Consider the following 288,358-nt stretch of genomic DNA (forward strand, 5'->3'; position numbering starts at 1 on the left):
TTAATAAGCGATTTAAAGAATAAGAGGTTTCATTAATGATAACATTAGATTCCCTTATTTGATTTTGCTTCGTCCCCAACAGTACAAACAAAGTACCATCGGCGTAGCTAAATGGGTGAATATTACTCACAGGGCATATGCAACTCTGTGAATACACACCCAGCACATGGCTAGGTAAATGCAGCTTAGTGGGCAAACACTGTGCACAAGTTCCCATCAGAATTCCCCAGGCACATATTCACCACAAGGCTGTTCAGTTTAGACTAGCAAAATGAATGTCACTAATTCTACAGTAGCTGTGTTAGTTCTTCTTTCCCTCATGGTACTACAGTACAGGGCAGTTACCCCAAACTTATCAGAGAACTCAGGGGTGGAATCCACACATCAGGGTAAGGTATTTTCCATGGAAGAGTCAGCAACTGAAGGATACAGGGAGTCCTCAGGAGGCATGTTCACCTCTCCATAGTAGATGTAACGTAGCATGGACTCAAAGGCCTGTTTACTGGGTACCATCTCTCCAATAGAGATATTCACCTGGCCATCCTCTGGCATGAAAGATCGGAACATAGCTTCAAAATAACTGAAAAAAACCAAAGACACCACGATTAGACAATTTTAGAAACTGGGCCTGGTCACTGCTGGACTGCACTAAAGGTGGCAACATTTCAAAATGATTGAGGGCACCAATCGTACGATTGTTGCCTGCAGTGAGCCACAGGGCATCAGAGTCTGTTGGGGTTATTTATTTAATCCAACGTCCTTGTGGTCTGATTTATATTGGGCAGACATCTAGAAGCTTAAAAGTAAGACTTATCGAACATTGTTCTTGCTTACACTTAGGCAAAGTGGAAGCTCCCCTTGTGGCTCACTGCAGGCAACAGTGGCATGAGCTTATATTTTAAGATGCACTGTATTGGAACAACTCCAGCGATCAGCACGTAGAGGTGATTTTGGGAAATGTTTGTGACAACGTGACTAGAAATGGATTTTATTTTTTGATTCTGTTGAGCCGCGAGGGCTGAATATATGGATTGAATGGTCTGCGTTTTAGGTGGTGCGGTTTCTATGGGACTCTATGCTGATTGGCTATGAAGAGAGGAGTGGCTTATGTGTATCGTTTCAATAGAAGTTGGCATCCTGCAATCTTGTTCGCCATTTTGTGGCTGAGGAACAGGAGTTTTTTCCTTCTTAAGCAGCTAAAGCAAAACAGGGATTCCCTCTTGGGTCCTGGTGGACAAGCTATGTTTGAGAAAAGACCTTTGAGAATTGGTGATATATGAAGATAAGTACAAAGTTGGAGGTGAATAAGACATAGTTTTTGTTTTGCTTTTTCCTGCTTGCCGCTAATGCAGCTTTCACCCTTTTTGATGTTTGTATCAAAGTGGAGGTTTTTTTTTTAAGAACTATGATGGCTATGCATTTTTAGGTATAACTTGTCTGGGATGTTTTTACGTTTGGGGAGCGTGCCAGGTGCCCTTGACCTGGATTGGCCACTGTCGGTGACAGGATGCTGGGCTAGATGGACCTTTGGTCTTTCCCAGTATGGCACTACTTATGTACTTATAGAATTGCTTTAGTTCTTGCAATTGTGTGAGCTAAGGCTGAGACTTTGAGGTCTTTCCTCTCCACTTATTTTTTTTATAGTTATTTACAGTATTATTATTCTACATCAGTGACAGTGATACTGCATGGTATTTACACACAAATGTATTAATGAATCTCTAGATCCATCCCACATACCAAATCGTCCCTGCTTAGCCACCACAACAGTCTATATCTCATCTCACCACTACCCCTAGGATCATGTGGATTGAGAGAACAATATTTCCTGTGGCAGATGCATGCATGCCCTGGCTCATGGCACCACCTTGACTATGGCCACCATTGATCAGAAAACTTGCAGAAATTCCCTCTGTCGATTACAACTGTCTTTACTTGCGCCTGTAGCTTCTACACTCTCCCTTCCATAAGAAATACCCCATCGTAGTGTGTATCGAATCAGGCCTCCAAGTATTCCAAATTCTGCGATGGCACAAACTTGCTCTTGGAAATTCACCACCCAGCCTAACTCCTGCAACAATGCTACTATGTGGTCCACAAATTTGTCAAGGAGTGGATCCATACCACATTCAATGAATAGGTTTTGGACATCATTTTGCAGGGGTACAAACTGGAATTTTTCCGCCTGCTTGCAGATTCTTTTATATAGTCTTTTCATCATGCTAAAGCCAAAATAGTGGTAGTTCAATCAATTATACAGTCTCTTAGATCTAAGAGCCATAGTTCCTGATCCAAACACAGAACAGGGAACAGAAGATATTCCATTTACTCTGCTGGTCTCAAAAGAAAGAGGCAACTTTTCAGCCCATTCTTACACTGAGCAAGCTAACAAAACGCTCAAAGTACAAAGTACTTAATTTCAGAATGGAAACCTTGAGATCCTTAAGTACAGCGGGCTGAAAAGGAACATCATTAATGTCCTTGGACCTCAAAAAAGTCTATCTAATTGGCCTCATCATCAGCAATTCTGGGGCAGCACTTTCTTCAATTTGGCTACAGCTCCCAGGATGTTTTCCAAGGTAATGGTAGTTGTGGCTGCTTTTTGTCTTTGGAAAGGAATCAGAGTTCATCTCTACTTGGATGATTATGTAATTCATCCTAATTTGTAGCAGGAGGCCTTGTAAGTAACCAACAGAATAGTTTACTTGTTTCAGTAACTAGGGTGGGTAATCAATACTGACAACAGAAATCTCATTCTGGTACAGTCCATTGAATATTTGGGAGCAAAATTCAACACCATGGAGGGCAGGCTTCCTTCGCAAGGCAGAGAATGCTCAAGTTAGAGGCACGGGTATGTTGTATTTTTACCATGCAAGTGTCTTGGGCTTGGGACTATATGCAAGTACTGGGGTCAATGGCAGCAACCAAATTCTTTGGAATTGAGCAGATATGTATTCTCTTCGAAGGTCTCTGCTCAGTCACTGGTCTGCTCACTCACAAAGCTACTAGTGTTGATTCTCTTGGACGATGAAAGCCAGGAACAGCATTAATTGGTGGTTTCAATCACATAACCTGCTCAACTGGGTGTCCCTGGAACCTCCGGATTTAGCAGTGGTAACAATGGATACCAGTCTTTTCGGTTGGGGTGCCCACGAGGGCTGTGGAGTTGGTACACCAAACCTTCAACTCAGTCTCCTCTATTTTTCTATTGTCTGACTCAGCTCCCACTGATAGTAGGCTTTAAATTTTTTATTCTGGATCTAAAGTACTGGTAAATATTACTTTAGATTCGGAACAAAGTATAAAATGATAAATTTACCTTATATTATGATTTTTTTTTTTGAAGCTGAAGTCAGAATCAGTCCATTTTTTCTGACTCTTGGCTCTACCCAAAATTGCTTCCGACTTCAACTCCACATACCTGGTGCCCATTTTAGAGAGACTGTGGTTTCTAATCGTGTGGTTTCTTCTTTTCTACTGAAAGTATTCATTCCTTTTCACTTAAATCTGAGAAACTGATTTAAGTTTCTCAATCTTTCTTCCTTTAAGGAGGATGACTGTGGAGTTGACTAAGACTTTACTGCTGTTGGATATTCGCAGGGTGCCCATGAGTTGAAATCAGACACATTATTTGTCCTTTTTGCCAGTGTGAGAAAGGAACAGGCAGCTGCTAAATCTTCCATGGCCCACTGGCTAAAAGAAATTATTTCTTCTGCTTATGTTCAAGCAAGATATAGCTACCTTGTGGGCAGAATTGCATGCAGTGTCACCAGAAGATACTTATAAAGCGGCATCTTGATGGTTGAGTCATACCTAAAACATTATAGAATTGATGTGCCGCTAATGCTGATTTGGCTTTTGGAGCCAGTGCTGATGGCAGGGGTTGCCGAATCCCACAGGTTCTGGACTGGTCTGAGGAGGACGCTAAGGAAGGAGAAATTAGGTCTTACCTGCCAATTTTCTTTCCTTGAATCCTACCAGACCAATCTAGTATCCCTTCCCTTCCTTTGTTAATGCTGCAGGTTGTTTACAGTTTGTTTTCTTAATATGTATGTTTACAAAAAAAAAAAAAGACAAGCTAAAATGTGCTCAATAGATTTTAAGGTTATTAAAAAGGAACAATTTCTTTTACTATAAATAGGACATCTTTACCATTGCTTTATTATCAAAAATTCTGTAGAACTCAGGTTGCAGTGTACCCTTATAGGGAAGGGATCATGGCCTTTTGTCCTCTGTCTCCATCTGCTGGAGGGAAAGTCCATAGTCTGTTATTGAGATGGACATGGGGGAAGCCACTGCTTGCCCTGGGATTAGCAGCATGGAATGTTGTAATAATTGGGTTTCTGCCAGGTACTTCGAACTTGGATTGGCCACTGTTAGAAGCAGGATACTGGGCTAGATGGACCATTGGTCTGACCCAGTACGGTTATTCTTATGTTCTGGATTGGTCTGGTGGGACTCAAGGAAAGAAAATTAGCGGGTAAGACCTATTTTGTCCAGCTTGAACAAACTAGCTGGGATATTAAGGGAAAGGGAAAAATGAAGGAACTGAAGAAAGTATGGGAAAGGTATTGGAAATGGCTGCAAATGGTGCATGAGGGACTGAATGGCCTATGAACTGGGGAAATTGCTAGTGTGTTATGAAGTTAAGCTGTTTAAAATAGCAAATTTGGGAAGGGGGGGTTGTTAAAGGGTCAAAAACTTTACATACCACCTTTCTGTGGTACAACCAAAGCAGTTTACATTTTTATATTATGCAGGGTCCTTTCTCTGTCCTTAGTGGGCTTACAATGTAAGTACCTGGGGCAATGGAGGATTAAGTGACTTGCCTAGAGTCATAAGGAGCTGCAGTGGGAATCAAATCCCATTCCCCAGGTTTTCAACCAAGCGCCCTAACCACTAGGTTACTCCATTTGGGTCATCATGATGGAATTGATAATAGTTAAGGTAACAAACTAGAGGCATGGCTATGTTATGCGTCAGTCTGCATATGGGATATAATGTAACTCGTAAAACTAATAAAGATCTAAATTTTAAAAAAATCTAGAATAACTGGAGAGTGGAATATGACGAACAAATGTCTTTATTCAAGTCTGTAACTACATACATGTTAGAAAATTACGTACCTGGAGCGAGCAGCTAATATGGCCTTGTGAGCTGGCCAGGGACGGCCATCTAAAAGCAGAGTGATGTCACAGAACTCCTTCCCTACGCCTTCAAGGCATGCCTTCATGTCCTGCACAAGAGATGTACCTGAGGAACATACAAGAGAGGGAAAATGTCCCAATGCTACAAGCCAACACAACTGAGAAGATGAATAGTGTTCCTACATTATGAGCAGGTACAACGGAGTACAGGTTAAGTAAAAATGGAAGATCAAATTTAAACAGTGATGAAAATGAAGATGGTTAATGGCAGTGTGCTGATAAAGTGATACACAGCCCCCCCCCCCCCCCCCCCCCGGTTATCATCCAGCAAATTTACCCACAGAAGTCAGTGGTTTTAAAGCCACTGGCATCTGTGAGATGAATTAGTCTAGATATTCAATCCTGAGCCACGTCCAGGCACCAGCACTGAGTATCTGGGTTCTCAGTAGGCCAGAAGCTATGTGGGTGCTAGCCAATATTCAGGGCAATCCTAGCTGTCCAGCCTGCATGTCTTCCGGATCTGCTCTGACTGCCCATGGACCACCCAGGCACTAACCACAGAAGCTGGGCTCCTGCTCACTTAAATCCCTTTGAATATCTATAGGTTTTGCTCACTATTACTGATGTGACAACAGAATGCAATTTTTGTACGTGTGAATAGTGAGGGGAGATATCTTAGTTCAGTCCAGGATTGTTCTGGGAGTGGCAGAAACCTTCATGATTGATGAGTTTAATCACCAAAATGTGAGGGGTGGGAGTTTGAACTAGAGACCTGCACAGGAATGAGGTTTGCGGGAATCCCGCGGGGATGGAAGCAATTCCTGTGGGGTTCCCGTGGAAGTGTAAGCTGCATCTGCACCACCTCTCACCTACCAAGTACCAAGTTCTTTGAGTGCCATCTCCTCCTTGCTTTGAAAGCGCAAATGCAGAAAGTCTTTCATTAATTAGCCTCAGCTCTGACACCGACACAAGCATCAGAGGTCACCTGACCTACTGGCGCGTGCATGTGGTGACATCTCAGCACATAGTGCCAACAAATCAGAGACAAGTCTTACATGTGCACACCAAAACGTTCCAAGTTCCAGGTTCTATTCCTTCTTTGCGTGCAGTGCAGAACTCAGAGAGTCGATCAAAATTTTTTGTTTATTTTTTTAGGTACCATTAAATTCTTGCAGGGATGGGTAAGATTCCAGAGCGGATTGGGGGAGGGGAACGGGTTTGATTCCAGCGGGGATGGAGGTGGGAATGGGTTTGATTGCAGTGGGGATGGGGGCGGAACGGGTTTGGTTTTTTTTTTGTTACATTTGTACCCCGCGTTTTCCCACTCATGGCAGGCTCAATGCGGCTTACATGGGGCAATGGAGGGTTAAGTGACTTGCCCAGAGTCGCAAGGAGCTTCCTGTGCCTGAAGTGGGAATTGAACTCAGTTCCTCAGGACCAAAGTCCACCACCCTAACCACTGGGCCACTACTCCACTGTTGCTACTATTTGAGATTCTACATGGAATGTTGCTATTCCACTAGAATAGCCCTTGCAGAGAAGTCGGCCCTTGCAGATCACCAATGTGGCCGCGCAGGCTTCTGCTTCTGTGAGTCTGACGTCCTGCACGTACGTGCAGGACGTCAGACTCACAGAAACAGAAGCCTGCGCAGCCTTCTACATGGAATGTTGCTAGTGGAATAGCAACATTCCATGTAGAATCTCCAATAGTATCTATTTTATTTTTGTTACATTTGTACCCTGCGCTTTCCCACTCATGGCAGGCTCAATGCGGCTTACATGGGGCAATGGAGGGTTAAGTGACTTGCCCAGAGTCACAAGGAGCTGCCTGTGCCTGAAGTGGGAATTGAACTCAGTTCCTCAGGACCAAAGTCCACCACCCTAACCACTGGGCCACTCCTCCACTGTTGCTACTATTTGAGATTCTACATGGAATGTTGCTATTCCACTAGAATAGCCCTTGCAGAGAAGTCGGCCCTTGCAGATCACCAATGTGGCCGCGCAGGCTTCTGTTTCTGTGAGTCTGACGTCCTGCACGTACGTGCAGGACGTCAGACTCACAGAAACAGAAGCCTGCGCAGCCTTCTACATGGAATGTTGCTAGTGGAATAGCAACATTCCATGTAGAATCTCCAATAGTAGCAACATTCCATGTAGAATCTCCATAGTAGCAACATTCCATGTAGAATCTCCAATAGTAGCAACAGAATCTCCAATAGTAGCAACATTCCATGTAGAATCTCCAATAGTAGCAACATTCCGTGTAGAATCTCCAATAGTAGCAACATTCCGTGTAGAATCTCCAATAGTATCTATTTTATTTTTGTTACATTTGTACCCCGCGCTTTCCCACTCATGGCAGGCTCAATGCGGCTTACATGGGGCAATGGAGGGTTAAGTGACTTGCCCAGAGTCGCAAGGAGCTTCCTGTGCCTGAAGTGGGAATTGAACTCAGTTCCTCAGGACCAAAGTCCACCACCCTAACCACTAGGCCACTCCTCCACTGGGTTCAATTCCAGCGGGGATGGAGGGGGGAATGGGTTCGATTCCAGCAAGGACAGGTTAGATTTCTGTCCCCGTGCAACTCTCTAGTATGGTTAATTGGCGAAGCGAAGTGCAGAACTAGGCTACCTGATGATCACAAAGTCTATCATACCTATATCAACAGGTAGGTCAGAGGTCACTCGTGCCGGTGGCTGCTGCTTCCTGCGTACTATCTCCACAATCAGCGAAGATGACAGATGCTCAAACTCCTTCATCATGATTACCTGGTTGAAGTGAGACTCCTTCACTACGAAGTTCAGGCAGTGCTCCTGCAAAGGTCAACACAACCAGGTCAAACACAAACCGTAACAGAGCCAGGGGGAAGCAGCAGAACTGAGGTGCTCGGGCAAAGCTGTGTGTAGGGTTTCAGTACTTAAACAGCAGTGCAGGTCAGAACCAAGATTTGCGCTGTGTTTTTCTTAGTCTAAACAAAAAATTTAATTTCCACCCTGAATCTGTTCAAAATCCATAATTTCCTGCAAATTCTCACAAAGTAAGGAAGGCAAAGTTCACAGCATCCCATACTGCAGGCCTCCTCCTCCCCTCTGCTATACCCACTGATCTAAGTAATAACGTGACCTTGTCACATTTACCTTTAGCTCATCCAGCTGCAGTTTGCTGGCATTTTCACACACAATGAGAACGTTCTGTAAGTCAACCGAGGCTTCAATGTACTGCAAACACAGCTGCTCCAAGCGCGAGAGCTGGAAATGCAGCGCCAGCTTATACACGTCCATTATCAGAAGGACGTCCTGCACATGACCTGAGGGATGGGAGACACTAAGATGAGCAAGGTACAGAACCATTGCCACCACTACTGTTCCTTTCTACCAGCCACTGCCCTGCACATATTCCTTCCCTACCTTTCTGGGGGTACTTGATTTTGTCTGTGTACAGGAACTGCATGAGGACTTGGAAAGGCTGCAGCTCTGCATCACGGATTATCACCTCCAGCATGGGCTTTGGGCTTTCGCCGGCAGCGTCGGACTTCTGGGTAGCAGTCTGGCCGTCTTCCTCCATCTCCTGCTTCCATTTCTAAGCAAAGATAACAGAGTCAGAGAAAATGCCAGAACACACGTCTCTTGCTTGCTAAATGAGATGGGCCATAAGGTGAGTGGAGTTCACGCCAAGGACAGGGGTGTAGCTCTGGTACTCCCAGAGGGAATAGACAAAATGAGCAGGTGAGGAGTTGGTTAAGTGTTTAACAACCAAAAAGTGCAGAAGTCTAAGAGTGATGAGATCCGAATAAGCATTGCCTCAAACTGCTGGAAAGAGATGGTATCTGATATCAAGGCTACAAAATAATGAAACAAGACAGTGGCCAGAGCAAGAGGAACGGTAAGGTGAACAGGGACAGGCAGTGACAAGTTCTGACCCACAAGAAAGAACTGGACACAAGTTGCTCCCCCAGACCAGGCTCTTCTGAGGCAGACTCCCTCCCACTCTGGGGCCCTTTCAAAATTGTTGCTTGAGGGCCTCTAATTTAAACTTCTGCAGAGGGAAGAGGCACAACCAGTAACAAATAAAAGGCGATAATTGCCTCTGAGTAGTCCTTTAGTGAGACCTGATTTGAAAGAATGGAGATGGTCCAGAGAAAAACCTTCCAACGACAGCGAAAGGCCTGAAGTAATCTTGGCCCATTTCACCAGAGAGACAACTGTCCTCTGACATTTGTCTCGCAGGAATGGACTGATAGCCCATCACTGGGACAAGTGGGGGGCTGTAGCTCTCCGGGAGGTGAAGACCGTAGGACACCTGTTCCCCCGAAAGGATTGCTGCTTCTGCTGAAAGTGAGGCCTCTTATACAAGCCTGATTTACCCAGCCTGTAATGTTTTGCTTCTCAGAATTGGGACTGGGAGGAACGGAAGGAAGGTCTGTGGCTTGTCTTCTGGCAAATGTTGCCCTTTGGAATCTCTCAAGATCCTTCATGATTTTCTCTAAGTCCTCCCCAAAAAGGAAGCTTTGCAAGCCTTGATTTGGAGACTGCACCTGCAGCCCAAAGTCTAAGCCAAAACCACCACTAAGGAGATCTCTTTAGTGGATGCTCTGAGGAGATGATATAGCAAATCAGCCAAGTAGACCAAACCGGCCTCCAATGAGGGCAGTGACTGAATTAATTCCTCCACCGAGGAACCTTTCTGAACCCAACTTAAACCAGCGCAAGACAAATAGGAACCACAGACCGTGGCCTGCAAGAACAATGCTGAGACCTCAAAAGACATCTTAACTGAGGATTCCTGTCTTGCACATCCTTAAGGGCTATACCGGCCTCTACAGGCAGGGTAGCCTTCTTAGTAACTGCAGTGACTAGACAATCTACCACAGGGAGAGGATGTAGCCGAGCCATGAGCCATGGCAGGAGCAACCTGCAGCCCTGCCTCACAGGTGTCTCATTGAGCTAAAATAAGGACTTTCATTGCAGCATGGATACAGAAAGCCCTAGAAGGCCTCTTGGTCCCCAAAGTCATGGAGTGAGGGGTGTCCTCCGATGAAAGCGGCTCACGTAAAGAAATATTAAGGACTTCCAATGCCTCGGTAATCAGCAAAGGTAGTTCCTCCTTCCCGAACAGCCGGGCCGCAGTGGGATCCATCTCTCTCTTCAGGAGGAAGTTCCCGTCCTCCAACGGGTCAGAATGCGAGACACATGAGGCCCCTGACCTGTGATCTGACAATTGATACCTCACTGATCTCCTGCTGTACCTCCAAACACAACCGTTTAGACTGCTGGCCAGAAGGTACACCTGGGGGTGGGGGCAGAAGAAGAGCATCAAAAGCACAAATTTAGGAGAGAATGGAGTATCAGAGGAATCTGACCCCAAATCACCAAAAACAGCTCCCCTGAGATCCACTGCCAGGGAACCTGACGCCAGCTCAGTTAGCGAGGAATGCACTGGAACCTCAAAGAGGGTGAAGGGAAGCACCATGGAGCCCACCATAATGTCTCCGACCAGTCCTGTCAACCTCCCCAAGCTAGCCTGCGCCATTACCACTGAGAAGAGACGCGATTACATGCGCTGCAGCATTTCACCGTTTTTGGCAGGGGAAGCCAAAAGTAAAGAAATAAAGAACTCACAAGCTCCAGTGAAGTACGTGGGCAAAAACAGAGCAAGAAAAAAGAAAAGGTGCCTCAGAAATCCAGTCTCCATAGCCAATTAGAGCTGCCGCCTCCCATTTCAGCTTCCGTTTTGTATTTTTAAAGAGGCAGAAGATTTCTGGCAGAAAACGTGACAGAACCCCGGGAGCCAGCAGAAAGGAGACAGAAGGGGGGACCAGGTACCACCAGGTATACCCTGCAGCCCACGTGGAGTCTCTCAAACCCCAAAGTTCAACTGAATCTGAGGGACAGGGCAGAAGGCAGCATCAATCCAGAGCTGCACAAGTTATGGTAGAGAGAGAAGTAGGAATGAGGCTATATGGCATCTCTCTATCTCCACCTGCTGGTAGATGGGCCTGAACTGCAAGTCTCTCGATTCATCTGTGGGATGACATTCAAATGTAAGTTTGCAGCAGGTGTGAGAGCTGGCGCAGCCAGTCCTGGTGTGGAAATGCGAGATCATTTAGATTGCAGTGGGGGGGGGGGGGGCAACTTAAGAATAACATCAGGAAATACTTTTTCACAGAGTGGCTGGTAGATACCTGTAATGCCCTCCCCACAGGAGATGGTGGTGATGAAAACAGCAACAGAATTAAAAATTGCGTGGGATAAACACAAAGGAATCCTGTATAGAAGGTGTGGAACCAAACATAATTAGAGGCAACACCAGTAATTGAGAAGCAAAATCAGTCTGGGCAGACTTCTACAGTCTGTGCCCTAATCGTGGATGGGCTGGAGTGGGCTTTGATGACAGCTTCAGCACTTGGAGAATAAGGTTAATGCCAGGCAAAAGTCTGTGCCCTGAAAATGGCAAGGACAAATCAAGATCAAGTCTACGTATGTAGTGTCACATCATACCTGATACTATGAGTTTATCTTGTTGGGCAGACTGGATGGTTAGACAGGACAGCTAAGCAGAAGAGATGTAGAGGTTTATCACAAAACGCAATCCCTACTCCCCAGAACACCTGGCACAGCGCTGCCAGAATCCAAAGTAAATACCATCACTGTGTGCCTGAAAGCTATGAAAATCCAGATATTGTGTATCTGGATTTTCAGAAGGTGCTTGACAAAGTAACTCATGAAAGACTCCAGAGGAAATTGGAGAGTCAAGGGATAGGAGGTAGTGTTCTATTGTAGATTAAAAACTGGTTAAAAGATAGAAAACAGTGAGTAGGGTTAAACGTTCAGTATTCTCAATGGAGAAGGGTAGTTAGTGGGGTTCCCCAAGGGTCTGTGCTGGGACCGCTGCTTTTTAACATATTTATAAATGACCTAGAGATGGCAGTAACTAGTGAGGTAATTAAATTTGCTGACGACACAAAGTTATTCAAAGTCGTTAAATCACGGGAGGATTGTGAAAAATTACAAGAGGATGTTGCGAGACTAGGGGTCTAAATGGCAGGTGACATTTAATGTGATCAAGTGCAAAGTGATGTATGTGGGAAAGAGGAACCCGAACTATAGCTACATAATGCAAGGTTCCATGTTAGGAGTCATCGGCCAAAAAAGGGATCTTGGCATCATCGTTGATGATATGTTGAAACCCTTTGCTTAGTTTGCTGCGGCAGCTAAGAAAGCAAATAAAATGTTAGGAATTATTAGGAAAGGAATGGAAAACAAAACTGAGGATGTTATAATGCCTTTGTATCTCTCCATGGTGAGACCGCACTTCGAATATTGTGTTCAATTCTGGTCGCTGCATCTCAAAAAAGGTATAGTGGAATTAGAAAAGGTAGAGAATAGCGAAGAAAATGATAAAGGGGGGGGGGGACGACTTCCCTATGAGGAAAGGCTGAAGCATCTAGGGCTCTTCAGCTTGGAGAAAAGATGGCTGAGATAGAGGTCTATAAAATGATGAGTGGAGTGGAATGGGTAGATGTGAATCGTTTGTTTACTCTTTCCAAAAATACTAGGACCAGGGGGCATGCGATGAAGCTACAAAGTAGTAAATTTAACATGAATCAGAGAAAAGGTTTCTTCACTCAACGTATAATTAAACTCTGGAATTCATTGCCAGAGAATTGGTAAAGGAAATTAGCTTAGCGGGGTTTAAAAAAGGTCTGAACAGCTTCCTAAAACAAAAGTCCATAGACCATTTAGTAAATTGGACTTGGGGAAAATCCACTGGGATAAGCAGCATAAAATGTATTGAACTTTTTCAGGATCTTTTCAGGTATTTGTGACCTGGATTGGCCACTGTTGGTAACAGGATGCTGGGCTTGATGGACCTTTGGTCTGTCCCAGTGTGGCAGTACTTATGTACTTAGCACCAGCTTATGTAAGACTGGGTGACTCTCTCAGCACCTCCTTAGGACTAACAAAAATGCAGGGTCAAGTATTCGGGTTGCAAAAGGTCAAGGGAAAGGTACAGTTTAGAGGGTGAAGAACTTTTGAATATAAAAGAGGAATGAGACTTGAATGTGATTGTATATGATGATCTTTTTTGTTTTTTTGTTACATTTGTACCCCGCGCTTTCCCACTCATGGCAGGCTCAATGCGGCTTACATGGGGCAATGGAGGGTTAAGTGACTTGCCCAGAGTCACAAGGAGCTGCCTGTGCCTGAAGTGGGAATCAAAATCAGTTCCTCAGTTCCCCAGGACCAGAGTCCACCACCCTAACCACCAGGCCACTCCTTAGGGTGGCCAAACAGGTAGAAAAGGCGATAGAGAAAACCAGAAGGATGCTTGGGCACACAGGGAGAAGAATGGCCAGTAGGAAAAAGGAGGTGATGATGCCCCTGTATAAGACTCTGCTGAGATCTCATTTACAATATTGCGTACAATTCTGGAGACATACCTTCAAAACGATATAAACAAGACAGAGTCAGTCTAGAGGACTGGTCAGCTTTTATGCATACCTTCCCTGGGGAGTTCTTATCAACTGCAGGGATGAGCGATCCCCAGAGGATGTTCATTTTATGTTTTTTATATATACCTTAACTGACTTATTTATGCCATTTTACTTTATACGGGATCCCTTTTAAATAAAAGCTGTGTATTGCTCATTGTTAAAATGTTTGCTGCTTTTACTGTTGCGCTGTTTAAATTGATGTGACATTGACTTCTTTAGTTTCTTCATGAATATAAAGCCTTCATTTTTGAAATCTCTTTATGGAGTGTGTGATGTCTGAAAGCGTTTCATTATTTCCTTGTCTAAGAAAGAAGAAATATTTAATAACCATTATCCGTTATATGGAATAAATGCGAGAAATATTCCCTTGAACTGGCCATTTGGGGGAACATTTTGCGCTGATCATAGATTTGGTAGTATTCTTGAACAGAGAATTGGTGAAGATTTCAGACATAAATAAGGAAAATTATGCACTCCACTTTCTGATTCCTTTCTATTTAAAACAGGTTATCACAATAACCCCTGGAATGCCAACTATTGCTCTTTTTATCTCTCTGTCTTTCACTGCGAGTGAGTGTGAGACAAACTGGTGTAGATTATTTGTGTGCAACGGTCCTGGAATTCATGCTTTGTGTATTTAACTAACACCTTGCTTCAACTAACTCTTGCCACGTGGTGGTTTTGTCTTGAAGCGATATGCTTCTTCCTATTCTTTGATTGATTGAAAAGGGTTACTTAAACTCTATGTGAAGGTCAATCAAGGGTGGCTGCACTTTTGAAAGTTTTTTTCTTCAATTTATCTTTTTCAAGGAACCTTTTTCTTGCATTGCCATCTGAATATGCCTTGCTGCAATTCAGATGTATAATATTTTGTTTTATTTTTATTTTTTTTTTATCCTATTTTTATCTTACACCCTTCAGGGTGCTTTTCTAAAATTTCAAATCTTATTCCCATTACCACGGCTTCCTGTCTATCCGGATCTAAGTGAATCTTGGGCCATTTATGTTCCCACATATATATTATTAAAATCTACCCAAATTAGTTTGGGGAGTGAGTGTCACTTGTGTGTGGATTATTTGGTAGAGCAAATGATAGATAAACAGTAGAAATAAAGACAAAGATAGTTTTCAGAAATAGGATTTTGTTTATTCTTACCAAAATAAAGTCTTCTATTCAATACATTCATCAGACAGGTTCTGGGTTCAATTGCACAGAGCTTCTGCCCTCCGAGAAGAGTTGGGGACCGTTCCAATGATCTGCCAAAATCTCATCTCTTTTATAGGCGCAGATCTCAATACAAGTCAATGGCAAGACCCTGTTTTTTTTCTCAATATTGCCCAACCTCTGAATCATTTCCGGCAGGTGTCCATCTGTACCCTCACTTTTCCGTTCTAACTATTGCAAGTTATTGTGCAATTTCCCTTTTTGTCAACATCTCCCTAGATACGGACATCCAAACATCCAAACATGGCTATTGTGTAATTTCCTTTTTTGTAAACACTTTGTTCTTATGAAGATATCTAAATATAGATATATCAATTTCATAACATCTTGTGATCTGGGTGCCAACTTATTAAAGACAGACTCCGTGTTATGAACCAAACTTCTTATCATTTCTGTCTTTAATTTCTACATCATGTGTGTTACACTCAATTTGGAAGTTGCACCAGGTTTCATTAGAACTCACCAAGCAGTCCTTGCTCTTGCAGGCTCTCTGCTATAAGGCCATCATCTTGTTATCAGGCCTAGTCAGTGCTTTTCAGCTGTTTAAAGCTATGTAGCTTGGCCCACCACTATTCCAGTGGATAGGTCTTAAGCTAGAACACATATTAACTTGCAGGAAAAGCAAGTCCTTGCTCAGCCAGTCATAGATTTTTAAACCTAGCTGGTATTTTTACAGCCTGAGTCCTAAAATCTGGCCTTCCACCCTTCCGGTGGGCATCCAGTGAGGGCCTCTTGCTGTTCTATAATTATACAAGATCTCAGTAAGTATTCTTTGAAAGAAAGGCAAGAGGGAGGAAATACAATAAGACACATTTAAATACCTATGTGGCATAAATGCAGGTGAGTCTCTTTCAACTGAAAGGAAGCTGTGGAACAAGGAGGCATAGGATGAAGGTGAAAGGGGACAGACTCAGAAGTAACCTGAGGAAATACTTCTTCAAGGGAAGGGTGATGAATTCATGGAACAGCCTCCCAGTGGAAGTGGTGGAGATGAAAACAGTATCTGAATTTTAGAAAGCTTGAGACAAGTACACAGGATCTCTAAGGGAGTGAAAGGGAGAGTACATGGCATGGATGGTCAGACTGGATAGGTCATATGATCTTCAGTTCTCTCTGTCGCTATATTTCTCTGTCTATTACAAATAGCACAGCATGGGATCAGAACAGGCTTCCTTAGGGATACATCAATTCAAAGGTCAACTATTTTAGAAAGAAAAAGAGGAAGTATAGATGACAATGGCCTAGAGGTCTCTCTGGAGCCCCTTAAAGCTCAATTCATAAGCCTGATATGCAGAACTATCCTCTAACCTCATATACTGGGGTTTCTGCCAGGTACTTGTGACCTGGCTTGGCCACTGTTCAGAAAACTGGGCTAGATGGACCATTGGTCTGACCCACTATGGCTACTCTTATGCAGACAGGGCTACCAGCTTATGACTTGGCCCCAAGGATACATTTTGTTTATTTATTTATTGACTACTTACCTGCCGGAGTCTCTCTCTTGCCTGAATGATCTTCTTTCGGAGCCAGTCACAACGAGCTGTGACCAGAGCAATGTGGCCTTGAACTCGCTTTTCCTTCTATGCAGAAAGCAAGAAATCACAGTCACTGTACACGAGGGAGCAAGCAGCAAGAGTCAGTATCATTTCACTGCATAATAAAGACAGAGGGGACAACAATCACCAATATCAATGAACAGCAAGCTAATTGATGGGTGTGTGCATACATCCACCTGGTTTCTTTCACCTACCCCAGCAATGCAGCCGTGCTGTAACAGCCCCTGACATAGGTACGTCTTTCAAAGATGTGCATACAGAACTGAGCAAGGATTTGTGGCTGGGGATCACAGGTAAGTTTGTGCCACACTCTGGTCACATAGGGGTAGTCATAACAGGTAGCCTACAAAGATTCCCCAAAATGCATCTGTCACTGGCATAGCCTTCCACCCGCCTGCTGGGTCCCACTCGCAAGTTATTTCCCCGGTGATTTATAAGGACACTGGAGCCACAATCCCAGGGGTCCCACAGTTCCCAGAAAGCACTCACAGTCAAAAACACAAACCACCAGGATTCTTAGTAGGTCCAGGACAGAAGAGTCAATGAACTAATAAGGTTTATTGTCATGAAAGTGAACAGCGAAGAGTAAGATCAACAGTAAGATCAACCAATGTGAATATACACAACTCCTCCACATATATTCAGAACTGTCTTATAATATCTGCTTGTTATACTACTATCATGTTTTATCATTATCATGTTCCCAAGATCCTTCTGTATCACTAATTGTCCATCTTCTAATATATGTCCACCATTCATGATGTATTGTAAGCCACATTGAGCCTGCAAAGAGGTGGGAAAATGTGGGATACAAATGCAATAAAATAAATAAATAAATAAGAGGGAAAATGGTGAAAATATAGCAACAATAACAGGTAAATCAAACAGGTATCAATATTAAAACTAACTAAACATTTGTTTACTACCTGAGAAGTACCTGGGGAGTTTAGGAAATATAGCTGCTCACAGGTTATAAAATATAACTGCCCACAGGGCCTCAGTGATCTTTCTCTCTCCTCTCCCTATCTGAGACTAAAGATTACCTCAGAGCTTAGGCGGGGGGAAAAACTGTCACTTCTGTAATAGCTTTTCAAAAAAAGACAGTCACCATCGGCTGGCCAAACAAGGGAAATGCACTTCATGAAATAATTAATACAGTTCACAGGCTTGAAAACCCACTCTTTCGCCACAGCATCTATTTACAAAGGCAACAAACATGCATCAAACTACACCCAGCAGTGTAGAAATGCTGTCACACCAAGTTACACCTGCTCTAAGGAAGGCACACATATATGCATGTACTCTGAGCATATACACCGTGTATCAAAATAATGGGACCCTTTTTATGTTTTTTTGACATAACAAATAAACAGCTAGTTGTACAATAATAAAACCTGGCTCAGAAACAGGCCCATGACAGAGCTACAAAATGATCATGCAACAAATTAAGGTACTTTGAAACATTTCATGAACAAATGAAAATGATAAATATCAATGCTAAAAACGTTATTTCAAAATCAGTTTCCAAACAAAAATTTGCCAAATGTAAGTTACTTGCGCTGATAGTTTGAAGCACACGTTTGAAATGTCTTTGCATGGAGTGATTTAATACCAGATCTTCAATTTGGTAAATGACATTAGGGAAGCATGCTCTTTGGGGACGACAACTAACAGGGAAGTTTTTGAAATCACTGGTAATATCGATTCAGTGAATAAGTTTTCTCAGTCCATCAAATGACCATTATTTTTCAGGAAACATTTTAAGGAACTTTTTTACTCCATGTTTTGTCTCAGAAATTGTATTTCCCTTACTCACAGATCTAACCTCATATGCTGACTCAGGGATGGTTGAGGGAAGACCCTGATGTTGATCATTTGGAAAACTTGTGGTTAGCCTTGGGGAAATTAAGAAGACCATTATCTATTATTTATAGATATTTAAGGGGTAGAGAGCTTAAGAGCTTTAAGTTTGAGGGAACAGGGTTTGGGTGAGGAACTGACTATGGGAGCGTGGAAAACTACTTCTACGGAAATACACAAGGCTTCTATATCTGTTTTGATTAAAGAAAATGCTTATAAAGTTGTAACCTCAGATCAACTTAGCAATTGTACCCAGCAAGTGTGAATGACTTATGTTGGTGACGTGGTTTACAGAGTGACAATTCGACCATATTTGGTGGACCTATGAGAAAATACAGGAGTTTTGGGAGGTTGTGGTTTGACGCACGTTTACACCCATGTTTTAGTGCCCCAAATAGCAGCTACTGGGAATAGGGATTGCACGAGGACAAAAACATCACGGGTTGCGTAGAATGTGTCTCTCCTAGTTGCCCATTGAAAGAAAGCGATTGGACCAGCTTTACAAGACTGAATATCACAAATAAAGATTGTAACTGAAATGGAGACTTATTGATAAGCAAAAGGGTTGTTAGGACTCTCAAGTTGTTGAATGGGCATGACTGAATATTCTGATTCGGGGGGGGGGGGGAGGGCAGGATATAGGGGAGATTGTTTAGAGGGGGTCGAGCACATACTAGATGGAAGGATGGGGGTTGGGTGTTCTTTCTGAGAAGTTTAATTGTAAGGTGTTAATGGGCTTCTCACTGTTCACAATATTTATCATTGTTCCAAAAGTTTTGCATTCCATTTCCTCTACTTAATAAACATTTATTGACACAAAAAAAAGCAAAATGCTTCAGCTTAACTAAACTAAAATAGCAAATGACTCCAAGACACTGTAAAAGCCAGGATTCAATTTGAGTTTGACCCAGAGGGCTTCTTTAGGGAAAGCAACGCTTAAGAAGCAATGGCCATGGCATATAGATAGCTGGGTGGCTGGTGGACGTGAGGATCGCCTGGTGACTTGCCTGCCTGGTGCGAAGGTGGCGGACCTCACGCGTCACCTAGATAGGATTTTATATAGTGCTGGGGAGGAGACGGCTGTCTTGGTACATGTGGGTACTAATGACATAGGAAAATGTGGGAGAGAGGTTCTGGAAGCAAAATTTAGGCTCTTAGGTAGAAAGCTGAAATCCATATCCTCCAGGGTAGCATTTTCTGAAATGCTACCTGTGCCACGCGCAGGGCCCAAGAGACAGGCAGAGCTCCAGAGTCTCAATGCGTGGATGAGACGATGGTGCAGGGAGGAGGGCTTTAGATTTGTTAGGAACTGGGCAACATTCTGGGGAAGGGGGAGCCTATTCCGAAAGGATGGGCTCCATCTTAACCAGAGTGGGACCAGGCTGCTGGCATCGGCGTTTAAGAAGGAGATAGAGCAGCTTTTAAACTAGAAATGGGGGGAAGGCCGACAGTCGCTCAAAAGAGCATGGTTCGGGATAAGGTATCTTTCAAAGATATCACCATAACAGGGAAGATAGAGTATCCTGATAGTGAGGTTGCAAAAGAGATTGTAGTAGATCGGGTATCTTTAAATAACAATAAAAATCAGACAAAAGATTGCCAATTAATACTGTCAAGTACTAAGCATGATGTACTTAGGAACAACAAACATAGTTTGAAATGTCTATATGCGAATGCCAGGAGCCTAAGAAATAAGATGGGGGAGTTGGAATATATTGCACTAAATGAAAAATTAGATATAATAGGCATCTCTGAGACCTGGTGGAAGGAGGATAACCAGTGGGACACTGTCATACCGGGGTACAAATTATATCGTAGTGATAGGGTGAATCGGATTGGTGGAGGGGTAGCATTGTATATTAACGAGAGCCTTGAATCAAATAGATTAAAAATTCTGCAGGAAACAAAACACTCCTTGGAATCACTGTGGATTGAAATTCCATGTGCAAAGGGGAAAAGGATAGTGATAGGAGTGTACTACCGTCCGCCTGGCCAGGACGAACAGACGGATGCGGAAATGTTAAAGGAAATCAGGGACGCAAACAAACTGGGCAACACAATAATAATGGGGGATTTCAATTACCCGCATATAGACTGGGTTAATGTAACATCTGTACACGCAAGGGACATAAGATTTCTTGATGAAATCAAGGACAGCTTCATGGAACAGCTAGTTCAGGAGCCGACAAGAGAAGGAAAAATACTAGACTTAGTCCTTAGTGGTGCTCATGATCTAGTGCAGGGGGTAACGATACGAGGGCCGCTTGATAACAGTGATCATAATATGATCGGTTTTGATATTGGCATTGAAGGAAGTGAAACTAGGAAATCAAGTACGCTAGCGTTTAACTATAGAAAAGGTGATTACGACAAAATGAGAAAAATGGTGAAAAAAAGACTGAAAGGAGCAGCTCGCAGAGTAAAAAACTTGCATCAGGCGTGGATGCTGTTTAAAAACACCATCCTGGAGGTTCAGGACAAATATATTCCACGTATTAGAAAAAAGGGAAAAAAGACTAAACGTCAGCCGGCGTGGCTAAACAGTAAGATAAAGGAAATCATTAGAGCCAAAAAACAATCCTTCAGAAAGTGGAGAAGAGAACCAACTGAAAGTAACAGGATAGATCATAAGGAATGCCAAGCCAAATGCAAAGCGGAGATAAGGAGGGCAAAAAAGGACTTTGAGAAGAAATTAGCGTTGGAAGCAAAAATACATAGTAAAAATTTTTTTAGATACATTAAAAGCAGGAAACCGGCCAAAGAGTCGGTTGGGCCGCTGGACGAAAATGGTGTTAAAGGGGCGATCAAGGAGGACAAAGCCGTAGTGGAGAAATTAAATGAATTCTTTGCTTCGGTCTTCACCGAGGAGGATTTGGGGGGGACACCGGTGCCGGAAAGAATATTTGAAGCGGGGGAGTCGGAGAAACTAAACAAATTCTCTGTAACCTTGGAGGATGTAATGGGTCAGTTCAGCAAGCTGAAGAGTAGTAAATCACCGGGACCTGATGGTATTCATCCCAGAGTATTAATAGAACTAAAAAATGAACTTGCGGAGCTACTGTTAGAAATATGCAATCTGTCCCTAAAATCGAGTGTAGTACCGGAAGACTGGAGGGTAGCCAATGTTACTCCGATTTTTAAGAAGGGTTCCAGAGGAGATCCGGGAAATTATAGACCGGTGAGTCTGACGTCGGTGCCGGGCAAGATGGTGGAGGCTATTATTAAGAATAAAATTGCAGAGCATATACAAAAACATGGACTGATGAGACAAAGTCAGCACGGATTTAGTGAAGGGAAGTCTTGCCTCACCAATCTAATGCATTTTTTTGAGGGGGTAAGCAAACATGTGGACAATGGGGAGCCGGTTGATATTGTATATCTGGATTTTCAGAAGGCGTTTGACAAAGTGCCGCACGAAAGACTCCTGAAGAAATTGCAGAGTCATGGAATCGGAGGTAGGATATTATTATGGATTAAGAACTGGTTGAAAGATAGGAAGCAGAGAGTAGGATTGCGTGGCCAGTATTCTCAGTGGAGGAGGGTAGTTAGTGGGGTCCCGCAGGGGTCTGTGCTGGGTCCGTTGCTTTTTAATGTATTTATAAATGACCTAGAGATGGGAATAACTAGTGAGGTAATTAAATTCGCCGATGACACAAAATTATTCAGGGTCGTCAAGTCGCAGGAGGAATGTGAACGATTACAGGAGGACCTTGCGAGACTGGGAGAATGGGCGTGCAAGTGGCAGATGAAGTTCAATGTTGACAAGTGCAAAGTGATGCATGTGGGTAAGAGGAACCCGAATTATAGCTACGTCTTGCAAGGTTCCGCGTTAGGAGTTACGGATCAAGAAAGGGATCTGGGTGTCGTCGTCGATGATACGCTGAAACCTTCTGCTCAGTGTGCTGCTGCGGCTAGGAAAGCGAATAGAATGTTGGGTGTTATTAGGAAGGGTATGGAGTCCAGGTGTGCGGATGTTATAATGCCGTTGTATCGCTCCATGGTGCGACCGCACCTGGAGTATTGTGTTCAGTACTGGTCTCCGTATCTCAAAAAAGATATAGTAGAATTGGAAAAGGTACAGCGAAGGGCGACGAAAATGATAGTGGGGATGGGACGACTTTCCTATGAAGAGAGGCTGAGAAGGCTAGGGCTTTTCAGCTTGGAGAAGAGACGGCTGAGGGGAGATATGATAGAAGTGTATAAAATAATGAGTGGAATGGATCGGGTGGATGTGAAGCGACTGTTCACGCTATCCAAAAATACTAGGACTAGAGGGCATGAGTTGAAGCTACAGTGTGGTAAATTTAAAACGAATCGGAGAAAATTTTTCTTCACCCAACGTGTAATTAGACTCTGGAATTCGTTGCCGGAGAACGTGGTACGGGCGGTTAGCTTGACGGAGTTTAAAAAGGGGTTAGATAGATTCCTAAAGGACAAGTCCATAGACCGCTTTAAATGGACTTGGAAAAATTCCGCATTTTTAGGTATAACTTGTCTGGAATGTTTTTACGTTTGGGGAGCGTGCCAGGTGCCCTTGACCTGGATTGGCCACTGTCGGTGACAGGATGCTGGGCTAGATGGACCTTTGGTCTTTCCCAGTATGGCACTACTTATGTACTTATGCCATTGGGCTCATTTTCGAAAGAGAAAGACGCCCATCTTTCGACATAAATCGGAAGATCGACATCCTTCTCCCAGGATCATCCATCGCAGGGACAGCCAAAGTTCAAGGGTGCGTGTCAGAGGCATAGCAAAGGCGGGACTTGGGTGTGCCTAGCACTTGAACGTCCTTGACTCATAATCGAAAGAAACAAGGACGTCTCTGACGAACACTTGGACAACTTTATCTGGTTGTGTTTTTCTTATGGCCGATGACCACCAGAGAGAATCAGGGATGACCTCCCCTTACTCCCTCTCCAGTGGTCACTAACCCCCTCCCACCCTCAAAAAATATCTTTAAAATATTGATTGCCAGCCTCTATGCCAGCCTCGGATGTCATACCCAGCTCTATCACAGCAGCATGCAGGTCTCTGGAGCAGTTTTAGTGGGTGCAGTGCACTTCAGGCAGGTGGACACAGGCCCATCCCCCACTATCTGTTACGTTTGTGGAGGAAACAGCCAGCCCTCCAAAACCCACCAGAAACCAACTGTACCACATCTAGGTAACCCCGTTCACCCATAAGGGCTATGGTAGTGGTGTACAGTTGTGGGTAGTGGGTTTGGGGGGGGGGGGGTTGGGGTGCTCAGCACACAAGGTAAGGGAGCTATGTACCTGGAAGCAATTTATGAAATCCACTGCAGTGCCTCCTAGGGTGCCTAGTTGGTGTCCTGGCATGTCAGGGGGACCAGTGCACTACAAATGCTGGCTCCTCCCGTGACCAAATGGCTTGCATTTGGTCGTTTCTGAGATGGACGTCCTTGGTTTCGAAAATCGCTGAAAATCAGAAACGTCCAAGTCTAGGGATGACCATCTCTAAGGATGACCAAATTTCAGGATTTGGACGTCCCTGACTGTATTATCGAAACGAAAGATGAACGTCCATCTTGTTTCGAAAACACGGGCTTCCCTGCCCCTGGATCGGGATGTTTTGCGTGGACGTCCCTTTCGAAAATGCCCCTCCATGTGACCTAATTCAGCATTATGCAGCAAAAACTAAAATGAAAATAAATCCCTCACCTCCCCCAGAATAAACTCCAGGTCACAAAACTGTCGGTTCTCCCATAGTCGTCTGTAATCCTCATGCAAGGTGCACTTTGGGTAGGAAGAAAACTGAAAGAAAGAAATCACAGTTCAGGGACTGAGGATAACTCTTAATCCAATTCTCTTACTTCTCAATATTTCCAGTATGTGATGTGCAAACGTCAAGGACAGTGTACAGCTGCCTCAGCAGATCCCAGATAAAATCCCTCAAATGTCTCATGACCAGCTCCATGTCGATAGGAAGAGCAATGCGCAACGATGGGAGAATGAACAATGTACCCTACCCCTGCCCCACCTGCCCTTTCTACTCTTTCAAACAAACATGGAACCATGAGTTATTATGTAGGCTAATATTCCGCCATATCTACCAAATCCTCCGTCCTTTCTTTTTTTTCTAAATTCAGTACTTTTAGCCCTCTGAACTGGAGGTGTGACAAGCCACATATAAATGTGATGCAAACTATATTTTTGGTCAAAGATGGAACAGGCAATCTCTTTAAGTCCCAAGATCTCTTTTGCCCATCCTCTTCTACAGTCTAGACACGTTTTCCAATTTTAGCTCTAAGTGATTTACAACATTATTTTTGGCTACAATAAATTCCTTCCCTAAGGACTTGTCTGAGGTCACCAGGAATGTGAGTGGCTTCCAGCTCTGCATCTATTAAGCAGCTGAGAAAAATCAGTCCACAAAAGTTAGCATTTACTCAGTCTGTAGTTGAGTAAATAATGTATTGGGAGACGATGTCGGAGGAGTAAGGCAGCTAACTCGCCTCACTGGAGAAACATACTTCTGTGCTCCAGAGAGAACCGGGTGCTTATTGACAGGAGTACAGAGAGGAAATTTAACTGGACTCTCTGACCGCTCATTTCACTTCCTCATACCGGTGGGGGGAGGCGGGACTGGTGGTTGGGAGGCGGGGATAGTGCTGGCCAGACTTATACGGTCTGTGCCAGAGCTGGTGGTGGGAGGCGAGGATAGTGGTTGGGAGGCGGGGATAGTGCTGGGCAGACTTATACGGTCTGTGCCAGAGCTGGTGGTGGGAGGCGGAGCTGGTGGTTGGGAGGCGGGGATAGTGCTGGGCAGACTTATATGGTCTGTGCCAGAGCCGATGGTGAGAGGCGGAGCTGGTGGTTGGGAGGCGGGGATAGTGCTGGGCACACTTATATGGTCTGTGCCAGAGTCGGTGGTTGGGAGGTGGGGCTGGTGGTTGGGAGGCGGGGATAGTGCTGGGCAGACTTATACAGTCTGTGCCCTAAAGAGGACAGGTACAAATCAAGGTAGGGTATACATAGAAAGTACCACATATGAGTTTATCTTGTTGGGCAGACTGGATGGACCGTGCAGGTCTTTTTCTGCCGTCATCTACTATGTTACTATGTTATACCTAAGTTTCTGCAGTTCTTACCTGAAAGCGATACATTTCTCCACTGCGAACACTGTTGTCTACCGCACCACCAAAGATGTACATGGCATCGTGGATCACTGCAGCGGCGTGGAAGAGCCTCCCACTAGGCAGCTGTGTGAGAAGCAGAGGTGTGAGAACAGGGCAAAGAAATAACAGGGTTCCTGGGGCCTTTCCGACCACCTACTGCAGCAACCAAGAAACGTACTCCTTTCATGATGCCATCATGCATAGTCTCTTTCTATCCAGCTCTCCTCAGAGAGCCATCAGGCACAAGCTATCTCCTTTCTTGTATCCTGACATCAGATACCATTTTACAGATGAGAGGCTGAGCAGATAATCCTGCTTCCAGAGGGGTAGCTGTGTTAGGCTATAATAACAAATGACACAGGGGCTGGTAGCACCTTAAAGACTAACGTTTGAAATATAAGCAGGGTCCCTGTTTCCCCATGATTCTGTAGACATCAAAGCACAGGCAATATTTACATTCACCATACAATTGTTAAAAACCAAACCCAATCACTTGGGACTGTGCATCTGAATTTACTCATGCGTTTGGACTCCGTACATGTTCCATGGTCAATAAAAGTTATTTTTTTCATACTGGGTCAGACCAGTGGTTCATCCAGCCCACGACCACTTAGAGGGTCTATCCCCAGCACAACTCAGGTCCGCCTGCACCTGCTGCTTGTGGTCTACACTTGACCCTCCTCCCACCGACTGGGTCACAACTGCCTCTGGGTGAGTCTCCCACTCTCAATTTATCCCCAGTGATTTCTAGGTTACTGGGGCCACATTCCCAGTGGTCCCACAATTCCCAGAAAGTATTCACAGACCCAACACACAAACCACCAGGATTTTTTATCAGTTCAGACAGCAGAGTTAACAAACTGGAAATTGTTTATTATCTTAAAACTGAACAGTGAAACATAAAAATGCTGGTTACATCACTGAAGGCATTTACTTCATCTGTGTTAACCAGGGGTGTAGCTACGTGGGGTCAAGGGGGCATGGGCCCCCACAGATTACGCCCTGGCCCCCTCTACATTTGAACCCCCCCGCCGCATCAGGTATCTCTGCTGACTAAATTGATGGAAAGCATAGTTGCAAAGCAATTACTGGAATTTCTTGAGACTTATAGTACCCTTCTGTGATAGAACAGTGTGTTTTAAGCCTGTAAAACTGCCTTAATTAACCAGGGGCGTAGCCAGACCTCGGCGGGAGGAGGAGCCAGAGCCCGAGGTGGGGGGGCACTGTTTAGCTGCCGACCCCCCCTTGCCACTTTGGATGACACCGCAACCCCCCCCCCCCCCCCGCCCCACTGCCGCATCCCCAATCCTCGCCAACCGAAGAGTTTTCTTCAGCACCGGTTGACTCCGGCGCCTTCGTTGTGTGATAATCTGTTTCTGACGCCTTATGTCCTGCACCATATATGTAGCCCCGTGCACGACATAAGCCATCAGAAACAGATGATCCCACAACAAGGCGCCGGAGTCAACCGGCGCTGAAGAAGACTCTTCGGTTGGCGAGGATTGGGGATGCGGCAGTGGGGCGGGGGGGGGGGGGGGGGGTTGCGGTGTCGTCCAAAGTGGCAAGGGGGGGGGGTCGGCAGCTAAACAGTGCCCCCCCACCTCGGGCTCTGGCTCCTCCTCCCGCCGAGGTCTGGCTACGCCCCTGGTTAATTAAGGCAGTTTTACAGGCTTAAAACACACTGTTCTATCACAGAAGGGTACTATAAGTCTCAAGAAATTCCAGTAATTGCTTTGCAACTATGCTTTCCATCAATTTAGTCAGCAGAGGAATCAAAGCAATGAAATACAATTAGATGTATCAATAAGTGACAAACTAGAATTTGGGGGATGGAGGTAAGAACAATTTTTTCCACCTCCTTTGAAAAGAACCTGTGTCAAAAGTGTTCAAGACATGAATGAACATATTTTATAAACAGGAGAAGCATTTTTAGTAAGATGTTAGGGCAACACAATACGAAGAGGTCTGTTTTCTTAGGAGAAGAGTTAATACAATTAAACTTGGAATAGAGAAAGATGACCAGTCTCTATCAGAATTGCCCCACCCAAAGGGTTATGACTAAGAGAGTCCAGTGACGCCAAATTATATTGCTTTAGAGAAGATCTACATTTTACTTTTAAAGAATATAGTTAGGTTATCAGATGATACTGTAATATTGTTTTCCTTCAATAAGTCTAATGGTATTGTTATATTAAGAATCTGTTACAGATTTTTTGGTACCTAGTTTCTCATCTCCAAATAAAGACGTAAAAAGTTTAAGGTGTCATTTATATTTATTTACAGCTCTTCTCCAACTAACCTTATTTAACCTTTTTCTAGAAGCCAGTCGCTTTCGCTGGTGACCTCATCTTTCTTTCACGGGAGGGACTGCATCCAAACTCTTGACACTAATCTGATTCCATTCCAATAAGGAACAATCTTCCAATAACAATTGAGTGTTTAAATTATTTATTTAGATCGTTTATACCCCGCTTTTTACCACATAACGTGGCCTCTAAGCAGCTTACAATGAATTAAAAATTGTCCCAAAATTCCTTCTCATCTATTTTACCGCCTGACAGATAACTATATTTCTTATCTTGGGCTACAGTCCTACGTATTTCCTGCCAATGTTAGATGAATTGCAGAACAAAACGATCTGACAAAAGAATTGGATCCCAAACAGAATCTGAAACAATCTTTCAGAATCAATAAATTTGTAGGCAAAAAGGTCTAACTGATGACTTTTGCTTGTGTGGAAATTAGTGTTTGCCAATTAAAATCATAAGTACATAAGTATTGCCATACTGGGAAAGACCAAAGATCCATCAAGCCCAGCATCCTGTTTCCAACAGTGGCCAATCCAGGTCACAAATACCTGGCAAGATCCCAAAACAGTACAAAACATTCTGTACTGCTAATCCCAGAAATAGTGGATTCTCCCCAAGTTCATTTAATAACGGTCTATGGACTTTTTCTTTAGGAAGCCATCCAAACCTTTTTTAAATTCTGCTAAGCTAACCGCCTTTACCACATTCTCTGGCAATGAATTTCAGAGTTTAATTACACGTTGAGTGAAGAAATATTTTCTCCGATTCGTTTCAAATTTACTACATTGTAGCATCATCACATGCCCCCTAGTCCTAGTATTTTTTGAAAGCGTAAACAGATACTTCACATCTACCCGTTCCTCTCCACTCATTATCTTATAGACCTCTATCATATCTCCCCTCAGCTGCCTTTTCTCCAAGCTGAAGAGCCCTAGCTGCTTTAGCTTTTCCTCATAGGGAAGTCATCCCATCCCCTTTATCATTTTCGCTGCCCTTCTCTACACCTTTTCTAATTCCACTATATGTTTTTTGAGATGTGGCGACCAGAATTGAACACAATATTCGAGGTGCAGTTGCACCATGGTGTGATACAAAGGCATTATAACATCCTCATTTTTGTTTTCCATTCCTTTCCTAATAATTCCTAACATTCTATTTGCTTTCTTAGCCGCAGCAGCACACTGAGCAGAAGGTTTCAACGTATCATCGATGACGACACCTAGATCCCTTTCTTGGTCTGTCACTCCTAACGTGGAACCTTGCATGATGTAGCTATAATTCGGGTTCCTCTTTCCCACATGAATCACTTTGCACTTGCTCACATTAAACGTCATCTGCCATTTAGATGCCCAGTCTCCCAGTCTCGTAAGGTCCTCTTATAATTTTTCACAATCCTCTCGCGATTTAACGACTTTGAATAACTTTGTGTCATCAGTCAATTTAATTACCTCACTAGTTACTCCCATCTCTATGTCATTTATAAATATGTTAAAAAGCAGCAGTCCCAGCACAGACCCCTGGGGAACCCCACTAACTACCCTTCTCCATTGAGAATACTGACCATTTAACCCTACTCTCTGTTTTCTATCTTTTAACCAGTTTTTAATCCACAACAGAACACTACCTCCTATCCCATGACTCTCCAATTTCCTCTGGAGCCTTTCATGAGGTACTTTGTCAAACACCTTTTGAAAATCCAGATAATATCAACTGGCTCACCTTTATCCACATGTTTGTTCACCCCTTCAAAGAAATGTAGTAGATTGGTGAGGCTTCAAAATTCAATTATTTCCTGATGTTTCAAGGGAAACACAACGAAGACGTAAATAGTTTTTGATAGTTTGTTCACCCCTTCAAAGAAATGTACTAGATTGGTGAGGCAAGATTTCCCTTCACTAAATCCATGTTGAGTTTGTCTCATTAATCCATTCTTTTGAATATGCTCTGTAATTTTGTTCTTTATAATAGTCTCTACCATTTTGCCCAGAACTGACGCCAGATTCACTGGTCTATAATTTACCGGATCTCCTCTGGAACCTTTTTAAAAAAATCGGCGTTACATTGGCCACCCTCCAATCTTCTGGTACCACGCTCGTTTTTAAGGATAAAATACTTATTACTAACAATAACTCCGCAAGTTCATTTTTCAGTTCTATCAGTACTCTGGGATGAATACCATCCGGTCCAGGAGATTTGCTATTCTTCAGTTTGTAGAACTGCCCCATTACATCCTCCAGGTTTACAGAGAATTCATTAAGTTTCTCTGACTTGTCAGCTTTGAATACCATTTCTGGCACCGGTATCCCACTCAAATCTTCCTCGGTGAAGACCGAAACAAAGAATTCATTTAATCTCTCTGCTACGGCTTTGTCTTCCCTGATCACAAACTATAACAGCTGTCCTAACCTTTCCCTCCCGGGCAGCACTTGGAGACAAATCCTCGAAGCGAGAGGTTAGTACATCCCCTGGTGGGCAGGTCCTGGCTACAGGAGTACTTCCTACTTCACCAGGGTGATGCTCTCCTTCTAGGAGACCTCTCTCCTCCAAGGTAGCACAAAGGCTACCAGACTGGAGGTGGGACTTTTCTACAACATCCCTGTAGGTCTCCTCTATGTACCTCTCTGTCTCCCTCAGCTCCACCAAGTCTGCTACTCTAGCCTCAAGAGAATGGACACGTTCCCTGAAAGCTAGGAGCTCTTTGCATCAGGCACAGACATATGACATCTCACCAACTGGGAGATAATCATACATGTGACACTCAATGTAAAAGACTGGATAGCACCCCTCTCGCTGCTGGACTGCTGACTCCATCTTAGTATTTTTGAGTTTTTCAATAATTTAAAACTTGCTACAGTATTAAGGATATTAGCCTAATATAAAAATGTCTTTTAGTTTATATAGTATATTGTATGATTTATTTAGTGTTTTCTTCTTAGGATAACAAGTAAGGAGTGCTCTTACAGAGTTTTTAAATACATTTTAACATCTAATTATAATAACTGACTATAAATGAAGAGTTGTCCTAGGGGTGGGTGGGTGTTTGGGAGGTAGGCGGAAAGACTAAACTAGATCCTGCAGTGCTGTGCTACAAAGTTTTTAAAACTAAGGGGAAAAGACTATGGACATTAGTTGATAAAATGTGCTTTTTTTTTATTTTTATTTTGCCTAACACTAACCTACAATTCCTCCTTTAAACCCCAATCTTTAAGTTCCCAAAGCAAAAAGCAAAATAGTGTTCACTTAGCAGAGAAATGTCCTCTTCTCTCAGAACTTCTCAGAAAGAAAGTTCAGTGGGACCTTTCCTCTTTATATAGTTTTGAATCTAAGGGGCCTTTTTTAAACAAGCTCTTTGAAGCTGACTCAGCAACCTATGCAAGTATTCTACTTCCCCACACCTTAATTTTTTTTTTTTTTTGCTACATTTGTACCCCGCGCTTTCCCACTCATGGCAGGCTCAATGCGGCGGGCAATGGAGGGTTAAGTGACTTGCCCAGAGTCACAAGGAGCTGCCTGTGCCGGGAATCGAACTCAGTTCCTCAGTTCCCCAGGACCAAAGTCCACCACCCTAACCACTAAGCCACTCCTCCACTCAATTAACACTTAATTGAGGTCGCTGTATGAGCTACCTCTCCAGCAGCCAAGGAACAGAAAATAACTACCATTTAGAACAAGAGTTTTTGGCTGTTTAGTTTCTTACTCTAGAAAAGGTTTCAGCTTAAAACTATGGGGAAAATGCCTATTACTAGAGAAAATTTCAATTTAAAATTATGGGGAAAGGGTTTGTACTTGCTTTTCTCTCTCTCTTTTTATTCCCCCTTAATACTAAACTAGATCCTGCAGTGCCTGCTAGATTCTCTCTGTTAATGCTGTGGTACAAAGTTTTTAAAACTAAGTGGAAAGGACTATGGAGATTAATTGATAAAATTGCTTTTTATATTTTTATTTTGCCTAACACTAACCTACAATTCCTCCTTTAAACCCCAATCTTTAAGTTCCCAAAGCACAAAGCAAAATAGCGTTCACTTACCAGAGAAATGTTCTCTTATCTCGGAACTTCTCAGAAAGAATGTTCAGTGGGACCTTTCCTCTTTATATAGTTTTGAATCTAAGGGGCCTTTTTTTAAACAGGCTCTTTGAAGCTAACTCAGCAACCTATGCAAATATTCTACTTCCCCATACCTTAACACTTAATTGAGGTTGATAGATGAGCTACCTCTCCAGCAGCCAAGGAACAGAAAATAACTGCCTTTTAGAACAAGAGTTTTTGGCTGTTAAGTTTCTACCTCTAGAAAAGGTTTCAGTTTAAAACTATGGGGAAAATGCCTATTTCTAGAGAACATTTCAGTTTAAAACTATGGGAAAAGTGTTGTACACTATGGCAACTAGTTAATAATGCTTGCTGTTCTCTCTCTCTTTTTTTTTTATCCCCCCTTAATACTAAACTAGATCCTGCAGTGCCTGCTAGATTCTATCTGTTAATGCTGTGGTACAAAGTTTTTAAAACTAGGGGGATAAGACTATGGAGATTAGTTGATAAAATGTGTTTTTTTTAAATATTTTTATTTTGCCTGTCACTAACCTACAATTCTTCCTTTAAACCCCAATATTTAAGTTCCCAAAGCACAAAGCAAAATAGTGTTCACTTACCAGAGAAATGTCCTCTTCTCTCAGAACTTCTCAATCAACAACTGTTTAATTGTAATATCTGTTTGATTTCTCAAATGCAAATGAATGTCTCCCAGCAGAATTTTGTTATTACAATCTAAACAACTTAGTTAAGAATTCTGTAAAGTCTGTTTGTGCCCTGATTCCACCGATTTGGTGGACAATAAAATAATAATAATGCTCAATGTGTCCTCTAAAGTATCATTTTAGACTGGACATGCGAGAATTTCCAGGGAAGAAGATCTAAATTGAGAATGAGTGAACCTTAAAAAAAGACTTATCTAAGAATGCTATCCCACCGCCTTTCTTTTTATCTCTAGTGAGACGATTAAGCTTACAGCCGGTTGGACATAAATTTCTAATAGTTGGATTGTCTTGAAAACAAGCTTTGTTTTCACTATAATAACTAAACCTGGTTTGTCCCCGTTACATTCCAAACTCTGATTATATCTGACTTGTTAACTACCGACCTAGCATTCATGCAATAGATTGGGATGGGGACAGAGGAAATTGAGGTAGCTTGCACAGGCTTTGCAGTAACTAAATTATTGGTGAAGCGAGCATAATCAGTGCGAATAGCATTAGAAGTATGAGATTTCTTATGTCTGTCTAGATATAACTTCAAACTTATTAGGCATATGAAACGCACAATCTAAATTGTTCCCTGCAAGGCGAATGGTACCAAAAGATCCATAGTGCTGATTAGATACCAACACCGGGATCACATGCATAATACTCTCATAAATTAGCAAAACAGATGTGAAATAAGGAAACCTCTCTGTTTTAGACAATCTTTTGAAATCTTACACACAAATAATAATAATCCGGATTTAAGACCATCACAGCATTAAATCACCTACTATGTTAGGTTGCTTTACGCTTCCCAGCTGAATAAAGGATGAAGTCCAATAAAATGAATGTCTCAAGAAAAAAATATGAGTCCTAAGTAACTCTGGACAGCTTATCTTGCTCTAAAAGAATACTCATAAGTACATAAGTACATAAGTAGTGCCATACTGGGAAAAACCAAAGGTCCATCTAGCCCAGCATCCTGTCACCGACAGTGGCCAATCCAGGTCAAGGGCACCTGGCACGCTCCCCAAACGTAAAAACATTCCAGACAAGTTATACCTAAAAATGCGGAATTTTTCCAAGTCCATTTAATAGCGGTCTATGGACTTGTCCTTTAGGAATCTATCTAACCCCTTTTAAAACTCCGTCAAGCTAACCGCCCGTACCACGTTCTCCGGCAACGAATTCCAGAGTCTAATTACACGTTGGGTGAAGAAAAATTTTCTCCGATTCGTTTTAAATTTACCACACTGTAGCTTCAACTCATGCCCTCTAGTCCTAGTATTTTTGGATAGCGTGAACAGTCGCTTCACATCCACCCGATCCATTCCACTCATTATTTTATACATTTCTATCATATCTCCCCTCAGCCATCTCTTCTCCAAGCTGAAAAGCCCTAGCCTTCTCAGCCTCTCTTCATAGGAAGTCGTCCCATCCCCACTATCATTTTCGTCGCCCTTCGCTGTACCTTTTCCAATTCTACTATATCTTTTTTGAGATACGGAGACCAGTACTGAACACAATACTCCAGGTGCGGTCGCACCATGGAGCGATACAACGGCATTATAACATCCGCACACCTGGACTCCATACCCTTCCTAATACACCCAACATTCTATTCGCTTTCCTAGCCGCAGCAGCACACTGAGCAGAAGGTTTCAGCGTATCATCGACGACGACACCCAGATCCCTTTCTTGATCCGTAACTCCTAGCGCGGAACCTTGCAAGACGTAGCTATAATTCGGGTTCCTCTTACCCACATGCATCACTTTGCACTTGTCAACATTGAACTTCATCTGCCACTTGCATGCCCATTCTCCCAGTCTCGCAAGGTCCTCCTGTAATCGTTCACATTCCTCCTGCGACTTGACGACCCTGAATAATTTTGTGTCATCGGCGAATTTAATTACCTCACTAGTTATTCCCATCTCTAGGTCATTTATAAATACATTAAAAAGCAACGGACCCAGCACAGACCCCTGCGGGACCCCACTAACTACCCTCCTCCACTGAGAATACTGGCCACGCAATCCTACTCTCTGCTTCCTATCTTTCAACCAGTTCTTAATCCATAATAATACCCTACCTCCGATTCCATGACTCTGCAATTTCTTCAGGAGTCTTTCGTGCGGCACTTTGTCAAACGCCTTCTGAAAATCCAGATATACAATATCAACCGGCTCCCCATTGTCCACATGTTTGCTTACCCCCTCAAAAAAATGCATTAGATTGGTGAGGCAAGACTTCCCTTCACTAAATCCGTGCTGACTTTGTCTCATCAGTCCATGTTTTTGTATATGCTCTGCAATTTTATTCTTAATAATAGCCTCCACCATCTTGCCCGGCACCGACGTCAGACTCACCGGTCTATAATTTCCCGGATCTCCTCTGGAACCCTTCTTAAAAATCGGAGTAACATTGGCTACCCTCCAGTCTTCCGGTACTACACTCGATTTTAGGGACAGATTGCATATTTCTAACAGTAGCTCCGCAAGTTCATTTTTTAGTTCTATTAATACTCTGGGATGAATACCATCAGGTCCCGGTGATTTACTACTCTTCAGCTTGCTGAACTGACCCATTACATCCTCCAAGGTTACAGAGAATTTGTTTAGTTTCTCCGACTCCCCCGCTTCAAATATTCTTTCCGGCACCGGTGTCCCCCCCAAATCCTCCTCGGTGAAGACCGAAGCAAAGAATTCATTTAATTTCTCCGCTACGGCTTTGTCCTCCTTGATCGCCCCTTTAACACCATTTTCGTCCAGCGGCCCAACCGACTCTTTGGCCGGTTTCCTGCTTTTAATGTATCTAAAAAAATTTTTACTATGTATTTTTGCTTCCAACGCTAATTTCTTCTCAAAGTCCTTTTTTGCCCTCCTTATCTCCGCTTTGCATTTGGCTTGGCATTCCTTATGATCTATCCTGTTACTTTCAGTTGGTTCTCTTCTCCACTTTCTGAAGGATTGTTTTTTGGCTCTAATGATTTCCTTTATCATAACGCTGATCTCAAAAATTGCACAACAGAAACGAACGATATCCAAAAGAATAGTTTACTGACACAATGTACCACCCAAGTCTGCTCGAAGTCCGCACGGAAGGGCCAGCTATTCAGATTAAGTGCTTCTGGAGACTAACCTGTATATCTATAACGTGAAATTGCATATTTTTCCATATTTTAATTTATTAATGTCATTTTCATTGGTGTTTTCTGACCTTCTTAGGAAGGTGGGAGCAAAATCTTCAGTCCGTCATTGAAAGGGTCAGTGAAGGTGCAGTAGGGGGCCTACGAGGGTACGATATACACAGAGGCCACATTACCTCACTATCCGTGCTGGGCTGGATCACCTCCCAGCTCTGAGAGCCCACGTCATAGCTGTGCAGTTCGTTGGGTAGCGTATTGTCTGCCGCACCACCAAACACGTACAGATGACGGTCAAATGCCACCATAGTGTGTCCATAGCGGCGCTGGGGGGGAGGGGGGGAGCCCCGCAGCAGGTGTTCTGTAGGAATGCGTGTCCAGCTGCAAAAGGAGACAAAACAAGGAGCTGTTCTGTCATCTTTAGTAAACATCTACCAATGAAAGCCTCTCGCTCACCCACACTCGTGCAGGCCTCTCCTTCCAGCACTTACACTTTCTCCTTGAACTCAAACTGGAAAAGGTTGTTTGTGATCCTAGCTCCACTCTGGCCTGAGAAAACGAACATCTTGTCTCTGGAGACAGCCACTGGGAAGTTACAACAGGATGGAGGGATCTCACCGCTCTGCTCAATCTGCAGGGAGAGGAGACATGGCACAGAATGTAGTATACTCAGCCCAATAACCATATCCTGTACGCATGTGGTGCCCACACCGCATACTATGCAGCATAGGTAAACCATGATTACACCCACACACCACAAACATACTATATCAAAATATTCCACTCAAGAGACAGCTATCAGAGCAGTTTACAAGTCCAAACAATAATGACAAGGAAAGGAAAGTTACTGGTCAATCCATCTCCCCCATCAAGCAGCGACCTAAGGCCCGAATGCTTGGCGAAAGAGATGGGCTTTAAGTTTAACTTTAAAGTCATCTAGAGATTGTGCAAGTCGCAAATCCAAGGAGAGGAGGGAGTTCCGCAAAGTGGGTCATTGGACACTAAATAACTTCTTTCTAAGAGTGGAAAGTGGGGGTATCTGAAGCGAAGAGAAAAGCGTCCGCAATGGAGTATAAGGTAATAAAAAATCAAGTCAAATAAAGTGGGCTTCCATAGGCGAGGGCCTAAGAAACAAGATGGCAAGCGATCTGCAAAATCCAACGTGGAGACAAACAAAGCAGATCAATCAGTGATATGGTTCAAGACTTTATTTTCAGAGATTTACCCTTTTTTAAAAATATGGAACGCTTCACGAATTTGCGTGTCTCTGAAAATAAAGTTTTGAACCATATCACTGATTGATCTGCTTTGTTTGTTTCCATAGGCGAGGGCCTTAAAAATCAATAGTAGCAACATATATGTTGCTCAATAGGAAACAGGAAGCCACTGCTCATCTTGTAAGGAGGGGGTAACATTTGGTTCGGCCAATGCCTTTCAGTAGATGCACCGCTGCATTCTGCACTAGCTACAAGCGTTGCATCTGCTGCTGAATAACACCACATAAGAGGGTATTATCCAATGTAGAAAGAATCAAGGCACGTGCAAGGACTCTATAGCATTCACACTACAAGTTACACATTTGTAGGGTATAGTTTACCTTCTTCAGAAGGACAAAGTGCAGAGACACCCCTAAAAACCACTGACCCCCCCCCCCCCCCCAACTGCAATCTCTGTATCCTTAGACCATAACTCAGTTTCTCTTGCTGAATACGGAGCTGGTGCACAAAGACTAAGTTGATAATCAAAAGGCAACCTTAGACCAGCAGAACAGATAGTGGTCGAGAAAGCACCAAGACAGAAACCAGACAAATTTCTGTGTGTCAAACTGGATCAAAGTTTCTCAAGTTCAGTATCCTGTCTGTATCTGATTTCAGGAAAGCTAGAGACAAGCATGTAGGATCTGTAAAGGCAGAGGAAAGGAGAGTGGGTGGTGTGGACGGCCACACTGGAGAATCTTCATTTGCCCTCATTGTCTGTATTTCTCTGTTTCTGTCTGAGAGCAGCCAGTTTGCATCACCTGGAAGTACCCATCAGATCCTAACTACGAAAGTCCACTCCATGCTGCTTAGGCCTGGAAAAGTGAGGTGAAGGAATCTGTACTCTCAAATCTTATCTAAGCCTCTGCTAAACTCAGCTAAATTACTTGAGCACATTTTCTGCCAGCAAATTGAAAGGCTAAACCATACATTTTCATGAAGGATTCGCCATTTGCGCAAGCTGTTACTGCTCAAAAGATTGCCTTGAACCAATGGGTGATACTCTAGATTTACAGCTCTTGAAAAGGCGCAACATGGCCGTGTTGGGTTTTTATAAATATATTTTTGACTTTGGGCAATTTCATGGAGTTTGTTGCCTATAGCAAATTCCATTGTTCCATTATGCACTGACAAATACTTTCTAGAATTCATTTCACATTTGCTACCTGTTAGCTTGATGGGGTGGCCTTAGTCTCAGTATCATCTTTCCCTATTTAGCAGTTCCAACCCGCTCAAGATTTTAAACCCCTCCATCATATCCCCTTCTCGGCTGTCTTAAAAAAAGAACTAGGGAGGACCTTGAAAGCAGCGTATGCCTCTTTCAAATTGACAGGAAGCTCTGGAACCTAAGGACACAGACTCAGAATAATCAAAGCAAATATTTCTTCACATGGAACAGCCACTTGGCAGATGTTTATCTGACACAAGCACAGACAGAAGGGCTTGTACAGCTTATTAGTTGGTATGGAAAAACTGGATAAACCATATGCTGGTCAATAATCAAAATGATTTAACCTGCCAGAAACGGCCTCTGATCGGTTAAATCACTTGTTCGAAGCTATTCGGTCAATTTCAGCAGCACTTAGGGCTCCTTTTACTGCGGTACTGTGGGCGTGTGTTTTCAGTGCGTGCCGGGCCAGTTTTTACTGCGTCTTGGAAAAGGGGCTTTTTTTTTTCAATAGGCTGGGAAAAGGGCCTGCGGTAAAACTGAAACCAGCGCATGCCTATTTACGGCCTGAGCCCTTAACGCCACCCATTGATCTAGCAGTAAAGGCTGACGTGCTACATGTGCGACCGTTCGGCGTGTGCCAACTGCCAATTAATACTGGAAATGTCGCACGCGGTAGAAAATACAAAAATAATTTGTCCTGGCGGTATGGGTGTGCGTCACATCTGAAATTACCACCAGGAGGGTGCGCTAGCCAGGCGGTAGTCTCGTTTCGGCACGCGCTGCAGTTAGTACCTACGTGAAAACTGGCTACGCTGGGGGTGGAGTCAGCACGGCCGCTTAACTTCTGATATTCAGAACGTAACTGGCCAGGTTTAGCACATAAATGTGACCGCAGAAATCACAGTCCTATCTTCATGTGCTAGATTAAGTTCTGAATATTTGCTTACCTGGTTATGTCCTGGCTGCCTCAAAAAACAAAACAGATATTCAATGCTGAAGCCCAGACAGAGCCAAGCATTGACTATCTGGGAATAACAATCACCACTGCAGGCTGAATATTGAACCTATGATCTTTATCCCCCACAGATAGGAAAGTAGCAAAATAATTGTATTATGCAGAGACACATCAGGACTAACAACTGCTTCAAGGCCGATAGTTAATTCTCCCTTCCCCTAAGCAGACACGTTATGAAACTACTCGTCACTTGGAATTTTACTTTTTGGCTCCTAAATTATAGAATGATCGCCCCCCCCCCACCCCCGGTACTTCGCTCGGAATTCTGATTTTTGCATTTTAAGTCCGTTCTTTACTCTGGCTTTCAGCTTCTTGCCTCCGGTGAGCTAACGGCAGAGGTTGATTTTCTTATGCAGAGAGAAATGTTTCAGTTTTGTTGTTGTGAAGTGTTCCTGGATGATCGAGTCTGTCCTATTTACCTTGATGTTCCTTTTTCTATTTTAATTACTATTTACCGGTTTTGTGAACCGCTCAGACCTATTTAGAAGTGGCAGTACAACATTTCCTTACTTTAGACGCCGTCTGCTTTTATTCTCCCATTTTTTGGTGAGTTGTTCCACTGCTGAAGCCAGTGATAGTAAACCCCATTGAGGTTTCTATAATTAGCCATAGAGGGGCTTCTGTTCTTTAATGTTTCAATGTTTTATGGAGAGGAGTGTGGTAGCCGTGTTAGTCCACTCTTAAGGTTATCAATAGAAATCAAACAAAATAAAACATGGAAAAGAAAATAAGATGATACCTTTTTTATTGGACATAACTTAATACATTTCTTGATTAGCTTTCGAAGGTTGCCCTTCTTCCTCAGATCGGAAATAAGCAAATGTGCTAGCATACTTCCTACCCACCCCCCTCCTCCCTCCCTGTCAGACTGTCATAGTAATGCTTGAATGTTTTCACTTATATACACTGTCAGCTAATGTTTTATGGCGAAATAGCGGACAGTTTTGCGAGTAAAATTTATATGCTGAGTGACAATTTGCATCATTTTGTTGTCCAAAATTTGTTGTTCTTTAACAAGTATATTAAGCAAACACCAAGTGCAATGGATGCAGGACTCACCTCCTCCCAGCACGTCAACTCCCGGTCCTGCAGGCTGATGGTCCACATGTCACTGAGCCTGCACCACAGAGCACAGAACTAGTTGGACAGAACCAGAACAAGAAAACCCATGTTACTACCCCCCCCCCCCCCCCCAATCAAGCCTTCAGAATGGTCTCAACCACTTTACAAATGGTTTCTGGATTTCTTGTTTAGCTTCTCAGCCCTCTCCTGGAGGTACAACATAGCCAGTTGGGTTTTCAGGGTTACCAGAAAGAACATGCATGAGATGAATTTGCAAACTGCAGAGACACATTTCTATTTATTAATATTTATAATCTGCCCTGGAATAAAACATACAAAATTAAACACATAAATACTACAGCGGCAAAAACACGAGAACAGGCAGAATCCAGCAAAGTAGTCGAACTGAGACAAAATGTGATGCCGTGGGTGTAAAATGCAAAACTGTCTTATGCATATGCACTTTGGGGATCCTGAGAACCCGACTAGCGAGGACCTCCACTGCTTTTGCAATTTCACTGTTTCTTCCATCAATGAATTTTAGGGCTGGTGAGGACGTAGGACTCGGAGTCCTCTGTTTAAGTTGGCAGAAGAACTATTACTTGAGGAGCGGCAGCGTCATGAACTTCTTTTCAAGTAATTCAAGGTAAGCTAATTCTGTGCGTGAGGAGAGAAATTGTGTTTAATGGGAAAAGTGTTTGAAGAAAAGAAAATATCTTTTTGTAAAACCTAAGAGAAGGTCCAAGACAGATGTAATATCGGTTTGAAAAGAAGAGATAAAAAGAGGTACAGTTTGTTACTTTTTGGGATGCAACCTGGTACTTGTGACCTGGATTGGCCACTGTTGAAAAGAGGATACTGGGCTGGATGGACCCCTGGTCTGACTCAGTAGGGCTATTCTGTTCTTATGAGTTAGAAACAAAGAAAATACTATTTATCTACTGATTTTAAGTGACTGAAAAGAATGAGAAAGTGAATAAACAGTAACTGCACATTAAAACGTGCAGAAAAATGTACAATTCTGGAGATGCACCTTCAAAAAGATATAAACGGGATGGCATCGGTCCAGAAGGCGGCTGCTAAAATGGTCAGCGGTCTTGGTCATAAAGCGTCTGGGGACAGACTTAAAGATCTCAATATGTATTCTTTGGAAGAAAGGCAGGAGAGGGGAGATATGATAAGACACACACATATGTAACATATGAGTTTGTCTTGGGCAGACTGGATAGACCATGCAGGTCTTTTTCTGCCGTCATCTACTATGTTATTATGTAAATACCTATGTGGCATAAATGCACAGGAGGTGAATCTCTTCAATTGAAAGGAAGCTCTGGAACGAGGGGGCATAGGATGAAGGGGACAGATTCAGAAGTAACCTGAGGAAATACTTCTTCAAGGAAAGGGTGGTGAATTAACAGAATGAAAGTGGTGAAGACAAGTCCATAGGATCTCTAAGGGACTGGAAGAAAGGAAGGAACCATGCAGAGAGAGAGAGAGCCCCACTTCCACAGCCAATCTGTGACTATGAGAATTATTCGACTCCAGTAAGTACCATGGGCCTAGGAGGGAAGACATCAGTGGCGTACCAAGGGGGGGGGGGGGGGGGGGCAGTCCGCCCCGGGTGCACGCCGCTGGGGGGTGCTGCGGCGCGCGCCTGTCACCTGAGTTCGCTGACTTTGCTAACTTCGCTGCAGCTCCCTCTGCCCCGGAGGGGGGGTGTCATTTCGCCGGGGGGGGGGGGGGGGGGGGGGGCGCATCGGCGATCCGCCCCGGGAGTCATGCAGGGTAGGATCGCCACTGGGAGACATACAGTAAATGTCTCTCCGGTCAGGGTTACAGAAAGACATTGATCTCCTTCGATCCGGATTCTTTCCAACGGCTGAAGAACTTGGGCACTCTGGCATTGCGTTTCTTCACCATCAAGTACAGAAGTGGAGAACCCTATTTGTCTGCTCTCAGCTAAAAACCCTGGATGGATAGTTCCCATTCTCCTGGGTCCAAGGAGTGCCTGCTTAGAAAGTCTGCCTCCAAATTCAAGTACCCAGTGACGTGAGCTGCCAACAAGCAGAGAATTTTTTCTGCCCAACTCATGAGGGATGCTGCCTCCACCACATAAGCACATAAATATTGCCATACTGGGAAAGACCAAAGGTCCATCAAGCCCAGCAGCCTGTTTCCAACAGTGGCCAATCCAGGTCACAAATATCTGGCAAGATCCCAAAGAAGTACAAAACATTTTATACTGCTTATCCCAGAAATAGTGGATTTGCCCCAAGTCCGTTTAATAATGGTCTATGGACTTTTCCACCATCATCAGACAGCTACAGGTCCGGCCTTGCTTGTTGATATAAGCCACCGCAGTCGCATTGTCAGAAAAAAAATCAGACCGGGGACCCCGCCAGAAAGGGAGCAAAGTTGCGCAAGGCATTCCGCACTGCCCTGCGCTCCAAGTGATTTATCAACCACTGAAATTCCTGTTCCATCCATGTGCCCTGTGCCAGATGGAACTTGGAATGAGCTCCCCAACCTGCCTTGCTGGTTTCTGTTGTCACCATCAATCAGAAAGGGAGCTGTGATGGTCAGATTCCTGGATGACAACCACCATCCAAGGAAGATGAAGCTAGTATTTCTGAGACACCTGAGACCAGTGGCTGAGAAGAGACTCCTGTAAAGGCTGCATATGAGCCCTTTCCCATGGCACCACTTCCGCCGACACTGACTCCAAAACCTGGATGTAGTCCCGATCCCTCTCCTGCACCAAACAGAACTTGCAGCCCTCCAAGCGGTTCCGAGTCAAACTTTAGTCAGACTTACCACTGCTGGCTGCTCCCCCAAAGCTCATAGTCTTCACAAGTCTTATCTCAGATGAGAAAGAATCAGGACTGATCCCAGTGGTTCCGAAACCTGGTCCTGGAGGCACCCCAGCCAGTCAGGTTTTCAGGAAATCCACAGTGAATATTCATGAGAGATTTGCATGCACTACCTCCACTGCATGCAAATCTATCTCATGAATATTCATTGTGGATATCCTGAAAACCTGACTGGCAGGAATGCCTCTAGGACCAGGTCTGGGAACCTCTGCTCTATCCGATGCTCTCCAGTACACCTGTTTTCTTCCCTTTTTTTTTTTTTTTTAAAAAGGTCATTGGGCTGAAAAAGGAGAGCTCCACAGGCAACAGGGAAGAGATGGAGGGAGGGAAAAAATAAACTTGCAGGGCACCAGAGACAGGGATCTGAAGACCTCCAGATATGACTGTGCAGACTCAAGCCATGCGCAACTGGAGCAGGAGCAAAGCACAAAGAGTCAGAGGCTGAAGAGTGTATCCATCCACCTGCTAGAGATAGAGAACTGAAACACCTCTCTCTTGGCATCCAGTCAAGCTATTCAGCATTTTCTATCGCCACCTGCAGGTTGATAAAGACATAACTATCCCACAGGCTCTGGAATAGTGGGAAGCTACGTAATGCAAAAGAGGTGATGCCCCAATTGAAGTTCAAAAGGGCAAGGGCATCCGGTAACCCAAGAGGCCGATGCCTGAGAGTCCTCAGCAAGATGATGCTAAGAGGCCCTCCTTAGGGAGACACCACAGTTTAGTCCAGCAGACAATAAAAAAACAGAACCTCAAAAGCAACAGGGAGTTGATAACGCTGCCCAAAGGGCTGCAGGAAAACCCCCAAACAACAGGCCACTATTAGAAGTAAACAAATAAGGACCCTGGTGAAAGGAAGCCAACAGGCTGGTGACTTAAACAAGTCATAGAGCTGCTGCAGAACCCTAACAAAAATTGAAGGCTGCAAACCCCCAGAAATCATGAGCCTAGAAACTAATATACTGCCGAGAAGGAAAACAAGAGGCAGCCATGAGAAGGAAAACCTAGAATAATAGTGTTGTTAAAACAGCGCAGCCCTTCAATTCTACTGTCCCGCGCTATGAGGAAAGAGCCCAGAAAGACCACCCCAGGCATGTCTGATGGGACGCAGACAACCAAGAAGCTGCCCCCAACTAGCCGAAAATGGCACAGCTGTGGAATAGGATCTGAAGGCACTGAATCATGCTACCCACTTGATAACTGGCAATTAGGGAGCAATGGAGAGCAGAACCCACAAGCACACGGGTTCCAACGCAGTAGAAATCCATGCGAGCAGCCGTGTGCCGATGTGAACATCGAACACAAAGAAGTGCTAGAATAGGTCAGTGCGTTCATGGAAGGCCACAAGGGCAAACTGTGCAGCACGGGGGAGACCAGCCGAAACCAACACAGAACGTCGCAAAAGAAACTGCCCGCCAAAAATGGATATGGAATGAGGACACAAAACTCAATCACTGAAGAACGGAAGCAACTGAGGAACAGAAAGAAAACCATTTACGTTTTGTTTTTTTTTTTAAGCAAGGAAAATTAGTGTGCTCTCCTATGAAAATAGCTTATCTCTAAGGAAACATCCCAGAAGCGGAGGAAATCTTGCTCCATGCTACTTCTAACCATCGCCGTGCCTCAGAGGCTCACAGGCAAGGAAGAGGTGGGGAGGGACCCGGCACCACTGGGTATCACCCTACCTGGAGGATGAGGGACCCAGCTCCACTGATGAGTGTCATCTTCAATTATGCCAAAATCTGGCAACCAGCAAACCCCTTGCTCAGCTGTCACACAGAGGTGAACGGCAATGCACCAAGACGAGCTGCACGATTCATTCACCGTCCGCTAGGAGACAGAGAAAAATACTGAACATTCCAGACTGAACGGCACCCCTTAAGGGGTGAATCACTTGCAATTATTTTCTCTGTCTCCTTCTGCTGGTGGATGGACACAACCCATTAGTCTGGTCTGATATGGATGTCAAGGAATGGAAAGTAAAGAGGAAAATAAGTTAGAACTACTAAAGGCAAGAAAAACACACCACCTCCATAGTAAACAATTTTGACTGGCACCTAAGCATTAGTGGAGTGGGTCTGTTCAAGATTTTTACAATGGATATTACTGATGGGAAGGGGAGATAGTAGGAAAGGATTTTTTTTAACATAAATGATACCAAGATTTGTAATAGAATAAACAGCACTGTCGGAATAGACTGTATGACAACAGATAAAACCCCTTTAGTCTTCCAGTTTCATTGCTACAGACTAGTCAAGTCTCCAGTGAACTTCCGACTTTTAAAAACAGAGAAAATGACGGCAGATAAAGAAATATGGCTTGTCTAATCTGCCCATCTATATGGTCTATACAGTTTGTTCCTCTGTTGCCAAGAAGTGCAAGAATTGAGGAAAGCTGAAGGAGTAAAGGGAAAAGGTGGATCAATACAACACATTCTGTGTATGCACATTCTCTTAAAAAGAAAAGTTAGGGTGACCCAGTGTCTTTTCCAAAATTTAAATCTGCTCTCAAAACCCATTTTTTCAGCATAACTTTTAGGGAGGCTCAGGGCAGTCGATGGTTTAGTCTAACGCTTGCATCCCACACAGTTACATCTTTTGTTCGCCCTTCAGTCCATAGTTTTATCTCTCCTTTCCTTAATTTCATATTTTTATATATTATGTAAACCGCCTTAGCTGGTATGTTAAATCTGTACTAAACAAACATAAATGGTCAGACTTTGGGCCTAGGATTGTGGAAAGGGCCCTGTCTCCAGCCAAGAACTGTCAGAGCAATGACTACCCAAAAGTCTGCTGGAAAGAAGGAGGCAGCATTGGTTACCTGGCATTCCCATCGTATCCCGCAAAGATCCAGAGTTTGTCACTGTAGACTGTCGCGCCATGAGCAGATCGTGCCACAGGTAATCTGTTAGAGGTAAGCAAAGGTTACAGCACAGCTGCCTGCTACAACTAGACCCAGACCTACTGTCTATATGGAGAGAAGAAGAGACTCTCTTGATCTGGCCTGAAACCACTGGATATAAGAGGCTGGAGAAATCACTGTGTACATGTCCCACACCTGGAACTGCCATGGCAGGACTGAGATTAACAATTTGGAAACTTAGAGCTACCCCCTTACCACACACCAACTTCCTTATCGTCCATAGCAAAACAGTCCAGACAAGTGAGATAAGGTGACATCCAACCACAGGGCTGCAAGTTCTCCTTCACATAAGTACATAAGTACATAAGTAGTGCCATACTGGGAAAGACCAAAGGTCCATCTAGCCCAGCATCCTGTCACCGACAGTGGCCAATCCAGGTCAAGGGCACCTGGCACGCTCCCCAAACGTAAAAACATTCCAGACAAGTTATACCTAAAAATGCGGAATTTTTCCAAGTCCATTTAATAGCGGTCTATGGACTTGTCCTTTAGGAATCTATCTAACCCCTTTTTAAACTCCGTCAAGCTAACCGCCCGTACCACGTTCTCCGGCAACGAATTCCAGAGTCTAATTACACGTTGGGTGAAGAAAAATTTTCTCCGATTCGTTTTAAATTTACCACACTGTAGCTTCAACTCATGCCCTCTAGTCCTAGTATTTTTGGATAGCGTGAACAGTCGCTTCACATCCACCCGATCCATTCCACTCATTATTTTATACACTTCTATCATATCTCCCCTCAGCCGTCTCTTCTCCAAGCTGAAAAGCCCTAGCCTTCTCAGCCTCTCTTCGTAGGAAAGTCGTCCCATCCCCACTATCATTTTCGTCGCCCTTCGCTGTACCTTTTCCAATTCTACTATATCTTTTTTGAGATACGGAGACCAGTACTGAACACAATACTCCAGGTGCGGTCGCACCATGGAGCGATACAACGGCATTATAACATCCGCACACCTGGACTCCATACCCTTCCTAATAACACTCAACATTCTATTCGCTTTCCTAGCCGCAGCAGCACACTGAGCAGAAGGTTTCAGCGTATCATCGACGACGACACCCAGATCCCTTTCTTGATCCGTAACTCCTAACGCGGAACCTTGCAAGACGTAGCTATAATTCGGGTTCCTCTTACCCACATGCATCACTTTGCACTTGTCAACATTGAACTTCATCTGCCACTTGCTAAAGCCAAGAATTCCACTCCAGAATGATCAATGGGGGTCCTGGCTGCATAGCATGATGAATTGCTGCACCAGGGACGTTTGGCAGTCTGGGGAACCACCTTCACAGTCCCCTTACGCTTCGTATGTGGCATTAAAAGAGGAAAATATCAGACTGGTAAGAAACATGTCGCACAGCAGCCAGCTTCATGCAGCCATCTTGGCCCGCCCCCGCAGTCTCCATATCTTAACTGTAGCAATATCCTGCATATCGCAGTTGCACCGACAGCCAAAATATTGTAGTTGCAATAACGCACTGCCTCTCTTAGCCCAAACAGCAACTTCCATATCAGTTGCAACGAATGCTGCTTGCATATCTCACCTGCAACAGTGGCTGCCATCTCTCTGATTCAACAGCAGCCTGCATGTCATGGATATAGATTCAGTAGCATCCTGCACTTTGCATCTGCCTCAGCAGCAGGCATTTCCCAGCAACAACATCAGCCTGAGTTTTACAGGAGATTTGGCAATCTACTTTGATAGTAACGTAGTAACATAGTAAATGACGGCAGAAAAAGACCTGCATGGTCCATCCAGTCTGCCCAACAAGATAAACTCACATGTGCTACTTTTTGTGTATACCTTAGCTTGATTTGTACCTGTCCTTTTCAGGGCACAGACCGTGTAAGTCCGCCCAGCACTAGCCCCGCCTCCCAACCACTAGCCCCGCCTCTCACCACCGGCTCTGCCACCCAATCTCCGCTAAGCTTCTGAGGATCCCTTCCTTCTGAGGAGGATTCCTTTATGTTTATCCCATGCATGTTTGAATTCCGTTACCATTTTCATCTCCACCACCTCCCGCGGGAGGGCATTCCAAGCATCCACTACTCTCTCCATGAAAAAAATACTTCCTGACATTTTTCTTGAGTCTGCCCCCCTTCAATCTCATTTCATGTCCTCTCATTCTACCTCCTTCGCACCTCCGGAAAAGGTTCGTTTGCAGATTAATACTTTTCAAATATTTGAACGTCTGTATCATATCACCCTGTTTCTCCTTTCTTCCAGAGTATACATGTTCAGGTCATCAAGTCTCTCCTCATACGTCTTGTAACGCAAATCCCTTACCATTCTCGTAGCTTTTCATAGCTGTGCTAGCAGCTTGCATTTCATTCTTACATCAGCAGGATGCTTCTCTCAGCTCCAACAATAATCTGCTGATAATACTTTCCTCAACAGTATATTTGGTTCAGTTGCAATGGCAACTAACATCATAGCTCCTTCAGCAGCCAATTTGTCGTAGCTGCTTCGGCAGCAGGCCTGTCACAGTGGCAACTGAACACAGCTGCAACAGCATCGTGGCTGTAATAGAAGGCAGCATTTCCTGGATGAGATTGCAGTTAGCACTTTGCAGCTCAATCAATATCCTGTATTATGCAGCAGTGCCTCCTGAAGGCAATTTAAAGCTTCAACAGGTGGCATGTTTCAGCTGCAGAAGCAGTCGATAGGTTGCAGTTGCTGAGACAACCTGTTCTCTCGGCTGTAGCAGTCGATTTGCTTTTTAGTAAGGGCCTTATGTGTAGCAGTTCCCTGTTTCCACAGTTAATAGCAGTCTTAAGGGTTCATTTTTCTGCTTGAACATGGCTCTCTTTGACCACTGATGCCACACTAGCAATGCCTGACTTTATGGCACTGTGGGTGCCTGTTGGTCTCGAATATGACAGTCACCTCTCTGGCTCAGACACGACTCTCGCTTATATAACATGAAGGTACTAGTTTCTTGTATTGCACGAGTGCAACTTTTGCTTAAATGACAGATACAGCACTCCCCGTACGACACCAGCACATCACTCACCTGTATTACGCAGGTGTAAAACTTGCCTCGATTTCTTAGGTTCAAAGCTTGCTTGTGTAGCACAGTCTCAACATTTACCTGTAGGGCACACATGCAGTACTCACCTATGTGATACAGAGAAAGCGTTTGCCTGTATGGCACCTGTCACCAAACGCCTAGCCACTTGCCTGGGGTTACCCCATGGCAACTTAGAGGGTCTATCCCCAGCACAGCTCAGGTCCGCCTGCACCTGCCACTTTGTGCTCTACACTGGCACCCTCCTCCCACTGGCTGAGTCACAACCACCTCTGGGCGAGTCTCCCACTCTCAAATTATCCCCAGTGATTTCTAGGTTACTGGAGGCCATACTCCCAGTGGTCCCACAGTTCCCAGAAAGCACTCACAGACACAACACACAAACCACCAGGATTCTTTATCAGTCCAGAGAGGAAGAGTCAACAAACTGAAAATTGTTTGCCGTCTTAAAAATTGAACAGTGAAACAGAAAAAGTGCAATCAACAAACAACAGGTAACTGAAATATGGACCAATTATAAAACTATCTAAACATTTGTTTACTTTCTAAAATGTACCTGGGCAGATCAGGAAATACGCTGCTCACAGAATATCAAATATAACTGATCACAGGGCCTCAGCAAAGAGATCTGTCTCTCTCTTCTCCCTGGTTAAGACTGGGGAAAAAGCCTGTAAAATCCAAATGAAAATGAGCTCTTGGGCCAGAGTCCAGAACAACAATCTTTGAAAGTATACTGCAGACTGCCTTTCCAAAAGGCTTAAACAAAGAAAACAGCCTTGGTTCTGCAGCAGCTTCAAAACATAAACATGCACCACCTGCTGGCCAAACTAGAGAAATACACTTCAGAAAATACCCAATACATTTTTCAGGCTTAAAACACATGCTCTGTCACAGCACCGATGCAATGACCACTTGGCTACCATAGATACAGCAGCTGCCTAGTTCCTCTAGCCTTTCTTCAGGACGCTGCCTACTATGGCTGCCTATATAGCTCCAATAGACATGGAATCAGTTGGAACAACAGCTCCCTCACCTCCTCTACAGCACTGGTTTCTGAATTCTCCTATATGTCTTCAGCTTATACAGTTGCTTTTGTCTCTGGCTGTCGTCTCTTTCACATCAGGTCCTGTGTTCACCTCTGGGGCACTGCCTTTCCCAGCAGATGATTCTTCCCAATAATTGGCAGTTTGTTAAATGACACGCCTAAGACTGGAAAACTATTCCACAGTTTTGTGGATTTCCCTCAACTGCTCATCTAGTCAGGCAAAAGACTGGAGCACTGTAACGGAATACCTGCTTTCATCAGCTACTTCTGAGGCTCACTGGCATAGACCTCTGATGCTACTCCACAGCTATCCTGGTTCTGGAACTTGATTTCATTATAAATCTCTGACTCAACTAGTCTTATATCCTATATTATCAGAACTACAGTAGAATGGTGGCTTCTCACTTCTTCAGGAGGTGATAGGTTGCATCTGTCAGTCTTGTTGCCCACACCTCTTGCCGTACTTTACATACACTGCATTTCTAGCAGGTCACATCAGTTACTCTTGTTAATTTACCAAAGTTTTCTTACAAATTTTCTGGTTTTACCCGATTTGGTAATTCTGCTCTCTCCAAGCTTTCCCTCTGACATGTTTCCAATAGTGTCTGAGCAGAGATAGTCTCTTTCTTTTTCACAGATTATTGTAAATTTGTGTTCAAGCTTCTCTGACGAGCTCTATTTCACACATCTCCTGACTCGGTGAAAAACCTTTGTGTCTGTAGAGCACTGGCCTCTGTTGTTTTGGCTGATTAGAACATGATGTCTTAAGTTTTCATTGCTGACTGAACACACGATCATGAGCACCACTGCTTCGCTAGCTGAAATACTGAACATTCTAGAACTGCACAATACCCTTAAGGGGCAAATTACCTGGAACTACTTTGTTTCTCTGTCTCCATCTACTGGTCGACGGACACAATACCTACTTGTCTGGACTGGTCTGGTAGGACTAAAGGAAAGACATTATCAGGTAAGAATTTCTCCTTCAGCTCCTCTGCCCCTCTGAGACAATCCCTTCATCTGCATCCATCTTTTTCTACCTCAGACATCGATCCTTTCACCTTCCTCTTCACTCTGACACTGCCTTCTTTAACTGTTTACATCTAGTCCGACTTCCTCAGAAAACCCATCTCACCTAAACCCCACCATCCACTCCTCCAAATCATCCCTTTGTCATCTGCCCAACCTTCACATTTCTCTTTCAGACACCACCTCCCCACAACCTTCCCCCCCATCTCAGGCATCCAATCTCTCACCTGCCCTCCATCTTCCACTCTTCCCTCACCGCCCTTCATCTTTCTCTCCTCCTTCACTCCTTTTCTCTCTCCTTCCTTACCTGCCCTCCACCTTCCACTCTGTCCACTGGCCGGTTGCAAACTTGTACTCAAACAAGTCATTCTTATTCTTCAAGTTGGAGTTGGAATAAATGTCTCCAGTATAACCACCTGAGCACAAGAGAATTATGATATTCACATTTACCGTGGAATCATGTAGGCTCACATTTACACACATTCAGTACACAGAAAAGAAAAAAAAATACAACAGGATCAAAAATGAATGAAGAGAGGACAGGGGTGTTGCTGTCACACAGCAAAACCTGAGCTCTCACTTGCATGCAAGGAGTCAGTTCTCATCTTTCTGACTGCTGCTGAAGGACATTCACCAGGAGGTACTGCAAAGGGGCTCATGCAGGAGATCCCTAACTGAGAATCCCACTTAGGAGAGGAATCTCTTTCTAGGTTGTCAGCTGCATGAGCATTTAAGAGAGGGAGCACCCAGAATACAGCCCCAGTGTAGTAATAATGAATCAGTGGCAAGGGCTCATCTTCATTCAAAAAGCCCAAGGAGAACCAGACACATGTGAATATAACTGAAGCAGTTCAGCACTATTGTGGGTCCAAAACGACAATCAGCACAAACTTACCAAACACGAACATGCTACTACCATAGACCACCGCAGAATGGTGATACCTGGGGGCAGGAGGGGTGCCCGTGGTGATAGCCCTGTGAAACACACAGAAAGGAAGCCATCAGCAAGACAGTGCAAAGCAGCTACACACGAGAACACGTTTCTCTGAGCTCGGGAAGCAATCCTCACTCTACTACCGACGCTGTGTGTGTGATCCAGGGTGAATTATATATCTGCTCTACTCAGTGTATAGCAGCAGCTAAGAAAGCAAACAGCAATTATTAGGAAATGAATGGAGAACAAAACTGAAAACATTATAATGCCTTTGTATTGCTCCATGGTGTGACCTAACCTCAAATATTTATTTATTTTCATTTCTTTAGATTTTTGCTCACAGTTTTTTGAAATAGTAGCTCAAGGTGACTTACATTCAGGTACTCTGGGTATTTTTGTCTGTCCCTGGAGGGCTCACAATCTAAGTTTGTACCTGAGGCAATGGAGGGTTAAATGACCTGCCCAAGATCACAAGGAGCAGCAGTGGGATTTGACCCAGCCACCTCTGGATTGCAAGACCGGTGTGCTCTAACCACTAGGGCACTCCTCCACTAGCAACATTCTATGTAGAATCTCAAATAGTACCAACATTCCGTATATTTATTTATTTAGATTTTGCTCACCCCTTCTTCAGTAGTAGCTCAGGTGAGTTACATTCAGGTACTCTGGATATTTCTCTGTCTCAGGAGGGCTAACAATCTAAGTTTGTACCTGAGGCAATGCAGGGTTAAGTGACTTGCCCAAGATCACAAGGAGCAGCAGTGGGATTTGACCCAGCCACCTCTGGATTGCAAGACCAGTGCTCTAACCACTAGGCCACTCCTCTTCTTGGGGGTTCCACATGGAATGTTGATACTCTGAGATTCTGCATGGAATCTTGTTACTCTTTAGGATTCTAGAATCTTGCTATTTATTTGGATTTTGCTCACACCTTTTTCAGTAGTAGCTCAAGGTGAGTTACATTCAGGTACTCTGGATATTTCTCTGTTTGACAATCTAAGTTTGTACCTGAGGCAATGGAGGGTTAAGTGACCTGCCCAAGATCACAAGGAGCAGCAGTGGGATTTGAACCGGCCACCTCTAGATAACAGCTAGGCCACTCCTCCACTCCACTGCGTGCTGTTTTGGTCACCACATCTAACTAGAAAAGGTACAGAAAAGGACACAAAAATAATAAAGGGGACAGGATGACTTTTCTATGAAGAGAGGCTAAAGAGGTCAGGACTCTTCAGTTTAGAGATGAGACGGCTGAGGTGGGATACGACTGAGGTCTATAAAATACTGAGTGGAGAGAGATCATGTGATTTGCTGAACGGGTAAGGTTGCATTTTTTTAGGGGCTCCTGGAACCTCCCGTTATCCTACTCAATCGGGCGATTATCTGCGATATTGCCTGCTGAACTTTTACTTACATGCTGCATTTCTATGGACAAATTTTTGCGTAAGTCTCTGGTTTTGATGGCAGCTAAATCAGGGAAGGAAGAGAAAGAAAAAAATGAAGGCGTTCTGTCTGGAGGGGCCAAAGGTGGTGGCTGACACGTCCGATACAGAACAAAAAAAAAAAATCACAGATGCTGTGGTCTTGGTGCTCAGGAGTCAATTTGCTAGACTCACAGTGAATGCTGTTGCAGACTGTTGTAGATTTTGGTAATCAGATGACCACCAATGAGAACAGGCTCAATGCACTGGAGGATGTCTCGGACACCTTGTGCTAGGTGAAATAATTTACGTCTTATCGTCTTCCCAGAAGGCTGAGCTAGTGGGATTCCTGGAGGAATGGCTCGTGGTGGAATTGCTACCTAATAATCCTCTGGGCCCTTTGCATATCATAAGTACATAAGTAATGCCACACTGGGAAAAGACCAAGGGTCCATCAAGCCCAGCATCCTGTCCACGACAGCGGCCAATCCAGGCCAAGGGCACCTGGCGAGTTTCCCAAATGTACAAACATTCTATACATGTTATTCCTGGAATTATGGAATTTTCCCGTCCATTTAGTAGTGGTTTATGGACTTGTCCTTTAGGAAATCGTCTAACCCCTTTTTAAACTCTGCTAACTCAAACTCACACATCAGCTGGGCTGCATGCCTCAGCAAGATTTACAATCAAATGCTGTAACTCCAAGATTTCTTAATTTTGGTCATAAGTACTTGGTGTTACGCAATTATTGGTGCAAGAAACAACTGACCCATTGGGGGGGGGGGGATCTTAATTTTCTAGGATTATTCTGCTGCTATAGCGGCAAAACACCGTGTCCTTGGCCCTATGAATACAGCTCTACTTGACAAAAAAGTTCACGTCACACTCCAGTACCCTGTGTGCCTTTGGGTACTTCATAATGGTATGCCTTTTTTTTTTTTCCGACTGTTGAGGAGGCCAAGAGACAGTGACCTAATTTGCTCCCTTATCTTTCTTGGCCAGCTGTAGAGATCAGAGGATCTTAAAAATGTTATTCGTACTGATTTTTTTGCTATGCTTTCTGGCTCTTGTGATGTTGTCATGTTATTTACTATGCTGTAGTGCTGTAGCATGTTTTGAGGGTATGGGGAAGGCCTGGGGCATGAGCGATCCATGCTGTACATGTTGCTGTTGGGGCCGGAGAGGATGTTTATGTTTTGTGTTTATTTTGGGATATTGCAGGGGTTTGTCTTTTATGGGGGAGGGATAAGAATATAAGAACTGCCATACTGGGACAGACCGAAGGCCAATCCAGGTCACAAGTACCTGGAAAGATCCCAGAACAGCAAAATAGATTTTATGCTGCTTATCCTAGAATATGTAGTGAATTTTCCCCAAGTCCATCTTAATAATGGCTTAGGGACTTTTCTTTTAGGAAGCTATCCAAACCTTTTTTAAACCTAGCTATGCTAACTGCTTTTACTGCATTCTCTGGCAACGAATTCCAGAGTTTAATTACATGATGAGTGAAGAAATATTTTCTGCGATTTGTTTTAAATTTACTACTTTGTAGCTTCATTGCATGCCCCCTAGTCCTAGTGATTCAAGTCTACCCGTTGCACTCCACTCATTATGTTATAGACCTCTATCATATCTCCCCTCAGCCGTCTCTTCTCCAAGCTGAAAAGCCCTGGCCTCTTTAGCCTTTCCTAGGGAAGTCGCCCCATCCCCTTTATCATTTTCATTGCCCTTTTCTGTATCTTTTTTAATTCCAATATATCTTTTGTGAGAGGCAGTGACCAGAACTGCACACAATATTCAAAGTTTGGGTTCTAGAGGTTTGTTTTGATGGTTGGTTCATAGTTGGATCCTCTGAAGAAGCAGCAGGTGAAAGCTGGACATCTGGTGCTTTTTCTGGGCAAAATGGTAGAGACTATTATTAAGAACAAAATTACAGAGTATATTCAAAAGCATGGATTAATGAGACAAAGCCAACCTGGATTTAGTGAAGGGAAATCTTGACTCACCAATCTACTACATTTCTTTGAAGGGGTGAACAAACATGTGGATAAAGGTGAGCCGGTTGATACTGTTTATCTGGATTTTCAGAAGGCGTTTGACAAAGTACCTCATGAAAGACTCCAGAGGAAATTGGAGAGTCATGGGATAGGAGGTAGTGTTCTATTGTGGATTAAAAACTGGTTAAAAGATAGAAAACAGAGAGTAGGGTTAAATGGTCAGTATTCTCAATGGAGAAGGGTAGTTAGTGGGGTTCCCCAGGGCTCTGTGCTGGGACCGCTGCTTATTAACATATTTATAAATGACCTAGAGATGGGAGTAACTAGCGAGGTAATTAAATTTGCTGATGACACAAAGTTATTCAAAGTTGTTAAATCGCAGGAGGATTGTGAAAAATTACAAGAGGACCTTACAAGACTTGGAGACGGGGCGACTAAATGGCAGATGACGTTTAATGTGAGCAAGTGCAAAGTGATGCATGTGGGAAAGAGGAACCCGAACTATAGCTACGTCATGCAAGGTTCCACGTTAGGAGTCACAGACCAAGAAAGGGATCTAGGTGTCGTCGTCGATGATACGTCAAAACCCTCTGCTCAGTGTGTGGTGGTGGCTAAGAAAGCAAACAGAATGTTAGGTATTATTAGGAAAGGAATGGAAAACAAAAATGAGGATGTTATAATGCCTTTGTATCGCAAAAATATTTATTAATCAGCTGAGCCACTGTAGAAGCAGGCACTGTGGCCTTAGAAAACTGGGTAACTCCATTTCTTTTCCCCATCAAAAAGGGAAGCGAGGAAAAAGAATCGAGGGGAAAAATTGTTGTGGCTCACTTGAACAGGAATGCTGCTGCCATCTTACTCCACCCATGATTATGTCTGTATTATTATTATTGCTTATATCTATATTGTATTGAATTGTGTAGGTGGGGTATAAATCAAAATTGTACTCTTATTGCATTTCCTGTATCTCCTGCTTTCCTACTGTGTCTCTGGGTGTGAATATGATTAAGTCATGTACCTCAGTGCCTCCAAAGTTCTAATCTCAGTTCCGTCACCAACTCTATAAGATCTTACAACTATTTTATGGCTGTGGCAGAGCTTCCTCCTTACCTGCACCAGGAACAGTCCTTCACATCAAACCTCAACAGGTCATTCAGCATATTTTTCCTGCAATGAGATAAATCATTTAAGACCTTTTACCAGAACAAAATACCTGAGATGCCCTCACTGACGTGAAGCCCAACTGCATTCTGAAGAAAGAAGCCTATTCATAGTTATTTGTGCACTGTCCATAGAGCTCTTGCCACGCTCTGAGAAGCAGACCATGACAGAAAAAGTGGCTCGAGAGAAAGAACGGACGTACTCTAGCCTACATTGCAAACTCAACAGCAGAGGGTCTGTTTCTTAGGTATATCTGAACAGCACTTCATATGGCTACTAGTAATACAGAAAGTACGAGTAGTAGTCTGGCCACATTATGAAAGCATAACCTCATATAAGGTGTGGGGAGGGGAGGGGGAGGGAGATTTGGTAACATCTTCTTTATTTCCCCATACCATAATACAGTCACAGATTTCTGACCAGAGCTAGATAATGCAATATTCAAAACAAAAGTAGCACAAAAATTATACTCATTAAACAGTACAATATATCTGTGACTCAATTTGTCACTAATTATTCTCTCTTGGAGCCTATGATTTTCAGGTTCAAGCAGCAGGCCCAGCACTTAACTTACTACATAAATTCAGTGTTAGTATCCCTTTAAGTACTGCTGCACTATCAGTATAGATTCAGGCCTGCTATTCAGTAATCTTGAATTAATTTATTCATCTACAGGCTAAACTGGATAGTTTCTAGAACTGTCCCAGCCCCTTTTTATACAGATATTATTGATGTTGTAAACTTGCTCCAATGAAGGGTGGTATTTCCAAACGTATCCGTTTTCTTCCGCCATTTACGGAAGAAAGAGTTTATAAACAGCTGGAGAATCTGAAGGTGAACAAAGCCATGGGGTCGGATGGGATACATCCCAGGATACTGAAGGAGCTCAGAGAGGTCCTTGGAGGACCTCTTAAAGATTTATTTAATAGATCTTTAGAGACAGGAGAGGTTCCGTGAGATTGGAGACGAGCAGATGTGGTCCCTCTTCACAAAAGTGGAGACAGGGAAGAAGTGGGAAACTAAGTCTCATGCCGGTGGTAGGAAAAGAAATGGAGTCGCTGCTGAAAGGATAGTTAACTTTCTAGAAGCCGACGGGTTACAGGACCCGAGGCAACATAGCTTTACCAAAGAAAAATCCTGCCAAACGAATCTTATTGACTTTTTTTGACTGGGTGACCAAAGAACTGGATGAGGGACGTGTGCTAGATGTAATCTACTTGGACTTCAGCAAAGCCTTTGATATGGTCCCCCACAGAAGACTCGTGAATAAGCTGAAAGGGTTGAACTTAGAACCAAAAGAAACTGGTTGACCGACAGGTGGCAGAGGGTGATGGTAAATGGAATCCGCTCGGAGGAAAGGAAGGTGAGCAGTGGAGTTTCTCAAGGGTCGGGCCTGGGGTCTCTTCTGTTTAATATATTTGTGGGAGATATTGCTGAAGGGTTGGAAGGAAAGGTTTGCCTTTTTGCGACTGACACGAAGATAGCCAATAGAGTGGATACCCTGGAGGGAGTAGAAACGATGAGAAGGGATCTCCGAAAGTTAGAAAAATGGTCAAGGGTCTGGCAGTTAAAATTTAATACATTTCACTTCCTAGGGTGTCTGTCCTTTCTGGTTTCAACTTACTTTATGTAATAAATAAAAAGAAACCGTTTTGAATCACTTTTGAATCAAAAGATAGAAGTCTAGAACAGGAATGATGTTCCACAACAGAGGTAAATAGTTCTCCTGAAGACGCTAACACCGAGCGAAACACAGCTTGTGTTCGGAACTAAGTTAAGGGAACTGAGTCAAGTTAAAATGAAGAAGGAGAAGTGCACGAGCACAAGTCACGGACACAAAATTGAAGTCATTTGCAACTCCGTGGTGCTAGCATTTAGGCTTAGGCTTAGCTGCATCCCACTGTAATCTACTTTATTTTTGATTGAACTGCTTTAATGCAGATGTTTAAATCCTCAAGTTGTTACCTCGACTTCTGATGCATATTGTAAACCTACTTTAACTGTTGACTGAATTCCTTTACTCTATCCCAACTGCTGATTGAATTCCTCTAGACACTCTCACTCCCTACGCCTTAGCTGTTGCCTGCTGTCCCAGTCCTAGCCTTCCTCCTCTACTCCTATCACCTTAGCCACTTCACATTTATCCGCATCCACCTTAGCCCTATATATGGCCCCTATACACATCCTCTTCATCGCCCTGTCCCTTCCTAACATCTTCCCCCCTCCCCCTCCACTGTCTACCTCAGGAACTCATTGTCCACCCTTGTCCCCTCCCATCCACTCCCCAGCTCTCCTGCCCCCCTCATCATTCCTAGCTCTCAACCTTCTACACTTCCTCCCCACCATTAACCCATCCCCATTCCTCCTTAACACATCCCGTCTTCGTCATCTTCGTCGACCCTCCTCCCCCACCCTCCTCCGCACTCTCTTACTCCTTCTCCTACTTTCCGCAGGGGACATCAATCCCAATCCAGGTCCCCCTCACCTCTCCTCTCCATATCCACGTAACCGGTCCCAGAATGCCTCCAATCTCATCCCTATTCCCCTTCTCCCCCCCCCCCCCCCGCTTCCCTCCCCTTCTCGTGTGCCCTATGGAATGCCCACTCAGTATGGAACAAACTCCCCTTCACCCACGATTTATTCATCTCCCGTTCCCTTCAACTGCTTGCTTTAACTGAAACCTGGATAACCCCTAACAACACTGCCTCAATCGCAGCCCTATGCCATGGAGGATATCTCTTCTCCCACACTCCCGGCCCAGATGCACGCGGTGGAGGCGTTGGGTTTCTTCTCTCACCCTCCTGTAGTTTCCAACCCCTCCTCCTGCCACAGTCTCACTGCTTCTCATCCTTCGAAACTCATGCCATCCGGCTATTCTACCCGACTCCACTCAGAGTTGCAGTCATCTACCACCCCCCTGATAAGCCCCTCTCTTCATTCCTTACTGACTTCGACGCTTGGCTCACCGTCTTTCTTGATCCCTCATCTCCAACCCTCATTCTTGGTGATTTTAACATTCACGTTGACAACCCATCCAACTCCTACGCTTCTAAATTCCTCTCTCTGACATCCTCCTTTAACCTCCAACTATGCTCTACCACCCCTACTCACCGTAATGGCCATTGTCTTGACCTCGTTCTCTTCTCTTCCTGCTCACCCTCCAACTTCTGCACCTCAGTCCTTCCAATCTCAGATCATCACCTAATCACCCTCACACTTCAGCACCCTCCCCCTCAACCTCGCCCAACTATAACCACTGCCCTCAGGAATCTCCAAGCTGTCGACCCCCCTACCCTATCCTCTCACATCTCCAATCTCTTCCCTTCCATCTCATCTTCTGAATCTGTCGACACGGCTGTCTCTACCTACAATGAAATTCTCTCCACTGCCCTGGACACCCTAGCACCTTCTGTCTCTCGCCCCACTAAGCGCATTAATCCTCAGCCCTGGTTAACCCCTTGCATCCGTCACCTTCGCTCCTGCTCCCGATCTGCTGAACGACTCTGGAGGAAATCTCGCACCCTGCCAGACTTCACCCATTACAAATTCATGCTTTCCTCCTTCCAGTCCTCCCTATTCCTTGCCAAACAGGAATATTACTCTCAACTAACCAATTCTCTTGGCTCCAACCCTCGTCGCCTCTTCGCCACCCTCAACTCCCTACTTAAAGTGCCCTCCCGCTCCCACCCCCCATTCACTCTCTCCTCAAACACTAGCTGATTACTTCCGTGATAAAGTGCAGAAGATAAACCTTGTATTCACTTCCAAGCCTTCTCCTCCCTGTGACTTCTTAACCCACTCCCTCAACCAACCCAACCTGGCCTCCTTCTCCTCCTTCCCTGAGATCACCGAAGAGGACACTGCTCATCTTCTTTCTTCCTCTAAGTGCACCACCTGTTCCTCTGATCCCATTCCCACCAACCTGCTTAACAACATCTCTCCTACAGTTATCCCCTCAATCTGTCACATCATCAACCTCTCTCTCTCTCCACTGCTACTGTCCCTGACACCTTCAAGCATGCTGTAGTCACACCACTTCTCAAAAAACCTTCACTTGACCCCACCTGTCCCTCCAACTACCGCCCCATCTCTCTTCTACCCTTCCTCTCCAAATTACTTGAACGCGCTGTCCACAGCTGCTGCCTCGATTTCCTCTCCTCTCAGGCCGTCCTCGATCCGCTTCAATCCGGCTTTCGCCCACTACACTCGACAGAAACAGCACTCTCTAAAGTCTGCAATGACCTGTTCCTTGCCAAATCCAAAGGTCACTATTCCATCCTCATCCTCCTCGACCTATCGGCCGCCTTTGACACCGTTAATCATAATTTACTTCTTGACACACTGTCCTCATTCGGGTTCCAGGACTCCGTCCTCTCCTGGTTCTCTTCGTACCTTGCCCAACGCACCTTCAGAGTATTTTCTAATGGCTCTTCTTCCACCCCCATCCCGCTCTCTGTTGGGGTTCCTCAAGGATCTGTCCTTGGACCGCTTCTTTTCTCGATCTACACCTCTTCCCTGGGCTCGCTGATCTCATCACATGGTTTCCAGTACCATCTCTATGCTGATGACACCCAGCTTTATCTGTCCACTCCCGACATCACAGTCGAAACCCAGGCCAAAGTTTCGGCCTGCCTCTCTGACATCGCTGCCTGGATGTCCAACCGGCATCTGAAACTGAACATGGCTAAGACCGAGCTCCTTGTCTTTCCACCCAAACCCTCTTCTCCTCTTCCCCCACTTTCCGTCTCTGTTGACAACGCCCTCATCCTCCCCGTCTCTTCAGCCCGCAATCTCGGAGTCATCTTTGACTCCTCCCTCTCCTTCTCTGCCCATATCCAGCAGACAGCTAAAACCTGTCGCTTCTTCCTCTTTAATATTAGCAAAATTCGCCCATTCCTCTCTGAACAGACCACCCGAACCCTCGTCCACTCGCTCGTTACCTCTCGTCTTGACTATTGCAACCTTCTTCTCACTGGCCTCCCGCTTAGCCATCTATCCCCCCTTCAATCTGTTCAAAATTCCGCCGCACGTCTTATCTACCGCGTGAATCGATACTCTCATATCACCCCTCTCCTCAAGTTGCTTCACTGGCTCCCGATCCACTACCGTATACAGTTCAAGCTTCTCCTATTGACCTTCAAGTGCACTCAATCTGAAGCCCCCCTTTACCTCTCTACCCTCCTCTCCCCGTATGTTCCCACCCGTAACCTCCGCTCTCAGGACAAATCACTACTATCTGTACCCTTCTCTACCACCGCTAACTCCAGACTCCGCCCCTTCTACCTCGCATCACCTTATGCCTGGAACAGACTTCCCGAGCCCATAAGCCATGCGCCCTCCCTGCCCATCTTCAAGTCCTTACTCAAAGCCCATCTCTTCTCCCTTGCTTTTGGCGCCTAACCACCTTCCCCATTCATGTCACCTCCACTGAGTACATAGTTTATAACCTTTAGATTGTAAGCTACCTACATTGACTACATAAGTTGTAAGTTACCTACACTGACTACATAGTTTGTAACCTTTAGATTGTAAGCTCTCTTGAGCAGGGACTGTCCTTCCCCATGCTAAACTTGTACAGCGCTGTGTAACCCTAGCAGCGCTATAGAAATGCTAAGTAGTAGTAGTAGTAGTAGTAGAAACGCATCACAGCTCAAGTGATAGAAGACCCGCCCTGAGATAAGCAAACTGTTTAATATACGGAAATAAACATCATAATTCACAATTTGAGATATGTGAACGTATGAGAATTATAATTTTGCTATGGAGGTAGGTAGGGCATTGGTGCAGTGATGTGTAATGTAGCATATCTCTATGAGACAAGCCACATGGAGGAATATGCAAAACTGAGCACCAATATTACAATTAAGACACATTAGATACTTCACAGCAATAAGAAAAATGTATAAAAAAAGTGATTCAAAACGGTTTCTTTTTATTTATTACATAAAGTTAAAATTTAATGCCAAGAAGTGTAGAGTGATGCACTTGGGGTGCGGAAACCCAAAAGAGAGATACCAAATAGGAGGAGAGAGATTAGAAAGCTCAACTCAGGAGAGAGACCTTGGGGTGTTGGGTGTCGGAGGATCTGAAGGTGAAGAAACAATGTGACAAGGCGATGGCCATGGCCAGAAGGATGCTAGGCTGCGTGGAGAGGGGCATAACCAGCAGAAGAAAGGAGGTGTTGATGCCCCTCTACAAATCGTTGGTGAGGCCCCACTTGGAGTATTGCATTCAGTTTTGGAGGCTGTATCTTGCTAAATATGTAAAAAGACTGGAAGCGGTGCAAAGAAAAGCTACAAAAATGGTATGGGATTTGCGTTGCAAACCATACGAGGAGAGACTTGCTGACCTGAACATATATACCTTGGAGAAAAGGAGAAACAGGGGTGACATGATACAGACGTTCAAATATTTGAAAGATATTAATCCGCAAATGAACCTTTTCTGGAGACGGGAAGGCGGTAGAACTAGAGGACATGAATTAAGGTTGAAGGGGGGCAGACTCAGGCCTAATGTCAGGAAGTATTTTTTCACGGAGAGAGTGGTGGATGCTTGGAATGCCCTCCCGCGGGAGGTGGTAGAAATGAAAACGGTAATGGAATTCAAACATGCGTGGGATAAAGTAACACATCGTAACCTACTTATTATCTACACTGCTCTTGCTCATATCTACTTGCATGAATTTCGATCACGCTATTTTCTATGACATCTCCATCTTACCTATTATCAGAAATGTTTTCTACTTATTTGAATTTTGATACTACTTTCTATGTAACGCTATTATCTTTTAATCTACTATCTACTAATAACATCACATTGTAAGCCACATTGAGCCTGAAAAGAGGTGGGAAAATGTGGGATACAAATGCAATAAATAAATAAACAAACACAAAGGAATCCTGTTTAGAAGGAATGGTTCCGTGGAATCTTAGTGGAGATTGGGTGGCGACGCCGGTAATTGGAAACAAAATGGGAGCTGCGCAGACTTCAATGGTCTATACCCTAATCGTGACTGAATAGATAGGGATGGAGTGTACATTTTAAGGAGCTTCAACATTACCTTCAGAACTTTTAGTACAAGAACATTGCTGGGCAGACTTCTACGGTCTGTGCCCTGAGAATGGTAAGGACAAATCAAACTCAGGTATAAAGTATCACATACCATGTAAAATGAGTTTATCTTGTTGGACGGACTGGATGGACCGTTCAGGTCTTTATGTGCTGTCATGTACTATGTTACTATGTATCCAATATTAACCACATACAAAGCTTCATCTTATTAATGTTACTATTAATTTTTAAATTATCGCCTTTTTCCCCTTTATCTTTATATACCAATAAATGTATTACAACATATGTAAAATTGTCATGCCAATAAAGTTATCTAAATAGACAAGATGGAGTCACCAACCACCAAACTCAAAATTCACACCAAATATCGAGACCAGCATTTAAAAAGCAAAAATACAAAGCCCAAAGGCAGGAGGGCTATTCCTGTGCTTGAGAACTCACCCGTTGTCCCCTCCAAACACATAAATGGCATCTTTGTAAGCAACAACGGTGTGTTTGCTGCGCCTGGGGAAAGAAAGGAAATGGTTATGGGGTCCTGGATCCTCACTGCACCTAATGCCCTTCCCAAACCACAGTGTTCTGAAGACAGGCCAGGAAACCTATTTAGGTTAGGAGGGAAGGGAAATGGGACCTGATATACCGCCTTTCTGGGGGGGGGGGGGGGGGAGTTTGCAACTATATTCAAAGTGGTTTACATATATTAAGGTAACTATTTTGTACCAGGGGCAATGGAGGGTTAAGTGACTTGCCCAGAGTCACAAGGAGCTGCAGTGGGAATCAAACCCAGTTCTCCAGAATCAGAGTCCGTTACACTAACCACTAGGCTACGCCTCCACTCATTCCACCAATAAGAGCCAACCTCATCAGTGATGTCACAATGGCTTGATTGCCCGATACTTGGCTCACTTCTGATATTGTGATGTCATAAGGGAAAGGGAACTGGGACTTGATATACCGCCTTTCTGAGGTTTTTGCAACTACATTCAAAGCGGTTTACATATATTCAGGTACTTATTTTGTACCAGGGGCAATGGAGGGTTAAGTGACTTGCCCAGAGTCACAAGGAGCTGCAGTGGGAATTGAACTCAGTTCTCCAGGATCAAAGACCTCTGCACTAACCACTAGGCTACTCCTCCACTCCTTACTCTTTAGGATTCTCAAATCTTGCTATTCTTTGGGGTTCTACATGGAATGTTGCTACTCTTTGGGACTGTGCATGGAATCTTGTTAATGGGACATGATAGACCACCTTCCTGTGGATTTTGCAATTACATTCAAAGTGGTTTACATAGTATATATAGGTACTTATTTGTACTTGGGGTAATGGAGGGTTAAGTGATTTGCCCAAAGTCAGAAGGAGCTGCAGTGGGAATCGAACTCAGTTCCCCAGGATCAAAGTCCACTGCACTAACCACAAGGCTACTCCTAGTAGTAAGACAAAATGGGGGCAATTCTTTAACAGTGCAGCAAAGGTAGATGCCTGGATGCCGTGAGCATAGCGTGAATTCAATAATGGCATCTGGGTTCCAAGATTCTATTATAAAATAGCGCAAACTGGCATCTAAACACCTACAATTAGGCACATCCATGGCCACCATGTCACTAGTAAGTACACATGTAAGTGGGAGTCCGGCCCATGCTTCACCCCTTTATCTACTAAGTTGCCTGTGTCAGTTACAGAACAGTGCCGAGAGTGCACATAGCATTTACCCACGTTATTCTTCCATTTTAAGATACATTTAGACATCATATCAAAAATGCTCCTCTAAGTCCAATTTGAATGTTTTGCTCAAAACGTCCAAAATTCAAGTGGGGAACATAGCCATTTTCAAAACAGAAAAACGTCTATTTTGGGTTTTTTTTAATGGCTATTTGCTAGATCAGTGTTTCCCAAACATGAGAGAGATTTGCATGCAGTGGAGGCAGTGCAAATTCACTGTGGGTTTCCTGAAAACCTGACTGGCTGGGGTGCCTCCAGGATCAGGTTTGGGAAACACTGTGCTAGATGTAAGCCACATTGAGCCTGCCATGAGTGGGAAAGTGCGGGGTACAAATGTAACAAAAATTTAAAAAAAATTAAATTTATGCTCTGTGCATTTATCTTGTTGAACCATTTTCAGAAAAAAAAAAAAAAAGAAGCCCAAGTGAAAAATGCACAAAATCAAGCCACTGGGATGTAGCAGGAACCAGCATTCTTAGTAGACTGGCCACACAGACATCCCAGGAGAGCAACGGGGCATCCTAGGGGGCACTGCAGCGGACTTCAAATAAATGTTCCCAGGTACACTTCTCACCACTGGTCCCTTATTTTATTACTAGCCGTTCAGCCCGTAAAAACGGGCTGATATTGGGGTTTTCCTTCCCCCTCCCCGCGAGGTCGCCACCGCTACCGTACCCCCCCACCCCACCCCCGGAGTTCCCGCCATCCCTCCACCCGGCCCGGGCCCTCTCTTCGTTATTCAACTTACAGCAGCGGCAAAACAGCAGCAAGCAGCAGCTCCCGTTGGCCTTCCTTCACTGCCTGTGCCTCGCCCTCGTGTGACGTCACGTCGGCGAGGGCGGGGCACAGGCAGGGAAGGAAGGCCGACGGGAGCTGAAGCTGAGCTGCTTGCTGCTGTTTCGGCACTGCTGTAAGTTGAATAACGAAGAGAGGGCCCGGGCCGGGTGAAGGGGGGGTGGTGGCAACTCCGGGAGTGGGGGGGCAGTAGCGGCTACCTTGGGGGGGGGGAGCGGTAGCGACGTCAGCGGTTCCCTCCCTCCCCTTCAGCGCAGTTTCCCTCTCTGTCCCGCCCCCCTTCCCCCGTCATCACGTCTTGACGCGGGGGCGGGACAGAGAGGGAAGTCTCTACTGCGCATTTGCAGGTGAGTACGGTCACTTGCCGTTTATATGTTTGATACTTGTATCCCACAATTATGCAAAAGCAAGTGTCGGTTCAATGTGGCTTACATTTAACAGTTGTTAGATTCAATTACATTTACGATGCTGTGTTTTACAGTGGTTGGCAAGATAACTGTTAGTGTGTGTGGAATAGTCAGTGGGTTTCTTGAGAAGATATGTCTTAGTCTTTAGATTGTAAGTTCCTCTGAGCAGGGACTGTTCTTCTTTGTTAAACTGTACAGCGCTGCGTAACCCTAGTAGCGCTCTAGAAATGTTAAGTAGTAGTTAGTTCATTTCTTAAATGAAAAGATGTGTTACAGTTAGAGATTGTGTTATGTATTGTTCCAGAATGATTAGTGCACTTGTACTCATAGAATTTCCTGAAGAGGTTGGTCTTTAGGTCTTTTCTGAACTGGAGGTAGGTTCATGCTGCTTCTTATAACTATGGGAATTGAGTTCCATCATTTTGAGCCCCAAAACCCACTAACCTTGACTGTACACCACTACAATAGCCCTTATGGGTGAAGGGGGCACTTATATGTGGGTACAGTGGGTTTCTGGTGAGTTTTGGAGGGCTCTCAGTTTCCACTATAAGTATACAGGTAGGGGGAGGTACGGACCTGGGTCCACCTATCTGCAGTGCACTACAACCACCACTAGACCACTCTAGGGACCTGAGTCTGAAGCTGGCATAGAGGATAAGAAGTAATGTTTTTAATTACATTTTCGGGGCTGGGAGGGGGTCAGTGGCCACTGGAGGGGTAAGGGGAGGTCAACTAGTCATTTTGGGCACCTTTTTGTGCATTATTTGTTACAAAAACAGGTCTAGGTCAAAATGTCTTAGTTTTGGCACTGGACAGTTTTATTTTGTTCCATTATGGCATAAAAATGTCCAAGTGTTAAAAACGCCCAGATCCCACCCTTAATATGCCCCCCCCCCCCCCTTGAGATTTGGACACATTTGAAAACCATCAAAAACCTGTTTTTGGAAATACCAATTTGGCTGTTTTTGTGAGAAAGACATCCAAATGCAGATTTATGTCACTCTTGAAAATGACTCCTATGGCACTAAAAACGTCTGCAACAAATCAATACTTTCCTGAGATTTCTCCTATATGGGAACTAAATATTGGGATTCTCTGTCTAAATCTGTTCCATTCTAATTAGATGCAATTTCAAAAGAAGTTAAAACTCATCTCTTTACAAATCATTTCCTATTTCTTCAGCTTCGTCTGTTTGGATTAGTGACCACCTTATCTTCTGCTTGTATCAGGTCTTTATCAAACCCTTCTATCAATCTGTTATTCCTCCTTACTCAATCCAACCTATTACGAGCAATGTCATTTTCCATTCTCAAAGCCACATTGACTGAGACGTTTTGGGACATAAATGTCCAGGAGGGGGGAAGATATGGGGGGAATCACAAGGTCCAGTGTTTGGGTTGGGGGCGCATAGGAACCGACTCTGAGAGTGCTGTGGGTGCTTGAGCACCCCCAATATTAAGAAAATTCCTGGTATGTATCCAGGGAGGGGTTATTTCCATTGGGCTTAGCACCGCCAATAATTTTGAAAAGTTGGCTCCTATGTTGGGGGGGGGAGTGCAGGACCCATTTATGACTGGGGGGGGGAGGTATGGGGGGAATCACAAGGTCGAAGGTTGGGGGGGAGTGCAGGACGCACTGCATTTATGACTGGGGGGGGAGGTATGGGGGGAATCACAAGGTCCAGTGCTTGGAGGTGAGGACTGGGGGGGGGGAGGGGGGAGTGCAGGACCCATTGCATTTATGACTGGGGGGGAGGTATGGGGGGGAGGTATGGGGGGAATCACAAGGTCCAGGGTTTGGGGGGGGGGCGTGCAGGACCCATTGCATTTATGACTGGGGGGAGGTATGGGGGGAATCACAAGGTCCAGGGTTTGGGGGGAGGGGGGAATGCAGGACCCGTTGCATTTATGACTGGGGGGGGGGGGGGAGGTATAGGGGGAATCACAAGATCCAGTGCTTGGAGGTGAGGACTGGGGGGGGGGGGGGGGGAGTGCAGGGCCCGTTGCATTTATGACTGGGGGGGAGGTATGGGGGGAATCACAAGGTCCAGGGTTTGGGGGGGGGGGGAATGCAGGACCCGTTGCATTTATGACTGGGGGGAGGTATAGGGGGAATCACAAGATCCAGTGCTTGGAGGTGAGGACTGGGGGGGGGGAGGGGGGAGTGCAGGACCCGTTGCATTTATGACTGGGGGGGCGGTATGGGGGGAATCACAAGGTCCAGGGTTTGGGGGGGGGGGGAATGCAGGACCCGTTGCATTTATGACTGGGGGGAATCACAAGGTCCAGGGTTTGGGGGGGGCGTGCAGGACCCATTGCATTTATGACTGGGGGGAGGTATGGGGGGGAATCACAAGGTCCAGGGTTTGGGGGGGGAATGCAGGACCCGTTGCATTTATGACTGGGGGGAATCACAAGGTCCAGGGTTTGGGGGGGGCGTGCAGGACCCATTGCATTTATGACTGGGGGGAGGTATGGGGGGAATCACAAGGTCCAGGGTTTGGGGGGGAGGGGGGAATGCAGGACCCGTTGCATTTATGACTGGGGGGGGAGGTATAGGGGGAATCACAAGATCCAGTGCTTGGAGGTGAGGACTGGGGGGGGGAGGGGGGAGTGCAGGACCCGTTGCATTTATGACTGGGGGGAGGTATGGGGGGAATCACAAGGTCCAGGGTTTGGGGGGGGGGGGGAGTGCAGGACCCGTTGCATTTATGACAGGACCGAGGCGCCCCTTTACCTGGCTCCCACAAACTCATCACAGGGGGGCAGCCGCCGCCAACGATGCACAGCCTCAAAGGGCCCGAAGTTGAGAGTCAGGTACTCAACGCTGTCCGAGCAGCTATGGTCAAAATCCACACTCGGGGCCACTTTCGAGCGACACGCCATGGAGCTCAGAGCCGTCAACACTGTACCCGGAAGTGAGAGCGGAAGTGGAAGACCATAGAGTCAGAACAGGAGCCGGCTGAACTTCCTTGGCATGGGCTGAAGCCAGTAGGCGGAGCTTACCTGGCCGCCGCCATATTGAGTCACCCAAAGCAATAGGGACTGCTTTCATGGAGCTGAGAGCCGTCAACACTGCCTGCGCCCTGCCCGGAAGTGAGAGCGGAAGTGGAAGACCATAGAGTCTAGAGGCAGAACAGGAGCCGGCTGAAGCCAGTAGGCGGAGCTTACCCGGCCGCCATATTGAGTCACCCAGAGCAATAAGGACTGCTTATTCCTGCTCCGTCTAACGCTTTCAAAGGGGGAGGTTAAGGGATTTTATTTCTTTTAAAAAATATATTTCGTTTAAAGCTTCACATATACCATGATATAACATTGAATATCACTAAAACAGCTTAAAAATTATTGTAGCTAGTACAAACAGCAGTAACAAACTGTATTTTGTGCTCATTTTTCTACACTATTCTGTACAATACAGTAATACATGGCCAAATGTCAGTGAGCATATCCTGTTTCCAGAGCTGCCCTCCTTTTTCTGGAATCATATGGTAACCCAGACATGAGTTCATTTTAACTGTTGTAATCTGCCTTGGGAAGTATCAGGGCTTATTTTCAAAGCACTTAGCGGCCAAAGAACAGTCAGCAGCATGGTTAAAAAGTGAGGTGAAGGAAGCTTTTAGAGCAAGTCACTTAACCCTCCATTGCCCCATGTAAGCCGCATTCCCTGCCATGAGTGGGAAAAATGCGGGGTACAAATGTAACAAAAAAAAAAAAAAAAAGGAAATCCTTCAGAAAATGGAAGACAGAACCGACTGAAAATAATAAGAAACAGCATAAGGAATGTCAAGTCAATTGCAAAGCGCTGAAAAGGAAGGCAAAGAGGGACTTTGAAAAAAAGATTATGTTGGAGGCAAAAACACATACTAAAAACTTTTTTAGGTATATTAAAAGCAGGAAGCCGGCAAACGAATCGTTTGGACCGATATGACCGAGGAGTAAAAGGAGAACTCAGGGAAGACAAAGCCATGGCGGAGAGATTAAATGAATTCTTTGCATTGGTGTTCACCAAGAAAGATTTGGGAGAGATACTGGTGCTAGAAATGGTATTCGAAGCTGATGACTTGGAGAAAGTGAAACTGAATCAAATTTCTGTAAACCTGGAAGATGTAATGGCACAGTTTGACAAATTGAGGAGTAACAAATCTCCTGGACTGGATGGTATTCATCCCAGAGTACTGATAGAATTGAAAAATTAACTTGTGGAACTATTGTTAGTAATATGTCATTTATCTTTAAAATCAATCGTGGTTCCAGAAGATTGGAGGGTGGCCAATGTAACGCCAATTAAAAAAAGAAAGTTCCAGAGGTGATCTGGGAAATTATAGACCCATGAGCCTGATGTCGGTGCCGGGCAAAATAGTAAGAGGCTATTATAAAGAACAAAATTACAGAGCATATTCAAAAGCATGGATTAATGAGACAAAGCCAACATGGATTTAGTGAAGGGAAATCTTGCCTCACCAATCTATTACATTTCTTTGAAACGATGAACAAACGTGGATAAAGGTGAGCCGGTTGATATTGTGTATCTGGATTTTCAAAAGGCATACCTCAAGAAAGACTCCAGAGGAAATTGGAGAGTCATGGGATAGGAGGTAGTGTTCTATTGTGGATTAAAAACTGGTTAAAAGATAGAAAACAGAGAGTAGGGCTAAATAGTTAGTTTTCTCAATGGAGAAGGGTAGATAGTGGGGTTCCCCAGGGGTCTGTGCTGGGACCACTGCTTTCTAACATATTTATAAATGATCTAGAGATGGGAGTAACTAGTGAGGTAATTAAATTTGCTGACCACATAAAGTTGTTCAAAGTTGTTAAATTGCAAGAGAATGGTGAAAAATTACAAGAGGACCTTACGAGACTGGGCATCCAAATGGCAGATGACGTTTTACCTGGGCTGGGTTGGCTGGCTGGGCTGGCTGGCTGGGCTCACTTCAGGCTCTGCAATTTAGATTAAATAACTACATTTTCTGCTTATTTTCTGCTTATTTACAACCCAAACTTTTACTGACTTCTGCTTAGTCTGTGTTGAGGCACCAGTCCTCAATTTTACTTGGAACGTCTTCCATTTATTTTTGGCTGGAGAAAGGAAATTGTATCTCCCCTAAATAACTCTCCTCATGTACTGAGATTGGAGCTGGATCCTTATTTACATCTATCCTTCCTCTGGGGCAATAAAGAAAAAGCCTACAGCAACCTGCATCAATTGGACCATCCAAGGATATCAGAACCAGAAACTCTAAAGTTCATACCTGCAATCCGTGAGTTAAAAAATTTATTTTAACTGCATAATCTACTTCTATAACTCTGAATCTTTTAGATTCATTAAAACTAAAGGAAACCTGTGCACTGTCTCCAAGAATTTCACATAGAAGTGCTAAGTGCAGCCATTTGTTTCTCTATTTGATGGAAGACTTTGATCTCACAGGCCTGGTCTAAATTTACAACTTTAAAAGGTCTGTTCTTTCAGCTATTAAAGCCTTAACCCTGCATTGCCAACTAGGAAGACTGCAGATCTACAGGGTGTTCTCCAAAGAGTGGATTGCAGCGCTACCCAGTGAAAGTTTGCCTAACTAGCTTCTGACACAAAAATGTGTCATGCAAGCATCCCAGTGGTGTGTGGGAGAGGAAACCATAACCCCCACAAACCAAAGAGAAGGCAAAAGTGCAAGAGGTCAAATACCTACATAACAGTACTTAAAAGATCACCTCATTGTCACACCAAGGCTACCCACAACACCCCCAGACCACCCTTTGAACTATAGGACTGGTGAATGCCAGATCAGCTGCAAAGAAATCCTCGGTGATCCATGATGCCATAAATGAACAGCATCTTGGCATCCTAGGAATAAGTGAAACCGGGCTAGATGAAAGTGGGGGTTTATCCCTGGCTGAACTATGCCCATCAGGTTTCTATATCCAACATCAACCAAGACCAGGGAGACAGGGTGGAGGGGTAGCAGTCTTGATTCGGGACACAATCAAACTGCGCAGAATATCCATCCCCCAGCTACATGGATCAGAATCTCTTTTAATCCAACTTGAAGAAGAGAAGCCAATCTGGCTACTCATGGTATACAGAGCACCTCGTAACAACACATTATCTGTGCAAGAACTCCTAGACCTGATTACTCAAGTGCCCCTGAATTATCCTAGGTTGGTGATCATGGGAGACTTCAATCTACACATCAAAACCCCAGATACCCTGCACCTCCCAGAGTTTGGAAGGAGATCAGAGACAAAAAAAAGCTGACCGCTGATAATTTCCTAGAGGCCTTGGACTATCCACATGTAGATGAAAAGACAACAGTGTCAGAACAAGTTGACATCTGGAATACACACTTAGCCAAGACCTTAGAGAAAACAGCACCACTAAAAAAGGTCTTATGCCCCACTCACAAATGCTCACCTTGGTTTTCTCCAGAACTTCAGATCCTTAAACGTGAAGGACGAAAACTGGAAAGAAGATGGCACAAAGCTCACCTGGATGAAGACAGACTAAACTGTAGGAAGCACATGGCAAAGTACTGCCAAGCATTAACAGCAACTAAAAAACAGTATTTCTCACAATGCATTGCACAGGCTGCCAATTCAACCAAGCAGCTGTTCAGTATAGTAAACAGCCTACTACAGCCCCCACAACAGAACCAGCCTGCCCAGTCTAAACTGAATTGCAATGAATTTGCTGCATACTTTGCCAACAAAATTAAAAGTCTCCACCAGGATTTACAGGCAATCCCACCCAGTGCCCATCCAGTCAACCAGGGGTGCACAAACTCGCCCCCTCCTAACAGAGACAGATGGAACACTTTTAACCTGACAGAGGAGAGCCTTGACAAACTCCTAAGAGGCCTTCGACCAACTACCTGCTCCCTTGATCCCTGCCCATCAAAGATGGTGCAGCAGGCAAGTATGGGCCTTATAGAAGGCGCCACAAAAATTGTGAACACCTCTCTTTCTAATGGGCAACTACCAACAGCATTAAAAAGGGCAGTGGTTTACCCTCTGCTGAAGAAAAACAACCTTGACCAGGACAAACTTGAAAGTTACAGGCCAGTATCCAGCATCCTGTTTCTATGGAAACTCATAGAACAAACAGTCTGTGTTCAACTTAATGAATGGCTAGAAAAGAGTGTCTAGATCCATGTCAATCTGGATTCAGACCCGGTTATGGAACAGAAACGATCCTCGTATCCATGCTAGATGATCTTCACAGAAACCAAGACAAAGGATTTGCCTCGATGTTAGTACTGCTAGATTTCTCAGTAGCTTTTAAGTAGAGGAGTGTGGTAGCCGTGTTAGTCCACTCTTAAGGCTATCAATATAAATCAAACAAAATAAAACATGGAAAAGAAAATAAGATGATACCTTTTTTATTGGACATAACTTAATACATTTCTTGATTAGCTTTCGAAGGTTGCCCTTCTTCGTCAGATCGGAAATAAGCAAATGTGCTAGCTGACAGTGTATATAAGTGAAAACATTCAAGCATTACTATGACAGTCTGACAGGGTGGGAGGATGGGGGTGGGTAGGAGGTATGCAAGGGGACATCAGTAGCTTTTGACACTGTGGATCATGATATCTTGCTAGCACGACTGACAGAATCAGGTATCAGTGGAACAGTATTTGCCTGGTTCAGATCCTATCTATCAGACAGGCAACAATCCATAATGTTTGGCAGCAACTCATCACCACCATGGACACTGACCTGCGGGGTACCACAAGGATCAATACTGTCACCTATTCTGGTTATTGGATATTCTGGGCATTCTGATCAATGTTTTGTTATACTTTATTACAAAAATTCAATAAAAGTTTGATTGAATGACTTCATGACTGTTTAAAGATTGTAATCTGCAGCATATCTTTACACAGATGTTCACATATAATTGTATGCTAATCACTATCTAAGTATACAACAATGTTTTGTTATACTATATTATAAAAATTCAAATAGAAAATTTATTGTAACAAAAATTCAGTATTGTTGCGTTTGTCTGAGTCTTGCCGCATCTGAGTACGTCGACCCGTTTCGGCCATTGTGCTGCAACTTTCTTCAGGTTATGTCTTTATGTAGTGGGTTCTCAAACCTGATTGGCTGGGTTTTGAGGTGGGTGGTTTCCCAAACAAGGCAGGAGATTTGGACAGGAAATTCCATTTGTCACAAATCTGAATTTGGCGAGAAAGTTCATTGGTCACATTTTTAAAATTCTAGTGAGAAATGAGGCTGGAAATTCGTTGGAACAGTTCTGACTCTGGAGTTGGGGGGGGGGGGATCTCTGAAGTTCTATAGGTCATATTCTGAAACTTTGGCAGGAGGAAGAAGATGTTTTTTTCTCAGTGACAGTCTTTTTTGAGCTAAATTTCTTTTGAATGAGTGGTTGCCATGCTTTGTTTAAGGTGAGCCCTTTGTCTCTATTGAAGTTATTGGGTGTCTTTATATCTCTGTTGCCTCTGATTCTTCTCAGCCATCGATCTTTCTCCAAGATTTTTGTGCCTTCAGATCTAATCATATAACCAATTGCCTTAGCATGGAGGACTACAGCTGATTTTTCTGTGTCGCAGATCATGTGGTATTTCATATGTTCTTGTAGTCTTTCCTCTACAGTGCATCTGATTTTAGCCGCAACTGCATGGGATTTCATACGTCCCAGGGATTTGGAGCAGAGGTAGCCCATCTTTCACATGTGTGAGTGTGGATGCCAACTTCTGTGGTGCACTGTAGGCTGTTCTGATGTTATTTTTCTTTAGTAGTTTACCTGTGCAATCTGTCACTCCTCAGACACAGGGGAGTACTACAAGTTTTTATTCTGTTGTAGGGTCATCATCTAATGGTTGTTGGTTATTGTTAATTTTGCAGATTGGGTTGTCCAGAAGTTTTAGGGCTTGAGAAGTGGCCCTTCTGCTGTAGCTTTTAGCTAAGAATCATGTGTCCCAGAGGGTGTCCTTTTGTTTCTGAAGATTGTCCAGGTCACTAACTCTTAGTGTAGTACACGTCTTCTTGTGGCTGGATAGTGCTGGAACTCCGCATATTGATGGTTGGCATGGGTGAGTTTTCTTTATACAGGCTTCCATCTGTCCACTTTCTGATCAATATGTCCAGAGAGGGAAGGCATCCGTTGATCTCAGTCTCCACGGTGAATTTTATATTGGGGTGGCCACTATTCAGATGGTTTAGAAAATCACAGAGTTTTTTTTGTCCATGGGGGCCAGATGACAAATGTGTCATTTACGTAGTGGCATAGTGGATCCACAGTTTGGGTATGAGCTTGGCACTGTCCAGTGGGGTGGATTCGAGAGACTTCATGAATGTGTTGGCTACCACCAGGGAGAAGGGGGAGTCCATTAATGAGCCTTCTGTTTGGGCATAGTACCATTCCAGTCAGTCCATCAGTAGTCCACATGTCTCTAGCTTCTGGTTTATGACTTGGTCTGCTTCATTCACTGGAACTTTGGTGAAGAGGGAAACCACATCAAAACTGTCATAGGCCGTTAATGATCTCTATGAGATGAGACTATGAGGCATATTTTCAAAGCACTTTGGGAGGCTAAGTTCCATAGGTTTCTATGGAACTTTGGGAGGCTAAGTGCTTTGAAAATGAGCCTCTATGTCGTCCGTTAAAATTGTTAATTATTGGTCCAGATAGCATGTTAGGGGGTGGGTTGGGAAGTTGACTGCAGACAGATAATTGGCATTTAACGTTCTCACCTTTAGAAAAAAAACAAAGCTGAGGGGCTGATTTAAGATCCGGTCAAAAGTTGATAAAGCAGGAATAAAAAAAGCTTGCATGTATGACTTTTTTTTTGAATATGGTCTGTGCACAATTATGGGTAAAGTGGTTGCTTTGTTACTCTACTTGAATGCAAGGACAGGTGAGGTGGCACCTTTTCATTGGACTAAATACATTTCTTTCTTGACTATGAGGAGGAGGTAGGGTTGCCAACTAGATCCAGATTCATCCGACAGTTGATCCAGTCCTGGACTTACCCCAATGCATGCAGGGACTTGTAGCTTTGCTTTTCTTAGGGAATCCAGTGGGGAAATCAGAACCACATTGGGTGAATCTGGATCTAGTTGGTAACCGTAGGAAGAGGAAGTGAGTGCAAATTGGCAGCAGTCATGCATTCAAATTCAGTTGCGAAGGGTGAACCAACCATCCCAGAGTGAGAGCGCCTCAGTTTGCATCTAGAAAGATTTCAGTACAGTTTTGCTTGGCAAATGAAAAAAAAAGCAGCATAAAATAATGTATGAGTATGTGTAAGTGTCGGACTTTTATTCAAGAAAGAAGAAAAGTAAACACCTCTTTTTCTTTGTCGACTACGTGCATAGCTAACACCTTTAATAGGTGTTCTGTCCTCCGACAGCCTCACACTAGTTTATAACGTGATCCTAAAATGTGTGTGATGCTTTTACTGTTATTCTCAGTTCTAAGGACTATCATTGCTGCAGTTTCTCACTGCAGAGATACATGAGCAATGCACTGTGGGTAATGTAGTTCACAGGCAGTGCAAGAACTGTTACCACTGGTTGTGAGGCTGCCCAGACCTCCTCTCTCTCTCTACCAAGCTTGGCTCTTTTGTTTTCCTGCTGTCATTTTCTGGTCATTCTCACTATCTCTGTCCTGGGAGGTCAGCCAGGTATGACCTTTCCCTCCAATCGAGAGCCGTCCTCTAGGACCACCCCTTGCTACCCGATGGCAGGCTCTGTCCCCATTGATCTCTATCTGCTCCTCCCTGAACACACGTGAAGCCTCAACACCTCTTTCTCCCTTCAGCCATGAGGCTTTCCCACCACCTAGCCAGACATGGAGCATGTACCATCTTATTCCAGACAGCTGTGTCCTGCTGAAACTCCCTGTAACGAACCTGTTTTTTTTTTTACCTTGGAAATATCTCCTTTCTAATGAGATATTGCACATTCCAGTCACCCAGCTTTGGACCATTTCTACCTGTTCAACTATCCTTCCCCCCCCCCCCCCCCCGCCCCACAATATATCTACCTCTCTTCAGATCTCCACCCCCAACAGCTCTCAAATTAAGGAGTCTCTGTGTCCTGGAGCAGCACCTCAGAACATTTGTCTGTGAGTAAATTATCTGTGATTTATTCAATAAAAGAGACTTCATAAAAATAATAGAGACTTTGGGTGATTGGTGTGCCAAGGTTATACTCCAAGATATTGGGGCCTCAAGTTATCAAGCCCCAAGAGTCTGGAACAATAGGCTCCACCTGTTCTAACTTATGTTTATAAAGATGCAATGGAAAGACACAAAAAAAAAATCACATCCATTCTTAATATTTGCTTTTAGAATCCAGAAAAGGAACCTCACTGCTCATCTCCCATCTCACTGTCCTGTGTTTGCTTCACCACTTTCCATAATAAAACAGCACCTTTTCCTCTCAACTCCTGCACTGGCTTTCTTGTCCTCCTTTGGCCCTGGCAAGGGATCTGTGCTCTGTTGGAGTCCGTCCTGGGAAGGATCCCAAAGAGTGAGACTCCTCTTTCATCTCAGCTTTCACACCTCCACTTCTTTTTCTGTCTTCTTGGACTTAGGAGAGGGGCTTCTTCAGTTCAACACTTGTTGCCTCTTTCCAACTAGACAGAGCAAGGGATTCTCTCTCCCCCCCCCCCCCTTAAATAAATAATTTAAAAAATAATTAAAGAAGCTTCTTGCAAATGAAGGAGCAAGCTGACAATTCACTTGTCACTAGATGACGCTAGAGCTATGGAAGAAGGTTTTGTGATGCTGTTGGGGTGGACTTTAGACTCTAAAGTTTAGAGACTAGCAGTTAAAGGTCTGCAATGATCCTTTCTCCAGAGATAACCATCCTGGTGTAAAACACCACATCTTAGGATATTATATACCTTTTCCAGCTTTTGTTTGGCATGGTAAAGATTTGCAATGAGTGCTCAACGCACAGTGGATTTTCCTGAATTCTTTAAGGTCAAAGTGTTTATGACTCTGATCTTTGATATCTGAGCACCAAACTGGAAGTTCTATAGACGTACTAGAGCTGTATGATCAACTCAGGGTTTCTTTATCATAGTGCGGCCACTTTCAAAAAGTGCCTATGCAAAGATTAGAAAATCTGCAAGTAATGTTTTGATTTTGATCCACATAGGGGCAGCCACTATACAGCGAAGTCATTTTGTATAGTGGCTGCCCCTATGTGGATAAGTCCCCAGACGTCCCATCCATTCATTTTCAGTGGCTCTCTACAAATAGTCTCTAAAGTGAATCTGATCATTTCTACACGCCAATGGTGTAGCCAGAACTGATTTTATGGGAAGGCCCAAGTTAACATGGGGGGAGGGGCACTAAGCCTCATCCTGCAGCACCAGCCTTCTGCTCTATCCCTCTTACACCTCCCTCCACTCTGGAACTCATTGCCGGAGAATGTGGTGACAGCAGCTGGCCTTACGGAATTTAAAGGGGGTTTGGACAGATTCCTGAGGGAAAAGTCCATTGACCATTATTTAAAAAAAAATTTTTTTTTTTTTTTTGGGGGGGGGGGGGGTTTGCTGGGTTCTTGAAGCCTGGATTGGCTGCTGTCGGAGACAGGATGTTGGGCTTGATGGACCCTTGGTCTTTTCCCAGTATGGCGGTACTTATGTACTTACGCACTCCACTAGTCTCTCCCCTGTCTCAGATTGGAGGAGGAGCCTAACGGGGAACCAGATTCAATTTCCACTGCAGCTCCAGTCACTTAACCCTCCATTGTCCCAGAGATGTCAAGTGATCCAGGTGCAGGTTTTAAACTTACATCTCAAGGAGTGTGGGATTTGTAGTGCTTGATCCTGCCCATTGTACTCAGTGCTGCAAGTCCCATAATGCACCAAGATGGGGTGGTCAGAAATCCAGGACTGTCCCAAAATCTCCATCCTGGAACTGGGCAACTTGCATCTCTGTTGTCCCAGGTACAAAAACTTAGATCGTGAACCCACTAGGAACAAAGGACCTGCACCTAATATGTAAACTAGCACAGAAAGGTGGTACATTCATTCCAAACCTCATGGCTTCCTCCTTCCCAGCCTCAGCAAACCAATTCACAACCCACGCAGCTCTGTAAATGTGCCACACTGAAGCCTTGCAGGCATGGAGGCCCCATCCTCTGGTGCTGCAGTGAGTTGCAGCATCCACGGTCTCTTTAACCTTCTCACCACGTAGCACACGGGTGCATCTACCAACTTCGTAAGCAGGTCTCCTGGAAGAGCAGGTGCTTCTAGCCCTGCAAGGCATTTGACAGCAATGACTCATGCTCATATTTTAGTTGAGGTGTCAGGCTGAAGTTGTCTTGGATGACTACGGAAACTCCTTCACACACAGTGACTGTGTTTGAGTAGGCGGGTTGTGGCCCTTATTTGAGAAGTCCTATTCAGGCTCTAGACATATATAAACAGCTATTTACAGGTTTATATTGCATAAACATCTAAATCCTGATTTTACAAAGCTGGGATATATAAAGAATATGCATCTGCAAACTGCCAGAACTTATGCTGTCCAAATACATCTGCTGTTCTCCTTTTTATGGCTGAGTCTATTTGACCCAAATGTTCAGTTTTTAGTTTTACTCTCTTTTAGGTGTTTTTTTTTAATGGGCCAGCTCAGTCCCTGTTTTTATAATCCCAGTTTCTCTCCACAGGGGGTGTCTCTTCCTACAGCTGTTGCCAGGAGGTAGGATCAGGTCTGTTGTCTTCTGGAAACCACAAAGGCTTTCCAAGTCCAGTGGAGGCCATGGTGGTAAGTGCCAAGCTGTCTCTGTCAGGCAGAATCTCTGTGCTCTCTACAAGGAGAAACCCTTTGACAGAGGAGGAGATTCCCACCTGTTACACCCAGATTCCAATCTTCAGACCAAGGAACCCAAGAACTTGACCGGCAGGGCCGTGCCTAGGGTCTCCGGCGCCCCCCTGCAGTTGCCCCCCCCCCCGAAAACGATCGCTACACTACCCGCCCTCTTCTCCCCAGATCTTTTTCCTTTTTTTTTTGTTTAAATTTACCTCTGTCCAGCGGCAGCGTAGCATTAGTGAGAAGGAGGTGGCGCTCCCCCGCCCCAACATGTCAGTCTTTCCCTTCTCTCAGTGACCTGCCTTCTTCTGACGTCATTTCTGACGGAACTGAGTGTCTGCCCCGCCCTCACTCTCTCTGTAACACAGTGAAGGAAAACACAGCAAAGCACGAAATCAAATCGCTCTCTCTGTAACAGTGAAGGACTCAGAGGGGGGAGGGGAGAGAGGGCAGAAGCCCTCACTATCTCTGTAACACAAACACAGCACAGCAGGAAACTTAACACTGAAGGACTCGACCGAGGGGGGAGGGGACAGAGCAGAGGGGACAGACAGCACAGGGGAAGGGAGAGAGGGCAGAGGGCAGGGACACACACACTCCCACATGCACACAGAAGAAAACCTTGCTAGCCCCCGTTTCATTTGCATCAGAAACGGGGCTTTTTTTACTAGTATTTCTATAAAAACAATAGCAAATGTTTATGACTGCCTATGTATGGATTTTTTTTTTAATTTGACAGCTTTTGTACTTATTTAAAAGCTTTTCATATGTAGATATATATCATGAAATAAAATTGAATGTCACTAAAACAGCTTAAAAATGATTGTAGCTGGTAAAAACAACAGTAATAAACTCTCTGTATTTAGTGTTCATTTTTCTACGCTGTTCTATACAATACAGAAATACGTGGGCCAAATCCCAGTGAGAATATCCTGTTTCTTGATCGGTTTATCCTAACTGTTGTAATCTGCCTGGTGTTACTAAACTAATTGATGAAAGACAATTCCATTCTGTAGCCCAGGGTTAAATTATTTTTTTTAAATAGGGGTGGGGGGTTCTGGGGGATGAGCCGTGATCCCACCGTGGGTTGTGGGTGCTCTGGAATGGCAGACTTGTTTTTTGAGCCACAGAAGTCCTCACAATTCAGCCCCAAAGCTTAGACAGAGTGGAGGAGTAGCCTAGTGGTTAGTGCAGTGGCCTTGCACTTGAGGAACTGGGTTCAATTACCACTGCTCCTTGTGATTTTGGGTAAGTCACTTAACTTGTGGCAGGGATGTGGGAGGGGCGCTTGATGTGGTATGCTTGGATTTCAGCAAAGCCTTTGACACGGTTCCGCACAGGCAACTGATAAATAAATTGAGTGCCCTCGGTAAGGGACCTAGAGTAACGGATTGGGTTAAAAATTGGTTGACTGGTAGGAGACAGAGGGTAGTGATAAATGGAGCTTGTTCTGAAGAAAAGGATGTCGTCAGTGGAGTACCGCAGGGATCGGTCCTAGGGCTGCCTCTTTATAACATCTTTGTGAGCGATATTGTGGAGGGGCTGTCTGGAAAGGTTTGTTTCTTTGCAGATGATACTAAACTCTGCAACAGGGTGGACATCCTGGAGGGTGTGAATGATATGAGGAAGGACCTAGCAAAGCTAGAGGAATGGACCGATATTTGGCAACTAAGGTTTAATCCCAAAAATTGCAGGGTCATGCACTTGGGTTGCAAAAATCTGAGGGAACGGTACAGTATAGGGGATGTAGTGCTTCAGTGTGAGAAGGAAGAACCGGACTTGGGGGTGATTGTGTCTGACGACCTTAAACAGGAAGAAAAAGTGATGGCCAAAGCCAGAAGGATGCTTGGGTGCATAAAGAGAGGCATGACCAGCAGGAAAAAGGAGGTGATAGTGCCGTTGTATAAGTCTCTGGTGAGGCTCCATTTGGAGTACTGCATGCAGTTCTGGAGACCGCACCTACGGGAAGATATAAACAGGATGGAATCAGTCCAGAGGTAAGCTACGAAATTAGTAAGTGGTCTTGAATGCAAAAATTATAGGGACAGGCTTATGAACCCCAACATGTATACGCTGGAAGAGAGGAGGGAGAGAGGAGAGATGATAGAAACATTTAAATATCTCAAGGGCATTTATGTACAGGAAGAGAGCCTTTTTCAAATGAAGGAGAGCATATGACAAAGTTAAGAGGGAATAGGCTTAGGAGTAACCTAAGGAAGTATTATTTCACAGAAAGGGCGGTGGAGGCGTGGAATGGCCTCCCAGTGGAGGTGGTGGAGTCTAGGGTTGTTCTAGAATTTAAAAAGGCATGGGATAAGCATGTGGGATCACTTAGGAACAGGTAGAATTGCTGAGTTTGGGGTTACAGAGGATGGGCAGACTGGATGGGTCATTTGGCCTTTATCTGCCGTCATGTTTCTATGTTTGTAACTCTCCATTGCCCCAGGTACAAAATACATACCTGTATATAATATGTAAACTGCTTTGATTGTGACCACAGAAAGGCAATATATCAAGTGCTATCCAAGCTGCCTCCTACAAAAATCAAGCCTTATGCAACTCCAAAAACAAGTCTGCCATTCTGGAGCACCTGAATCCATGGTGGGACCACAGCCCATGCAGCCCCTACCCACAGCCCCCCCCCCCCCCCCATGAGGTAAAAAAAAAATTGAACCTTGGGTTACAGTTCTTCTGTGTACATTCATATGCTGATTGTTTGTTTAGGGTGCACCAATATGGCAGCTGTGCGGGGGAGGCGGCTTCAACTTTTTGAAGTCATGCTGTCTCCTGTCTAAACCTCCTTGAACTAGAAGCCTTGCTGAAGACCAGCTCGTTTCCTCAGTTAGCCTAGAAGTTGACATAATGTTGATATGCAGTGTGTGGTTTATAATAGAGGGTTGGTTGAGATGAAGGTTATTGTTTGGAATGTTTTAATATGATAATTTAAGTGTATGTATGTTTCTGCTTATCTTTTATGCTGGGTCTGGTGTTAGCACAGATTTTATTGCCTTAATTATGAAGAATCTTTGGTCTTTGCTCGCAGTCCTTGAAGTCCACCTACAAGTCAGGATTTCAGGATATCTGTGATGAATATTCATGATCAAGATTTGCATACAATGGAGATGATTAAGTATGCAAATCTTTCTCATGAATTTTCACTATGGATATCCTGAGAATCAAACCTGATGGTGGCCCTCAAGGTCTGAGAGGGGATATTTATTTTTGCACAGATGTGTTTTAATAGCATTGTTGCATGGTGGGAATGTTGTTCCCACCTTGTACATCCTATGGATGAAAGGACAGTTAGAAATCAATACATTACATTCAATTAAATTTAGCATCTGGGTGAGCCAGGAGACAAACCCGACCCTGCTTCACTATAGTGACACTGACTTTGGCACGTTTTGGTGGCCTCTTTCAGAAAACCAGCAAGGCAATCACTATTCATGCGGAGTGTGTGGGACAGTGAATTAAGGGAGACAGAGCACAGTGTGTGAAGATGTTTTTTCTGTTTCCTTGTTACTCCTGTGAAAACAAACAATGAATGTTTTAAGCAATGTCGACAGACTCAGAAATAACCAGAGCAAATACTTCTTTCCAGCAAGGGTGGTGAATTTGTGGAATGGCCTCCTGGTGGAGACAAAAACTGTATCTGAATTGAAGAAAGCTTGGGACAAGTACATAAGATCTCTAAGGAAGTGAAAGGAAGAGTAGATGGCATCAATGGGCAGAACGGATAGGGGGGACTGGCTGGGACGGGTGTGCCCTGAGGACTGGGTTCAAAACCTCTGCCATATGGGCTTTATCTGACTTCGGTTTTCTATGTTTCTATGACTTCAGATTCCTCTGTGATCTCTAGCTCAATAGAAGGACAAAATAGTCTTGAGGTTAGTGCACCAGGCTTGACATCCAGCAGAGCCCAGTTCAAATCCCACTGCTGCTCCTTGTGGCTTAATCCTTCCATTACCTCAGGTCAGCCGGAGTTCTCAACCAGTCCACAGGACACACCAAGCCAATCTGGTTTTCAAGAAATCCACAATGAAAATGCATGAGATAAATTTGCATGCCCGGCCTTCATTGTATGCAAATCTAGCTCATGCATATTCATTGTGGGTATCCTGAAAACTTCACTGGCAAGGTGTGTCCTGAGGACTGGGCTGAGAACCCCTAATTCAGGTTGTGAGCCCATCCAGGGACAGGGAAGTACTTAGTGTACCTGAATGTAAATCACCTTGAGCTACTACTGAAAAGGTATGAGACAGATCCAAACAAATAAATAGTCGAAAGTACAGGAAAAAAAAATGAGAGCCAGACATTCCATCCCTGAGGTGGCTGCACACGTTTCTGATATATTATAAGAGTAAAGCATACTGGGCTCATGTCCATGAAAAAGGTGCTTTGGACACTTAAGTTCTGATTTTTACAGCCACAGGGCTGTTCTTCCTTCTGTCAACTGATAACATGTCAGCATCTTTTAGAGAACAGAAGGAGCTCATCAGCTGTATTTACATAATCCTTACCCAATGCCATAAACTTCAGCAGTGTCAGGGCTCCCAGCCCAGCTCGCATCAATGTTTAACCTGGAACAGTCAGAGCACTTTGGACACTTGGGATGGGAGAAGAGATACAAACCTTCAGGACTCACTTTGTCCAGGGCTGTGCAAACCGATGGTACCACAGAAGTCACGAACATTGCAAATCCTTCTCAGGATGACTTTCTCCCATCTGTTTCTATATGAAGCAGATTTCCATTAGTCTGTATCCCATGTTCAATTATTCAGCTCACCTTAGAGATCATTTGGAGCAGCTTGGCTTAAATTTTATTTTTAAGCAGATATCAGGATGAGAAATGTGGAGAGTTATATGTAAGGGTCTTCGGTGGGTGACATGTTTCGCCCAAGCGATAACATCTATTGGGGAGGATCCACCTGTCTGTCTGTCTGCCTAGGCACAAAGATACACACACATGCCAGACAGAACCCCCTGTCACTCTTATAAGACACACGTCATGTCTCTTTACAGCCAATCCTCGAACGGACATGCATGAGTTTGCAAATGGAGGAAGGGGAAACACATCATTTTGTCTCACTGTAAATGTGCACTTTTCAACTTGTAATTTTTGAATCGTATTTTAGATGAATCCGAATTGAACTCTGTAAGGGGAGGGAATACACATCCCCATTTTTCATTCAATTACATTCAGGTTCAGTGCTGGGCAGATTCTGTAGTGAAGATGAAGGTCAAGAAAATGTGTTATATTCAGGCTTATTTTCAAAAGTGATCGCCGGCGATCTTCCGACATAAATCGGGAAATGACCGGCGATCTCTCAAAAGCAGCGAAACCCGTATAATCAAAAGCGGCTTTTTTGACACCATCGCCACTTTCCTGTTGCCGCGCCGGCGAAAGTTCAAGGGGGCGTGTCGGCGGCGTAGTGAAGGCGGGACATGGGCAGGCATGGGCGTGGCTATCAGATGGCCGGCTTTCGCGGATAATGGAAAAAAAAAAGCGGCGTTAAGCAGTATTTCGCCAGGTTTACTTGGTCCTTTTATTTTCACGACCAAGCCTCAAAAAGGTGCCTCAACTCACCAGATGACCACTGGAAGGAATGGGGGATGACCTCCCCGTAGTCCCCCAGTGGTCACCAACCCCCTCCCACACTAAAAAAAATAAAATTAAAAACCTTTTTTGCCAGCCTGTATGTCAGCCTCAAATGTCATACCCAGCTCCCTGACAGCAGTATGCAAGTCCCTGGAGTAGTTTTTAATGGATGCAGTACACTTCAGGCAGGCAGACCCAGGTCCATCGCTCCCCCCCTCCCTGTTACACTTGTGGTGGTAAATGTAAGCCCTCCAACCCCCCCCCCCCCAAAACCCACTCTACCCACATGTAGGTGCCCCCCTTCACCCATAAGGGCTAGGGTAATGGTGTAGAGTTGTGGGGAGTGGGTTTGGGGGGGATTTGGGGGGGCTCAGCACCCAAGGTAAGGGAACTATGCACCTGGGAGCTATTTGTGTATTTTTTTAACATTGTTAGAAGTGCCTCCTAGGGTGCCCGGTTGGTGTCCTGGCTTGTCAGGGGGACCATTACACTACAAATGCTGGCATGACCAAATGCCTTGGATTTCGCTGGGTTTGAAATGGCTGGCATTTTTTTCCATTATCGCTGAAAAACAAAACCGGCGATCTCAAACCCGGCAAACTCTGGCATTTGGCCAGGCTAAACCGTATTATCGAAAAAAAGATGGCCGGCCATCTTTTTCGATAATACGGTTCCGGCCAGCTGTTGCGCCGCCACCAAAATAGATCGCCGGCGATCTATTTCGCCGGCAACATTCAATTATGCCCCTCATTGCATCAGATGCTATGAGCTTTTCTTCTTGGGTAGGTGGTTATCTGCCATCATCTACCATGTTACTATGTTAAACGGTCTACAGTCTTTGCAAGTTAAGAGAATCATTTCTCCTGTTCTTAACTCAAAAGTCACCTTCACAATGACCCCTCCTGAGTGTCCTCCTCCACAGTATGGCAGTAAACACCCCACCCACCAGGATGAAAGAGATCTGCCTTGCAAGTGTTGAATGCAGTTCGTCCCCCCCTGCAGTTATCAAAGGATCATCAGAAGAACAGGCCTGCTGAGGAGGTAAGTCGTATTTGAGGGGGGTAACCAGTGACCAGAAGAGATGCGGAGTGTTCATGGGAGTAATAATTATTTCAGGATGGGCTGGAAGGAGGCAGGGTTTGGTCCTGTCTCTACCCCTTGTGAAAATGGAGTTGGAGATAAGGCTGCATTTTATATAATGATGTATTTTACAACTGTAAGGAGGTTCTCTATGGCTTCATTATAACGTAAGAATGTCCACTATTGAGGGTGGGAGTGGGGTTTGGTAATTAATTGGGCCCTTTCAATATATGACCTTCCAAGAGCCATTAAATGGAGTCAGCACTGAGGAATGGAGAAAAATAGCTAAGGGAACTTTCTGGAGAGGTTTGTGAAACTTCTCAGCTTGTTTCAGTGGGGCTGTACCTTTGCCTTTTCACACATAAAGACTGAGCATATTCTACAATTTTTCCCCCTCTTATGAAGGGAGGGAGGAAAGTTACTTAACCCTCCATTGCCTCAAGGTCAAAGTTACAAATTCTATTTTGTTCTGTAGTGAATCCCCTGGCAGACATTTTGGTCGAAAGAGGCTTCAGGGGCTAGAGGTTGGACAAGCCAGTAGGCAGGCCAGGTATCTGCCTTGGGTGGCCCAATTCTGTGGACAGCGGCAGTGTGGCAGTCATCAGCAGTCCTGAAACAGTGTGGGTCCTTTAACATACGCATGCTCAAGGCCTGCCACGTCCTGCTTCTTCTGAAACAGAAAGTCCAGGGCAGTCTTTGGGGGCACATGTGTGCTCAAGGCCCCTTGCTGGCCACTCTGACTCGTTTTTACTACTGGTGGAGGGAAACGATGGTGGTACAGCTGTGTCATAGTAACATAGTAACATAGTAGATGACGGCAGAAAAAGACTTGCACGGTCCATCTAGTCTGCCCACGATAAATTCATATGTGTATACCTTACCTTGATTTGTACCTGTCTTTTTCAGGGCACAGACCGTATAAGTCTGTCCAGCAGTATTTCCCGCCTCCCAAACCACCAGCATGGATAGGCCCAGTAGGTAAAACAGGAGGGGGGAGATGATGGTTATCTGGACCCTGGAGGGGGGGTGGGGGGAGGAAAGGGTGATGCTGGGCAGCTGGGGGTTTAGGGAAGGGAATGAAAGGGTGACACATAATAACATAGTGAAGGACAGAAAGATAAAGACCAACATGGCCCATCCAGTCTAGCCACAAAGGTGGCCAGGGCTGTACCCCTGAATCGTTAGGACTGTAACTGACACCCAGTACAGTTTACCCCCTCCCCCATGCTTCATTGTTCAGACTGATGCATCCAATCTGTGCCTTGATGTGATCCTATCCAGGAAGTTGATGGGGCAGAACACCTTATTGCCCTTGTCAGTTGGAAACTGTTTCATTGTGAGAAAAACTACACTGATGTTCCAATATTATCTGCTAGGGTGTCAGTTTACCCTGATAATGGAACATCAGCTCCTGGAGTGGCCGGCCTGCTATAAGGAATCCAACCATAGGAGCCGAGTCTGTGGGTGCTGTGGGTGCTTGAGCACCCCCAATATTGAGAACATTCCTTGTATATGTCCAAGGAGGGGTTATTTCCATTGGGCTTAGCACCCCAATAATTTTGAAAAGTTGGCTCCTATGAATCCAACAGTTGAGTTATGCAGTGGTTCCTGAGCCTCCAGCCCTTCCCTTGATGTGTGGCACTGGGCTGGTTGGGAGTATTAGAGTGCATTCTTCCTCTTGGGAGGTGGCCCCCACTGATGCAAACACTCAACAAGACAAGGTTGAGCTGAGGGGGAGGTTATGTGATGGAATGTCTAGGAGACAGCTGGACCCCCTTAAGCAGCCTCCCTGATAGGGTTACATTAAGAGGCCTAGCTCTAGAGTGTTCAGCCTGGGCTGACAAAAGTCCAGAGCAGGGAGAAGAAGATCTCCAGAGGACTTCTAGAAAACATATGTTTGAAGGACCAGGGGGTAGTTGTGAGGCAGGAGAAAGAACGTTTATCTTGCGAACTTTGTCCACTCTGTGATCTTTTGTGGTCTGGTAGGAACCAGATTCTTTTGTTCATTTGCTCTTGAATTCCAAGTTGATTTATGTACTCTGTGAGAGGATGTTTTCCCTTTGAACCAAGAGTTTTTGTTCACTTCTAAACCCTGAACTGGCTGTTTGTGAAGGCTCCTTGTCCCAACAGCAGGTCATTTTAAAACAAGGTGCCTAGGTTAATAGGATATGAACGTGCCTTTTTTTTCTTCTGTTGAAAATACTCATAGAAATTCTGCAGAAATAGTGTCTAGATCCATGATGGCGAACCTATGACACGCGTGTCAGTACTGACACGCTTAGCCATTTTCGGTGACACGCGGCCGCATGTGGCCGCATACAGAGAAGCAGCGGCGTTCCCCGGGGCGGATCGCCGATGCGTCCCCCCCCCCAGGTGCAGCGCGACCTCCCCCCCCCCGGCGAAATCACCCCCCCCCCCCGGTGCATGTTTACCCGATGGGGGGGTGCCGTGTGCGCTCCTATTGGCTCCCTCCGAGTCCTCCGCTTGTTCCCTCCCTGCTGCTCCCTCTGCCCCGGCTCCTGCACGGCCGTTAGGGGATCTTTGACCTCACTTCCGGCTGGCGGAGCAGAGAGCAGCGGAATGCCGTGGGGGACGCATCTCTGGGGGCCCTGTGATCGCCATTACCACATAACCACAGCAACCATCATCCAATCTACTGTTCTGGGGTGTCGTGGATTTGTAATTGACCATCATTACTGAGATAGGTGAGGGGGAGGCTGGGAGAGGCGAGGGCATGTGCTATGGGTGCCGTTTCCCGCCATTAGAAATAGCGGCAGCCATCTTAATTTACATAAGGTGGTCAGTTAGGCTAGTTAACCCCTAATTGCCTGCAGGGCTAACAGGCTATCTATAATTCTATCTTCTGTCACTGCCCCCCCTGATGGAGAACCCAAAAAATAAAAAACCAAGGTTAAGTAAAGGAAGTGGTAGTAGCAGTAGCCGACCCTTTCAAGAGACATGGACCGAGATGTATGGCATTATAGAAAAAAATGGCAGATCATTTTGCGTTCTATGTACTGAAACGGTAGTAAGCAGAACGTGGGATATAAATAGACATTTTGAAACTAATCATTCCCAGCTCTTGAAAAAAAGTGAGGATGAAAGGAAGGAATACATTTCCAGGCAGCTACACTTTTATAAGAGCCAATCTAAGTCCATCCTTAAATTTGTAAAAGGTTCTACAAATTTAACATCTGCAAGTTTGAGCATTGCTCACTCCATAGCTCAGCATGGAAAAGCACTCAGTGAGGGAGAATTTATTAAAGAAACTCTCCTAAGATGTGCACCAGTTCTATTTCACGATATGCAGAATAAAGATGCAATTATTAAGAGAATATCTGAGTTACCAGGAAATTTGGAGTGCCTGGATCCGATTACCAGACACTTTTAGCACCCTGAAAAATATAGCAATGGCTTTACTCACAATTTTTCCCTCTATGTAGTTTTGTGAAACCTTATTCTCAGCGTTAAATAATATCAAAACCAACAAAAGAAACAGATTGAAAGATGAAGTTAGTAGTGCTTGCTTGGGCTTGAAGTGTACAAAATACCAACCTTCAATTGAAGATTTAGCCAATGAAATTCAGCAACAAAAAAGTCACTAATAGGCAGATTAGTTAAAGAATTCCCCCTCCCCCTCACTTATCTTAGTTCACGGCACCCCACACAAGTTAAATAATATCAAGACCAACAAAAGAAACCGACTGACAGATGAACAAAGAAGTCACTAAGCAGGTAAGTTAAATAAATAGGTTTTGGTTTATTAAATACAGTTATATATTACAATTATACATTTTTGTTATTTAAACTATAAATATCGCGAAATTATGGTTTTTTTCTCGAAGTGTCACACCACCCAAGTTATGCTCGGTTTTTTGGCGAATTTTGACACACCAAGCTCAAAAGGTTGCCCATCACTGGTCTAGATGGTAACAGCTGCTGTTTACAGCTGGGAGCAGGACTTAAATGTTTATGTGTGTGTGGTATGAAATTCATGCAGAAATCATGACTGCTGCTGACTTGCACTGCCCCATATTTTTAGAAGCTGCTTTTAACTGCACAAAGCAGCATTTTACATGCAAACAAAATTTGTAAAATGACTCTCCACGGTGGCCAAATATCAGCGTTTGTACGCATAATCTGTTCATGTAATGGGCACCGACCATCCCCCGAGCGCCCACTCCATGCATTAGACCTCTGGCATTTTTCACATATATAAATGCTGTTTGAATATTGGGCCCACAGCATCCAGGACTCTGGTGATTTCTATTCCTGTCCTCTGGCCTTTCTTCACATTCTGTGAGCTAAATATCCCGGATCCTCTATTCTTCAAGTGCAGGGCCTGCAAACGAGCACATTCTCCAGCAAGGCTGTATATAAGTGTGAGAATTAGTTCATGTGTTTTAATAAGGCTCTTAATGCAGCCTTGTGTGGTGGTATACATAAGTACATAAGTATTGCCATACTAGGACAGACCGAAGGTCCATCAAGCCCAGCATCCTGTTTCCAACAGTGGCCAATCCAGGTCACAAGTACCTGGCAGAACCCCAAAGAGTAGCAAGATTCTAGAATTCTAAAGAATAACAAGATTCCATGCAGTATTTCAAAGTGTAGAAACATTCCATGTAGAACCCCAAAGAGTAGAAAGATTCCATTCAGAATCCCAAGTACATAAGTGTTGCCACACTGGGATAGACCAAAGGTCCATCAAGCCAAGCATCCTGTTTCCAACAGTGGCCAATCCAGGTCACAAATACCTGTCAAGATCCCCAAAAAGTACAAAACATTTTATACTGCTTATCCCAGAAATAGTGGATTTTCCCCAAGTCCATTTAATAATGGTCTATAGACTTTTCCTTTAGGAAGCCGTCCAAACCTTTTTTAAACTCCGCTAAGCTAACTGCCTTTACCACATAAGTACATAAGTATTGCCATACCGGGAAAGACCAAAGGTCCATCAGGCCCAGCATCCTATTTCCAACAGTGGCCAATCCAGGTCACAAATACCCGGCAAGATCCCAAAAATGTATAAAACATTTTATATTGCTTATCCCAGAAATAGTGGATTTTCCCCAAGTCCATTTAATAACGGTCTATGGACTTTTCCTTTAGGAAGCCGTCCAAACCTTTTTTAAACTCTGCTATGCTAACTGCCTTTACCTCATAAGTACATAAGTATTGCCATACTGGGAAAGACCAAAGGTCCATCGAGCCCAGCATCCTGTTTCCAACAGTGGCCAATCCAGGTCACAAATACCTGGCAAAATTCCAAAAATGTACAAAACTTTTTATACTGCTTATCCCAGAAATAGTGGATTTTCCCCAAGTCCATTTAATAACGGTCTATGGACTTTTCCTTTAGGAAGCCGTCCAAACCTTTTTTAAACTCTGCTATGCTAACTGCCTTTACCTCATAAGTACATAAGTATTGCCATACTGGGAAAGACCAAAGGTCCATCGAGCCCAGTATCCTGTTTCCAACAGTGGCCAATCCAGGTCACAAATACCTGGCAAAATTCCAAAAATGTACAAAACTTTTTATACTGTTTATCCCAGAAATAGTGGATTTTCCCCAAGTCCATTTAATAACGGTCTATGGACTTTTCCTTTAGGAAGCCGTCCAAACCTTTTTTAAACTCTGCTATGCTAACTGCCTTTACCTCATAAGTACATAAGTATTGCCATACTGGGAAAGACCAAAGGTCCATCGAGCCCAGCATCCTGTTTCCAACAGTGGCCAATCCAGGTCACAAATACCTGGCAAAATTCCAAAAATGTACAAAACTTTTTATACTGCTTATCCCAGAAATAGTGGATTTTCCCCAAGTCCATTTAATAACGGTCTATGGACTTTTCCTTTAGGAAGCCGTCCAAACCTTTTTTAAACTCTGCTATGCTAACTGCCTTTACCTCATAAGTACATAAGTATTGCCATACTGGGAAAGACCAAAGGTCCATCAGGCCCAGCATCCTGTTTCCAACAGTGGCCAATCCAGGTCACAAATACCTGGCAAAATTCCAAAAATGTACAAAACTTTTTATACTGCTTATCCCAGAAATAGTGGATTTTCCCCAAGTCCATTTAATAACGGTCTATGGACTTTTCCTTTAGGAAGCCGTCCAAACCTTTTTTAAACTCTGCTATGCTAACTGCCTTTACCTCATAAGTACATAAGTATTGCCATACTGGGAAAGACCAAAGGTCCATCGAGCCCAGTATCCTGTTTCCAACAGTGGCCAATCCAGGTCACAAATACCTGGCAAAATTCCAAAAATGTACAAAACTTTTTATACTGCTTATCCCAGAAATAGTGGATTTTCCCCAAGTCCATTTAATAACGGTCTATGGACTTTTCCTTTAGGAAGCCGTCCAAACCTTTTTTAAACTCTGCTATGCTAACTGCCTTTACCTCATAAGTACATAAGTATTGCCATACTGGGAAAGACCAAAGGTCCATCAGGCCCAGCATCCTGTTTCCAACAGTGGCCAATCCAGGTCACAAATACACAGCAAGATCCCAAAAACGTACAAAACATTTTATACTGCTTATCCCAGAAATAGTGGATTTTCCCCAAGTCCATTTAATAACGGTCTATGGACTTTTCCTTTAGGAAGCCGCCCAAACCTTTTTAAAACTCCGCTAAACTAACCGCCTTTACCATAGATTTTCCAAACCAGTCCTACATACTGATTGATTCAGTAAGTTGTACCCAATAATTGAGAATGTCTTAATTTCATCCACATCAGGTAGATGATGCTGTTATAACTTGATACCAATTCACCAATAATCATTTGCTTTGCAGATGAAAAGCTGTCAACATTAAACTGGAAAATTCAGAGCAAAACAAACAATAACTCAAAGGACCTGGTCCCAGCAATGTCAGGTTGAGAATTACTCAAGCATCCACAATTCAGTCTTGCTTCTGAATTTGAACAGCTGGCGGATCAGCCATTTCCCTGGATAACACCAAACTGACCAGGTGCTCACTGAGGCTGTGATATGAACCCTGATCCATTGGCTCCCAAGTCCATGACCAGTGTAGAGGGCAATGTGCTAGGTAGCTGTATTCGACATGCTGGCCAGCTTGTTGTTGCTTGCAATGGGGTGCTGTGGTCCAACCCCCTCCCCTCACTAGTATGTCAAGTCTTTTTTTGTTGGAGGGTTTGCCTGCAATAACCTTTTGGTAATATGGGGGTCCTTGGCAAACTGTGTTGAGGGTTACTGCATACCCTGGGCTTGCTGGAGGGGATGGAGTGCTATGTTCCTGTTACTCATGTTGGAGGCGCTCTCTCATGCGCCTGATGAGCCCTGGGTCCTTCCTCTGGATCCAGCGGAAACAGCACCTCCAAATCCCAGTGGACGCCAAATCGCCTGCAAAACAGGCCACTCCTGAGGAGCCAGGAGTGGCCTAGTGGTTAGGGTGGTGGACTTTGGTCCTGGGGAACTGAGTTCAATTCCCACTTCAGGCACAGGCAGCTGCTTGTGACTCTGGGCAAGTCACTTAACCCTCCATTGCCCCATGTAAGCCGCATTGAGCCTGCCATGAGTGGGAAAGCGCAGGGTACAAATGTAACAAAAATAAAATAGATACTATTGGAGATTCTACATGGAATGTTGCTACTATTGGAGATTCTACATGGAATGTTGCTATTCCACTAGCAACATTCCATGTAGAAGGCTGTGCAGGCTTCTGTTTCTGTGAGTCTGACGTCCTGCACGTACGTGCAGGTCGTCAGACTCACAGAAGCAGAAGCCTGCGGAGCCACATTGGTGATCTGCAAGGGCCGACTTCTACATGGAATAGCAACATTCCATGTAGAATCTCAAATAGTAGCAACAGTGGAGGAGTGGCCTAGTGGTTAGGGTGGTGGACTTTGGTCCTGGGGAACTGAGGAACTGAGTTCAATTCCTGGCACAGGCAGCTCCTTGTGACTCTGGGCAAGTCACTTAACCCTCCATTGTCCCATGTAAGCCACATTGAGCCTGCCATGAGTGGGAAAGCACGGGGTACAAATGTAACAAAAAAAAAAAATTAGTGGAGCCAGGGTTCATGTGGTGGCCCTTGGTAACTGGACATGTTTTGTAAGTCCCCTCAGACAGCCTGTGATGGTTGAGGGAAGCCCGAATGGGGGTTTGGTAGGGGGCATGCAGTCCTTTCACAGCCAGAGGTGCTGCCTGGGACTAATGGATGGTTTGAGAATACTTTTTGCAGACATCGGCATTGGGCAGAGATTACGGCCATCAACCCATTTTCAACCGTAGAATTAGATAAAGTGTTTGATAATGACGTCAGCACCCGGAAACATCAAAAGAACGGCCTTCCTCAAGGACTGGTGCTTTTTCCAGCACTAATAACCTCCTGGTTGCCCAATGCAGAAAATTAATTCATGCAGATGACATATTGCAAGCAAACAGTTTCTCAGACCTGGAGGATGGGTTAAAAGCCAATATGGCTGAAATTCAATAGTATTGTCAAACCTGGCAACTTAGTCCCAGCAAGACATTTTCTTTGGTGTTCAATCTATATCATGCACTGCAGCAAAACAACTTAACTTTTTCCTTTATAGTCAAAGACTGCATCACAAACCAAATTTAGTGTACCTCAGGGTCACTTTAGTCTGAACCTTCACGTTGAGAAAACACTTATTGAATTTGGCAGTTAGAATAACAACTCAGTCTGAAAGTTGGCTGGAAAAAATGGGGGGCCGTCTGCAAGGACCTTGGGAATGAGTGTTCTGGAAGCCTGTTAACTCCGTGGCAGAGTACGGTAATCTGCACATGTACATTTGTTGGACACACAGCTAAATACCACAACATGGATCATTAGTGGCTGTCTGTGACCTAGTAATACTCGGTGGCTTCCAGTACTGAGTAACATCACCACACCAGACCTTCAGTGTTGGACCACCACAGCTAATTTACTTGCTCAGATCCCAAAAATCCCAAAGCCTCTACTTCACTGTGACATTTATGACTCCTCCACGATGCCTGCAGTTGAGAAAACTAAGGAGTCAGCCACAAACACATGAAACTCTGGACTTGTATAAGATCCAGCCACTGGACAGCCTAGTTTCAACTTCTTCATCAACTGAGTTCATGGCTAAACTGATTTCAGTTGGGCTGTGGCCAGTGGGCATTCAATGAATAGCCTGGACCCTGTGGGGTCAACCAGACAAAGGAACGCCCGCACTCAATCCCTCTCTGCATTGATTGGCCATTAACTTTCACACACAACCCGCAATAACTTCATCAGTCCCTCGGAGGGGTTGGGAAGAATTCTGTCTGCGTACTTTTCCCATTTGTTTTTTTGTCTCTGCCACCTCCTCAAGGATGGTAGTCCAGTATCCACCACCTTCCAACACCAATTGGTTCTTCCTTAGTCAGTACACATCAGTCTGTGCATGCACCTAGGGTGAAAATTGAGGGGGGGGGGGGGTGGCAGATGGGTGCAGTAGAATGGCTGAGCAGCACAAAAGTTGTCAGTGTGGTGCAGGGCTTTGGGAACCTGCCCCTGCTGAAGACTTGCTGTGTTTCTCTCCTCTGATATAGGAATGTTTGCACCAAAGAAGGCAGGGCAAGACAGGCCTTGAGCACAAACTAATGCTTAAAGACCCCACACTGTGCTGCAAACCTGGGTGGAGGTTAGGAGGCAGCAGCACTGCTGCAAGGATGTCAAGGGGAGAAGGCTGGTCTGGCACAGGGAAGGCAGGGGAGTTGATGCTGGACATCAGAGGGGGATAGCAAAAGGAAGGGGATATTGATGCTGGACAGGGAGGGTTAGGGAAGGAAAGGGGAGATGCTGGACAGGGAGGCCAGGGGAGGAAAGGGGAGATGATGGATGGGGGTGGGGGGGCTAGAGGAGATGCTGGATGGGGGACTAGGGAAAGAAATGGGAGATTGATGCTCGGCATGGGTCTAGGGAAGAAAAGGGCAGGTGCTGGTCACTGGAGGGAGGAGGCCAGGGAAGGGACATGGGTGAATCTAGGAAAGAGAAGGGAAAGGAAAATACAGGATGGTGACAGGCTAGAGAAGGAGAGATACTGAACATAGAAGGGAAATGGAAGGTGGTGGATAAGGTGGGCCTAGGGAAAGGAAGGCAAAATGTACTGGACAAGGGGGGCTAGGGAAGAGGAGATGCTGGACATGGATCAGTAAGAAGCAAAGAGAAGGGGACATGCTGGACTTCAGGAGTAGGGAAGGGGAGATGATGAAATATGGTGACATAGAGAAGGAAAAGTGCTGTACTGTGTGGAGGGAGGTGAGGAAGATAAAGAGAAATGCTGGACACATGCCGTGAGGGAAGGAAAGAGGAGGAGATACTGGACATGAGCATGAGAGGGACACAGAGAGAGGGAGGAGTTAGAGGCTAGGAAAGAAGAGAGAGTGATGGAGAATGGGAGGGTTGGAGTAAGGGAGATGGTGGGAAGAAGGGGTGACATCTGAGTGGATAGGCTGACATAAAAATAAATGAAAGACATCTGAAAGTGAAAGATCGATGCCAGAGATGGATGAAGGGGAGGAAGTGAAGACAGGAGAAGAGAAAAAATGGTAAATAGATAGGAGACCCTGCAACTAAGCTAAGAAAAGATAAGAGACTGGGAATTAGATGAACAGAAAAATACAACAAAGGAAGAAAAAGATATTGTTAATTTAAATTTAGGGACTTTTTTCTTTTACTAAAGAGTGGTAGGGCTCATGGCAAAATAGCACCACTGAGGGGTGCACTGAGGCATCCCAAAATATTGCTGTGATCAGTTCATGCCAATCCTCGCACTAGAAAATAGCGGGGAGTAGGTCCAGTAATCGGGAGGCGCACGGCCATCATTGCGCAATGTCCGATTACTGCAGGATTAGTGCGTGAGTCCTTACTGCCAACTAGATGGTGGTAAGGTCTCAGGCAGGAATTGGCTGTGCGCCAATTACGGAAACAAATAACAATTCAGGCATTTTGTGCCATGCTAGAAAGTGGCCAGAGCATGTGGCAAACCCACGTGCTAAATGCGACCCCTTAGTGTATTATTCAGTTTGATAATCATCTTATATCTCCACAATGGAGAATCAAAGCAGAGTACAATTAAAACTTCAAACTGCATATACATAACAGTACAAAATAAAATTGCCCAGAAGGGCGGAAAGGGAGTGGGACTTGATATATTGCCTGCGGTTATTGCAACTACATATAAAGGTGCTTATTTGTACCTGGGGCAATAGAGGGTTAAGTGAGTTGCCCTTATTTGTACCTGGGGCAGTGGAGGGTTAAGTGACTTGCCCTTATTTGTATCTGGGGCAGTGGAGGGATAAGTGACTTGCCCTTATTTGTACCTGGGGCAATGGAGGGTTAAGTGACTTGCCCAGGGTCACGAGGAGCTGCAGGGGGAATCAAGCCCAGGTCCCCAGGATCAAAGTCCACTGCACTAACTACTAGGCTACTCCTCCACCACCCTCCTTTAATTACAGAATAACCACATTTTTAAGCCCTTCCTAAAAGCCATAGAGGAAGATCCCCTCCCCCCCAAAGGCAGGTGGCAAAGAATTCCACAGTCTCGATCCCTGATGCATAGAAGCCATCCTATGTGTATCCTCTAATCTTATCTGCAAGAGAGAAACCTCAAATAATTCACCTGAAAGGAATGGGCCATAGTCCTCTAACAATGGTCTCAAATAAATAGGGCTTAAGTGAGGGGACTGGAAAACTAAACATAAGAATTTAAACTGTATCCACTTAGACAAAGCAAAGGATAATGGAGAAGAATGATCCCAATGATTTGCACTGATGAGAGGACCAGTCACTGCATCCTGTAAGTAACCGAAGCTGTAATAAGTCACAGTTGCTGTACAGCATACATAGAGGGGCATAATTGAACGTCGCCGGCGATCTATTTTGGCGGCGGTGCAACAGCTGGCTGGAACCGTATTATCGAAAAAGATGGCCGGCCATCTTTTTTTTCGATAATACGGTTTAGCCTGGCCAAATGCCAGAGTTTGCTGGGTTTCAGATCGCCGGTTTTGTTTTTCAGCGATAATGGAAAAAATGCCGGCCATCTCAAACCTGGCGAAATCCAAGGCATTTGGTCATGGGAGGAGCCAGCATTTGTAGTGTACTGGTCCCCCTGACATGCCAGGACACCAACTGGGCACCCTTGGGGGCACTTCTAAAAATTTTTTAAAAATACAAAAAAAGCTCCCAGGTGCATAGCTCCCGTCCCTTGGGTGCTGAGCCCCCAAATCCCCCCCAATCCCACTCCCCACAACTCTACACCATTACCATAGCCCTTATGGGTGAAGGGGGGCACCTACATGTGGGCAGAGTGGGTTTTGGGGGGGGGGTTGGAGGGCTTAACATTTACCACCTCAAGAGTAACAGGTGGGGGGGGGGGGGGGGATGGACCTGGGTCTGCCTGCCTGAAGTGCACTGCACCCATTAAAAACTGCTCCAGGGACTTGCATACTGCTGTCATGGAGCTGGGTATGACATTTGAGGCTGGAATACAGGCTAGTTAAAAAAAGGTTTTTATTTTTTTTTTTGTGTGGGAGGGGGTTGGTGACCACTGGGGGACTATGGGGAGGTCTTCCCCCATTCCCTCTAGTGGTCATCTGGAGAGCTGGGGCACTTTTTTGAGGCTTTGTCGTGAAAATAAAAGGACCAAGTAAACCCAGTGAAATACTGCTTAATGCTGCTTTTTTTTTTCCATTATCCGTGAAAGCCGGCCATCTGGTAGCCACGCCCATGCCCGCCCATGTCCCGCCTTCGCTACGCCACTGACACGCCCCTTGAACATTCGCTGGCAAGTTGACGGGAAAGCAGCGATGCTGTCAAAAAAGCCGCTTTCGATTATACCAATTTTGCCACTTTTGAGAGATTGCCGGTCATCTCCCGATTTATTCGGGAAATAGCCGGCAATCACTTTTGAAAATAAGCCTGATGGTAACATAGTAGATGACGGCAGAGAAAGACCCGCACGGTCCATCTAGTCTGCCCAACAAGATAAACTCATATGTGCTACTTTTTGTGTATACCTTACCTTGATTTGCGCCTGCCATTTTCAGGGCACAGACCGTAGAAGTCTGCCCAGCACTAGCCCTGCCTCCCAACCACCGGCATTAAAACCTCCTTTCTTCTGCTGGTCACACGTCTCTCTATACAGCCTAGCAACCTTCTAGCTACGGCCACCACCTTGTCACACTGTTTCGTTGCCTTCAGATTCTCAGGTACTATCACCCCAAGATCCCTCTCCCCGTCCGTACCTATCAGACTCTCACCACCTAGCAAATGACAATAATCAAGCCACAACAATCCTAACACACGTACTATCAAGTGAAGATCCTGGAAGGGTAGGTGGGGATGTGACCACCTAACTAAACGCAGACCAATAAAGGAAGACCACATCGACTCCAGACGCCTCATCAACAACCAGATAAGTACCTGTATATAATATTTAATTGCTTTGATTGTAACCACAGAAAGGTGGTATATCAAGTCCATCCCTATCACCAAACAAGACTCCCAGGCCACGAATCCAAATTTTTTTTTTTTTACTTCTGATGAAGCCTTGGTTGTGCTTCCTCCAGGATACTCATAGCAGCTCACTTTCAGCCACTTTTAACTTTATCGTAAGTTTATGGTCATTTATTCTGTAATTGGTGATGGACTTTCTCTGCGTTGTCACAATATGTGTGACTAAATCCAATATATTCTATTAAGGATCTGTAGGAATCAACTGGCTCAGTTCCCCCCAGTGGGTAATGATGTTCTAAATCACATTACTTCCTTTTTCTCTGCAGTGCAAGTTCTGGTCTTAAGTGGCTTTTGAAGGATTTTATATTACTTTATAATGTGCCTGGTATTGGAGATGAAACCAGAATCGGGCATTTTTGGGGGTGGGGTGGGGGGTATGGTGAGTTCCATGGAGAAATGTCCCTTTTCTACTCTGCACTCATTGTTGGGTGAGGGGGACTTTTGTGAATACAGATTATATGTCCAGTGTGCAGACTCAGGGTCATAATTTTTTTGATTAGAATCCTGCTATAATTTTGTTGACTATAACCTATGATGGCAAAGTTTTCATGTCTTTATGTCAGGAGGGGGCAGACAGAGGGACACATAGCTGAGGATTCATCTAGGGCATCGAATACCCTTGGATTGGTCTTGAACATGCTTAATGGCCCCCAATTTGATTGACTGCACTTTTTTGTCCTTTAGATTGTAAGCTCCTTTGAGCAGGGACTGTCCTTCTTTGTTAGATAGTACAGCGCTGCGCAACCCTGGTAGCGCTTTAGAAATGTTAAATAGTAGTAGTAATGGGTCTGTACCAAACTTTAGTTGCACGCTGTGTGACTTGCCCACTGAGTGTCCCCCCCCCCCCCCACACCACAAATGAGAGGAGGTGGTGGACAGGGAGCAATTTTTGTGTCCTTCTATATTCACACACGGTGAGGCAGTGCTGCTCACTTAGCCCTTGGTACAGTGCTGATTCCTAAAATAGTCAAATGACAATGTGTACACAACACTATTAAATGCCCAAAGCTTCAAACCATGTGTTTCTGAGCAAATTTCAGTGAAACACTCGCATGAGCAGGACTGACTCCCAGATTCCTATGACTTTACAGCCACTAAGGAATTAGGTGGAGCCACGAAAACCTTGGACAGCATGTGACTGCATGTGTGTCTTTTTACAGCCTGCCTTGGACTGCGTGTATGTGACATGTGGATTGGACTGCTGTGGATTTATAAATGTAATATACAGTGACAAAGCGGTTTACAGTGTAATTGACTGTATGCTTTTTGGACTGCATGTACGTGACATGTACCTTTTACTGCAAACCTTGGACAGCATGTATGTGGTGTGTGTCTTTTACTGTAAGCCTTGGACTGCATGTATGTGATATGTGTCTTTGACTGCATGTATGTGACATCTTCATGCTTTGGACTGTATGTGTGCAACATGTTTTTTACTACATGCCTTGGGCCACATGTATGTGATGTGTGTCTTTTATTACATGCCTTGGACTGCATGTATGTTATGTGGATCTTTTACTGCATGTATGTGACATCTTTTACTACATGCCTTGGGCCACATGTATCTGATGTGTGTCTTTTACTGCCTGCCTTGGACTGCATGTACGTGACATGTACCTTTTACTGCAAACCTTGGACAGCATGTATGCGATGTGTGTCTTTGGTTGTTCGGGGCTGACGGAGCAAGGTGAAGCCCTGGCTGCCCGGTTCCTCTCTCCCTCTTGTCTGTGCCGTGAACACCGAACACCTTTTTCTGCCGTATAACGCAGGGGCAGGAAGCGCAGCGCTGACGGGTTTCTTCCAAAGTGCTACAGACGTAAATGATGTGCAAAGCCCTGAGGCAGGGAGCCCTGCAGGAGCCCAACACACACACACGCCCTCCTCCTCCTCCCTAGGAGAGACCTTGAAGGGAATCTGTCGGAGCTCCTGCTAAAAACAAGTTCATTGCCCTTCCTGACTGCAGAAGAGCCGCGATCCCTCTTCAGCAGTACCGCATGCGGCTGGAGCGTGTTGGCTGGTTCCCCCCTGCAAACCCGGGCCAGCCCAACCCCCCTCCTCCACCCCTCCCCCCTCGTCATTCCTTTAAGGCTTCGGCCGGCACCGCATCAGGATTTCCTGCGGGGATCCGAAGCCCAACGCAGCAGGTAAGCGCAGTTTAACGCGCCCGCGCTAGAGCCCCGAGCCGCCTGCAGGGAGGAGGGGAGGGGGGGGGAGCGGCTGTCGCCCTTCGTTTCGCAAAGTACCGCCGACCGGCTGCTTGTGTGTTGGTGCTTTCACGAGTACGGCGCATCCCGGGCTGTCAAAAGCTGTCCTGTCGGGGAGGAAGGAAGTTCAGGATGCGACTTGTCCGATGACACTAGTGCGCTATTTAAGAAAAAGAACACAGTCTGAGCTTCCCATTCCATTGTCTCCGTGCAGTGAACAGAAGGTCACGGTTGAACACGGTGACATGGATCACTCACTAGAAGCCTGCCATTCTCAAGGGCTCAGCAGCAAGGATGGTACCTCTGCAGTATGCTAAGGGGGAGAGCTGGAACTGACTAGATAGCTAAGAATTAGAGAGTAGAGAGCACAGACACCCCGAGGCAGAGGGCAGGTAGTGATTTCGGAATAATTACCTCCCCCAGTTTCACCAGAAAGAATGCAGCTTGGCCAGCAGTGCACAGATCAGCCCTGGGAATTTGCTTTCCATTTTGCACAAGTGCTTCAGAGCAACTTTCTCCTTAGTACTGAAATGCCATATGGGCACTAAAATAGAAAGAAGGTATGAATAAATAATCAAGCCATCAAAAGTTGTTGGACACAGAAACGTGCAACCTGTGTTTTAAGGGCTGAACCTGACTGGGCTCTCTGTACACTGCACATTGCAGATATGGCCTCTGCCCCCCTCCCTCAGCACATGCATTTTCAGTCTCATATAGCAGCCTCTGTCCCTATCTCCTGGTTCTGCTTTTCCCATTGCTAAGTAGATGAGTTTATTGCATGCCTAGTTCTCCCTTTTGGCCCAAATTTTGCATTTGCACAGCGGGAGGATAATAAACACTGTTATAGCCACACGTCCACTGTTTGATCAGATTGAACAGCACCACAGCACTCAATAGTAGGGGTTAGGAGTCACCGATCAAGAAAGGGATCTCAACGTCCTTGTTGGTGATATGTTGAAACCCTCTGCTCAGTGTTTTGCAGCGGCTAAGAAAGCAAATAAAATGTTAGGAATTATTAGGAAAGAATGGAAAACAAAAATGAGGACGTTATAATGCCTTTGTATCGCCCCATGGTGCGACTGCACCTCAAATATTGTGTTCAATTCTGGCCACCGTATCTAAAAAAAGATATAGTGGAATTAGAAAAGGTGCAGAGAAGGGCGACGAAAATGATAAAGGGGATGGGACGACTTCCCTATGAGGAAAGGCTAAAGCGGCTAGGGCTCTTCAGTTTGGAGAAAAGACGGCTGAGGGGAGATATGATAGAGGTGGAGTTGAACGGGTAGATATGAAGCGTCTGTTCACGCTTTCCAAAAATACTAGGACTAGGGGGCATGCGATGAAGCTACAATGTAGTAAATTTAAAACGAATCGGAGAAAATATTTCTTCACTCAACGTGTAATTAAACTCTGGAATTTGTTGCCAGAGAATGTGGTAAAGGCAGTTAGCGTAGCGGGGTTTATAAAAGGTCTGGACAGCTTCCTAAAGGAAAAGTCCATAGACCATTATTAAAATTGACTTGGGGAAAATCCACTGCTATTTCTGGGATAAGCAGCATAAAATGTTTTGTACTTTTTCGGGATCTTGCAGGTATTTGTGACCTGGATTGGCCACTGTTGGAAACAGGATGCTGGACTTGATGGACCTCTGGTCTGTCCCAGTGTGGCAATACTTATGTAGGAGAAGTGGCTAAAGGACCACTTTTCACCCTCATTTCCTTGCACAAGTACAACATAAACATTGAATTTGACAGGAGATAGAAGGACAGTGAGCCCCATCCACTATCATTTCTGCTGCACTGCCTTTGACCCCACTTGGTCACTATCTTCGTAACTAGAGCTTCTCTGTGCTTCTCCCATGTTTTCTTAAATTCTGCTTCTGGTTTTACCTCTACTAGAAGACTGTTCCATACATCCACCAATCCTTTACGTGAAAACTTCTTTTCCGATGTTGCTGTTATTTATTTTAAAAACTTTTTTAGCCTAAGCGGTTTACAATCAATTCACCTTGAAGCATCACACCAGGACCTCCTGTTTTAGAGCTTCCTTTCCACTCAAATCATTATTTACACCTTTCAGGTATTTCTTATGTCCGGTTTCTCCTTTCCGTTATTGTATACCTTACCTTGATTTGTACCTGTCCCTGCCAGGGCACAGACCATGTAAGTCTGCCCAGCACCATCCCCGCCTCCCAACCACCAGCCCCTCCTCCCACCACTGGCTCTGGCACAGACCGTATAAGTCTGCCCAGCACCATCCCCGCCTCCCAACCACCAGCCCCTCCTCCCACCACCAGTTCTGGCACAGACCATGTAAGTCTGCCCAGCACCATCCCCGCCTCCCAACCACCAGCCCCTCCTCCCACCACCGGCTCTGGCACAGACCGTATAAGTCTGCCCAGCACCATCCCCGCCTCCCGCCACCAGCTCTGCCACCCAATCTCGACTAAGCTCCTTAGGATCCATTCCTTCTGAACAAGATTCCTTTATGTTTATCCCACGCATGTTTGAATTCCGTTACCGTTTTCGTTTCCACCACCTCCCGCGGGAGGGCATTCCAAGCATCCACCACCCTCTCCGTGAAAAAATACTTCCTGACATTTTTCTTGAGTCTGTACATTCAGGTGTGCTAGTTATGTGCCTGTCAGGCTTAAAACCAGGGTTGAATGACCAGCCCAAGATCACAAGGAGCAGCATAAGAACATAGAAGTTGATGTACTGGGTCAGACCAATGGCCTGTCAAGTCCAGTATTCTGTTTCCAACCGTGGCCAGTCCAGGTCACAAGTACCTGACAGAATGCGAAAAAGCGTCAGGATTCCATTCTACTGATCCCAGGGTTAAGCAGTGGCTTTTCCCAGGTCTGACTTAATAACTGTATATGGACTTTTCCTCCAGGAATTTGTCCATTAAGACTTGCTGTGGAAATGAGTTCCAGAGTTTAACTATACGATGAATGGATTTTTCTGCAATTTCTTTTAAATGTGGTAACTTCATGGGATCTGAAACTTGCTTTGCTGGTGGTCAGCACTGGGGTGGGGTTGCCTAAAGTTAGATGTGGATGCTGCTGTTCTTGAATACTAGTGTAAGTCCGCAGTTACATGTTAACTTTTAGGTGTGAGCTCTTTCACTTGCTCAGTCACTTGTGTAAATGTGCTGCTGTCAGTCAGATGCGCGTAAGTGCTGGATTTGCCCCTGACCCTCCCCGGTCCACACCCCCTCACAGTTCCACACTATGAATTTTGGACACTCAGGGCCCCATGCTCAGAAGCGAATCCGGGTGCTAGAGGCCATTATTTGTTTACAATTTCCAGCGATTACGCGTCAGCGCTTGGCTGCAAGATGCTCTGTACTTACCAGATGTTTGGTGACATTTCATCGCCATTTGTGTAGGTTTTATTGCCAGCAGCTCCATCAGCAGGGCACTGTATTATATTGATTACCGTACGGAGAGGTAGCGTTTCTAAAATAACATTGTCTAGAAGACTCCTGAAGCAGGCCACTTTGGCCGAAACACGACTCGTGTCGAGTTTGGAGTGTTTGAGAATAAATCTTTCTTCCTTGAACATTGTCTGGCTTCCTTCAGTTGCCGCCTTCGCTGTGTCGCAGGAGGAAAGGGGAGCAGAGCATCGCCACTGAGAAGGGTCAACCGGTGAGGCAGACTTTTGTCGCTTTTCAGCTTTGGCGCCTGGAGCCAGTACCTCACCTGGGCCCCGATGCTCAAACGCAAACTGTGTGTGCTACAGGTATTAGCACCGACTAGCACCTTCGTTTGCTTGTGCCGAATGCTCAGCACTAATGAGTGCGTGAAACAACAAGCTCGCTGGCTCTGAGCACAATAAGCATGCAAATACGTGCAAAAGAGGTCATCCCCTATTCCTCCCCAATGTCAGCGGTCACTACAGACAAGTAGAAGTCTTGCGCTTAGTTCTTCTTGTTTTATGACCCAAACAAATTAAACATTTTTTTTTACATATTTTCCTTTTTCATAAAATTCTTATTTCTAAAAGCATATAATTACGTTTTTGTTGAGGGAATTTCCTCTCTCTTTCTCTAGACCTTAATGAAGGACTAATTTCATTCCTATGGTGTTTTTAATGATCTTGTGTGTTAATTCCACATTAGACATTTCTCTGTCGCCAGTTTTCTGATTTCAGACTGAGACTACAGTCACTTAGAAATTGGTTAAAATCTATGGAAACTGAGGTCCAGGGAGTTGTGGAGCCCAGGGAAAATTGCTCGTCATTTTTATAATTTTGCTATATGATCCCTGATTATACTCGAGGCTTCCTAAGATTCCCTGGCCAAGGGGAAGAGCTCCAAAGAAGTTGCTGTTACTCACCATTGACCCGATCTCCCTTCCCTCCCGCCTGGCCCCACTCCTGCTCTCCTTTTCCTGACACGACCAGCCCTCCTCTTGACCTTAAAATGCCCTGGTATCTAGAGCACCACCCACCCATTACCTCTCCCTGCCCCTGACAACAAAACCCCAAATCCCTAGTGTTTAGTGGCACCCATACCCCCCCCCCCCCGATGCTCAACCTGACTCTGGTAACGAGTGGGGGGGCCCTCCTACCTGACCCCATGCCCCATACCTCTAAATGAGACAGGAGTGATGTTCATTCACTCCTTCCTCCAGTGCCATCATCCTTAAAATAGTGGCACCCTCCCCTCGTACACTGCATTCAGCTTCACTCATGGATGACCCTCTTGTTTTCTCTTTAAGTATCTCCCCTTCTCTTTCATGGTAACCCTTTCTTTGTTTTTTGGGTACCCCTTTTTTTCTTTGCCCTGAGACCTGGATTTAGGATCCAAATCTTGCATGGCTTGAAATCACAGGACTGGGGGGGGGGGGGGGGGCAGTTGGGCCTTGGCTCCCTACCAATATTTTGCCTGACAGCATCAGCAGTTAGAGATCTTAAGGGGGGAGGGGGGGGGAGATTTTGGTTTGTTTGGTTCCTGCACCAAAAAGGTTTTGCACTGTCTCTGCTTGGACAGCTGCTGTTCTCTGTCCTTGTTTCGAGGGTGGGGGACAGGAAAGAGGTAAAAGACCTTTTCTCTCCAAAGCTCTCTGGGATCTCCTAGATGCTCCAGTGGTTTCCCCTATCAGGGAATACTCTACACTCTCCCCAAATAATGCACACAATTTACTTAGTACCAGCCCCAGAGTAGGATCAAAATCGAAGGAAAAAGCCTCAGAACCCACTTTCACCTTTCCTTCAAGTCTCTTAGTGATCACTGACATAAAAATCTCTGTACGAGATCATTAAAACTCTGTGCTCTGCTGTCTATACTAGTGAAGCCCCCCCCCCCCCCAACTGTGAGTTATATAAAAAAACCAAAATCTTAGCTTTCAAAAAATTACTTGGCTAAAGACTTCAACATCGACTTGTTTGCCAATTGGCTGTTTCAGGCCACAAGTCGATGTTGAAGCCTTTAATCAAGCACTTTTTAGAAAGCTAAGTTTTTGTTTTTTATACGTCACAGTTTTTGGTGGGGTTCACCAGTATATACAGCAGAGCACAGAGTGTTAATAATCCTATGAAATCTTTCACTAAGAGACTTGAAAGAAAGGTGAAGAGTAGCCTAGTGGTTAGTGCAGTGGACTTTGATCCTGGGGAACTGGGTTCAATTCCCACTGCAGCTCCTTGTGACTCTGGGCAAGTCACTTAACCCTCCATTGCCCCTGGTACAAAATAAGTACCTGAATATATGTAAACCGCTTTGAATGTAGTTGCAAAAACCTCAGAAAGGTGGTATATCAAGTCCCATTTCCCATTCCCCCTTTCTCTTATGACATCACAATATCTGAGCCAAGTATCGGGCAATCAAGCCATTGTGACATCACTGATGAGGTTGGCTCTTATTGGTGGAACAAGTGGAAGAGTAGCCTAGTGGTTAGTGCAGTGGACTTTGATCCTGGGGAACTGAGTTCAATTCCCACTGCAGCTCCTTGTGACTCTGGGCAAGTCACTTAACCCTCCATCGCCCCTGGTACAAAATAAGTACCTGAATATATGTAAACCGCTTTGAATGTAGGTGCAAAAACCTCAGAAAGGCGGTATATCAAGTCCCATTTCCCTTTCCCCCTTTCCCTTATGACATCACAATATCAGAAGTGAGCCAAGTATCGGGCAATCAAGCCATTGTGACATCACTGATGAGGTTGGCTCTTATTGGTGGAATGAGTGGAGGAGTAGCCTAGTGGTTAGTGCAGTGGACTTTGATCCTGGGGAACTGTATTGGGCAATCAAGCCATTGTGACATCACTGATGAGGTTGGCTCTTATTGGTGGAATGAGTGGAGGAGTAGCCTAGTGGTTAGTGCAGTGGACTTTGATCCTGGGGAACTGAGTTCGATTCCCACTGCAGCTCCTTGTGACTCTGGGCAAGTCACTTAACCCTCCATTGCCCCTGGTACAAATAAGTACTGTATATACTGCTTTGAATGTAGTTGCAAAAACCTCAGAAAGGCCATATATCAAGTCCCATTTCCCTTTCCCCTTTCCTCCGATTTTGATCAGACTCTGGGGCTGGTACTAAGTAAATTAAGATATGCCTGCTACCGTGTCTTGTACTAACCTGAATGAATGTTCAGCATAGCAAAAATGATCACTTCTAGCTAGGTCACATGCTTATACGTGAAATGCTAAGAAGCTGGAATTTGGTTGAACTGGAAAAGTGACTGTGAAGCCAGTGACAGGAATCCTAAAACTGCTGTGATTGACGTGCTGAGAAGCAGCTCTGAAGAAAGAACACTCATGGAGGAGCATAATTGAACGGGGACAACCATCTCTAAGGACTTCCTGGCGAAGGGGCGGGGAAACCCGTATTATCAAAACAAGATGGGCGTCTATTTTTCGATAATACAGTCGGGGACGCCCAAATCTCAACATTTAGGTTGACCTTAGAGATGGTTGTCCCCGATTTTCGGCGATAATGGAAACTGAGGATGCCCATCTCAGAAATGACCAAATCCAAGCCCTTTCGTTGTGGGAGAAGCCAGCATTCGTAGTGCACTGGTCCCCCTCACATGCCAGGACACCAACCAGGCACCCTAGGGTGCACTGCAGTGGACCACAAATTGCTCCCAGGTGCATAGCTCCCTTACCTTGTGTGCTAAGCCCCCAAAACCCACTCCCCACAACTGTAAACCACTACCATAGCCCTAAGGGGTGAAGGGGGACACCTACATATGGGTATAGTGGGTTTCTGTTGGGTTTTGAAGGGCTCACATTTATCACCACAAGTGTAACAGGTAGGGGGGGATGGGCCTGGGTCCGCCTGCCTGAGGTGCACTGCAGTACCCACTAAAACTGCTCCAGGGACCTGCATACTGCTGTCATGGAGCTGGGTATGACATTTGAGGCTGGCAAAAAATGTTTTTAAATTTTTGTTTTGGGGTGGGAGGGGGTTGGTGACCACTGGGGGAGTAAGGGGAGGTCATCCCCGATTCCCTCCGGTGGTCATCTGGTCAGTTTGGGCACCTTTTTGAGGCTTGGTCGTGAAAAAAAAGGGACCATGTAAAGTCGACCAAATGCTCATTAGGGACGTCCTTCTTTTTTCCATTATCGGCCGAGGATGCCCATCTCTTAAGCACGCCCCCAGTCCCGCCTTCGACACGCCCCCGTGAACTTTGGTCGTCCCCGCGATGGACTGCAGTTGAGGGCGCCCAAAATCAGCTTTTGATTATGCCGATTTGGGCGACCCTGGGAGAAGGACGCCCATCTCCCAATTTGTGTTGAAAGATGGGCGCCCTTCTCTTTCGAAAATAAGCCTGAAAGGCATCTTGCCAAAATCTCTTTAACACTCTGCCTTTTTGGTATTATTAGATGCCGAAAAGGTTTTCAACACAATAAAACGACTGTATATGTTTTCTTCTTTAAAATGGTCTGGAGTTGGGGGTCATTTTATTCATATGATCAAAGCTTTATACTTTGCTTCAACAGTTGGATTATTTGTAAGCTGAACTATGTCTGTCTATATCTTTTGCTTTAAATAGAGGTATGAGACAAGGCTGTCCACTAATATTTGAGCTTGGTCTTGTGCCTCTATGAATTGCGATTTGACAGCATAATAATATAGAAGGTATTACTTGGAAAGATCATGAATACAAACGTTCAGCCTACACTGACCGACATTCTATTATATGTTACTAAACCAGACATGTCTTTCCCTACACTCCTCAATTTCATAGAAGAATTCAGCAAGTTCTCTGGTTATACGATAAACTGGTCAAAATCTGAAAAAATGCCTCTCAGTGTCCATAGTCAGAAAGGTCTAATAACGAAGTTTGTATTTCAATGGGTTACTTTAGGCCTTAAATATCTTGGTATTTATCTATATTATGATTTACATGAAAGGCTAGTTAAGAACGAATCAAGGCTCACTAAAACAGTTGACGATCTCTGCAATAGATGGTCTCTCAAACACTTGTCATGGGGGAGGGGATGCAGAGTTGCCACAATTAATATGTCCATTGCCCCGTTGGTATTTTACATGTGCAATAATACCCATAAAACTTTGAATACTACTATATCTACGTTTCTATGGTGTTCTAAACCTGCTAGGATTGCTTTACATAAACTACAGTCTGTTAAGGAACATGGTGGGGTGAACTTGCCTAACTTTTATGGATATCACAGAGCTTTCATCTTACGTCAAGGTATACTGTGGTGTGTAACACCTAAAAGTCGCTTGATATCATCATGACTTCTACTTGAATGGGAACTGCTTTTGCTTGTTCCTCTTATTGCTTATGTTACCACTAAAATTATGAAGCCAATGCAACTCAACCCAATCCTGATGTCAACAGTGAGAATACTTTTAGTGATTGACTGTTCAGCTTTAATACCCATCAGAAGTACTGTTTACACACCTTTATGGAATAACCCGGATATCCAACTAAATAGTTTATCTATACTTTGGAAGGATTGGTTATATAAAGGAATTCACTGTGTACGTGATGCGATGATGGATGACTGACATGTCATTTGCTGAATTACGAAGAAAGTTCGATCATTCTTTTGCAGCTTGTTATATTTCAGCGTTTTATTGAAAACAACATTACAAAATTAAGTAGTTCAGCATACATATATCTCAGTCTACAAACAACAAAAAAGAACAATAAAGTGGTAAACTGTTGTACAATAACAAAAACCATTTATCCATATTGTTTCCAGCTATTTTTATTATTCCCCCCCTTAGTCCCCTGCCTGTCCTCCCCCCTTTCACCCACCCTTACCCACCCCCCTCTATTCTACCCCCACCCCTCTCCCGCTCATATTTGGTTAATGCCTTGGTTCTCACCAATTGCGTACAGCACGTTGAGCACCAGACTCTTCCCTCTGGCAGACAAAGTATCTATGTAAGCACCCCAGACTTTTAAAAATATTTTTTTTCGTCTTACTGATCTCTTAGCTTCTTTCGCTTCCCACATCATCAGCTGGTTTACGAGGTTACGCCAGTGCCAGTACTCCGGGACCACATCAGCTGTCTCGCAGCTTGTTATAAACAGACACAACTTAAGCATATAGTTAAATACGTCTGCCATGTGAATCTCCTGGAACGAGACATATCCACACTCTCTGCTCACAGATGGCTGCAGTATGACGTGAAGCCTCAAAGAGGTCCAAACTTCTTACTGCAAAATCTAACTGCACAGGCCTCCATGGTCTCTATGATATATGACATATTGACAGATTCGTGGACTTCCTTCACACAGTCTCTATATTTTATAGGTCACAGATCCATCTGGACATCTGTTAGATTGCAGAGAGTTGACCCTTCCTTCTCCAATAAATGCTGAACTTGTCAACTAAGTCCTGGTACCTTTGAACACTTACTTTATGAATGCCCGTCGACTCACTCCTTCTGGACTGCTATTTGGGATTATGTCCAAAACTTTTTCAGCGTCGCCATTCCACTTAATTATTGCATGGCTACCTTTAAGGTTCATCCTATAATATTGAATACAGAAGTCAATGAGATACATTTTTTACATATTCTCACAGCAATTGCCATCCAACCAATCATAACGAACCTCATGAATATGCTCAGTGTCCGTTTTTGATGGAACTTGGCCTTCCTTATTTATAGATATGAGACTAATGTTTTGAATTTCAACAATCCCACTTCCAAACTAAGAATTTGGTCCTATACTAAGTCGTTATAATCATCTCCTAAACAAATACATTGTAGATCATAATAGCATTTTACAAGATAGAAGATCATGCTTTTGTATGTTTCCTATATCTTAATGTATATCCTATATAATAAAACGCACCTCCAACATTCTGAAGCCGAGAAAGTGAAGGCTTCAAGCCTTGAAGCATTCCTGCAACGTTCCGGAACTATGTGTCATCAATTGAGGAGATGGAGCCTTACAGAGCGCACAAATGCTTCAAGGCTTGAAGGCTTCACTTTCTCACACACACACACACTCACTCTCTGTCTCTCTGACACAAACACACATACACACACTCTCTGTCTGTCTCTCTCTCACATACACACTCCATCTCACCCACACACTCTCTCTCTCAAACATACACACTCTGAGGAAAGGGGGGCATGGCACTCTGAGGGAAGGGGGGGGGGCAAGAACTCGGAGGGGAGGAGAGAGAGGGAGGGAGGAGAGGTGAGGAGAGGAGACACAAACACACACACACTCTGTCTCTCTCTCACTCATTCTCTCTCTCTCACTCACACACACACTCCATCGCTCACACACACTCCGAGGAAAACCTTGCTGGTGCCCGTTTCATTTGTGTCAGAAACGGGCCTGTTTTACTAGTATATATATATATATATATATATATATATATATATATATATATATATACTCGTGTTTACTTTATGACACTCATAATATGTCACTAATGTCTTTTCTGTCATATGTTCATCCTCACGTTTGTTCATAATTTTCTTTCTACTTTGTTTATACCTTCTTTTTCAAAAACTTTATAAAAATTTACTGGACATAAACTTTTGGAACGAGGGGGCATAGGATGAAGGTGAAAGGGGACAGGCTCAGGGGGAAAGAAAGAGTAACCTAAGGAAATACTACTTCATAGAAAAAGTGGTGAATTCGTGGAACGGTCTCCGTGCAACGTTGGTGTTAGTTGGAGACAAAGACTATCTGAATTCAAGAAAGCTTGGGAGAAGAAGGGATAGTAGTTGGCCGCATAGTCTTTATCTGCCTTCATTTGCTCAGTTTCTCTGTAAACCATGGCCATAGTGAGCTATGTGTAGGCCGTGTAGCTTCTCATAGTGCAAGGGAAGAAGGGTGCCAAAATTGTGCCCTGTCAGTTGCCTCTGCTGCCTGGCCATGACTCCGTTTGTGGGACAGGAGAGCTAGGGCGCATTTTTGACTGTGGATTGAAATTCCATGTGCAAAGGGGAAAAGGATAGTGATAGGAGTGTACTACCGTCCGCCTGGCCAGGACGAACAGACGGATGCGGAAATGTTAAAGGAAATCAGGGACGCAAACAAACTGGGCAACACAATAATAATGGGGGATTTCAATTACCCGCATATAGACTGGGTTAATGTAACATCTGTACACGCAAGGGACATAAGATTTCTTGATGAAATCAAGGACAGCTTCATGGAACAGCTAGTTCAGGAGCCGACAAGAGAAGGAAAAATACTAGACTTAGTCCTTAGTAGTGCTCATGATCTAGTGCAGGGGGTAACGATACGAGGGCCGCTTGATAACAGTGATCATAATATGATCGGTTTTGATATTGGCATTGAAGGAAGTGAAACTAGGAAATCAAGTACGCTAGCGTTTAACTATAGAAAAGGTGATTACGACAAAATGAGAAAAATGGTGAAAAAAAGACTGAAAGGAGCAGCTCGCAGAGTAAAAAACTTGCATCAGGCGTGGATGCTGTTTAAAAACACCATCCTGGAGGTTCAGGACAAATATATTCCACGTATTAGAAAAAAGGGAAAAAAGACTAAACGTCAGCCGGCGTGGCTAAACAGTAAGATAAAGGAAATCATTAGAGCCAAAAAACAATCCTTCAGAAAGTGGAGAAGAGAACCAACTGAAAGTAACAGGATAGATCATAAGGAATGCCAAGCCAAATGCAAAGCGGAGATAAGGAGGGCAAAAAGGACTTTGAGAAGAAATTAGCGTTGGAAGCAAAAATACATAGTAAAAATTTTTTTAGATACATTAAAAGCAGGAAACCGGCCAAAGAGTCGGTTGGGCCGCTGGACGAAAATGGTGTTAAAGGGGCGATCAAGGAGGACAAAGCCGTAGCGGAGAAATTAAATGAATTCTTTGCTTCGGTCTTCACCGAGGAGGATTTGGGGGGGACACCGGTGCCGGAAAGAATATTTGAAGCGGGGTAGTCGGAGAAACTAAACAAATTCTCTGTAACCTTGGAGGATGTAATGGGTCAGTTCAGCAAGCTGAAGAGTAGTAAATCACCGGGACCTGATGGTATTCATCCCAGAGTATTAATAGAACTAAAAAATGAACTTGCGGAGCTACTGTTAGAAATATGCAATCTGTCCCTAAAATCGAGTGTAGTACCGGAAGACTGGAGGGTAGCCAATGTTACTCCGATTTTTAAGAAGGGTTCCAGAGGAGATCCGGGAAATTATAGACCGGTGAGTCTGACGTCGGTGCCAGGCAAGATGGTGGAGGCTATTATTAAGAATAAAATTGCAGAGCATATACAAAAACATGGACTGATGAGACAAAGTCAGCACGGATTTAGTGAAGGGAAGTCTTGCCTCACCAATCTAATGCATTTTTTTGAGGGGGTAAGCAAACATGTGGACAATGGGGAGCCGGTTGATATTGTATATCTGGATTTTCAGAAGGCGTTTGACAAAGTGCCGCACGAAAGACTCCTGAAGAAATTGCAGAGTCATGGAATCGGAGGTAGGGTATTATTATGGATTAAGAACTGGTTGAAAGATAGGAAGCAGAGAGTAGGATTGCATGGCCAGTATTCTCAGTGGAGGAGGGTAGTTAGTGGGGTCCCGCAGGGGTCTGTGCTGGGTCCGTTGCTTTTTAATGTATTTATAAATGACCTAGAGATGGGAATAACTAGTGAGGTAATTAAATTCGCCGATGACACAAAATTATTCAGGGTCGTCAAGTCGCAGGAGGAATGTGAACGATTACAGGAGGACCTTGCGAGACTGGGAGAATGGGCGTGCAAGTGGCAGATGAAGTTCAATGTTGACAAGTGCAAAGTGATGCATGTGGGTAAGAGGAACCCGAATTATAGCTACGTCTTGCAAGGTTCCGCGTTAGGAGTTACGGATCAAGAAAGGGATCTGGGTGTCGTCGTCGATGATACGCTGAAACCTTCTGCTCAGTGTGCTGCTGCGGCTAGGAAAGCGAATAGAATGTTGGGTGTTATTAGGAAGGGTATGGAGTCCAGGTGTGCGGATGTTATAATGCCGTTGTATCGCTCCATGGTGCGACCGCACCTGGAGTATTGTGTTCAGTACTGGTCTCCGTATCTCAAAAAAGATATAGTAGAATTGGAAAAGGTACAGCGAAGGGCGACGAAAATGATAGTGGGGATGGGACAACTTTCCTATGAAGAGAGGCTGAGAAGGCTAGGGCTTTTCAGCTTGGAGAAGAGACGGCTGAGGGGAGATATGATAGAAGTGTATAAAATAATGAGTGGAATGGATCGGGTGGATGTGAAGCGACTGTTCACGCTATCCAAAAATACTAGGACTAGAGGGCATGAGTTGAAGCTACAGTGTGGTAAATTTAAAACGAATCGGAGAAAATGTTTCTTCACCCAACGTGTAATTAGACTCTGGAATTCGTTGCCGGAGAACGTGGTATGGGCGGTTAGCTTGACGGAGTTTAAAAAGGGGTTAGATAGATTCCTAAAGGACAAGTCCATAGACCGCTATTAAATGGACTTGGAAAAATTCCGCATTTTTAGGTATAACTTGTCTGGAATGTTTTTACGTTTGGGGAGCGTGCCAGGTGCCCTTGACCTGGATTGGCCACTGTCGGTGACAGGATGCTGGGCTAGATGGACCTTTGGTCTTTCCCAGTATGGCACTACTTATGTACTTATGTCCTTATGTCCTACATTAAATGTGCAAAACTAGCTGAAGTAAACTAGGATGCAGAGTTCATTGGCAAAGATAGCAAAGGGAAATGGGAGACACTGAAAGACTTGCAGAAGTTGCCAAGAAGAGTGTATACCAGCAAGAATCCAACGTACTGACAAAAAGGTAAATCCCATGTGACTTCCTCAAAAAGTCAACAAAAATAACAAAGAAAGGCCTTTAAAATGCTGAAATTAAATGGATCAAAGGAAGATGTGCACAAGTAACGAGACAAGAAACAATTAACAATGAAAACATATTGCCAAAGAGAGTAAAGGCAAGCCAGTAACATACGGACAGTGGAGTTTGTTTAAATTTAGGAAAACATTTCTCTCTTATTCATACTCTGAAATAGCCACATTTTTGCCTTTGGATATGAAATGAAAAGAAAAATTGTCAGTCAATTTTAAAAATTTTCATGTAATTATGTATGTGGTAATTCAGGAGCTACCTAATTTTTGTGGCAAGAGAGCGCAGAAATGACGTATTCTAGTCATTTTATCTGTGTAAGTAGCCTCTTATTGAATACTGACTAATGGAAGAGTCCACGCCATGCTTTGATGGAGCGTACTTTGCCAGTGGGCATGTATGTATGTGAATTATGCATAATTTACCAGCTATAGGGTTGGTGGGAGTGGTCACACCAAGCTTTACCCTCCTCTGAGACTTGTGCTAGTTTTCCATAAAGAAAAGTAGGTTCTTCTTTTTCATTATTGAGTAGACTTAAAATAGATGCCGTAACCATCAGGCTATGTAGATGCCCTGTTACAGAGACTAAATTGCAGGCACAAGAGAGTTATAATGAGACCTTTGCACTTAATAACATAATATGTGTTGTACAGGGCTTAGAGTGTCCAGGCCAATGTACCTGGCAAAATCCTGATCCATTCCTTGTGGCTCACTCCCAAGGGTAAGCAGTGAACTTCCCAAGTCTGCATTTCTGGACCTTCCTCCAGGAGTTTGTCCTAATACTGTTTAAACCAAGCTATGCTGATTACTTGGACCACAACTGTAGGCAACAAATTCCACAACTTGTGTTTTGAATGAAAAAGTGCTTTCTTTGATTGCTTTTAACATTGCTTTTGATTCCTAACCACTTGTAACCACTCGCCTCCACCTACCCTCCTCTCCTCCTTCCTGTACACATTAATTGATTTGATTTGCTTACTTTATTTATTTTTTGTCTATTAGATTGTAAGCTCTTTGAGCAGGGACTGTCTTTCTTCTATGTTTGTGCAGCGCTGCGTACGCCTTGTAGTGCTATAGAAGTGATAAATAGTAGTAGTAGTAGTCTCTTGTAACCAGAGCTAATATTGTGATGTCATAATGACTCAGTCCACCAATAAGAGCCAACCTCATCAGTGATGTCACAATGGCTTGATTGTCCTATACTTGGCTCACTTTTATTACATAGCTCTTTGAGCAGGGACTGTCTTTCTTCTATGTTTGTGCAGCGCTGCGTACGCCTTGTAGCGCTATAGAAATGCTAAATAGTAGTAGTAGTAGTCTCTTGTAACCAGAGCTAATGTTGTGATGTCATAATGCCTCAGGCCACCAATAAGAGCCAACCTCATCAGTGATGTCACAATGGCTTGATTGTCCTATACTTGGCTCACTTTTATTACATAGCTCTTTGAGCAGGGACTGTCTGTCTTCTATGTTTGTGCAGCGCTGCGTACGCCTTGTAGCGCTATAAAAATGCTAAATAGTAGTAGTAGTAGTAGTAGATTGCTTTGGTGCTATCTGAAAGATCAACTTCTATTCCATATTTAACCTCTATCCTATCTCCTCCCAGACGTCTCTTCATAAATGAGCTGGTCCTTCCTCTTTATCATTTTAGTCACCTTTCTCTATACTTTTTTGTTCCACTATATTATGGGAGTATGAGACTGTGTGCAGTAGGCAAGGTATAGTTAAAAAGAGCATTGACGACTTCAACTCATGCAAAATATTGCATCAGTGTTTTCTTAGCGCTCTCTTTCAAGCAGCCTCACCAGTGTTACCCTTTTGTACCAGGGCCTGTGTTGCATTGAAGACTAGATCAATGTAGTTGCCCCTCTAGTTGGCTTCAGGACCATTTGCCCATTTATCTAGAACTTTACCTCCCTAGTGTATCTTGATTAGACATTTACCTAATCAGTAATGAAGTAATTGAAATCTTCTGTTATCATTGTATTGAAATTCTGTTGCTTTCTTAATTTCTTTTAACATTTCCCTGTCTGCTTCTTCATCCAGACCATGCAGATGGTAGTATACGCCCACTACTAGACTCTTCTCATCACGTGTGGAATTTTTATCCATAACGATACCCGCAGGACTCTTTCCCTGCTTGATTCTTTGCCATCATTAAGATATAGCACTACCCCTCCTGTAAGTATGAGGGATTTGAGGGGGTTGCCCAGTTTGTGTTGGAATTAGGTTTTAGGGATTTGAGAGGGTTGCTCAATTTGTGTTGGCATTAGGCTTTAGGGATTTGAGAGGGTTGCTCAGTTTGTGCTGGAATTAGGTTTTAGGGATTTGAGAGGGCTGCTCAGTTTGTGCTGGAATTAGGTTTTAGGGATTTGAGGGGGTTGCTCAATTTGTGTTGGCATTAGGTTTTAGGGATTTGAGGGGGTTGCTGAGTTTAGGTTTTATGCTTTATCTTGATCATACTATTTTATGTTGGGATCTTTTATTGTAAATCATTATCATTTTTGTCAGATGTAGCAGTTTATAAAATTTTAGAAAGAAAGTTGACCTGCCCTATCATTTTGAGATAGTTTGTACTCTGCTACCATAAACAAAGAAACATCCAAACACGTAGGCAGCTAAAGAGCATATGACCTATCCAGTCTGCCCACTCATGCCATCTACTCTCCCTATCACTCCTTAGAGATCTAGTGTACTTCTCCCAAGCTTGGATTCAGATACAGTTTTCATCTCCACCACTTCCACTGGGAGGCTGTTCCACGAATTCATCACCCTTTCCTTGAAGAAGTATTTCCTCAGGTTACTTCCGAGTCTGTTCCCTTTCACCTTCATCCTATGCCCCCTCGTTCCAGAGCTTCCTTTCAATTGAAAGAGATTCGTCTCCTGTTCATTTATGCCGTATAGGTATTCAAATGTTTCTATCATATCTCTCCTCTCCATCCTTTCTTCCAAAGTATACATATTGAGATCTTGAAGTCTATCCCACTACACTTTATGACGAAGACACTGACCGTGACCGTTTTAGCAGCCGCCCTCTGGACCGACTCCATCGTGTTCAAATCTTTTTGAAGGTGGTTATTCTCCTTCCATCTTCCTTCTGCCAGGTTTCTTGAGATGCTATTTTGCTAATTTAGGCCTATATTTTAAAAGCGTATCCATAATAATAATAAAACTTTATTTATAGCCCGCTGTATCTCAACATTCTAAGCAGGGAACATAAAATACATACATAATAAAATCCAACTAATAACAAACACAAAAAGAAGCATAGTGATAACTAATAAAGACACACACTGGTGGTCTTTGCACTGTAATTGACAGTTTCAGAAAGCTGTTTTTTGCACATAGGGAATCCTCTCAGATTTGATCTCTATAACCTACGGAAAAAAGAGGCCTTAGAGTCATTGTCTAAGCTCCAAGCTTTGTAATCTTATTTTAAACTTCTGGCATTCAAGTACAGATAATTCAGACTATTTATTTTGTAACCTAGCAGTTGATCAGGATAATTGAACTCGCTGGTTTCTGTCTGCTGCTTTCCCTTTAGATGCGCTTGGCTGGGATACTCTAACTTCTCTGTTTTCCAATCTCCTTTAAAGATATGTGGAGCAGTTCTTCTCAGCGCTCTCCTGGAGACACACCTGGACAATTCAGGGCTATCACAACAAACGTGCATGCAATCGGTCTCAAATAGATGCCGGTTTCTTTCATGCAGTTTCGTTATGGTAATTGTGAAAACCCACCTGGTCAGGATTCTTCCTGAGGAGGGCTGAGAAGGGCCACATGTCCAGAAGAATTCAGACACCTCAGAAGATTTAGGTGCAGACTCTGCACCATCTCCGATGTGCTCCTACTTTGTCTGAAATCTTCTGGGCATGTGGCCCTTCTCAGCCCTCCTCAGGAAGAATCCTGACCAGGTGGGTTTTCACAATTACCATAACAAAAGTGCATGAAAAAAAATCGGTATCTATTGGAGACCGATTGCATGCACACTTGTTGTGATAGTCCTGAAATGGCCAGGTGTGTCTCCAGGACAGCGCCAATCCGAGCTGCAGCGTTGGCCACCCCGGTCTACAGTGGCATCAAAGATTAAGTGGTTATGGCCAGTATTCAGTGCGGTGCCCACATTCCTAACTGGTCTTCTTCTGCAGTCCAGTTTGCCCAGTTAGGTATGCGGCCACTAGCTCCGCTCCCAGAGCACCCTGGCACTTCTCGGACCGTGCTGTAGCGGTCAGCGTGGATATTCAGGGCAGTGCCATTGGCCAGCTCAGTGTGGTTTAAGCAAGAAGGGACCCTCTCCTACCAGTTTAAAACACACTATCGACCCTTAAGATTTCATACCATGGAGAAGAGGAGAGGGGAAGGGTCCTGCTCAAAGTCCGGAAACCGTGTTGTAGATTAGAAATAGCTGTAAACAGTGTCTGCTCAGTTTGATTCTAAGGTCTTCACCGGAAGGACAGCACTGGCTAATCAGTGGGTCATAGGTGCACCTGTGAGGCTTATCACATTCCCTGAACATAAACCTGCAACTAGGAAGAAAACGCCAACATTACTTGATGGCATCGGAAAGTTGTTTGTTCTCTAAAGCTTTATTATTTTACTGCCATTAAATAGCTCTGCCTCGTTTGGTTCTGTGATAGGACACTTCTGGCTTCCCTCATCAGTAACCAGCCTGTGTCTCGGAAACTGGGGATGTATGTGAGAACGGGGTGCCCTCTGTTCTCTTATCCCCCCCTGGGTTACTGCTGCCACCGCAGTGCCTCTTAGCAACCAGTGGTTGACCTAGAGCATCACAGTTGGGGGAGTGGAAGCATTGGCAGAAATCGGTGACTGACTGTACTAAACAAGAGTTGAGGCAGCTGAAATGGGGTGTTGAGCACCTGCCTGGTGCATCCCATTCCCTCCAAATAGGAAGTTTGGAAGGGGTGGGTTGTGGCAGATTTTGGACTCTCTCTGTGCTGGTTACACTGACTCTTGCTTAGTGTTCCCGGCCCAGACAGAGTTGGTGGACCAGTGCAGCAGCAAGGTCTACTAGGAGTGAGGAGCAGGGGAGGGGGAGAAATGGAGGGAGATGCTGGACATCTTGGGGAGGTTGGGCATGGAGAAGCTAGACATTTTGTGGAGAAAGAGAGGCTGTACACTTTGGGGGAGCCGTAGTGGGGGGGGGGGGGGTAGGTTTTGAACTGCCTTGAAGGGGAAGGTGTACGTTTGAAGGTTCACTTAGGACATCAGATACCCTGGAGTTGGCCCTGGGTTGCTCAGGCCATTGGCAGCCAGTGAAATGGGCATCACCTTTTTGCTCCTTCTTTATGTGATAATCACACGCCTCCTTTCCTTAAGTGTTCCTCTCATATGCTAATGTTAATTTATTTTCTGCTTCTTGGTAATATATGATGAAAAATTCAGCTAAGCACTTTTCTGTAAATATGTGCACTGTGATGGCGTGTTTAGGAAACTGCTGGTCCCCCTCAAGCACACTCCTTCTGTACAGGGTCAGAGTAAGAGGCCTAGGTCTACAGTGTCGTGCAGAGAGGGTGTGGTTCACTCAGGGCAGGTAAAACCCCAGAGCCGAGAAAAGCCAGGAAGGCCCAAGGAAGACTGGAGCAGAAGGTTGGCTCAGGTAGGAAGAGATTTTTCTTGCGATACTGGGGTGTCCTGATCCTTTGTGGCCAGGTCGGAGCCAGGCTTGGTTGTGTTTAATACTGAATTTAAACTAGTTCACACTGTGATTATGAGACCTGGCAGAAGCCCTGGCACGAACCTTTACACCAGTGCTGTGGATGGCATAAGAGCTTGCTCCTAAGCACATATGCACGTATATATCCAGTTATGTTGCTTTCTATAAAGGAAAGTAAACTCCTATTTTATGCTAGAGATGCCCACAAGATACAGGAAACTGCTTGCCTGCACCCTGAATTATATATAGTAACAGTCAAGCTCAAGATGTGCCACTAAAGTAACTCTCCTTCAGGAATTTCAGTTTAGAAATAAAGAGAGTTCATTGTAATAATTTCTGAAATGTCTGCTCCCCTTTGATTCTCCGAGGACAGTTTGGCAGCTTGGGGCTTCCTGCTGCCTTGTAAAGGCCATGAGGAGTACACATTGCCAGAAACATTCGGAGATCAGGTCTATGACTGGAAAGAGAGCTTTCTCTTCATATTTATCACTGCGGGTCCTACAGCAGGAGGTCTGCTAAAATATATTTAAGGATCTGGGGAGTTCTGGCTGGTGCTTTAGAGGGCTGAACTCACAGCTTTAGAACAGAACTTCGAAACCTCTATTACCTGTGAAAGAATCTAAAGGTCAAACAGCTGAGAAACCAGAGAAAGGGCAGAGGCCATTCTGCCTTGAATTATGACTCCAAGAAATGTTCTTTTAGAAGACTGGCAAAAAGATTTTCATAGCGATGCTATTCCTGTTGACGGTTTTGATTTGTACAATTTTATTTTCAAGTTTCGTTCTGTACGGATAGGCAACATAAGCTTGATACGTTAACCCTGGGAGTTATGCTAAAACGTGAGCTTCTGAGGATGTGTTTTACTACTACTACTACTACTATTTAGCATTTCTATAGCGCTACAAGGCGTACGCAACACTGCACAAACATAGAAGAAAGACAGTCCCTGCTCAAAGAGCTTACAATCTAATAGACAAAAAATAAAGTAAGCAAATCAAATCAATTAATGTTTACAGGTAGGAGGAGAGGAGGGTAGGTGGAGGCGAGTGGTTACGAGTCAAAAGCAATGTTATAGAGGTGGGCTTTCAGTCTAGATTTAAAGGTGGCCAAGGATGGGGCAAGACGTAGGGGCTCAGGAAGTTTATTCCAGGCGTAGGGTGCAGCGAGACAGAAGGCGCAAAGTCTACTACTATTGGAGATTCTAGATGGAATGTTGCTACTACTACTACTACTATTTAGCATTTCTATAGCGCTACAAGGCGTACGCAGCGCTGCACAAACATAGAAGAAAGACAGTCCCTGCTCAAAGAGCTTACAATCTAATAGACAAAAAATAAAGTAAGCAAATCAAATCAATTAATGTGAACGGGAAGGAAGAGAGGAGGGTAGGTGGAGGCGAGTGGTTACAAGTGGTTACGAGTCAAAAGCAATGTTAAAGAGGTGGGTTTTCAGTCTAGATTTAAAGGTGGCCAAGGATGGGGCAAGACGTAGGGGCTCAGGAAGTTTATTCCAGGCGTAGGGTGCAGCGAGACAGAAGGCGCGAAGTCTGGAGTTGGCAGTAGTGGAGAAGGGAACAGATAAGAAGGATTTATCCATGGAGCGGAGTGCACGGGAAGGGGTGTAGGGAAGGACGAGTGTGGAGAGATACTGGGGAGCAGTTGTTGAGTTCTCACCTAATTTACTCCCTTTTGGGGGGGGGGGGGGAATGTGATGGATCACACAGGACCAGACCATGCATTTTTTGCCTGCTTGGAGATGACAATGAGAATACAAAGACAGTCAAATTAATTACAACTTTTCCATTTCTGTTCTTCTCGCTTAGTATGAAACTGTGTTATGGAAATGTCCAGCTCCATCCAGTAGTGACGTGTCACAACAGCCACCACAGGTGGGAAAACAAAGTGACCTCTGGAATTGGTTCATGATTTCATGAGCTTGGAGCTTCAGCAGAGCCCAGTCAAGGACTGCACCATTTCATTGTTTTACCGGTATGGGGTTGTTTATTCTTTTCAACCCAACACAAGTTGGAAGTCTGGGCAGCTGCTTGGAAGTAGAATATCTCCCCGAAAATGTTATGGACTTGGATAAACTTTTTTGAACACTGTTTCTCTGAGCATTGCATGGAATTGCTATTGGCCTCATTTAAATACCAGCAAACTCATTTGCCTAGGACTTTCGGTGGCTGCTTCCATTCACAGTAAAAGCAGCCCCGAAAGCCTCTGTGCATTAGCTGTACAATAACGCCAAAACCAGTCTAAATGAAACTTTGCAAGCCTGGTTTGCTTTGAGCATCTCCCCTTGTGTTTTGAATCTTCTTCCTACTGCAGAGTTGACTGAGGTTTACTGTAATTATTTTGGCTCCCATTGTACCTGGAGCCTTGTAGAGTCTGTGTCTTTAAGGGAGGTGCTGCTTCCTGGAGAGTTGGGAAGTCCTGAGAAGCACTGCATGCCTAAAAGCTAAGCTTTTCTGAATTTATATATTTCCAGATTTTTATGTTTGGATTGATTCATAGATTCTACAATGCTCTCTTACCTGTGTGTCCCTCTCTCTTAATTTCTTCCTTAATAATCTGCTGACATTAACTGCATCTATCCTATACAGGAGAAAAAACAGCTATATTTCTGTCCTCCTATTAAGCATTTCTGTAGTGCTACTAGACACACACAGCACTGTACAAATTATACGCAGGTACTTTCTCTGTCCCTAGAGGGCAGCGCTGTACTCATTATATGCAGGTACTTTCTCTGTCCCTAGAGGGCAGCGCTGTACACATTATATGCAGGTACTTTGTCCCTAAAGGGCAGCGCTGTACACATTATACGCAGGTACTTTCTCTGTCCCTAGAGGGCAACACTGTACACATTATACGCAGGTACTTTCTCTGTCCCTAGAGGGCTCACAATCTACATTTTGGTACCTGGGGCAATGGAGGGTTAAGTGAGGAGCTGCAGTGGGAATTGAACCCAGGTTTACAGGATCAAAGCTCATTGCACTAACCATTAGGCTACTCCCACGCAAGGAGGGACTATAAAGTCCTCCTACCTCCCTCCTCGCCTACCCCTAGGCTAGCTGTCCGTGTGTAGGAACAATCCTGCTCATTGATATCCCTTAGTACATCTTCTCACACTTGTTAATCATATCAACATGACTTTCATTCAATGCAATATATGTTGTGTCTTAGTCCTTAGAGCTTGCCCCATCTGTCTCCAAATATCAGCTATGAAAGATGAAATCAACAAACTCAGGAACGAATTGGCAGCAATTAAGGAAGCGTCCAGAACTACCTAATTCCCAGACAATTTACTACCAGCACTGCCACCGAGAATAAAGTGACACAGGAATAGATGGGTCACAGTAGCCTCAGACAGATTACAACCTGTGTCACAGAGGTATTCACCCTCCCAACCTTTGCCCCTATATAATTCCTTTGCTGCATTGGAGCATTATAATGCTCAGAAAAGAAGTACTGAGGTGGAGCCCAGAGGTGGACAGACCATTTGGGCAACCGGGCAGTGCCTGAGGGCCTAGAGGCTCTTTGAGGCCCAGAAGGTCTGGTTGCCCGCTGCCATTGTCCTACCTTGGAAGGGCCCTGGTGGTCTAGTGGCTTCTTCAGGGGCATGTGGGCAGGAAAGAATCCCACTCTTTCTTGCCCGCTGCTACTAGCGTGCCCAGGGCCGGCGCCAGCGTGATTTAAAAATAACTGCCAAGATCCGCGAGACTGCTGCTGGAAGTCTTGGCAGCCATTTTGAAAACATGCTGGCAGCGGACAGGAAGGAGTTGGATTCTTTCCTGCCTGTTTGCCCCTGAAGAAGCCACTACCTTCAAGGTAGGACCCACTTGCAGGGGTCTATAGTGTGTGGGAGGGGGACAACAGTTGTGGCAGTGGGGGGCTGTCATGTGCGTGAGGGGAGCAGTGGGCAGTGGCTGTGGAGGTCCCAATGACCCTTACTGCCTGGGGGCCCTGACCACTTTCAATCCGCTCCTGGTGGAGCCAGAATCAAGGAATGTAGCTCAAGCCAAAGGACAGCCCCAAAACAATGACAGATTTGCTCAAAGCAGAAAATTCTTACTGCTAGGAGGCTCCATTATAAGAGGCATTTGCTTAGGGACAGAGTTCAAGGATCCCAATCTACTGAAATGCCTTCCAGGATCCTCAGCTACCAGATGTACCGACCAAATACTGAATGTGATCCGAGAAGAGAGAAATGATTCTAATACTTCTAATAATGCTGTCGTAATCCACCTGGGGACAAATGACCTGGCCAACAATAGCAAGTCTGGAGTACAGCGAGCGTTCCAGAAGCTTGGGGAGGGACTCAAGTCTTTGGTTCAGACTGCGGCTTTATCTGAAGTAATTCCTACATATGAGAAGGGAGAGGAAAGACCGTAAAACAGAGGAGTTCAATAAGTGGTTTGAAGCTTGGTGTAAAGAAGAAGGTTTTAGATTCCTAGGAGGATGGGGCAGTACATGGAAAAATCACAGGCTGTACTGTAATGATGGGCTACATATTTCTGTGACAGGGAAAAGGATCCGTGGGGAGAAATTTAGACAGTATCTCCCTGATATTCAAAACTATTTATTTATTTATTACATTTATATCCCACATGTTCCCACCTATTTGCAGGCTCAATGTGGCTTACAAAATACCGTCAAGGCATTTGCCATTTCGGTTGATAACAAATACAAGATTGTGTTGAGGTCAGATGAGGTAGAAGTGATTCGGGCGTCATGGGGTCAAGGGGAAAGAGGAAAGTAAATTGTCCAGTACGAACATTGATTATGTTGTGTTGCTGGGTCTGAGGATTTATGTTGGATTGGTGGGATAAGCTTTTTTGAAGAGGTGGGTTTTTAATGATTTTCTGAAGTTTAGGTGGTCATGTATTGTTTTCATTGCATATGGGAGTCCATTCCATAGTTGTGCGCTTATGTAGGAGAAGCTGGAATGCGTAAGTTGATTTGTATTTAAGTCCTTTGCAATTAGGGTAGTGTAGGTTTAGGTATGATCGTGATGATCCGAGTCTGTTTCTGGTTGGTAGATCTATGAGGTCTGTCATGTATCCTGGGACTACGCCGTAGATGGTTTTGCGGACCAATGTGCAGATTTTGAAGATGGTCCGTTCTTTGATTGGGAGCCAGTGCAGCTTTTCTCGAAGGGGTTTAGCGCTTTCAAATCGTGTTTTACCGTATATCAGTCTGGCTGCTGTGTTTTGGGCGGTCTGGAGTTTTTTTGTGAGTTGTTCTTTGCATCCCGCATAGATTCTGTTGCAGTAATCTGCATGGCTTAGGACCGTTGATTGCATTAGTTTACGAAAGGTATCCCTCGGAATAATCAGTCAGGAACAGCTGCTGGCTGGTTAAATAGCATTTAAGCACCTAACCATGGATATTCATCGGGTGATAACCAGTTACCTCCTGCTGAATATCCTGGTTAGTGGTTACATCACGCGATATAGCTGGATAGGCACAGATGTTCAGCACCAAACTGGCTATGTGGAGTGGTCAAAATAGGCCACTTTGGCTGGTTAACTTTTTAGCGGCCAAAATAAGCCCAGACATTCAGTTCTGGTCATAGGCGGTCGGTGGCCCAACTGTTTGGGGAGGCTAAAGGGGGTGGGGTTAGGGGTGTGGCCAGGGGTGGAGCTTAAATCCATAATTGTCTGATCTCACACAGAAAAAAAATAAATAAAAATAAATGTCACAATTAATACCTTTTATTAAATTTAGATATTAGATATGTATCATATGTCAAAGAATAAAGTGGTTGCTCAAAGCATATACTAACCACAATCGCTCAACTGCAAAACACTATGCACAAATTTGTGCAAAAACACACTCTGAACCTTACTGTACCATAAATATTACACTGGGCAGAACCTAATACACGAATATACCACCCATACGGAAAATGCAGACCGTCAACAATATGAAACAAGGGATCATATCATCACAATTCTCATGTAGAGCCACAAAACACCCTAATTCACGTTTAATGTGGGATAAAATGTCATAAATAAGTAAATAAACTTTTAGTGTTGAAAACCTAATTCTCAAAGTGGACATATTCCAAACAGTATAATGAAAATAAAATGATCTTTTCTACCTTTGTTGTCTGGTGACTTTGTTTTTCTGATTGTGCTGGCCCAGTATCCGATTCTGCTGCTATCTGTCCTCTTAACTCCGTTTCCAGGGCTTCCTTTCCATTTATTTGTTTACTTTCCGCCTTTCTTCTTCATTTCTTGTCCTACATCCGTAAGTAAAAGCTGGGTCCTCCGCAAACTTGACTGTCCAGTGGATCCAGCTTTTGCCTATTTTCTTCATCCATGTGCAGTTTTTCTACTCTCTTCCTTTTCCGTCATCTCATCTCATCTCCTTCCTCACTCCTCCCTCCCCCTCCATGTCCAGCAGCCCTCTTCTCCTCTCCCCTCCATCCACCCATGTCCAGCAACTCTCCTCTCCCCTGCCCTCTCCTCTCCCCTTCATCCACCATGTCCCACAACCCTCCTCTCCCCTTCCCTCCATCCACCCATGTCCAGCAACCCTCCTCTCACCTTCCCTCCATCCACCCATGTCCAGCAACCCTCCTCTTCCCTGCCCTCTCCTCTCCCCTTCTTCCACCATGTGCAGCAACCCTTCTCTCCCCTTCCCTCCATCCGCCCATGTCCAGCAACCCTCCTCTCCCCTGCCCTCTCCTCTCCCCTTCTTCCACCATGTGCAGCAACCCTCCTCTCCTCTCCCGTCTGCCCTCGTTTCCTTCCTGCCCCCCCCCCGCCGTACCTTTAAATATTTTATTTTTGCTGGAGTCGCGGGCAGCGCCGGCATTGAAGGCATCAGCAGGCTCATCGCCTTCCCTCGCAAGTCGGATGATGGCTCCGCCCTCTTCTGACGTATTTCCTGTTTCTACAAGGGCGGAGCCACCATCATCCGACTTGCGAGGGAAGGCTGCTGGAACCGCGATGAGCCTGCTGATGCCTTCAATACCGGCGCTGCCCGCGACTCCAGCAAAAGTATAATATTTAAAGGTACGGGGGCGGGGCAGTGGCGGGCTGGGGAGGCTTAGCCTCCCCAAGCCTCTTATACAGGGCGCCTATGGTTCTGGTCTCCGGAAACAGCCCAGCATTGAACTATCTGGGTTTAATGCCATGGCGGTCAGCAAACACTCTGCCCACCGCTGGTTGACTATCCGGCTCTGTGTTTCTAGACATTTAAACTAGAGGGTGGGGGTGGCAAAAGGAAGCAAGGGAATTCAGAAAGTCACCCCAGGAAAAACATGACGGCTGTGGGGAAGGTAATGTTAATATAGAAAACCATTGAAACTCACTTAATAACACATGGAAAGCAATGAGCACAAATGTTAGTAGCCTAAGTAAAACGGTTCAAGATTTGCAAGCCCTGATGTCTGATGAAGATTGGATATTGTTGCTACTACAGAGACATGGTTCAATGACTCTCATGCACTGGGTTATAATCTTTTTAGGAAGGATAGGGAGGGCTGAAAGGTGGAGGAATGGTGCTGTATGTGAAAAACAATATCAGAGCAGCTGGACCTGGGAAAAGGAAGGAGCTATCTGGATCGCTCTGGAAAGAAAAGATGGAACCTGTATCCTACAGACCTCCAGCACAAATGGAGAAGCTGGACTAGGATCTGATAGAAGGTATCTATCCGTAAGCTTGGAATGAAAGGGGAGGTACTGTTGCTGGGAGATTTCAACTTGTCTGACGTGGATTGGAACGTCCCATCGGCAGAATTGGAAAGAAGCAGAGAGATCATGGATGATCTCACGAGGGAAGAGTTGATGCTGGTTCTAGTGCTCACAAATAGAGGAAGTGTTTCAGTGTCTGTGTGAGTTCCCCCCTAGTCAATAGTGATCACACAATATGTTTTGATATAAGAGCAAAAGCACAAAACTCAAAGTACTGGATTTCAGACATGCTGATTTTGGTAAAATGGAAGAATACCTGAAGAAGGAGCCGACAGCATGGGTAGGCATAGGAGAAGTGGAAGTGCAGTGGTCCAAGCTGAAAGCTGCTATAAATATGGCAACAGATCTTCTATACAAGGATACAGCCAACAAGCAGAGTGGGGGTTAGGTGGCAACACGTAATTGGGAAGCAAAGCCAGTGCCGGGCAGACTTCTAAGGTCTGTGCTCTGAAAATGGCAAGGACAAATCGAGTATACATACGTAGTATCACATCAAACCTTATGCTATGAGTTTATCTTGTTGGGCAGACTGGATGGGCTGTGCAGGTCTTTATCTGCCATCATCTACTATGTTACTGTGTACAGTAATATCATCTATTCGGGCTGTTCCAAATATCCTTTTAAATAGATTAGAAACTGTACGAAATGTTGCAGCTCGTTTAATTTTTAATCTTTATAAATATGACAGAATAACTTTGTCATTTATTAGGCTGTTCTGGCTTCCGAATGAAGCCAGAATTAAGTTTAAACTTTACTGTTTCATATATAGGATTCATCATTCAGCCCCCTGCTATTTTGTTTAGACTTATTTGCTTCTTGTGCTCTTGTAAAAGATATTTGATACATAATTCTACTGGTATAACTTTTCCAAATCCTGGAGGAAGTGTGTCAAGGAACATTTTTACTGCATTACTTTCCTATCAAGTGGCAAAGGCAGGGAACCTATTATCCCTGACAAAAGGTCTTTGACCACATTGTTTCGTGAATACATTTTATTTCAAAAACTGTAACCTGTTACTTACTCTCTGATAAACTGTAATTCCTCGTTAATATTCTAGCTGCTCACATGTGATTTGTTTTGAACTTGGTGCTCTAGGCAGAGTGGGAGGAACGCAGAATGTAAGCGCATCCTGGGGGTGAGTCTGGGGTTTTTTTTTTAAGTAGTGGGACGTGTAGTCGGGTTGGGTGGTGGGGGATGCCACTAGACACTATTCCTCCGATATTCAGTCGGGGTCAGCATGGTTAGATGCTGCCGGGAGTGCTGACCCCAGATATTCAATGCCAGTCAGCGGAAGCAGCCTGGGAACTTGTCAGAACCTTTTTTAAACCCAGATATGCTAACTGCTGTTACTACATCCTCTGGCAGCGAGTTCTACAGCTTAACTATTGGCTGAGTGAAAAAGTATTTCCTATTTCTACTTAGGATGGTTGGTGAAGGTTGATTTTTGGAAGCGGACATTTTGACAGTGTTTTACCTCTCATGAGAGACCTCCAATGGCTGTCGGTCCAGCAGTGTATTAGATTTATAAAATAGTTTGTCTAATTTTTAAATCAATTTATGGTTTGAATTCAGAAGGCCTTGGAGAATTAGTAATGATATCTTCCTGTTGACGTAGCCTTTGTTATTATTGTACTCTACTAAAAAGTTATCCCCCTTCCCTTCCCTCCATCCATATCCATCATTTCTCCTCTCTCCCCTCCCTTCCCCGCCATCCATGTCCAGCATTCCTCCTCTCTCTCTTCCCTCCCCCTCCATCCATGAGCATCTCCTTCCTCTCTCTCCTCTCCCCTCCATCCATATCCAGCATTTCTCCTCTCTCCCCTCCCTTGCCCGCCATCCATGTCCATCATTTCTCGCCTCTCCCATTCTCTCCCCTCCATCCATGAGCATCTCATTCCTCTCTCTCCCCTCCCCTCCATCCATGTCCAGCATTTCTCCTCTCTTCCCTTTCCCTCCATCCATGTCCAGCATTTCTCCTCTCACCCATCCCCTCCCCCCATCCATGAGCATCTCCTTCCTCTCTCTCCCCTCCGTCCATGTCCAGCATTTCTCCTCTCTACCCTTCCCTCTGTCCATGTCCAGCATTTCTCCTCTCTCTCCCCTCCGTCCATGTCCAGCATTTCTCCTCTCTCCCAACACAGTACAGGGCCAAATTTAAAACATTATGTCTGATCTTCAAGGCGCTTAAAGAAAATGGCTCCAAGTACTTGAAGAACACAATCTCCCTCTACACACCTCCAAGGTCACCAAGGTCCTCCCAAGGAGTATTCTTAACCACAGCCTCTCCAAAGGACATCACGCAATGTGATACCTACAAGCGAGCCCTGTCTCTACTTCAGGAAGCAGGTGAAAGCTTGACTCTTCAACCAGGCCTTAAATGGAAGAAATAACTAACTTGCTAGTCAGATACACAAGGAATGACACCAGCTGCATACACCATAACAGGACATGTTTATCCACTCCTACCCTAACTGAGATAACATTTAATCTCTCTGTCCTCATGTGCAACTTTCTTTAAATCAATCCCCTTATTTCTTACTCCTGTTTCTCTATCTTATATGTCTGTATGTTCCATCTTTACTTAAACCCTATGCTGTCTATTAAAATGTTTCATTATGCAGTGTTGACATTGTGATGTAGTATACTATGCTGTACTTTGTATTGTTGTTTGAATATTTTTGCTGCTGTAAATGTTTATTGCTTATGTATGACTTATTCTTACTGTACACCACCTTGAATGAATTCTTTCAAAAAGGCGGTAAATAAATCCTAATAAATAAATACAGTTCTTTTCATTTCTGCTTCAGCACTTTCCACTAGAATTAAACTACATTATCCTGCCCTTTCAAGTCAGACTCAAATCCCTGGACTTCAAAGGACGCGATAACGTGGTTTAATTCTAGGGAAAAGCAGTGATCAGAAACTCAAGCTGGCCATCATATTTGAGGCTAAAACATCTCTCTTTATACAGCTGCAGATGCTCATGGCTTTTCTCTTTCCCCTGGATTACTGTTTAGCAACAGGTGTTAGGTACATGGAAGTTGGAACCGTGCTTCTCAACTGATATCTTGTGCCATGGAGAAGGCCTCCGTGTAGTGTGTCGTTAAGCATAGGAGCCAACTCAATGAATTTTCTCAATATTGGGGGTGCTGAAGCACCCACAGAGTTGGCTGCTATGCGGATAAGTAAAAAGCGGCTGGAAAGCACAGGCTGGATTTGATGAACCAGGGAGCTTCCACCCTCTTTCCAAAGTTTGGCATTGCTGGAATCTTACTTAGATTGTGTTCCTTTGGCAAAATCTGTCGACATCATTTTCAGGAACAGATTGTTCAGGTTACAAAGAACCTTTTTATGCAATACAAACTAATGGAAAGACTGTTAGCGAATGATAGAACACCCATTGTATCCGTCTCCGGATTTACAATGGACAGGTGCTGGCACATAAATTCCTCTTGGGTGGTTATATTTTACTTTCTGACAGGCAGATTCATAAGGAAATAAGTGAGTTGCAAATGTTCCGATAAAAAGCCCAATGACTCAGAAAACCTTACAACTGCCGACCTTCTCTCTTATACCTAAGGACATAGAAACGGAGGAAACAGAGGTCAAAAAGAAGGGTTTTGGCCCAACCAGTCTGCCATTATTTGCTTCCCCCTTGCCTGCCACTGAGCTCCCATGGAGGGGGATAATCGAACGGGGATGACCATCTCTAAGGGCGCCCATCTCTAAGGACGGCGTCGTGAAGGGGCTGGACAACCCGTATTATCGAAACAAGATGAGTGTCCATTTTTTCGTTTCAATAATATGGTCGGGGACGCCCAAATCTCAACATTTAGGTCAATCCAAATGTTGAGATGGTCGACCTTAGAGATGGGCAACCTTGGTTTTCGACGATAATGGAAACCGAGGACACCCATCTCATTTATCAACTCCAAAAAGCTCCTTCATCCCACATCTGTGCTTCTCTATTTACTTGCATTAAAGCATAGTTGCCAATATCTTTGACCTTAAAATAAATGTACGCCCTCTAGTCCAGCAATTTTACATCATCTACAGACAGGGAAAACTCTTCCTTCTAACCGTACACCAATATCATATAAACTTGTTGAAGACTAGACCCAGGACCGATCCCTGTGACCCTCCCCCGGTGACTTTCCTTGGGCTGCATTGGTCTCATTGACTCTCACTCAGTTCTTTCTCAGCCACCTTTTCACCCAGTTCATAATTAATTTTGACTGTTTAACTTGCTCACCAACTCTTTCGTGGAAGCTTGTCAAAAGCTTTACTGATATCAAGATGAGCCTCTCAAATCCACTACTCTGGTCACTTCAGCAAAGCTGCCAGGCAGAAGTAATTTAGACAGTGTATTACCCCCTCTCCCCTTTCCTGTCCTTCCAGACAAACCTGGTTTAGACCAGTGACGACAGAGATGAAAGAGGACCAACAAGGACAGATATCAGCCCTGGGAACCCTTTGCCTTAAACTAGCTGCTTTGAATTATGGCTGAAAATCTGTTCTGATTTTTGTCCTCTTATCCCTGCTGTCTCTGCCTTTTTCTCTTTTCCTCATAAGGCAAAGTCTCCGAATGAGTTAGTTCTGCGCAGGAATGAACCTCCCTCCTAAGCCAGGGCATGTGGAGTAAGGCTCAGTCTCTCAAACTCATTCTGCCGCGGTACTTGCATCGGGCCAAAAACAGTTTTCCTCTTGAGTTCATCGGGTGTTCCCTGTATAAGCAGATGTGTTTAGAAGTTGCTTTCAAATGGACCTGTGGTAGTGGGAAATATTTCTGTATCTTTCTGCCGCATTATCATAGGGGCTCATAAGTTGGAACTTTGTAAGTCTAAGTGCTTTGAAAATACGCCAATTGGTCTCTGACTGCATTTCTTGGTACTGGAGGATCTTCCATGTGATTCACAGAGTAATCGCTTGGTACTGACACCGCTAACATGTTCCCCTTTCTCTTATACTTTCTCCTCCATTATTTCGCTGGATTCCTTCTCCATATTCATGTTTCTTAGCTTCCGTTCCTTGCTTTGCTTCCCACCCCCCTCCACGTCCCTCACTTATTTCTCCACATCATTCCCTTCCCTCCTTAGCTCTCCTTTTCTGTCCATTTCCCATGTCTTCCCTCCATCAACTTTCCATTTTTTCCATCTGTTTTTTTTTCCTCCTCATCTGCCCCGTTCCTCTTCCCCAGCATCTAACTCTTTTTGTCTCCCCCTGTTCTGTATTTCATGGGATGGGCGCTTCCTCTTTTGCAGTAGTTTTCACAAATTTTTAAGCGAGGAACATGCTGCCCCCAAAGCAGCTGAATGAAAGCTGACAAACATTTTCCTATGCAGCATCTGTCTCTGTCAAACTCTCCCCACCCTGTACTCCCCCCGTATCTCTCACATCCCCTTATCATGTGTTACTGCTCTCTCTCCCCACACTATCCCCTTGATTCTACTTTCTGGTCCCCCCCTCAAAGCACATTTTAAACTGGAACTTTCGTACTATAACAGACAGGTGCTCTGGACTCTTGACGTTTCTGAAAACAGAGACCACCACACCAAGAAGGGCAAAATAGGGAAACCCCACTGATAAGCAACTTTTCTTTAAACCAGGCTTCTCCAACCTTTTTCTGTCGGGGGGGGGGGGGGGGCAACATTTTATATTATGCCCAGGTCCATTCAGGTTGCTAGTGAGGGTTTCTAATCCCACATTCAGTTACTGGGTTCTTTACAATGGGGTTGAGGAGATGATGATGTAGTCTGGGCTCCAGGGTGATTTTCCTTTACTGGACACCGAGATGTTCTGTTCTGTAGCTGAACTGACCTTTTCTCCTAAGGAAATGATTTGCATTCCAGAGGGAATGGACGGATTAAAGGATTAAAGAAAGCCTGAGGGGTAGATGAAGTTTGAAATTCTAATTTAATATCAAAATACTCAGTAATGCATCTGGAATGCAGAAACCCAGGGGAGCAGTACGTGAGGGAAGTGAGCTGCTGGAAAGAGATCTTTCAATAATCAAATCCAGGGTCCTCAAGGTTGTCAAACAGTGTGACAAGGAGTCGAAAAAGTCAGAAGAATGGGAGGCTGGATTACAGTGCTTCCGAACCCTTTTCCAATATGACCCCATTTTAGCAGGTTAAAATTCCCAAATTGTAACCATATATCATTCAAATAATAAGCGTATGTAGAGGGTTCTGCAATGAATGGATAGATGAGACCTCTAGTGACTTGACTAAAATACTGGATTTTAACTTGTGCTGTTTCCAGAACAAAGGAAAGACTCTCCTGTCTAGTGACGTAATGGTAGGAGGAAACCCCTTTTGGAAAGAAGCAGTGACTGATATAAAACCCCAACCCTGTTTGAAATCTTTGTCTTTGGCTCCTGCTGAGTAAGGGGAAGAGGTCTTTGACAAGTCCAGCCATTGTACTAGGAGGAGAAAGAAATGGTGAGCAGGGGCGTAGCCAGGCACCCAATTTTGGGTGGGCCTGGGCCCAAGATAGGTGGGCAGAAGAACCTCGCTCCGTCCCACACATGATTTGGTCTCTCCTTCTCTCGCCTGCATGCCATGCTGAGGCATATTTTCATAGCACTAGAAACCTATGGAACTTTGGAAGGCTAAGTGTTTTGAAAATATGCCTCATGGTCTCTCAAACATCTCCCCTCTCCCATATACCTTTTAAATAGCAGATTTTCACCAGCAGCAACTAATACACACTGCTCATGTTGGCCCCACACCCTTCCCTCTGATGCAACTTCCTGTTTCCGCCTAGGCAGAAATACATCAGAGGGAAGGCTGTGGGGCTGGTGCGAGCAGTATGTATGTCACTGCTACTTACAAGGTATGCAGGAGGGACACTTGTTGGGAGTTTTCGGCTGGTGGGGCTTGGGGATCCCTGCCAGCCACATCATAGGTATGCTGCTACTGAGTGGGCCTTAACCCAAAGTGGGTGGGCCTGGGCCCACCCAAGCCCACCCTTGGCTACGCCACTGATTGGTGAGCAGTGGCAGGGCTGCTGAGGCTTCTGCACTTGCCTTAATCTGTAATCTGGAATGGGAAACCAGCCTGTTGCCACTTCCTAAAAGGAAAATAAAGGAGAGAAGCAACAGAAAAACCGAAAATGCTGGTCTTGAGCAGCAGAAGGGGATAAGGAAGACATCCCAGGGATCTACAAGGATAAACATAGATGAACCATCTACTGTAGTCTGTATTGCTCATTTAATCTCAGTTTGACGTGAAATACATGATGGGTTCATACCAAGATGTAACTTGGGAATCTTTAGTTGAGCTGTTCACTTTCAGCTGATGATAAATACAGGCCTTCAGGCTGGTAGTTAAAAGTTGATGGAAGGAGTTGTAGTTCAACTTCAATCTTTTCTCTGAGAAAGTGGTTTTTCCCGTGTGAACGCTGCTGATGTTCTCATCATGGTTGATGACAAGGGCGGGTTTGGAGGTTATGACACAGCTTCTCAAAATCTGTTATTTTGGTGACACCACACAATTACGCACCATCATCTGGTGCTTCCTGGTCCTTCTTTGTTAAACTGTTTATTATCCTTCTTTGTTAAACTGTACAGCACTGTGTAACCCTAGTAGCGCTCTAGAAATGTTAAGTAGTAGTAGTAGTTGCCCAGAGTCACAAGAAGCTGCAGTGGGAATCAAACCCAGTTCCCCAGAATCAAAGTCCACTGCACTAACCACTAGGCTACTCCTCCACTCATTCCACCAATAAGAGCCAACCTCATCAGTGATGTCACAATGGCTTGATTGCCCAATACTTGGCTCATTTCTGATATTGTGATGTCATAAGGGAAAGGGAAATGGGACTTGATATACCGCCTTTCTGAGGTTTTTGCAACTACATTCAACTTGCATCAGGCATGGATGCTGTTTAAAAACACCATCCTGGAGGTTCAGGACAAATATATTCCACGTATTAGAAAAAAGGGAAAAAAGACTAAACGTCAGCCGGCGTGGCTAAACAGTAAGATAAAGGAAATCATTAGAGCCAAAAAACAATCCTTCAGAAAGTGGAGAAGAGAACCAACTGAAAGTAACAGGATAGATCATAAGGAATGCCAAGCAAAATGCAAAGCGGAGATAAGGAGGGCAAAAAAGGACTTTGAGAAGAAATTAGCGTTGGAAGCAAAAATACATAGTAAAAATTTTTTTAGATACATTAAAAGCAGGAAACCGGCCAAAGAGTTGGTTGGGCCGCTGGACGAAAATGGTGTTAAAGGGGCGATCAAGGAGGACAAAGCCGTAGCGGAGAAATTAAATGAATTCTTTGCTTCGGTCTTCACCGAGGAGGATTTGGGGGGGTCACCGGTGCCGGAAAGAATATTTGAAGCGGGGGAGTCGGAGAAACTAAACAAATTCTCTGTAACCTTGGAGGATGTAATGGGTCAGTTCAGCAAGCTGAAGAGTAGTAAATCACCGGGACCTGATGGTATTCATCCCAGAGTATTAATAGAACTAAAAATGAACTTGCGGAGCTACTGTTAGAAATATGCAATCTGTCCCTAAAATCGAGTGTAGTACCGGAAGACTGGAGGGTAGCCAATGTTACTCCGATTTTTAAGAAGGGTTCCAGAGGAGATCCGGGAAATTATAGACCGGTGAGTCTGACGTCGGTGCCGGGCAAGATGGTGGAGGCTATTATTAAGAATAAATTGCAGAGCATATACAAAAACATGGACTGATGAGACAAAGTCAGCACGGATTTAGTGAAGGGAAGTCTTGCCTCACCAATCTAATGCATTTTTTTGAGGGGGTAAGCAAACATGTGGACAATGGGGAGCCGGTTGATATTGTATATCTGGATTTTCAGAAGGCGTTTGACAAAGTGCCGCACGAAAGACTCCTGAAGAAATTGCAGAGTCATGGAATCGGAGGTAGGGTATTATTATGGATTAAGAACTGGTTGAAAGATAGGAAGCAGAGAGTAGGATTGCGTGGCCAGTATTCTCAGTGGAGGAGGGTAGTTAGTGGGGTCCCGCAGGGGTCTGTGCTGGGTCCGTTGCTTTTTAATGTATTTATAAATGACCTAGAGATGGGAATAACTAGTGAGGTAATTAAATTCGCCGATGACACAAAATTATTCAGGGTCGTCAAGTCGCAGGAGGAATGTGAACGATTACAGGAGGACCTTGCGAGACTGGGAGAATGGGCGTGCAAGTGGCAGATGAAGTTCAATGTTGACAAGTGCAAAGTGATGCATGTGGGTAAGAGGAACCCGAATTATAGCTACGTCTTGCAAGGTTCCGCGTTAGGAGTTACGGATCAAGAAAGGGATCTGGGTGTCGTCGTCGATGATACGCTGAAACCTTCTGCTCAGTGTGCTGCTGCGGCTAGGAAAGTGAATAGAATGTTGGGTGTTATTAGGAAGGGTATGGAGTCCAGGTGTGCGGATGTTATAATGCCGTTGTATCGCTCCATGGTGCGACCGCACCTGGAGTATTGTGTTCAGTACTGGTCTCCGTATCTCAAAAAAGATATAGTAGAATTGGAAAAGGTACAGTGAAGGGTGACGAAAATGATAGTGGGGATGGGACGACTTTCCTATGAAGAGAGGCTGAGAAGGCTAGGGCTTTTCAGCTTGGAGAAGAGACGGCTGAGGGGAGATATGATAGAAGTGTATAAAATAATGAGTGGAATGGATCGGGTGGATGTGAAGCGACTGTTCACGCTATCCAAAAATACTTGGACTAGAGGGCATGAGTTGAAGCTACAGTGTGGTAAATTTAAAACGAATCGGAGAAAATGTTTCTTCACCCAATGTGTAATTAGACTCTGGAATTCGTTGCCGGAGAACGTGGTACGGGCGGTTAGCTTGACGGAGTTTAAAAAGGGGTTAGATAGATTCCTAAAGGACAAGTCCATAGACCGCTATTAAATGGACTTGGAAAAATTCCGCATTTTTAGGTATAACTTGTCTGGAATGTTTTTACGTTTGGGGAGCGTGCCAGGTGCCCTTGACCTGGATTGGCCACTGTCGGTGACAGGATGCTGGGCTAGATGGACCTTTGGTCTTTCCCAGTATGGCACTACTTATGTACTTATGTACTTATGTAAGCAGTTTACATATATTCAGGTACTTATTTTGTACCAGGGGCAATGGAGGGTTAAGTGACTTGCCCAGAGTCATAAGGAGCTGCAGCGGGAATCAAATTCAGTTCCCCAGGATCAAAGTCCGCTGCACTAACCACTAGGCTACTCCTCCACTAGCAACATTCCATGTAGAAGGCTGCCCTTGCAGATCAGCAATGCGGCCGCGCAGGCTTCTGTTTCTGTGAGTGGTGGCAGCAGGGTCATATGGAAACCCCAGGAGTGGCGGCAGCAGGCAGCTGTTTCAAAAGTTATGCACAGACACACAGGCAGTGGCAGCAGCGCAGGGGTTGGGAAGAAACAGTGCTTAGTCAGGGGCTGGGGAGTTCAAGACAGGCATCAAAGCAGAGCAGCCCTTTCTGTGCTCTTCACTCTGCTAACACGTGGCCGTATGAACTTCCTGGTTTGCTGCTGTGCTTTGTGGCTGCAGAGTGCTGGCTTCTGTCCCTTGTAATGCTGCAGGCAGTGTGACCCAAAATGAGGATTTTGTGAGTGTTTCGCTGGTAGGAAAGAGGAGGGTCAATCTTTTGTAGAAATCATTATTAAGCGTTCTTCTGTGCTTCTGGGTTCAGCTCTGGAGATATGGTCTCAGGAAGACTATAGACTATGGGGGGAGGGGAGGGGGCAGAATTTGGATCATAAGTGGAGAGAGGGGAGATGGGGGATGTGACAGAGACAATCAAATAGCTAAAGGGGACAATTCTGTAACTGGACGCTACAAAGGTGCAGATTTAGCGCTAATTCTATAATGGTTTCAGGGCGCCTAAGCTGTTCTAGAAATGCTGGAAGAAAGCCACATGGGTTTGGCCAGTTACGACTGGTGGCTGGAGAAAGGTACTTCACCTAAGCGTGCCATGTAATATGCAGAACTGGTAGCACTGTGTACGTTGCATGCGTTGCCCACGAATGTTCCAGAATAATGCCTAGCACTAATTATTGGTGCCTCTGATGCATTAGCTGCCATTTTTCTATAACATTCGTGCATACTCGATGTCTTAACATCAGATGCCAAGTTCTAGAATATGGGGAGAAGTGTCTTCAACGTACAGGACACAAAGCTTGTTTTGCTGAAATACAAAATCTTGCTTAAGGTGTTGTGATATGAGGCTGGAGAGGGCAGACATCTTCACGGAAACGATGGCGGATGCGTAGAACAGCCTCCCAGTACAGAGAGCGGAAGTAAAATGGTTTAGGAGAGGGTGGACGCTAGAGAATAAGCTGGAGCTCCAGTACTGGACCCAGTGAGGAAGGAAGGACAGGATTTATCTGCCTCTTATAACAGAAAAGACTTTACTTGCAGTTAGGAGTGTCCCAACTACGGATGGTGCTTTCTAATCTTGATTTGCCAGTAGAACATGTTTATGAGGGTAATGAGGTCCCCAGGCTAGTTTCATTCTCTTCCACTGCTCAGGAGGAGCACAACACATGGCAGAGCGTCCAACTAACTCCATGTCATGACGGATACTTCCGAGATTATTATTTCCTTTCAATGGTCTTTGTAAGTTTATTATTATTAATTTCTTTATTGATTTTCATTTAATACAAAGATACAATCTTTGAATAGATACTGTAAGTTTGCTCCACCTGCTCTCGTCTGGTACAGCTCCAAAAACCAAAAAAAAAAAAAAAAAGAAAAAAAAAGAAAACCCCAACCTCAGGGGCCGGTCACTTTAACAAAAAAACAATCCACAGGACAGCCTTTTACTGCATAGGGGGTTAATCCCTCCGCCTTTCAGCCTTTATTTCCTCTTACGGCATACCACCTTCCCCCTCTTTTCAAGCCAGTCAGTTACACAGTCCAGGCTTCAGCAGCCACTTCCCCTCTCCCTCTTTGCAAGCCGATCAGTTACACAGTCCAGGCTTCAGCAGCTACTTCCCCTCTCCCTCTTTGCAAGCCGATCAGTACACAGTCCAGGCTTCAGCAGCTACTTCCCCTCTCCCTCTTTTCTCCTGGAGCATTGCCAAAAAAAACACAGCAACCAACTTCTTGCCTTTTTAAGCTTCCCAAAGGTAAGTAGCTCTGGGATCACGCCAAACAAAAAAAGTCCGAGGTTCGGAACAACAAAAAAAAACAATGAGAGTCCTGGCCAGCTCCTGGCTCCCTGGTTAGTTCTCGACCCGTGACGCCCTACGAGTTATAGTAACTCCCCTGGGCTCCTCTTAGTCCCAGTAGTTGGTGCAAAAAAACCCCCCAATATAAATGTCCACAGTGCAATCTTTCCTTCGCTTGAGAAAAATAAGCAACAGTCTTTTCTCTCTTTCTATCTCTCTCGCTCTCTATGAACAATGGCTCTGCGCGGGCTCAAAGCCTAGGGTCCCACCCTCTTGGTCAGTCACACTCTCTCCTGACCTCCTCCCGCTGACCCGGTTTGGCCCCGCGGTTTCTCTGGCCTTCGCTGAGCCAGAGAGGCACAGTCCATCTGCTCTTCCAAGGCGTTCTCAGGTTCAGTCAGCTCCATCGGGCAAGGCTCCTCCCTGTCTCCTCCCTCCTCAGGAGCCCAATCCATATTCTCTGCACCCCGCCCTCTCTCCAGCTGCTGCCCCTTTTCCTCATTAAGATTCTTTGGTGTCTTTTCTTTCTCCAGCCACTTGTTCCACCATCCCCCCCCCCCCCCCCCAGGTTGGAGAATTGGCTTTACTCACTCCCCTGCGGCCCTCTTCTGTTGACTCCCCGGAATGTACGTACTCTCTCCTATCCCCGTGTTGCCTTGGGGCCTGCTGGGAGTCGTAGTTTCTCATGTCGAGGGCTTTCTTGGGAAAAGCCTGCCGGTAACGGGGGTACTCTTGCCTATCCCCGGGTTCCTTTGGGGCATGTTGGGAGTTGTAGTTCCTTCCTCTCCTTTTCCCTTTTAGTTCCCTAGCCCTTTCTACATACTCTTTACAATACGCCAATACTTAAATAGTATTCTTCAACGACAAAAATTATATTAGTATAATAAAATAAAGTATTGGTTTTAAAGTCCACAAATAAGGTAGAAAATCTAGAATTATACCAAAGGAAGTTGGTCTAATTAGTTCTACCAAAGAAAATTAAGCAGGAGGTTACCCCTGTCGATTAACCCGCTTATATCTGGTGCTCCTCCTTATTACTTTGCATATTAAGAAAATTTCACAACTGTTCTGGTTCAAAGAAAACATATCTCATGTCTTTAAAGAATAATAAGCATTTGCAAGGAAATCTCAATTGGAAACAAGCTTTTATCCCAATAGATTCTTGTTTCATGTCCAGAAACTTCTTCCTCCTCTGTTGCGTCCATCTAGAAATGTCTGGGAAAATTGAAACTTTACTTCCTTTGAATTCAGGATGAATATTCTTAAAATAAAGCCTTAATAAGGCCTCTTTGTCTTGAAGGAATACAAATGAAACAATTAAGGTTGGTCTAGTTTCAATTTCCTCTTTGGATTGTTCCAAAAGATCTGTTGTGTCCAATGTTTCTATTATATTATGGTCTTTGTAATTTTATGGGTTGTCAATATAGGGGTCGATTTTCAGTGGCAGGTTAACTACTGCTGACTGGGTCCCCACAGGAATACTGCTGATTACGCTGACGTCACAGCACTGTCCACTAAAGGACTGGATTCAGTCAGTGGCAGCCAAAGTTAGGCGGCAAAAAGATCTACACTGACCTCTGGATTCTATGTAGCACGCCTAGTGTTCCATGCTGAAATCCAGGCGTATTCTATAACAAGCAAAAATGATCAGGAATTGGCAATAATTAGAATTTACACATATAACTCTCTAAATTTTAATGCACCCAGGCAAAAAGGGACATGGATATGGGCGGGCATTCCAAAATGATATAGATTAAGGCCCTAAATCAATGCGCCGGGATTTAATGCCGCATTTTCATTGGTGTAAATGGAGTCGCGTAGTTTTAGGCGCTAGGATACCAACTAAGCATATCCTATATACTGCACCTAAATCTAGGCACAGCTTATAGAATACGTTTAGGCACCCTATATAGAATCCAGCCCTAAAGGAGTTTTCTGCAAAGGGCGCTTGGATTTAGGCCTGCTGAAACCCGGTGTAATGCCGGTACCCAACTTAGGTGCACAAATGACATTATTCTATAACATCGCGCCCAACGTCCACCTATTCTCCTGCCATATGTACGACCCTTTTGAGCTGGACGCTATGAAATGTAGGTGGGGATTTTACGTGCAGGTGCGCAATGCAAATTCAAATTGTTGCATATTAACTCCCTTATTGATTGTTGACGCCTGGTTAATTAATTTGCGTCTGCAGGTGACTAAATTTGGGTGACATATAGAATCCAGAGGTTAGTCCAGGAGCAGAGTCAGGGGTGGAACCCAGATACCTACCTGGACGAAAGGGTGGCCTAAGTTAACCAGACTAAGTACCTGGGTGCCGCCACTGAATGTTGTACAAAAAGCAATCAGGATATACAGATAAGTATTTAATCACATTGATCATTACATCGTAAAATATGGTGGGTTGCCAAAGAATGTAACGATGCTGAAAAGATGCTACTACTGCCCATCCATCTTGAATAAACTTATCCAGCACTAAATGCCTGACGTGTTTTGGCGTGACGCTGTTTCAGTCTGTTGCTGACATTCTGAATTTGTTTGAAATGCTGCCGGACTTCTGATCAGAGGCTGTCTACAGTTTTGAAACCTGCTCTCACTGAGACTGCTTCTTGTGGGTTATTTCTATTTCTTGCTGCTAATCGATACACTGCCCTGATGTTGTCATCACACCTAATTCGTAGGCAGCCCCTGAAACAGTGTCATGCCAAAACTTGTCAGGCATTTAGTGTTGGGTGACTTAGAGGGGCATAATCGAACGGGAGTGCCCATCTATAAGGGCGGCCATCTCCGGGGATGGCCCTGGGAAGGGGCGGAGCCAACCGTATTATCGAACAAGATGGGTGGCCATCTTTCATTTTGATAATACGGTCGGGGCCGGCCAAATCCCAACATTTAGGTCAACCTTAGAGATGGTCAACCTAAATGTTGATATCGCCGGACTTAGAGATGGCAGGCCTCGGTTTTCGCTGATAATGGAAACCGAGGCTGGCCATCTCAAATCTGGCCAAATCCAAGCCATTTGGTTGTGGGAGTGAGCCAGCATTTGTAGTGCACTGGTCCCCCTGACATGTTATGGGTATGACATTTCAGGCTGGCATAGAGGCTGGCAAAAAATGTTTTTAAATTTTTTTTTGGGTGGTAGGGGGTTGGTGACCACTGGGGGAGTATGGGGAGATCATCCCTGATTCTGTCCGGTGGTCATCTGATCAGTTTGGGCATCTTTCTGAGGCTTGGTCCTGAAAATAAATGGACCAAGTAAAGTCGGCCAAATGCTTGTCAGAGCCGGCCTTTTTTCCATTATCGGCCGAGGGCATCCATGTGTTAGCCAAGCCCCCGTGCTGCCTTCGCTACGCCTCTGACACACTCCCTTAAACTTTGGCTGCTCCTGCGACGGACTGCAGTTGAGGGCAGCCAAAATCGACTTTCGATTATGCCGATTTGGCCCCATCTCCCGATATGTGTCGGAAGATGGGCGCCCTTCTCTTTCGAAAATAAGCTGGTTAATCATGACGGATGAACAGTAGACAGTAATAGCCTCATTTTCAGCGTCATTATGTTCTTTGCAACCCACCATATGTGATTTTTCTGTTTTATGCAAAACAATGATTGATGTGATTAAATACTTATCTTTGTATATCCTGATTGGATTTTTATGCTGCATATCCATTTTTGCAATTAGTTTCAAGTTTATTAAAGTCTCAAGGGTCAGCACTGTATCCGGATCTAATTGAGCCGGCAGTGGTCAGAGTTTACAGAAATTGTGGCTGCTGCCGGCTGAGAATTATTTTTAAAACCTGGACTGGCTCACAGTGTTCCTCATGACCTGGAGTTATTTAGCAGCTTAGGAGGACTCAGGATGTTCAGCCAAACCCATGACCCGATCAAGCACGCTTCTCTGGCACTGTGTAATACGTTTTTTCCAGACCTTTGAATATATTCTTACTGGAACTTTTCGTTTAATGTAGGTGCTGAAGATCAAAGTCGCCCATGATGGCGACAGAGGATTATTGGCCATTAAAGGACATCCCAGGTTTCCAACCTACCATGTGACTCTGTGGCACCCTGCCTGTTCACACTGTGGCTTAGTGACGCCCCCTCTGGAGACTTTGTGAAAGTCCTGCATTCCGGCTTCGTCTTCTGCAGCTTCACCTCTCTCCATGCGCTTAGCTCACCATGGGTGGATGCTTCTCCAAACCCAAACCAGGTGATTTGCCCTAAATCCGGTACTGTCTGTCACTTGACAGGAGCCTGCAGGCTCCCAGAGGGAGTCAGATACAATGGATCTCATGGGGAGACCTCGCTCAGGAATGTTAAATTGGGTTCCTGAAAAGCAGATTATAGTTAATCTGCAGAAAACTACATTGTACATTCGCTCACATAAAACTCATTGTATTACGGAAAAAATTCCTAAAATGTGCCAAACAAATGTGAAATTTCTTCATGTATTAGGTGGATAGTGGCCAGTTTTAACCTGTAAAGAGCATTAAAAACTCATTTCTCTTCTGGAGTGAAAGACTCAGTGGGTGATGCGCTGGCCTGAAACTGCTGTGTTAAGATTTCATGCTTCAATTCATATCTGATCAGAAAAGGACACCTAGAGGAAGGTGACTGCATGACTCAGGAGCTGACACCCAGGACCCATCAGCGATGAGAGACAGAGTTTTGCATCTCCGCAGGGCTGGATTTAAATTGCAGCCAGCCATAGACGGTGCTGGGATTGGTTTTCTCCTCCTGATCGTGATAACACAGTAAATGAAAGCAGATAAAGTCCTGCACAGTCCATCCAATGTGCCCCCCAGGGTGCCCCTCTGTGCAGGTTACACTCTGACATCACATCCAGGGCATTTGGCAGATTTGCCCCAATGCCAGTCATGTGTTAGCAGGTCATATTCATCGACAAAGTACAGCTCATCCCATCCCCCGCTGAGATCCCACTCGCAGTCCTTGCGTATGATATGAATATGGTTTACTGTAAAATCAGCGCAGAATCCTCCTTTCTGTTTGCCATTTTCAGAACACAGACTGACACCGGCTTTACTTCCCAACCACTGGAGCAGCTGTTGAGCTCACTTCAGCCCATCCACATCTGTCTTGCCATATTTGGGACACAGACCCCCTCTGTGTATATGCACAAATGGATGTGCGTGGTGCATGATTTGTGCCTGTAGAGTAGAGAAATACTAGCAGTTAGCTTGTAAGTGACACCATTAATTGGCGTTCATTGAAGTTGATTGGCAGTAATTTTCTCTCTTGCACATAACTTCAATTAGTTGCTATTTATAACGTTAACGTACAATTTCTATTGCATATAATTGTGAGGGAGTGTGCACACGTGTGGCAGGGGCCATGTCTAGCACTTGTCATTTATGCGTGTAACTGCTGCATTCAAGCGCGAACCTTTATACCTGTTGTTGAAACCTCAATCCATGTCCTCTGCTTCTCTGGAAAAGATTTGTTTGGATACTAATACCTTCCACATATTTAAATGTCTGTATTGTACCTCCCCTAGCTCTCCTTTCCTCTAGGGTATACGCATTCATGCCTTTTCTCACATATCTTTTGGTGCAAACCACACTCCATTTTTGTCACCTTTCTCTGAATCATTACAAGTCTTTTTACGTCCTTAGTGAGATACAACCTCTGCAACTGAACACAATACTGCACTCCAAGTGGGGTCTCACAAACCACTTGTATAAGGGAATTACAGGTCTTTTCTTTTGCAAGAGCTTTTTTCTGGATTTGGTTACCACCTTGTCGCATTGTTTTTGCCATCTTGACATTCTCAGAACCCCATGGTCTGTCTCCTCATAGTAACATACATAGTAGATGACAGCAGAAAAAGACCTGCACGGTCCATCCAGTCTGCCCAACAAGACAAACTCATATGTGCTACTTTTTGTGTATACCCTACTTTGATTTGTGCCTGTCCTCTTCAGGGCACAGACAGTATAAGTCTGCCCAGCACTATCCCCGCCTCCCAACCACCAGCCCCGCCTCCCACCACTGGTTCTGGCACAGGCCGTATAAGTCTGCCCAGCACTATCCCTGCCTCCCACCACCAGCTCTCTGTTTTCTATCTTTTCACCAGTTTTGGGAAGGACTGAACATGAGGTGGCTTGGGAGGGTTCACAATGACGGTACTACTTTTTGGAGCTGCCCATCAGAAAATTTTTGCATAGATCTGGAAAAAGAAGCCTGTACAGAGGATGGTGCTTTTTGACTTGAATCCCAAGGTGGATTTGGAGTCCCAAATTTGACCCCTTATTACAGGACTGCACAATTGAGGACACTGACAGAATGGTTAGGTTATGCTCATAATCACTGAATAATGCTGGAGAAGGTACTTGATGGGAGACATAACTGTGTTTATCAGTCTCTCACCCCCTGCCTCATACATCTTTGGATTTCTACTCCCCAAATGCATTACTCTGAATTTCTTTGTATTCAGTTTTAACTGCCAGATCTTATAATATTCTTCTAATTTTTGTAGATTATTTCTTCTGTTGTCTGCTCACTGGGGTGTGTCCACTTTGTTGCGAATCATTGTGTCATCCTCAAAGAGGCAAACTTTTCCTTCTAATCCTTTGGCAAGATCAGTCAGAAATATATTAAATAGAAGTGGCCCCTGAGACACCCAACTACTCACCTTCCTTTCCTCCATTTACCACCCCCCTCTGTGTATCTGGATTTTCAAAAGGCATTTGACAAAGGACCTCATTAAAACTCCAGAGGAAATTGGAGAGTCGGGATGGGAGGCAGTGTTCTATTAATACCTAACATTCTATTTGCTTTCTTAGCTCCCACCGCACACTGAGCAGAGGGTTTCAATCTATCATCAATGATGACACCTAGATCCCTTTCCTGGTCCGTGACTCCTAACGTGGAACCTTGCATGACGTATCTATAATTTGGGTTCCTCTTTCCCACATGCATCACTTTGCAATGGCTCACATTAAATGTCGTCTGCCATAATCGATATACTCATATCACCCCTCTCCTCAAGTCACTTCACTGGCTTCCGATCAGATACCACATACAGTTCAAGCTTCTCCTACTCACCTACAAATGCACTCGATCTGCAGCCCCTCCTTACCTCTCTACCCTCATCTCCCCTTACGTCCCTACCCGTAACCTCCGCTCTCAAGACAAATCCCTCCTTTCAGTACCCTTCTTCACCACCGCCAACTCCAGGCTCCGCCCCTTCTGCCTTGCCTCACCCCATGCTTGGAACAAACTCCCTGAGCCCATACGCCGGGCCCCCTCCCTACCCATCTTCAAATCATTGCTCAAAGCCCACCTCTTCAATGTCGCCTTCGGCACCTAATCACTACATCTCTTCTCAGGAAATCTCATCTACCCCAACTTGACATTTCGTTCTTTAGATTGTAAGCTCTTCTGAGCAGGGACCGTCCTTATTCGTTAATTTGTACAGTGCTGCGTAACCCTAGTAGCGCTCTAGAAATGTTAAGTAGTAGTAGTAGTAAGTAGTATTTAGACGCCCAGTCTCCCAGTCTCATAAGATCCTCTTGTAATTTTTCACAATCCTTTCACAATTTAACAACTTTGAATAACTTTGTGTTGTCAGCAAATTTTATTACCTCACTAGTTACTCCCATCGCTAAGTCATTTATAAACATGTTAAAAAGCAGCGGCCCCAGCACAGAGCCCTGGGAACCCCACTAACTACCCTTCTCCATTGAGAATACTGACCATTTAACCCTACACTTTGTTTTCTATCTTTTAACCAGTTTTTAATCCTTTACCCTTTCCTCATAGTGAACTCGTCCTATCCCCTTTATCATGTTCGTTGCCCTTCTCTTTACCTTTTCTAATTTCATTATATCTTTTTTGAGATGCGGTGACCAGAACTGAACACAATATTCAAGGTGCGGTCGCACCAAGGAGGATACAAAGGTATTACAACGCCCTCATTTCTGTTTTCCATTTCTTTCCTAATAATACCTAACATTCTATTTGCTTTCTTAGCGGCCGCTGCACACTGAGCAGAAGGTTTTAATGTATCATCAACGACGACACCTAGATCCCTTTCTTGGTTGGTGACTCCTAACATGGAACCTTGCATTACGTAGCTATAATTCGGGTTCCTCTTTCCCACATGCATCACTTTGCACTTGCTCACATGAAACGTCATCTGCCATTTAGACTCCCAGTCTCCCAGTCTCGTAAGGTCCTCTTGTAATTTTTCACAATCCTCTCATGATTTAACCACTTTGAATAACTTTGTGCCGTCAGCAATTTAATTACTTCATTAGTTATTCCCCTTCTTCATCGTTTCAGTCACACTGGTGGAGTTGCCGTCAAAGCATGTTCATTAGAAATTTAGCAAGAACACAGTCGCCTCAACTGTAAACATACATGACCCGTCCTGTTGAAGTTTGAGTCTTACACTGTTCTTCTGGTGACAACAATATTATACCATCCTACTTTTAATTCGGCATTGGCAACATGAAGAATGAAACCGTGCTTTGGAGCCAAAACTCATCTCTTTTACCTCCTTCAACATGTGCTGTGCAGTTGGGCCCAGGTCAAAACCTGACAGGTCTATTCTGCGACATGGGAGGCCCCACTGACTGTGCTGGCAAGGAAAAGATAATAGATCAGAGGGAAGGGAGCGATAGCAGCTGAGGGCAGAGTGAGAACTGGTGCTGGTAAGCCTTCCCTCGTATGGCGTTCCTTTTTCACCACCCCTTCCACACCATCCCTCCTAACATTGGATGATCTGTTTCAGTGGCAGCGACATTCCTGTGTAATGAAGAACCTGCCCAGCAACAAGGGACTCCACTTGTGTGTCGTTTGCACAGTTGCTACCTCTTCCCCTTTCTTGCCCTCCCCCAGAACCCTCCTAATTGCTTCAAGAATGGCCAGCCTGTGCCCGGTTTGTGGGTGGAGTCCCACATAAGGGGCAGACATATCTTTTTTTTTTAGCCTTTTTTTGTTACATTTGTACCCCGCGCTTTCCCACTCATGGCAGGCTCAATGCGGCTTACATATTATATACAGGTACTTATTTGTACCTGGGGCAATGGAGAGTTAAGTGACTTACCCAGAGTCACATGGAGCTGGAGTGGGAATCAAACCCAGTTCCCCAGGACCAAAGTCCACCACTCTGACCACTAGGCCACTCCTTCCTCCTTTCCCCAACATATCTGAAAAAGTCTATTCGTCTCTCCGTACATCTCTTTTCATTTTTTTCTTTTGCCTCTACTTTTCCTAGCTGTATTTTTCTCTTCATTTCTTTGAGTTTTAGCCAGTAATATTTTCTGTGTTCATCGTCTTGGCATTCTGTATTTGATGAAAGCCACTTCTTTTGCCTAAATTATCTTCAGTTTCATAAAGGTTTAAAGACCTTTCATTTTAGTACATTTTATGATTTTAATTAGTGAAATTTTTGAATTTAGTTTCTTTCTTAAGGGTAAGTTACTTGTCTTTAGGGATTTGCTGTTTTATCCACTTTGATTCCTGGGTAGATATAAGCGGGATAAAAGTACCAAAAGAGAAGAGAAGGATATCGGCTTCCTGTTTTTGTTTACGTTAGGATCTGTTGCCTTGTGTATAGCTTCTTTCAGCTTGGACCACTGTCCTTCCACTTCTCCTGTCTACCCTTCCCGTCAGCTCCTTTTTCAGGTAACTCCCCCATTCTACTGAAGTCAGCAGATCTGAGATCCAGTACCCATGAATTTTGTGTGTCTGCTCGCTGTTATAGTTCTTGTATCAATAGAGAATCCACAAAGAACTCAAAGAAGACCCACGGATACTTTGTAAAACAAACAGAAAAGTGGGCACAAAACCAGGAGTCCCAGAGACTGGATCACAGTAAAGCTAAAACCAAATTTTATTAATTAGTATATTTGACTCGACACGACCGTTGTGTTTCGGCCAAAAGGCCTGCATCAGGAGTCTAAATACTAAGGTAGACAGCTAATGATGATCCAGAATAAGAAATACTGGCGAATAGTCTATAAATGGTCTTAAAAAAGACCTTTGTATCGAATCGTGGAACGGATCACTTGCGTGAAGGGTTCAGCAGTAAATTTGAAGAAACAGCTGATGGCAAATGACAGCCCTTCTGGCTTCCTCCTGTTTCTCGTGCTGTCATTTGCCATCAGCTGTTTCTTCAAATTTACTGCTGAACCCTTCACGCAAGTGATCCGTTCCACGATTCGATACAAAGGTGTTGAGTCAAATATACTAATTAATAAAATTTGGTTTTAGCTTTACTGTGATCCAGTCTCTGGGACTCCATAGTTCTTGTATCAAACCATATTGTAGAGGAATTGCTACTGTCTAGGTGGGAGCCACAAGGAGACAATAATTTTCCAGATCTAAGACTGAACTTCTAGAAGGGATTGTCCTGTGACTCGGGTCAATTTTCAAGGCAGCCGTCAAGAAATTGCTACTAATTGGGTTTCTTGTGTCCTGGATTGGCCACTGTTGGAAGCAGGAGATGGGGATAGATGGACCATTGGTCTGACCTAGTATAGCTACTCTTACATTCATACGATTTATTTAAATGCCGTTTGCAGCATTTAAATAAATTCATAGATTCAGCCCCACTTCACACATGGTGAGCGGTGCTGAATTTACTTATTTCATCACAGACCACCACCTCTTACCTGCATCCTACCAGTATTCAGCTGTCATAAAAATAATGTATGGTTCCCGCCCTCGCTGTACTGTGGGTCTACCACTAGGGGGTAGAGGAGTCTCATTGGATGCAGACTCCAATCCATGACTGCTGAACTTAACTCTATCACTGCTGAGCATTGGGTGGATCCTGGTAGGATCAGAGGGTCTGGTAGGGGAGGACTTACTGGGGCAGGATTATTCTGTCAGGGGGATGGGGTTTGACTTGGGGGAATTTGAGGGGGTCCCATCTCCAAGGAAGGGATTGCAGGAGGGGGCTCAGATCTTTGGGGGGATTGAGAGAGAGGATCAAATAGTTGGGGGCATAGGAGCTAACTTTTCAAAATTACTGGGGGTGCTAAGCCCAGTGGAAATAACCCCTCCCTGGACACATACAAGGAATTTTCTCAATATTGGGGGTGCTCAAGCACCCACAGAGTCGGCTCCTATGATTGTGGGGGTGGGGAATGTGTTTGGGGGAGGGTGCTCTGCCACAGCTTTACACTATTTATTTTTGTTATGTATGGACTGGGTCCCCACTGCGTTACCTGCAGGGCAGATACTGTGTAATTATCACACGGGCTTTACAATTACTGCACCTTAAGGTTTGCAAAAACCTACCACACTTTAGTGCAAGGCTTTTGGTCCTATAATGTGAGATGGCCTTCCTGGTCATTTGAGACTCTGTGACAATATCCATCAGTTTAAACATTTTCTCAAAACTCATTGTTTTGTAAAAGCTTTTTTTGGAGGAATGAAGTGTTTTCTGTCAGAGATGATGTTAGAAGGTTATGTTAGAGCTAGATCCAGTTTATTGATACTGTTTGTCTGATTTAGTATGCTTTTATTTTGTGTGTTTGACTGTTACCGGCTTTGGTCAAAGCAGGATACAAATGTGAAAATAAATCAAATCAATCAGGTTTTCAGGATATCCACAATGAATATGCATGAGAAAGATTTGCCTGCACTGCCTCCATGGTCTGCATATTCATTGTGGATATCCTGAAAACTGGACTGGCTGAGTGTGACCCGAGGACTTTAGTAAAAGAGCCCCATGGCTAAGCTCTGGAACTTGTTGCCAGAGGATGTGGTAAAAGCATTTAACATTTCTGGGTTTAAAAAAAGGTTTGGCCAAATTTCTGGAGGTAAAGTCTATAAACCATGATTAAGATAGACCTGGAAAAGCCCACTGTTATCCCTGGGATCTGTAGCGTAGAATCTTCCTGCTCTTTGGGACTTTGCCAGGTACTTGTGACCTGGACTGGCCTCTGTTGGAAGCACTTCGTAACGCTGAACATGTTAGATAGCACCAGCTCCCTGTGTACTCTACTGTTACTGGCCCATTCCTCAAGTGAACTTCATTTACTGCTCACTCAACCGTTTTCTGACCTTGTTGGTCACTTTAAAGCCTGTTCCTAGTGCATTGATTGTACTACTAAATGCCCCCTAGTTTAAATGAATTTGTTTATTTAATTTTTGTATATACTATCTGCAAGCCCAAAAGCTATGAAAGTGATGTATATTCAGGTACAGTAGATATTTCCCTGCCCCTGAGACAATGGAGAATTGAGCGACTTACCCAAGATCACAAGGAGCTGTAGTGGGATTTGACCTGGGCTCCCCTGGTTCTCTGTCCATTGCGCTAACCATCAGTCCACTTCTCCATTCCCAGTATCTTACTACTACTACTATTTAACATTTCTAAAGTGCTACTAGGGTTACGCAGTGCTGGCAGCCTCCCTAGCCCAGTTCTCAGGTCATGCAATCTACTTTAATAATGGCAGATAAAGACCAGGGGGTCATTCTATAAACAGGTGGGTACCTGGTAGGATTCTATTCTGTAAGGGAACGTCAGTGCCTATTTTCTGTTACAGAACACTAGGGTAACTGAAAATGTTAGGCCAGAGGACTTCCATCAGCCATAGAGCTATGAGGATGGTACTGTGCCTGAACGTAACTCACACTGACATACTACTGAATAGGTTTGAGCTATATCCAAATCCCCATTCATTCAGAACGAAGACCACTGACCATTTTAGTAGCCGTCCTCTGGACCGACTCCCTCCTGTTTATATCTTTTTGAAGGTGCGTCTCCAGAATTGTACACAATATTCTAAATGAGGTCTCACCAGAGTCTTATTCAGGGGCATCATCACCTCCTTTTTCCTACTGGCCATTCCTCTCCCTATGCACCCAAGCATCCTTCTAGCTTTCGCCATCGCCTTTTCCACCTTAAGATCATCACATACGACCACACCCAAGTCCCACGCCTCTTTCATTCACAAAAGTTCTTCAAACCCCAAACTGTACCCATCCTTCAGGTTTTTACAGCCCAAATGCATGACTCTGCCCGAGTCACTCCTTGTGCGTGTGAGTGAGACTAACAAGTTAGTTACTCTTTCAGTTTTGCCCACTGCTGTTGTATGTCCCCTGGTCTCCTTAAGACCCTCCGTAAAACGACTTTGGTACTGGACCAAGCTGAGGACACTTTCAGTATATTGTTGTCGTTCTTGAGAGACTTATCATGTTAAGGATTATTCTAGTGAAAGCTAATGGCAGAATTGCAGTTTGTAAGTACTGATAGCTGAAAGCTACATAATTTACTTTATTTTCTATAGCCCTGTTTCTTAAAATAGTTTTTATGTTTTACTTTAAAGGCCAAGCTGTAAGAGAAGCATAGTAGCTCCCGGCCTTGTACAGATCTCAGAATGGTTACAAGTTTCTCAATGTGAACAGTGAGTTTCATGTGAATTTGTGATGTGTAGCTCGTCAGTCCCAGATTATTCACTGAAGATGAAAACTTCTGTGGGGAAAAATAAAATGCAATAACTAATGTAAAAAAATAATATCAGATGGTGGTGATACCTGGAATGCCCTCTTGCGGGACGTGGTGGAGATGAAAATGGTAACGGAATTCAAACGTGTAGGAAAAACTGAAAGGAATCCTGAATGGATGACACGGAACCAAACAAGCTTAGTTAGTGGAGATCAGGAAGCAACACCGGTAATTGGGAAGCAAAGCCAGTCCTGAGCAAGACTTCTACGGTCTGTGCCAGTGGCATAGCCAAGGGTGGGCCCAGGCCCACCCACTTTGGACTCAGGCCCAGCCAGTAGCAGCCTGCCTATAATGTGGCTTGCAGGGATCCCCAAGCCCCACCAGCTGAAAACTGCCAACAACTGTCCCTCCTGCAGACCTTGTAAATTGCAGATCTTTGCCTGCAGCGATCAGCGACTGATTCATGCTATGGGGCCAACATGAGCAGTGCGTATTAGTTGCTGTTCGCTGCCGGTGAAAATCTGCTATTTAAAAGGTATCTGGGAGAGAGGAGATGGCATGCAGGTGAGAGAAGGAGAGACCAAATCACCTGCGGGATGGGGCGGGGTTCTTCTGCCTACCTATCTTGGGCCAAGGCCCACCCAGAATTGGGTGTCTGGCTATGCCCCTGGGTATGTGTCATGAAAATGGCTGGACAGATGCAGCTTCAGAAGTTGGAGAACAAGGCCAGTGCCGGGCAGACGTCTACAGTCTGTGCCCTTATCGTTCCTAAATAGATTCGGATGGGCTGGACTGGAGCTGTTCGGGGGCTTCAACGTTAACTGCAGAAATTTTCGAGCAAACTTCCATGGTCTATGCCTGGAAAATGGCAAGGACAAATCAAGACCAGGTATACATGTGAAGTATCACATAGGATAAGTAATGAGTTTATCTTGTTGGGCAAACAGGTCTTTATCTGCCGTCATCTACAATATTTTACTAACGCTAAGCCTGTGCTAAGTAAATGCCAGTGGCCCATAGGTACAAAATTGGACATGAAGCGTTTAGCACACATTAGGCTTGTGTAAAAAAAAGTCCCAAAGTAAATGACTGTATCTTAAGAATATTTGTATTTCTCTTGATGGTTTGTAGGAAATATTTAGGCTTCTCTTGTTCAGCCCCAGGGTTAGTGTTCTGGGTGTTACACAAATGAACATTGTCAAACGCTGAGAAGCAGAGCCCTAAACCCTGAGCCTCTCCTTTATTTTGCAAATATTTACTGCTGAAGTTTATAACGCTTTAAAGATAAAACCAGCCGAGAAGAAATCCTGCCTTGCTAGAAGCCTTTCGTGCAATGAGTACTATACTGCCCGGCCCAACCCCTGCTTTTGTAAGGTGCCAACCTCAGGTAGACAATGTTCCAGGCCGGAGACCTGAATTAACCCAAAGTTCAGCTGCTTTTCAGTACTCGACTTTCCAAATCCAAATTTAGATGTGATTGGCAGGTGCTGTGAGTTATGAAAGATCATAAGGTGTGTTAGTGGAGACAGGGCGGGGGCTGGGTAAAAACCTTCAACCTTACACCCTTCCCTCAATTATCCAGGGGCATAGCCAGACCTGCCTTTCTGCGTGGACCCAGAGTTAACCAGGATGGGTCCTTCCCACTCCAACCCCCGTACTTCCCATCCATCCCTTCTGCCCCTAGTCACATGTCTCCATCTTTCTCCCTCTTTTCTGCCTCAGATCCAGCATCTACTCCTGCCAACCCCCTCCTACCCATCTCTCTGTCTGAACCCCCTCCCCGGTCTACCTCAGAGCCATTGCCAGCCCTGCAGGCTTCTCTCCACTGTTCCCCGACAGTGATGAAACAGGAAGTGACATCATTGAGTGTGGGACACAGTAGAGAGAAGCCTATAGGGCCAGCGCAGGTTGCCTATAGAAATTGCCACCACTGGCAATGCCTTTGAGGTAGAACAGAGGCTGGGGGGGGGAGAGGTTCAGAGAAAGAGAGGCAAATGCTGGGCTGTGAATGCAGAAGAGGAAGAGAGGGAGTGAGGCGCCATTACTGAGGTATTTTGGGATCCTCATGGACTACTAGACTCCAATGCAATTATCTATCAGGCCCTTAATCCCCACAATGACATCATCCTTTTAAATATTGGACGGGGGGAGGGGTCTGTGTGCGTGTGTGTGTTTGTGTGTATGCGTGTGTCTGTGTGTCACCACCCTTTTCTGCAGGTAAAATTGTGCATTGATGGTTGTTTGAATTGGGATCTGTTTTGCTTTCACTGCAACTGCTCTTTGCTGCCCTCTAGAAGGCGCTGGCCTAGGAGTCTGCTTAGTTGTGTCTACCTGTTGGACTGGTTCTGAGTGAAGAAGTGGCTTCCCTGATCCTGAGTGCCTTCTGCTAACACTAGGCTAAGCCTCCACTGATTTTTTAATTTTTCAATATCATATTTATTTACTTCAATAAATGGCCAATACAAAGAACAAAGTCTACATAAGTCGCAAAGTTACCATAATCAAGAAGATCAACAAAGCCCAGAATCAAATACAAGAAACAATAGTTTTTGTTTAAATGCCCCCCCCCCCCCAAAGTACAACAAACCACAATCTTAAGCATTCAGGATGTGGCTGCAAGCCACTGGTGTCGGTGTCACAGAAGGGTGCCCAGACCCGAAGAAAAGGTTCTCCATTAGAGGAAGCTGGATCCGGGATACCTCTGTGTCCCAAAGCACAAAGCTGAATCATGGTTGACTTCCAGTGAGATACTGTGGGGTTATCCAGAGTGAGCTATAATTGTACGATCACCTTCTTGGCCATCGAGACAGCACGCCGTAGGAAGGAAGGCACTTATCTCCGAAGGAGGATTCCCCCGCAGCCAAAAGATATCGAACAACTGGTGACAGGAAGGAGTCCAACCAAGTTTCCAAAATGAGGAGACATGGGAAATGAGTTGAGTCCAGAAATGCTGTATGTCCGGGAAAGACCAAAACATATGTCCCAGTTGGCCCCACACCCTTGACACTTAGGACACATGAGCTGTAGTTCATCAGCAAATGCTAGAACTTTAACCGTTAAAAAAGGCAGAGTCACACCCGATACATCGGTGTTGAGCTGAATCAAACGAAGATGTTCAAGGTAAACAAGAGAGAGAGGACAGCCCTGCCTGGTACCTCTTTGAACATCAAAGGTGGTTGTGTGCATACTGTTCACAAGTAAGGCCACCTTGGGATTGGTGTATAAAATCTGCACTGCAGTGAGGAACCACCCCTCCCCCCATACCAATATACTGAAGGGCCTGAAATAAATATTCCCACTCGCCTCCACCTACCCTCCTCTCCTCTTTCCTCTACACATTAATTGATTTGATTTGCTTACTTTATTTATTTTTTGTCTATTAGATTGTAAGCTCTTTGAGCAGGGACTGTCTTTCTTCTATGTTTGTGCCAGCGCTGCGTTATGCCTTGTAGCGCTATAGAAATGCTAAATAGTAGTAGTAGTAGTCTCTTGTAACCAGAGCTAATATTGTGATGTCATAATGCCTCAGGCCACCAATAAGAGCCAACCTCATCAGTGATGTCACAATGGCTTGATTGTCCCTATACTTGGCTCACTTTTATTACATAGCTCTTTGAGCAGGGACTGTCTTTCTTCTATGTTTGTGCAGCGCTGCGTACGCCTTGTAGCGCTATAGAAGTGATAAATAGTAGGTTAGTAGTCTCTTGTAACCAGAGCTAATATTGTGATGTCATAATGCCTCAGTCCACCAATAAGAGCCAACCTCATCAGTGATGTCACAATGGCTTGATTGTCCTATACTTGGCTCACTTTTATTACATAGCTCTTTGAGCAGGGACTGGTCTTTCTTCTATGTTTGTGCAGCGCTGCGTATGCCTTGTAGCGCTATAGAAATGCTAAATAGTAGTAGTAGTAGTAGCAGAAAAAGCAAATTAAAACCTAATAATGGAACTAACATGAAACATTATCAGAAATTAAAACATTTAACAGCGCTGCAGAACAACCATGTAACTGAAAAATGATAAATGTTATTACAGTACAAATGATACCATAATAGACAGAAAAAGAAACATTCAAATAACATAGATATGATATCAGAATAATACCAATTAAACACCAAAGAGGCAGTAAGCCCAATACGGGCTTACCACTCACTAAAAGGGAAGTACCGCTGGGCTACCGCAGCAACCCGAGCCCCCCCCCCCCCTCCATGCACTCCATTTTCCATTAAGTGTTTCATATTATATCTATGTCATTTGAATGTTCTAATGTCTGCTTATTAGGGGGTCCTTCTAGGTGTTTTTATTTTTGTATCGCCAGTGTGTACCCAGTGGTAATAGAGCAGTGCCACATTCTGCCAACTTACCGCTGGGGTAGTGTGGGAGCCCTGACCGCCAACTCAATGGGTGTTGGTAAGTGCTCCCACCCAAAATGGGAGCTTCGGTGCGCATCAAAAACACGCACTGATGCCCGCACAGACTCCCTTTTGCCGCAGCTTCATAAAAGGACCCCCTAATAAGTAGACATTAGAACATTAAAATAACATAGATCTAACACAATGTCAACATAATACCAGCGAAACACCTAATAGACAATAGAACATTCAAACTGAAGATATAATATAATACCATCATAATACCAATGGAACACCTAATAAGCAGACATTAGAATAACATAGATAACATGCTAATTCTGTTCATACAATAAAATGAGATATATTACTGTGTAGCTGATGGACCAAGTGCAGATATAGAGAGGTCAAGAAGGGTAGAGCAGAGTTAACTGGCTGAACTCAAGGCAAATTACGTGTACAGTTAAAGAAGATATGAGGAATAGGTCTAAGTTACAGGTTGTGTAGCCAGCTAGTCCAGGGTCGGAGGGAGTGTAAAATCCATAAGACATTATTAAGATGGACTTGGGGAAAATCCAGTGCTTATTTCTAAGATAAGCAGCATAATAATGTATCGCATTGTTTTGGGATCTTGCCAGGTATTTGTGACCTGGATTGGCCATTGTTGGAAACAGGATGCTGGGCTTGATGGACCTTCAGCCTGTCTCTGTATGGCAATACTTATGTACTTATGTACTTATGTATTAAAGGCTTGGGAGAAGAGCCAGGCTTTCACCTGCTTCCTGAAGTAGAGGCAGTCTCAAGTTAGATGTAGCCCCTCTGGGTGTAAGTTCCAAAGTGTGGGGGGCTCCTGAGAAGGCTGCGGGTATCATATCGTGCGGGTATCATATCGTGCAATCTCTTTTGATGGTACAGATAGTGATGTTCCTTGGGAGGAGCTTAGAGGCCTCTTAAGGTGTATAAAGGGCAAACATGGTCCATCCATGTCATTAGTGGCTAAGAACAGGCTGTTATGAATGCACCCACTACAGGACACCAATGTCTAACACTGAATCCTTTGCTTCTTCCTACAGTTGAAGTGAAAGTTGAAGTTGTGTTACCTGAAAAGGAGGAGATGTCCCCAAATGGCAAAGCCAGTCCTCTGGCATACAAAGCCAACGGAACCAGCCGGCACTTCCACCTGGAGGAACGTCCCATCACTCTGAACCCCTACCCCAAGGCCAAGGATGTGGTGGAGGCGTCTGTGTGTCATGTGAAGGAGCTGGAGAATGGGCAGTAGGTGCTCACAGATACCATTCTGGGGTTGATGTGACATTTGGAAGGGCAGGAGACATGTCACACTGCATCAGGTTCAGTGCAGAGATATGACACAATCACTGGGACCAGTGCAAACTCTCTTAAATCCAGCCAGAAGAAATTTGATCCAGATTGTATGTATGTGCTGAACATTTCTGGGTCCTGCTCCAGAAGGGTTTCAAACTTTCCCTGGTGGGGATGATTTTTATCCACAGTATTTGCCCGGATACCTGTGCTTTCATTAGTGCCCCTGTCAAACGTACTCACAGGTTTGTGCCCTGTAGTTCGAAAATGTAAAACTATGCCTGCAGTAGCTTCCTCTGATCTTCCTCCATCCCAGGAACAGTGTAATACTGACTGATACACACATATACGTTATGGGGTGCCAATGAACTCTATTTTATAAACACGCTGAGTTGGGCACTATTTAATGCATAGCACCGGGATTCGCACCCAACTTTAGGCATGAGAATCAACGCCAACTGGTGTAAATCTTCATGTATAAACTAGGCGCAGATCCCCCAAATTCGATAATAGTGAACACCCGTGACCCACCCATGCCTCTCCTATGGCCAAGACGCCTTTTCAGTTGCGTGCTAAAAGATTTAGAACAACATCTAGCAAGATGAGCAGGTAAATCCAAATTGTTGCCAATTGAGTCCAATATTTGATTGTTAGTTGCCCAGTTATTGGTACTGGGTTGCTCGTTACTCAATTAAATTCTGCAGGCCATTGTGAGAATCCAAGAGTCTGGCAGGGATGGTGGGCAAGACGCAAACATTTCACCCACAGGAACGTCTGGTTACCGCCTTCCAGGGTCTAGGAAAAATGCTGTTTAAATACTGGAGGTTGATACGCACGTTCATATTACTACATTTAAGAACGAGTTCGGCAACTGGTCCTGTGTCTTGCGCTCTAGTGTCGTACGCTGCACCTCGTAAGAACTGGCTTCAAATTCCCTCCCACTGGAGCTGCTGAGGCCTGGGAAGAGGCTCCATCACATCCTGCATCTGCCGAGGGCTTTGTTTATCAAAACAGGTTCAAATCGCAGCATTAACCCAACATTTTTAACAGAGTCCATTTGATGTAAGAAGTGCTAATGTGCTTGTGGTCCTATTATTAAAGCACTTCGCAGTAATTTGCCTGTCAATGCAGTGCTAATTGCGTGCTGTTTGTTTTGCTATTTTTCAGGAGGGGACATGTCATGGGTAGGGACTGGGTGTGGAAGTGTTATCCCGCTAACATGTTTGCGCTAATTGGATAACTCAGACTCAATACGGGAGCAGGCCTAGAAGTATTTATGCAGATCTCACGTGCTAATGGAAAAATTAGCACAGGACCTGCCAAAAGAAAAAAGCCCTATTTTGGGGCCAGGTTACCAATGGGCTTAGTGCGTGGCAGGGGCGTAGCTACGTGGGGCCACAGGGGCATGGGCCCCCACACATTGCACCCTGGCCCCCTCTACATTTGACCCCCCCCCTGCTGTTGCCTCCCGCCCCCCCGCCCCACCGCCCCGCCGCCACATCAGGTAACTTGTTTGCTGGCAGGGGTCCCCAATCCCCGCCAGCCAAAGAGTTTTCTTCAGTGCCAGTCAATTCTGGCACCTTCGTTGTGGGATCATCTGTTTCTGATGCCTTATGTCCTGCACTGAGCATGTAGCCCCTTGCAGGACGTAAGGTGTCAGAAACAGATGATCCCACAAGAAAGGCACCGGAGTCGACCAGCGCTGAAGAAGACTCTTCGGCTGGCGGGGATTGGGGACCCCTGCCAGCAAACAAGGTACCTGATGCGGCGGCGGGGCAAGAGGCGGGCGGCAGTGGGGGGGGGGGGGGTTTGCAGTGGCGGTCCAAAGTAGCGGGGGGGGGGGGTTGCGGTCCAAAGTGGCGGGGGGGGGGGGGGGCGGTGGCGAGGAGGGGGGTTGGCGGCGCGGGGAGGTGGCTAAACAGTGCCCCCCACCTTGGGCTCTGGCCCCCCCTCCTGCTCAGGTCTGGCTATGCCCCTGGTGCGTGGGAAAGCCCTGCGATAAAAGGCTCCTTTCAGACAGATGCTCTGCAATTAGCCTCTCTGAAAACTGACTAGGGCTGAGTTTTTGCTCAAAATTTCACAAAACTCTTAAAAAGCAGGTGACAGGAGGGATAGATTTCAGGTGGGGGGAAAAGTTAGGCGCTGAGCACCGACTTTCAGCACCAGGGCGCTTCAATGAGACTCATGAACGTAGACAAATGAATGGCCTACATTTAGGTGACTATTCAGCTGAAAACTTAAGCTCCTAGATTTGACTGAAAATTTAGGGACCTAACGTAAGAACTTTAGCTTTTTTCGAAAACAAATAATGATATGCAAAACCTGCTGGAACATGTTAGTACTAACCCCTTTCCTGCTTTTGGCATTGTGTCCTCACTAAAGTTTGCGTGGGATTTACCTGCAGAAACAGAGAATGTGCTAAGGGAAAGGGAAATGGGATTTGATCTACTGCCTTTCTGGGGTTTTTGCAACTACATTCAAAGCGGTTTACATACTATATGCAGGCACTTATTTGTACCAGGGGCCATAGGAGCCAATTTTTCAAAATGATTGGGGGGTGCTGAAATTTTATTTTTACAGGTGGTGCATTCCATGCCCCCCTCTACCCCCTCCCCCCACCCCGTCCCCTCCACCCTCTCCCTCCACGTTCCAGCTCCCCTCTCCCTCCCTCAGAGTTCCAGTCCCTTTCGCCTCCTCCCTCCCTACCCCTGGGCAGATGTAAAAATTCTCTGAATAGTCTTAGGAAAACGCACCCTCCTGATACATTGTCAATCATCCACTCTCTGTAGCCAAAATCTAGGCATCCAGGGAACTGCGCAGGGGAACCTACTTTTAAGTGTCAGTCGTCCATATTTTTACAAACAGCCTTATCTTTTTATAGAAACATTTTCTTTCATCATTTTGCGCACAGATTTATTGGGGGTAATTGTTTTATAAACAAGGCCCCAGTGCTTGTGTACAAATCATGCATGCTAAGCTCAGTGGGAACCAGTGTTGCCAGGTGGGCGGTTTTCCCGCCCAATTGGGCGGTTTTCCGTGACCCGCCGCAGGAAATTTTTGCCCGTGGCGGGTTGCGGTTTTTTGGGCTTGTTTTGGGGTCTTTCGGCGTTTTTTTTAGCGGTTTTTCAGGCCGCGGGGGCGTGGCTAGTGACATTTTGGGCGGGGTTAGTGATATTCTGGGTGGGGCCGATGACGGGGAGGCGGGGTCGTGACGGAAGAGGCGGGGCCGATGACGGCGGGGGCGGGGTTGATGACGGCGGGGGTGGGGGTGTCAGGGGCGGGGTTTGACTTTGGGCGGGTTTGGGCTGGTTTGGGTGGGGAAAAAATTTTCCACCTGGCAACCCTGGGGGAACTTGCAGAATAGTGTAAGTCTCACAAGCAACTGTGCAAATGTCAGTATTCTAAGCACTGAAAATCCCATTCTACCCTTATAAAATTATCCTCAGTAGCAGAGGCGTAGCCAGACAACAGATTTTAGGTGGGCCTAGACAAGAAGTGGGTGGGCACCAAGTGTTCTTCCTCCCCCCAACCACCACCAGAAAAATATCTCAGCTGGCGGGAAAATGCTTCTTTCTATCTTGGGGGTCTGCAGCAGGAATGTGCTGAAAACTGAGAATGCGCAGATGCTGGTATCGTAGAGAGTAGTGTCTTCAGCTGGCCAAGCTTGGGATCCCCACCAGCTACCGCTAAACGTGTGCTACTGTTGGATGGGCCTGAGCCCTAAACGGGTGGGTCCTGGCCCACCAAGGCCCACCTGTGGCTATGCCACTGCTCAGTAGCCAAGATTCACCCTGACGAACAGAGATATAATTCCCGGCTCCCAAGCGGTGGAGCATTGCAGAACCAGCGCCCATCACACCTGAGGCATAAGAGTTTTAACTGACATAGAAACATGACGGCAGATAAAGGCCATATGACCCATCCAGTCTGCCCATCCTCTGTAACCCCCAATTCTTCCTGTTCCTAAGCGATCCCATGCCTTTTTAAATTCTGGAACAGTCCTCGACTCCACCATGACATTATTTTTACGGTCCTGTTATTTCATTCATTTGTTTTTCACAGAGCTGTAGCGAGGGGAGCTGACACCCAGGGCGGGTCGCCGCTGCGCACCCCCCCCCCGGGTGCAGCACGGCGCATCCTCCTCCCGCTGGAGCGCACCCCCCCTGAGTGCATACCCCCCCCCGGAGCGCATACCTGCGGCGAGGGACGGGCGGGAGGGCCGATCCGCCCCGACTGCACGTTGCTGGGGTGTGTCGGCTCCGTTCTGGTTCACTGCTCTCTCTGTCCCAGAACAGGAAGTAACCTGTTCCGGGGCAGAGAGGGCAGTGCACCAGCGCGGAGCCGACACCCCTAGCGGCGTGCACCCGGGGTGGACCGCCCCCCCTTCCTACGCCACTGGTTTTTAATAATCAACAGAAAATTTACTGACAGCTGGCAGCCCTGGTCTCCTCCCTCCTTGTGCGCATCATGGCTGCTTGTGAAACAGTTTGCACGTGCAGCTCTGGAGCAAACTTTCTTCTGCTTTCATGTAGGATGCGAGAGGTGGACCTGGGCTGTGGCAAAGCCCTTCTGATCAAACAGAACGGAGAATACTACGCCATGGGACACAAGTGTCCACATTACGGGGCACCACTGGTGAAAGGTGAGAAATCTCTGATCCTACCACTTTACGTGGGAAATAATGGTCGGCTTACAGAATTTGGGATCACTGTCTAGATAACTCTGTTGGTTGGAGGGATACCCAGATATTTAGTGTCGCTATCCGGATAACTCTGGCGGGTGGTGGTAATATCCACATATTTAGTGTCGCTATCCGGATAACTGTGGCGGCTGGTGGTAATATCCACACATTTGGTGTCCCTATCCGGATAACTCTGGCGGGTGGTGGTAATATTCACATACTGTATTTGGTGTCGCTATCCGGATAACTCTGGCGGTTGGTGGTAATATTCACATATTTGGTGTCCCTATCCGGATAACTCTGGTGGGTGGTGGTAATAGCCACACATTTGGTGTCGCTATCCGGATAACTCTGGCGGGTGGTGGTAATATCCACATATTCGGTGTCCCTATCCGGATAACTCTGGCGGGTGGTGGTAATATCCACATATTTGGTGTCACTATCCGGATAACTCTGGCGGGTGGTGGTAATATCCACATATTTGGTGTCGCTATTCGGATAACTCTGGCGGGTGGTGGTAATATCCACATATTCGGTGTCGCTATCCGGATAACTCTGGCGGTTGGTGGTAATATCCACATATTTGGTGTCACTATCCGGATAACTCTGGCAGGACGTGATATATCCAGATATCTAGTGTCGCTGTCCGGCTGTTGCTGAACATAGAAATATATCAGGACACAAAATACTTCCATCCAATAATCTGTTTTGGGTCTGGGAAGGCCTCTCTTCTGAGAATTTGGTACCTTAACTCACGTTCGGCTTTCTGGTCAGCGAAGCAAACTCTTATCCTGGACAGAAAGACGCAGCTGTGAGAACAGTTATTGTAACTGGCCGTCTCTGTCTTGCAGGAGTGCTGTCCAGAGGAAGAATTCGCTGCCCCTGGCACGGTGCCTGCTTCAGTATTGGCACTGGGGACATCGAGGACTTTCCAGGATTAGATGGTTTGCCAAAATTTCAGGTGCATTTTCTATAAAACAATTCAGAGAGTTGCCTGTCAGAGGGTCAGTTTCAGGAATGTGGAATTTATTTAACAGGGGAGTCTCTGGGGCTTCATGTGGCTTCAGTAGTTCTGTCTATGAGAACATCTTGTAAAGGGGTCGCTGGGCACCCTTGTGCCCTGACTAGCTCTTAAATAACGTAAAACCAACAAAATAACACAGCTTTAGTAACACTCCACATTTCTGGCACTGGCTCAAAGTGGAATTGTAGCTTAATCCTCCTTGTTTATCATACAAAAAACTAATTTTAGCAATATATCACAACAGTGATACAAACTTGATATACAGCCTTTCACAGTTACTACTACTACTACTACTACTTAACATTTCTAGAGCGCGACTAGGGTTACGCAGCGCTGTACAAGTTAACAAAGAAGGACGGTCCCTGCTCAAAGGAGCTTACAATCTAAAGAACGAAATGTCAAGTTGGGGCAGTCTAGATTTCCTGAGTAGAGGTGTAGTGGTTAGGTGCCGAAGGCGACATTGAAGAGGTGGGCTTTAAGCAGAGATTTGAAGATGGGGAGGGAGGGGGCCTGGCGTATGGGCTCAAGGAGTCCGTTCCACGCATGGGGTGAGGCGAGGCAGAAAGGGCGGAGCCTGGAGTTGGCGGTGGTGGAGAAGGGTACTGAAAGGAAGGATTTGTCCTGAGAGTGGAGGTTACGTAAGGGGAGATGAGGGTTGAGAGGTAAGGAGGGGCTGCAGATCGAGTGCATTTGTAGGTTAGTAGCAGAAGCTTGAACTGAATGCGGTACCTGATCGGAAGCCAATGAAGTGACTTGAGGAGAGGGGTGATATGAGTGTATTGGTCCAGGCGGAAGATAAGGCGTGCAGCAGAGTTCTGAACGGACTGAAGGGGGGATACATGGCTAAGTGGGAGACCAGTGAGGAGTAGGTTGCAGTAGTCAAGGTGAGAGGTAATGAGAGAGTGGATGAGAGTTCAGGTGGTGTGCTCTGAGAGGAAAGGGCGAATTTTGCTAATGTTATAGAGGAAGAAGCGACACGTCTTGGCTATCTGCTGGATATGAGCAGAGAAGGAGAGGGAGGAGTCGAAGATGACACTGAGGTTGCGGGCAGATGAGACGGGGACGATGAGGGTGTTATCAACCGAGATGGAGAATGGAGGGAGAGGAGAAGTGGGTTTGGGTGGGAAATAAAATCAATAAAATCAATAAAATCAAAGCGGTTTACATTTTAAAATCAAAACAGAGAACAGGAAAGGACCACCAAATTACTGACAGAACACTGTAAACCGTTTTGATTTGAGCACAAGTAAAATGGTGTATCAAATGGAAAAAATGATAAAGTGATTGTGAGAGGGAAAAAACAACCCATTGCAGATCAACACCATCAACCGCCACCACAGCATCAGCCCTCTGTACATTTAACGTGATGCTTTCATCTATCTCCCATATATACACAGGAAATGTTCCTGACTCATTCCCTCTATGGTTCAGCTCTTCATTTCTAACTTTCCAGTCCTTCCAAGGTTACATACATATAATGCATACAGCGCTGCGTACATCTAGTAGCGCTATAGAAATGATTAGTAATAGTGGTAGTTGGAGTACTACTACTACTTAACATTTCTAAAGCGCTGCCTGGGTTATGCAGCGCTGTACAATTTAACAAAGAAGGACAGTCCCTGCTCAAAGGAGCTTACAATCTAAAGGACAAAAAGTGTTCACCTTCCCTGAGATCGTAACAATAAAGCTGCTCATAAAAGGTTAGACACCTTACAAAAATCAATTCCCACAGGTAATGCTCAGCTTTATCTTTTACTGACAAGTAATATAACATGAGAATAACATACTTCCTGTTAAGAAATTCTTTAAAAAGTCGCTCACCAATTTGGCTTGGAAGTGTAACTATTTTATTGTTTTTTTTTTTTCATTTAGGTGAAAATAGAGAAGGAGAGAGTTTATATTCGAGCAAGCAAACAGGTGAGAAGAGTCTGTGTGAATCCATGACAGCAAGGTCTGGAGAGAATGAGAGGGGGAAATGAAGCAGGACCATTATCTCTTCCACAGGGAAACATTTTGCATTTCATTTAGCCTTTTTTAAAACCAATTTTAGAGCTTTTGAAAACGTTTTCAGACATTTGTGTTAATAGCACAATGTTTTATATGCGTGAGAACATTTTCACTCATGTTAATTCATAGGTCACTGGATGTTATTTTGATTTTGAGAGCATTAAGAGGCCCTTTTTTCTGACTTGTGGTAGTTTTAAGGGGGTAATTTTATAAGACGGGCACCTCCTTTTAGGCACCCTGACACTGTGCAGTGACAGCATAACTCTGTAACGGCACCTGATGCCTGGATTCTGTTATAGAAATACCTAGTACAATCTGGTATCAGAGTGCCTGAAATTTAGGTACCTGCATTTGCACCAACCTAAATGTGCCTGAATGCAACAGGGACGTGAGTTGCTACTATTTGGGATTGGCCACTGTTGGAAGCAGGAAACTGGGCTAGATGGACCATTGGTCTCATCCAGTATAGTTATTCTTATATGTTTGCATGAGTAACTTGCAGTATTCTGTAAGTGACGCAAGTACATAAGAACATAAGAATAGCCATACTGGGTCAGACTAATGGTCCATGTAGCCCAGTATTCTGCTTCCAGTAGTGGCCAATCCAGGTCACAAGTAACTGGCAGAAACCCAAACAGTAGCAACATTCCATGTAGAACCCCAAAGAGTAACACGATTCTGGAATCCCAAAGAGTAGCAACATTCCATTCAGAATCTCACATAGTAGCAACATTCCATGTAGAACCCCAAAGAGCAACAACATTCCATTCAGAATCTCAAACAGTAGCAACATTCCATGCAGAACCCCAAAGAGTAGCTACATTCCATTCAGAATCTCAATTAGTAGCAACATTCCATGGAGAACCCCAAAGAGTAGCAACATTCCATTCAGAATCTCATATAGTAGCAACATTCCATGTAGAACCCCAAAGAGAAACAACATTCCATTCATAATCTCAAACAGTAGCAACATTCCATGCAGAACCCCAAAGAGTAGCTACATTCCATTCAGAATCTTAATTAGTAGCAACATTCCATGGAGAACCCCAACGAGTAGCAACATTCCATTCAGAATCTCATATAGTAGCAACATTCCATGCAGAACCCCAAAGAGCAACAACATTCCATTCAGAATCTCAAACAGTAGCAACATTCCATGCAGAACCCCAGAGTAGCAACATTCTATTCAGAATCTCAAACAGTAGCAATATTCCATGGAGAACCCCAAAGAGTAGCAACATTCCATTCAGAATCTCATGTAGTAGCAACATTCCATGGAGAACCCCAAAAAGCAACAACATTCCATTCAGAATCTCATGTAGTAGCAACATTCCATGGAGAACCCCAAAGAGCAGCAATGTTCCATTCAGAACCTCATATAGTAGTAATATTCCATGTAGAACCCCAAAGAGTAGCAACATTACATTAAGAATCTGAAATAGTAGCAACATTCCATTCAGAATCTGAAATAGTAGCAACATTCCATGGAGAACCCCAAAGAGTAGCAACATTCCATTCAGAATCTCATGTAAAAGCAACATTCCATGTAGAACCCCAAAGAGCAACAACATTCCATTCAGAATCTGAAATAGTAGCAACATTCCATGCTACCAATCCCAGGGCAAGCTGTGGCTTCCCAATGTCCATCTCAGTAACAGACTATGGACTTTTCCTTCAGCAACTTCTCCAAACCTTTTTTGAAACCAGATACACTAACAGCCATTACCACTTCCTCCGGCAAAGAGTTCCAGAACTTAACTATTCTTTGGGTGAAAAAAATATTTCCTCCTGTTTGTTTTAAAAGTATTTCCATGTAACTTTCTTGCGTGTGCCCTGGTCTTTGTACTTTTTGAAAGAGTAAAAATCGATTTACTTCTACTCGTTCTAAACCACTCAGGATTTTGTAGACCTCAATTATATCCCTCCTCAGCCGCCTCTTTTCCAATCTGAGAGAGGATATGATTGAGGTCTGCATGATATGAATGATGTGCCGTAATTGTATCTTTGCATATAACAGAAACATTTTACCTTATTGATCACAAGCTTTTATTATGTCATCTTGTGGCTTCTGGAATTTACGGGAGGGTTTTAGGTCAGTTCTTTTCCTTCATTATAGACAGAATCTGTTGTGTGTTTTTTTATTCTCTTGTACCACAGGTTTTGGTTTGCTTCAGGGGTCAGTTTTGTTGGTTAGGAGAAGCCTAGTGGTTAGTGCAGTGGACTTTGATCCTGGGGAACTGAGTTCGATTCCCACTGCTGCTGCTTGTGACTCTGAGCGAGTCATTTAACCCCCCATTGCCCCAGGTACAAATAAGTACCTGAATATATGTAAACCGCTTTGAATGTAGCTGCAAACACCTCAGAAAGGCGGTATATCAAGTCCCAGTTCCCTTTCCCTATTTGAGGTTCCACATGGAATGTTGCTACTATTGAGATTCTGTTGCTACTATTTGAGATTCTACATGGAATGTTGCTATTCCACTAGCAACATTCCATATAGAAGCCTGCCTTGCAGATCAGCAACGCAACCGCGCAGACTTCTGTTTCTGTGAGTCTGACGTCCTGTACTCTGGGCAAGTCACTTAACCCTCCATTGCCCCTGGTACAAAATAAGTACCTGAATATATGTAAACCGCTTTGAATGCAGTTGCAAAAACCTCAGAAAGTCTGTATGTGAAGTCCCATTTCCCTTTCGCCTTTTTAATGTGTTCCTAGGTCATTTGGTAGTTCTCATTCAAACATGTGGCATTAATAGATTCAGTTACGCAGGTGATATTCAACCAGTGTTGAGTGTTGACTGTCTTAGGGCCCTGTTTACTAAGCCGCGTTATAGGCGCGTTAGCGTCTTTAACGCATGCTAACCATGTACGCTCGTTAAGTGTGTATGTACCTACAATATTCCATAGTTAGTGCACATGCTAATTGGAGGCATGTTAAAAATGCAAACGCACCTTAGTAAACAAGGCCTTTAGTTCTGACCTTTCACTGTTGAATTTGTGTCTAGATGCAGTGTCCAAATGGCAGGCGGATAATAGACTGAAACTGAATCCCTTAAAGTCCTATTCCAGGCCTGCCCTGGCTCCACAGTTAGCTCAGTCTATCCCTCACCGACCATCTCAGGTTGTATGTTTGACTCAAACCTACCCTTTGACACTCAGTTTAACTACTGTGTGTGGGTCAGTGTTTTTGTACGGTGTCAGCTTTAGTCTGTTGAATGATTTTCATTACTCAGTTATTCTGAGGATCGACTAAATAATTTACTTCAGGAACCACCAATTTTTGATGAGAATGAGGATGAAACTTTATTTGATAAGTGGCAGGGTCTTTTTGTCAAGGCTCATTCATTAAAGAACTGTGTTCCATTTTTAAAGGCCCGTGGTGCTGTTTTTTTTGTTTGGTTTTCATTACTCTTTACCGTGATCCTATTCTGCCTGGATTACTGTAATTCTTTACACAATGACCTCTATGAAGCAGCTTCAGAACCTGCAAAATGCAGCTGTTCGGTGCTGTTTAACACAAAGAGGTCAGGTCGTATTTCTTCCCTTCTAAAATTTAGAATGAAATTCAGAATTTTGTTGGTAGCTCATAGAGCTTTTATATTCCAGGGTCCAAGAGAATTTATCAAATCACCAAATTCCTCTTGTCACCCCATGTTCGCTTCAATCACAACATCATCTCTATCTAGTTATCCCTTCACCTGCATTTTAAGACTGCTCGCAGATCAGCGTTCTTCTGTCTCACCCTTGTTCTTTTCAGTTTTCTCCATCTTTACCTTAGGGAAGAATTTTCCTTTAAAAAAAATGTTAAAACAGCATTGAAAACATCTTCCTGTGAGTTGGTCCTTTTAGCACTTATTAAAGCCTATTAATGAGGTAGGAAGATCTTAGATACTTCTCATGCAAAGAGGATGCTGTTATCATCCTGCTTGAATGGATGATGTATCTACTACTACTACTACTACTACTACTATTTAGCATTTCTATAGCGCTACAAAGCATACGCAGCGCTGCACAAACATAGAAGAAAGACAGTCCCTGCTCAAAGAGCTATGTAATAAAAGTGAGCCAAGTATAGGACAATCAAGCCATTGTGACATCACTGATGAGGTTGGCTCTTATTGGTGGACTGAGTCATTATGACATCACAATATTAGCTCTGGTTACAAGAGACTACTACTACTACTATTTAGCATTTCTATAGCGCTACAAGGCGTACGCAGCGCTGCACAAACATAGAAGAAAGACAGTCCCTGCTCAAAGAGCTTACAATCTAATAGACAAAAAATAAATAAAGTAAGCAAATCAAATCAATTAATGTGAACGGGAAGGAAGAGAGGAGGGTAGGTGGGGGCGAGTGGTTACAAGTGGTTACGAGTCAAAAGCAATGTTAAAGAGGTGGGCTTTCAGTCTAGATTTAAAGGTGTCCAAGGATGGGGCAAGACGTAGGGGCTCAGGAAGTTTATTCCAGGCGTAGGGTGCAGCGAGACAGAAGGCGCGAAGTCTGGAGCTGGCAGTAGTGGAGAAGGGCCATTTACTACTACTACTATTTAGCATTTCTATAGCGCTACAAGGTGTACGCAGCGCTGCACAAACATAGAAGAAAGACAGTCCCTGCTCAAAGAGCTTACAATCTAATAGACAAAAAATAAAGTAAGCAAATCAAATCAATTAATGTGAACGGGAAGGAAGAGAGGAGGGTAGGTGGAGGCGAGTGGTTACAAGTGGTTACTAGTCAAAAGCAATGTTAAAGAGGTGGGCTTTCAGTCTAGATTTAAAGGTGGCCAAGGATGGGGCAAGACGTAGGGGCTCAGGAAGTCTATTCCAGGCATAGGGCGCAGCAAGACAGAAGGAGCGAAGTCTGGAGTTGGCAGTAGCGGAGAAGGGAACAGATAAGAAGGATGTCATCGAAGATGACAAATGGCTTTAAAGTGAGGCTGTTTCCAGAGATGGGGTTGGGGTGGGGTTGGGGGGCTCCAGAGTGGACTCAGCTAAAGGCTGAGTGCTTTTTCTTAACTGACCTGCAGTTCTGCTTTCAGGCTCTCCAGTCGCAAAGACGGACGAAGGTTATGGCAAAGTGTATCACTCTGAGCAACTATAACACCAGCATCACCAACGTGCTGATCATTGGTGCAGGTACTGGATCTCTGCAGTCACGTCACAGCTCGTTACTGAAACATTATTTATATACGTTGGAAGCAAAGTGAAAGTATGGATGAGACCCTTAACAAAGGGGGAGGAAGAGGTGCCACCCTCCAATAATTCTAGAAAGTTTAATACGTTTAACCAATTCGGTGTTCTTAAAGAAAACGCTTTGAAGAAAGCAAATGAAGGAATAAATAAAATCCAACCCTTGGGCAATTTTGAATACAATCTTTGCAGCACATTTTCAAAGGTTAGCAGGTGTGTAGTTTCCCTTTGAAAATTAGAAGCTGCAAAATCTGTGTGTGGAAAGAAGCCTCATATTTTTCACTTTCTACTTGTGTAGGAAAAGTCAAGTGAAATCAAAATATTTCACGCACAAAGTCCTATCCACAGAAATTCCTCTTTATAACCTGGCTAAACGCACGTGTGCCATGGATGCCCGCACAGACTTCAGATGGCAGAGGAGAGGGAAGGGAAGGGAGACTTTTCAGACAGGTTGATTGACCCAGGCAGTGGCCACTTCCCTACTTAGCTCATTTTCAAGGTTGTCCCTCCTCATGTTCAGCATATATAAAGGGTAAAACCATTTCTAATGTTTGTTTGATCCCTGGTTATTGAGGACGAAAGAATGCAGATAATTTAACCGCTTCTGTGGAAGTGATTACGGGGGTTATTTCACTTATATTGTTTAATGAATCTGGGTTTGAGCAGTTTTGTGTTGTTTTATTTACAAATCTAAGATACGTCATCCTGCAGCCCCCCCCCCCCCCCCCCCCGGCTGATGTTCACGTGGTTTTGTTTTTCTCTTTCTGGATTTGGGATAGTTTATTCTTTGCCAGGAGACAGGACTCTGCTGGTTTTTGCCTATCTCTCTAGGGCAGGGGAAAGTGGTAAGGAGCCCACTCCATCTCAGCGAGACTTCAGTTTTTGGGTGGGCCTTGGGGTGGACTGGGTGGACTCCTCCCCCTGAGACAGTAAAAATGAATACATTGGCTGACGGACATCCCCATGCTCCGTTAGCGAGAGAGTCCTCTTTGGATTCTCCTCCCCCCCCCCCCCACCAAGTAGTCTCATCCCCGCTGCAGTCAACAGCGTGTTTACAGCCGCCGACACTGGCACTGCCCCTCCCCCATGCACTCTCAGTTCAACCAGCATCCCACCCCCCATGCTCACATGCGTGAGAGGAGGGAAATACTGTTGGCAGCTGCAAACACACTGCTGACTGTCACAGGGATGAGACTGCTTGACGGGGCCTGAGGATCCCCGCCAGCTAATCTAACTGGGTGGGCCTGAAGTGAAGCTGGGTGGGCCCCTACCCCCCTTGGCTCACCCATGGCTATTCCACTGTCTCTTCCCCCAATCTGTCTGCCCTGTAGCCCGGCCCCAGCTCTTAATGTCTCCCAGGCCTCAGTTTCTCTCTTCCCTTCAAACCATCATCACTCTGTCTCTCTCTCCCTCTTCCACTCCCTCCCTCCTCATTAGTCCACTCACACTCCACCAGTCTCTCTTTTCCCCTACTGATCTCTGGGCTTTGAGCCACTATCCTTCTGCTGAGGCTCTGGGCTCTGTCTCCATTTTCCCACTGCTGCCCTGCTAATCTTCTGGACACCACCTCACTAACCTGTATCCCACGAGCCTCCCACTGCCCTGCTGATCTCCTGGTCCATGTAGATCCCACGCTGTGGCTGATTACCTGATTTTCCAGCCTACAAAAGCAGACCATAGTGTAGCATTTATTCTTCTATTCCGCATGTGTCCAAAAATCAGGTTCAGTGCGGATTACAATTTAAAGACTGTGGGTAGAAACCGGAAATTTCAAACAAATTGTACAGTTTAATCAATGCATCAGCTAAGTCTGCTAACACATAACAAACTTTTGAAATAGAAAAGTTTTAAAAAGTTTTGTAAATTTCCTATAGTCTAAATATCAGCAATTAACCAGGCAAGTGATGACTCCGTCCCGGAAACGCCTCCAAGATAACCCGTTTAGCGTTAGATACTAACCGGACATTATCGGTGACTGTAACTGGATAAGTGTCGCTGAAAATGAGCGGTTAGGTCAAGCAAACGATTTAATTTGCCAAGATCTCTTTCTGGCTGGTTAAATTGCTTTGATTTCGGCCTCTACAGATTTAGCCATTGCAGGTGAACACAACTTCCTTTGAATGTCGGTGAAGAGATTTCCTTTGTTATTAACGCACTTCTGGTCTTCTACCTCTAGGTCCAGCTGGATTACTGTGTGCAGAAACATTACGGCAAGAGGGGTTTTCCGACAGAATTGTAATGTGTACAATGGAGAAGTATTTACCCTACGACAGACCCAAACTGAGCAAGGTTCGTGGAGTCTTTCCTTCACATTCTAGTAAACTCAGGTGTGGGACAGCTGCAAAACTGTGTCCAGCGGATGAGGACGTCAGGATTTTAGCAGCTGAATATGGACCCTGAGACTGAATGGCTCTGAGTCTGGTCAGGTACTAATAGTAGCAAAACACTGAACTCTCATACACAACAGTCTCCGGCTCACGTCACAGTGAACGTGCGTCCAGACTTTGGAATACATCATCCTTGATAGTGCAGCTGGCCCCCTGACTTGATGGGGCTGAGGGTAACCCATCGGGTGATTATGTGTGACAATACTATCAAAATCTCCTCCACACAGAACAATGATAAATGACTCCTGTAGGCCAGGAGCATAGCCAGACCTTGATTTGGGGGGGGGGGGGGGGAGACACTTTTTGGCCTGCCTCCCTGCTGCTGCTGCTGCTGCATGATGGTACCTTGGACGGCAGGGGTCCCCAACCTCCGCCAGCTGAAGCATTTGTCCCACGCTGGTCTTGCATTGCCTACCCTGCTCTGTTCTCAGTCGCGCCATGCATGCTCGTTTTCATGAAATAGAGCATGCACAAAATGTTGCGCGTGTTCAGTTTCACTAAAATGAGTGTGCATTGCACAACTAAGAGCAGGGTAGGCAATGTGGCGAGACCAGCATGGGACAAACGCTACAGCTGGTGGGGGTTAGGGACCCCGCCAGCCAAACCAGGGACTCCAGAGCCAATTTGGGAGGGCCCAGGCCCCACCTCGGCTGTAGGACAGGCAGAGCAATCCACACAGGAAAAGTAACTAAGGGGGTTGATAGACATTTCTATAAAAATACCCATTTATTGAGCCCTCCCCAGGCAGGTATAAAGGTGAATTAAAAAGCGCTATCTTATGAGCCGCTCTTAAAGTTAGGCGCAGGGAATCGCGCCTAACATACACCACGGCCATTTGCACCAACTATTCTATAACAACATGCGTAAATATTAGGAACACCCCCATTCTGCCCATGACCCCCCCCCCCCCATTTCCATGCCCCTTTTTCTACTCATGCGTTAAATTTAGTATGGCTCCTGCACCTAAATCCAATTAAATGTAGGTATCCCCAGGACATAGCTGAAGGTGATCCCTGGTAATCTAGTACGACAAGGCAGGAGTGGTCCCCTTCTGTTTCCTCCCGGTCTGGTAGCAGTGACCCCTAGCGGCAGTTTTGCAGTACTACTGATAAGGATCAGCTTTCAACATAAGGGGAAGTGCATTTGTTACTCAGACAGGTCGGCACATCTCCACCGTCAAGCACTCCTCAAAGTCAAAAGAGAGATTAGCTGTGGGCAAATGGAGAAATTTGATGAGGTATATGTGTACTGAGGATAAATTGCTTTGAAGGATTGCCCAAACCATACCAGGAGCACAACCTCCTTTCAGTGCATTTTAAACCCATATGTTGCCATTTTGCACATAGAAGTTCATTTTATATATGTGCAGGTGGCGCCTATAGTTTCTAAAGTTTGAACATGTAGCGTTGGTGGGTGACTCCAAAGGGAAGTCTGCTCTGTGGAGCTTGCATGGGATTCAAGAGGCAGGGAGTAAAAACTTCCACCCTCCCAATTAAGACATTAAGGGGTGCAGTTATCAGTATGGGCTACTGTTAAGATCTTATTTTAACACTAACTCAGGTCCATTTTATGCAGTGAGACCTAGATACTAATAACTGAGGTTAACAGTAAAATAACACATTTTAATGGAGCCCAGGTTGATAACTCCCCCCCCCCCCTTAATTAAAGAAAAAAGCAATGTATCTAGAAAGTGAAATCACTGCTCTATGTAATAAAAGTGAGTCAAGTATAGGACAGTCAAGCCATTGTGACATCACTCATGAGGTTGGCTCCTATTGGTGGACTGAGGCATTATGACATCACAATCTCTGCTCTGGTTACCAAAGACTGAAACTCTTCATATTAAAGGGGGAAAGTTATCAACGTGGGATACCCTTAAGAAGTGTTATGTTACCACTAACTGGTCCCATTTTGTGCAATCAGACCTAGTTACCAATAACTGGGGTTAAAGTAGCCCACGTTAACTTCTCCTTTCATTAAAGAAAAAAAGAAATGTTTCCAAAAATCAGAATCACTGCTATGTGTAATAAAAGTGAGCCAAGAGGATAACAAGAGGAGGCTAGAGATTCCAAGATGTCACCTAAACGTAGAAAACAATTTCTTCAGATATGGATGCCTTATATTCAGATTCTAAGTCCCAGGGGTCGGAGTTTACTTATTAATGCATATTGATTTTCTCTGTTTTGTAATAAGCTGTTTTACATAGAGTACAAAGTTCAATACATAATCTGTAATCTGCTAAACAGTTCTGGATTATTGGTACTGTTGTACTTCCTTGAATTTATACGAAGTTTTTGGAATTTGAGTGGTACAGGGGTGGGATGGAGGGGATGGGAAGGGGAGGGGAGAGATGGGGGGGTATGGGTAGTTTATAAGCTGTATAGTTCATGAATAGTTTTTGTAAATTTGGCATTATTGTGTATGCTTACTTTGAGTTATCAATAAAATTTACTTTAAAAAAAAAAAAAAAAAAAGTGAGACAAGTATAGGACAATCAAGCCATTGTGACATCAGTGATGAGGCTGGCTCCTATTGGTGGAATGAGACTTATGACATCACAATATCAGCTCTGGTTACCAAAGACTGAAATTGTTCACACTAAGAGGGGAAGTTATCAACGTGGGCCACTGTTAAGATGGGTTATTTTACTACTAACTGGTGCTATTTTACCACAGGTCCAGTTTATGTAATAAGACCTAGTTCCTAATAACTGGGGTTAACAGTAAAAGAACACATTTTAATGGAGCCCATGTTGCTAACATCCCCCCCCCCCCCCAAGGAATATAATGTAAGTTTCCAAAGGACATCCTGTTCTAATCCCTTTCTTTAGTGCTTTAGTGCATCAGGCCACTATTTACAGCAGAGTCTTCAATGTCGCCTTCTTCACCTAATCACTACATCTCTTCTCAGGAAATCTCATCTACCCCAACTTGACATTTCGTCCTTTAGATTGTAAGCTCTTCTGAGCAGGGACCGTCATTCGTTAATTTGTACAGCACTGCGTAACCCTAGTAGCGCTCTAGAAATGTTAAGTAGTAGTAGTAGTAGTAGTAGTAGCAGTAGTCTCTGGAATGAGGACAGTGGTAGCTGAAAAGATTGTCAGTCCTCCCCCCCCCCCCCCCCCGACCTGTTAGGATGCTTAAGAACATTACTTTATTGCATGTTTTTCTGCAGTCCATGGATTCTCAACCAGACCAGATTGCTCTGCGCTCCAAGGAATTCTTCCATACGTATGATATCGAGGTCCTGATGGACATGCAGGTAAAGTATTGGGGTGTCTTTGGGTGTGCTTACTTATTGATTGGGATTTATTAACCACCTCTATGAAGAGATTCACCCAAGACAATGTACAGCAGGTACAGTTAAAAATAACGCTTACAATTTTGTTAACAGTAGAACAATAGTAAAGATGACCAAATATAAACATAAATACAGTCCATGAGGTAGACTTGGATATGGCAAATTGAAACCTAGTAATAGGACTAACATGAAACAGTTCCAGAAATATATACATTAAACCACACAGTAAAACAATCATAACAGAAATATGATAAATGTCATCACAGTACAAATGATACCATAATAGACAGCAAAAAACAACAACATTCAAATAACAGATATGATAGAGTAATACCAATGAAACACCTAATAAGCACATACTATTTATGTATTTTTTGCTCACACCTTTTCACTAGTAGCTCAAGGTGAGTTACATTTGGGTACACTGGGTATTTTTGTCTGTCCCTGGAGGACTCACATTCTAAGTTTGTACCTGAGACAATGGAGGGTTAAGTGACTTGCCCAAGATCACAAGGAGCAGCATTGGGGTTTGAACTGGCTACTTTTGGATGTCAAGACTGGTGCTCTAACCGCTAGGCTACTCCTCCACTCAAGCATTCAAATAACATAGATGTAATACAATGCCAGCATAATACCAGTGAAACACCTGATCGACATCAGAACAACCAAATTCTGTTCCTACAATGTAATAAAACATCTTACCATGTAGCTAAGGGGGTAAATGCAGTTGAGATATACAGATGGGGACAAGATGTGTAGTACAAAATCATTGGTCTAAATAGATGGATGGCTAAACTGAAGAAAAATTGAATGTACAGTTCAAGGAGATATGAGGAACAGGTCTAAGTTACCGGGTGTGTAGCCAGCTAGTCTAGGTGTGGAGGGAGTGGATAGTCAGTCATCATGTGTGTTAAAGGCTTGGGAGAAGAGCCAGGCTTTCACCTGCTTCCTGAAGTAGAGGTAGTCTCGAGTTAGACGTAGCCCCTCTGGGAGTGAGTTCCAGAGCGTGGGGGCTACTCCAGAGAAGGCTCACTGGCAGCTATCACATCGTACAGTTTCTTTTGACGAAGGTACAGATAGTGATGATCCTTGAGAGGATCTTAAAGGTGTGTAAAGGGCTATCTTGTTCTTTAAGTACTCCAGCTCATTTTTCCTGAGGACCTTGAAAATTTAGGCCTGTAAGTTACTGGTAGCCAGTGTAACTTTCGTAGGAAAGGTGTGATGTGGCCACACTGCTTGCAGCCTTCTATCCGTTGAGCTGCAGTATTCTGAATTAGTTGGAGCTAGTGCAAAGTCTCTTTGTTTTGACCAGTGTACAGGGCATTACAGTAGTCCAGTTGTTATGTTATCATGACATGGACCACTGGGGTCAGACTCATCTTTTCCGTATGTAGAGAGAGATTTTGTAGTTGCTGCAGGCGATAGAATGTTAAAGGTTGTTTGAATTTGCAGGATCAAAGTCAGTGATGAGTTTAGCAGCTTCCCAAGATTCCTGACCTGTGATTTCAGGGGAAGTTTCTACTTCCCAATTAGTATTTTGAAGCCAGTTATCTGTCCACTTTTGTTAGGAACCCACAGAATCTCTGTTTTGCTTGGGTTCAATTCTACCGTGGAATATGTTGACAGAAGATGTTCTGTGCCTTATTTCACCTGTCTTTAAGACTCCGTTACACTGTTCCTAAAAGCGTGTTCAAGTGCTCGAATTAAGAATCCATCGATGTTTTCAGAAGAAGATTTTTCAGTAATTAATTGCAGATGGTTCACGCTGAAAATCTTCTTTCAGGTTGTATCTGTGGATGCCAAGAGTAAGGTGGCTGTCTTCAAAGATGGATTCAAGATGGAGTATAACAAACTGCTGATAGCCACTGGGAACACGTAAGTTACACACGCAGACCAGCGCAGGCCAGTATTGGGTTATCATTGCATGCTCAGTGCCCCTGCTATCCCCATCCCCGGGTCACATCCTCAGGACACAACCCAGCCACTCAGGTGTCAGGATACCCACAATGAAAACTCGTGAGAGAGATTTGCATACAATGGAGGCAATATTCATTGTGGATATCTTAAAAAACAGACTGGCTTGGTGTGTCCCGAGGACTGGGTTGAGAACCCCCACGTTACAGGACAACGTATCCTAGTGCAGGGGTAGGCAACTCTGGTCCTCGAGAGCTGCAGGCAGGTCAGGTTTTCAGGATATCCACAATGAATATGCAGGAGATAGATTTGCAAGCACTGCCTCCATGGTATGCAAATCTATCTCCTGCATATTCATTGTGGATATCCTGAAAACCTGACCTGCCTGCGGCTCTCGAGGACCGGAGTTGCCTACCCCTGGCCTAGTGCAACCTTTGAGTCAGGGAATCAGTTCCGGCCAAATGCTGCATTTGTTCCATGATTCAAGTCAGACACAGAGGAGACGAGAACAAAGACAGAGGCTCTGAAATGTATGATGTGGAAGTATTTACAGAATAATGCATAGTGTATTTTCAGCAGTTATACATTCATACACACCATTATTCTGATCCAGTGGTTCCCAAACCTGTCCAGGTTTTCAGAATATCCACAATGAATATTCATGAGACAGATTTGCGTGCACTTCCTCCACTGCATGCGTATCTCTCTCATGAATGTTCATTGTGGGTATCCTGAAAGTTTGACGGGCTAGGGATCCATTGTTCTGATCATTACATGCGTATTCAATGTAAAAGGTTACTGCCTACTTTATAAAGTTATCCCCTGAATGTTTTGCCAGTCTTCTTGCGCTGTTTGAGGCGTTATTAATTGTCAGAGCTTCAGTTAGGTAAATGAGGTGCATTAAACTTCCTTCTGGCTTTTACAGACCCAAGACCCTGGCATGTAAAGGGAAAGAAATTGACAATGTCTTCACCCTGCGAACACCGGAAGATGCCAACTGGGCAGTCAGACTAGCCAGCGGCAAGAATGCTGTCATTGTGGGCGCTTCCTTTCTTGGTGAGCTGCGCTGCCCTCTATAATGACACTACCAGATTCAGGCACAGCATACACTATCCTGCCCTCACAATGCAGGTGCAGGGCTCCCCCGGAGGACGTGGCCAGATATAGCAACAGTGTATTCGGCAATCCAAAAAAGCAAATAGGATTATTTGGACAAAATGGAAAATATCGCAAGGCCTCTCTCAATGCAAGTTCCTTGAGTATTGTGTGCACTTCGGGTCATCCCATCTCAAGAAATTGATAGTACAATGTGACCAAAATGAACCATGTGAGGAAAAGCTAAACAGGTTGATGAAGAGAAGGCTGAGAGGAGCTAGGATAGAGGGCTAAGAAATCAAGAGCAGGAAGGAACAGGTGAAAAGTGAATGGCAGGTGCAGATTTAAAACAGAGTCGAGAAAATACTTTTTCACTCAACTCTCAATCAAGCTGTGAAATTTGTTGCCAGAGGATGTGGTCAAGGCATAGAGGCATAGCTGGGTTTAAAGGGGATTAGGATAAGCGGATAAGTCCATAGATGTGTTTAAAGATAAGAGGAGAAGTCCATGGCTGGGTTTAAAGGGGATTTGGATAAACAGATGATATCCATAAATGGGTTTAAAGGGGATCAGGATAAGTGGATAAGTCTATGGCTGAATTTAAAGGGGATCAAGATAAACACATAAGTCCATGGTTGGGTTTAAAATGGATAAATCCATAGATGGATTTAAAGACAAGCAGAGAAGTCCATGAATGAGTTTAAAGATAAGTGGAGAAGTCCATGGCTGGATTTAATGAGGATTAGGATATGTGGATAGTTCATAGTTGGGTTTAAAGAGATTCAGATAAGCAGACAAGTCCACAGATGGATTTAAAGATAAGCGGAGAAGTCCATGGCTGGGTTAAATGGGGACCTGGATAAGCAGATAAGTCTGTAGCTGGGTTTAAAGGGATTTAGATAAGCGGAAAGTCTATAAATGGGTTTAAAGGGGATCAAGATAAGCGGATAAATCCATAGCTGGGTTTAAATGGATTTGGATAAGAGAATAAATCCATGGCTGAGTTTGAAGGGGATTTGAATAAGTGGTTAAGTCTGTAGGGAATTTTTGTCCAGGTAGGCTTGGGAAAGCCATCACTTATCCTGGGGACTGAGCAGCAACATTAACTCTGGGGTTTGCCTTGTAATACTTAGTGACCCATATGGTGGGGCTGGGCTTGATTGAGCTTTGGTCTGATCTAACAAAGCACAACTTAGCTGATGTTCTAGCTTTTCAGCTCCTTCCTTAGATCATTCTGTAGCGTTTCTCAGTATACAACTTTGAAAAAGGAAACAGTAAAGAGTCACGCATTTGATATGTGGTACAGCCAAAGCATTTCACATTTATGATTGTGGACTCACAATCTAAGTTTTTGTACCGGAAGCAATATGGAGTTAAGTGATTTGCATAGGATCACAAGGACTCTCAACATCAAAATAAACAGGATTCAAAACAAAAAATATTCTCCCCTTTTACTAATATTTATACTCTATGGAAAATTAAATGTCATCAGTAATTAATATCATGAATAAATGAATGTGAAGGTGCTCAGACTCTGCAACCCAACTCAGCTAAAAGCCGAACTCTTAAAAGTGTCAGTCATTGCACCAACCAGCCCTAAGAGAATATTATCAATCCACGATCTAAAGCTAAACTTAATGTATGATGTCAGTCTTGATTGTAGAGGGCTGCAATCTTATTTTGCTGAATCAGTTGGAGTCAAACATGTATTTCCAAAGCCAACCTTGGTGAGTAAAGTATAATTCTCAAGATTCTGATCACAAGGAGCTGCATTGGGAATTGAATCCACTTCCTCAGGATCTTAGTTTTGGGGAGTTGAACCCACTTCCTCAGGACCTTAGTCTACTGTATTAACCATTAGGCGGCTCCTCCATGAGAAAGCCCGGGGCTAAACTCAGCTTTTTCCACTCCTTTGGAACTGGTGTCATCTGCATAAGGGCCAGTGGCTGAGTACTGGAGACCGGTTTATCCCCCGAGGCAGACATGGCAACTTTCAGGAACACATGTGTTTGTTTTCTCATCCTTCCCCAGGCATGGAAGTGGCAGCGTACCTGTGTGAGAAAGCCCATTCAGTGTCCGTGGTGGAGCTGGAAGACATTCCCTTCAAGAGGTTCCTAGGGGAAAAGGTTGGGCGAGCAATCATGAAGGTATAAACTGCATCCTGTTTCCATGGAGTGGTTAAAGAAATCCATGTCTGTTGCTTCCAATATATACTTAGTTCATGTGTGTTGCATGTACATAGCTGTGAGTTTTTAAAAGGTAATTATATAAGCTGTTTCTATGGGTATAAAGTGCTTTATCCACAGCCATGAGTATTTATTTATTTAATTTGTGATACCATTTTTCAAGAAGTATATCCAGTGGTGTGCTGGAGCAGGCTCTCACAGGCTCGCAAGAGCCGGTTGTTAAGTTTTTAAGAATTTTGGGAGCCGGTTGTTAAAGTAGGGCCCTCCATGACTACCTTAACAACTGGCTCCCAAAATGTGGGCTTGGGCCCCCTGCTGAATTCACTTTTACTTTGCTGGTGGGGATGCTGAGCCCTGCCAGCCAAGTAAATAGACTACTGCTGCTTCCCACTCCTTGTTTCCAGCTCTGGGCAGCAGGCTGGGACTTCTCCAGCATGTGAGAGAAGTTCCAGCATGCTGCTCAGAGAAAGACGTTGGGAGTGGTGGCAGTCCATTTATTGACTGCCAGCAAAGGTATGCCTAGCATGCCCACACGAAGGGAGGGAGGAGAGAGAGGCAAGAGTTGCTCCCCACCCCCACCCCCACCCCCCCGGCCACCCCTGGCCCTTCCAACTGCAGAGCTGGCTACATCCAGAGAAAGAGCCTGTTGTTAAAAATTTACCAGCACACCCCTGAGTATATCATAAGAACATAAGAGTAGCCATTCTGGGTCAGACCAATGGTCCATCTAGCCCAGTATCCTGTTTTCCAAACAATGGCCAAGCCAGGTCACAAGTACCTGGCAGAAATTCAAATTGTGGCAACACTCCATACTACAAATCCCAGGGCAAGCAGTTGCTACCCATGTCTGCCTCAATTGCAGACTATGGACTTTTCCTTCAGGAATATGTCCAAACCTATTTTTAAATCCAGATACGCTAACCACTGTTACCACCTGCTCCAGCAAAGAGTTCCAGAGCTTAACTATTCGTTGAGTGAAAAAATATTTCCTCCTATTTGTTTTAAAAGTATTTCCATGTAACTTTCTCAGGTGTCCCCCAGTCTTTGTACTTTTGGAACGAGTAAAAAATCAATTCACTTCTACTCGTTCTACACCACTCAGGATTTTGTAGACCTCAATCATATCCCCCTCATCCATCTCTTTTCCAAGCTGAAGAGCCCTGACCTCTTTAGCCTTTCCTCATACGAGAGGAGTTCTATCCCATTTATCACTGTAGTCACTCTTCTTTGAACCTTTTCTAATTCTGCTATATCATTTTTGAGATACGGCGACCAGAACTGAACACAATACTCAAGATGCAATATCAAGGTGGTTTACAATCAGTCCAGGGGGTTAGGACCAAAATATCATAAAATAGATACACACCTACCTCATTAGACCACAATAGGAGTGGAGGAGTGGTTAGGGTGGTGGACTTTGGTCCTGGGGAACTGAGAAACTGAGTTCAATTCCCACTTCAGGCACAGGCAGCTCCTTGTGACTCTGGGCAAGTCACTTAACCCTCCATTCCCACATTGAGCCTGCCATGAGTGGGAAAGTGCAGGGTACAAATGTAGCAAAAAAAAATATATATATAGCCTGCATTTGTTATCAACTGAATTGGCAAATGCCATTACGGTACTATGTAAACCACATTGAGCCTACAAATATGTGGGATACAAATAAAAAAAAAATTATATCACATGTTTTGTAGTTCCTACTACTACTACTACTTCTTAACCATTTCTATAGCGCTACTAAATGTAAGCAGTGCTGTACACTTGACCATGAAGAGACAGTCCCTGCTGAACAGAGCTTACAATCTAATTAGGACAGACAGGACAAATAAGGGATAAGGGTATTACTAAGGTGGGAATGATAAAACATGGGTACTGAACAAGTGAACAGGGGTTAGGAATTTAAAGAAGCAACTTCAAAAAGCTGGGCCTTTAGCCTAGATTTAAAGATGGCCAGAAATGGAGCTTGACGTACCGATTCAGGAAGTCTATTCCAGGCATATGGTGCAGCAGGATAAAAGGAACGGAGTCTGGAGTTGGCAGTGGAGGAGAAGGATACAGATAAGACAGATTTACCGGATGGGTTCCCAGGGAGGAGTGTAGAGAGAGATAAGAGTGGAGAGGTACTGAGGAGCTGCAGAGTGAAGGCACTTGTAAGTCAATAAGAGGAATTTGAACTGTATGCGGAAACAGATAGGGAGCCAAAGAAGTGACGAGGAGAGAGCTAATATGAGCATAACAACACTGGCAAATCCCCAGGTGCTAACTCTGGCCTACCCTCCCTGTCCTGGGGATACCACCCCCTGCTGCTCTTCCTTAAACCTAGCACTTTCAAAATGTGTCATCTCAAGACCAGCACTTCCAAATGCCAGTCTTGCAGTGACATAAAGCAGGAAGTACTAGTCGCACAAGCAAGACTTTGGACATGCTGGGGAGGCCGGCTAAAAGGAAGACTAATGGGGCAATTCGGCACAGACTCCTGCCAGCCTATTCAATTTTCTCTTCTGCTGTTAGGGCATTGAGATCTGATCTCTGCCAGCCATGTGGTGCTGTCTGGCCCGCTCTAGTGGCTGTTTTAATAGCCACACTCTCCAAATTCTGCCCCCTAGGCAACTGTCTGTTCCCCTAGTAGTAAGGCTGGCCATGTCTTGACAGTCACATCAGATAGAGGTGATACCAGGTTCTTGAAATGGGGGAGAAGGTGGAGAGCTAGGCCTAGTCTTCATTGGCTCAAGCTGGCCACAGTGTTATTTGTGGGCCAGACACTCATCTGCTGGCTGGGTCAGATATACCCAGAAACATCCAGATCATTAGGTCAGAGGTCAGCAGTACTTGACCCTTAGTTGGGAAGGCTCTAGACACTTGTATATCAGAGTAGAGAAAACTGGTCTATTAAGGTAATGGCCAAGCTTCCTCTCATTCCCACTAAGCTTGGCCCACATTCTTTTGAAATGACTATCTTTTGTTTTCTGTAATGTCGTCCGTTACCTTTTGTAGTTTGGGATGGTCTTTGTTATGTTATGTTATACAAGTTTTATATTCCTCTATTTTCCTAAAACTGATTCTAAATGGATCACAGCTCAAATCTCCATAATCGAATCAAGTCAATTCTTTTATATCGCTAAAATCCTCTTTCCAGATTTCAGTGTGGTTTACATTCTAGGTGAGACAGAAGCCAATAATGTTAGTGTGAGGTATGAGAACAATTAGAGACCATTGGTGTAATGCATGAGACGAAAAACATTATAGGAAAGGATAATGGATGATACTAGGAGATAGAAGTCAATGGATTGTTCTGAAGCAGACTTTGGGAAGAGAAAGGGAGAAAAACAATAGACCAACATTTAATACAGAGGGAAATAAAATTAAAGCATTCTTCTAAGTTCCTTCTCTAAAAAGATAGTCTTACAAGCCTTACGAAAAGTAAGATATGACTCAATTTGCTGAAAGAGGCAACAAGCTCCAAACTTTTACTGCTTAATACAAATACGATGACTCCAGAATCGATTTACATCGCACACCCTTTGCAGATGGATAATTTAGCTTCCAACACCGTTCTTTTCGTGCTGAACAAAAGGCAGATGAAAAATTCAAATACTTGACTAAAGGCGTAGAACTATCCGCAAATAAAGATTTAAATATAAGACAAGCTCATCTGACCCTGATTCTCTTATCAATAGGAAGGCAATGCAGCATTTGCAAGTAGAGTAGCTCTCTTAAACCTAATCTGGCCAAAGATTAATCGAGCTGCTGTATTTTGCAAAAACTGCAGCTTACCAATCAATGTATTCATCATCCCTCCATATAAAGAAAATAAGGGATTAAAATAGACTGCGCTACACTTTGAAAACTAGAAGGAGATTAGACTGAACATATTGCCCTCAGTTGTCTTAAGTGAGAAGTGGTCTAGTGGTTAGTGCAACAGGCTTTAAGCCAGGCAACCTGGGTTCAATTCCCACAGAAAGGTGGTTTATCAAGTCCCATTTCCCTTTCCCCCTTTCCCTTATGACATCACAATATCACAAGTGAGCCAAGTATCGGGCAATCAAGCCATTGTGACATCACTGATGAGGTTGGCTCTTTTTGGTGGAATGAGGAGGAGTAGCCTAGTGGTTAGTGCATTGGACTTTGATCCTGGGGAACTGGGATTAATTCCCACTGCAGCTCCTTGTGACTCTGGGCAAGTCACTTAACCCTCCATTGCCCCTGGTACAAATAAGTACCTGAATATATGTAAACCGCTTTGAATGTAGTTGCAAAAACCTCAGAAAGGCGGTATATCTAGTCCCATTTCCCTTATGACATCACAATATCAGAAGTGAGCCAAGTATCGGGCAATCAAGCCATTGTGACATCACTGATGAGGTTGGCTCTTATTGGTGGAATGAGTGGAGGAGTGGCCTAGTGGTTAGTGCAGTGGACTTTGATCCTGGGGAACTGGGTTCAGTTGCCACTGCAGCTCCTTGTGACTCTGGGCAAGTCGCTTAACCCTCCATTGCCCCTGGTACAAAATAAGTACCTGAATATATGTAACCCGCTTTGAATGTAGTTGCAAAAACCTCAGAAAGGCAGTGTATCAAGTCCCATTTCCCTTTCCCCCCTTATGTACTTATCAGTGACCAGTAAGAGATCCCGCCTTAACCCACGTGACCAGTAAGGGATCCTGCATGTCACATGTTCGTGCCCCATAGTTGATTACAGGTTAACTATGTGACCTGTATCTTGTAATTTATTACTTTGTAAGAGACATGTCAGTGACCTAACTTCCCTCCTAGAATAAAAGAGTTAACATTGTGAAAACCTAGAGTAATTAATGTTATTAATGTGTTAATTATGTTTAGTAATTAGTTAGTAACATTAATGTGTTTCTTTCTCTCCTGTTTTTAGATGTTTGAGAATCACAGGATAAAGTTTTATATGCAGACGGAAGTGTCTGAGCTCCGAGAACAGGAGGGAAAGGTACAGAAGAAGGACCTCAGCCCATGGAAATATGGAAATGACTGGAATGAGTAAATGTTTTAAGTTAATCAGCAGTGCTTGTACAGGTGCAGGGTCTGAGGCATGTGGGCTGGGATGGCAGTGTGGAGGCCTGTGGTCCAGAGGAGGGATGGAAACTTTCAGAACCTGAGACAGGACATACACAAATGAGTGCAGCTAGTACAGCAGAGGGCAGGGTCTGAACATGAGTGCAAGGTTAAGTGAATGGGGCCGGACTGAGTAAGGTTGGTACGGCATAGGGTAACGTCTGGAGAACATGAACGCACAGTTAAATGAAGAGGGCTGGGCTGGTTCTTTACTGTGGGCCCACAGGCAGAACCAGAAAAATAAAAACCCTTACGTAGATGTAGGTCCAAAACGTATCCACCATGTTTAAAGCCTTGGTACCTTCAGTAAGGTAGCTTTCTCTTCACCTAGGTGACATAGTAACATAGTAACATAGTAGATGACGGCAGAAAAAGACCTGCACGGTCCATCCAGTCTGCCCAACAAGATAAATTCACATGTGCTACTTTTTATGTATACCTTACCTTGATTTGTACCTGTCCTTTTCCGGGCACAGACCGTATAAGTCTGCCCAGCACTATCCCCGCCTCCCAACCACCAGCCCCGCCTCCCACCACCGGTTCTGGCACAGACCGTATAAGTCTGCCCAGCACTATCCCCGCCTCCCAACCACCAGCCCCGCCTCCCACCACCGGTTCTGGCACAGACCGTATAAGTCTGCCCAGCACTATCCCCGCCTCCCAACCACCAGCCCCACCTCCCACCACCGGTTCTGGCACAGACCGTATAAGTCTGCCCAGCACTATCCCCGCCTCCCAACCACCAGCCCCGCCTCCCACCACCAGTTCTGGCACAGACCGTATAAGTCTGCCCAGCACTATCCCCGCCTCCCAACCACCAGTCCCGCCTCCCACCATCGGCTCTGGCACAGACCGTATAAGTCTGCCCAGCACCATCTCCGTCTCCCGCCACCGTCTTTGCCACCCAATCTCGTCTAAGCTCCTTAGGATCCATTCCTTCTGAGCAGAATTCCTTTATGTTTATCCCACGCAAGTTTGAATTCCGTTACCATTTTCATTTCCACCACCTCCCGCGGGAGGGCATTCCAAGCATCCACTACTCTCTCCATGAAAAAATACTTCCTGACATTTTTCTTGAGTCTGCCCCCCTTCAATCTCATTTCATGTCCTCTCGTTCTAACGCCTTCCCATTTCCGGAAAAGGTTCGTTTGCAGATTAATACCTTTCAAATATTTGAACGTCTGTATCATATTACCCCTGTTTCTCCTTTCCTCCAGAGTATACATGTTTAGGTCAACAAGTCTCTCCTCATACGTCTTGTAACGCAAATCCCATACAAGTTTTGCAATTGTACATACAGCTGTTCTGATAGTACAGCACCGAACACTTTATAAGATTCTGTGACCCCTGAGGCAGCGATCTTCACTGAAACACAGCTCTGTTCCTCTCGTTTTGCACCTCCCTTTTGGCTCTTTGTGGATTTGCCATTGTCCTGCCCTACTTTCTTTTCTTTTGGATAAAAGATTGAGCCAGGATTGGGGTAGTGAATCAGTTCAGATATGTTCTGTCTTCATGTTATATACACATTGGCAACTAAGCTCAAAGCGTGATACACAATAAACTAGAAATCACTGCAGCAGAGCTTCTGGGGTAGTGGGTAAGACGTTCATGGTTGCTGCATACAAAGCTGAGCTGTATGGTTGACAGTGGCGCCACCTACAGGAGACCCCATGGAAAGCAGCGGAAGTGTGATGGGAGGCAGGCAGCAATGAGGTGTTAGAAAGGGGAAAATAGTGTTGCATAAAGGACAGAACTGAGTCTAAAATGTATCTCAGGCTTTTCTGGATAGTAACATAATTGATGTGGGAAGAGTTGAGGCCGTTAGTTTGGTCTTGGAGGCCAGAGCAGAGGACTAAGTGAGCCTGTGTCAAGAGACTGCAGTCAAATAATGTTTTCTGTCAGGAGAACAGTTCCTGGACGATCCTCCAACTTATGTTGGGCTCTGACTGTTTTACTGGTCAACGGATTGGCTTCCCCATCATCTATCCATGTTTTACAACTGAGTGTCTGATGTATGCTTGTGTTAAGCAGAGGGTGTACTTGCTTCTTAGCTGGGTGTGTTATACAGATGTGCATTACAGAGAGTCAGTGATAGCATCACAGCTGGAAGAGTCACAAGTCACTGTTGGCGTCACAACTGGGTGTGTTAGACAGGTGTGCATTAGTGTGAGTCACTGCTGGATGGGTCATGCAGATGTGCATTCCAGTGGTGTCACAGCTGGATGGGTCATACAGATGTGCACTGCGGAGAGTTGCTGCTAGCATCACAGCTGGATGTCTCTTGTATTTTTGTTCCCATGTAGCTGAAGGAAGTGGTGCTGAAGAGTGGCAAAGTTCTTCGAGCCGATGTCTGTGTTATCGGAATAGGTAAGTGAAGGGCAGGGCAGCCACGTGGCCCACTACAATCCACAGTACCACAAATGTGATACACAGTGACACAAATAAGGAGCATATAGCAAGCAACACAACAAAGCCACAATCCAGAGTGCCACAAACAGTTACAGAACATGGGCAATGCCTGACTAAGCCACGGTCCAGTGGCACAAATAGGGCAGTGCCAGTTAGACACACAGCAAAGCTACAATCCACGGCATGACAAATGTGACCTACAGTGGCAGTGCCTGGCTAAGCAACACAAAAGTGATGCACAGTGTCATAGGTCCATTCACACAGGGAGGGCAGTGTCTGGTCTCTGGTGGCAAATCTACATGGTAGACGCTACCAAATGACAATCTGCCTATTTGAATAAAAATACTGAAGTGATTTAGACATTTTCCTTTGTTAGTGGCTGTCAGGAAACTGTCCTCCCTTTATACGTTTCTGTTCATTTTTATTCAGCCTTGATATACCACCTTTACTGGCACACAGATCAAGAGGTTTACAATGGCAAATTGTGAAAGAAATTCAGAAAGAAAACTAGAAATTAAATTAAGACAAAAGGCACATGCCTCAGATACAGAGTTCACAGATCAAAAGGCAAAGTTCCATCCCTATGAACGTTCCACCTCTCCAAATCACCTCATCAATACCTTCAGACAACTACCTCCTGAAAAAACTACCTTCCGAAAATGCTACACACAAAAACACAGACTAACCTCTCCGAAAATTCTAGAGACAAATAGACAAACTATCAATGTACTTTTCAGGTAACAATAGACATACTATTGTAATGGTCACTTAATAATGTAAATTGGAAGCCACTTTGAACGAAATGTGCCTTTGGAGAACAGTGAGATACAAGAATGCATCGATAAATAAATAAAAAAGAGAAAATATGCAGGTGACAAGTCAAAACAATCCCCCTATCCACCAGTCTCAGAACAACAGCAACACTAGAAAGCAGCTCTAGTCAGACACCCCTCCCCCTCCCGATGGTCAGCTGGCGGCAGGCAATGTATTTAGCTACCACCAGTGGCGCTGACTCTGGTTATTCAATTCTTGGCCATTTCCGGCGACCAGTTTATTTTTGGCTGCCAAAAAGTTAAGCGTCTATGATAGCATTTAAGTGGCCTATTTTGACCACTCAACATAGTCGGTTTGGCGCTGAATCTGTCGTAGCTGGTTTTGACATCTGATGCGAAACGCTGCCTCAGATCCATTTCAATAACCTCATCTCCTTCAGCATCCTGTTGGCTTTTGCTGTTAGTGATCCGTGGCCTTCTCCAGTCATTTAATTTGTACCTTCTGTGTTTTGGAGTCATGTTCCCCCTTTCCTTTGGCTCATAAATACACACACACACACACACACACATACAAGTATACATATACTGACACACAAATACATATGCATACATATGAACACACAGACATAGCAGCCCACAAGATAAACACACACACAAACACATATACATACACACAGCTAAGACACCAAGCCTTAGGAGCCAACTTTTCAAAATTATTGGGGGTGCTAAGCCCAATGAAAATAACCCCTCCCTGGACACATACGAGGAATTTTCTCAATATTGGGGGTGCTCAAGCACCCACAGAGTCAGCTCCAATGCACCAAGCACGTGGCAGACACATATAGATGGGTTGGAAAGAATTCCATGGGCCTTGCTCTACATGCTTTCCCCACTTGCTTGACCTCAGACAGGTTCCCTTTCTCCTTTGCAGGTGCAAGTCCAACGACAGGCTTCCTGAAACAGAGTGGGATCACTATCGACTCTCGGGGCTTCATTCCTGTGAACAAGGTGTGGCGTCCCTCTGGGTCTCAGACATGCCATCTCTCCCACCTTCATTTCTCTAGCCTCAAATCTTTCGTTCTGCACAACATGTTCTGGATTCTATCCACACTGGCACTGTCTTTCTTCTTAACTGGGAAGAATTAAATGAGGTCTACCTGTTACTATCCCTGTTCTGAGGTTGTGTAGCCAAGTGAGGAATCTCATCAAAAGAAAAATACATCGTTATTGATATAAATTAATCAGATAAGCAGAACAATAACAGTGGAGGAGTGGCCTAGTGGTTAGGGTGGTGGACTCTGGTCCTGGGGAACTGAGGAACTGAGTTCGATTCCCACTTCAGGCACAGGCAGCTCCTTGTGACTCTGGGCAAGTCACTTAACCCTCCATTGCCCCATGTAAGCTGCATTGAGCCTGCCATGAGTGGGAAAGCGCAGGGTACAAATGTAACAAAAATAAAATAGATACTATTGGAGATTCTACATGGAATGTTGCTACTATTGGAGATTCTACATGGAATGTTGCTATTCCACTAGCAACATTCCATGTAGAAGCCTGCGCGGCCACATTGGTGATCTGCAAGGGCCGACTTCTACATGGAATGTTGCTAGTGGAATAGCAACATTCCATGTAGAATCTCAAATAGTAGCAACAGTGGAGGAGTGGCCTAGTAGTTAGGGTGGTGGACTTTGGTCCTGGGGAACTGAGGAACTAAGTTTGATTCCCACTTCAGGCACAGGCAGTTCCTTGTGACTCTGGGCAAGTCACTTAACCCTCCATTGCCCCATGTAAGCCGCATTGAGCCTGCCATGAGTGGGAAAGCGCAGGGTACAAATGTAACAAAAAAATAAAAAATAACACTATAACTGTTTCCCCACTGTCACAATAACCTTGTTATTAATTAGGTTGATATCTTCTCTTATTTCCATTGCTGTGTTTTGTCTGATAGTTCACATTTTTTAAGGGGCAGAGTGTGTGAACAAAGCTCTGTTGCAATGCCTTGGGTCAAAAACTGCAGGAGCTCATTGAGAGGCTACGGGTTCTGCTGAGAGTGGAAAGGGTGTGAAGCTGATGCCCCCAGGGTGGTGTTTAGGACTGACCCTCCTGCTATCCCAGGTGTTGGGGAGGAACTGTCTCGGGGAAACGGACCAAGAGTGGTAGCATCACGTCAGTCCTGAAGCCATGTCTGGGGTCTCCTTCTCCCTTCAGTTCCCAGGGAAGACCGAACTTCCCCTTTTATACCCCACAGCCCTGCCTTTGGCTGGCACATACTGGTCATTTTTCCACACCTCCCTGTTACCTGTAACCCTAAGACAGGGGCACATTATACTCTGTTTTTTTCTTCCTAAAACTACATTATTAGGGGAATTCCTTTGTTGGGAATGTGATGTATTTACGTATTTATTAGGATTTATTTACTGCCTTTTTGAAGGAATTCACTCACAGCAGTTTACAGCAAAAATACGTGAAGCATAAGCAATAGACAATTACAGCAGTAAAATTATTGAAATAACAATACAAAGTATGGCATAGTACACTACTTACAATGTCAACACAATACGCAATAAAAACATGTTCATAGCGCAGGGTAACATGGGCTAACTGTACAAAATCGGTGCTAATTACACACAATGGCGTATTGATTACGCCAAATGCAGTAAGCCTTGTTCTGTAAATACCTGCACACAGGTAGACTCTTGGGCAGTATAAGTGAGACTCAGACTTTTGTGTTAGCTGCACACACGTCAGCTGTACAGTTGGTATAAGTGCTCATTACACTGGTATTCTGTAAAGGAATGTGGGCGTTTTCTTTCTCCTGGCTGCAGCGGCTGTAATGTCACTCACCCGTCTCTCCTCTCCCGGCAGATGATGCAGAGTAATGTCCCGGGGGTCTTTGCAGCTGGTGATGTGGTAACGTTTCCTCTGGCTCTGCGGAACAATAAGAGAGTGAATGTACCTCACTGGCAGATGGCACACATCCAAGGTGGGCACAGTTGTGTCTGGAGCATGGTCCCGGATAGCCTGGCACTTGCGTATGCCAGCGTGGCTCAGAGCAACGGTGAAGCCACAGGGGTAGTGGGTTTGCCTCTCTGGCGATCACTGTTATACCCCAGTCCATCTAGAGACCAGTAATCCTGCTTTTATTTTTATTTACAAAATTTCTATCCCAGCCAGCTTGGATTTAAACTGTAGGAACCAGTAGGAAAAGGGAGGGGGAAGGTCTGGAGGGGGGTCTCCCCTAATCGACCTCTTAGCACTGTACAAAAGACCCCCTCAGTGGTAACCAGTGCTTCTTGCTTGGACCTTCCAGTACTTGCACGCTGATACATAGTAACATAGTAAATGATGGCAGATAAAGACCTGAATGGTCCATCCAGTCTGCCCAACAAGATAAACTCATTTTACATGGTATGTGATAATTTATACCTGAGTTTGATTTGTTTGATTTGTCCTTTCCATTTTCAGGGCACAGACCGTAGAAGTCTGCCCAGCACTGTTCTTGTACTAAGTTCTGAAGCCCCTTAAAATTTACACTCCAGCCCATCCCTATCTATTCAGTCATGATCAGGGCACAGACTGTTGAAGTCTGATGGACACTGTGATGTGCTGCCTGTTCTCTGGCACAGGCTTCCTGTCACCATTGAAACCTGTGCAAAGGCTGAGGTATCACAGGGTCTTGTTAGGTCACAAGTGAAAGGACCTGCACTTGAGCATTTCTTAAGGAAGAAGCAACGCTGGTACCCTGGGTGCTCTGTGATCAGATCAAGGCATGATGCTCCAGATGTTACCTCTGCCTAACTCTGGCCTGGATTTTGAGAGGAATTGAGACCTGCAAGTCCATAGATGGTAAAACCAGAACTGTGTCAGTCTGTCACTTTAAGCACTAACCAATCCGGAAGCAACACAAAGCATCAGAACTGGTCTAAGTAGCTGGAAATCCTGGAGATGGATTTTAATATTGTATCCTTTCATTAACTTCAATTTTCTAATTGCCGAGATGCCAAATTACCCAGTTCCAGGCTGGAGACCTTTTGGACAGACCTGGTTTTGAACTTACATCCCAAAGCAGTATGGGATTTGTAGTGCATGTTCCTGCCCATGGAAATCAGTGCTACATGTCCCATAATGCACCAGGATAGGGTGGTCAGAAATCTAGACCCGCCCAAAAGCTTCAGCCTGGAACTGGGTATCTTGGCATCTCTGTAATTCAGTGGTTCCTAAACCTAGTCCCGGAGGCCCCCCAGCCAGACAGGTTTTCAGGATACCCACAATGAATATGCAGGAGAGAGATTTGCATGCACTGCCTCCACTGCATGCAAATCTATCTCATGAATATTCATGCTGGGGTGCTTCCGGGACCAGGTTTGGGAAACACTGCTGTAATTGCAAACAGCAGTCTGCCCAGCTACAGAGAGGCCAAGTCTGACTGATACCACCTAAGGCTCTTCCTCTCACACAGAGACAGTGCAGTGCTCTGCTGAGAGGAAAGCCAAACACAGAAGAAAGCAGACCTCCGCAATGGAAAATCTAAGAGAAGGGCACAGCGAAGGCGACAAAATAGATGATGCCAATCAAACTTCTACTGGACTCAAGAAAGGTTCACAGCAAGAGTTTATTATTCAAAAAAATGGACTCGACACTCAGGAGTCCCTGTATGGCATAGTGCTGTTGATTCTTTAGGAAAAGTCTTCTCCCACGATGTTTGGGTTTGCTAACAAGACCTGGACAATGTTAAATCAAAGAAACCTTTCAGCTCCGTTATACCAATACGAACGATACTGCTCGAAAAAGCATAAAAAAGACGTTTCCTAAAGAATCAACAGCACTGTGCCATACAGGGACTCCTCAGTGTCGAGTCCATTTTTTTGAATTATAAACTCTTGCTGTGAACTTTTCTTGAGTCCAGTAGAAGTTTGATTGGCATCATCTATTTTGTCGCCTTCGCTGTGCCCTTCTCCTGCTGAGAGGAATGCCAAGTCTCCCAATCTGAGCACTCTGCACTGCACTTCTGGCCTCCAGGAACTGAGGGATCCAGTCGGCCCTAAGAGGTAGAAATTATACAGCCCTGGTGCTCAGAAGCTGTTTTCAAAGACATGGCAGAAGATGAGGAAGAGCTGAGCAGGAGAAGAAAGAGGGGAGAGGTTCATTTTCCAGAAGTCCCTGATGGGATAAAACCCAAATACAGTGGCCACTTCCTGTCCTGTCTGTAGACCACAGGCTCAAACTCAGGGAAGGCTGGATAAGGAAGGACAAAATCCTTCCTCAACACAGGGTTTGAATAATCACACATTGAACAGCTACCTCCTTCCTCTTGGGGCAGGTTATTTCTTTAACACACCCACCAGTAAAGCACTGCTAGCAGAGCCTGAAGCATCTCTGAAACTATTTAGACTCAAAGCCAAAATTTGACAGTAAAAAGAGGCAACTCGCCAACCCCCGGCCACAGTACAGAAGCAGCATCAGAGCGGGTAAAACTATTCTCATAGAAAAATGTTACCTCTCGAAGTTAGTAATGTTGATTCCTGTTATGTGCAAAGGTACTAACCTGTGAGAGTCCATGAATTGCAGGAGGCTGGTGCTTCTGTTCAGAACATCTTTTGATGCCTCTGGTCTGGTGTAATGTGCTGGGAACGGAGATGTTAACACAAGGCCATGTGATGCTACTGAACGGTCATAATACCTCACGATGAGCTGACGTTTCCTTCTGAAAATCTTCTAGAAGACCCAAAGGCTTGAAGTATCTGTATTTTTTGCACCTGCATTTACGCTGGGGAAAATAATACCCATAGATGTGAAAAATCAATCTATACATCTGTTCTAAATCACCTTCTCCTCATCAGGGGAGTGTTTCCTTTGCCTCTGGTTAAAAGGGTGTGTTGCGGTCCAGGTAGTTGCACTTTTGGCTGACAGTGGAGGGCAGGTTTCAGTCACAGCACTTTTCCTGGATTTTATCCACTAATGTTAACAATATAACTTGTATTCCGCCAGTACCTCACAGTTCAAAAAGTCTGAACGTGTGTACTAAAACGAGCAGCTTGAAAAGAAAAAAGGCAATCTGAAAATCTAAATGTTTTCATAGTTTTTAAACAAGGAAAAGTAAATAAAACTGGTAACCGTGTAGCTCTAAGATTTTGAGAGAAAACAAAATGGCCTGACAAATACAGTGGAACCAGCCCAAATTGTCATGTTAGGACAATATAACACATATATTTGAGGCTTTTCCGTTTATCTTATGGTGAGTTTTTTTTACCCTGCCTAAGTCTGGCTGGTTGCCTGTATTCTGTCTCTTGCAATATTGTAGCTGGCAGAGATATTCCTTCTCCCGTCACAACAAACATTTCTCGTTTTTCTTTTTGCCCCTTTGGCAGGTCGTATAGCAGCCCTGAACATGCTGGCACAGGGCACAGAAATCAGCACCATTCCCTACCTCTGGACAGCTATGTTTGGAAAGAGTATCCGATACGCAGGTGAGAGACCTTGTTATCCTGATGAAATGTCCAAAACAGTCAGGCCTACAATTATCTCTAATTAACACAGATATTGGCAGGGTAGAAGACAGGGTGTCAGGCTCGCTGAGAAAGAACGTGAGCCCTTGTGCTCGATGGAGGAAGGTTCCTTCCCGAGCTGTCGGCCAACCCCGAGTTCCCCCTGTGTCACCCTCCGTTTCCCAGGGGTTGAGCCCTCAGGTGCAGGAAGCCAACAGCGGGAAGAACTGAGTCCAGAACAAAGTCCACGGGGCCCGGCCTAGCCACAGGAGAAACGAGGACCAGAAGCAGACAGCAGAGGAGACAGGAACGGCAGAGGTCAGTACTAGGCAGCAACCAATAGCGAATCCAGAATCAGGCAGAGGTCAAGACCAGGCAGCAGGCAATAGAAGAGTCAGCAAGAGGCAGAGATCAGTACCAGGCAGCAAACAATAGCGAATTCAGGATCAGGCAGAGGTCAAGACCAGGCAGCAGGCAATAGAACAGTCAGGAACAGGCAGAGGTCAGTACCAGGCAGCAAAAAATAGCGAATCCAGGATCAGGCAGAGGTCAAGACCAGGCAGCAGGCAACAGAAGAGTCAGGAACAGGCAGAGGTCAGTACCAGGCAGCAAACAATAGCGAATCCAGGATCAGGCAGAGCAGGTCAAGACCAAGAAGCAGACGTGAAGGTATCCAGAAGCACAGCAACTACCCAAGGAACTGAGTAGAAGCCGAAGCGTGGAAGGACTGGTAGTCGGGCTTTAAATAGAACAGGAATTAGGCCCAAAACATGTGTAGCTGTCAACAAGATGGCTGCCCCAACCGGAGACGCCCTTATGCCCAAATATGGCCTTCCTTCCTGAAACTGCCCAACTCCAAGATGACTGCCACAACTTAAGAGGCCCACCTCTAAGATGGCTGCCCTATCTTGGCGATACCCACATCCAAGATGGCCACCCCATCCTCAGATGCCCATATCCTGAACGGTCAGGGAACATGACACAGGGTGGGAAAGGATTTAATAGGCAGGGTAGAGGGATGTTTCCAGCCACCCTTTCAAGGAGCACGGCAGTATATCAGGAAAGTTTTGGAGCAGTGTGGGTGAAGGAATCTTCCAGTACTGCTGGGATCTTGCCAGATACTTTGTGACCTGGATTGGCCATTGTTGGAAACAGGATATTGGGCTTGGTGGATCTTTGACTGTCCCAGTATGTTACTACTGCTACTTATTATTATTTCTATAGCATCACTAGACATACGCAGCGCTGTCCTCTCAACATGAAGAGACAGTCCCTGCTTGACAGAGTTTACAATCTAATCAGAACAGACAAACAGACAAATAAGGGATAAGGGAAATACTAAGGTGGGAATGAAAACAGACATGGGTACTTTACAAGTGAATAAGGGTTAGGAGTTAAAAGCAGCATCAAAAAGGTGGGCTTTTAGCTTAGATTTGAAGACGGCCAGAGATGGAGCTTGAGGTACCGGCTCAGGAAGTCTATTCCAGGCATATGGTGCAGCAAGATAAAAGGAACGGAGTCTGGAGTTAGCAGTGGAGGAGGAGGGTGGAGATAAGAGAGATTTACCCAGTGAACGGAGTTCCCGGGGAGGAATGTAGGGAGAGATGAGAGTGGAGAGGTATTGAGGAGCTGCAGAGTGAATGCACTTATACGTCAATAAGAGGAGTTTGAACTGTATGTGGAAATGGATAGGAAGCCAGTGAAGTGACTTGAGGAGAGGGCTAATATGAGCATAACGACACTGGCGGAATATTAGTCGTGCAGCAGAATTTTGAACAGATTGAAGAGGAGAGAGATGGCTAAGTGGGAGACCTGTGAGAAGCAAGTTGCAATAGTCTAAGCGAGAGGTGATAACAGCGTGGATGAGGGTTCTGGTAGTGTGCTCAGAAAGTGTTCTGTACCTGTTCTGTGGTGCAGGAGTGTGTGTGAGGAAAGCCTTACCCACACCTCACCCCAACTCTGCGAGCTTTAAGTACCTGGAGGCAGAGCACCCGGGTCTGAACAGGGGCTAGAAAGGTGCTGTGGGTGCCGCGTTGGACCGCATTCGGAGCATCATTAGGCCTGGGTGAGGCAGAAGAGGCTGCTGTTGCAGGAGCCTTGGTGATAGGCAGCACTGATCCGGCATCAGCCGAGGTTCCTGAGGCTGGGAGTTTGGGACAGCGCCGTGGCTGTGAGGGGCCTGTTCAGCGCTGTTCTGCACATGTGTATCTCAGTCCTTTGCTGAGATACATTGTTGCCAGCTTTAGACTTCTGCTGATGGAAAGTTAAACTGTAAAACCACTTATCTGATATTTTTCTTGTCATGTTATTTAGTTTCTACACTGGATCCAGTTTAGGTCACTAGAAAGAAAGATTTAAAAAAAAAAAACATTTGATTATGTTTGTGTGTCACTGAGTATTATTCAAGTATCTGTGTAGATTAACACAAATAGAAACTTCCATATCATCAAGCTGATCAATCCATAGACTGGTGGGTTGTGTCCATCTACCAGCAGGTGGAGATAGAGAGCAAACTTTTGCCTCCCTATATGTGGTCATGTGCTGCCGGAAACTCCTCAGTATGTTCTCTATCTCAGCAGGTGGTGGTCACACACAGCAGCAGCTCTGGCTAGGCCTCCAAGCCTAATTTTTAGGTTTTGTTGAGTGCCTGGGGTTGAGGGCTCTTTTGAGCAAGTGCAAACCTGGTGGTGCCAGGTCCCTCCTTTTCTCCCCCCTCCCGCTGGCTCCGTTAAAAAAAAAAAAAAAAAAAAAAATTTAAACGTCCTTAAAGGCGTTTATTTCGACGTTTATTTAAACGTTCATTGCAGCTACTCACTGGGACACCAGTTCGTTACAGCTCGGAGCGGACAGCAGGTAATTTTTACCTTTTTATAGCGGGCAGGGGGTTCCCCGATTCTTCTCCTCGTGGCATATGGCGTCGGAGGGCGAGGGCGCAAAGGGTCGCTCCCCGGATCGCTTGAGCGCTTCTAGAGGGGATGCGGGGGTCTTACAGCCTGATTCGCCCTTGTTGGGTGACAGTTTCGTGACCGATGAATGTCCCGGTCCTTCCTCCGGCGTGGCGGTTTTTCCCGCCATAAACGCCCATCCCCCGCTCCTCGCCTCCGCCTTCTTGGCCGGCCACGCGGCTCGGACGGCTTCTTCGTGGGCCGCCCTTGAGGTTGGAGACATTAATGCCATGAACGCCCTTAATTTGGGCGACGGCACAAAAGCGGCTAAAGTTAAGCGCCGTTCTTCCCGCGCGGCTCCTTCGCGGAGTGTCGCGCCGGACGCCATTTTGGATGCGCAGCATGTCTCTCCCCCGCTCTTGCGAGCGCCGGTTGAGGGTGCGTCTAGGGCTGTTGCCCAGGCTGCGGAAGTGCACAGTCTGGGGGGTTTCTCCCCCGAGTTTGTTTTGCTGCTGCATCAGGCTTTCCTCATGCAAAACGCTGCCCCTGCTCCCTCGTCTGGTAAAGAGGTTGAGGTTCCCAGAGGTAAACGCCCTCGGGTTGATTCCCAGGCCTTGGAGGACTTTGTCTCCTCCGATGTAGATGAGGGCAGCGTGTCTGAGGTCTCCCAACGGTCCTTTGCGGATTCCTTGGAGGAGACGGATCCCCGCTCGGATGGAGCGGATGACCCCTCTGCAGCGCGGCTTTTTAGCCCAGAGGATTTGCCCAACCTGTTGTTACAGGCCATGGACACTTTGAAGATTTCCTCTCCGGAGGACGTCTCTCCCTCAGCCCCTGTTGGCTCTGCCATTATGCTGGGGACGAAGCGCCCGCCTAGAACCTTCCACGTGCATGATGCCATGCACACCTTAATTTCGGCTCAATGGGATGTCCCGGAAGTGAGCCTTGTATAATTATACTACAGCAAGAGGCCCTCACTGGATGCCCACCGAAAGGGTGGACGGCCAGATGTTAGGACTCAGGCTGTAACAATACCAGCTAGGATTAAAGATCTATGACTGGCTGAGCAAGGACTTGCTTTTCCTGCAAGTTAATATGTGTTCTACCCTAAGATCTATCCACTGGAATAGTGGTAGGCCAAGCTACATAGCTTTGTGCAGCTGAAAAGCACTGACTAGGCCAGGTACAAATTGAATGTAGCACTTATTAAAATGGAGTTTGTCTTTCTATAAGATGAAACTTAGATCATAAGATAATAGAAAAAGGGGAAGTGAAACTGATATGCTAAGAATAAGATGTTCTGGCAGAAGAGAAAAACATGTTGACAAAAGAGGAAATTGCGAAATAACTTGCAATAGCTGGAACGGAAAGAGTTGGGTACAGAACAACAGATGGCAGGACACGACAGTTTAACCACAGAAATTGAGAAATATTTGAAAAAAATAGGTCCCAAAATAGGTGCTGCCATAGACTTCAATAGAGAGATGAGAGTATAAAGGAAGGGTGATTTTGGCTTAATTTCGGAGTCGTCCCCAACGCATCTCAGACGGCAGAGCGCTGTGCCATTGAACCCAGAATCCATCCGATGTCTGTGTTAATTTGAAACTTTGGTAAGAATAAATGCCTTCTATCTGAAACCTATCTCTGTCTTCATTTTCAAGTATTCCTTACCTGTCACTTATTTTACAAACTAAACTAACCCACACCAGACACTCATTTTGTGCACAAAATACTGATAGATTCTAATAGACTATATGTGGGAACATAAATGGCCCAGAATACACCTAGACCCAGAGAGACAGAAAGCAGAGGTCATGGGGATCAGTTTTGAATTACGCCTTCTGATGCCTCCCCAGAACCAACCACCCTGGGATTGGAGGGAAACTATAAAGAATCTTCTGGATGAACTTAAGATGTTCCCCTCCCCATTTGGAAAAGTCCAGAAGGGGTCTAAAAGAGGTCAATTAAAAACAGCCTTAAAGTGGCTAGGGCTATGTCCAGCCTCTATCCTTTGGCTGTGAGTGAACGTGAGGCCTATCTGTGGCCTACTGTGGATTCTTTAATCACTGCGGTGACTAAGAAAACGGCGTTGCCGGTGGAAGGTGGCACGGCCCTAAAGGACGCCCAAGACAGAAGATTGGAGGCGGCCTTAAGGTCGTCCTTTGAGGCGGCTGCTTTAAGTTTGCAGGCCTCAGTTTGCGGCTCCTATGTGGCCAGGGCGTGCCTGACTATGGTGCAGCGGGCTTCCCCCTCGGATCATTCCTTGAGGGCTGATTGGCCGGCCCTGGAATCGGGCTTAGCCTATTTGGCAGACTTGCTGTATGATGTCTTGAGGGCCTCAGCTAAAGGCATGGCTCAGACAATCTCTGCGCGGCGGTGGCTTTGGCTGAAACATTGGTCTGCTGACCACGCCTCTAAATCCCGCCTGGCTAGATTGCCTTTTAAAGGCAAGCTGCTCTTTGGGGTCGAGCTGGACAAAATCGTGACCGATCTCGGCACGTCTAAGGGCAAGAAATTACCAGAGGTCAGGGCTCGGGCTAGTACTCGTCCCGGTACCTCCAGAGGACGGTTGCAGGAAGCCCGTCGGTACCGCCCGGGCAAGTCGGGTTCCTCTGCCCCCTCTTCCTTCAAGAGGAATTTCTCCCCCAAGCAGCATTCCTTTCGCAGAGACCGCCGTCCCGGAGGTGCTTCCTCCGGTCCTCCCCCAGGGTCTCGTACCCAATGACGGGGCCTTGGTCCACGCCCCAGTGCAGATTGGAGGACGGCTGTCCTCGTTTCTGGGCGAGTGGACCACAATAACTTCAGACATGTGGGTGCTGGAAGTCATCAGAGACGGCTACAAGCTAGAGTTCTGCCGACCCTTAAAAGACGGGTTTGTACTCTCTCCCTGCAAGTCTCCGGTCAAAGCTGTGGCAGTGCAGCAGACCTTGGACAATCTGATCCGCCTGGGCGCGGTCGTTCCTGTGCCAGAAAGTCAGCTTGGCAAGGGACGTTACTCCATTTACTTTGTGGTACCAAAGAAAGGAGGTTCTGTCCGGCCTATCCTCGACCTCAAAGGGGTCAATCGGGCCTTGAAAGTGCGGCACTTTCGCATGGAGACTCTCCGCTCTGTTATAGCGGCAGTGAAGGCAGGAGAGTTCTTGGCTTCCTTGGACATCAAGGAAGCGTACCTGCATATTCCCATCTGGCCTCCTCATCAACGCTTCCTGCGTTTTGCAGTCCTGGGACGACACTTCCAGTTCAGAGCCCTCCCATTCGGGTTGGCTACTGCTCCGCGGACCTTTTCCAAAGTAATGGTGGTCATCGCGGCCTTCCTACGAAAGGAAGGGATACAAGTCCATCCTTATCTGGACGACTGGTTGATCCGAGCCCCCTCTTATGCAGAGTGCGGCAAAGCTGTGGACCGGGTAGTTGCTCTTTTGAGCTCCCTGGGATGGATCATCAACTGGGAGAAGAGCCAGCTGCGCCCGACTCAGTCCCTGGAGTACCTGGGAGTTCGATTCGACACCCAAGTGGGCAGAGTGTTCCTGCCAGACAATCGGATTGTCAAACTTCAGGCTCAGGTGGACCAGTTCCTGGGAGCCTCTCCTCTTCGGGCTTGGGACTATGTGCAGCTGTTGGGCTCTATGACGGCCACGATGGAAGTGGTGCCCTGGGCCAGGGCTCATATGAGACCACTTCAACACTCCTTGCTGCAGCGCTGGACTCCGATGTCGGAGGATTATGCTGTGCGACTTCCCTTGGACCCAGCAGTGCGCAAGGCGCTGAGCTGGTGGATGCAGACAGACAAATTGTCTGCGGGAATGCCTCTGGTGACCCCAGAGTGGATTGTCGTCACGACGGACGCCTCTTTGTCGGGCTGGGGAGCCCACTGCTTGGGAAGGACAGCGCAGGGGCCCTGGTCTCCTGCAGAGGCAAAGTGGTCTATCAACCTCCTGGAACTCAGAGCCATTCGGTTGGCGCTTTTGGAGTTCATCCCGGTACTGGTGTGGAAGCCTGTACGGGTCCTGTCGGACAATGCCACGGCTGTGGCCTATGTCAACCGCCAGGGAGGTACCAAGAGCGCCCCTCTAGCCAAGGAGGCTATGTATCTTTGCCAGTGGGCGGAAGCGAACCTGGAGCAGCTTTCAGCGGCCCACATTGCCGGAGTCATGAATGTCAAGGCGGACTTTCTCAGTCGCCATACCTTGGAGCCCGGAGAGTGGCAGCTATCTGCTCAGGCGTTCTTGGACATCACGAAGCGCTGGGGCCAGCCGAGCCTAGATCTGATGGCGTCATCGGCCAATTGCCAAGTGCCGCGCTTCTTCAGCAGAGGACGGGACCCTCGATCCCTGGGAGTAGATGCTCTTCTCCAACAGTGGCCGACACAAGAGCTCCTCTATGTGTTCCCGCCCTGGCCCATGTTGGGCAGGGTGCTAGACCGGGTGGCAAAGCATCCCGGCAGGGTAATCCTGGTGGGTCCGGATTGGCCCAGGCGTCCCTGGTATGCGGACTTGATCAGGCTCTCAGTGGACGATCCTCTGCGACTGCCAGTGGAACAGGGCCTGTTACATCAGGGTCCCGTGGTGATGGAGGATCCCTCCCCCTTTGGTCTTACGGCCTGGCTATTGAGCGGCAGCGTCTGAGGAAGAAGGGCTTCTCAGACAAGGTCATCGCCACTATGCTGAGAGCGAGGAAGCGCTCTACTTCTACTGCTTACGCCAGGGTTTGGCGTATCTTTGCAGCATGGTGTGAAGCAGGCTCTCTTTCTCCCTTCACTGCTCCAATTTCTTCAGTGTTGGCGTTCCTGCAAGAAGGTCTGGAGAAAGGCCTGTCGCTCAGTTCCCTTAAAGTCCAGGTAGCGGCTCTGGCTTGCTTCAGGGGCCGCCTGAAGGGTGCTTCCCTGGCTTCACAGCCAGATGTGGTGTGCTTTCTCAAGGGAGTTAATCACCTGCGCCCTCCTCTGCACTCAGTGGTGCCTGCGTGGAATCTCAACCTGGTGCTAAGAGCATTGCAGAAGCCGCCTTTTGAACCCTTGTCGAGGGCATCTCTGAAAGACCTGACGTTGAAAGCAGTCTTTTTGGTGGCTATCACTTCAGCCAGAAGAGTTTCCGAGCTCCAGGCGCTCTCATGTCGAGAGCCTTTTCTGCAGTTCACTGAGGCAGGAGTGACTATTCGCACAGTGCCTTCCTTTCTGCCCAAGATTGTTTCTCGCTTCCATGTGAATCAGCAGCTCTGTCTCCCTTCCTTTCGTAGGGAGGACTACCCAGAGGAGTACTCTGCTCTTAAATATCTGGATGTGAGACGAGTCATCAGCAGATACTTGGAAGTGACCAATGATTTCCGGAAATCGGATCATCTGTTTGTCCTGTTTGCAGGTCCTCGTAAGGGTCTGCAGGCTGCTAAGCCTACAGTGGCAAGATGGGTCAAGGAAGCCATTGCAGCGGCTTATGTGGCCGCGGGGAAGGTGCCGCCTATCCAGCTGAAGGCTCACTCCACGAGAGCTCAGGCGGCCTCGATGGCAGAGGCCGGATCCGTCTCCTTGGAAGAGATATGCAAGGCGGCAACTTGGGCTTCGGCTCATACATTCTCCAAGCATTACCGGTTGACTGTGGCTGCACGGGCGGAGGCCCGGTTTGGAGCTTCAGTGTTGAGGTCAGGGATTTCTATGTCCCGCCCTGGGTGAGTACTGCTTCGGTACATCCCACCAGTCTATGGATTGATCAGCTTGATGATATGGAAGGTAAAATTATGTATAATCATACCTGATAATTTTCTTTCCATTAATCATAGCTGATCAATCCATAGCCCCTCCCAGATATCTGTACTGTTTTTATTCTGGTTGCATTTCAGGTTCAAGTTTAGTCTTCAGTTACTTCAGAAAGACTTCGTGTTCAAGTTCTTCCTTCACTTGGATTCTTCAAGAGTTGAGACGAGTTTGTGTTACAGTGAGCTGCTGCATTCCTCTCCCCTCCGTTTTACGGGGCTGGATTGAGATTTAAATTCTGCCGGCACTCCCTCCCGCTTCGTGCGGCTGTAGGGCAGCTTTGTACCCCTCCCGCTTCGGCGGTGTTAGGGTCAGTCAGCTCCTCCCGCTGTTGCGGTTGCAGGATAAGCCAGATCCCCCCGCATCGGCGGGTGTGGTGTCCCTCCCCCGCTCCGCGGGGATGAGCTGGACGGATTCCCCTCCCCCACTTGTGTGGGGATGAGCTGGGTTAATTCCCCTCCCCCGTTTCGGCGGTGGTGAGCTGGGCAGAGTGTCCCTTCGTGGGTGTAATTCTCTAAGTGCTGAGTCCTGCGGATGGAGCTTTGATATCGACATACTGAGGAGTTTCCGGCAGCACATGACCACATATAGGGAGGCAAAAGTTTGCTCTCTATCTCCACCTGCTGGTAGATGGACACAACCCACCAGTCTATGGATTGATCAGCTATGATTAATGGAAAGAAAATTATCAGGTATGATTATACATAATTTTACCTTACCTCATCCTTCTGTATGCTAGATCAGTGGCGTAGCCAAGGGTGGGCCCAGGCCCACCCACTATGGGCTCAGACCCACCCAGTAGCACCATACCTATGATGTGGCTGGCAGGGATCCCCAAGCCTCACCAGCTGAAAATTCTTAACAACTGTCCCTCCTGCATACCTTGTAAATAGCAGATCGTCGCCTGTAGCGAACAGCTACTGATACATACTGCTTGCACCAGCCCCACAGCTGTATTCCTGCCTATGCAGAAACAGGAATTTGCATCAAAGGGAAGGCTGTGGGGCCAACATGAGAGTGTGTATTAGGTGCTGCTCGTTGGTGAAAATCTACTATTTAAAAGGTATGTGGGAGAGTAGGGATGCTTTAAAGACCATATGGCATGCAGGCAAGACAGGGAGAGACCAAATCACTTGTGAGACGGGGTGGGGTTCTTCTGCCCACCCATCTTGGGCCAAGGCCCACCCAAAATTGGGTGTCTGGCTACGCCCCTGTGCTAGATATTCCCCTTACATATCTTAGAATGGATCCTCAGGAGCTTAGTCAAGATCAGGAGGCGGGGCTGGAGGTTGGGAGGTGGGGATAGTGCTGGGCAGACTTATACGGTCTGTGCCAGAGCCGGTGGTGGGAGGCGGGGCTGGTGGTTGGGAGGCGGGGATAGTGCTGGGCAGACTTATACGGTCTGTGCCCTGAAGAGCACAGGTACAAATCAAAGTAGGGTATACACAAAATTAGCACATATGAGTTATCTTGTTGGGCAGACTGGATGGACCGTGCAGGTCTTTTTCTGCCGTCATCTACTATGTTATGTTACTATGTTACTTCATCCCTTATTTTATGGGCTCGTCTCTCTGAGAGTAACCTGCAACTGAGGTATCGGCCTTAGCGACTACAAAGTTACGGTAAACGTAGGTTGTGGCTGGCTCTCAGGGGGCGGAGCTTACATTTGCTTCTCCTGGACGCCCGTGACCAATGTTGCCGTGTCGTCCTGGCAGTTCTGTGCTGATGCCTCAGGAGACATTTCCTTTCCTTTTTCATTTTTTACAGGCCATGGGGAAGGATTTGATGATGTCATTGTCCAGGGGGATCTTGATGAACTTAAATTTGTGGCGTTTTATACAAGGTACAGTGGCTTCTTACCTTCCTCGTCATCGTCACGGACACTGCAGGATATAATGTATCAGTGCAGCAGGCAGGCAGGGAATATGAAACTGCCTCACTGCTCCCTGTAGCATACTAAGCACTCGGGACCAGGGTTAACAGGGTTTATCTTCCTAGGTTTTGCATCTAGAAACCTAAAGAGACTCCTCTGAGGTGCCTGAAAAGTGGGCCATGGCCTATGGAAGCAGAGTTATAGTCAGTGCATTTTTTCTAACAAAATAGGTGCTGGTACTCAAATGCCAGGCCACCCTTCAGGGGTGGGGTGATCACTGAGGGACCCATTCCACAGTAGCCAGGCCCCCTGCAACCAGTCACAGAACCTATGACAAGGCAGAATTAGTGTGTAGGGACTGAGCTCTTTTATTAAAACCTGGGGCCATGGGCCAATTTTAGCAGACAATGAAAAAGGTGCTGGTACTCAGTACCCCCAAGTACCCCCTCAAAAAAAGCCCTGGTTATAGTGAAGAAAAAGTCAGGCAGCTTCTTAAAGATTTTCAGTGCAAGGCACCTACTTAAATCTGGGCAATTTTTATGTATTTTATTTATGCATTCTTGTATCCCACTGTTATCCGAAAACAGATTTCAGTTCAAAGTGGCTTAGAGTTTATATTTAGGTGACATTACATGGGTGTTTTAACATTTATTGCGTGGGGAGGTGATGGATAGATTGTTTGAGTTAGTTGAACAATTTTTTGAATAGGTGGGTTTTGAACTATAGATAGTCAGTGGTATTTCTTATGGCTTTTGGTATTTGAATGGCAAGGTCTAAATACAGTATAAGCTCCCAAGTTTGAGAGGAATTGTCAGCTGACAACTTAGTACTTACGTGAAACCCTTTTTTTTTGTTAATATTATCCCCAAGAATTACTTCCATAACGCATTCTACCAGGAAGTTCTTGGCCTCTAGACACAGGGGGAAGGACATGGGCAGGCATAGGAGTGTCAAATATTTAAATGGGTAGGTTATAGAATTCATGAGCCCGATATTAAAAATGATTTAAGTGGCCAGGAGAACCTATTGGTGATTTAAATCAGCTGTCCATGGCTAACTGGGCCCTGAAAATGTCCAGTTAGTACCCAATACAAAAGCTGCTATTTTGTGGGCACTCCAGGGGCAGAGTCAGCCAATATTCAGCTCTTAACCAGCCAGGGTAACCTCATAAATGGGACCACAAAAGCCCAAACTTCTCTGTCCTCACAATGCACTGATTGTCGATCGGTGCGGTGAGTGAAATTTCAGTTCACTGCGAGGAGACAGAACTTTGTGCTGTGCCTTGATTTCTTGAGAAATGGATGACTATAGCCGCCGAGAGGGGGGCAGGGGGGACTAAATTCTCTAGGCCTGGGCCTCCAAGGGGGGCCCGGTGCCGCAGGCCCTCCGTCATCGACCGTCTGAAACCGGGCCGGGCCCCCTGCATTGAAATCGCAGCACCTCTCACCTCCGTGTGAAAGCGCTGCAGGCAGCAGATCGCCTCCCTTTGGGCCTCCTTCCCTCCCTGTGCCGCGCCCTTGTCTGATGTAACTTCCGCGAGGGTGGGACACAAGGAGAGAAGGAGGGCCGAAGGGAGGCGATCTGCTGCCCTGCTGCCTGCAGCGCTTTCATACGGAGGTGAGAGGCACTGTGATATCAATGCAGGGGGTGGGGCCCAGTGGCGGACCGGGGGTGGGGGGGTGGAGGGGGGAGCGGTGGCAGCAACCTCAGGGGCCCAGCCCAGTCTCTTGGCGGCCCTGTGGATGACCCTTGATGCAGGCACTTGTGCTGAAACTCGGCCGAGTTGGGTCAACTTTCAATAAATTTGCATTGGTGATAATCTTGGCTGCTTCTCCTCCTTATGACAATCTTTGCTTCCAAGTCCCATGATGTCTTCAGCATAGGTCACACTGAAGGCTGGGGGTGGTTTCTGAGACCCCATTTTATTTAGTTATTTATTAAGTCCACTCTCCCGATAACGCCCATGGTGTTGATCCACAGCTTGGGAACCATTGTATTAAGGGTTTAATTGAACTCTCCAACTGCATTTCTTCCTACAGTCTGCTAACAAATCATTACAGGGGACCAGACCTGCTGCTTTAAAACTAATAAGAAGTAACTTAATAGAAGGAACTACATGTGCATTATTTTGCTGTTTAGGAAGCCAAAGCGGAGATTCTTGTCCTATAATAGGATGGCAACGTGCATAGACCTATGGAGGTAACCTGTCCTTCAGATGACTCTTTGGTTCAGGATAATCACCTCGGGATCTTCTGCCTGCTGGATCCTAGGGCTGCCTCCTGCCTTCATGGCTTCTCTAGCCTGGCCTGAAAGCTGTAATTCCATCGCAGTTCCTTTTGTGATGTCAGACATAGCAGGCGTTAAACGAGCAATTGCAAACAAAGGTGCCACATTACGCTTGAGCGTGTAAAAGTCCAGAATCCCAGTGACAGGCAGGAAAGCATCCAAGTGTTTTTTGTAAGGGCATAGCACAAACATACAAGGAGGTATTTGCATGAGTGGAGCATGGAGGGGGGGGGGGGGGGGGGGGGGGACATGGGCTGTGCCACCACTTACACGTACAAATTCTTGAATCGTGCTCACCCTTGCCACATTTACACCTGGGGGCATGGAAACATTAGGCGTGTTAGAACGTGGGCTGCCAAGTGCCATTATAGGATAAACTCTCATTGCGTGGCATTGGGGCCCCCTAAGAGGGTGGACTGTGTGGCATCTGTTCTACAGAGGAAGAAGGGCACCTACTGTCCTTGAAGGACCGGCTCTGTACGCACCATACGCTCACGGCAGCCATAGAGCTGGTATGAGATAGGCACGGATCCTGTCGATATGTGTGAAGCCCGCCCTGACTCTGCCTACCTGTAAAACATGCGCAGGCTTACAGAATGGGGGGAGGGGGGGGGATTTGGCATTTACACGTGTATGGACAGATATGCTTATATGCCATCAGTCAAACTACCCTCATCCACTATCCCAGTACTTCCCAATCTCAGACATTCTCCTGATTGTCAGGATATCCACAAATCAAATGCATGAGATACATTTGCATACAAATATTCCCATGCATTATGGAAATCCTGAATAGCAGGCTAGCTGGGGGGGTTCCCAGGGACAGGGATTGATAACTACTGCAATACAATTCATTAACAGATCAGATTCCAGGGAACGTTCTGGAAGGAGCCAGAACAAAGAGATCATGGAGGAATTTAGCAGCCTGAGTCTTGTGGAAGTGCCCTCGCTCTCTGTAATGCACACAGAGTGGACAGATCCACCACTGAATGTGTTGTGAGTAAGGGAGCAACTTCGGTAGCATAACACACCTGTGGGACATTAGTACATACACAGCGCAGGGCATGCATCACACCAGGACAGAGCCTCAGGACCTTCTACAGCCCAATACACATATCGTACCATGGTGGAACATTTGTAGAAAAGCTCACCAGACGGAGGGCCTTTTGCATAGTTATGTTTCTGCTCATGAGCGACATGTGCTATGACATCACAAAAGTGGGTGGAGCTTCTTCAGATGAGGCGGCAGCTCTGGTGAAGGCATGGTTTTAATCTTTTGGGGGGAAAAAGGCATTAACCTGCTGACTGCGATACATGGTACCTCCCTCTCCCTCCCTCTCTTTAGGAAGTGTCACAACTAAAGACTTTCATTACCAATGCCTGTCAGCATCAAAAATAGAACATTCTTAACAGTTTCAGTTACACTGAATCTATAGTATTTCAACATAACCAACTGCTACATAGCCCTTGGCCCCATCTGAAGCAAAAACCTTTCAGTTAAATTTTTCTTGAATACATTTTCAGCTGGTTTGCATCTGGAATGCTTCTTTGCTTCCCAGACATCACACTGGAAGCTTTCAGTCATGAGCTGCTGTGACAGAAGCCTGCAGGGAGCAGATAATTCAGAACCTGGCAGGAAAAACTTTAATTTAAAGTTAAGGTTTCCTTATGCTTTGCCATGACCAGGTACTATTGTCACTGCCCCCCTAATTTTATCTCTCTTCAGTCACCACCAGCTGGTGTCCCTGTTCAGGGCTCACCTCAGTCCAGGAGGTCACACTTAAGGGTCCCTAGCTAAGAACAGTCATACTGATCAGTGAAGCAATGGGGTTCACTTGTCACCCCCTAACACAGAGTGAACTGCTCAGTGACTGCACGAGATCCTGTGATTGTGTCAGGGAGGGAGGGTACAACTCAAGTTGCCACTGTCCCTGCCTTTCTGCAGGCTGCAATCAGTGGATATAACCTTGAAGGAGACTTGCTCTTTTTTTAATCTATCTGGGTACAATTAGTTTATAATGTCAGAGAACTCAAAAGACAGTGGATTTTAGGTAAATGCCAAGCGTGTTACTTACAGACACGGATTTGTTTTCTTTGGTACCATCAGAAGTCAACAGGTTAACTTCCTCCTTTCTTCTGCTTTTCTGGTTGTTCTGGATTTGGAATTTGAAATGCATCGGGCAGGCGATGGCTTCATTCTCTCATACTCTGCAGCTTGGGACTTGATCTACACTGTTGCCTCGACTCTCCTGGGTGATGCTTTCTTTTCTTCTTCATTTTAATTCATGTCATTGATGTGGGACCTGGGAAACACAGGGAAGAAACCTGCATTTTCCTACAGATGATACTGGAGCACTGCTTATCAGCTGACATCAGGGTGGAAGGCCTGTCCTGGTGATGGAGGAAACCAGTGTCTTACTGGTATTCTTCGGAGGAGCCGGTCTCCTGCACGTGTCAGAAGCACAGAGTGAAAAGTGCCATGGGTTAGCTGATATACCCATGAGGAGAGATAGTATCATATATAACTAATAAAGAATTATAAATGCCTGTGATTGGCCCACAACCCTCCAAACCTCCCAGGGCCGTTTCCAAAGGGCGTCTACTAGCGCTCAGACCCTGAAGACCTTTACGCTTCACAAAATCAATAACCTGAATATATTGGGAGTAGTACATTTCTAAGCTACAATGCAATTTTGTACTGATTTTATCACTGAATGACAATTTAGAGTAGATTTTTTTTCTTTAGTGCGCTATGCATTTCATCACTTTATTACATCAGGAGTTAAGTAGAAATTTAACATGGAAATGAAGTATCTGTGCTAAAGGTTTTATTCAGATGTTCGGTGTGCTCTGATTACACCAGCCCTTTGACTCCTGACATCCTCACACGGTTAGTATGAACTGTCCTGCAGACCGAAGCACTTCTTCGCATCTCTTCAGAGGATGTATGCTCAAGGTTGGTTGAGTCATTCTCACCGGGCACCTTTATTATCTGTACAATACACTGGAATCACCGACAAACATCCTAATGAGAAACCATGAGAACCTCAAAAATATTGCCCATGTGGTCACCCAGCTGCTCTTTCCCACTCAGTATATCTTGGATACAGGGAGATTGTTGTACAACATAGAGACGTGTGTCCTGGGGGTCTCACTCTGTGTGTCTCCCCCAGACAGGGGACACGTGTAGAGCACGGGGTGATGTGTCCAGGCAGAGTTCCGGAGTCTCAATGCGTGGATGAGATGATGGTGCAGGGAGGAGGGTTTTAGATTTGTTAGGAACTGGGCAACATTCTGGGAAAGGGGGAGTCTATTCCGAAAGGATAGGCTCCACCTTAACCAGGGTGGGACCAGGTTGCTGGCATCAGCATTTAAAAAGGAGATAGAGTAGCTTTTAAACTAGAAACGGGGGGAAGGCCGACAGTCGCTCAAAAGCGCATGGTTCGGGATAAGGTATCTTTCAAAGATATCACCAAAATAGGGAAGATAGGGTATCCCGATAGGTTGCAAAAGAGACCATAGTAGATCAGGTGTCCTTAAATAAAAATAAAAATCAGACAAAAGAAAGGCGGCTGAGGGGAGATATGATAGAGGTCTATAAAATAATGAGTGGAGTTGAACGGGTAGGTGTGAAGGAATAACATGTATAGAATGTTTGTACATTTGGGAAGCTGGCCAGGTGCCCTTGGCCTGGATTGGCCGCCGTCGTTGGCAAGATGCTCGGCTCAATGGACCCTTGGTCTTTTCCCAGTGTGGCATTACTTATGTCTTGTTTACGCTTTCCAAAAATACTAGGACTAGGGGGCATGCGATGAAGCTACAATGTAGTAAATGTAAAACGAATTGGAGAAAGGTTTTCTTCACTCAACTTGTAATTAAACTCTGGAATTCGTTGCCAGAGAATGTGATAAAGGTGGTTAGCTTAGTGGAGTTTGAAAAAAAGGTTTGGACGGCTTCCTAAAGGAAAAGTCCATAGACCATTATTAAATGGACTTGGGGAAAATCCACTATAACTGGGATAAGCAGTATAAAATGTTTTGTACTTTTTTTGGGATCTTGTCGGGTATTTGTGACCTGGATTGGCCACTGTTGGAAACAGGATGCTGGGCTTGATGGACCTTTGGTCTTTCTCAGTATGGCAATATTTATGTATTTATGTACTTTGTTGCAGGAGTGATGAGGTAATTGCTGTGGCCAGCATGAACTATGATCCTATTGTGTCCAAAGTGGCAGAAGTCATGGCCTCTGGGAAAACAATCCGTAAACGGGATGTGGAGTGAGTATACAGATATTACGGACAAGGATTCTCCCTCTCTACTCCCCTCTCTCTGTGGGTGTCTTTAGACGCGTTTTATGACTCTGTACCTGTAAATATTTAGCTAAGTGTATATCTGCATCTTTTAGCTCATGTGGCCGTTATGTTAGAAGCTCTATTCATGTTTCTGACATTTTCAAACCAGCATTTTGACATCCTTATTGCATAGATGGCCAAATCCCAATTTTATAAACCAGGATATGAACCTCTAAAACTTCAGTACGTCCACAGGGCAAGGGGGCGTGGTCTGGGTGGGACTAGGGAGGGGCTAAAATATAGACATCCAACCCGATTTTAGAAGGGGAAGGGACGTCTGTGTGCAAAAAAATAGACATTGGTATTTAGACCTGGTACCCATCCAAGTCACAGAGAGGTTCTCCAGTTGTGCAGCTTTCCTGTAAAGAGATTAAGGCAAATCACCTCCTTAATCCCCCAGTGGTCGCTGTCCCCCACCCTCCCTGGAATGTGAAATGGGTAAGGAATACTGGACTCTGTGACAGCTGCAGGCACTGTGGATGTTGATGGTGCTAAAATGTTTTATACATTAACTTCTTAATAGACTTCCATGTGGAGTGAAGGAGTAGTCGAATTGTTAGAGCAGGGGACTAAGACCCAGGGGACACGATTCAAATCCCACTTCAACTCTGTGATATATTTTTTTAAATTGTGAGCCCTCCAGGGACAGAAAAATACCTAGTGCACCTGAATATATATAGACACCTGCAAGCCTGAAGGGTAGTGAAGTGGTCGACATTCAGACTCACAATTAAAAAAAAAAAAAAAAAAGGTCAGAAAGAGCTGAAGTGGGATTTGAACCAGGGTCCCTTGGACCTTCACTCAGGTGGGGGGAAGAGGGGTTGGTGGTTGGGAGGCTAGGATAGGGGAGGGCAGACTTATACGGTCTGTACCAGAGCCGGTGATGGGAGGCGGGACTGGTGGTTGGGAGGCGGGAAATACTGCTGGGCAGACTTGTACGGTCTGTGCCCTGAAAAAGGCAGGTACAAATCAAGGTAAGGTATACACATATGAGTTTGTCTTGGGCAGACTGGATGGACCATGCAGGTCTTTTTCTGCCGTCATCTACTATGTTACTATGTTCACTCCACATGGACACCTAGGGTCATTTCATAACAGGGATGTTCCTTTGCTGCCACAATGATGTCATGTCCCTTGTTGTGCCCCGTAGGGCTCCTTTTACTAAGCGGTGGTGAGCCCAACGCGGGCTTATTTATTTATTACATTTGTATCCCGCGCTTTCCCTCTCATCGCAGGCTCAATGTGGCTTACATAGTAACAGAGAATACAATCCGTAGTATCTGAATCAACAAAGGAGGTATGTGGTAGGACAAATGAACAAGGGTAAATGGGATAAAAGAGGTATGAGAGAAAGGATAGGGTAGGTAAGGAAGTGGAGCGATGAAGAAGAGGTAGGGGAAGAGTATGGAGGGTAAGAAGATTGGTAGGACGTACAGGAAGCACCACTGCAGCAGCCCAGCAGTACTTCCCACTCCTAGTGGGCGTTCATTTCCGGCGCTACAAAAATGTACCCAGCGGTAATCGGGCAGTGCTGCACGCTACCCAGTTACCGCTGGGTTAATGCAGGAGCTCTTACCGCCACTTCAATGGATGATGGTAAGGGCTCGGCCCCCCCCCCCCCCCCCAAATGGCTGCGTGGTAAGTGCTTTACTTGCTGTACGGCTATTTCCTGCAGGGAGGCGAGACTTCCCTTTTACCAGCTGCGGTAAAAGGGGGCCTCGATACATTCGCCGAAGCCAGCACTGGCCCCCTTTTCCCACAGCTGGTAAAAGGGACCCTTTAGTTTGTAAAATGGAATTCTGTGCTGGAAATAACCAGCACATGGGGTCTGTATTGTGGAACAGGCAGTACATCGGCAGATCCTGTTCTAAAGTACTGCACCAGCACCAGTGAAAATGCCGTTCCATTTTTATGAAGGTTTCACACTGGCAACTTTCTGACTGATAAACAGGGATTCAATTGCTGAGCTAAAGGAAGAGCCCCCTCGACTAATCCAGCAGGAGATAAAAACATAATACCTATACTGGGTCAGAGCGATGGTCCATCTGCTTCCAACAGTGGCCAATTCAGGTCAGAAGGACCTGGCACGATCGCAGTGTGACTGTCTGGGGAAAGGAGGGGTACATATGATTATCCTAAATAAATAAAAGTAAATATTCATTTCAATGCATTTTCCTGGGATTCAGCCTTTCTCTATATATGTACGCACGTGTGTGACAATGTATATGCTCCTGGTATTAATCCATAGTGATAGGTACATTAAGGACATGTGCTTCCTTCTCTTCATGCTTTCACAAATAAAGGATCTTTGTTCTTCATGGCAAGTAAGCATCACTTTATTACTTATCCTGCTTAACAATCTGGCAACTCTGTGTGTAGGATAGACTTGAGGTTACATGGATACTGCATCCACTGTATAACATCAATGCACTAGGTCAGCATTTTTCAACCGGTGGCCTGGTGCACAGGTGTTCCGCAGGGTCATTTATTAACATAGCCAGCTTCATTTGTGCCAAAAGGAGAGTATCTTTTTAGAAGTCTTCTTGTCTCTAGTGGTCGGTGCTGGCGAGCGACGATTCATACATCCTGCTTGCGCCAACCCTAGAGCCTTCTCTCTGTCACCGACTGCTACAGACAAGAAAACTTTTAAAAGGTACACGGGGGGGGGGGGGGGGGGGGGATAGAGAGATAAATGAGAGATGTTGGCTTATTTCTGATTTGTGGGGAAGAGAAGGTAAATGCTGAACTATTTGTGGGGTGGAGAGAGAAGTTAAAATACTGGACCATATGTGTGTGTGTGTGGGGATGGGGGGGTGGAGAGAGAAGGTAAAATACTGGACCATATGTGTGTGTGTGGGGATGGGGGAGGGGGGGGAAGAAGGTAAAATACTGGACCATGTGTGTGTGTGTGGGGATGGGGGGGTGGAGAGAGAAGGTAAAATACTGGATCATATGTGTGTGTGGGGGGATGGGGGGGTGGAGAGAGAAGGTAAAATACTGGACCATATGTGTGTGTGTGGGGATGGGGGATGGGGGAAGAAGGTAAAATACTGGACCATATGTGTGTGTGGGGGGATGGGGGGGTGGAGAGAGAAGGTAAAATACTGGACCATATGTGTGTGTGGGGGGATGGGGGGGGAAAGAAGGTAAAATGCTGGACCATGTGTGTGTGTGTGGGGTGGAGAGAGAAGGTAAAATACTGGATCATTTTCCCTTCCCTTCCCTTAATAATGGCTTATGGACTTTTCTTTTAGGAAGTTATCCTAAACTGCTTTTACCACATTCTCTGGCTTCGAATTCCAGAGTTTAATTACACGTTGAGTGAAGAAATATTTTCTCTGCAATTAGTTTCAAATTTACTACTTTGTGGCTTCATTATGTGCCCCCTAGTCCTAGTATTTTTGGAAAAAGTAAACAAGTGATTCACGTCCACCCGTTCCACTCCACTCATTATTTTATAGACATCTTCACCTCTTCACTTTTGTACAAATGGATTATTCTGTTTTGAGCGTGTTTCAGGGACAAGTGGTTTTCATAAGTCAAAATAATAAAAATAAATATTTTCTTTCATGCAGATCTCTCATGCAATCCATTGGTATTCTTATATTTTCTCCTTGTGATGAATTATACTGTGCCAAAACTGGAAATACAGCAAGACAGAATAATAGAATTCAGTAACATCCAAAACTTATTAACATTATAACTGTATTCGCATTTGGCTAATAACTGAGAAAATGCTGTTTTCAAATCCTATTAGGAAGCTTGACGTCGATCAAGCAGCTAATAGTTTTAAGGCTAGGTTTTGTTGGCTGAACTCATGCTGCCTCATTTCCCCTTTACCAGATTTGTTCCTTCTTGGTTAATTTTAAACAAGAAGCTAAGAAATGATTTACTCCAGTCTTACAACAAGGAAATCCCATCAAGCTGTGCATCACCATGTGGAACACATAAATGTCATTCAGCTCCATCTTTTCTACTGCAGCTTTCCCTTAACCATCATTATTCCTAGGACTCATCTATATACAAACACATGACCGGGAGACAAATATTAACCCCCCTCTCCCCCCCACCAAAAAAAATGCCTTTTACAACCAACCAGACCTGAAGAAGAAATAAGTATATAATCACAGAACTGAAAAATGTTGGCACATTTAGACTGGACTTCAGCATGAAGGTAGCTCTGCCCTCATTATTTAATATCTTTCTTTTAAATAGTAGTAAGAAACAATATTAAGTGAATTTTTTATAATATACTACTGCATTCAAAAAAAAAGGAGCAAGTTCCCACAAACCATCTTTCTCTTTTGATCTAGGCACAGGAAAAACAGATTTTAAATGTTCCTGGGTTTCAACCTAATTCATGTTTAGTTTGGAATATAGCTGCCATAAGTAAGAAAATAAATAAATAGATAGAAACTCTGAATGTTGAGCACCCGATTCTCATAACATGATGTCTGTTTTACTGGCCCTTTACCAGGAGAAAAAAAATCTCTACACGAATATAACACATGCAAGGGTGTCCCTATACCAGCCTCTCCAAATGATGCACTGATTCCAATTTATAACAAATTACTACTCTACCTATGAAAAGTTATTCCGTTATTATACTTCCTTGGTGTACATCCGTATGCTGCACAAGCCAGCATGTTTGAAAATATAAGTGAGATTAAATAAAAATGCCATCAACAATAAAGAACTACGTGGATGCAGCAGCTCATATGATTGCTTTGTTTTGAGTGTACGTGGAAAAACGGCTGCGCAAGGGAGAGGAAACTGAGACTAACCTAATTGGCTTCAACTTTCTGATGTCATGCCGTCTCCTGTTCTCAATCATACCTCCTTGGCAGTGTTGCCAGGTGGGCGGTTTTACCGCCCAATTGGGCGGTTTTCCGCGACCCGCCGCGGGAAATTTTTGCCCGCGGCGGGTTGCGGTTTTTTGGGCTGGTTTTTGTGCTTCGGGCGGTTTTTTTAGGTGGCTTTTTCGGCCGCGGTGGGCGGGGTTAGTGACGTGGGAGGCGGGGTTAGTGACGTGGGAGGCGGGGTTAGTGACGTGGGAGGCGGGGTTAGTGACGGGGAAGGCGGGGCCGATGACGGCGGGGGCGGGGTTGATGACGGCGGGGGCGGGGGTGTCAGGGGCGGGGTTTGAGTTTGGGCGGGTTTTGGGCTGGATTTTGGGCTCCTTTAGGCTGGAAAAATATTTTCCACCTGGCAACCCTGCTCCTTGGTCTGCACTCTTGAAAGTGGTAGCCACAACATTTGGAATAGACACTATATAAATTATCATTGATCTACAGGAGGGTAGACACAAACGACTGCAAACCAAAAGATTAAATATTGAGATAGAAACTTTCTGGTTGATATTATAATGAGTAAAATTTGATGGAGTTTTTTAAAAGCTTCATGATTAGGGTTACCATATGGCTCCAGAAAAAGGAGGACACATTGATCCAGTCCAGGTTTTGCTTCCATTGAAAGCAATGAAAGTAAAACCCAGACTGGCATAATCTGTCCTCCTTTTTCTGAAGCCATATGGTAACCCTATGGCACGCCGAGCCTACGCCTTATAGCCTGCTGAGTTGGGCTGGCTGGGTGGCGACTCTGATGGCTTTTTTTCTCCATCATTAAGTTTAAACAGAAGTTATAGGTTTCATAGCAGAGTGAGTGTTCTACATCAAATATACATAGTTAAGTGTGAGGCTGTGTTTGGATTTTCAATTAAATTTTAATTGCCAGATCCTCGACCTTTCTTCTAACATTCGGAGATCCCTTCTCATTGTTTCTACTCCCTCCAGGGTATCCACTCTATTGGCTATTTTCGTGTCATCCGCAAAAAGGCACACCTTTCCTTTCAACCCTTCAGCAATATCTCCCACAAATATATTAAACAGAATAGGCCCCAGCACCGACCCCTGAGGAACTCCACTGCTCACCTTCCTTTCCTCCGAGTGGATTCCATTTACCACCAACCTCTGCCACCTGTCGGTCAACCAGTTTCTTATCCAGTTCACCACTTTCGGTGCTAAGTTCAACCCTTTCAGTTTATTCACGAGTCTTCTGTGGGGGACTGTATCAAAGGCTTTGCTGAAGTCCAAGTGGATTACATCTAGCGCATGTCCTTCATCCAGTTCTTTGGTCACCCAAAGAAGTCAATAAGATTAGTTTGGCAGGATTTTCCTTTGATAAAGCCATGTTGCCTCGGGTCCTGTAACCCGTCGGCTTCTAGAAAGTTAACTATCCTTTCAGCAGCGACTCCATTTCTTTTCCTACCACCGGCATGAGACTTACCGGTCTGTAGTTTCCCACTTCTTCCCTGTCTCCACTTTTGTGAAGAGGGACCACATCTGCTCGTCTCCAATCTCACGGAACCTCTCCTGTCTCTAAAGATCTAAATAAATCTTTAACATGTCCCGCCAGGACCTCTCTGAGTTCCTTCAGTATCCTGGGATGTATCCCAGACAGCCCCATAGCTTTGTCCACCTTCAGATTCTCCAGGACTACCAAAAGCCATGAAAACAACATATGACCACCTAAACTTCCGGAAATTACTAAAAACCAACCTGTTCTAAAAGGCATACCCCATCGACCCAACTTAAGTGCCTAAACTCCGCAACACAACGAAACGAAAGCTTGTAACAGACTCTACATAACTCTTCCTCTCTATAATTCCTAATGCTTCTATAACACATGAACCTTATCCGACCACATCAACTCCTTGTATTTGTTTCTCTACCGGAGATGGCGAACGCCTCTACGGAACAATGTAAGCCACACTGAACCTGCAAATAGGTGGGGAAATGTGGGATACAAATGTAACAAATAAAAATAAAATAAACTCTTTCGTCCGTAAACAGTACAGTATCCACTCCATTCCCAGACATTACCTTGGCAGCCAACTGCGGTCCTTCTCCAGGATTTTCCTCCATGAACACTGAAGAGAAATAATTGTTTAGCATGTTCGCTTTATCTTCATTACTCTTCACATAGCCATTCTCATTATCTTTCAGTCTCGCAGTTCCATTCTTACCTTGAAATCATTTTTTCTGGTGGTTATTTCCTCAGCTCACAGAATATCAGAGCTTCAGGCCTTGTCCTGTAGAGATCCGTTTCTTTGCTTTTTTGGAGGTGAGCATTACCATTCGAACGGTTCTGTCTTTTCTTTCTGAGAAAGCTTCTTCCTTCCACAAGAAGCAACTGTTGTTTCTTCCATCATTTAGGAAGGATGAGTATGGTAAGGATTTCCATCATCCGCTGAGTTCTCCTTCAATATCTGCAGGCCACCAATGATTTTTGGCGTTCAGACCACCTTCTTGTTTTGCTGGCAGGGCCAAACAAGGCCAATGCAGCATCAAAGGCAACTATTGCTCACTGGATTAAAGAAACTATTTCTTCAGCTTACATTCTTTCTGGGAAGCATCCTCCGATGTTGTGCAGAGCTTACTCTAAGAGGGTTCTTTTCACATCCTGGGCCAAGTCTCAAGCATATTTTCTTGAAGAAATCTGCAGATCGGCTACATGGTCCTCTTTGCATACCTTTTCCAAGCATTATCACTTGGACACTGAAGCTTGTGCAGAAGCATCCTTTGTAGCTTCAGTTATCATCATGGGAGTCTCTGTGTCCCACCCTGTTTGAGGACTGCTTTGCTACATCTCACAGGTTCCTGTATTCAGCTGCTACTGATGACATGGAAGGAGAAATTATGTCTTACCTGATAATTTTCTTTCCTTTAGTCACAGCAGGTGAATCCAGGGTCCCTCCCTTGCTCAGCGGTGTACTGCTCTGTATTAGTATATTTCTCTGTTTAGACTTTGCTGCATGTTCCTGTGTTGTAAATTCCACATTACATTGTTCTTGCTTTGTTTCTGTGAGGAAGGAGACATGTATGTTTGGTTAATTTTTGCTTCTGCTTTGTTATGGGAAATACTGATTTACCAGGTTGCACACTGTCCTATATGACAGAGTTTGATGTCCTCTATCTCCACCTGCTGGTAGAGGGTCATAATCCACAAGTTCCTGAATTCATCTACTAGTATTATTTATATTTCTATAGTGCTACTAGACGTATGCAGCACTGTACACTTGAACATGAAGAGACAGTCTCTGCTCGACAGAGCTTACAATCTAATTAGGACAGACAAACAGGACAAATAAGGGATAAGGGAATTACTAAGGTGGGAATGATAAAACATGGGTACTGAACAAGTGAGTAAGGGTTAGGAGTTAAAAGCAGCATCAGAAAGGTGACTAAAGGAAAGAACATTATCAGGTAAGATAATTTTTCCTTCCAAACTTGTCCTGCTATACCCCACAGCCAGTCAGGATTTTGAAATATCATGAATATGCATGAGGTATATTTGCATGCATTGGAGACCTAATATATAGTATATAAATTTCAATCATGCATATTCATGGTGGGTTGTCTTGAGCACCCAGGACAAGTTTGGGAAGATCTGCTGTGACCACACCTCCCCCTCTTTGTAAAAGACATTTTTTGGCTCCAAGTCTATATATTATGATGAGATGCGATTCTGCAGTGGTATGTTCAGGGAGAAATCTGATGACCAGTGCTGGAACAGTTTTTATACTGAGGGAAATCTTTGTTGTATGCCCCTTTCTGTTGTAATGCTGTAGTAGGTAGGATTTATGATTGTAGCGGAGCATGTTGTACAGTGCATCCTCCATTCCACCTCCTGCTTTCTTGTGCCTCTGATTATCATCACAAGCAGGTTAATCCTGAAAACCTGATCTAGTGCTGCTTTTCCCTCATTACACTTAGTTCTGAGGTTTCTAGAAAAATTGAAATGAAAATGTCCTTGGTAGCAATGGGAAAAGAACAACTTGGTCAGCTGGGGAGAGATGACATGGGTCAGGCAGTAATCTTAGTTAAGCTGGCCTAGCTTTGTGGGCTACAATTTAACTTGTTTTTTTTCCTTGTCTGCCCTTCAGAACTGGCGATATGTCCTGGTTAACTGGGAAGGGCTTATAACTCTGGATCGTGGCATGAACTGCAGAGAAAAAGAAGAACAAAAAAAAAAAAAAAGAAAAGAAAAAAAAGGACCCAGATGAAAACAGTGGACTTTAGCGGAGAGGTTCAATTCTTTTTGGACTGCTGACCACATGGTTCCAAGAGCCTCATGCAAGTCTCATTGTATTATCTCCATCCTTGTCCTCCCCCCTCCCCTCCACCCCCAACAACCAGACAACAGAGCTGTGCCTGTGATCTCACCAGCCACCAATCAGCTTGTTGCCATCAAAAGAAGAGGAACAAGAATCTGAGAAACAGGAAGTGGGTCTTCAGTCAGCAGAAGCTGCATCTCCTCTACAGCGCTCTCCAGTGTCCTGCGCTAGTTCACAACGGTTCATGGAGTTGGAGCGTGGAGAGTTTTGGACTTGGTCTGGAGTGATCTGAGCCTGGCACTGGGTTATTGCTGTGTATTGGGTCGGGGGGAGGAATTGCAGGGAGCATTGCATACATCAAACTTATCATGCCAAAGTGAGATAGATCCCAGAGCTCATTCCTCAAACACCCTGAAAGTTCTGAGGGCGCAGTAAGGTCCTCTTCTAGAGACCCTGATACTCTCATTGCTGAGCGCTCAAAAGGAAGCTGATAGCCTCATTCTGGGCATTTGCAAAATATTCAATTGTACTCGCATTCCTTAGCAATCTAGCAGGCTCTGAGAAACTCTGATGCCTAGCAGCACCTGCTTCGTCATTAAGCTTTATCAGAGAGCCTCCAAAAGTATAACTGCAGAGAAGGGAAAAAGTGAAGTCAGTAAGCGTCTATATAAGCTCCTCCCTCTCCAGCCTTCTACAGTCCTGCTTAAAGCTGCAGACTGTACACACAGGATTTCGTCTTCTGATAGACCACAGAACGCAAAGGCCTGAGCAGCGCAGTGCCTTCTGCAGTAGTTTTAGTAGACGATTTCCTAGTTTCTACAGTCAGGAATCTTGAGTTATGAACAAGTACATATAGAAATTCTCAGGGTTGGAGAAAGCCTCTGACAAAATGAAAGAGGCATTAAATATATGGGACGAGAAAGAAAGACAGTGAAACAGAGAGACGGATGTCAAGAGTGTGAGAGTGGCCAAACGAATGAGTGGAGAGGGCAGGAGAAGAGGGAAGGAAAGGAAGGGGAAACGTATTGAGGTGAAGGGGACAGAGAATGGGAGGGGAAAGAAACACGAAAGACTAGTAAAGTGAAAGTGGAAGATGGGAGTGAGACAGTGTGAAGAAGAGAGACACCGAGAGCACCATAGTAATACCTGCTATACATCTTGCCTGATCCAGGCTGGACTCCAATGCTCAAAGCGCTATACAAGCAGAAACTATGTTAAATGTAACCTCACTCCAGTGTAATAAAAGAATTAGTGAATGAATTGTATCACTAGGGTTGCCTACTTATCTAGAGGGATTCAGAATACTCTTTCACTATCCATGTAGCAGAGCAGCATCAAAGGGGGGGGGGGGGGGGGGGAGTCTGCCCATTTTCTGTTCACATTATTTTGTTTGTATTGACTGTATCAGAATTTAATATTTTCTTTATATACCAACACTGTTAATAAAATTTAAAGGGCAGAGAAAGGAAAAATAAAAACCAGAGGGTCTGGGCTCTACACCTCCCCCCCCCCCCCCCCAAGCTTTACAAATTTAGATGCTATGAGATGGAGTTGCAGCAAATTCCTGATATGTTTCATGTCAAGAAAAAGTCAAAGATTTTGCATTGCTTTGATAGACCATTAAAAGAAAATAATGAACTGTTGTGTTATGTTTTATATGGTCTTCGTTTAAACCAAAGATCAACCAGGTGGCAATCAACTCCCTTGGAAGAACAATGCTTATCTACATTTGGATGACTGACTTCAGGGAGAGAAGCAAACGTTACAGCACAAGGGATAGAGGGTGTGCAGATAGCAAAAAAAAAAAAAAAAGGACATTTCAGTCTGTGAACGTAAAGGTAGAGCAGTTTTTTTTAGAAAGAACCAGCGAGTGCTAAGCTTTTTGTAAAATACACATAGCACTGTCAATGATACATGTAGAAATGGTGCTACATACCAGAAAGACCTGTTCTACAAGCGTACATGTCCGGAGGGGCTATATCCATGCAAAGGGTGGAAAACAGATGCAAGTGTGAGCTAATTAGAGAGTCGCCTCTGAAAGTTGATCCCTGTCCCAAGGGAGTTGGTTTTGAACATCGGAGAGGTCAGCACATTTCCCCTTCAACCGCTCCTCCAAGCCCCAGGTCTAAAAGAGACGTTAGGAGCCATGTCAGATTCTGAGCAGGGTAAATACTGATGGGAAAAACTTCCAAGAAATATGCGTATTGATGTTCTCAAATACGGTATTCGGTATATCTGGAAGGTTCTCCCAGAACATCTCGCCTTTAAATAGCATCTTTTCTAAAATCGCTACTTAAATACGTAAATCTGTTTTTTGGTTTCTAAAATGAACTGCAAAACCTCCTAAAATAAAATGTTAAAAATACCTACCAACACAGCATGACTATGCAGGGCCGTGCCGACACGGTAAGCGAGGTAAGCATGGCAGGAGGGAGCCATCCTCTGGGGGGCGCCCCGCCGCACCATGCTTACCTTGCCCTCTTCTCCCCAGATCCTTGTCCTTTTTTTTTTGTTTAAATTTACCTCTCCGGCGCGTGGCAGCGTAGCGTGAGGAGGCGGCGCTCCCCCGCCCCGACGTGTCAGTCTCTTCCCTTCGCTCGGTTCCGCCCTCTTCTGACGACAAAAATGACGTCAGAAGAAGGCGGGACACTGAGCGAAGGGAAGAAGACACTTCGGGGCGGGGGAGCGCCGCCTCCTTCTCACTAACGCTACGCTGCCGCGCGCCGGAGAGGTAAATTTAAACAAAAAGGAAAAGGATCTGGGGAGAAGAGGGCGGGTAGTGTAGCGATCGTTTTCGGGGGGGGGCGCCGGCGGGACCAACTGCAGGGGGGCGCCAGAGACCCTAGGCACGGCCCTGTGACTATGATCGAACAAGACATCACGCAATCTTCATCCATTCTGACTCTCCACATCATACGATCACTATACAACTTTGTATTTGCTATCCACCGACTGGGCAAACGCCTTTGACGTACTATGTAAGCCACATTGAGCCTGCAAATAGGTGGGAAAATGTGGGGTACAAATGCAATAAATAAATAAATAAATAAAGCATTCATTAGCTAAACAGTGGAGGAGAAGCACAAGCAGAGGAGCATGGTTACAGTTCAGCCATTGCACCTTGATTTTTCCAAAGTACTGTCGAATACAAATCTAACATTACCAAAATTTTGATCATCCTGTGAGACAAATTTGCCTGTCATAAGAGATCCAGAGATTTCATTTAGGTAAGCAACCAAGTATTGATATATACAATCTTCCGCCATCTAAGAAACATTCTTTTAAGTTTTCTTAGCATGAAATGTTAGCAATCCAGCTCTCTTCTGAGGTATGTCCTTCACAAAAGGTAAGCAGATATCAGAAACAGACAAACGTTCCAGATTCAGCTTTTTTCAGAATATAAACATCGTCTGTCTATGGACTATACATGAAGACTGTAATACTTTTGGATTGGGTCTCCAGTTTCTCTATATTCGATAATTAAAATTCTCTAGCAGCAAATACCAAGTTGATTTTCCAGCTCCCCGTCTCTCTTTTGTCTCATTCTCTGCTCCCCGCTGATGTCATCCATTCTTTATCTTTTCTGTTTCAGTGTTCCTTCATTGGCTTTTCCCTTCAGAGTAGATATTTTAATATTTTCTCTTTCTGCTACTCTTTTTCTTTGTTTCTTATTCCTCTTCTTGTCTGCTTTCCTTTCGCAGTTATTCTTCTCTTCCAGTCTTCATCTCCTTCCTCCTGGATTCCTTGTACCTCTGCCCTTTCACAACTGAGGGTTCTCTCCTTAACTCCTTATTTTCTCCCCCACATTCCACACAGAAAGTGATGCAGATAAAGACCATCCAACCTATCTGGTCTGTCCATCTATACCAACTACTAAGCTCTACAGTCCATTTCTCCCCCTCGGAGGTCTTCTGTGCTTGTCCCAGGTTTTTCTGTGCTTGTCCCAGGTTTTCTTTAATTCAGATACAGTCCTCATCTCCACAACATCCAATGGAAGGCCATTCCTTGCATCCACCATCCTTTCCATAAAGAAATATTTCCTTAGATTACTTTTGTCTATCTCCTCTCACCTTCATCTTATCACCCCTCGTTCCAGAGCTTCTTTTCAGTTGAAGGAGGCCTGCCTCCTATGCATTTATACGACATATGTATTTAAATATCTTTATATCTTCCCAATCTCCTTTCTTCCAAAGTAGGCACATTTACAAATTTTACATATTCCTCCCCCTCAGCTTTGAGCCTCACAGAGAACTACTTTCTATCTCTGTCTCCATCTGCTGGTCGACAGACATAACCCACAAGTTCTGAACTGATCTGTGGGAAGCTAAAGGAAATATGGTTACTCTTATTTGTGAATGTTTATATGTAAAATAATTGTATTGTGCAGTATGATTTTTATTTTAGCTGTTTCTTTTCTGATAAAGATTGTTTTTTATCTCATGATATTGTTTATGTAAGGTTGTAACCCACTGTGAACACTGGAAGAAGGATGTACTTTTTATTTCTATATCACTATTACACATACATAGCACTGCACACAAACACACAAGAGACAGTCCATGTTCCTCAGAGCTTTCTATCTATTCAAGACACCCAAAGGATTAGGGACTTACATTTATTATTGGAGTGATTTAAACAATATGGGTATTGAACAGGTGAATAAGGGGTTAAAAGGAACCTCAAAAAAGTGGACTTGGTAAATCTATTCCAGGCATATGGCACACCAAGATGGAAGGAACAGAGTCTGGAGTTGGCGGTAGAGGAGAAGGAAACAGTAAGAATGACTTTACTGATGAACAGATTTCCCAGGGTGGGGTGAAAGGAGAGACAGAGAATCCAAGACTAACTGGAACAAGAACCAAGATGAATGGAAAGCCAAATTCTATATATTGCGCCTGAAAAATTGACACCGACTAAAAGCACGGGTAGCATGATTTTATCAAGGACACAAGGCCTTTAAAGAACTGCGCTAAGCGCTAACATTTAGCGTTATTTTTATGTGTCACGGCCTGTCTAAAAAAGTGTCATTTATAGAACATGCCTACCTTGTTCCATGCTCTATTCAGAATCTCCAGACATTTGACAAAACAATTCCACGTTCTGTATCAACGCCGATATGGTGTTGGCGTGTTATGATGTCATCTATGCGGGGACACAGGGAAAATGGCTACTGGGGACACTGTCCTATCAGCAAGGTTGTTCCTCTGCAAAAAGAAGGGTTATTTTGTCCTCCCAGACCACAGAAGGTTATGCCTAAGACATAGGAGGGCCTGGGAGAGACTCACAGAGAAATATTTATTTATTTGTTGCATTTGTATCCCACATTTTCCCACCTATTTGCAGGCTCAATGTGACTTACAGTATGCCGTAATAGCGATCGCCATTTCCGGAATGAGAAATACAATGTATTATTACATTAAAGTTCATAAATGTTGAAGTGAATTATAAAGTAAGTTAAATAAACAGTTCATTTCAGACATGAGAGATAGGGGGTAGGATGTTAATGTTCATTGGTGACAAATTGATTGAAGCAATCAGGCTGAAGCCTCCTTTCGCATGCAAAGTACGTGCAAAAGTGGTGGTCATGATTGTAGTGGTTAGCTAACCCTGGGGCAGTGTATGATTTTCTAATTGCAAGGCTACTTCCTCCCCTGCTTGGGGATGTCTCTTGGCATGGGGGGAGCTGACCAGTGACAGAATTTGATCTCACCACCCCAGTATAAGTCTTTAGATCTAAGCACTTGGCCACCTCCTTCCCTGAATAGTGAGGGCTCCTAGAGTAGGAAAGCCTGGATTCCTCAAGGTACAAGTGCAAAATCTATCTGCTTATGGGAGCAGGAACCAGTCACGGGATTTGATATCTGAAATACTACTATTTTATTTTTATAAATTCTAACATTTTTACAGGTGTTGTTTAAATGGGTGTCCTGCATTGAGGACAGGAGAAAACACATGATGTTAGAGAATGGACACAAATGTCTTGTTGCATGTTCCACAAGTGTATTCTGTGTCATCTTCCAGACCACTGGTCCCACGCTGCCCAAGCACCTGTGGTGAATAGAGAGATATGTAGTCAACGATTAAAAGGGTGTTAGGGTAGTAGCATGGTCCTCACCTAATAACCAGCCACCTCAGATGTGTACCCTCTGGAAAGCAGCACGAATGCCAGACCTCGACAGGATATAGGAATCATGGCATGATCCTGGCTAGTTTGCACACATATCTGTGATTTTCATTTTAGAAATGCAGACCTGTGTGTTGAGCAAATGACAGCCTCTCCGGTTTTTGTACTCTTGCTCAATTTCTGCAGGTGGTCTGAGGGCCATCTGTGTGCAGTCGGTTGCACCCAAGACTGAGAGGAATTGGGCTAGCTGGTAAAAGGCCATCATGGTCTGTTGCTGTTCTGCCTCATGCATGGAGAACCAGGGAGTTCCCTTCACAAAAAGGCCTGAAGAAAGTTGCTAATCATGCGTGAGGCAGATGGCTGACTTATGCCTGCTGCAGCTCTTAGAGGTCTTTGAAAGGTGCTGGTTGCCAGGAAGGCCAGGGCTGTCGTCATTTGCACATGGACCAGAAGGGCATGCCCCCTTCAAGTGGTGGGCTCCAAGTTCTCCTCTAGTTGCTCACACAGGTGTACAATAGTCTCTCTATAAAGCAGTAGTGGCCTATACATTGTTCATCAGTCATGTCCAGAAAGTTAAACTCTGGACCTGTACACCCAGGGGGCCTGAACTCGGCCTCTCCTCCATAGCCTCTACCCCTCTCATACCATCAACCATTCAATGTAGAGCTCAGCCATCACTCATAAGAACGTAAGAGTAGTCATACTGGGTCAGACCAATGGTCCATCTAGCCCAGTATCCTGTTTTCCAAACAATGGCCAAGCCAAGTCACAAGTACCGGCCAGAAACCCAATTAGCAGCAACATTCCATGCTACCAATCCCGGGGCAAGCTGTTGCTTCCCCATGTCTGTCTCAATAGCACACTATGGACTTTTCCTCCAGGAATTTCTCCAAACCTTTTTTAAACCAGATACAATAACCACTGTTACTACATTCTCCAGCAAAGAGTTTCAGAGCTTAACTATTTGTTGAGTAAAACAATATTTCCTCCTATTTGTTTTAAAAGTATTTCCATGTAACTTCCTTGAGTGTCCTCTACTGTTTGTACTTTTGGAACAAGTAAAAAATCAATTTACTTCTACTCATTCTACACAACTCAGGATTTTGTAGACTTCAATCATATCTCCCCTTAAAGGTCTCTTTTCCAAGCTGAAGAGACCTAACCTCTTTAGCCTTTCCTCATACGAGAGTTCATCCCCTTTATCATTTTGGTCATTCTTCTTTGAACCTATTCTAATGCTGCTATATCTTTTTTGAGATACGGCGACCAGAACTGAACGCAATACTCAAGGTGTGGTTGCACCATGCAGCAATACAAAGGCATTATAGTATTTTTGATCTTATTCACCATCCCTTTCCTAATAATTCCTAACATCCTGTTTGCTTTTTTGGCCGCCGCCGCACACTGAGCATTAGATTTCAGCATGTTATCCACTATGACACCTAGATCTTTTTCTTGAGTGCTGACCCCTAAGGTGGACCATGGCATCAGGTAACTATGATTCGGATTATTCTTTCCTATGTGCATCACTTTGGATTTGTCCACATTAAATTTCATCTGCCATTTGGATCACCAGTATTCCTGCAATATTTCACAGTCCGCACGTGTTTTAACAACCTTGAATAGTTTTGTATCATCTGTAAATTTAATCACCTCACTCGTTGTTCCAAATACCATATCATTTATAAATATGTTAAATAGTACCGGTTTGCTACAAATCCATCTACACAGTGGGATTTAGCTGCCTGGCCACTAAATGGTAGAACGCAATTCCCAAGGTCACAAGAAGCATCACAAATTACATCCAGTTCAGAAAAGAACTGAAGACCTACGTTTTCAAGAAATTCTATGCTTAATCTATGCACACTACCAATATCTGGTTAATCATTCCGTTATAACAATGTAACGTACAACCTGGGATGGCCACTGTTGGAAACAGGACGATGGGCTTGATGGACCATATTCCTCAGGGAAAAGACCATGTTGGAGCATGTAGTTTAGGTGGGATATGAGGTCTGTTATGAAGCGGTCAGGGGCGGATTTTAGTAGGTAGCTGGGGCAGGTATCCAGTTTGCAGTGGGTTCTGGAGAACCTTTTGATCGCCTGGATGACTGTTTCGACAGTGAGGAATGTGACCAAATTCGGTCAGCTGGGTATTCTCCAGGATTTGGATCCAAACTATTGATAAAGTTTTCGGTATCAGTATTGTCCTGAGGTAGCGTTTTGCGTAAGTTTGTAATTTTTTCATTGAAGTATTTAGCGAGTTTGTCTGCAGATGGGATGTCTGTATTGGTTGCAGTGACCGCTGTAGTGTCTAGTAGTTTGTTCACAAGCTGGTATAGTTTCTTTGTGTCTTTGTAGTCAGGCCCTATTTTAGTTTTCTAGCATGTCCTTTTGGTTTGTCTTATTGCGTATTTGTATTTTCTTTGTATCTGCTTCCATGTATTGAGTATGTGTTCATCTTTTATTTTTTTCCATGCTCATTCGAGTTTCCTGGATTGTGTTTTTAGTTTTTTCAGTTCATCGTTAAACCATGGTATAGAGTTCTGCCTACGTGAGGTTCTTGTTCGTAAGAGTGCTGTTTTGTCTTGTATGCTTCTGCATCTTTTATCCCATTCTGTGAGATAGTGTGTGGAGTCAGTTTGTGCTGTCCATTCATTATTGTATATCTGTAGCCGGAATGTTTCCGGGTCTATTTGGCCTCTGGTGCTGTAGGTTGTGTGTTCCTGTGTGCGGTATGAGCCCTTCTTCCTCCATTTTACTGATAGGTTTAATTTGTAGTGATTTTGATATCTGTTATTATTAGGTTCTGGTCTATTGGCAGTTTGTGTGAGATGAGGTCCAGTATACCCTTTGACATGAGTTGCTTGCATTTGTGGCCATGTGAGGTCCCATGAATGGAGGAATGCCTTACATCATGTGCATGGTGGAGTCTGGGACTTCTAGGTGAAGGTTGATGTGTCCTAGTATTAGTATGTTGGAGTTGGTCGCACTCTGATTGAGGCAATTTCAAGTTGCAGTGCTATGGACTCGGCAGTGGTTTCGATGGTAAACTGGGATCGATAGATTAATGCTATGCCTCTGCCTCTCTTTTCCTTTCTGGTCCAGTGTACGATTTTATATCCGGGGGAGGGGGGGGGGCACAGATATAGGATAGGGTCCTTTGGTCATGTTAGGGTTACCATATGGCTCCAGAAAAAGGAGGACGGATTGAGCCAGCCGGGTTTTACTTCCATTGCTTTCCATTGAAAGCAATGGAAGTAAAACCCGGCTGGCTCAATTACTTCCATTGAAAGCAATGGAAGTAAAACCCGGCTGGCTGAATCCGTCCTCCTTTTTCTGGAGCCATATGGAACCCTAGTCATGTTAAATGTAAGCCACATTGAACCAAAACTCCTTTTTGAATAACTGTGAGATAGAAGTATAAATAAATAAACAAATCAACAGTGCAGGCCTCAATAGTGATCCCTGAGGGCTAGGGTTACCATATTTGTAGATACAAAAAAAGAGGAGAAAAAAATGTAAATGGTTACCAACCTTGCTAAAGAAATATTTAATAGTAGCAAATGTGTAAATGACTTTTATTTAATAAACACACATCAAACAGTGACTGTACAGCAGCAGAGGATAATGTACTTTTCAAAAACTTCCAGATCTGAGTTTGACTGAGGCTGAGCCCAAGTGTGCTTATCAGAAGAGCTAGGGTTACCATACGTCCGGATTTCCCCGGACATGTCCTCTTTTTGAGGGCATGTCCGGGGCGTCCGGCGGATTTTGCCCCCGCCCACGTTTGTCCGGATTTCTGGACAAACGTGGGCGCGGGTGCGGGCAGGCGCGTGCGTGCGGTGGGCGTGTGGGCGGGCGATCGGCGCGTGGTCTCCTGTCCCCTCCCCTCCCTTACCATGTTCCCTGGTGGTCTAGTGACGTCTTTGGGGCAGGAAACAGCCCCCTCTTTCCTGCCCGGAGCGCTGCCTCCCCTGTCTATCATCCTTCTCGGTCTGGCTGGGGATTCAAAATGGCCGCCGAGAGTTGAACTCTCGCGAGGCCGCTTCAACTCTCGGTGGCCATTTTGAATCCCCAGCCAGACCGAGGAGGATGCAGCAGGCAAGGGCAGGCAGCGCTCCGGGCAGGAAAGAAGGGGCTCTTTCCTGCCCCGAAGAGAAGACGCTACTAGACCACCAGGGCTAGACAGTAAGTGAGGGGGGGGTATGTGATGGGGGGGAGGGGACTATGTGACGGGGGGGGGGGGGAATAGGGGCGGAACCTGGACCTGAAGGGGGCGTGGCAGGGGCGGGGCATGAGGCGGGGCGGGGTAGGGGGCGTGACATGTGTCCTCTTTTTCAGAGGACACAAAATGGTAACCCTAAGAAGAGCGGATGTCCCTCAACAACTTTGGCTGGCTTCTGAGATACGTGTGAAAGTCTTTGAATGACTTATGCTTAAAAAGGCAGTTAATAAATCCCAATAAGTAAATAAAGTTGTGCTGCACAAACAAAATTCCTTTGACAGACTCAACCAGCAGGGAAACAGAGAGGAGATCAGCAATGCCTTTTTCTATCTTTAGCACCTCCATATGTCCAGACTGACTAATAGGCCAGAGATGATTTAGGGTATCTGAGAGTAGGTGTGTTAAATAGTCACATAAAAGAAAAAGAGGACATTTTCCTAAAAATTAAAAAAAACCTAGAGGACATATCTGAACAAGTCCAAAAGGAGCACATGTTCTCTTAAAAGACTGAGCCCTGAGGGCCAGCACGTGGTTAACAGCAAAACCAGAGAAAAATGTGGAATTAAACTAAGACTGTGGCAGTTATTGGGCCTCTGCAGCTGGAATAGAAAGTGTATAATGCAAAGTGCTGGTACATGTATATATAAGTGGTGTAAAATCAGCAACGATTCCACTACAGCCCGTCTCGTTGTTTTCATTGTCTCCTCTTGGCTTGCTATATATGGCGTTATTTTATTCGATGACAATGTTCAGGACTACAAGTCCCAGAATCCTCCGAGGGACGCGTGCGCCGTAGACGGACGCTGCCGCACGCGGCGCTACGTCATTCCGCGGCCGCTCGTTTCCGGCGCGGTAGAATGCCGCGTGCTGCTGAGGTGCCCCGGAAGAAGTCCTTCGTGGCGGGCGCACTGCAGGGCCGCGCGCGCGCTTTCTTTTGCTTCATTTTTTACCTCACGGCGCAGCGGCCGCAGCTGGAGATTTCGAGCGGCTACGGCTTAAGTGACCGGAAGTCGTCGTCTTCATGAACTGGCCATGGCCGGCGGCGGGAACGGCGGCGGCTACTTTGACGTGCGGGAGCGCCCTTACCTCAGCCCCCCCGTGGCCAACGCGGGCACGTTCGGCGGCGGGGTCGTCTGGGCGGGGGCGCGCATAGACTGTGGGAGCGCGGCCAGGCTGACCCCTGCCCTTTCCTCCCCGGGGTAAGGAGGCCCGCGAGGGGGGGAGGGGGGAGGAGGGACATCACGTGACTCCAGCTGGAGACATCATAACCGTCCTTTATCTCTACTATACAAAGATCAGGTTATTCTCAGAGGCCTAGAAATAAACCCATTGCAGGACCTTAATAATCCCACCCACACATAACAAGAAGCCTTTTACTACTACTGGGACAGTGGCCAAAACTTATCCTAGACATAAGCAGTTCATTTTGCCCCAAGTCCATTTTAATAATGCCTTATTATTACCAGCTTTTGTTTACAAAACTACAGTGACGGAGCAGGGGCGTAGCCAGACAACAGATTTTGGGTGGGCACCAAGTGTTTTCCCCCCATAAAAAATAAATCTCAGCTGGTGGGGAAAACGCTTCTTTCCACCTTGGCAGCAGGAATGCGCAGGAGCCGGTGTTGTGGAGAGTAGCGTTTCCGTTACCATCGGGGGGAAATCTTCAGCTGGCGGAGCTTGGGATTCCCACCAGTTACCACTAAGCATGTGCTACTGTTGGGTGGGCCCTGGCCCACCTGTGGCTACGCCACTGTGACGGAGCCATGGTTCCTGGGCTCCCCAAGGTCTGCTGGTTTGGTTGGTGGGGGTCCCCCTCCTGCGGTGGTATTCGCCCCCACATTGCCTGCCCTGCTTTCCCCCTCCCCGTGCACATGCACATTTTTAGTGAAATTGAGTGTGCATGAGCTTTCATGCATGCTAAACTTCAGTAAAAGGAGCGTGTGCGCTTTTGGTGGGGAAAGCAGGACAGGCTGTGTAGAGGCAAATATCGCCACAGGAAAGCTGCTGGAGGGGCTTGGGAACCCCTGCCAGCCCAGGTATGTGGGGTTATGGCAGGTGTCAAGAGTGGTAGGGAGGCGGTGCAAAATCTGCCCCCCTCCCCACACACACACTTTGGGCTCATGCCCCCTCCCAAATCAAGGGCTGGGAAATTATCCAAATCTTTTTTTTAATCCCTGCTAAACTAAGGTCTTTTAACAAATTCTCTGGCAACGAATTCCAGAATTCATTTACATGTTGAGTGAAGAAATATTTTGTCTGGTTTGTTTTACATTTACTACTTAGTAGCTTCATTGCATGTCCCCTAGTCCTAGTATTTTTGGAAAGAGTAAACAAGTAATTAATGTCTACCTGTTTTGCTCCACTCTGTATTTTTTAGACCTCTATTATATTTGGAGCCTAGTTCTACATAATTTGACTAGCAAACACAAAATGATAATAGCTAAATAGCTAGTGTACCTGAATGTAACTCACCTTGAGCTGCTACTGAAAAAAGGTGTAAGCCAAATCCAAATAAATTTGATGGCAGTATTTAAAACCATAGGTTGTGTTTTGTTTTGGGGTTTTGTTTTTTTTTTAAGATGATTAGAAAGTAGGAAAGTTTTTGTCAACTGTGGATAACTTAGTCTGCAGCAAGGTAGATTAGGTTAAACATAGGATGAACTTTATTACAGTTAGTATTATAAAAGGGCCCCTGGATTTAGTGGTTCTGTTATTAATAAAAACTTATCCCACCATTTCCAATGTTCAGTGGGTTACAGTCTTACATACACGATATCAGACAAAAAAACAATCTATCAGAAAAAAAAGCTAAAATAAAAATCGTACTGTAAAATAAAATGTTTACATAGAAACATTCACAAATAAGAGGAATTATATTTTCCTTAGCTTCCCACAGATTAGTTCAGAACTTGTGGGTTATGTCCGTCGACCAGCAGATGGAGACAGATAGTAGTTCTTTGTGATTCATCCCTTAAGGGTGCAATGTAATCCTCCACCAGATGGAGGATGGCTTAACCATACAACTTCTAGATGGATCAGCTCCTGATCCAGTTTGGTAACTGAGATTCAGTTGAGCTTGTGGGTACCTTTTAGATTGTAAGCTCTGTCGAGCAGGGACTGTCTCTTCATGTTCAAGTGTACAGCACTGCGTACGTCTAGTAGCGCTATAGAAATGATAAGTAGTAGTACCTTTTAAGGTTGAGGCACCATACAGTTCAGAGATTCTGAGCTTCCTACCCCCTTCCCTGGTGTGTATGAGGCTTTTGTTCTGAATGCTGAGATTCAGCATGTAGCAGGGAGAAGCAGTATACTGTATAAAAATATTGGAAATATAGCATAGCTGTGACTTGGAATTCCCTCACCGTTCCTGCCTGCCAGAATATTGAGAGCAGCAAATCAGCTGTGAGTACACTAAATCCTCTCAATTGTATTTGTCTGTCTGGGCTTATTTCTCTTCATAGGCAGCTCCTTGGCGCTAGTGACCTGCTCTGCCTTTGCTTGAGGGGATTTCTACATTTTCACTCAGCAAGTGTGGGAGGGTGGCATCAGGGGGTTTGTAAGGATTTTACTGTCCTCTTCATGGATGCGACTTACGGCTTTACACTGCTTAGCTGGCATACCCTTGTGGATATGTGTTTGCTTGTTTTTTTTTTTTCTTTTGAAAATATCTGTATTAGTTCAGAGCTGAGGTGCAGCAGACAGAAACAGAGGTCCAAGCAAAAACAATGCCAATACAAAGAAATGCAGGTCTCCAAGTAAGGTGATACCAACTGCAGGTAATCAACGACATAAATAAGTTACAATACCCTGAGAAAAAAATACATCACCCCTCCCTGAATGTTTTCAATGCACAAAAACACACAGACAGACAAACAAAGCAAACAACCCAATTAAAACCTCCTGCTCTCCCTCAATATACTCTACACCTGTCGTAGATACCTCAATCTCGATTGTGTCCCTCCTCTCCAGTGTTCCCAGGTGCAAACAGGGTGAGATATCGTTCCCAGATATCTCAGTATTGGCGCTGCTTGAGTGAAATAGGATCCACTCCGCTTTTTAATTGAAATAGGATCCACTCTGCCATCTCATGCATAGCTGTATACCACACCCTAACCAGCAGGTCCTTCTGGTCAGCCCATGACTGCAATATAAATTTCTTAACATGCAGAACAGTTGGGGAAGGTTGGTATCTGGATTGGGTTGCTGATGCTTTCTTTCAATCATTGTGGAGCTGCAGTTCAATATTCCGGAGGAAGTTAGAACTGTCTTGGGGGAAGCGACAGGCACAGATGTCTGGTTCATATTTTGAGGTGAGCTGTGCTTCAGTGTTCATTCATGCCTTTTTTTAAAACAGTCTTTTCATAGAGCGCCATTACAGCATTCCAATGCAGTTGCAGGATAAGCTCTGGTCCTATTCACCAGAAAGAGATCCTGTTTCACATGAGTTGTTATTTTTGAATCCCATTAAAAGACGGAGAGCTCTCAGCCTAGAGTGCTCCCCCTTTCTATATTCAGTCAGAGGGATGAACTTGATATACCGCCTTTCTGTGGTACAACCAAAGTGGTTTACATATTCTATGCAGGTACTTTCTCTGTCCCTACTGGGCTTACAATCTAGGTTTTTGTACCTGGTGCAGTGAAGGGTTAGGCGACTTGCACAGGGTCACAAGGAGCAGCACTGAGCATCAAACCCAGTTCTCCAGGTTCTCAGCCCATTGCACTAACCATTAGGCTACTCCTAATAATTCTGGCAGCCTGCTTCTGTTGGAGGGCCTAAGGGACTGCTCAGATATAAGTTCTACTCCTGTGGGAATTCTGTGCAAAAAAACTGAAAATTGTTCACAATATTTGAAAATTCTGCACACTTGATTTGTAAATTCTTTGTGCAGAATTTCTCCATTGTAAGGATGTCATCTCCCCACCAGGCATAAAATACCCCCTACAATGACCACCCTCATCCCAAAGCAGTTTCCCATGCACCTTACTGCAGACCTCCATCTTATTCCCATGGTGCGTACACCCCCCCCCCCCAAATCCATCTTTTCTTCCAGCCCAGCCCCCCCTCGCTCATCTATGGGGGTTTTTTTCCGAGGCCCCCAACTCTCCCTCCCTGCACACTCACTGCTTCAGCGCAGCAGGAGGAGGAGCTGCACCTGAGTGCATCAAGGCTGCTTCCTGCATCTCCACCATCCCAAGCCTGACTGTTCCTTTGAGCCTCACAGGCCTTCGTATGGCCGCACAGCTTAAAGGTAGTGCCGTGGACCGATGCAGTAGAGGGGGAAGCAGCCCAACATGCGGCTGTACAACTCCTCCTCTTGCTGCGCTGGAGCGGTGAGTGCAGGGAGGGAGGGAGGCAGCTGGAAAGCAGATCACAGAATTCTGCAGAGGTGGGGTACTCTGCACAAATTCTGTATTGCACAGTAGCATAGAATTCCCCCAGGAGTAAAGTTCTTTCCTGTCCCCTATACTGGAGAATTGATTCCATTCATTCAGGCTGTAGTTGCCTTCCGGTACCTTGTTGCATCCATTAAGTTATGTGTGCCCTTTTGTTGGGGTTAGTGATACGGAGATAGTATGGTCTTTCTCATATCCTAGGTGTTTGGTTTGGGCTGTTAGCATTGGCCTTCTGTCATCCGATGGGTCCTTTCTTTTTCTTCCTTTGCTTCTCATTTGCATCAGTTGAGTTACATTCTGTCTGCACTTTTGTCTGTGTTTAGAGGAGGCAGCGTTAGCCTGTTCTTTTCTCAGCAGGATCTGTGGTACTTCTATGTTTCTTCATCATGTGGGCTGCAGTTTTTTAGCAGGGACATTTTCTGGGATTTGCATTTCTGCTGTCATCATGTAATACATTGCTGTATAGAATTTTCAGCTATGTTCCATCAGCTGTGCGAAGCCCAGTTCTCAGCTCCATTTCAGTGGGTTGCATTGTGATTTGTTTTGACTGCATTTTTCTTTCAGGTAGTTTTCGTCCTGAAACTATTAGGCATATTTAGTGGCGAAGTTTCTGCTATTTTCTCCTTATGGTCTTATCCATGCTAGACTACATCTTACCTCTTCTAGAGTGTACCTCTCGCCTACCTTATAGGATTAGCAAAATAGTGGTTTTCATGGAATTGCTTTACTTTCAGTGCCACCCAGCATATTCTACTTTTGTCTCAGATTCACTACCAGTTACTCAGGGCTGGGGCAACAGATAGTGGTGCCCTGAGCCAACTTAATTTGGCAGCACCCCACCCTCTCCTCATTGCATTGCTTCCGTCGCCTCCTCCCTCCTCCTGCAGGTTTGGCATATCTCTCTCCCTTGACCAGCATCTGTTCACTTCCACCCCATCCAGTCTCCCTTGCCCCCCCCCCCCCATGGGTGAGGGCACTGCTCCCTCACTTCTCTCACTCCCCGTGGTCAAGTGAGAAGGGAGGAGGAAAGACAACTTGTAGACCAGGTGAGGTCAGAAGCTGGGTATTTTGGTGCCCTGGACACCTTGCCACTTGTGTTTCATCTGTGCCTCAACCTTGAATTTGGCAGTGTGTAACTGTTCAGTATCAAGCGTTGTTATCCGCACAGCGTCACCTGTGCTTTGACACACACAATTCAGTTTCATAGTATGTATTCAGCTAGGTTCCTCAGCACAGAATCCTTAAACTGGGCGTTGGTCTATAGTCCTTACCTGTATACAATCTGTTGTGCTTACCCACACATGTTCTAACTATACTTAGCCTCCCAAATTCACGTGCTCATTCTCTCAGACCCACTGGGGATTTTCATCACATTCAGCTGTGTTTCTCTTCTCTTGGTCAGCTCTGCTTCAAATTGCAGTTGTAGCTGAGATTTCCCTCGGAACAGCTTAGTTTGTCCTCCAGAATCAATGGTTCTTGACTTCACAGAATTCATTCAGATTAATCTTGCAAGTCAGTTGGGCTTGCCTCAAACTGTTGGATATACCTTTGCATAGTGAACAGTGATTAACCTCACAGTATTGGTTGTACTTAACATCAGCAATCAACTGGACTTACCCTTAGAAGCTCTTTTTCAGAATCAGCTGAGTTTAACTTCCAGGATTTGACTAGGCTTCTCGAGAATTTGGTTTTGATTATTCCCAAAGAATCAGTGATAAACTTCTTAGATTTAGCTGGTCTTCATGTCACAGATTCAGGTGGGTTAACCTCACATCTTAGGTTGGTTTTAAATCATATGGTTAGAGGGGGTTGACTTGTTAGGATAAGCTAACATCTAACTTCGCAGAATCAGCTGGCTTTTGTCTCATAGACTAAAGGGCATTTAGCCTTGTAGAGTCAGTGGAGCTTAACCACACACATTTCATTCTTCTGTATCATCGGGTGAGTAGTCTTCTGGAATAAACTACTACTAATCATTTCTAAAGCGCTACTAGACGTACGCAGCTCTGTACACTTGAACATGAAGAGACAGTCCCTGCTCGACAGAGCTTACAATCTAATTAGGACAGACAAACAAGAGATATGGAATATTAAAGTGAGGATGATAAAATAAGGGTTCTGAATAAGTGAATAAGGGTTAGGAGTTAAAAGCAGCATCAAAAAGGTGGGCTTTTAGCTTAGATTTGAAGACTGCCAGAGATGGAGCTTGATGTACCGGCTCAGGAAGTCTATTCCAGGCATATGGTACAGTAAGGTAAAAGGAACGGAGTCTGGAGTTAGCGGTGGAGGAGAAGGGTGCAGATAAGAGAGATTTACCCAGTGAACGGAGTTCCCGGGGAGGAATGTAGGGAGAGATGGAGAGGTACTGAGGAGCTGCAGAGTAAATGCACTTATAGGTCAATAAGAGGAGTTTGAACTGTATGCGGAAATGGATAGGAAGCCAGTGAAGTGACTTGAGGAGAGGGCTAATATGAGCATAACGACACTAGCGGAATATTAGTCGTGCAGCAGAATTTTGAACAGATTGAAGGGGAGAGAGATGGCTAAGTGGGAGACCCTTGAGAAGCAAGTTGCAATAGTCTAAGCAAGAGGTGATAAGAGTGTGGATGAGGGTTCTGGTGGTGTGTTCAGAAAGAAAAGGGTGAATTTTGCTGATTATTATAGAGAAAGAAACGACAGGTTTTAGCAGTCTGTTGAATATGTGCAGAGAAGGAGAGGGAGGAGCTGAAGATGACCCCAAGGTTATGAGCTGATGAGACAGGAAGGATGAGAGTGTTATCCACAGAAATAGAGAATTTAGGGGGAAAGATAAGAGGCTCAGTCTTGGTCATGTTTAGTTTCAGATGGTGCTGAGACATCCAGGCAGCAATGTCAGACACTGGCCTGGATTTCGGCTGAGATTTCTGGTATGGAGAGGTAGATCTGGGAGTCATCAGCGTAAAGATGATACTGAAAACCATGGGATGAGATCAGAGTACCAAGGGAAGAAGTATAGATGGAGAAAAGAAGAATAAAGAATATCTTGTCTTCGTTAAGTTCATGCTGCTTTCACCTCATAACATCAGCTGTGCTTCAGCTTCTCAGTGTCAGTAGTAACTCAACTTGTCAATGCAAGCGGTGCCTCAGTTGGCCATTACCATGATGCTGCCTTGTTACTACCAGTGATACTTAGTTTCCTGGTCCTTAATACAGACTAGACTTCCAGTCTTTTATAAGTAATGTCTTTCTGATACTCAGTATCACCTGTGACTCACCATCATGATGTCTGATAGACTGCAGCTTCGCATTGTCATTGGTTCCTTAGACCTCAGTACTTCAGTTGGCAGTTAGTCTAAAGTTCTCTGCTGTACTTCTCTTTTGTAGTACAAGCCATACTTCAATCTGTTTCAGACCATCTGTGTGTTTTGTTTTTAGCTTTATAGAGCCTAATTTTTTCACGTCTCTTCCTCTGCTCAATATCACCTGTGCTTCAGCCTAGCGATATCTTTTCTGCTGATGCCTTTCAATGTCTTTGTGACCTCAGCCTCTGTTTCTGCTGTACTTTGGCTGCCTATTTCATTTTCATTCATTTATTATACTTTCTATACTGCCTTTGCTAACTTGCAGACCAAGGCGGTGCACAGACTTAAAACTTTATAAAATAAATCAGTAGGGAAAACTACAATAATTGATAGGAAAGATAAATTTGGACATATGAGGAGCATTCTGTAAGGGGAGGTGGAAAGAAGGAGGGACTTTGGCAGGGGTAAAGAAGTTCAGGGAAAGGGAACAAGGGCGGGTTGGTCTAGCAGCTTGGTACGATATACCTCAAGGGGGGTTGAAAACCAGAGTAAAAAGCCATGTCTTGAAGTTGATCTTGAAGTGCTTCAGTGACTGTTCAACACAGAGTGATAGGGGCATAGAGATCCAAAGGCGCAGCGAAAAAGAAAGCTCGGTATCTAGTAGATTCGAGAATAGCCTGTTTTGGAAGAGCTAGGTGGCGGTCGTTGAGGGACCAAAGCAAATGAGATGGCGAGTAGGGAATGGTGAGCGAAGATAAGTTAGCCTAGTGCTTGTGGCATCGCAAACTCTTGGTATTAAAGGTATTTCCTTTCCATGTTCATTTTTTTTCTGTAATGCCTACAGCTTCCCTATACTTTGGGAACTGCTTGCTACATCATACAAGTTGTGGACTGATCTGTGGGATGCCAAAAAAGGAAAAATTCTTACCTGATGATAATTTTCTTTTAGCCCCAACAGATCAGTCCAGAAGCTTGCCCTATTTTGGTTTTCACAGTGGATTTTTATGGGTTTCGTGTACCAGGTCTATTTTCTGAAAAGAGCACATTCTTCCCAGGAGAGTCTGGGAGACATTTTCAGCACCTTCAGGTTGATTATGCAAAACAAAACAGATTGTCGACAGGTCTTTGTTCTGAAGAGGCTTTATATTCTGATCGGTAGAGTTCTAGTTACTACTTTATATGAGAAACTGTATTTATCATTTCACTTCAGTCTTTCATGCCTCAGTTGCATATCATTGTCAGTGATCTCACATACCACTTTAAATGCTTGGCTCTGTGTCAGTTGTCTTCAATACCTTTTTTATTTATTTATTGCATTTGTATCCCACATTTTCCCACCTATTTGCAGGCTCAATGTGGCTTACAATGCTCCGTTATGGCTTTCGCCATTCCAGAGTTGAAGAAAACAATTGGTGTTTCATAAAGATCATGGATAACATAATAGAATTAAGTAAACAGATATAGGAAGAAAACAGTTCAGCATTTAAGGTAAAGTGATAATGTGTTACATTTACAGTTCTTGATCGTTGTGGTATGCTTTATCTTGTTGGGCAGACTGGATGAACCATACAGCTCTTTATCTGCCGTCATCTACTAGGTTACTATCAGAAATATTTTCGAAAGAGAAGGGTGCCCATCTTCCGACACAAATCGGGAGATGGGCGTCCCTCTCTCAGGGTCGTCCAAATCAGCACAATCGAAAGCCAATCTTGGGTGCCCCCAGCCGCAGTCCGCCACGGAGACGACTTTGGTCAGACAACTGTGAGCAATTCATATTATTATCTACTTTGTATATTATATGTTTATAGCGCATGCGCTGATTTCAATCTATGAGTTCCATTGCTTTATCGTTTGAAATACTGAGGTCTAGGGTTGCATGGTACCTTTAAGGGGGTGAATCATGAAGAGCTACTTTGTTTCTCTGTCTTCATCCGCTGGTCGAGGGACATAACCCACAAGTTTTGAACTGATCTGTTGGGAGTAAAGGAAATAAAATTATCAGGTAAGACATAATTGTTCCTTCAGCATGAGCTATACCATCAACCATTAACCACAAGGATATGCAAATTGGAACAAATGTAGCTTCAAGTACTTTCTAAATTTCATAGTATTTGAAATTAACCACAAATTTAGTGACAGAGCATTCCATAATGCTGGAGCTGCCAGAGAGAAGATATATTACGGGCCTGTCATGCATTTTTCAGATTTGGTATGTCTAATAAGCAATGATTTTCAGATCTTAAAGTTCTAGATGGTAGTGTGGCTAGTGTTATAGCAACGTCATTATTCAAAGCTTTGTGTACTAGTAACAAAACTTTGAATTTGGTGTGATAGCCTGATTATTGCAAACAGTCCATATCAAGTAGAACGGAATACAAATGCTGAGGTGTTATTAAAAAATAAACATGTCTATAAATTAGAACCACAAACATAAATCTGTAGGCCTGAAGAAAACTAATCTCAAACTCAATTTCAATCTGTTTTTTTTTTTTAACTCGGAAGCTAAAGTAGAAGCTTCCACTCTAGATGAAAGAAAACTTTCCAGATGCATTGCGTCCAGAAAAATATAGGAATTGTTTCCAGATGTGACCAGGCACTTACAGGGAAATTTCAAAAAGAAGGTCCCTCCTGCAGCCAAGACCTTAGGCCTTAGCTGCAAGAAGGCCTTATGCCTCAACTGAGCAGGCATGGACACATCCAGGAACATATATATAATCTATCCACAGAAAGTTATATTTTTCTTAGGAAAATGAGACTTCAAGACCTGCATTTTTTTTTTTTGCACCACTGAGTCCAGTAACACCAATATTAACACATTTTCCTGAGATGACTTGAGGAGTTTGGTCAAATTAAATTATCAGAGTTCAAAACATAGTCCCCTTCTTGATTAACTATCTTAGTACTTTTTAAATTCAAAAGCAAGTTGCAAAACATCTCTGATACTTCTTAAACAATTCCAAGGTGGATAAATAATGGGTAACTGGAAAGTTTTTAATAGTCTCAGATTGCAAACTGAGGAAGCATTTTTCAGTGCTTTCATCTGTAATGATAGACTATTCTTAGTCGATGCAGTCAAAACTGATTGACAAACAGCAAAAACCTTGATGTTTTTTTCAGCAGTAGTCAACCTTGTATCATGCTCAGCAAACTTGGCTGAAGTCTCCTCAATGAATTTACTATGCAGTAAAAGATTATCTTGTAAATTCGTATTCGTTCTAGTAATTGCCACAAAGACATCTTTCAAGGAAATATCCTGCTTACCCATTGTTAACACCGAGAAGTCCTTCAGTGTCTTATATGTACTCAGTACTCCCCTTACGCTCCTACCCGTAACCTCCGCTCACAGGACAAATCCCTCCTCTCAGTACCCTTCTCCACCACTGCCAACTCCAGGCTCCGCCCTTTCTGCCTCGCCTTAACCCTATGCTTGGAATAAACTCCCTGAGCCCATACGCCAAGGCCCCTCCCTGCCCATCTTCAAATCCTTGCTCAAAGCCCACCTCTTCAATGTCGCTTTCGGCACCTAACCATTGTACCTCTATCCAGGAAATCTAGACTGCCCCCAATTTGATTGACTGCACTTTTTGTCCTTTAGATTGTAAGCTCCTTTGAGCAGGGACTTTCCTTCTTTGTTAGATTGTACAGTGCTGCGTAACCCTGGTAGTGCTTTAGAAATGTTAAATAGTAGTAGTAAGTAAGGGAACCTTAACTATAGAAAATGACCCATTATCTGGAGAAGAGAAAAAAGGACCCTCTAACGGGGAATCCCCAAAGGGTACCACGCCTACATGACCAGGAGTATCAACCAACTCTCGCTACACAACAGGTTGTGGGGGTGAAGTTCTACCCCCAGAAGACAGAAGCATCCTGAGAGGGAGTAGTACTTATCCTAGAAGATGGTAATTCCATAGGTCCCTTCACTACAACCGGAGCATTCTTTTTCCCTCCTTTCCGTTTCCCCATTGAAGCAGAGCAGATTCCCACACTCCTCAGGTGCTCCTTGATGTGGACTTGTTTGCAATAATGTGGAATTTAATTATTTTTCTTTTTTTGTTTACTTTTTGCATATTTCTGAATCAGTGATTTCTTTGTAATAATGAGTAGAGAGGTGTGGTAGCCTTGTTAGTCACATGGAAAAGAAAATAAGATGATACCTTTTTTATTGGACATAATACATTTATTGATTAGCTTTCAAAGGTTGCCCTTCTTCGTCAGATCGGAAATAAGCAAATGTTGGTAGATGACAGTATATATATGTGAAATATCAAAGCATTTCGGTGACAGTCTGAGGGTGGATAGGTGAGAGACAGGAAGAGTCGGGTGGATGAGGGACAGGGAGATATGCATGGAGATAGGAGGGTGACTTCCCAGGTCTAGCCCCTTCTTTGGCCGTTTTCAAGTCCAAACTTACCCACCTCTTTACCACTGCTTTTGACTCCTAACCACTGTTCATTTGCCCTGTCCTTTTATCCTCACCTCTTTATTTCCTTACCCTTAATTGTTCTTTCTGTCTGCCTGTCTTATCTAGATTTTAAGCTCTTTGAGCAGGGACTGTCTTTTTTGTGTATGGTGTACAGCGCTGCGTATACCTTGTAGCGCTATAGAAATGATAAGTAGTAGTAGTAGTGACAAAGCAGTACAATTTTGTGGTTTATAATTGGCTAGAAAACCCAGATCTTTAAGTCCTGTCTGGTGGGTGTCAAAATATTTAATCATTCTGACTTCAAAGGTCTTACGTTTCTGTATTGTTTTGAAGTTCCCTTTCAGGATTCTTACCATGAAATCACTGGTACAGTGTTCTGGTTTTGTAAAGTGCTGCCCCACAGAGGTGACATCCTGATTGGTACTAGCATTTTTCATATGGTGTCTATGTAAATTAAATCTCTTCTTTAGCATCTGACTTGTTTCTCCAATGTAGCAGCCTTCGTTGCATTTTTTGCACTGAATGATATATACCACGTTGGAAGATGAGCACGTGAAAGACTCCTTAATGTTGAATATTTTTCCTTCCAATGTGGTATATATCATTCCGTGTAAAAAAATGCAACGAAGGCTGATTTAATTTACATAGACACCATGTGAAAAATTTTAGTACCAATCAGGATGCCACCTCTGTGGGGCAGCACTTTAGAAAACCAGAACACTGTACCAGTTATTTCATGGTAAGAATCCTGAAAGGGAACTTTAAAACAATACAGGAACGTAAGACCTTTGATTGATTAAATATATATATTTTTAAATTTAAAGACGTCTTTATTAAGCATCGATAAATAATACAATACATATGTAACACAATGCAGAACCGTTTAGTCTGGTACAAACAATGTACATAACTAGCACCCAAAAGGTATCAACATAATATCAATGCTAGGACAGAAACTTATTATACTTCAATTTTTATCCAATTTTTGTGATTTTGAACTCCCCTTCCCCCCTTCACTCCCTCCCCCCATCCATCAACCAACACATCTCTCAACCAGGGCACCTTTGTAAGAAGGGTTCCCAAACGCTTTTCCATTTAGGCATGGTTTTCCGTTTCACGGCAGTCAGTCTTTCCATCTCACACATATATCTTACTTTGGTAATCCATCTTCCCATCGGGGGCACCAGCGGGGATTTCCAACTTTGCGCTAAATTTATTCGGGCCGCATGTACAGCACACCTTGTCAGTAGCCACTGGTCAGACGTTAGACCTGCCGGCCTGGATCCAAGCAAGAGAATGATTAAATATTTTGACACCCACCAGACAGGACTTAACAAAGATCTGGGTTTTCTAGCCCATTATAAACCATAAAATTGTACTGCTTTGTCACCCTCCTGTCTTCATGAATATCTCCCTGTCCCTCATCCACCCGACTCTTCCTGTCTCTCACCTACCCACCCTCATCCTATTAGATTGTCACTGCAATGCTTTGATGTTTCACTTATATATACTGTCATCTACCAACATTTGCTTATTTCTGATCTGACGAAGAGGGGCAACCCTTGAAAGCTAATCAAGAAATGTATTAAGTTACGTCCAATAAAAAAGGTATCATCTTATTTTCTTTTCCATGTTTTATTTATTTATTTGTTACATTTGTACCCCACATTTTCCCACCTATTGGCAGGCTCAATGTGGCTTACATAGTACCGTAATGGCATTCGCCAATTCGGTTGATAACAAATGCAAGGTTATATTGTGGTCTAATGAGGTAGGTGTGTATCAGGCAACATGAGGGTTGAAGGGAATGTAGATTGTATATTTCAATATTTCTATTGATTACCTTTGTAATAATTAAAATTCTTAATAAGAAAAAAATTGATAGCCAGTGCAGCGATTGCAATATTTTTGAGTCAAAATGTCTTCCTCCCATTAATACTCTAGCTACAGCATTCTGTGCCATCTGCAAAGGTCTGAGTTGACAGCAGGTAAACCAACATAATCATTACAAAAATCAAATTGAGCACGTACGTACATTTCTAAAACTCAGGGTTTCAAATGATATAAGCTTAATAACTTTAGCCCTCCCCCCCACCCCATTTTATAAACACGTAAAGCAATAGGATACTTGATCGTTAGCTGGGAATCTAATATAAGACCCAGATTTCTCAGACCTCAAAACAGTAATACAACTATTTCAGTAGACAGACTTGGTAGATCTTTGTACAAACATGATCTTTCTTTTCCATATTAAGGCAAAGTTTATTTGCTAACATCCGTCTTTGAATTGTACGAAAGTGTAATACCACTAACTCTAGAGTTAGTCATTGAAGTATCAATAGGAACAAAAAATTGTAAATCTGTGTAGATCTTATATTCTACTCCCAGACCTGATAATAGTTGACAAGTTGAACGTACAAATTAAATACTTTACTGCCCACTGCAATGTTTAGTGTTTTCCTAGGTAGGCCCCCTTCCTTCCTAACTCTGGAACTTACTGCTATTATTTTGTGGTAGAATTGCCTTATAGGTCTTGGGTGACTTTTGTAGGGTTTTGTATTGATTCACAATATGGTAATGGGATTTGGATTTAGCTCACACCTTTCTCAGTAGTAGCTCAAGGTGAGTTACATTCAGCTACTCTAGGTATTTTCCTATTCCTGGAAGGCTTTAGTCTATTTGTACCTGAGGCAATGGAAAATTAAGTGAATTGCCCAACTGGCAGCAGGATTTTAACCCTGGTTCTCTATTCATTAGGTTTATCACATATTCTAAACATGTTTGGTAGCTCTATAATAAACTAAAAGCCAGCAGATCTGAAGCTTGGTGACCGTTTGACAGTGTACCAAAAATGTTAATGGGCAAATGGTTGCCGCTAACTATTGGATTTCTGTTACGATGCTGTGAACACCACTGTTCAAAGAGCCAACAGGAAGATGCTGGACTGGAGGGGGACTTGGGCTAACTAGGAGCCAATATTAGTATACCTGCACATAATACTTCACATACTTTTCTGTTTACTACATTGTATTTTGATGCATTGTTCTGGTTTTTATGGCACATCATTCTCTGGAGTGTATTCAGTGTGAATGTTACTGTTCATACGAGAAGGGATGGGGTGGGAAATCAACTGATAACTGCGCCAGCGCAACAGGGTCTTTCCTTGCTATTTTGAAAAGTGACCCGTTGTCCATTTACACCCCCACCCCAAGGACTTTAACTTGCCCCTCTTTAGGCTCCCCAAATGTCTGAGTAAATGACTGCCTATGGTGGAATGGAAAGCAGTGGCTTTCCCCTGGTCTAACTTATGGACTTTACCTCCAGGAACTTACCCAGAGGCGAAGAGCAGTATATCAAGTTTAATAAACCCTAGTCCAAACATTTTTTTTTTTATTTTTAAAGCCCTGAGTGAAAATTTTTTTCCTCGTTTGAAAAAGTATTACTATGTAACTTCATGGCCTTTCTTTGTACTTTTCTTTTTAAAATGTAAATAGTTTATTGTTTACTCATTCTGTTCCACTCAGGATTTTGTAGACCTCCATCATATCCCCTCTCATCTGTCTTGTCTCCTAATCTCTTAAGCCTTTCCTCCTATGGTTGTCCTGCTTTTGACGAGGAACCACCCCCCCCCCCCAAAAGAGGGGGGGGGGGGTCCACGTACCTTCCACAGGAAAAGAGTAAAAAAAAAAAACCACAAGTGGGACTGTACCAAGTAACCAAAGCTGACTATGGGTAAAAAATACGCAAAAGTTTATTTGCCAGTGGTAAATCTGACCCAATAAAAAGGTCCTCACTGTGTCCTGCTTTTGAATCTTCTGCTATAAAGGCATTATAATAATCTTGGTTTTATTTTCTATTCCTACCATTGTTTGCTTTTTCAGCCAACACCACACACTGAGAAGAAGATTTCAATATATCGTCCGCAATGACAGATAGATTGCTGGGTCACAACCCAAGAAATCATTGTGCAGCTATAATTTGGGTTGTTCTTCCAAACATGCATCACTTTGCATTTGTCCACATTAAAATGTCATCTGCCATTTAGATGCCCAGTCTTCCAATCTCTAAAGGTCATGTTTTTGTATTGTTTGCACATTTCATCACTCACGGATCCCAGTACAGATCCCTGTGGCTCTTCACTATTCACCTTCCTCCATTGAGAGAACCGGCCATTTAACCCTACCTTGTGCTGAGTCAAATAGTACCTTTTAGAAAAGAACATTATCTTTGTGTAAGGAGAGAATTGACCAAATGAGGGCTGCGGTGAATGCTTTTTAAATTGTTAGACACAAACTGCAGTGACTACCAAGTCTTACGTAATTAGTCAAGAAATATAAGATTGTTTAAATCATACAGCAGTCCAGCTCTCGTGGTTTTATCTGATTTGTTTGATTTGCTTTTCTGTGTTTAAATATCTGTGACTTATTAATACCCACACAGTCTTTGCTTGCTTGCTCTTATCCTTAGAATTTCTGGACACTGTGCAAGGAAACACAAGCGAGAAGAGGTGGCCGAAGATGAAGAGTAAGTGGAAGGTCATTTTGGGGTTTTATTTTTAGCTCCACTCTGTATTGTCATTTTCCGGTACACATCCCTGCCTGTGCACCTCAGCCTGCCCTGCAGCGCCCATGTTATTTCAGTCCTGAGCCAGTGCTGGAGCTCCACTCCTCCACTTCTTGTAACAGAGAACCGCAGAGCGTGATGGACTCAGCTGGTGCAATTGACTTCACTATGAGAATGTTTCTTTCTTGTGCTGACTTTCTCTGAGTGCAAGTATCCCGAATCTTCAGATGTTGCAGACTGTAGCTGTTTATTGCTTTGTGTATGGGCCTAGGCCCTTGTCACAGTTTGTGTCTGCTCCCTGCTGTCCCGTTCAGTGTCTACACATAGAGGAAGATGGCGCAGATGCCTGTGTCTAGCCTCTACTGCCACTTTCCCACTCTGACTAGCTCTGTTAATGCCAGCTGAACTCACTGAAAACTCTTAAGAGCAGGCAGGTCTTCTCCAGAGCCCCACATTCATTTTTGAGGTTGTTTTGCCTTTCTCGAGTGCTGGAGCCTTCTTCATGGCCAATGATTGGAGATTGAATGAATCAAAGGATCTGCAGTGGAGAGATGCCAGGTGATAGTCCCCCTGCCACCTCCAGCTCACGTTTTTTCACGTGCGTCTCACCCCCCACCCCAGACGCCTGGCACTTAGCGTCTCTGCCTTAGGAAACAGAGCAGTTAGATGAAATCTCAGTTAGGCTGGGGCACATTGTGATGTCACTGAGCATCTTGAAAGCTGCCCTGTCATCATTGCTTGGTGTCTGTACTCCTAGAAGGATATTATGCACCATGAAATGTTCTCTTCTCTGTTTGTGTTTGCTTTTGATTTGTTTGTGATTTGGGGGAGCATTTCAGTATTTCCCTAAATGTTACAGGTACTATAGGTAAGAAGGGAGGACGAAGATTTGTGTTTGTAAGTGTACATATTTTAAAACATTTTGGAAATAGATTAGCCAGGATTGGGTTCAGGAGGTGGTTAAAGGTAATGGCGGTTAGACATCTTGTAATCCATTAACATCTGTTGCTGTAGCAAATGGGGAAAAGAGTTTGCTCATACTGCTTGATTTGGTACAAGTAACTAGCGTTGCACTGCTGATCATTTGCGAGTGTTCACACATAGCCACCCTTGGTATGCTGAAAATAGAAAAGTTTGTACAGCACAAGTCCAAAATTAGGCTAGTTGATTAATTTTTTTATTTTTAAGGGAAGTACTGGTTGGCTGGGGGGGGGAGGGGATTCAGCATTTAAGTATTACTCTTGTACTGACTGAGTGCTCTTTCAAGTTCCCCCGTGAGGAAGAAGAGGCCGACTGAAGCACTGTGCTCTCCGAGCCCTGTATCTGAGAGCTGTGATCCTTCCACAAGGCAGAAGATGCTGGGGGAGGTTTTGAACCAGTACAACAGCCTTCCCGCAGACAGCGTGCTGCAAAGCCCCTTTGAAGAAATGGAACAGACAGCTTGGGAACAGCAGTGTGAAGCTGCCCAAAGGAAGCTGAAGGAAATTGAGGACAGGTAGACACAGCTTTATGTACATCTAGTAGTGCTATAGTAATAAGATGTGACTTTGTGTCTGTTCTCATCAGGTTTAGATTACTTGAAGTATATACGGCGCCATTACACAAGCTTCTATCAGTTGTGTGTATGTGGGGGAAACATAACTTGTTCCCAAAATGACAACAGAGGGGTAGGTCTGTATGAGGGATGTTTACATGGGCTGTCTTGAGAGGGGGGAGGATGGTTGGTATCTGAAATGGTCTTCTGTTCCTTGATTCTTTTTACATGACCATTCCTTATTGAATACAGCAAGGCCTGTCTGATCTACACCGTTATTCTCATATCTTTAAGGTTTCTCTACATTTATCCCAGACATTTCTTGAATTCTAGTACTGTTTCTGTCTTCACTAGGAGTCCATTCCATGAACTGGATGGATATCTTTCTGTGAAATTTCCTGTTAACCTCTCATTCTGTTTTTCTTCAGCCTTGTATCATGACCTCTTGTTCTGGAACTTTGCCATTTAAATATTTTCCTTCCCTCCTCCCTCAAATCCTAATACAGCTCTTTTTTAACATTGTTTATTTTTGTTTGCCAACAGTGAAGGCAAACCCTATTGCATATAGCAATGTCGGGGTAAATAAGCAGAGGGAAAAACTAGCAGTACATAGGATCACATAAATATTATTCTCAACCAATTTGGTAGAGCTGCAGAAAGAACAGTTCAACCCAAATACAACATCTGGGTTACACAAGGAGCAGCTGATCGGACTGTAAACTGCAAGAGAGGCATTTAAAGGCATGTTTCAATTTGGCTTATCCCCATTGCGGTCCTTTAATAAATGATGCCATCCTAAAGGCTCCTGCCTGCTCTGTATAGCTGGCCTCTGTCACTCTGGTCCTCCACAACTGGTGGTTGCTCTCTCATGGTCTTGAAATCTTTTATGGACAAAACAAGAATATGTCCTTGGCATGAGCAAATGACTTGACTTAACCCTGCCTAATATTTTTGAATAGCCTGGGTAAGGGTCAGGTGCTTTCCAGAGGATCCAGAGACTTGTCCAGGTCAAGGCTATTCTTTAGCAAAGGACACGCCACTTCCCTTTTTAATGCTGTTGGTATGTTACACCCAATTTTGGCTAAGGAATTTTAAAACTTAAAACACTTAAAAAATCTTTTTAAAAAGGGCTAATTTTGTCTCAGTTTTAAAACGTGCACAGTCAAGTTTGGGTGTAGCTGACAATCATCCACTGGGGCGGGAGCGCGATTAAAACGCTTATCTGCTATTAATTCTCATATAGAAGCACTTTTCGAGCTGAACTGACAGTTTGAAAGGACTTTTTGGGATAAGAACATTTTAATTTAAGGTTTGGGTTTTCTTTCACAGCCATCCCTGTGAACTATTTCATCTTTGCCAGGATCTGTAGTTTAAAAGAATGCTTTTAAAAAGAATTGCTCAATCATTTTGGTAGTCCTCTTTTTTTTTTCTTTTAGTTGGGCTGGTTCTGGTCATAATGAAAATTGTTGGCCAGTATCTAACATCCCATTTGTAGGAAAACGTATAGAATAAATTTGTGTTCAACTCCTGGATATGGAACGGAAATAGTCTTGTATCTCTACTAGGTGATCTTCACAGACTGCATTTTCCTTGGCGTTAGTACTGCTGGATTTCTTATCAGCTTTTGACAGTGTGGATCATACCCAGTGCTATAATTCGGGTTCCTCTTTCCCACATGCATCAGTTTGCACTTGCTCACGTTAAACGTCATCAGCCATTTAGATGCCCAGTCTCCCAGTCAGATAAGGTCCTCTTGTAATTTTCACAATCCTCCCGCGATTTAACAACTTTGAATAACTTTGTGTCATCAGCAAATTTAATTACCTCACTAGTTACTCCCATCTCTAGGTCATTTTAAATATGTTAAAAAGCAGCGGCTTTTTTCAGTTCTATCTAAGCGCACAGTTTCAGATTGGAAGGTTGTCACCACAGATACCAGCTGTCAAGCTGGGGGGGGGGGGGGGCTCACTTTTAATCTCAGGTGGCTCGGGGCAAGTGGTCCAGAGTGGAAACCACATGGTCAATCAGTTGCCTAGAGCTGAGAGCAATTCAGATGGCCCTACTAGCGTTTGCACCTCATTTCTCTGGTCATTCAGTACTCAGTGACGATCCTAGGTCGGCTGCCACCCGGGGCGGCTCGCCGATGCGCACCCCTTCCCCCCCCCCCCCCCCACCGGGTGCATCTTTACCTGCGGAGAGCAGCCGCGCGGCTCTCGGCTCCGCTGGCTCCCTGCTTCCTCTGCCCCGGAACAGGAAGTAACCTGTTCCGGGGCAGAGGGAGCAGGGAACCAGCGGAGCCGACAGGCATGCAGCCCCCCCCCCCCCCCAGTAGCGTGCACCCAGGGCGGACAGCCCCCACCGCCCCGCCCTTGGAACGCCGCTGTCAGTACTGATCTTCTCTGACAATACAACGGCAGCAGCTTATGTGAACAGACAAGAAGGAACAAGCAGTGTCCATCTAGCTCTGGAGTCCCATATTCAGGCTTATTTTTGAAAGAGAAGGGCGCCCATCTTTCGACACACAATGGAAGATGGGCGTATTCACAGGGTCGCCCAAATCGGCATAATTGAAAGCCGATTTTGGGCGTCCTCAACTGCTTTCCGTTGCGGGGACGACCAAAGTTCACAGGGGTGTGTCGGAAGCATAGCGAAGGCGGGACTGAGGCGTGCTTAACACATGGGCGTCCTCAGCCGATAATGGAAAAAAGAAGGGAGTCCCTGACGAACACTTGGGCGATTTGGTCCTTTTTTTTTTACGACCAAAACACAAAAATGTGCCCTAAATGACCAGATGAGCTCCCCTTACTCCCCCAGTGGTTACTAACCCCCTCCCACCCTAAAAAAAATTTTAAATATATTTTCCAGCCTCTATGTTAGCCTCAAATATCATACCCAGCTCCATGACAGCAGTATGCAGGTCCCTGGAGCAGTTTTAGTGGGTACTGCAGTGCACTTCAGGCCCATCCCCCCTACCTGTTACACTTGTGGTGGTAAATGTGAGCCCTCCAAAACCCACCAGAAACCCACTGTACCCACATCTAGGTGTCCCCCTTCATTCCTAAGGGCTATGGTAGTGGTGTACTGTTGTGGGGAATGGGCTTTGGGGGGCTCAGCACACAAGGTAAGGGAGCTATGCACCTGGGAGCTTTTTCTGAAGTCCACTGCAGTGCCCCCTAGGGTGCCCAGTTGGTGTCCTGGCATGTGAGGGGGACCAGTGCACTACGAATGCTGAACGATGCTGATGTGTGCCTGCACTTCTGGATTTGAATGGGTATGTGCACAAGATCTTTGCTTACCACAAAACTCTTGTGTACATGCTTCAGGCACATTCCTACCCCTTGCACCACACACACATAATTTGCATGCTGTTAACGTTGAGCATTGGGAAGTTATTTTTGTGCGCTGGTTCCATGGTATAGCGCCGGAGTTCTGAGCACTGGCCAATCAGTAGAATAGGACGTTGAAGTTTATATGGTCAGGAAAGAGGCCACAAGTGCAATAACATTTAGTAATATTACCCCACGATGATGTGATGATGTTAGAATCTGCAACATTAGCTTGAGGTTTATTGCCCTCCATAGGTTTTACAGTGAGATAGTTGTAGGCTTTTGGATGTTACAACAGTTGCAGATGGATTTTTCAAAATTGAGGGCCCTTTTTACCAAGCTGCGGCAAAAGGGGGCCTTCGTTGGCATAACATGTGCCAAGTCCCCCTTTTATCGCAGTGGGCAAAAGGGATGTCCCTTTCCTGCAGGAAATGGCCGAGCCCTTAACGCCACCCGCGTTGGGCTCACCGCCGCTTAGTAAAAGGGGCCCTGAGTGTTTTGGATGATTTTAATTTACCTTTACAAGAGGATGCAGTTATAGGAGTGTATCAGCTGTAGGTTTTGTTCAGATTCTAATGGGTGCTAATCGTGTTGGATGATTTTTCTTAATTAAAATATGTCTTGGTTTACTTTGCAAGTTAAAGTTATCCCTTGGTCAGACCATTTTTGATGTTTCAAATTCAAAGACCAGGTGAAGAAAGGGCAGATTACCCATAATTATAGAGTGGTTATGATGTTGCTGTGCTTGCAGATAAGAGCCCCTCATTTGGAAAACATTTTTAGGTGAAGGTATTGAAGTGGATGTTCTTTATTAGAATGACCTTCTCTTAATCAGCATTGCACTTTTTAGAGTTTAAAGTTTTTATGCGCAGTAAGGGTAGGCCGTGGTTTACAAGTGCTTCACTCTTTGTGAATTCTCTAACTATATGAGACTGAGAAGTGCAATTCCTAATATTTCAGGGGGGGATTTCATATAGAGGCATGATAGTTTTATAATCAGGATTTTGGGTGGGGAGGGAGGTCTGAGACTGGGGGAGGGGGTACTTGTTCAGAAGCTATATTGTTAATATGTCCTTAGAAAAATCTGCTAGTTTTTCCCTCTGCTTATTTAGTTTGCCAGGTAATACAAAGAACAAAGTGATGTCATTAGTTTTCTAGGATAGAGCAATACTCTCACTTTAGTGTGGGACTCTACTAATATTTTCTTACTCTTTGTGCACCAAACAGCTTCTGGTCATGATTTATTCACTTTATAAAGCCTATGCAATACAGAATTAAAGAAGCACTTGCAAAGTTCTGTGAACAGTTTCCCCTCTGGCCATCCAGAATATCTGTCACAAATTCTAATTTTGTGTTCAGATTAATTGATGAAGATGAGGTGGTTGAAGCAGATCACAGTGTTTCCAGTCTGCCCACTCTGGTTCTCTCTGATGCACTGAAAAATGGCCTGAAAAGAGAACTTAATGAAGATCTAACTAAGAAAATAGTGGAATGCATGTAAGTGGCTTAATTTCAATTACTTGTTTCCTGCTTCTAATACACAATTTTTATATCCGTCAAATACCGAAAAAGCTTGATGATTTACAATATAAAACGGACAGCAATTTACATAAAAATAAGTGAATATCTCGTATGTATATTCAGCATTTGAAAACTAATAATAAAAATGATTTAAACAAAAATAAGTGAAATAGAGCGACTGAATTCAAATGTATTTACGAAACAGCTATGGTATGGGTTGTTTTTTTTTTGTTTGTTTTTTAGCAACTTACGAAAGCCCATATAATTATATTCATGACTAAGTTCATATGAAATAGAGTTCCAAAGATCAGGTGCTACAAGAGAAAATAATTTTCTGTGAGATGTTTCTAAGCGTACTTGAGGGATTACTGATGTAACTTATTTCTATGGGGTGACCATTCAGGTCTAGATTAAGATCGTAAAAGTAGCAGAGCTCCAGATTCAAAGGGCTCGTTCCGTGTAATATTTTAAATTTAACATGAACTGTAATAGTCAATGTAAAGTCAAAAATAGGAGTGATCTTATCAAATTAATTTTACCCAGTATCAGTTGAAGGCATGTTAGTGATTTTTTTGCAAGGCCTGTGTAGTCCTAAATGTGAGAAAACAAGAGCGTAGAGTAATTCCTGCAGGTCACTGGTAAAACAAACAAATTTGGCATATAAAATGCAATTTAAGAAAAGCCATAGATGTAACACAGCAAACTTGAGCTTCACCATGCAAAGCTGAATCCAGTAAAACTCCAAATTTAATTTAAGAAAATGAGCTACCATCCATTGCTAACAAAGTGAAATAGAGCCTAAGAATTGAAGAATACATTACAAAGGATTGGGCAAAGAGGAGAACTGTGAGGTACACAAAAGAGAAGCAGACCTTATAAGAAAACACAGTCAAGTGTTCTTAGTTACTGGACTACATATACCTTTTTTTTTAGTTTTAATGTACCTGAAAACCAAATTTTTTTGTTTATTTCAGTTTTTCTGCCAGATATTGGCGAAACATGGCCATGTCGAGTGACAGCATTTAAATCCTGGGAGCTTTTATGAATCAGAGACTTATGTTTTCTTACAAGGTCTGCTTCTCTTTTGTTTTTCACGTTGGATCTAATTGTCCATCTGCCTTGTTGTTTTTCTTTCTCCTGAACTTTGAGGTACTCCACAAGAATGATTTCTCAACCTGATGTCTTATTCTAGAACACAGATTTTTTTTTCTAAACATTGAAAACCAGTTATATACCTTGCTGGTAATCCCAACTAGTATCCAGTTTACGTAATAACATTTTGTGATCAACATCATCAAACACTGAAGATAGGTCTAATTTCAATACCATTGCACATTTTCTTTTATTCAAAATTGTATTGAGTTAAACAATAGCTAAAAGACATGTTTCCTTAGTATCCCTCCAGATCATTCCAGTCTACCAGCAGATGGAGACTGAGAGTTCTGAATACCCTATATCTGTCCTGCACAGTCTCAGTTAAGTCAGTATTTCTCAGTCTCCAGCAGATGGTGGATAAAGGTAACCCTCTGCAGACAGGACTAGTCTGTGGCACCCAGCGTGCATGCGCACTGGCTACCTGGGGGAGGCCTCCATATTTTTCTTTCTAATGTTTCTTTGGTCATTGAAAAAAAAATTCCTTCTTTCCCTTTGTTGTTGGTCTCAGCCGCCTTTTAGGCTCTTGCCGTGTGGGGCTGAGGTCTGAGGGAGGTATCACACCTAGATGGCTGTGTCTTTCCTTCCTGAGTTTGGATGGGAATGAGGGCTAACCTTAGCACTCCTTCCCTGCATCGGAAGAGGAGCATCGATGCCCTTGCTTGCAGCTGGCAACAGGTCAAAAAAAAGGTGCAAAAAAGTGTGAAGGGGGAACCTTCTGGCTGTTCTGTGACAATTCATCCCTGGCCCTTCAACGCAGGGACAGTGGCTGAGGGGGGAGTGACCACCGTCCCCACACGACTAGCATGAGTGGGGAGAGGCTCAGGTGCTGCAATTTGGAGCACGTTGATGGTTTTGTGCGGCCAGAGGGCAGCCCTGGATGGTGTTGGGGGGGGGGGGCTGTGGGCTTTGGAGATAGTGGTTGTTACAACTTATCGAAGATGACAGCAGTTCCTAATTGAGGCTTTGATTGAGGCTTGCATGCAGGACCAGCCACTCTCTAGTGTAGCCAGTGGCAGAGCAGAGGAGGAACTGGGGGGGGGGGGGGGGGAATTCCCTCTGGTTTTTATTTTGGTCATGTATCAGGTGATATGCCTCAAAGTTGGAGAGTCAGGCAGCACTGTTACAGGAGGGTCTTCGGGGGAAGGGGGATCCCTATGTTCCTAAACAGCTAATGGGCCGAAGCTACCAACTGGTTTTGTCCGATCTGGAGGAGGTAAAGTCAGTCCCTTCAGAGGAAGACCTTCACCTAGATCAGTGGTTCTGAACCTTTTTTTAGTCAGGACACAAGTGTTGGATGATGCTTGCATCCATGACAGACTGCATATATGACACTCATGGACCTTTGGCCTAATACAGAATGTCAGTTCTTATATATTAAATGTAAACATACTCTGCATTCACAAAAACCCTATCTCCCCCCCCCCCCCCCTGAACAACAGGTGCAGATCAGAAGTAGTATGTTTTCTCCATGGAAGTTACCATACCAAAAAAAATTCTGATTCTCATGTTCTCAGTAATAGCTAAATAAATCTCTCCACTACCAGGCACATTGTGAAATAACACAAAACCTGAAAAAATCCTAACTCATCATACATATAGCAAATCTACCATAGAACAGTTTCACCGATTCCTAGGATTTAAACAAGAACCCTACACTACAAATATCACACGGGGCCCTAGAACACTAAATACACTTTCTAATGGTAAAGCTGTCTATTGTGTGTGTAAATTGTAAACCGTGTAGAAGAGATTAAAAATATATAATAAAACAGAAGGGGAACTGCTACAGAGTTCTACGCAGAAACTGCTTGTCAACAGAATACCACACCTCAGTCACACTTCAATTACGGAACAAGGAATGACAAACATGAAATACAAAGACAAAACTTGACCTGGGAACCCCAAGAAGTCAAACTAAGCATGTACCACAACATAGGAGAAATAAAAATAGAAATGCGTTTCCTCTTGTACTGAAAAAAATATATATAAAGACATCCATAACACACTTTCCCAAAGCTAACATATTCCACCAAATAAATACAAAATAAAACACTTTTTTCTCCCTTTGTTATCTTGGTACTTTATTTTTCCAAACATGTTGGTCCCAGTTTCTTGTTTTCTGTTTTCCTATCTGTCTTCTGCTCTCTTTCCAGTGAGTGCGGTCCATTTGTCCTTTCTGTTCCTTCACTATATCTATGATATATTTCCTCTCTCTCCACTTGAATTTCACCTTCTCACTCTTCTGCCCTCCACTTATTTTTCACTTGCAAGTACCTATCAACTTTCTATCTCATTCTCTTATCCCTACATCTCCTGTTTCACTCTTTCCTGGCCTCCTATTCCCTTCTTTCACCCACTCCCCATTAGTAAAATTTTGCCCTCTTTATTTACCATCTTCCTCTCACTCATCTCCTTAAGAAGCCTCATGGTCTCTTCCACCGTGCCAAGTATCTCGCCTCCTTCTCCCTTCTTACACCCTTGTAGCCCAGCATCTCACTGTCCCCCCACCACTCTCTCTCCTCCACCACTATGGTCCAACATTTCCCTGTCCCCTCTCCCTTCCCTTCTACCCTTGTGGTCCAGCAACTTGTCTCCCCCTTCACCTTCATGGTTCAGCAATTCCCTGCCCTCGCTATCTCTCCCTTCCTCGTCCCCCCAAAAAGTGCAGTTTCAGTGTTCAGCAAGGCAGCGGGTCGGAAGAGGAGAGCCTACTAAGGAAATCCAGCCTGGTGCCAGGAGACGCAGCTACACAAATCCCAAAGCTGTGTGCCTCCCTAGGTTGTGTAAGGGGAAAACTGCATACTAGAAGTGAAAGACTGTTAATCATGGTTTACTGCCTACACAACCAAGGAAGGAGCACAGCATCAGAGTTTGTGTACCTACATCTCCTGGGGGGTCCAGCATTTCTCCCCTTCTCTTACTCACGCTCCCTGTATGGTCTGCCATCTTCCTCCTCTCTTACCGGTTCCCTCACCCTTAGTCTGACATCTCTCCTATCCCCCCTACCTTTACAGGTCCAGCACCTGTCACCTTCCCTCCCTTCCCCCATGGGATCAGCAGATCTCCCTTCTCCCTCACGACTACAGGACCTCTCCCTCTTTTTCCCTCAGCCCCCCTTATCCAGAACATCTCCTTTTTCCCTCAGCACCCCCCCATGAGTCCAGCAACTCTCCCTCTTGTTCTCTCAGCTTCCTCCCACCCCCCCCCCCAGAGTCCAGCAAATCTCCCTCTTGTTCCCTTAGTCCCCACCATGAGTCCAGCACCAATTTCTCTTTTTCCCTCAAACCTCCCCCCCCCCCCCCCCCCGGTGAAACTAACAACACTTCCTCCTTCCCTCAATCCATCAAACCCGCTTTCTTTAGTGGCCCTTGCAACCATAAAAGGCTGCCTGAGCCGGTTCAGGTCCTACCCTCTGTTTTGCCCCGCCCCTCTGACACAACTTCCTGTGTATGTGTGAGGGTGGGAAGCATCAGAGGGAAGGATCCAATGCTGACATAGGCAACCTATTATTGCTGCAGGGGCCACTAAAGAAAGCAGGTTTGATGGACGAGGGAGACGAGAAAGTGGTGCTGGACTCGAGTGGGGGGGGGGGGGAGGGTTGAGGAAAAAAGAGGGAGTGGTGCTGGTTCCACGGGGGAAGGGGAGAAGAGGAAGTCAGTCATGCCGCAAACTTTAGAAAAATCCCTGCTGCTGTGTACCAGTCCTGCGACACACCTCCCAGTACTCGCAACAAACTAGTGTGTCGTGACACAACGGTTGAGAACCTCTGCCCTAGATGAAAGTCTGGATGTTTTGTCTGAGGACCCGAGGGGAGGTAGCATGCCTAGAGGAGTTGGTTTGGGGGGAGGAGTCCATGGTGGTACAGATATTTAATAGGGATGAGCTGCAAGAACTCATATCCTAGGTGTCTTCAGCTTTAAATTTCTCAGAGGAAGTCAAGGGGATCCACAGGCTGGCTAGGTCCTTCTCCATGCATCCAGGACATTTCGAGATTTACTTTAGGCTGAGTGAGGGTAAGGCGGGGGTAGGTTCATGGTTCGGTTATACCCCATCCTTGGAGAGTACAAGGACTCTCTTGAGCCTCCCACAGTGAATGTGGTGGTTACCACATTAAAGAAAATTGACTATCCTGGTGGACAATGGTGCAGCGTTGAAGGATCCTTATGATTAGAAGATGGATTCTTTTCTTAAACAGTTTTGATGTCTTGGCCCTGGCTCTACAGGCAGCTATTTGTGGGGGCCTGATGGCTTAGGGCTTGCTTTCATTGGTCTGAAAGGTCCTCGATAGAATAGCAGAAGTGTATGTATTGGTAATTCAAGAAGTCACCAAGATTGAGATGGGGGGATCCTCCTCCTAGTGGAGTCGCATTTTGACTTGCTGAGGGCCTCTGCTAAGAACATGGGTATTGTGGTGGCAGCCAAGAGGTCCTTGAATTGAATTGAAATTACATTTATATTCCGCAGGACTAAGACTGCTGGGAAGAATACAATTTGAAGTTAAATTATCCTAACATTATTCCAGTAAATGTGGTTGCATAGCTGGTCAGCAGATATAAAATCCAAGTTGAAGTTGAACAGGTTGCCTTTCAAGGGAAAGCTGTTTGAGGATGTGGAGCAGAGTTTCAAGGAGGCCAGGGTTCTTTGTCTCTTAGAAGACAAACCCAAAGTCTGGTGGTAGAGGCAAGTTTTGAGCGGCTGAGTGGTGGCAAGCTTAGCAGGCTTTTCCAGAGAACGCAGCCCTTACCAGGGGGTTGAGAACATTGAGGAGGTTGAGACTCCAGTGCATCCACCCTTTGGACAGACTCAGGGAGCCCAATGAAGGTGTTGCGATCCATCCCTCAGTAGTGGTTATTGCAAGATTGAGGCAATTCTATCGAAAATGGACACATTATGGTGGACCACTGGGTTCTTGAGGTGGCTTGTCATGGATTTGCACTGGAATTTGCCCAGCCATTGTGAGATGTTTCTAGAGTCTCCCTGAAGGGTCTAAGTTGAAGACCTGGACCATCATCATGGCAGTGCAGCAAGGAGAATTTCTAATTTTATTAGACTTCACAGAAGCATACCTTCATCGGAGGTTCCTTCACTTTGCTGTTTTGGGACAGCACTATCAGTTTTGTGCTCTTCAACCTAGACACAGCTCCTCAGATGTTTTCTAAGGTAGTGGTGGTGGCGGCAGCAGCGACACTGCACAGAGAGGGGAATATCTGATACATCCTTGTCTGGATGATTGACTGATTCACATGAAGTCTTGTCATGAAACTGAGTGTGTGGCTGAATGGTTCAGTTCCAGGAATAGTTGGTCTGGATTGTCAATCTGGCCAAGACCCAGGTAATTGACTATCTGGAGGTTTACTTTTCATTCCACCCTTGCCTTCCCAGGGCAATCACCTACTGCCCAGACACTTGCATCCCATTTTGAGAATAAAACAATCACTTTGATAAACAGTCTGCATCCCTCAGCCACTTCCCAGTTGCTTCCATTGTCTTCAGCGACTACTGCTGTACCTTGTAGTACTCTATCCAAGTTCAACTTGCCAACCCTTTCAATATTAGGCAAAACTATTAAATGTATGAGAGCAATAACTGCACCATCTGCTCTTTTTAGGCCCTTGATCCATTGCTTCCTTTCATTCTTTCCATGATTACCCTTAGTCTGTCAATGGGAGTTGTTCCAGATAACAACTGGAAATCAGCCACTGTATACCCAAAGATCAAGGATTGAAAACAAAAATGTGCTCTCAAAAATATTGAAGGAAATCCTCCACAATAATAACATCAAACAAAGGTTCCTTAGAACTATATTTTAAATGTTTTTGTGGACCTAACTTAGGTGGACCTAGTTTTGACTCCCTAACTTTGTTTTGACTCATCAGAAAGTGAATGAATCAAACTTTCCAAGCCTTGCACATCACACTCAAGCTTGCTCATCGGCCCTTATTTTTCATATAAGTAAACTTTGCTAATGGATCTGTCTTCCCTAGAATTTCAGAGTCTCTAAATTAGTGATAGCACACTTACCTTAAGTTGATGAATATGAGGTACTGTCTCTCATAGTTAGAACTTAAAGTGGGTTATACTTCTGAGTGACATAGCGCTATGTTTCGCTATCATAGCTGCATCAGGGTAATCTTCCTGCAGAAAAAGACAAAAAAGAATCAATCTCACTATATTCAATTTTTAATATTGTCTACAAAACTTACTAATGCTCATATCAGTTTGGCACAGTTCATATAGTGATCATCCATTACAATGGCGGTGGTGTTCTCAGCCATTTATACAGAGATAGCGTGTCATTCACCTATCGGATCAAACTAAAGAGAACCAATCAAGGATGTCACTGTCAGTCACTGATCTCAATAACTACCGTCCCATTGCTAATCTTCCTTTCACTGAATCTATGGTTCATTCTCAGTTGACTATTACAAAGTCTTATGTACTTCACCCTAATCGGACTGCATTTCAACAATATCAGAGTACAGAAACTATTCTATTAGCTATTGCTTTTGATTTAGTTGACCATTCCGTTCTCCTCGACCATCTACAGCACATTGGTCTCATTGGATCTGTGTTAGACTGCTCTTCTCTTATTTAGAGAATTATCTATATGGTTATATCCCATAACTCATCCTCCATATATTCTTAAAGGATAGCCTTTTCTAGTGGCACTAGAAGTGCAATCTACTAGAGGGCAAAGCAGCCTGTTAGGTGGATAGATCTCTGATTTCTTCCACTAGATATTTGTAAAGCAGCTTTTTGGTCATCTTTGCATTTTTTAGTTAGATACTACCACTTGGATGTACAGGCAAACAGGATGGGACCTTCAGTGCACAGATCCTGTTGGCCGACTGGCTTAGGCACGGCCCTTCCTTATTGGTCACTGCTTTGGTACTTCCTGAGTGTCTGGACTAGTCTGGAGGGATGATAAGGAAGGAGAAATTAAAGCTTACCTGATAATTTTATTTCCTGTAGTCCTTCCAGACTAGTCCAGGACCCACACTTATTCAGTCCTTCCATTTGGCGAAAGGTTTATATCAGGTTGATGCCGAGGGTAGTGCTACATCAAAGAATCCTTTCCATGAGTGTCTTTCAGCTGTTTCTCAATGTTTCTTTGCAATGAGACGGAGAGGTTGGGAGTCGTCATCTGGCTCTGGTAGGGAATACTGACAACTGAGATCGCACCGGACAGTTATAGGGTATTCACAAGTCAGAACATTTAATCTCCATCTGCTGGTAGGAGTGCATAATTAAGTATCTAGACTGGTCTGGAGGGACTAAAGGAAAGACAATTAGCAGGTAAAATCAAATTTCTCCTTCAGTACTAAAATACCTTCTAAAACTCAACTACTGAGGGTTGAATAGATTTTATCTGTCCAAATAATCTTGAAGCTGGCATGCTACAATTGATTCTGCTAGTTTCACCAAGAATTGTATACTAGCTTCCAGGCTATAGTTTGTAGGTTAAACCATATGATTTGGGTCTCTTTCAGGGAGATAGAATACATCTTTGCAGTGATGACATCACTGTCTATAAGGGGCTGTGTCACTAAGCAACCTTCCAGTATTCCCTGCCTCTAGCAGATGGTGGTACTTGCTGATCTGGTCTAACAGGACTGATTTCCCTGGTCCTAGCTGGTCTGCAGGTCAAGTGCTCCCTCCAGTCCATCTCTTGGGACTGTGGCTTGTGATCTGTCTCCCCTGGTCAAGGGTTTCCGGGGCACCAGTCTGCAGCATGTGTCCCCAGGTGGAGTAGACAATGTGTGACAGTGAGTTTTCTGGGTTTGGGGGTCTAGCTGTGCTCCTATTCCTTTTGGGTCTGGTTGATCTGGTGGAGAGGGGAGTCGTGTTGGCCCTGCTTCCACTGCTTCCTGTTGTGGGTGGCAGTGTCTGAGCTTGTATGTGAACTTCTATCCCTTCCACCCCATCCCTCCAAATTGGTCAGCACAGGAATTTAAATTAAACAAAAATATTAGGCAATTTGTGAGTTTGTGTGGCTTGCCTGGCTTCGGGAATGTGGTAGCACAAAGCTCAGGCCAAGCAGGAAGGGCCCGACTTTTTTGGCCATGTCAGGTGGCTTGGCTGTGGGAGCTGTGGCACAAAGAGGAGCCTTGTTGCCAGGGCATGTGTCAGTTGCAATCAGGACATGTGGAATTTGGTGCCAGTGACGGCAGGGGATCTAGATAAGCAGTCTCATGTGAAGGAGACAGGTTGAATGGGAATATATTTGCACCCATTGGGGTAGGGGAGGGGCTGGTGAAGTCTGAATCAATGGTCATTTTGAAGGAGTTATGTATATCTCCTCTTCTGTAATTACTCCGCAAGCTGGCTCTTTAGGTCCCCCAGTCCTCACAGCAAGTTATAGAGGCTGGGAAGGTGGCTCCCGAGAGTAGTACTCTGCCCCAGGGGATTTTCTATGGCGTTTAGAATGGTGATGCACTAGATTTTCTGCAGTTTGCAGAAGCTGGGTGCCGGGTCAGCTACTTCACTCAGGGGAGTGGTTGAAACAGGGTTGACTCAGCAGGAGGAGGCTTCAGTCCAGGCCACAAAAGGGCAAATCTTCATTGGGGGGGGGGGGGGGGGGATTGACACCGGATTGATCAGAGGAGTCCCTGTGGCCAGTTTCCAGGACTGAGTCAGCCTGCATCTGGAAGTCCACCTCTTTTCACTAGATTTTCTGGAGGAAAGTGAGCTGTCTTTGGACAGGCAGGATCCTCCATTCTGCAGCTCTTCCATAAGCAGGAGCTGGCCATCCTGACTTCTCATCTTGGAGGCTCTGTGGATTTTGGAGCCAGAGAGAAAGGAGCTAGTGGATGGGAACTCTATCTTGTATAGTCTCACAAGCTGCCCAAAGCATTTCTGGTACATAAGAGGTTGTGGACCTTGTCTGAATGGGAGCGTTCTTGGGATTACTAAAATGCTGGCTAGGCTGTACCCACTTCTGGCTCTGGACTGGAAGGAACTTTTTCGGGTTTTCAAAGTGAACATTCCAGTGGGGGTGGTCACCTGCAAGACTATTCTGCCTATGGAGAGCAGCATGGCTTTGAAGGATTCCAGTAGAGGCTCTCGTGAAGCAGGTCTTTTACCGTCTTGGTACGGGTCGTTCAAGTGGCTCGCTGTCATGGCTATGTGACCTGTGCGGCGCTGAGATGGTGTCAGCAGCTTCAGAAAATTTCAGAGGTATCCTGCTTGGAGTCAGCTGATGCCATGTATGATTTGGTCTGGCTCTCAGCTCAGTCTACAGTTTTGGTGATAGTCTGGACAAGCATTTCCAGTTTTGGGTATTGACCTTCAGTCTAGCCATGGCTCCTCAGACCTTTTCCAAGATCATGGTAACAGTGGCAGCCACCTTGTGGAAGCAGGGAATTATGTTCTATCCCTACTGACAATTGGCTGATTTGGGCAAAATCCTTTATTTAGCGGAGGTGGTAGTGGTGACAGACAGGGGGAGGAGCTGTTTGTAGGGCTTAGGCTGGATAGAAGGAGCAGTCTATTTTTATTTATTTCAGTATTTATATACCGCTTAGACCTAAGCGGTTTACAGTTTCATTTTACAGGTATTATGTCTGTCCCTAGTGGGCTCACAATCTGAGTAGTACATTGTACTACTGTTGTACCTGGTGCAGTGGCGGATTAATTGACTTGCCCAGGGTCACACGAAGCTGCAGAGGGAATTGATCCTGGTTCCCCAGGATCTCAACCCACTACCCACCATCAGGCAGCATTGGGAAATGAACCCAATTCCCCAGGTCTGCAACCTGCTACACTAACCATTAGGCCACTCCAGTCCCCCTCACATTCTGAAATATCTGGAGACTCAGTTCAACACCTAGTTGGGCAAAGCATTCATGATTCAGGAGCAGATAGTCAATCTCTGATCTCAGATTTGATGGCTGCTGGCTTGGTAGTGGTCTTCTGCCTGGTACTATCTTTTGGTTGTGGGGTCCATTATGGACCTGGATCTGATTCCTTGGGCCAGGGTTCAAATGCATTCCCTTCAACAAGAGCTGCTGTCTTGGTGGTCTCCCCAGTCCTAGGACTCTGCTTCTCTCAGTGTGGAAATGAATTGCCAAAATATACTTTCCTGTGCAGTTTCAAGAAGCACATTTTGGGACCCTACTCCAGAAAGGTGCTAATGAAATCTGAATAGGGGGTATCTATTGCAGGAAAGTAGCCCTTTAGAATTGAAGCAGAAGACAAACAAATAGGAATGGAGGTGTGGTAGCCCTGAACAATTTTCAGAGGACTGTGTTCGTGAGGAGCTAGCTTAACTAAAGGTGGACAAAGCAATGGGGCCTGATGGCATATATCCAAGGGTACTGAAGGAATTTAGGAAAGTTCTGGTGGCTTCACTGACTGACCTTTTTCAGTGCTTCTCTAGAGTCGGGAATGGCCCCGAAGGATTGGAGAAGGGCAGATGTGGTCCCTCTCCACAAAAGCGGAAGTAAGGAAGAGGTTGGGAATTACATGCTTGTAAGTCTGACTTCTATGGTAAGTGTATTAATGGAAATGCTTTTAAAACAGAAAAGTTTTGGAAATCCAATGGATTACAAGACCTGAAGCAACATGGTTTCACTAGAGGCAGGTCTTGTCAGACATGATTAATTTCTTTGGGTGACCAGGGAGTTTGATCGAGGAAGCGAACTAGATGTGGTTTATTTAGATTTTAGCAAAGCCTTTGACATGGTTCTGCTTAGAAGCCCAATAAAGTGCTCTCAGTATGGATCCTGAAGTGACTGGATTAGGAACAGGTTGAATGGAAGGCAACAGAGAGTAGTGGTAAACGGAGTTCACTCTGAGGAAAGGGATGTTACCAGTGGTGTGCCACAAGTTCAATTCTTGGGCCGGTTCTTTTTAACATTTTGTTATTGGTATTGCTGAAGGGTAAGGTTTGCCTTTTTGCGGATGATAACCAAAATCTGTAGTAGGGTAGACACTCCTGATGGTGTGAATAACATGAGGAAGGACTTAGTGAAGCTAGAGGAATGGTCTGGAATTTGGCAGCCCAAATTTCATGCTAAAAATACAGGGTCATGCGTTTGGGCTGCAAAAACCCAAGAGAACAGTGCAGTTCATGGGGTTAAGAATTTTGTGCATAAAAGAGGAGACGTCTACAGTCTGGGTCCCACAAAGGGCCAAAGACAGATGGAGATTTGGTGAATACAGTATTGTATATCACTTTATTACATTCTGTGAGTGAGGAGGCTGTACATCTCAAGGGGGAGGGGAAGTCTCCATATTTAACTGCTTATATGTTGTTGGCATGACGGCAAATTGTCAACCAGTGTTTTAAGCATGAATCTACACAGAGTGGCAGGTGCAGATTTGCCTTGTTGGGCGGACTGGATGGACCATGAGGTCTTTCTCTGCCATCATTTGCTTTGTTACTTTCTGTTTGACAGTCAGTTGGTGTACCTCATGGCTCTGTCTCGGGGCGTCTTTTCCTTTGGTGCTCTACTCTCCTCTCATGCTTTTCAATACCATCTTTATGTTGATAAATCCCAGATCTACCTCTCCACACTAGGAATCCAGGTTCAAGTCTCAACCTGCTTGTCTGGCATTGCAGTCTGGATGTAGGCTACCATCTGAAATTGAATTATGACCAAACTAAGCCCACCTCTCCTCTTCCCCCACTTTCTATTTCTTGACTAACACTCATATCCTCCATCTCTTTAGCTCATAATGTTGGGTCATCTTTGATTTCTCTCTCTTTTGCTGCACATATCCAAGAGACTGCTGAAACCTGTCATTTATTTTCTGTAACATCACCAATATTTTTTCCTTCCCTTCTGAGTACATTACCAAAACCCATGTCCACACTCATTACCGCCTGCTTAGATTACTGCAGCTTGCTTCTTACAGATCTCCTACTAAACGATCTCTCTCCCCCTCAGTCTATTCAAAATTCTACTGCATGGCTTACCTTCCACCAGGGTCTTTATACTCGAATAATCCATCTCCTTAGGTCACTTCATAAGTTCCTTATTCATGTCCATATAGAGCTCAAACTCCTCTTACTGATGCATGAATATTCATTCTGCAGCTGCTCTGTATCTTATTTCTCCCTACACTCCGCCCAGGATCTCTGTACCCTTCTCCACTGCTGACTACAGTCTTCATTCCTTCAGTCCTGTTGCATTGAAGGCCTGGAACATACTTCTGAGTCAATACGTCTGGTCCTATTCAAATCTAGGCTAAGAGCCTACCATTTTGAGGCTGCTTTTAAATCTTAACCTCTTACTCACCTGTTCAGTGTCCATCTTTTAATTGTTCCCATATAAATGAAAGTTCTAATCCCTTGTTTGTCGTGTCTGTCTTGATTAGATTGTAAACTCTGTCGAGTGGGGACTGTCTCTTGCATGTTTGTGTACAATGCTGCCTACATCAAGTAGTGCTATAGAAAGTAGTATATTTGTAAGGTAGTAGCCTGGTCATATTCATATTCCTTTACTAAGCAATATGGAATCAATGTATGGAGAAAAGAGCAGACTAGTTTTGAGGCTCAGGTCCTTAGGACTGCCATGGCTTCCCACTTAGATGTGTAATTGATTTGGGTACTTACCATATGTCTGGACTGATTTAGCAGGATGGTAAAGAAGGTGGCATTTAGTCTTACAAGTTAATTTCCTTTCTTTAAATCCTGCTAGACCAGACCAAGTCCCTCCCCCCCTTAGTAGAAGGGAGTATAGTGTTTGTTGTCCTGGTGGTTGTTGTCCCCTTTTCAGTTTTTATAGAGCAGTTGTCTGTTTGGGCCACACTCAGGATTTTAGTTGTGTTTTTGTTGATTTCTTGGCTTGAGAGGAGATACGGGCAGGTTAGCTGGTGATGTAGCCCCTTTATAGGCAGTGATGTCACTGCAGAACTGTGTTCCATCTCCACCATCTGCTGGCAAGGAGGCACAACCCATGTGTCTGGACTGGTGTAGCTGGATTCAAGGAAAAGAAATGGGCAGGTAAGTGTCTAAATTTTACCTTATGGTCTTTGAGTACATCACTTCAGTGTCCTGTTCCCTTTGCTCCACAGAGTAAATGAATGGTAAATATTTAATACCATCTCTCAGGTTTATTTATATTATTAATGTATTTTTTTGTTTGTAATATTTATATCCTGCTTACAACTAGCTACGCATAATCAATTTAAAGGTCTCGCTTGTAGAGGGTAACTTATAGAATCTGTATACAGCTATAGTGGTCTTGCTAACAATTGGAATCTGATGCAGGAGCAGACCATCCATGGAGCTGGTGCTGTGGAAGCCTCCGTCGGATTTTCTCACAGACAATCTGAAGGCTGTCGCTAAGAAGTATAAACAGGAGGTGGTGGATCGTATCCCAAAGCCTATCACACCAGCTGCTGTCTTCCAGCAGCAGCAGCAGACTGAGCCTCTTTCGGAGATTGGACAGAGTGTGGCGTCACCAAGCCCATATGCCAACTTGGAAACAACCTGGTGCACAGAAGAAGAGATGGAACTCTAGCAGCTGAGCCTACAAGACTGAGGAAATTCCATCCTTAGAAGTTTCTGGTGTCATTTATAACCTCCTCTAATTCACGTTTTTCTGTAGAGAAGGGGGAAGATGCTGGGACGTAAAAGTTGTAAAACTGAAGTGTTCTTATTTTGTAACAGAAACAAAGAATTCTGATTTCAGCCAGGGTTAAGGGAACATAAGTTGAGCAGCAAAAGCAAGGAAAAGGCTTAAGGCAGGGGGTGTTCTTAGATCCCAGTCTGTGGAGTTGTGGGAAAGAGGCCTGAGAAAAGCAGCCCCCCCCCCCCCCCCAAAGCTTTAACTGAATTGGAAGACTTGAAGAATTCCTTAGCTGTTTACAGTGAGTAAAGCTTTAGAACCGCAGGTATTTTGCTATAAATGTTGGGGAGTTTGTCAAATGGGCTTCTTCCTTTGTTACAGTTGTCTTAGGTCTTGGGGCATGTATTGTTTTTATTCAGCACCAAGCAAGGCTATAGATAGGGTGAGGTAAGAATAAAATAAAATGTGGGTTCAGGGTAGCAGTAAAATAACGTGTATAGGTTGCAAGGGAATGACTGCAGCTGAGCTTTTCACAGAGGGTGATTGGTTCTGAAAATGTGTCAAATTGTATTTTTCTTTGCTCACAGCATGCACTGAGAGTTGGTCTCTGGCTGACCCTTCTGCATCTTCAGGACTCCTGGTTTTTTTTATTTTATGGATAACATTTATCTTTAATGTAGCACAAAAAAAATAGAAACAAGTGAAGGTAATCCTTGAACAGCACTCAGAAAATGTACAACAGCAAGAAAGATACTGAAGTTATGAGTGGTTAGCGAAACTGGTTTTGGCGAGATAGATGCGTTGATTCTGGAGTGTATGTTTGATTTGTGTTCTAGTAATTAGCCATGTCAAAGAATCAAGAAAAGAGAGATTTTAAAGCAGTAAAGATTTAAAAGTCAGCAGCTTTGTTAAGGAAATACCAAATAGATTTCAAACACGAAGTGCTACAGTGGTGGCTGCTGAATGTGTTTCAGCGCCAGACGCTTGGATGGTGAGAGGTTAGTACCGGAGTACAACAGCATCCTTAGGGCTTAGGCATCCTGGCAGTACTTCCAGCATTTGAACACTGATGACCTGGGCGATTTTCACCCAACTTCACCCAGGGGCGTAGCCAGACAACAGATTTTGGGTGGGCCTAGGCAAGAAGTGGGTGGGCACTAAGTGTTCTCTCCCCCGCACCACCAAAAAAAATGATCTCAGCTGGTGGAAAAACGCTTCTTTCCACCTTGGCAATTTCCACAGGCATCCGCTGAAAACTGAGCTTGTGCAGGTACTGGTAACGTGGAGAGTAGCGTTTTCGTTACATTCAGGGGGAAGTTTTCAGCTGGCAGAGCTTGGGATCCCCACCAGCTACCGCTAAATGTGTGCTACTGTTAGGTGGGCCTGAGCCCTAAGTGGGTGGACCCAGGCCCACCTGTAGCTACGCCACTGACTTAACCGCAATGCTATGAAATGTCTGCTTTTCCTGGCTTTGAGTGAATAGTAGTGAAGCTGGGCCCAGGAGCTCCCTTTGTATTTCTCACTGCTTCTCACACCTATCTCGGTGGCTCCACAGCCAGTTGTGTTTTCAGGGTGTGAGAATTTTGCATGCAGGTTTATTTCTTGCATATTGTGGGTATCCTGGAAATCAGTTGGTCGTACGGGTCAGCAAGATGAGTTTGAGAAGTGCTGCAGCAGGGGTCTCTCAGTTCCACATTTAATGCCTACAAATGTGACATTTGAAAATGAATTAGATTTTTTTCTTTGATTTGCTGTGCAAGTGTATGTTAACCCACAGAACGTCTTGTGTGGGTATTCGTATTTTTTATTTTATTTTAAAGCTTCACAATTTGGCAGAATTATTTTTTTTTTTTTAAAGCATGAGTGGTACCTAAGCTTGAACATGTGGCTAACTGGCCCAGATTCATATTTCTCATCCATGTTTTCCACACACCTAGAAACTCATATGCCCTGGTGTAAGCCTAATGTACCAGCTGCATTTCAGAACATCATTCACTAGGTGCCCAAGATTTACTAAACCCTAGCTGTTAATGTGTGATGATTGAAAGTACTGCATAAATCTGTAAAGTGAACTGTCGCCAAAAAATGCGTTTCTGCTCATCCACAGCTGAAAGATTATAAAATGACCTGTAGAGTCTGATTGTCCTTGACTTTCTCTTCTCAGCACCTGGATTGCCTGTGACACAGTGCGGTTAGAATGCAGGGTATCTTCATTTTCTTTTTGACACATGGCTTTGATTCTCCAATCCGGACCTTTATCATCAGACTTGTAGGGCCTGGATAACTGAAGAGCAGGCATTTGCAGCTCTTGAAAGGAAAGGGAATCATATCTGTTGTGCAAAATTAAGACCTACAGGCTGGCTGAGAAGTGCATTCGTGCCAGGTTTCCGATGGAGCTGCTGCTTCCTTTACAGGTGGAGGGAAAGGGATGAAAACAGAGCTGCAGCCTCCAGTACTGTGTATGGGGCCAGGGTGCTTTTCATTTAGGATGCAAATACAAATGAGGACCTGGAACCTGCCGGCAGAAATTGAGAAAATCTTTGTCCCTCTAGGTAGAAAAAGCATCTAAAAGGATTACAAAGGTTTTATGTGTAAGTTATGGTATAGTGTGTAACATTAAAATAGGCCCTTCTGTGATGTATCACCTGCAGTCAAATTCCCTTTTCTTATGTGAATAAAGTGGTTTTATACATAATGCTCAGATGTAAAGACTTTCTCCTGCTGACAGTGGACATCAAAACAGCTCATCTTCTTGCAAATGGAAAGTCCACCTGAATCTGTCCATCTTCAGTAAGTGATAGTTCTGTAAGAAGATTTACTGTGCATTTGTGTTTGCTGTCACGCGTGTGCTGAGTGATTTCTGCCCCCTACTGGCTGAGGACTAGAGGAGAAGTGCTCCCTTTTCTCACTCAGGACCAGCTCAGATCTTACATCGCCAAGACACAGTACAGCCAAGCGAGAAAGTAACATTTAAAAAGAGATGCAGCAGTGTTTTGGAAGAAATTTTAGGTTTTTTGCTTTTTTTCCCCCACATGTTCTTGTCCCTCAGATACTTCTTGTTCTGTATTCTCGTAGTTTGTGAAACTGAGATAAAGTTCTAGTTAGAGAGATTAGTGAGGTCTTTGAGTTCTGCACACAGGCCTGCTTCTTTTTGTTTTCAAACATAACTAAAATATGTAAATAGTGTCATTTGTCAGAATGGTTTGTGACATTCAGGGATGTGATTACACCCAAGCTTGAACTTAGAACTGCCAGCCAGCTGTGCTCTGCAAGATATTCCCAATGAATATTTATAAGCTCTTTTTCGTGAATACATTGAGTCCTGAGAGTCAAATCGATTTGCATATTTCCCTTACTCTGTAAAGCAGACGGGGGAGGGGGGGGGTTGACTGTTCTTTGCAGTCTGACACAGATAGCCAGTAAATTTGTTCCCCTAGTGGGTAGAGAGCTAACGTACACGTCATTTTTGCTAGCTTGAACATGTTCCAGTAAATTAGAAGTGCCACGTGCATTCTTTCTGTGGCTGTTCCACCTTTTTCTACAGGGAAGAAGCTATAGACTTTATATAATGCATTATTGATGTACTTTAAAGAATTTATCTGTGCTTTATAAACTCTGACGATGATGATCTGGCTAAAGACCATCTGTTAGCCTCGAGCGACCCTGACTTTGGCTAAAATGAAAGGGTGAGGGACAGTACACATCCTGCATTTGCAAACGTGGATAATTTTTTGTTTGTTTGTTTTCAGGTTAGCTGGAATACCCTGGGCCGCTGTGTGGGTGTGGTCTAGGAAAAAGTAGTCTCTATTCCAGAGATGCTGTTCCATTCTAAAATGAGAGATGGGATATTTTTGCTAAGAAATTAGCATATTAGCCAGAATATTTCACCTCTTCCCACTAGGAACACTTTTAATTAGGAAGTTATGTTCAGTAACTGAAGCAAAGCATATTTTTAGAGCTACCATAGAGGAAACAGAGAAAAGAAGGGGGGAAGTTGTGTAGAAAGCACCGTGGAACGTGGGCTGAATTCCAGACTTGAGCATACATTTCCTGTGGACTGTTTTCCCGTTCAGAAGCTGCAGGAATTCTTGAACCCTTGGGCTAATGATATAGTTGTTTTTTTTTTTTTTCCAAATCTTATTAACCAAAACTGTCTTGAAAGCTTTGGACTTTCTTCCATGTGGCCTTTAAATTGATGGATGTGCGATGGTACTGTGTTTACTGTGTAAACGTGAGACCTTTGGACCACATATGTGTATGCGTGAAGAAGAGCTCTGCTCTCCACAGTCGGCCGCAGCCAGCTACTGCCATTTTCTCTTTTCAGGCACTCACAATCCAGGGCCACTAACTCGGCTGCTTAGGAAAAAACCTGTTATTGTTGTGTAAGAGTAAAATGTAAGAAATGATTCCAAATTATGAATGATGCTGTCTAAAAGCAAATCTTTTCCCAAGTGTACAAAATCCCATCCTCTTTCCCTTAAAGTTAGTGACCCTGTTCCTGTAAGGCTTTTTGTGTGTGTATATGTTGTTTTTGTCTGTGAAAAAAGAGCTCAACAGGCTTGAATTTCTGTTCACCACTTGGTGTGACCTTCCCCCCCCCCCCCCCCACCCACTTAGAAAAGGCAAGAAGACAAAGGCATTTTTCATCTTGCACCACATGAATGAGTGTTGAAGAGCCGGAGTAGTGGTAACTGTTAATAGCACTTGTCTTCGTGGACAGGGTTGTACGTGGCTTGGCTTTTATTCTGCAATTCCTTTTATTGACACTATTTCCACCTTAATTGCTTTTAGGCATTTTCATTTCTGGTCTCAAACACAAATGAGGTCTGCTCTTTGTGTAACATATATAAAATGTAAAAAGAAAACACCACATTGCTTTGCTAACTGGATAGCACTACTCAGTTCAGATTTGCAGGAATACTTTGACTTCTAATGTGTAACAGTTTGAACTATAGCAAATTTTATTGTGACCTTCTTTGACCACAAATAAAGTAAACAGTGCTAAGGTTAGCATTGTCATATATAATTTTTAAAGGGCCTATTTAAGCCTATACTAAAAGCTGCATTAGCGCAAACTGCTGTGACGTAGATGTCAGAGTATTTTCTGTATCTGAAGTATGATCTGAGGAGTCGCAGTTTGAGCTTCACAATCCATGTCCATTCTGCAGGAACCTTATGTGGGAGAGTATCACTAATGAATGGTGACAGTAAAAACTGATCTGGAGCATCAGCTTCTAAGAAAACAAGTTTGAATGGTGTAAAATGTTATTTTTAACCAAATGAAAGTGACCTAGATAATGAGAGAGTTGATGAGTGCAAGCCAAAGATCTTACTGTGTCCTTTAGCCTCGTATATTTTAAGAGAGCAGTTCTGAAAGTGCTTTAGTCAGGGTAATGTGTAGTTGGCCAGCTAGATTGTCTTGTGTGAAAAATCATCCCTTGCATACTTTATAGAAACCTGAGCTACTGACAATGAGGGGGAAATGGCTGGGACACGATTCTGTGGTAGAGGAACCTTATTTGTAAAATTCTAGGTTTGAAAAGGTTCTCCATGTTTTACTGTGTTATTTCTCTTGTTCTGGGTCAGTTGCAAGATCTTTGGAAAGAGAACCTGTGATGTCATCTTTACATCCTAAAACACAATGTACATATTTTATTTTTACTACTAAAACTCACTTGAGGTTTTGTAACCAAAAGGTTACTTCCCCCCCCCCCCCCCCCCCGCCCCCATACATTGTGCTGGTATCTGTGTGTGAAGGTGGAGGGGTTGCGGATTTAACGCATGGAGTACATTTTAATGATAAGATTGTAAAGATGTATTGGTAATGGAATACTAAGCGCTGATCTTTTCTGTGGACCAGACCAGCATTTGTATATTTTCAATAAAAATTTCATTTTTTGTTTTGAAAGACACTTTGTCCTTTGTATTAACTTTCAAATCAGGTAGTAGTTGAGTTGTGTGCACAGATTAAAGTGACAGCAATATATGACTGAGCTGCTGGTTCTAATCCTGTATGAAACCCATTCTGAATTTAACAGTCACTAACGCTTTTCTCCCATGCTGTAGTTTTAGGGATTGTTAGCGAATCAGACCAACCTGCTAGAAGTGGGGTTCCGTGTAGGGAGTATATGTTGATGTACCTGTTTGTGTGCATCAGGCCTATAAACCAAACTGACTGCATCATAAGCATCCTGTCATGGATTTTGGACTTTGCCAAGGACACTTGTCATGTTAGAGACATTGAATTGGCTTTTGTTCATGAGACCTGGGACTGTACCCATGCTGTTTGTTGAGGCCTCTGTCCTTGATTTAGCAAAACTATGCACACTGGCCTAAACTGGTCTGATACTGTAGTCCATCCTGGCTTGTGCTTTTTTTTCATCAACACTTAAGCTGTTGTGCTCATAACCTTTTTTCATGTGGACACCCGCAGTTGGTTGGTTCCAAGGGAATTCATGTGACCAAGACCTCCCGTCATCCAATCAGAGAACTGATTTATGCTTGATTTGATATTTGGCATATAATCATGGACTGTTGCTGAAATAAGGGGTTTGGTGGCTTTGGGAAGCTAAGCCAGGCTATGCCATCCTACACAGAGCTGTGAGGGCACAGAGAGAGAGAGAGACTCTTTAGCCTAAGCTGTGCAAACAGCTGAGCAGAGATGAGACCAAAGAGAGGCTAGCTGAGAGCATTTAGCATTCTTTGATAAGCACTATTCTGCCATCCAGGATGTAGTTCATCTGGGAACTGTGAGTGCCTGAGCACTCAGTGCTCCTAAATGTAACAGAACTACAAGCTTGTGCCATACCAACCAGCAGATGGAACTGAGAACACCAGGGAGCCAGTACTTCTCTGTCTCCAGCAGATGGTGGACATGGAAAGTCTGTGGTTCTGGTTTGGTGTACAGTTTTAGTGAGGTCACTTGAAATTTCATCAGTGCTGTGCCTGATTTATTTATTTATTTTAGGAAAGGGTTTATTCCATATCATCAAGCTGATCAATCCATAGACTGGTGGGTTGTGTCCATCTACCAGCAGGTGGAGATAGAGAGCAATCCTTTTGCCTCCCTATATGTGGTCATGTGCTGCCGGAAACTCCTCAGTATGTTCTCTATCTCAGCAGGTGGTGGTCACACACAGCAGCAGCTCTGGCTAGGCCTCCAAGCCTAATTTTTAGGTTTTGTTGAGTGCCTGGGGTTGAGGGCTCTTTTGAGCAAGTGCAAACCTGGTGGTGCCAGGTCCCTCCTTTTCTCCCCCCTCCCGCTGGCTCCGTTAAAAAAAAAAAAAAAAAAAATTTTGAACGTCCTTAAAGGCGTTTATTTCGACGTTTATTTAAGCGTCTATTGCAGCTACTCACTGGGACACCAGGTCGTTACAACTCGGAGCGGACAGCAGGTAATTTTTACCTTTTTATAGCGGGCAGGGGGTTCCCCGATTCTTCTCCTCGTGGCATATGGCGTCAGAGGGCGAGGGCGCAAAGGGTCGCTCCCCGGATCACTTGAGCGCTTCTAGAGGGGATGCGGGGGTCTTACAGCCTGATTCGCCCTTGTTGGGTGACAGTTTCGTGACCGATGAATGTCCCGGTCCTTCCTCCGGCGTGGCGGTTTTTCCCGCCATAAACGCCCATCCCCCGCTCCTCGCCTCCGCCATCTTGGCCGGCCACGCGGCTCGGACGGCTTCTTCGTGGGCCGCCCTTGAGGTTGGAGACATTAATGCCATGAACGCCCTTAATTTGGGCGACGGCACAAAAGCGGCTAAAGTTAAGCGCCGTTCTTCCCGCGCGGCTCCTTCGCGGAGTGTCGCGCCGGACGCCATTTTGGATGCGCAGCATGTCTCTCCCCCGCTCTTGCGAGCGCCGGTTGAGGGTGCGTCTAGGGCTGTTGCCCAGGCTGCGGAAGTGCACAGTTTGGGGGGTTTCTCCCCCGAGTTTGTTTTGCTGCTGCATCAGGCTTTCCTCATGCAAAACGCTGCCCCTGCTCCCTCTTCTGGTAAAGAGGTTGAGGTTCCCAGAGGTAAACGCCCTCGGGTTGATTTCCAGGCCTTGGAGGAATTTGTCTCCTCCGATGTAGATGAGGGCAGCGTGTCTGAGGTCTCCCAACGGTCCTTTGCGGATTCCTTGGAGGAGACGGATCCCCGCTCGGATGGAGCGGATGACCCCTCTGCAGCGCGGCTTTTTAGCTCAGAGGATTTGCCCAACCTGTTGTTACAGGCCATGGACACTTTGAAGATTTCCTCTCCGGAGGACGTCTCTCCCTCAGCCCCTGTTGGCTCTGCCATTATGCTGGGGACGAAGCGCCCGCCTAGAACCTTCCACGTGCATGATGCCATGCACACCTTAATTGCGGCTCAATGGGATGTCCCGGAAGCAAGCCTTAAAGTGGCTAGGGCTATGTCCCGCCTCTATCCTTTGACTGAAAGTGAACGTGAGGCCTATCTGTGGCCTACCGTGGATTCTTTAATCACTGCGGTGACTAAGAAAACGGCGTTGCCGGTGGAAGGTGGCACGGCCCTAAAGGACGCCCAAGACAGAAGATTGGAGGCGGCCTTAAGGTCGTCCTTTGAGGCAGCTGCTTTAAGTTTGCAGGCCTCAATTTGCGGCTCCTATGTGGCCAGGGCGTGCCTGACTATGGTGCAGCGGGCTTTCCCCTCGGATCTTTCCTTGAGGGCTGATTGGCCGGCCCTGGAATCGGGCTTAGCCTATTTGGCAGACTTGCTGTATGATGTCTTGAGAGCCTCAGCTAAAGGCATGGCTCAGACAGTCTCTGCGCGGCGGTGGCTTTGGCCGAAACATTGGTCTGCTGACCACGCCTCTAAATCCCGCCTGGCTAAGTTGCCTTTTAAAGGCAAGCTGCTCTTTGGGGTCGAGCTGGACAAAATCGTGACCGATCTCGGCACGTCTAAGGGCAAGAAGTTACCAGAGGTCAGGGCTCGGGCTAGTGCTCGTCCCGGTACCTCCAGAGGACGGTTTCAGGAAGCCCGTCGGTACCGCCCGGGCAGGTCGGGTTCTTCTGCCCCCTCTTCCTTTAAGAGGAATTTCTCCCCCAAGCAGCATTCCTTTCGCAGAGACCGCCGTCCCGGAGGTGCTCCCTCCGGTCCTCCCCCAGGGTCTCGTACCCAATGACGGGGCCTTGGTCCACGCCCCAGTGCAGATTGGAGGACGGCTGTCCTCATTTATGGGCGAGTGGACCACAATAACTTCAGACGCTTGGGTGCTGGAAGTCATCAGAGACGGCTACAAGCTAGAGTTCTGCCGACCCTTAAAAGACGGGTTTGTACTCTCTCCCTGCAAGTCTCCGGTCAAGCTGTGGTAGTGCAGCAGACCTTGAATAATCTGATCCGCCTGGGGGCGATCGTTCCGGTGCCAGAAAATCAGCTTGGCAAGGGATGTTACTCCTTTTTTCTTTGTGATACCAAAGAAAGGAGGTTCTATACGGCCTATCCTCGACCTCAAAGGGGTCAATGGGGCCTTGAAAGTTCGGCACTTTCGCATGGAGACCCTCCGCTCTGTTATAGCGGTAGTGAAGGCAGGAGAGTTCCTGGCATCCTTGGACATCAAGGAAGCGTACTTGCATATTCCCATCTGGCCTCCTCATCAACGCTTTCTGCGTTTTGCAGTACTGGGCCGACACTTCCAGTTCAGAGCCCTCCCGGTCGGGTTGGCTACTGCTCCGCGGACCTTCTCCAAAGTAATGGTGGTCATCGCGGCCTTCCTGAGGAAGGAAGGAGTTCAAGTCCATCCTTATCTGGATGACTGGTTGATCCAAGCCCCCTCTTATGCAGAGTGCGGCAAAGCTGTGAACCGGGTGGTTGCTCTTTTGAGCTCCCTGGGGTGGATCATCAACTGGGAGTAAAGCCAGCTGCGCCCGACTCAGTCCCTGGAGTATCTGGGAGTTCGATTCGACACCCAAGTGGGCAGAGTGTTCCTGCCAGACAATCGGATTGTCAAGTTTCAGGCTCAGGTGGACTAGTTCCTAGTAGCCTCTCCTATTCGGGCTTGGGACTACGTGCAGCTGTTGGGCTCTATGACGGCCACGATGGAAGTAGTGCCCTGGGCCAGGGCTCATATGAGACCACTACAACAATCTCTGCTGCTGCGCTGGACTCCGATGTCGGAGGATTATGCTGTGCGCCTTCCCTTGGACCCAGCAGTGCGCAAGGCGCTGAGCTGGTGGACGCAGACAGACAAGTTGTCTGCAGGAATGCCTCTGGTGACCCCGGAGTGGATTGTCGTCACGACAGACGCCTCTTTGATGGGCTGGGGAGCCCACTGCTTGGGAAGGACAGCGCAGGGGCTCTGGTCTCCTGCAGAGGCAAGTGGTCTATCAACCTCCTGGAACTCAGAGCCATTCGGTTGGTGTTGTTGGAGTTCATCCCGGTACTGGTGTTGAAGCCTGTACGGGTCCTGTTGGAGAATGCCACGGCTGTGGCCTATGTCAACCGCCAGGGAGGTACCAAGAGCGCCCCTCTAGCCAAGGAGGCCATGAATCTATGCCAGTGGGCGGAAGCGAACCTGGAACAGCTGTCAGCGGCCCACATTGCCGGAGTCATGAATGTCAAGGCGGACTTTCTCAGTCGCCATACCTTGGAGCCCGGAGAGTGGCAACTATCTGCTCAGGCGTTCTTGGACATCACGAAGCGCTGGGGCCAGCCGAGCCTAGATCTGATGGCGTCATCGGCCAATTGCCAAGTGCCGCGCTTTTTCAGCAGAGGACGGGACCCTCGATCCCTGGGAGTAGATGCTCTTCTCCAACAGTGGCCGACACAAGAGCTCCTCTATGTGTTCCCGCCCTGGCCCATGTTGGGCAGGGTGCTAGACCGGGTGGCAAAGCATCCCGGCAGGGTAATCCTGGTGGGTCCGGATTGGTCCAGACGTCCCTGGTATGCGGACTTGATCAGGCTCTCAGTCGACGATCCTCTGCGGCTGTCAGTGGAGCAGGGCCTGTTCCATCAGGGTCCCGTGGTGATGGAGGATCCCTCTCCCTTTGGTCTTACGGCCTGGCTATTGAGCGGCAGCGTCTGAGGAAGAAGGGCTTCTCAGACAAGGTCCTCGCCACTATGCTGAGAGCGAGGAAGCGCTCTACTTCTACTGCTTACGCCAGGGTTTGGCGTATCTTTGCAGCATGGTGTGAAGCAGGCTCACTTTCTCCCTTCACTGCTCCAATTTCTTCAGTGTTGGCGTTCCTGCAAGAAGGTCTGGAGAAAGGCCTGTCGCTCAGTTCCCTTAAAGTCCAGGTAGCGGCTCTGGCTTGCTTCAGGGGCCGCCTGAAGGGTGCTTCCCTGGCTTCGCAGCCAGATGTGGTGCGCTTTCTCAAGGGAGTTAATCACCTGCGCCCTCCTCTGCACTCAGTGGTGCCTGCGTGGAATCTCAACCTGGTGCTAAGAGCATTGCAGAAGCCGCCTTTTGAACCCTTGTCGAGGGCATCTCTGAAAGACCTGACGTTGAAAGCAGTCTTTTTGGTGGCTATCACTTCAGCCAGAAGAGTTTCCGAGCTCCAGGCGCTCTTATGTCGAGAGCCTTTTCTGCAGTTCACTGAGGCAGGAGTGACTATTCGCACAGTGCCTTCCTTCCTGCCCAAGATTGTTTCTCGCTTCCATGTGAATCAGCAGCTCTGTCTCCCTTCCTTTCGTAGGGAGGACTACCCAGAGGAGTACTCCGCTCTTAAATATCTGGATGTGAGACGAGTCATCATCAGATACTTGGAAGTGACCAATGATTTCCGGAAATCGGATCATCTGTTTGTCCTGTTCACAGGTCCTCGTAAGGGTCTGCAGGCTGCTAAGCCTACAGTGGAAAGATGGGTCAAGGAAGCCATTGCAGCGGCTTATGTGGCCACGGGGAAGGTGCCGCCTATCCAGCTGAAGGCTCACTCCACGAGAGCTCAGGCGGCCTCGAGGGCAGAGGCCGGATCCGTCTCCTTGGAAGAGATATACAAGGCGGCAACTTGGGCTTCGGCTCATACATTCTCCAAGCATTACCGTTTGACTGTGGCTGCACGGGCGGAGGCCCGGTTTGGAGCTTCAGTGTTGAGGTCAGGGATTTCTATGTCCCGCCCTGGGTGAGTACTGCTTTGGTACATCCCACCAGTCTATGGATTGATCAGCTTGATGATATGGAAGGTAAAATTATGTATAATCATACCTGATAATTTTCTTTCCATTAATCATAGCTGATCAATCCATAGCCCCTCCCAGATATCTGTACTGTTTATATTCTGGTTGAATTTTAGGTTCAAGTTTAGCCTTCAGTTACTTCAGGAGGACTTCGTGTTCAAGTTCTTCTTTCACTTGGATTCTTCAAGAGTTGAGACGAGTTTGTGTTACAGTGAGCTGCTGCATTCCTCTCCCCTCCGTTTTACGGGGCTGGATTGAGATTTAAATTCTGCCGGCACTCCCTCCCGCTTCGTGCGGCTGTAGGGCAGCTTTGTACCCCTCCCGCTTCGGCGGTGTTAGGGTCAGTCAGCTCCTCCCGCGGTTGCAGGATAAGCCAGATCCCCCCGCATCGGCGGGTGTGGTGTCCCTCCCCCGCTTCGCGGGGATGAGCTGGACGGATTCCCCTCCCCCACTTGTGTGGGGATGAGCTGGGTTAATTCCCCTCCCCCGTTTCGGCGGTGGTGAGCTGGGCAGAGTGTCCCTTCGTGGGTGTAATTCTCTTAAGTGCTGAGTCCTGCGGATGGAGCTTTGATATCGACATACTGAGGAGTTTCCGGCAGCACATGACCACATATAGGGAGGCAAAAGTTTGCTCTCTATCTCCACCTGCTGGTAGATGGACACAACCCACCAGTCTATGGATTGATCAGCTATGATTAATGGAAAGAAAATTATCAGGTATGATTATACATAATTTTACCTTTCAATTCTAATTTTACTTTGGAAAAACTTGGTTTATTATTTTTTTTTTCTTATCTTAATAGA

General features: G+C 44.9%; 3 protein-coding genes across 5 annotated transcripts; 2 read left to right on the plus strand and 1 right to left on the minus strand.

Moving 5' to 3' along the window:
* Nucleotides 1–384: 384 nt before the first annotated feature.
* On the minus strand, nt 385–69,416 carry LOC115479880 (leucine-zipper-like transcriptional regulator 1). Its single transcript, XM_030218180.1, has 17 exons — nt 69,241–69,416; nt 64,024–64,086; nt 56,461–56,517; nt 51,897–51,976; nt 51,309–51,417; nt 45,798–45,881; nt 40,105–40,162; nt 36,095–36,234; nt 35,783–35,984; nt 25,391–25,501; nt 23,961–24,053; nt 16,351–16,446; nt 8,555–8,726; nt 8,285–8,454; nt 7,804–7,960; nt 5,127–5,253; nt 385–580 (listed from the first exon to the last, which is right to left on the minus strand). The coding sequence occupies exons 1-17, from the start codon at nt 69,387–69,389 to the stop codon at nt 385–387; spliced, it is 2,064 nt and encodes a 687-aa protein (XP_030074040.1). The 5' UTR covers nt 69,390–69,416.
* A 33,047-nt stretch (nt 69,417–102,463) lies between these two features.
* On the plus strand, nt 102,464–227,716 carry LOC115480791 (apoptosis-inducing factor 3-like). 3 transcript variants are annotated; one of them, XM_030219693.1, is made up of 21 exons: nt 102,464–102,628; nt 146,469–146,707; nt 161,348–161,549; nt 166,127–166,236; nt 167,127–167,236; nt 169,172–169,216; nt 174,342–174,438; nt 176,669–176,781; nt 180,054–180,140; nt 181,963–182,054; nt 183,019–183,149; nt 185,220–185,335; nt 190,259–190,330; nt 192,759–192,822; nt 194,569–194,645; nt 196,503–196,620; nt 200,006–200,104; nt 210,521–210,596; nt 212,766–212,825; nt 217,084–217,188; nt 226,208–227,716. In XM_030219693.1, the coding sequence occupies exons 2-21, from the start codon at nt 146,677–146,679 to the stop codon at nt 226,245–226,247; spliced, it is 1,845 nt and encodes a 614-aa protein (XP_030075553.1). In that variant the 5' UTR covers nt 102,464–102,628; nt 146,469–146,676; the 3' UTR covers nt 226,248–227,716. The 3 variants fall into 3 exon arrangements, with proteins under 3 accessions (XP_030075553.1, XP_030075554.1, XP_030075555.1); XM_030219694.1 differs by lacking the exon at nt 146,469–146,707; XM_030219695.1 differs by lacking the exons at nt 102,464–102,628; nt 146,469–146,707 and adding an exon at nt 155,816–155,882.
* Nucleotides 227,717–237,701: 9,985 nt separating this feature from the next.
* On the plus strand, nt 237,702–275,424 carry LOC115480449 (coiled-coil domain-containing protein 117-like). Its single transcript, XM_030219131.1, has 4 exons — nt 237,702–237,929; nt 254,296–254,352; nt 260,611–260,748; nt 275,144–275,424. The coding sequence occupies exons 1-4, from the start codon at nt 237,763–237,765 to the stop codon at nt 275,394–275,396; spliced, it is 615 nt and encodes a 204-aa protein (XP_030074991.1). The 5' UTR covers nt 237,702–237,762; the 3' UTR covers nt 275,397–275,424.
* Nucleotides 275,425–288,358: the final 12,934 nt, after the last annotated feature.

This window comes from Microcaecilia unicolor, chromosome 11 (genome assembly GCF_901765095.1).
Source record: "Microcaecilia unicolor chromosome 11, aMicUni1.1, whole genome shotgun sequence".
Lineage (NCBI taxonomy): Eukaryota > Metazoa > Chordata > Amphibia > Gymnophiona > Siphonopidae > Microcaecilia > Microcaecilia unicolor.

Excerpts from the sequence above, each read along its gene's own strand:
- LOC115479880 (XM_030218180.1), bottom strand. The coding sequence starts at position 69,389 with ATGGCGTGTCGCTCGAAAGTGGCCCCGAGTGTGGATTTTGACCATAGC. Across the intron at positions 24,054-25,390 it reads GAGAAATGTATCGCTTTCAG|TTTTCTTCCTACCCAAAGTG; the intron begins GTAAGAACTGCA and ends TCTTTCTTTCAG. Across the intron at positions 581-5,126 it reads ATATTAGCTGCTCGCTCCAG|TTATTTTGAAGCTATGTTCC; the intron begins GTACGTAATTTT and ends GGTTTTTTTCAG.
- LOC115480449 (XM_030219131.1), top strand. The coding sequence starts at position 237,763 with ATGGCCGGCGGCGGGAACGGCGGCGGCTACTTTGACGTGCGGGAGCGC. Across the intron at positions 237,930-254,295 it reads CCTGCCCTTTCCTCCCCGGG|AATTTCTGGACACTGTGCAA; the intron begins GTAAGGAGGCCC and ends TCTTATCCTTAG. Across the intron at positions 254,353-260,610 it reads GAGGTGGCCGAAGATGAAGA|ATTAATTGATGAAGATGAGG; the intron begins GTAAGTGGAAGG and ends TTTTGTGTTCAG.
- LOC115480791 (XM_030219693.1), top strand. The coding sequence starts at position 146,677 with ATGGGTGGATGCTTCTCCAAACCCAAACCAG. Across the intron at positions 183,150-185,219 it reads TGTGGGCGCTTCCTTTCTTG|GCATGGAAGTGGCAGCGTAC; the intron begins GTGAGCTGCGCT and ends ATCCTTCCCCAG. Across the intron at positions 210,597-212,765 it reads TTTGTGGCGTTTTATACAAG|GAAGCCAAAGCGGAGATTCT; the intron begins GTACAGTGGCTT and ends TTTGCTGTTTAG.